The sequence below is a fragment of the Desmodus rotundus genome, chromosome 10 (genome assembly GCF_022682495.2).
Source record: "Desmodus rotundus isolate HL8 chromosome 10, HLdesRot8A.1, whole genome shotgun sequence".
In the NCBI taxonomy this organism is placed as follows: Eukaryota; Metazoa; Chordata; class Mammalia; order Chiroptera; family Phyllostomidae; genus Desmodus; species Desmodus rotundus.
The window spans coordinates 45,327,181-45,602,852 of record NC_071396.1 but is presented as its reverse complement, the minus strand read 5'-3'; the positions used below and the strand labels follow the sequence as shown (position 1 = coordinate 45,602,852).

General features: G+C 46.0%; 8 protein-coding genes, 2 long non-coding RNA genes, 1 other non-coding gene and 3 pseudogenes across 29 annotated transcripts; 7 read left to right on the top strand and 7 right to left on the bottom strand.

Annotated features, from left to right (window-relative positions):
- Window positions 1-14,662: 14,662 nt before the first annotated feature.
- HSPA4 (heat shock protein family A (Hsp70) member 4) lies at window positions 14,663-54,450 on the bottom strand. The gene is made up of 19 exons (XM_024575133.4): window positions 54,047-54,450; window positions 42,818-42,875; window positions 40,716-40,856; window positions 38,802-38,924; window positions 35,074-35,173; window positions 34,291-34,424; window positions 31,695-31,939; window positions 28,663-28,739; window positions 27,340-27,491; window positions 26,709-26,815; window positions 26,123-26,256; window positions 24,977-25,158; window positions 23,896-23,985; window positions 21,585-21,737; window positions 20,619-20,744; window positions 19,960-20,067; window positions 18,213-18,332; window positions 16,983-17,144; window positions 14,663-16,769 (listed from the first exon to the last, which is right to left on the bottom strand). The coding sequence occupies exons 1-19, from the start codon at window positions 54,151-54,153 to the stop codon at window positions 16,566-16,568; spliced, it is 2,523 nt and encodes an 840-aa protein (XP_024430901.2). The 5' UTR covers window positions 54,154-54,450; the 3' UTR covers window positions 14,663-16,565.
- A 684-nt stretch (window positions 54,451-55,134) lies between these two features.
- On the bottom strand, window positions 55,135-55,280 carry LOC112318224 (small nucleolar RNA SNORA7). The gene has a single exon (XR_002976196.2). It is a non-coding gene; the product is annotated as a small nucleolar RNA SNORA7 (small nucleolar RNA).
- A 1,477-nt stretch (window positions 55,281-56,757) lies between these two features.
- On the top strand, window positions 56,758-56,858 carry LOC112318209 (U2 spliceosomal RNA; annotated as a pseudogene).
- A 20,809-nt stretch (window positions 56,859-77,667) lies between these two features.
- ZCCHC10 (zinc finger CCHC-type containing 10) lies at window positions 77,668-87,346 on the top strand. 4 transcript variants are annotated; one of them, XM_045183994.2, is made up of 7 exons: window positions 77,693-77,769; window positions 78,083-78,167; window positions 78,890-78,996; window positions 80,394-80,978; window positions 82,673-82,834; window positions 85,786-85,827; window positions 86,475-87,346. In XM_045183994.2, exons 4-7 carry the CDS (start codon window positions 80,821-80,823, stop codon window positions 86,755-86,757), a joined length of 645 nt encoding a protein of 214 aa, XP_045039929.2. In that variant the 5' UTR covers window positions 77,693-77,769; window positions 78,083-78,167; window positions 78,890-78,996; window positions 80,394-80,820; the 3' UTR covers window positions 86,758-87,346. The 4 variants fall into 4 exon arrangements, with proteins under 4 accessions (XP_024430860.3, XP_045039929.2, XP_045039930.2 ...); XM_045183995.2 differs by lacking the exon at window positions 78,890-78,996; XM_045183993.2 differs by having other exon boundaries at window positions 78,083-78,996.
- A 17,741-nt stretch (window positions 87,347-105,087) lies between these two features.
- On the bottom strand, window positions 105,088-106,340 carry LOC112318051 (phosphatidylinositol 5-phosphate 4-kinase type-2 beta pseudogene; annotated as a pseudogene).
- Window positions 106,341-110,400: 4,060 nt separating this feature from the next.
- On the top strand, window positions 110,401-202,621 carry AFF4 (ALF transcription elongation factor 4). 3 transcript variants are annotated; one of them, XM_053913224.1, is made up of 21 exons: window positions 110,401-110,790; window positions 140,239-140,365; window positions 142,056-142,850; window positions 144,223-144,267; window positions 148,088-148,174; window positions 173,807-173,843; window positions 175,574-175,622; window positions 177,783-177,837; window positions 178,299-178,336; window positions 178,455-178,617; window positions 179,270-180,187; window positions 183,537-183,625; window positions 184,235-184,475; window positions 188,420-188,514; window positions 189,123-189,186; window positions 189,302-189,438; window positions 190,264-190,335; window positions 191,459-191,552; window positions 192,409-192,452; window positions 193,625-193,845; window positions 196,877-202,621. In XM_053913224.1, exons 2-21 carry the CDS (start codon window positions 140,243-140,245, stop codon window positions 197,002-197,004), a joined length of 3,495 nt encoding a protein of 1,164 aa, XP_053769199.1. In that variant the 5' UTR covers window positions 110,401-110,790; window positions 140,239-140,242; the 3' UTR covers window positions 197,005-202,621. The 3 variants fall into 3 exon arrangements, with proteins under 3 accessions (XP_053769199.1, XP_053769200.1, XP_024431078.2); XM_024575310.4 differs by lacking the exon at window positions 110,401-110,790 and adding an exon at window positions 124,183-124,336; XM_053913225.1 differs by lacking the exon at window positions 148,088-148,174 and having other exon boundaries at window positions 110,423-110,790.
- On the bottom strand, window positions 136,531-138,815 carry LOC112318052 (exosome complex component RRP43 pseudogene; annotated as a pseudogene).
- A 604-nt stretch (window positions 202,622-203,225) lies between the features above and the next one.
- Window positions 203,226-204,236, bottom strand: LEAP2 (liver enriched antimicrobial peptide 2). Its single transcript, XM_045183948.2, has 3 exons — window positions 204,091-204,236; window positions 203,763-203,902; window positions 203,226-203,500 (listed from the first exon to the last, which is right to left on the bottom strand). Exons 1-3 carry the CDS (start codon window positions 204,145-204,147, stop codon window positions 203,464-203,466), a joined length of 234 nt encoding a protein of 77 aa, XP_045039883.1. The 5' UTR covers window positions 204,148-204,236; the 3' UTR covers window positions 203,226-203,463.
- A 141-nt stretch (window positions 204,237-204,377) lies between these two features.
- Window positions 204,378-215,874, top strand: GDF9 (growth differentiation factor 9). Of its 6 annotated transcripts, none has more exons than XM_045183943.2 (3): window positions 204,378-204,820; window positions 212,962-213,205; window positions 214,554-215,874. In XM_045183943.2, the coding sequence occupies exons 1-3, from the start codon at window positions 204,728-204,730 to the stop codon at window positions 215,504-215,506; spliced, it is 1,290 nt and encodes a 429-aa protein (XP_045039878.2). In that variant the 5' UTR covers window positions 204,378-204,727; the 3' UTR covers window positions 215,507-215,874. The 6 variants fall into 6 exon arrangements, with proteins under 6 accessions (XP_045039878.2, XP_045039879.2, XP_045039880.2 ...); XM_045183944.2 differs by lacking the exon at window positions 204,378-204,820 and adding an exon at window positions 210,925-210,970; XM_045183945.2 differs by lacking the exon at window positions 204,378-204,820 and adding an exon at window positions 210,928-210,985.
- LOC128779452 (uncharacterized) lies at window positions 205,600-208,659 on the top strand. Of its 2 annotated transcripts, none has more exons than XR_008425385.1 (3): window positions 205,600-205,830; window positions 208,256-208,394; window positions 208,521-208,659. It is a non-coding gene; the product is annotated as an uncharacterized lncRNA (long non-coding RNA). The 2 variants fall into 2 exon arrangements; XR_011650463.1 differs by lacking the exon at window positions 205,600-205,830 and adding an exon at window positions 207,674-207,739.
- UQCRQ (ubiquinol-cytochrome c reductase complex III subunit VII) lies at window positions 209,667-210,948 on the bottom strand. 3 transcript variants are annotated; one of them, XM_024575239.3, is made up of 3 exons: window positions 210,839-210,948; window positions 210,492-210,659; window positions 209,667-209,862 (listed from the first exon to the last, which is right to left on the bottom strand). In XM_024575239.3, the coding sequence occupies exons 1-3, from the start codon at window positions 210,912-210,914 to the stop codon at window positions 209,768-209,770; spliced, it is 339 nt and encodes a 112-aa protein (XP_024431007.2). In that variant the 5' UTR covers window positions 210,915-210,948; the 3' UTR covers window positions 209,667-209,767. The 3 variants fall into 3 exon arrangements, with proteins under 3 accessions (XP_024431007.2, XP_024431006.2, XP_024431005.2); XM_024575238.3 differs by having other exon boundaries at window positions 210,812-210,935; XM_024575237.3 differs by having other exon boundaries at window positions 210,803-210,934.
- A 16,344-nt stretch (window positions 215,875-232,218) lies between the features above and the next one.
- SHROOM1 (shroom family member 1) lies at window positions 232,219-240,205 on the top strand. 5 transcript variants are annotated; one of them, XM_053913173.2, is made up of 12 exons: window positions 232,224-232,765; window positions 233,140-233,301; window positions 235,115-235,234; window positions 235,496-235,579; window positions 236,173-236,252; window positions 236,550-237,556; window positions 237,650-237,705; window positions 237,872-238,084; window positions 238,262-238,852; window positions 238,941-239,082; window positions 239,190-239,462; window positions 239,544-240,205. In XM_053913173.2, exons 6-12 carry the CDS (start codon window positions 236,591-236,593, stop codon window positions 239,874-239,876), a joined length of 2,574 nt encoding a protein of 857 aa, XP_053769148.1. In that variant the 5' UTR covers window positions 232,224-232,765; window positions 233,140-233,301; window positions 235,115-235,234; window positions 235,496-235,579; window positions 236,173-236,252; window positions 236,550-236,590; the 3' UTR covers window positions 239,877-240,205. The 5 variants fall into 5 exon arrangements, with proteins under 5 accessions (XP_053769150.1, XP_053769148.1, XP_053769147.1 ...); XM_053913175.2 differs by lacking the exon at window positions 235,115-235,234 and having other exon boundaries at window positions 232,219-232,765; window positions 238,956-239,082; XM_053913172.2 differs by lacking the exon at window positions 235,115-235,234.
- Window positions 240,206-245,041: 4,836 nt separating this feature from the next.
- SOWAHA (sosondowah ankyrin repeat domain family member A) lies at window positions 245,042-249,278 on the bottom strand. The gene has a single exon (XM_053913230.2). It carries the CDS (start codon window positions 248,528-248,530, stop codon window positions 246,815-246,817), a length of 1,716 nt encoding a protein of 571 aa, XP_053769205.1. The 5' UTR covers window positions 248,531-249,278; the 3' UTR covers window positions 245,042-246,814.
- A 7,256-nt stretch (window positions 249,279-256,534) lies between these two features.
- On the top strand, window positions 256,535-268,908 carry LOC123478168 (uncharacterized). Of its 2 annotated transcripts, none has more exons than XR_011650461.1 (4): window positions 256,535-258,374; window positions 266,251-266,371; window positions 266,521-266,631; window positions 267,198-268,908. It is a non-coding gene; the product is annotated as an uncharacterized lncRNA (long non-coding RNA). The 2 variants fall into 2 exon arrangements; XR_011650462.1 differs by lacking the exon at window positions 256,535-258,374 and adding an exon at window positions 264,719-264,770.
- Window positions 268,909-275,672: the final 6,764 nt, after the last annotated feature.

Genomic DNA, 275,672 nt, shown 5'->3' with positions numbered 1-275,672 from the left:
GGAAGGGGGCTCCAGACACAGAGGACAGAGCCCTCAGAGCCAGGAGGGCCCAGCCAGACTCAGCCGAGCCCAGGGGACCTACCAGGACCTGGAGCAAAATGAGAGAACACGACCCCAGATGCCACCCCGATCCCTGACTCAACCTGTTCATGGTCGTAAAGAGGAATCACATAATGTGGGGAGAGCCCATGCTCGACCTGCTCCCAATGGGCCGTGAGTCAAAGACACTTGTGTGAAGATGTGCCAGCCCAGATAGAGTTCAGATCCCTTTACAAAATGTCTAAAATCAAAATGGTCCCCAGAGACTCAGACCTTCCAAATCTCAGTCCAGAGAGGCAGGTTTATGGCTCATTATTAAACTGCTGAGAAAAGTACAAAGCAGGAGACTATCAGACATAAATCAGACAGATGAGGCTGCGGCCCCATCAGTAATGAGGAGACGTGGACACGGGCCAGCAGCACCTCAGTGTCAGAGACACCTGGTTCAGCGTGCGTGGGGGACAGGGAGCGTCGAAGCCCGGGCTGCGTGCCCGCTCTGCCCCGACCAACCCACCTCAAACCCTCTGCCACTGGGCTTTAGGCAAAGGAAGGCAGAAACCGAGTCCGGTCGCCATGGGTGCCGAGCAACCTTGTGGAGAGGAGGATGGGACAGGACTGGCAGTCCTGGTAGGCGCACACAGTGACGATGGCAGCCCGGCCAGGCCAGGGGACAGAGAGGGCTAACCCCCGAAGGAGTGGTCCCTGAAGAAGTGGAGTAACCGCTGACAGGTGGAATTCGCCGGTCTGGGAGTTCGGGCTGAGCACAAAGCCCAGAGCGCCATGGTGGAAGGCCCGCAGACTCCAAAGAGAAAGTTTGCCAGCTCACTGAGACAGAGCCAAGCCGGCCCTTCCTCTCTCCACCCGCCACCCTCCTGCCCGGAGAGGGGAGGCCGGGCACATCCGAAAGTGGGGACCTCAGGAGTGTAGAGCGCTGGGGAGCACCCCCTCCCAGAGGGGGAGGAGAGAGGTGCTCTGCCTACAAGGCATGCGGGGGCTTCACGGGTGCCACTGATGAGCAGCGAAGGTGCCCTCGGGAGGGAGGCTCCGGCCCCCACCCCAGACCTTTCCTGAACTGCAGAATCCCGGGTCCTGGGGGCCCTGCAGGGCTAGAAGTGCAGTGGAGGGGAAAGGGAGAAGACGATAGAATCCTATGTCCATTTTACACTCCACAGTGGGGCTCTCAGAGTTGCAGCGTGACATAGCCCTGTGGACTCAGCCACCTGTGTCACCTCCTGCCCAGGTGGCAGATGCTGACATCTGCCGATGTTTTTCCCCCACCTGGACTGGGCACACCCTGAGGGCATTTTCCAGAGGGAAACTGGAACCAGGACCACTCTCCAGCCCGCTTCATCCTTGTGCCCCCTCTCCACTCATCTCCCAGGACCCGAGCATCAGGCTGGGCTGCAGCGAGCACCAGGGAAAGGCCAGAACCTTTCTCAGTAACCCGCCTTCCACACAGGGACCCTGGCACCAGAGGGGTGAGGACCAGGTGTGGCCTGAAAGCGCCCACCGGAGCATCACTGTGGGTCTCTTGTTGGGAAAGTCTTTGTGATGAGCAAGGGAACGGAGGACAAGCCTGGCTCTGCCCCCATTTCACCTCTGACAATGGGGACCGGGACGCTCCTGCCACTGCAGAGCTGATGCTGAGCTCCAGTCAGCAAGGAAAGACACCCTTTGCTTTACTTCAGAAATTACTTTCCTGAGGGAAGGCATAAAACTGAACCGGAATAGCTGAGTTAAACTAATTTGGGATGTTTTCACCTGGGAATGTCAGGGCGACATGAACAGCGTTCAGCCCCTCTCCCGAGGCCCAGCTCTGCCGTCCACCATGACGGCCTCGGGGCTCTCCGTTCCTCAACACGCATTTCTCGCCCACCGGTGACACCCCGGGTGTGTCACAGGCGCCGGGGCACAGCAACGGCCAGGTCAGACGTGCTCCCTGCCCTGCTGGAGCCCGAGGTCCATGGCTGCGACCCCAGCAAACGAGGAAGGACAGACTGACCCTGTGACAGTAGTCGTGACAGCTCCTACTCCCCAAGCGCTGCCTCCACGGCAGGCACCGGTCTCGGGGCTGTACCACTCGGGGAGCGTACCACTCATCTGATCTTACAGGAAAGTCCTCCGATTTATCTCCGTTTCACACGAGACGCCGAGACACACGAGGAGTTAAGCAAACCCCCAAGGCCACACAACCAGTAAATGGGGATCAAGAAGAAGAATCACAGTGTGCGCCCTGGCCTGTATAGCTCCGTCAGTTGGGTGCCAGCCTGCGAAGCAAAAGGTCGGCAGTTCGATTCCCAGTCAGGGCACATGCCTGGGTTGCAGCTGGTCACCAGTTGGGTGCTTGTGAAAGGCAACCAGTCGATGTTTCTCTCTCACGTCCATGTGTCCCTTCCTCTCTTTCTCCCTCCCTTCCCCTCTAAGAATAAATACATAAAATAAGATTAAAAAAGAATCAAAATGTGTGTGGTTCTAAGTCCTCTCTCAGTCCCCTACCTAACTCTGCACCTCTTGTGATAAAACCTGGGAGGGAAACGAACAGTTGAGGGGAAGAGCAATTGGTATTGGCAGAATCACCTCAGGAAACCAAGGACGGCCTCTCTGAGTCAGGACACAGACCTGAAGGAAGGAAGCCAGGGAACCTTTGGGGGCCCACGGGGAGGATCAACAGAAACTGCAACACCAAGCCCCAGATGCAAAACAGAAACAAAAACAACTGCAACACAATGCTCCAGATGCAAAACCAAGTGCGGGCAGAAATGGAAGGCTGGCGGGAGGAAGGCGGTGGGAGGGGACCAGGGAGGCTGGAAAAGAGGCCAGACCCAGACAGATCTCGGCAAAGAGAGAGGGTCTGGTTTAAAGTGCCCAGAGCCAGGGTGAGCCCGCCCTGAGGCAGGGGGATGACAAGCTCGGATTCTTCCTGGTGGAAGGGGAGGGCAGGACTCCAGAGGCCACCGAGTCCACATTTCCTCATCTGCCAGTAGAGTCCCAGCACCCTCCTTTAAGGAGATCACACAGGCTGAAGTCTTATTGCTAATGGAAAACAGAGGTCTCAGTGCCCCAATTCCCCACACTGCATGGACCCCGCCCCAGGGAGAGAGGTGGGCTCATTTCTGAGTGAGGCCAGAGCCCAGCTGCCAGGGAGACGCTCTGAATCCAGCTGGCAGACAAGGTGGCCCAAGTTCCCTGCCAAGCTGGCCTCTCCTGCCACTAATTTCCCATCTGATGCAAAAAGTTGTCCTTCCCTCCCAGACGGGCGGTACCTGAAAGCTAACTGCACCACAGTCCTGGGCCGAGAGAGAGAGAGAGAGAGAGAGAGAGAGAGAGAGAGAGAGAGAGAGAGAGAGAGCGAGAGCGCGAGCGCGAGCGAGAGCGAGCGAGCGAGCGAGCCAGGTTTTCTTCGGCCCTTTGGAGGCAGGGTGAGAAAAACACGGATGTGAGCTGATCACCGGGGAAGAGGGGTGATTGGCAGCCAGCTCCTCCCCACTGCCTGAGCCCCAAACCGAGGGGCTGGTCGTCTCACCCGACCCCTCTCCCTCCCCACCTTCCTCCACTCTCCTGTACACTGGCATGCTGGCCAGAGGCGTCTGGGTGGAGGGGCTGGGTTCAGAAAACACTTGTTCTCCAATGTGAATAATCATATTAATAAAAACACACTCCTTGAGCTGGACACTCACTAAGCATGTTTCAGTTAATTTTCACAACAGCCTGTGAGGTAGGCGAGTTTCCGGTGTCAGTGTGTGGACGAGGGAAAGGAGCCCCAGATGGAATAAGTAATGTCTCCAAGGTCACACGGTGGGGGGGGGGGGGGGGGCAGAGACAGGACTTGAACTCTGCCCCCGGAGTCTGTTAGTCACGCCTCCCCAAGTGGATCTTTTCACAGCAAAGTCGCAGGGCGGGCTTATCTCACACTGAATGTCAACATGCCTCATCTCACCTGATGGATAAAACAGGGACATCTACCTACCAGGTGCCAGGTGCGGGGCTAAGCAGCTGGCACCACCTGGTTTAATGCCCTCTTCTGGCAAACCTGGGAGCCAGTCCAGGGAGGCCATTACAGGCCAGGCCTGGGGCACGAGGGGAGGCCATGGGGCTCGGGGCTGTCTGAGCTCCGTGGCCAGTTGCATGTGTATTTGCTGGGCCCCCATTGCCCTGGGTGGCTCTCACCCCCCCTGCAAGGAGACCAGACTAGAGTTTCAAGTCAGGTGGAGGAAAACGGAGCCCAACTCGGGCCCAGGCTGGGAGCACCGTCCCAGGATGCACACACCCCAGATGAGCCACACTGCTTCAGCATTTCCAGGCAGACAAGCGGTGTCAAGGCCAGTGGCCCAAAACAAAGGCCCCAGACCAGGCAATTTCTCCCCCACAAAGCACCTCAAACCCTGGAGCACCGGCCAGTTGGGTCCCTGTTACCCTGGGAATGCCCCACCCTAGTAACACAGAGGAAGCTCTGAATGCCAGGCCAGGACAAAGGACACTGAGGTCAGCCCCTCCCCACCCCCCATCGGTCCCCTACACCCAACCACAGTCCAAACTGAGCACTCCTCCTCACCTTTGCTCCTGTAGGTGGACGAGGGGTCCAGCTGAAGGACTAGGGGTGCAACGCAACAGCCCGGGGGCCAGAATGGAGGCCCAGACGGACCAGGAGGGGCCGTGCAAATCAGGGACAGTGCCCTTTCTCCCATACCCCCAGTCATCAGCTTCCTCACACCTGCTGCAGAGAACCAGGGATGAAGCCGCTCTTTCCACCCACCGAACCCAGGGCCCTCCAGTGCTCCCATGGACAGCCGTTTGCTCCGCCGCAGCCCCACGCCCCACTCCCCTGGTGCTCCTGCCCACTGTGGGGCCTCTCCGTGTGCCCCTACTGGTGCTGGGCTCACACACACATTCCACTTTATCCTCACAATTGCCCCAGCAGACAGGACTGCTGTTATCACCCCCATTTCACAGAGGAGGAAACTGAGGCACAGCAAACATCAATGCTTTGCCCACAGTCACCCAGCTAGTGTGTGGAAGAGCCAGGACCAGGGCTGGGCCTGTCTATCTCCAAAGACTCCCACCTGTCCCCCAGCCGCCAGGCTCCGCCAGACATCTCTGCACCCCAATCTCCCAAGCGCCAGACCCCAGGGTGCATCAGGTCGTGGGACCACCCCTCACTGCCTCCTTTCTCGGGAACTGCATCTTCCAGCCCCTCTCCCCACCCCCAACTCCCGCCCCGGGGGGCCCCAGATTATGACCTCCACAGAAGTGCTGATAGGCCCACGCTCAGAGACTCCAAGCCGCCCGGCGGCAGTGTGGCAGCTCTGGGCGCCCCAAACGTTTACTAATAAATCCCCGAGAATTTATAATAAAGTTGATGGGGCCTAACCAATGGGTCCAGGACAAAAAGGAGCCAATTACCCGACACTCTCTGCTACGATCTTAAACAGATGTCTGAGCGTGTCCCTGACGGCCCGTGGCTGGGAAGTGCGGCTACAACGGCAGCCTTGACTTTTACGGCTCCTCGTAAACCTTAAATGCGGCGAGCCCCGCATCAGCTGTTGTCTTCTGTGCCCCATTTCTGAAGCCAAGGCCACATGTACAGTTGGGGTCCTGGTAATTACTCTGCCTCTCCGGGAACAGCGTACGGAAGAAAACCGGCACAAAGCACAGCAGAGGACAGTCCGCCCAGAGCCCACCCAGCCCTGGAGTACAGGTAACGGGGCCCCCAGCCCCTGCCCTCTGTGGTCCATACTTCAGGTGACGCAAACCCGGACCAGCAGACGCAGTCGCTCCCTCCTTCCCAGAACCCAAGTCAACCTGGCTCTTGGCACACTTGTATAGGACAAGCATAAAAGGTGAGTTCTTGCACATTCGGGTGTGATCTGCCTGCAGGGTTATACCTGGCGCTCTGGGGTTTCCCTGGGCCAGCCTCGGTGGGGACACCGGGAAGCCAAGGTGCAACCAGCTCTGCCCAAGCGCCTTCTCACCCAGCCGCCCGCAGAGGAAGTGGGAAGGGTGGAGGTAGGAGGCCCTCAGGAAAGGGTGTCTGGGAAAGGGGAGCTCCCCTGCCAGGAATTCTCACCAAAGTATCTTGGCATCTTTGCTTAAGCCCAGCAGCCCGTTCTGACTGGCCAGGCCCTGTGCCTGCTCTCAGGGCAGCCCCAGACACCCTCAGCCAGCTCAGCCCCGTCTCTGAGCGCATGTGCCGGGAGATTCCGGGAGACCCGCCCGGAGAAAGGTGTGCTATGGGTTGGGTTGTGTCCCTCAGAAAAGGTGTGTTGAAGTCCCCCGGTAGTTTGGAATGGGACCTTACTTAGAAATAGGGTCTTTACAAAGTTAACCAAGGTAAAACGAGCTCATTAGGGTGGGCTCAAGGACACCTAATCCAATATATCTGGTGTCCTTGTAAAAAGGGGACACTTGGACACAGGGACAGACCCACACGGAGGGCAGACTGTGGAGACGCGGAGCGGCTGCCACCCACAGCTAAGGCTGGCCTCGGGCGGCTTCCAGGAGCAGACTCCCCCCTCAGGAGGGGCCAGCCCTGATGCCCGACTGCCGTCTCCCTCTCTGGCCTCCAGAACGAGAAGAGAAATCCCGCTGTGGAAGCCCCCAGGGGGTGCGGCTGTGTCACAGCAGCCGCAGGGGACAAATACTCCACAGTCGGTGGGACACCATCAGAGGTCCAGGGCGGAGGGGCGTCACCCGAACACCCGCTCCCATGGGGCCCCAGGCAGGGCCCTGGCAAGGAGTTCACGAGGGCCCATGGTTGGGGTGAAGTTGTAAACTGGGCCATTTTAATCCAAAAAGGGCTGAAAAGAAAGTATAATCACCACAAAATCAGCCTATAAAACAGAAAAAGGCCCCAAAACAGCTTGCAGGGGGCATCACCAGAGCCTCCTCACAAGCTCCTGAAAACACCGCCCAGCTTGTCCCCCAGGGCGCAGGGTGGTAGAGAGGTGGGGACATCGACCCACACTTTCACCAGGAAGAGAAAACTGCCGCAGACGGCAAATGCTGGTCCTCCAGGAACAGAGAGAGAGGGCGGAAGAGACACGAAGGGCTGGCCCGGGGCAGACCGCCCCTGTGTCCTCTTACTAAGAGGACAGCCCTGTGACCCTGCCACCACACTGTTTCCTCGGCGACCCGGGACAGACGCACCCCTCTTCCCCGCCTGCTTGAGAGAAAAGATGACTCCCGCAGAGAAACCGCAACCAAAGCCATTTTACAGCTGATGCTGGAAACCAGGGAGCCTGGCTAAGCAAGGACAAATGGCTGGTGTCTGCGAGTTGGGGTTCACAGAGGCCAGCAGCCTGCCTGGCCCCGGGGTCCCATCAAACCACCTCCACCCTCAGGAGGGCTTCTGCTCCAGCAGACCCCCCACCCCTCCTCCCAGCACCCTCCAGTCCCCCTGCTTCACTGCCAAGGGCCAGGAACTGGAGAGGGTGGGGCTGGGGAGAGAAGCCACTTCCCAGATTATTCTGCTTGGGACCCACTCCGAACATGTGCCCTGCCTTCACATGTGAAACTGTTCTTCCTAAAGAGCAGATCCCCTTGGATTCTACTCACAGCACCTGTGAGCCCCATTTAACCACGGAACCCTGGCACACCCCCGGCCACGCCCCCTTTCCCCACCTAGCCTCAGGATCGCCTTCTCCTCCCCACCTCACCGACCCTCCCTCCCCGCAAACAGAGGATTGCTCTACAAGGCAACTCAGACCCCGTGCAAGGCAGACATCCTAGCTTAACAGTTTATCGCGCCTTACAACACCCTCAGCCAAGGCCCTTGGACTTGGTAGAAGGCCACAAGGGTTGCAAGCCCCAGGCCCTCCCTCTCCAAAGACTTTGGTCCCTCCTGCAGGATGCTACTTCTTTGGGTAACATATCTGCCTGTCCTGTGTGCCCTTCCAGGAGAGAGGAGCCCCAGGTCACAGTGCAGGCGGCCCCATGGACTCGGGGCACCTCCTGAGCTAGCCGACCTTTTGTTTTGCCTGTTCAAACAAGCCACACTCGCCAGCGGCAGCCCCCTCCCCCCACCACCCCTAGCAAAGGTGTCTAGGGCCAGGGCACAGCAGACCTGGGGACCAGCTCTCCCCACACACACACTCTCAGGTGCCCTGGAGCTGCAGGGCTCAGGGTGCGGATGTGCTCCCCTCCCTCCTGGGTCACCAGGCCAGATTCCTCCTTCCTCTGCAGAGCCGCTCAGGGGTCCCCGTGGCCTTTCCCAAAGTTGGTCTTGCTCACCACCACCCCTCTCTCTGATGGTGCTTATCATTAATTTCAAAGGCACTCCAATCCCTATATAAAATAATAGCTACAAAAAGGGGTGTCAGGAGACACCACCCAGTAGCTGCTGGTCCGTTATCTCCGGCCACCCTGCCCCACACTCTCCACCCTGAGCTGCCTGCCAGTCCCCGCACACCTTTGGTCCAGCTGCCCATGAGCGCCCTCACCGAACCCCCCTGTGGACTTGCTTACAGCACCACAGCCCCCTCATCCTTTACTGCTCAGCTCCTGCTCACCCCAGGCTGCTCCGCAGCTCCCCGTACTTCTCCCCAGGGCTGACTGCCGAGCACCTGTTCACCGGTAGGCCCCGTGCTAAGCTAAACTAGGAGCTCCATGAAGACAGCTGCGGCCCGGTGGGGTTTGCATCCCCAGGCCTAGGGGGAGCCCCAGGCTGCTCAGAGAATGTCTGTGGACTGGACCAACAAGCCAACCAGTGAATCCAGGCTCCGCATTCGTGGCAGCCACCAGGTCCCCTCGGACAGCTGCCGTGGCTCCCAGGTGAAGTCCTCCATGGCCACTCCCAGCAGCCCATTCCTGGGAGGCGGGCACGGCCACAGCGACACCAGAATGTCGGGAGCTGTTTCGTTTTACACTTAAATGAACTCACTCAAATTAACGGGAAGCAATTTCATTAACAGATAGTGCTGCTTGATGCATTTGTCCCAACTCGGGGCTTATTTTTAAAGTGTCCTCAAAAGCTGTGTGGAGCAAGCTGGAGAGCTGAATCTGATAGAACGGGAATTGGGTGACACCATGTCTCACCCGCGAACACAGGGGCCTCTCCCTTTGAGCTGTGGGGACCCCTCCGAGCCTCAGAGCCCTCCTCCAGGTTGAGGAGTGGGTGTGCATTCCTGACACTGGGCTCTGGAGGAAAACTCAACTCAGCAAATGCTTCTCCCCAAGAAGCCCCCGGCCTGACCAGGAGGGACACACTCAGAGCAAAAGGTCACAGACTCACCTACAGTGTGTGAGCCTGGGACGTGGGCGCACCACGGAGATGAGCCAAAGGCCGGTCCCCAGACAAGAGAAGTCCACGCGCTCGTGCCGATGGGGGCTAGTATTCAGAGACACACAGCCCGTGGTTCCAAAGAAATTTCGACTTGACGTGGCATCGCTTAAGGAGTAGTTTGCGTTTTCCTCTCTTCCTGCTCCCCACAAACGTACTACAGTCTCTCCTGGTCCACTCCCGACCCCCCGATCACCTTCACCCTCAGGTGTTTATCACCTCAGTCCGGGGCCTCATTTACCCGCCTTTACCCAGACTCTCCAGCCCCAGAACAAAAGCAGCAGGTCCGCACCACCTGGGAACTTGTTAGAAATGCAAATCTCGGACCCCACAGCAGGCCTGCAGCCAATCTTCGAGGGGAGGGGGGGGTCCAGCAACCCGTGTTTTAACAAGCCCCACCCCCGCAGGGATTCAGAGGCACAGCTGAGCCACTGCTTGACCTCCAAGGACCGCCCAGGAGCTGACCAGCCACGGAAGTCCCGCTCTCCCCTGCTGCTTCAGTTCAGTCGGTCCCTTGCCCCCATTCTCCTGAATTGGCGTTACAGACTTCTGGAAGGCAAGCTGGCCAGGACAGAACTCAGGGTGGGCCGTGGCCGGAAACAATCCTCTTTGAAGGGATGGGGGTGGAGGAGAAAGGGACCCTCATACCCCGGGACCCTTGTAGCTTTCACACACCACTCAGAACTGGGGTCGCTGCCATGAGGCCAGGAGAGGAGACCAAACTGGGTGTCCGGGGGCTCACGTTTACCCAAGTTGTTCCCAGGCTGGACTTCATCCTCTGCAGCGGACGCCCAGGACTCAGAGTCTCAGTCACTGCCTGGGAATCCCTACCCAGAGCTGCAGACACCCACCCTCTACAGAGGTCAGGGTCAGCCCCCTGCTGGGACCACGCTGAGTCAAGAGCAGTGGCCCTAGTCCATGGGAATGGTGGGACCTCTGGCACCAAGTAGAACGGGCTCATGTGTCACTCCAGGGGCAGGAAGCAACCTTTCCCCCCAAAACCACCACCCCCCAGGAGGAAGTCGGGCCCTCTGCTCCTCAGGCTGCCCGTCAACACTGTTCCTCCACAGCCCCAGGTTCCTGGCAGGCGGAGGACTTGCCTGAGCCCGGGCCAGCTGCTCCTTGTACTGCTAGTGGGACTTCAAAAGGCAAGTTTCACGCCTTGTGTGCATAATTCCTTTACTCTTTCTGCTTGTCGTGAACGTCTTCTACATCCGTCACCTGGCGGGATGGGTCAGGCAGGACTGGTGTGATGAAGGAACCGGGGCTCCTGGAGGCTCTTTCACGTCAACACTCGGCCCGTGATCAGCACCCCCCGGGAGCTTGTTAGAACCGTGGACGCTCAAGCACCCCTCTGACCTTTCCGTCAGGATCTGCCTTTTCGCAGGGTCCCCAGCTCAGTGGGAGAAGCGCCGGGGTCACGCCAATGTGCTTTTGTAACAAGTGACACCATGCCTTGAGTGGTAAGGACCTAAGGGATTACTAGCAAAAGCCCGTAACAGCCTCTGCTCCGTAGGCCGAGGCCTCTGTTAAACCACGGTTTTGCTGTCAGCTACCCTGGAGACAGGGCCATCTGTATCCTCCAAACTCGGGGACTCGCCTTGGATTGAAGTCTTTACAGAGTCTGACCCAAGGCAAGGAAGAGCGACACCGCCCTCCAGTGGCAGCTTCCACAGGGACTGGAGGGCCGTCCAGCTCCGAGAAGCCAGGGCTGCACTCCAAAGCATGCTATACTCAGAGTGAGTTTTGGGGGGTGGGGAGGAGGGGCGGCAAAAGCTCCATATTCCAGCCACACACTTTCCAGATTAACGTTCCTCCCAACAACTGGAGTTGGGATCCCTGGCTCCGCCATCCACTTGCTCTGTGAACTTTGCCCGCTTTGCCCCTCTCTTACCCACCAGGTGGAGTCAGATATGATCTCCAGATATGATCTCCAGTATAGACATCCCGAGGGGCGTCTTCATTGAAAATGCCGTATGGACGTCTCACCAAGCACCTGCTCGACATTCCGTGCGCTCACAGGCTGCGGGGGGGCAGCTGGGAACTAGGCAGTGTCCCTCCCTCAGTCGCAGGATGTAGAAAGGGTGAGGACAGGACTGCCACTGAAGAGAGGCCCCTCGCCCAGCCTGGGCTTCCTTTCTGACCATGTGGACCCTCTCTATCTCCCCAGTCCTAGCCTGGTCCTCCCGGCCACCTCCCCAGTCCCAGGAGCCTCCTGCTGGCATTGCTGTAAGATGCCCTACCGCTTGGGCCACCGTGTCGGGAAACACCTACCGATCCCACTCGCCCTCAGAAATGCTTTGCTGGGATTTACATCTTGGAGGCTGAGGCACTGAGGTGGTTTTCCAGGTGTTTCCGGCTTCCTCTTCCCCAAGCACTAGCCAAGTCTTAATTGAACGGCAGACCAGTGTGTTTTAAAATTCAACGTGCGCGTAGAAAAAAACACGTATGCGGCGGGGAAGGGCCTGCCATGTTGTGATAGGAAACGCATTTGAAGTGTCTCTCTCCCTTCACTGATCCAGGGTCCAAATCTACGAGTCCACCTGGCCTTGGAGGGACCAAGGAAACAGGCCCCAAATCAGCTCTCTGTTCTTTATTTTCTTATTTTCCTGCGTGTTGTGCTTGAACCTGGCCAACCCCACAGAGGACTTCGAAGTGTTTTCCCCGTTCTCCCTCCCTGCCCTTACAGAACCCTGTGCCAAGCCCTCCCTCCCTGTGCCGAAATGGCAGTGACAAGGTCAGGGGTAGCCTGGTCCTCTCCCTTGGTTGCTGGACAAACCTGGAAGGCATTTGCATTTTTTTTTACACCCTCTGAGGCCCTCCCTTCTGTGACCCCCCAAAATGCACTGCTCCTCTGTCGTGAGTGCTGCTCCTACTTCAACACTCCGCTTTTCCGTCTTGCCCCCTAGTCTGCTGCTCCCGAGGTCACCTCCTTCACTTTCACACCGATGGCACCTGCTCCAAGCACACAGAGGACAAGGGCACTGGGCGTCAAGTCCAAGGGCTGCCCCCGCTAGAGGTGTGGAAGACCCACTCGGGAAAGGAACGTGCTGGCAACTCCAAGGCTGGTGAGAGCCATCCCCATCTGCACACCGGCCAGTGGGCCCAGGATGCTGCCCCACCTCCTTCCACCCAGCCGGTTCCTTGTTTACACCACGCCGAGCTTCTTCACGAGGACTCTCCACCTGTGGCCTGCCCGCACAGCCTGAAGCCCTGCTCCACCCTTCTCAAGTGCCCCCCATAGGATATGACCAGGCCATCCCCTGCCACGTCTCACTTCCCAAACTCCCATCCTCCCTAACATGCCTCATGCGTGATCATGCCTGGCAGCTCCCAATTTCCTTCAGACACCCACTTTCTCTTCCTGATATGTGCAAACACGACCCGCCCTTCACGGGAACACAGCCTGACTCCCGAGGCTTCCCTCCACACCCACCTGTAGTCTCGAGCTTTCAAACCCACCCTGAAGGACTGCGTAACCTTACCCAGACCCCACCGACACCTCCGCTGCCTCCTACAGACTTGCAGCTCCACATGTCCGTCTTTTATTCCAGGTTGGAAACCTTGGAGCCATTCTCCTAAAGACATTTCTAGTTTTTTAAAACATTATACAATTCCAAAGTGCCGATTATAGGCATATTTCTAACCACCAAGCAAAAAATTTACAAACAGAAATCACCCCCAATCCCACCTTGGGAGAAAGCCATTTCATTCTGAAACAGCCATCATCCACTTTTGGTTTTTATACGAACATTTCACGGCCCTTCCTAACATGGGAAGATGTGCATACGTTTTATAACCTCCATCTCTCACGTAAAAAGTCTGTTCAAGCCCCTTAAAGCAAGGTGACTGGAACAGTTCAGGTGTACCGAAGTGTGTTATCAAAAGCCACGAATGTCCTCAGGCCCCTAAAGCCTGCCCCGCGCCACCTTGTCATCACCCACAAAGGTTAACCGCTTCCCCAACTTCTAAAAGCAGAGCCTTGCCTTAAAGTCACTTCTAACATTCCCTCCTCTTCCAGGTACCAACACCTGCCATTCCCCCCTTCACCTGGCTCATCCCCTCGAACAGGAGTTATTTTTGAAGTCCCGCTGCCTCCAACTTCCCCCACACTCCGCTCATTCTGTATACATCACAGCTTCCCTGAAACACCGTCACCCTCAGGCTAAAGGCTCGGAATGGCCCAGTGCCCACCCCAGACACCAAACTCTCAGCCCTACCACCTGACAGCTGCCTGCAAAAACCACTTGAGCTGTGTGAAGACTCTCAAAGGCCACTGGTCGAATGCCTCTGCGTGAATGCTCACGAGCCCCATGGGAACCCTCAAAGTTCTTTTTTTCGTCGTCACCTGAGGACATGCTTATTGATTTTAGAGAGGGGAACGGAGCAAGAGGGAAACATTGATCGGCTGCCTCTTGCAGGTGCACTGACTGGGGACCAAACCCACAACCCAGGTGTGTGCCCTCATTGGGAACCGAACCTGTGACCTTTAGGTTTACAGGATGACGCTCTAACCAGGCTGGGCTCCAAGTTCTTCACATGGAGCTGAAGCTGCCCCATTGCAAAACCTTCACACAGACCCTGGCTTTGCCTGTAACACCTTCTTCCCCAGGGACACTGGTACCACTTCTGGATAAACAGGGCTGTTACCTTCCTGGTGACCCCAGGACCCCTGGAAGTGGCTATGCTTTGGATGGCGGCTACCTGGCTGGTCCCAGGCTTCCCACTCACCCCACCAGGTCCCCACTCCTCCCCCATGGACGGAGACCCCAGGGAAATCTGACCGCTCTGCACACACGTCTGTGAAGGTGCCTGGCACAGGCCGGCTTGGTAGGCCCTGGCAGGTGAGCTCCTAGCACCAGAGGACAAGGACCGTTCAGAGCAGGACTCAGAAGGGAGGCCCTGGGCCCCTCCCTCTCCAGGCCCCATGCCTTGTACAGCTAAGGTCTGTTCTGAGTTTCATTCCCTTCCAACACTCACCCCACCCCACACACACCGACTCACACCACCCACAGTGGCGGCAACTGTTAGCAGCACACTGGGCTGTGCCCTCCTCCAATGGGCAGGCGTCCATCCCAGCGCTGACCCTTATGGGGCCACAAGCCACCCTGTGCTACACTTTCCAAGTAAGGTCCGGTCACAGCAACAAGGTGAGGACGCCTGCATCAGAGGAGCACAGAGAAGGAGCTTCTCCCCAGTTGAGTGCCGTGTGCCTCCCCTGTTCAGACTCAAGGCTGGCGGGTTAAAGACCAGGGCGGAGCCAAGAGGACTCCCGGCTCGGAAGGTTTTCACTGCATGCACCACCCCCCAACCCCCACACGCTCTCTATGAAATTAAGGAAACCATTCCTTTGAGTGTAAGACAGGTTTCTTTTATTAATTTTTCCTAAACTTGTGTCATGTTTACTGAATGTTTTTCTTAGTGTAAGAATGTGACCTGGGGCTTTAACAAACCAGTCTGGATAACGCAACCTGGACAAATGCTTGTGTGCACAGAAGTCACGGATTATCACACTCTGGCCCGGCCTCCATGTATATCCAATTGGTCTTAACTCCCGTCTGAACAGAGAGCAAGCAGACCACATGACCTTATTTCTAGTTTAAACTTGAACCTTCAAATTCTCCCGCATCCCAACACCCACACCCTCCCCCCACAAAAAGAAAGTATTAGAAATAGCTGTTAAGGACTGAGTCAGTTGCGTAAGAACTGGCTTAACCCTACAGCCAGCGCTCCACAGCAGCTACTGGCCCCCACGGGCCAGCTGGACCCTTGAAGTACAACAGGTAGGGAGTGGGTGGAGGAGGCTCAAAGAACAGGGCCAGGTCCTGGCTGTCCCGCATGCTTTTGCACCAGAGTACACACACCTGCACCTTCCTTCTCTCTAAGCAATGTTTCTCTGTAGCGCTTTAGAGGTTGTAACGCCCTAAAATTTTTCAGTGCACAGATGGGCAGAAACTTATTCTAAATGCACAAGGTATGATCACAACATAAGCCAAAATTAACAGAGAGGCACTCTGTTATACAGAAAATAATTATTGCAAAGATCAAAAACATAACCAACACAGCTTATAACAGTTTCTAAGGCAAGTAAGTACCAGCTCTGGCCTCTAATATTGGCTTCCCGCTGAGTTTCCAAACCACCTCACTCCTGCCAACGCTGCCCCCTAAAGGGCAGTCACCCGCAGTGCTTCTGCGCTCCCGACACTGGCGCTGCCGGAGGGAGGTGTTGCTCTCATCCAGCACCATTCTTTAACACTGATTTCAGACGCATCCAGGGTAACCCAGTGTATCTTAGTTTTCTGTGTGATCTGTCAGCTGTTAACACGTACAAAGTTGGCAGATTCATGGCAGGTATTAACACAACACACAAGTGACTGTGAATGAGCTTTAAAAAAACAAACAAAAACAAACTCTGGTCCTGGGACCCCAAGATATACCTCGAATTTACAGAACATCTCTCAGCCGGACACAGGCCAGGACGCGAATCTGTACACCATAATGAACACGAATCAACTCCTCGGGTAAATTTATCATGCCTGTGTCAGCGAAACGTACTTTCAGAACACACTTCCCTGGGAAGGGCCTCCAGGTCTAAAATACTCAGCAACAGCTTGCTCCAGGTGAGGGGCCTGTTTTCCCAGGGGCAGCACATGGCACCTGTAATGGGAGCTCCTTTACTGGGGGTGGGGGGTGGGGGGGCAGAGGCTAAGAACAGGGTGGGAGCGGAAGTGGAAACGCACCCGGAAGCAGCCCAGAGCATGCCTGTGCTGTGCTGTCAGCCCATGCCACGCCACGCTCTGGCCCCCAGGAAGAGGGAGGCCCCACCCCACACCAGGCGGGGGACTCCGTGGCAATCCCCACCACGAACTTCTGAAGCACAGTTACGGCTCCTGCCGTTTCTATCCTAACAAGCAATCTGCTTGACAGCAGGTATAGTTAGTTTCTGCTGTAGCTCAACTTCCCCAAACTTGTCTTTGTAAAAGCATGATTTAAACATAAAAGGAGTGAAGCATAAGCTCAGTAAGACTAACTGGACTTCTAAATAGTACCATTATGAAAAAGACAGAATGCACTTAATTTCTGTACCTAACTATTTAGAAGTCGAAATGCTCCATACATTACCTATATCCCTTCCCCCAAAATCCCCTAAAAACTACGAAATGTCCAGTATCGGATTGCTCTCGATGTTTAGAACAAAGCTGACAACTTAAAGCTTTATAATAGTCTGTTTTAATATAAACAACTGTCGGAATCAATCAATGTCCATCTCAGGAAGCTTCTTGTCCGAATCCGGAGGCACAGCCGAGTCTGGGCCCTGCCCGGCGGCCTGCGGGCCTGGGCTGTCTCCTTGTCCATCCACCGGTCCGTTCTGCTCGGCATTATTCTGCTCCTCTTTTGGAGGTTCCACTTTGGGTTTGGGCTTTGAAATTATAGGGTTACAGATACTCATCAGCTCCTAGAATGGTGGAAGAAAAAATTGTGCTTTTTTATAAAATAACAAATTTTACATGGAACACAAACCCCAAGTCCACCCTCTCCCACCCAATCCCCGAATTAGAAGCTAAGATGCAGTAATGAAGTTCCCTCCTAAATGTCCTTTAAGGACTATTAGTAAGAAATAACAAGGCTGACAAGAAGAGACTATTTAAAATGCAAAGCCATTAAATACCTTAATTTTAGCTTCGATGTCTTTTGTCTTGACAACTGGGTCCAGGGCCGGGCTCTGCTTGTTCTGCAGATTCAGTTTCTTGTTCATCCACTCCATGGCCTCGTTCGTGCTCTTTTCCACCTTCGCCACGTCAGCAGCCTCCAGGTGGTCGTACTGGTCCTCCTGCAAGCAGCCGTCACAACGAGACGGTGTCAGAGGAGGGTGGCTTCCCTGCCCAAGTGTCGTCTAGTGCTTCAGCTTTCCAAGAAGTTACAATCTTTCCAGAGTAGAGCACACTCACCCTCACGACCTAAACTAATGCTCAATTCCTTAGAAATCCAAGAAAGGAAAACTCGATTTCTTACATAGATTTAAAGGTCAAAACATTAAAGTTCCAATTAGAAGGCCTCAACAGTATAAACTGCGCACACGTTACACAAAACCTTAGGAAAACACTACGTGTCCCCAGACGCAGAGCTGAGGTCCACGCATGCTTGTCAGGAGCCCAATGGTAATAAACACAACTCTCTAGAGGGGGCCTTCAGGAAGCAAAACTTAAAAACAAACAAGGGCCTTGTTAGCACAGTCGGTAGTGCGTCAGTCTCCTAAAAAATAAAAACAAAACCAAAAAACGAGTTCAATTTCTCCCTTTCAAAGGCTCTTACACGAACAATACACATCAGGAACCGGGGGTACAGTGGAGTGGTTAGAACCCGAACTCTGGAGTCAGACCTCCGTCCAGGTCACAGCACCCCCAGCAGTCTGGGGTGTTGCTTGAGGACAGTGAAGCTTACAGAGCTGGACGCTACCGAGAACTGTCGGTACCACCATCTGCTCCGCGAGGTATGGACTTAAAGAGTAACACGTGCGTGAGGTAACGCCATGCAGCAGGAGGACATGGGTGAGCAGCAGTGTGCTGTTGAGACAGTCCTGCATCTGCGTAACAAGCCGAACCACACGCCTAATGCGTCTCAGAAAGACGGGGACAGAGCAGGTTAGGTCACCGAGGAAGCATTCACAGCAAGGAAAGGAACTTAAACGATATTGCTCAATTCCAGCCAGATCCCACCTACGGAAGAAGTGGCAAATCCCAAGGTTCTTATTAAGATTTGAAAAAATATGTATTACATTAACATCCAAAAAGAAAATATCATTAAAGAACAGTTAAAGAGAACAAGAGAATAACTACATAAATGCCTCAGAGCTTAACTCTACCAAAACAACAGCAGGGAAGAGGAGGAACAAAGATACCTTGTTTTTGAATGAGCTGATCACTTTCATATACTGCTGGATTTGTTTCCCTAGTTCTTCAAACAATTTTGGTCTTTCTTCAGATTCCTGGAATCTTAGCTTAATAGGCTGACCTAGATTCTTAAAAAAAAAGAGAACATAAAATTCTTCACAAGGCAGCTTAAACTATCAGAAAAGCACTGTTTCTCCAATTACTAAAATGGATTATAGATTAAAGCACATTCCACCTCCATGGGCAATGTAAGAAATTAAGCATGTCCCCCAGCCCACTGAAAAGCGCACACAGGGTCGGGCAAAAGTAGGGCTACAGCCGTGAACACACCCGGCGGCGTTTCTTCTCTCATTATTCTTGCTTAATCGCTGTGTGGTTCTCCATGTGAACTGTAAACCTGCTCGCGCCCCGCCCTGTGTACTCAGGTTAGGGTACACTAATGTACCTCAGTGCTGCTCCATGGGGGGCCACTTACCTACCGCCTGGGCGCCCATTCTCGAAACCCAGTGAGAGACAACCAAATACTAGGCGCCCGCTGACAGTGAACCCAAACACTAAATACGAAGTACCACTGCCAAAAAATTTTAAGCCTGAACCTTAGGAAGCCTCTAGATCTATCCATCAGTTTACCAGATGTTAAACACCTCAAAGATGAAATTCAGCAAAATCCAGACTGGGGCAAAGCCGACAGGAAATGATCTTTTTCCACTGAGTAACGATGGAAGGAGAACCACGGACATGGGGTTGAGAGACACACTGTATCAACAAAATGTGTGGGCCTCAGCCGGATCCCAACTCAAACCAACTAACAAAATAATGCGAAATAACTGGAACTTGAAAACTGACCACAGATATGGTGATGTTAAGGAAATTTTTAGGTGGGATATGGCAGAGCTTAAGGTTACATCTTCTTTTAAATACCTACTGAGATATTTTTGGAGTAAATATGCAGAACTTGCTTCAAGTAACCGAGAGGGAGAGCGAGAGCGAGAGCGAGAGCGAGCGAGAGCGAGAGAGCGAGAGCGAGAGAGCGAGAGCGAGAGCGAGAGCGAGAGCGAGAGAGAGAGCGAGAGCGAGAGCGAGAGAGAGAGAGAGAGAGAGAGAGAGCGCGCGAGCGAGCGCAGAAATGAAAAACTGGCCACGAGGTGACAGCAGTCGAAACTATTCTCTCTCCATTCATGTGATTGATGTCAATGAAAAGTAAAACAAAAACCTCAACAGAAGGACCTCGCTGGGGTCCCTTGTTTTAGTCACCACGGCCCAGTGTGACAAGAAACTTAAGTCACCCAAAGAAATGGGGAAGTCGTTGTGCACCTGCCTCCTCTCCCAGACACCCCAGCTTCAGTCAGCTCTTTGTCCTCAAGCCCTTGGCTGGACGATCAGGTTCTGTAAATACAGACCCTGCCGCTCTGCTCTACTGAGAGCCACAGCCACACCCACGACCCTGGCGGAACTGCCCCGCCTGCCTTCAGGACGGGGACACGGCTCGCTAGTCTCTGCATCTCTTGACACCAAGAAAGCACTCAGCTCCAATTCAGTAACACTTTAAGTCTAAACTCAGTGTTCAGATAAATGCTTTTGTTCCTCTAAGTTCTGAAAGTGAGAAAGTTAATGAACCGGAGCAATAAAGCATACAGTTCTTCCATCGCTTTCAGCCTGTCTTCATTACGTAACAGAATTCCTCCCAATTCTGAGATGCTCGCCTTGGCAACTACAGCATGAGTTCAGGACATTCTGCTCTCAAAAGACACTTACTTTTAACTCAGCCAATTTATCGACGTAAACCTGCTTTGGCTGGTCTTCTCCATCCTCATACAACCAGTTTTCGGTGTCTTCTAGTTTCAAGGTAAAACTGTTACGATCCTAAAGATGAAGAAAATATTGCACTTAGATCAGCTGTGATCCACCAACCCAGTGGACTTTGCTTCTGCGATCAGCTGATTCACTAAGAGTCACAGGCACAGACTGTGACACAGCGGAATTCCCTTTAAAAACACAGCGGAATTCCCTTTAAAGGACACGGAAAACAAGACTGGCCAAGTGTTGTTCTGCTTGACAGGTCCAGGGAGGTTTACTGTTCTCTCTGCTGTAAGCAACATTTGGGTGTTTTTGAAAATTTCAGAAAATTTTAGAAACTGCATTTACAAGTAAGTTAAAATACATACCAGGGAAAAGTTAGCTGGTTTGAAGAAAGACACTAGGTAAGTAACAGCGTGCCAACGGGTCTAACAGCGGTACACAGAGACTAACTGTTAGGAAACGGAACACTCCACTACCAAACATGAAACGGCACTTCGGAAAACAGTGCGCCTGAATCATCTCACTGTAGGCTACGGACGCACGCTCCCATCTAATACACTCAGAGTCGCTCCCAGGCACGTGATGGGCGGCAGCCACACGTGGCCCTTACTTACGTCCTCGCTCACGAACTTCTCGTATTCACCGCCGAGCTTGTCTCGCATCTCGTACACGTACTCTTCCACTGCGTTCTTGGCGTCGTTCCTCTCCTTCTCCAGTTTATCCTGCATGATCATCTTACCCTGCGGACAGCAGCGACCCGTCACACCCCCACACAATGGAAACCATAGCCTCTTAAATCCCAAATAATACCATCATCAGAGTAAGAAATCCTTCTTCCCCAAACCCTTTTAACTCTGCACATCATCCGAGAGAGCAGACGTGGAAGCGCCAGTCCTCAGTGAGGAATGAAGACCGAGTGAGAGCTCTGTGGGTGGGCTCAGAGAAAGGAGCCACATGGTGGGGGGCGGGGGCTGAAGGGAGGTGGAAAACGGTATAGGGAGGATAAATGGTGATGAAAAAATACAAATTAAAAAAAATTAGTAATTTTTAAAAAGAGCAACAAAACATCAAGATGTAGAAGCTGAAAAGCACAACTAGTAAGAAGAACAACTTGAGACAAGAGCTGCTATGAGCTCAAGGCCACGGCGGTATCTCTGCGGCCTCGCTGTTCCGAGGGGGCGCCAAGAAAACACATCATTCAGACGGTACAGAAGCTGAAGGCCCGTCAAACAAAACTCACGGGCAACAGGGGAAGGAACTGCCCACTAACACGGAGCTACCGCTGGTGCTACATATAACTCCTCCCACCATCAATTTCCAGGACCCGCAACCTCACACGCCCCAATCCCTAGTGACAAACACACTCACACACCCACAGGTGAGCACCACGTTCCCTAAACCAAAGCCAGAACGTCAGAATCTCATTAACAGAGATTCTAGCAACACACACATACTTCTGCAAAAATCTAACATTTTTCTCAAACTCCCAACAACCAAAAATGCTAAGTTACTAGACACAGAGCTTAAACACTCTGCCACATTAGTTGTTAGCTCATTGCTCTGAGGCAGGAAATAATCACCTCATTTTCAATATACAGGTTGAGCATCTCTCTGTCTATCTGCCATAACAGCTGGTTCTCAATCGGCAGGTCCACGGTACTGGTCTTCACTTTTGCCTTCTTGGCTTGAGGCGGCTGATCCATCTTTTTGTCTTTTGATCCAGTCTGGGAGGTCTGAAATAACAAAAATCACTAAGAATGCACACGTAAACAGACTACGTTAAATTTCTGAACGGGTCCCATTTCAAAGCTGTTCTTGCTTTTGTAGTAACCTTGTTTTTTGATGACTTAAGTAACCTAGGAGTATTCTTGTAATATCTGGGAAGTTAAAATGACGGTCAAATCCACAGGGACAGAAAGTAGGGGTGGCCACCAGGGCTGGGGAAGGAGGGATGCGGAAGTGGGAAGAGGCTGTTCAGTGGGCACAGCGTTTGAGGTTGGCAGAAAGAAAAAGCTCCGGAGAGGGTGGTACCAGTGTGAGTGTGCTTAATTAACACTGCTGAGCTGTGTACACACACGCGCGCGTGCACGCACGCACACACACACACACACACCCTCCCGTAATGCCGCAATCAACACACCACTGCGTTCTCTTTCTTCCACTCTCATCTAAACATACAGACGTGCACGTGGAGTTAAGTGCGGAGAGGGTATATGTTTTATCGGTGTTTCAGAACGCCTGTCCCCGCTTACAGTCTCCCAAGGAGGGGAGAACGCGCCACACTGTGCCCCTGCCGCAAACAGGGACCTGCTCACCCCGTCACTACAGCGCTCTTCGGGTCAGTGACCTTCATGTCGAACTGCCCGGTCATGTTCCACCCGCCCTTCTTCCGGGGTTGCAGCGGGCTTTCCCCTCAAGGGATGGACTCTTCTGGTTTTTAAATTTTGTATTATTTATCTATGCAGGTTTTCACTGTGGAATCATCCCTCTTTTTCTCTTGCGTTGCTTTTGTGCTTTGTAAGCCCTTCCTGACCCACAGATTAGAAAAATAGTCATTCAACTTGTCTTTTGGTTTAACTTTCAAATTCATCTAGAATTCAGTTTGCTCTATGCGTGAGTCCAGATTTCAAAGTCAGTCCTGACTGGGGCGCCTCAGTGGGTTGGGCACTGTCCTGCAAAGCAAGGGGTCACCAGTTTGAGTCCTGGTCAGAGCACACGCCTGGGCTGGGGGCCAGGCCCCTGGTTGGGGACGTGAGAGAGGCAACCAACTGATGTTTCTCTCCCTCTCTTTTTCTTTCCCTTCCCCTCTCTCTAAAAATAAATAAATAAAATCTTTTAAAAAATAAAAGTAAAATTTACAAAGTGGTATCAAAGTATTTCCCCACCTCCTACCCAGGTAACTTAAGTCAGTTGCTGGAATTCATGCATCACTTGCATCTCGCTCCCCTCAGGAACAGCACGCACTCTGAAAGGCACCAGGTCCCAAGCCACCTCATGGAAGGAGACTCAGCAACCACCCCCCGGAAACACCCCTCAGCTCCTTGGCATCTGGAGGAAGGAAGCGGTGATGATGGTGGGTGGTGCCTCTCCTTCCTCCGCCTCCCCCACCTTCACGCCACCCGGGACAAGGAGTGCTGCTCTCTCCCACTGCCCCTAACCCGGCCAACACCACGAAGGTTTTCCACATGGAAAACGCCTGTAATGGACTAAAGCATCTGTGAGCATAATTTCCTCTGGCCATTATTTTCTGTTTTACATTATTTACACAGCTAATGTAAAGTAATTATAATTTTTAAACTGATGTGACTATGGGTGACAGATTTAAGCCACCTTAAGGCTCTGCCAGACTTTTTTAAAATGCACAGTGAGAAATACCTAGGGTAAGAGCCTACATTGCAATGTTACAAATAGCTGGAAAGAAAAGGTGTTTTCAATGCTGACAATAAATTTAAACATGAAAACTCAAGTTAGAATACTTATTTAAATAAACGCTTAGTTAAATACATTTACATTACTTACAAAATATATGTGAATACATTAATATTTTGGGGCAAAAAAGACAAGCTCCAGAGAGTTGACTAAATTTGAAAGGACTGTCTCACATATCGGTAAAGAATGGGCAAGGTGACTCACCCACGGCCGTTCAGAGACCTGCACCTAACAATCCATCACCAGTCTACTAAAACGAGGGATGCTGGGAACTTTCTTCTCATACAGCGGCCAGAACAGATTTCAAAGACCAGCTTGCCAAGTGTACCACAAAATTTTGCTTAAAAACTCTTCAAATGCATGAAGAATTCCTCACATAACTACCTTCCAAAACGCAGTGAAAACACAGCCAGTCCCACATGTGACAACACTGTATCACGTCCCCTACCACGCAGTTCGTACCTCCATTTCTTCAGACTCGGCCTTGTTCTCTGCTGGCATCTGCTGCTGCTGCTCTTCCACGTGCGGCTCCTCTTGGTCCACTTGCATCTTCTGAAAGACAGGTCACATGGTATCAAATCCCCACTGAGTGACAGCCATCGAAGACTTAGACTCAAATTCCAGCCAGGACGCATGCCACCTACAGCACGGCCTGCCCTCCTCTCGGCTCGCAGCACCTCTGCCCACCCGAGGCAACACCGGCCCTGCTCCGCCCTCACGTAAACAAGCGCAGCTGCGGGACTGTTCTGTAAACCACAAAGTACTTTGGGCCCCAGAAGGGTAGCATTCAACACAACGTCATCGGCAGAGAGCATGAGTTTCTCCACGCTTCCTCACGAGCTAATTTCTCTCAAAAGTCTTCACTTTTCAAGCAGTTCTTAAATCAGCCTTTTCATCCTCAAAAGTGCAACCACTGCATGCATTAGGGCAGGTGGACACCTTGAGAATTCTGGTACAAGACCAAAGCCTGACAGTAATAAAAGAGAAGGGAGAAGTTTCTGACAGCCCTGACTAAGTGGCTTTCAATGCCCACAGCACCCCAGAATGACCTCAGGGGCTTTAAAACAACTGACCCCTGGGCCCTGGTACCCCAGGTGAGCTCAGACAAATCTCTGGGGATGAGACCCCAACATCTGCAGCTTTATAAAACCCCGACCTCGATGCACAGTAAGGATGAGACAACTCACGACTCCAACAAACGAATGTCAAACATATTGTGCCTGAGAAAGGTGACCAACGGAGGCTCGTGGCACTCCTCACTACCAGGACGGCCAAGGACAGAGGCTGGTGGCACTCCTCACGACCAGGACGGCCACGGACTCACGCTGACAAGCGCGCAGGCTGAAGGAGGAGCTGGTCAGCTATGCTTCTGTATGAACTCTGTGCAGACGCGCCGCTCTGCTTGTTCACCCCTGCTGGGCGAAGGGGCGCACGCAGACCCACACCCAGCAGCTTGGTCCCAATGCCCCACCCCCCACCCCGTCACTCGGTCTGTTTGCTAGAACCCCTGGCCCCTCATAAACGGTCAAAATGTCCAAATTACCTCTTCCTCCTTCGCACTCTGATCAGTTTCCATCGGCTCCTCGTTTTCCTCATACTTGTGCACTTCCACCAGGGATGCACTGGACACACTGAAAATGCCGTGGACATTGACTCGAACCTTGACTTTGACTTTTGAGCTGGAGCCATCGGACTGAGGAGTGACTTTCTGAACGGAAAACTGAGCTGTGGACATATGAGACAAGGGAGAACAGACGGTCTGAGGAGGAATTCAAACACGAACATGCACCCCAAGGCCAGGCTATGTCCACCCCTCGGAAATGGGCAGGAACACGCCCTCCCAAAGAGACAACGGGGGCGCTCAGTTTCATCACGTCGCCGTATTCCTTTCCCCTTCGCGTACAGTCCGACGCCCCTCTTGTGCCACTCAAAGCCTCAAACGTCTCTCAGCCCTCCAGACATTTTTCCTCCAGCCCTTACTCCAGCCCACCTGTTATGCTACTGCCAGACAGATCCCTAAGCAGCTGTCACGTTATCCTCTACTAAAAACCCCCAATGACTTCAGTGCTTCTGTGATTTACCGAGAACTTGTCATTTCTAGATTCAGGTACCAAACCCACACTTTGCTTATATGTTTTTTAATTCACAACTCTGCAAAGTATGAATTATCATCTTTACTTACTTTACAAATGAGAAAAATCGGAGGTTAGCTTTCCAGAGCTTCCAAGTGCCGTTCAGGATAGCCCGAACACTGCCCACGTACGGATCTGTGATTATCACGTAACTCATCGTTCCTCTCCTCAACGCTTCCAGATTAGCAACCTCGCCAAGTCTATGAAGACTCGACAATATGGCTGATGATACTGGCATCTCGGTCTCCTAGCAATTTTCTACGTTCATCTCGTAACCCCGTGTCAAGGTCAAAACTCAGTGTCCTTAACTCCTTTTAGTATCAAGCACCACATTACGCACAAGGCACGAGAATGCACATCAACCAAGAATATGCTCCCACGACAGGAGATCCAACTAAATGAGGCTCATCTTGCTGGTCTGAACCTGGCAGAAAGACCGCAGGAGGGCTGCTTGTGATCTGGAATGCCCCAAACTCAGAACTGCGCCTGCTCTGCGCTTCCCAGTCCTCCCGTGCGTGCGTGCGTGCGTGCGTGTTCAGCCCCAGCCCCTCACTCACCTATAGCAGGGTCTGGGTAGGGCAGACCCTGAGGGCAGCTGTAATAGGCCTCGAGAGTGAAAGGCTCCTTTCTGTAAAACGTGAGCACTTTAGAGAATGGCGCAGCGTGATTTTTTGAGAAGACTTCACAGTCACTGGATGGAGAAGAAAGAAAAACAACTTTAGGATTCCTGCCCATGTACTCTAGTTTTGTAACTACTGTATACTTGTATTCTTCTCATCGGGCCTCATTTCCAGCCCCTATTCTATTTATGAACACCACCTCTGATATCCATTTTAGAACAAAAGTTTCGGGGAACAAAAAAGTTTCCAAGAACAGAAAACATACACACACATTGTGTGTGTCAGTTTTTCAGAAAGGAATATATTTCAATCAGCACAAAAAGGCACTACTCATTTCAGCACGATCAGGTACAAGAAACTAAATAAAGACATATGTGTATTCTGATGACTAAGTATCACTTTGATTCATGCACTGTAACAAAATGTTACAGATTTGGAGAAGTTAAAATGGAATGTACTATTTTACTCAGACTTAACACTGAATTTAACTTTAAGTAGAAAAATAATTAATAAATGCTATTACCTTGACCCTTCTTCAGCTGGAGAATTCCATCTCAGAGATATTGGATACGGTACTACATCAGTGATAGAAAATTCTCTGACTTTGAAAGCAGGCGACAAGATTGCACACTAGAATAATAATTTTTTAAAATTTCCATTTGACATATATAAACATTATGAACTAGTATCACAAGGTTATTAAAAAAAAGACTTCAGAAAATCATCAATGGTTCTTAAATATTTACATTAACAATTTAATAGTGTCTGAACAGGCAGTTTCATAAACTTCTATCATCTGTCAAATTACCAACAGTCTAGCGGTTCCTTACCATTCTTCCATTAACGCCAACATTTAATTGGCGCACAGTGCTGCTTCACATATAGACAATAGATAATATGCCAAATGCACAGTATCCCAGGCTTTCCTCTGTTTATGTTTCTAACAAGTTGATGCATCTTATTACACGTTGTACAGTTCTTTTCTATGTATGAACACCACCTCTGATACTCATTTTAAAACCAAAGTTTCAGACTCTTACACCCCGAGGTCATCCCACGCTAACCTCTGGTTACTGGTTGGAGAGAGAACCACTGCTGTACCGTGACCGTGACCGTGACCTGGAAGTGGCTGCCGTGGAAGACAGAAAGCTCACCTGCAGCGCGCAGCCTCGAGTGACGGCTTCGTCGGCATTCAGAGTCGTACTGAGCTCTTTCCCGAAGAACTTGCTGATCTTCTCTTTCACTGCGGGGATTCGCGTCGCGCCCCCAACTATCTCCACTGCGTAAATATCTTCTTTCTTTAACTCTGTTTTGAAGTAATTAGACGTTTGCATTAAAAGAATCTAAGTTAATCATCTTCCAGTGAAATGAAAAGTGAGACAGCATCTTATCACAACAAAATAACTCAGACGTGTAACAAAACCCGCCACTCTTTCGCCCCCTCCGCAGGCGGAGGCACGCAGCGTGTGCTCTGCTCACACACGGGTGCACAGCACCTGGAACACGTGGGTTCGTTTTGATCTCAAAAATACGGGGGCAGGGTGGCACAAAAATACTGGGATTTAGGGGCTGAGAGCAGGAACACCCAATGTCCTACAATCTCCGAAAGAGTGGCCCACAACGATGTGTTAAAACATGAGTAAGTAAGCTAGCCGTAAGGAGGACAAGGCACTGGGTCACCCCTGACGCGACAGGGGGAAGAAGAGATACCGAGATCCGCTCCCAGCCACTCCAGCACCCCATCCAGAGTGTACACACCTTCCAATAACAGCGCACGCACAGCCTCCTCACCAAGGCTCCGCCGTCACTCACGTAGTAATAACCCCTAATACCACCCGAGTTTCTGGCCACAGTTTATGTAACAACACTAACCACTGTTGAGAAGGGCTATATAAAACAGCAGGCTGACGCAGTGTGGGAGACCACGCCCACTGGCCATAGTCACTGTGACCCGGGAGCCGAACCTGCCAGGCTCACAGTACTTTTCAGCCCTCGGAGACGGCTGGCAACCAAGGCAACGGCAGGCTCTACCTGCGAGTCCGTCACCGAATTTGGGAAAATTAGTAATCTCTATTCCTAAATCACACTTCCACGTAGCCCAAGACAGGAAAGCACCCTGTTGAAGTAAGTATGTGGTTGCCACACCCTCCCTCTGCTCTGTCCTTCAGCACGCAAAGACTCACGGACAGAGGAGCCCGAGGCTGCCGCCAGCACTGCAAAGGCGGTTGTTACCAACAGGGAAGAACCGAAGATCTCCGAGTCTGAGGCAGGTTTCCTGGGAAACCTTTAGACTTCCCTGGACACTATTATCAAAAGACTGCTTGGGGGAAGTGGGAGTTCCAGAGGAATCATATAAAGAAGCTTAATACGGCACTGAAGTCATCTACACAATGAAAATTTGTGTAGCTGAAAAAAGTAAAAAGAATATTTCCAAAGAGTGGGAGGTACACAAACAATTCAATCACGAAAACACTTACTGGCTTGTTCCACAACACTTCGAAGTGGTGGCTCCACTCTAGCTAAGAGATCGTCACACATCTCCAGAAACTTGCCTCTGTAAAACAACAACAGCAGGTTAGATCACAGCTCCCCTCCCGGGGAATGGACGGACAGCTATGAACGAAAAGACGCTGTAACAAGCATTGGCGAGAAGAAAAACTGGATTCCTCACACATTTCTGGTAGGAACATAAAACGCTGCAGCCACTTTGGAAAACAGTTTGGCAATTCTCCAAAACGTTAAACACAGAGTTACCCTATGACCCAGTCACTCTATTGAGTATATAGTAAGATATATTAAAAACATAACCACACAAAAATCCGCACATGAATGTATGTTCATAGTAGCATTATTCATAAACAGCCAAAACAGTGAGTACATTTGATGCACTCACAGCAAGAGAAAGAAATGAATACAACAAAAAGGGACTAATACCTGTCAGGACACGGATGAACTTTGCAAACATTACACTAGGGACAAGAAGCCAATCAAGACAAAACCCCCGCATTGTAGGACTCCGTTTACATGAAAAGCTCAGGATAGATGAATTCAGAAAGAGAGTAGATTTATGGCTATCTACGGCTGGGGGGAGAGAAGAGATAGGCATACAGCTAACGACTACAGTTCTTTTTTTCTCTTCCTTTAATTTAATGTACTTTATTCTGCAGGTCAGTTTTAGGTTTACAGAGAAATAAACAAGAAATACAGAGAGCTCCCATATGCCCCTCACCCCCGCCCAGTCCCCCACTGACACCCTGCCTTAGTGACACACTGCTAACCACTAACGAGCCAACACTGCTACAGGACGGTGCACATCAGGGTTCTCCAGGTTTTGACAAAAGTATAGTAATAAGTATCCACCGTGACAGTATCACACAGAGTAGCGCCACCGTCCTAACAATTATGGGAGCTCCATCCATTCATCTGTCCCTCCCCCACCCCCCCAAACCCTTGCCAACCACCAATCTTTCTACTATATCTCCATAGTCTTACCTTTTCCACAAAGTCGTATAGTTGAATCATGCAGGACTTAGCCTTTTCAAATGGGCTTTTTACTTAGAAATAGGCATTTAAGGTTCCTGCCTGTCTGTTCACAGCTTTACAGCTCATTTAGGGGTTCTTTATGAGGTGGTTGATATATTCTAAAATTGGGCTGGGGTGATGGCTGCACAATTCTGTGAATATGCTAAAAACCACTAAAATAATACACTTTAAAAGGGTTACTCTTATTAATTACACCTCAACAAAAAAAAATTATAGAGGTGTAGAAAATACCCACCAGAATGGCAAAACTTCAAGACCACTAATACCAGTATCGGTGAGGATGCGTAGCAACACAAACACTTACGTGTTGGCAGTAATTTAAAATGACAGTTTATTCCTAACAGCAAGTGATTCCTCAAAAAGCTAAACACAGAATTACCAGAGGACTCAGCAATTCCACTCCTAGGTGTATACCCAAAAGAACTGAGCGCAGAACAGTCAAATACTTGTTCGTGCATCATTCACGACAGATAAAAGGTGAACACACTACCCATATCCATCACGGATCGATGGAGAAACAGAAGAGTAGCCGCCGTAAGAAGCGACGAAGCACTAACATGTGCTACAGTGAACTCAGAAACCAGTGTTAAGTGAAATAAGACAGAAATAGAAGCCGACACAAACGGCGGGGGGGTGGGAGCAAAAGGTAGGTTTACAGGTGAGTATGCGAAACAGAGCTTGTTACTGTATTATTGTTACTGGATCATTTTTCACACAAACAGCTGTAAACCTACTTTGCCCACCCCTGTCTTGCATGACTCCGATTACCTGCAACAACCAGAAGAGAAAAACCCACAGAGATAAAAGTAGACTGGCGTGGCCACGGGGCAGCGGTAGGAGATGGGAAATGAGTGCTCAGTGGGACAAGGACTTCTACTGGGGCGGGGGAAATGGTCTGTGGCTAGGCAGGCACGGCACCGCGAATGTACGGAATGACGCTGAGGTGCTCACTTCAAAGTGGTACAAGAATTTCACCTCAATCTTTAAAAAAAGGTAATTAGAAGAAATGCAGAAATGAATCATCTGGTTTCATTAGTTAAAAAATAAAAAGGGCTGCTAGTGAGCACAAACGACGAAGCGCAGGCCAGCACAGGGGTGGAGGACGGCGGCTGACTGCCCGGCTGCTGGGCGCTACTGCTTTTCTCTCTGAAGTCGCACACACGCCGACGAGCAGCTTCCGACTTTCGAAAGTGTACCAAGTATCTACTTGGCTCTCACAGTCACGTAACAAACAGTCCACTAACAATTTCTGAAACATCACGGTATGCCCCTATGCCCCAGCCCACCCCCAACACATACAAAACTGCTACTTAACAGAAATGAAAATGATCACTTTCAAGCAGGAGGGAAAGGCGACAAGTTTGGCTACTCGGCACAATAATCTAATTCTAGCAGATCAGAGCAATCTAAATCCCACCTCAATTTTTCAAGGCCGTTTCCCCAAACGTTTGTCGGTCTTGCCTGCGCTCTCCAATACAGTCCGTATCCTAAAGAACGTCTGTCTCACCACCCACGGAACCCAACAGTTCCAGTCCCAAGGACAGCCCTGAAAACCAGTCACCCGGAATCCCTGTCACACTATATACAAAAAGGGCTGTTGTCCCAAGTGACCCTGACCCGTCCCAAAGCACCAATTTCTGAATCGATGATTAAATCAAATTCAACACAATTCTGCGTTGCAGCATCCTGCCTTGATTTTATGGAAACTGGTAATCATGTGTAATTTATGCACACGTAAAGAACTACTTCCGGCAATATTATTACTCAGAACAAAAACATCAGTCTACATTATTAGAATAACCAAACCCAACCTTCACATAAAAAGCAGGATCCCGAATGGCCTCTAATTTTTACCTATAGAACTGACGTGATCTAATAACATGATTTCAACAATTAGCTAATTAAGGCTAATGAAAGTGGAGAAAAACTACAGTTTGGTATAACGTCAAAATATTAATATTGTTACCTATTCATAGTTCCAGACACATCCACGTCATTCATAAAACATTCGATGCTCAACGGGAGGTCAGATGCATTTGCACTCATCAATTTCTTGAGTTTCTCACATTCTTGAGACAGTCGCAATAACGCACGGATTTTGGACTTTATGTCTAGCTTGTACTTCTTTCCAAATTCTTCACAGAAGTGATTTACTAACACCTCATCGAATTTCCTGCCTCCCAGTGTTGTATCAAATGCAGTGGCGAGAACCTTGGGAAAAAGATGGTAATTAACTCAAAAATAAACCAATTTTAGATTTTATTATGATATGTATTTAACAGGTAAACTGTATTAAGGGGGCGTTAAGGCTGAAACAGGGCTGTGTGCGCATGTCACCTAGTCACTGCTACACGCACTGTGAAGAGAGACCCTAGTCCCTGATTCACAGGTGATGCTACAAACCTAGACCAATCAGATAACCTGCAGGTTGTACACGTAACGAGTGGTGGCAGTGGACTTCAAGACACGATCTCATCATTTGCAAAACCCACGCCCCCTCCACTGTACCAACAGCAAGCACATACCCAAGAACAAATGTACTAACGTGCCACATACACAGTTCTAGTCTTCTTGCTATCACAAAACTGACTACCAGGAGCTTAGCTCTGTAACTGCGTACTGCCCCAAAAGATGCTGGAGCCTTAGCTGCCAGCAATTTATTTCCATTTAACACAGAAGTCCAATTAACTTGGGAGGGTTACCCATCCCCTAAACCCCTAGCAGGTGAGAAGGGAACTAGATCTGACAACACGCAGCACTACAAGACGGGTTAAGCGAGCGATGACATCCTTATGGGGGAATAAGAACAGTCTCTTCAAAAATGTTAAACGTCATGGGGAAACTTTCTACATCCGCTAACGAAGAGAAAGAAAAACACGACACAGAACTGAAATACAGTGTGATTCCAATTTTGTCTTAAGACTAGAGTGAAACACACCAAACTTAAGATTTTGAATATTTTTTTAATCCTCCCCCAAGGATATGTTTGATTTGAGAGAAAGAGAAACATCGATTGGCTGCCTCCCATACACGCCCCCACAGGGGGTCAAACCCACAGCCTTTTGGTGTACAGGACAAGGTTCCAACAGTTGAGCCACACAGCCAGAACTTGAGTATTTTTTTCTTTGCACATAAATGTTTTTCAAGTTTGGAGAAGCTTCTACAATGACTATTTTTATAACTAAACTTTAATTAAAGTTTTATAACTGGAAAACTGACAGGCAACAAGCTGTCAGTGAAAGGCAACAGAGGACAAAAGACCAGATGACCACTAATACACATCACTTTGCCTCAAAGCCAAAGCCAAGGAGGACCATTATCTTCTGTGTAAAAAGATTAAAGCACAGAATCTTAGAAATAATTCTATTAGTAAGCCAAGTAAAGTTTAAACACTAAGAATTACAACCTGATTCAGTGTTTGTATCCATTAAAATCGCCAACTTCTAATTTCCCAGCTGTCCCAAAGGTTTGCTTTCATTTTATTAAAAACAAAACAAAACAAAACAGAACACCTAGACCTGACTGGGTGGCTCCATAGGTTGGGCGTTGTCCCACAAGCCAAAGGTCACCTGCTAGATTCCCAGTCAGGGCACATGCCTGGTTGTGGGACAGGTTCTCCAGTAAGGGGTGCTCCTGAGGCAACCACACACCGATGTTTCTCTCCCTCTCTTTCTTCCACCCTTCCCCTCTCTCCCTAAAAATAAATAAAATCTTAAAACTTACTGGCTCTAAATAAGAATTATTAAGCTAAAGATTTTATATCCCACCCTGGCTGGTGTAGCTCAGTGGATCGAGCGCTGGCCTGTGTAACAAAGGGTCTTCAGTTCAACTCCCAGTCGGGCACATGCCTGGGTTTCGGGCCAGGTTCCCTGGTGTGGGATGTGTGAGAGGCAACCAAACACTGATGTTTCTCTCCCTCTTTTTCTCCCTCCCTTCCCCTAGGTCAAAAATTACTAAAATATTTTTTTAAAAGATTTTATATCCCACTGTGGAACTAATATATACACCAGCAAATTTAACTGTGACCGTAATCATCCTCTGGCCCCTCCTCGCCTTTTTAACTAACACTGCTAGACTTCTCTGCGTACAGAGGTGTCTTCTCCAGAGGTCCAAGCTTCCCAGCAATCTACAGTCTCACTCCTAGTCTGGTTTCTTGAGCCATCAAGTTCTAGTCCCTCCACCCTTTTCCCAGACTGCGCAAAACCTTAAAAGCAAGTAGAGAATACCTTCGTCATAATCTCCTCAATCCTCAGTGTAAAACACCAAGGGACTACATACTAAAGAATCCTAATGAGCCTGCAAGTGAGCATTATTTTCTCTCATTAAGATAAGAAAAATAAGGCTCAGCAATAGCAGATGCTTTTCCTCACACCGTGCTGACTCCAAATTACTCTGCGCTTACAACTCCCACCCCACCCCATATACCTAGTTGCTAGTTCAGATCGCTCACAGCGAGTTTTCATCAGTGTAACAAAATCCTTTAACCACTTATTTATATTGTCTCTCACAAGCTCCTAATTACCATACATTTGTAATAGTCTTCCAGAAAAATATATACTTACTTTAAGCTTTCCTCTATTAAATGCACATACAGAAACTTGATAAGAAGAATGTCCCATGTCTACAAAAACTACATTTCTTGGTTTCTCTTCTAAAGCAGGGAGATCTTGCTTGTAGATTCCATATGCAAGAGCAACTACGTAAAAAAAAATAAGAAATTCAACATATTATCATCTAAGAGTAAACTTAAAATTTAAGTAGAAACAGATCTTGTATACACTGTATGGAGCTGCATCACATGCCGTTCTGCAAAGAATCAAACCCTTCACAAGCTCTGCACAGTTATTCACGAAGAACATTAAAGGGTCAAAGGCTGACATTCATTGGAGGTCCCTAAATGTTTTTTCCAAATCCAATTTCCACTTCCCACGACTTCGGCAACTGTTAGCGAGCCCCTCCCCACCGCCCCTGACGTGCTCTGCAGCACTGCTTCTCCCCGTGCGCCCTCTGGGCCTTCCTACCGCACGGTCCCTGGGATTTGCTTCCCGTCCCTCCCTCCTCAGACCTCGGGGACAGCTGACACTAAGCCCAAGCACTGCTTCAGTAACTGCGTCACTGCGTCCTTCCCAAAGACCCCGTGATTAAATGCCGGGGCAAGCGCCACGAAGACACAGACGAAAACACAGGTCAGATGAATTCTTCGTATGTGACAGAGTCCCCAAAACACTGTGGCACGTGGGTGGCAAGTGCTCCAAGCAAAATAAAGAACAAGAAAGCCTAGGGTTTTAGGATTTCACAACCTTCGTGATGAACAAGTCGGAAACTTCAGGCAGTGCCCCTCATACCTGCGGTCGTGTCATTCATTAGTCGCAGGCAGTTGAGACCGGCAATCTGTGTCGCGTCCATCACTGACCGTCTTTCTGCGTCAGTATAGAAACAAGGAACCTACAAAAAAATTTAGGGTTTACTGTATTATGGAGATCCCCTCATTTAAGATGTACCTGCCAAAAATAAGTAAGTGAATGAAGTCCAGAAACACCTCAAACACCTACAGCAATTTGTTCTGCACACGGTCACGGGAGCACTTCCAACCGGTGAGGACAGCAGAGCATGCAGTAAGTAACACTGGGCAAACGGGCGGACAGCCGCAGAGGGAACAACGCTGCATCCCTACTGCGAGCCTTACACCAAAATAGAGGTCCAATCAAAGACTTCAATGTTTAAAAAACAGAGCACCAGAATGAAAGGAATTTTACCATCAGAGTAGGAAAGGATGTTCTAAATATAACACAAAACCCACAAGAAAAAAAATTTGACTCAAAAAACTCTAATGACCAAGTGGGAAAAATATGTGCAACTCACATCATAAAAGTGCAAAGAACTAATCTAATACATGAAGAACTACAGTTCAAAATGAAAATCACAAACTCAAAATAAAATGAGCAAAGAACAGGAACCTTTCACAAAAAGAGCAATACAAAATGGCTTTTAAATTTTAAAATCTTCATCCCCACCTAAAGAGTGAAGTATTAAAATCACACACCCTTTGATACCATTCATTATTCACTTATTAGAATTATTTAAGAGACCAATAAGCCCTGGCTGGTGTGGCTCAGTGGACTGAGCGCCGGCCTGTGAAACAAAGGGTGGCTGGTTCGATTCCCAGTCAGGGCACATGCCTGGGTTGCCTGGGTTGCGGACCTGGTCCCCAGTTAGGGAGCAAGCAAGAGGCAACCAATCGATGCTACCGCACACTGATGTTTCCTCTGCCACCTTTCTCCCTCCCTTCCCCTCTAAAAATAAGATCTTTTTTTCTGAAATTACAAATACAGTAGTCCCCCCAAGTGGGTATATGTTCCAAGAGCTCCCGTGAATACATAAAGCTGAGGATACTGTTGAACTCTAACATACTATATTTTTTTCTATACATACATACCCATGATAAAGTTTATAAACCAGGCACAGTAAGAGATTAACAGAACCTAATAATCAAATATAACAGACAATATACTATAATAAAGAATTAAGTGAATATGGTTTCCCTCTCAAAATATCTTTTTTTAAAAGAAGGTAAATATTGCTTTTTTAAAAAGATTTTATTTATTTATTTTCAGAGAGTGAAGGGAGGGAGAAAGAGAGGGAGAGAAATATCGATGTGTGGTTGCCTCTCAAGTACCCTCTACTGGGGACCTGGCCCACAACCCAGGCACGTGCCCTGACTGGGAATCGAACCAGCGACCCTTTGGTTTGCAGGATGACGCTCAATCCACTGAGCCACAGGAGTCAGGGCTCTCCCAAAGTATCTTACAGTACTGCACATGTATCGTGGATATTCTAGACAAAGGGATGATGCACAATCCAGGCACGATAGAGCCAGCAGAGCAGGACTCAGAACAGCATGCAACTTATAACTTAAAAACTGTTTATTTCTGGAACTTTCCATGTAACATATCCCCTGCATGTTAACTGAAAACCATGGAAAGCGAACCATGAGTAAAGGGGAGACTATTGCACACACAGCTTTTGTCCCAGCGATTGCACTTCTAAACATTTAGCCTATAAATCCCACAAACTCATCATACAAGAGTAAAATGGTATTTGTTCAGGTTTACTCACTGCAGCACTCCTCACAATAAAAAGATGTCTAACGAAGAGAGACTGGTTAAGTACGCACCACGGAAACTGGAGTACCCCGCAGCCACGGAAAAGAACGAGGCACTTCTTTACTGCTACAGACCAAGCAGAAGACAAACCGTCCAAAATTTGTTAAAAGAAAGATCAAAGTAGAAAGGACCTGCCCCTATCGGCCCCAGTACATAACCCTCCGGGAGGTCTGTAACGAGAGGTGGCCATGGCAACCCTGAGAAGGAAAATCTCCGTGCTAGGCAGTGAGGGTGCTGGCGCTTCCCTCACACCCTCCTTTCTACACAACTGAATTCTGAACACCGGCTATTATTGCCTTCTAAAGCAAAATTAGGTTTATGTTCAACAACAACCAATCGCTATGTAAAGCACGACACGCCAGGCCCTGTTTTCACAGCAAGCAGACACGCCGCCGGGACCCGGGGCTAGCTGTGCTGGGGCACGCAGAGCTCACACAGAGGTGGGAGCCTGCAGCCTCAGACGCGTCTAATGATAAGGCTGTCCCAGGCCCAGCATCCAGCACCCTGAGCAATACAGTTCCCTCAGCTAACACAAAAATGTCCCTCAATGTTGAGAGACTCAACACGTGCCTGAACTGTTTCTACAGTTAGTTTATGCGGAATACCTACTTTCCTTCCGGAAGTCTGAAATTTTGGCACGTGCTAGGCAACGGGTCCCTACATAACTGACCCCCAGTAGAAACCCTGGACTCCTCAGGCTACAGACAACTTCCCTGGTGTACGACATTTTCACATATGTTGTCACGACTTGTGGCTGGGCGAGGTAAGCACAGCCAGTGTGACTTCATGAAAAGAAACTCTTGGAACAGTGTTTCCTCCAAACACTGAGCACATACCTTTCCCTTCACTGATTCTGCTTCGCGTCCTTCCGCCGTAATAAACCTTGGCCGTTAGTGCAGCCGCACACCGAGTCCTGGGAACCCTCCCAGCAAACCACCGGGACTCCGGGTGGTCTTCAGGACCTCCAACACATGACTTAACACACACCTTCAAACTTGTTCAAAAAGCTGAAAGAGCAACTCAGGCAGTCCATCCTTTTACATAAATTTTACCTGTACACTGAGCATAATTAGGATGGATGTTAAAGGCACCAGATGGGGAAGTGAGGACCAATCTGACAGCCCAATGGAGGGCTCACGAAAGGCGGAAAGCATCTACAAAACAGTGTCTGTAAAGAATGGAGTCTGTATAGAAGCAGCATCTTTATTCTTTCCATCCCTAGAATGTGGCACAACAGCCATAATCCAATTCTTCCTGATACACGCCAGCTCTCCTTTGCTAGATGGGCGAGAACTAAGGAGTGCACCAGACAACAGACCACGGGGTGAAGAAGCCACCGACCAGTCCTTGCTCTGCCAACCAGTGCACCAAAACAAGAGAGGCCACAGAGAGAAAATACAAGACAGCTACAGAATGAGGAGATTCAGTGACAAAGCCAACAGGGCTGCCCGAGTCCCAATAGCTGCTAAGGACTCCGTCACGCCACAAGCACAAAGCTCCCACCAGCCAGGCTCCCACCTGGTTAGGGAAATGGACAAGATGAAGTCGCGCACTGCCTCGCCTTTAGTGCCAGAAACAGTGACAGCGAAGACACAGAGACAGAAATGGAGAAGAGTGCATCCCTCACTGAGAGCATTCACCTAACTTAACACAGGAGCGGCTACCAGAGACCAGCCACGGTGCCAGAAGAAATCCAGGGAGAAGTGGGCCTTGGGGGGAGCCTTTAAACAGGCTGAAAAACAGAGGCCTGAGCAGAATCTAGGGGCCAGAGATAAAATTCAAGACAACGAAGACTAGTTTGATAAATTCTTAAAATAACCATACAACCTAAAGCAGAAACAGTGTTCTTCGCAGTTAAAATGCAAACGCTTCCTCGCGTAGCTGCAGTAACAAGCGGGGCCCACACTCACCGAAACCACACAGTCTACAACGGGCTTCTTGAGGACACTCTCCGCTGTCTCCTTCAGTTTGGACAGGAGCATGGCGGTCACCTGCTCTGTGGTAAAACTCCGTTCTTCCTCCATGTATCTCACCTGCAACAAAGTAACAAAAGGATTTCGGGAGAGTTTACGATCAGCAATGCCTCACATCATCAATGGAATACTATCTCCAGAGGGAAGAGAAGAAAGCTAGTTTTGAAAGCACAAATACCGTGAAAGTCACTTTATAACACGCACCTGATACTTGGAGATAAGGACCACTGTGCAAACAGTGTTGTGACAGCCGATAAAACCTGAAACACTCTACCCCTGCAGAAGCTCACTGATGTAGCTCACCATCAGCCACATCACCCCTGTGTAAGGGGGTCCGGGGTGAACCTATTTCAGCACCTGACATACCATTTGTTTTGTTTGCTGTGTTGACTGTGCTATCATCTCCCCAGATAAGATCCGGTCTAATCTGAGGGCACGATTGTAGCCAAACTCATTCACTACCATACCCCGCACCTGACAGACCTGACAGCGTAAATCCTTGGTGAATTAACGATGAACCAAGCCTCGAACTATCCTGCCCTGGATAAAAGTCTACAAGTTTGACAAGAGCTGCAAACTTTAAATGTTGAAAGGTTACTACCTAGGATAAGCCCCATTCCACATATACCCAGCCCCCAACTACAATCCAGACCAGACAACGTCACTCTCCCCTGTTAATGTACCGCTCCAGCTCAGCCTGAAAGCTACCTGCTCCTCACCTCCTCACTCCCCAGCCCACCATAATGCATTCTGGGTCACAGTCTAACAGTTTCTCACTTTACTGCATGATAAAAATGGGAAAATAACCCTCTCGATGAGCCTCTTTCTAAGCTACCCCCACATCCCTGCTATTTGTCTAATCTTAGTCCACTCCTCCGCCCTTGCACTTGGCTCCACTTAACCCCCAGGTCTTCTCCCTGGTCTCTCACTCCTTTGCAAGAAAAGGACTTGCAACGCTTAGGACTAAACCGGCCAATGTCTGTCCTATTTATTTCTTAACAATGAGCATCGCCCCTCATTTTCTCAGCTCTCCTTTTCCTTTTTCCCTCCTCTGCACTCCAGCTTTACCCCTTACTAGGTCGTTCAAACTGTTCTCAGACTCTGCCACAGGAAGCCTAAGTAAACCCAGAGATCATTCTTCAGTTACCAGAATTCTTCACTTCTTAATTCAACCGAATTCTGGGCTACAACTGTACAACCGATTACCTTTTTCTCCCAATTCCCATCATCTCTTGGATTTGAGCCTGTTCCCATGTTCTTATTTCTCCAGTTGGAATGTCTAAAACACCAAATCTCCTCTCTCCAAACTCACCTGCCTGGAAAGCTCAACCACACTCCTAGATTCTTAGCACCTCTGCGTGCAAGAGGGGCAGTGGCGTGCACCCTGCCCATTCCCCAGCCCCTCGCCTCTTTTGTATGATCAGTTCACTGCACGCTTCACAAACGGATTCTTCTAGGTGTCCCAGAGATATCGGACTCAGCTCCCCTTTCCTCCCCTCTCAAGAGTATAACCACCTATCTGCCTAGTGACTTAAGAGCACTGATTTCTTTGCCTGACGTCCACAAGTCACACCCTAAAATCACACAGCAAACAAGACAAGCAGCAATGGCAGCATTAGCCTCATCACTACCCACCCATCCAAGCCGTATTAACAATGCCACCTATGGTTCTCAATCAAAATCCAAATCACTAAAAAAAAATGCCAAATGGTCTTTAGTAGCGAGAGCTTTTCCTAGGCATTTATAAGCATTTTCATTACAACAGAAAATCAGAATTGTACTGATATACACTGGCCCAATAAAAATAAAATGCTGTATCTTGATCATAAGGCATTATCTTGAGAACCTTACCTTTATACCTGTTAATCCAGTGGGTAACTGCACAATATCATATGCAAGGTTAGATCTTTCTGCCTCCACAAATGGGTCAGAGAATGCTCGGCCATGGAATCTTTTAAATCCTTGGACTGTGTTCTTTGCATTGGAAATGATCTAAGAGAAAGGATATCAGAGTCAAAGAGTAGAAAGACTGACAGCAATTAAATTAGGGGGAAAAATTCAACAGCTTCCCATTAAATTAGCATCATTTTAACGCCACAAAGTTTCCTTCTGAGTTTCAGTTTCCTTCTCCACTAAGCCTTTCTGCGTGACACCTGCGAGCATGTGAGGCGAGGCCTGACGGGTGAGGGCCTCGAACAAGTAACAGAGACCACAGGCCCGTGTGTCCTGCTTCTCCACAGACAAGTCATGACACCTATACGAGTATTTTCTGTCTTAAACTTCTAATAAACATTTAGGTATGATTTTTAGCCTTTAAAAATTACCCATAGTTTGAGATTCCATCTTTCCAGGAGTCAGTTTGGAAGTTTGCGTCAATTGACAAACTCTAGTCAAAGAAACCTACCACAAGGGAGAAAGAGACGGCACTAGGACACGGGGATGAAAGCGAAACGGTACTGACAGAGTGCCATTCACAATACCGGAGAACTGGAGACGGCCTGAGTGTGCGCGGGAAGGTACATTATGGTGCATCCACACGGGGGCAAGATTATTTTAGGGGCTGAAAAATGAGTACCTATACAGTATGACCTCACTTTTGTAGAAGAGAAAATATTTATACGCTTAGAAAGAGTACAACAGGTTAACTTTGAGATACGAACTGATTTGTATAATGGTAGTACGCTAAAACTTCCAAATTCCCCATCGTATTATATCTGTACTTTTAAATTTCTTTCCAATAAAGTATAATTTATGAAAAAAGCACTGGCAAAGACGTTCAAAAAATTCCAGAATGAACTTGTCCTAAAGATTCACGGGCCCCTCCTCCTGATGCAGGAGTGAGTGTGCCAAGCCCCAGGGAAAAGCTGCAGGGCCCCTCTGCACCGGCATGTCAAAAGCCACACAGAGAAGCCTTCCTGCAGAACAGTGAGGCCTCCCCAGCCAGGCCCTGCTTCAGCAAGCGGCCAAGAAGAAACTCAGTATCACAATGACCATGTCAACCTAGAACAGCCAGTGCAGTCAGTAACTATTCTCAATGGTGACAGCGAATTTAAAACCAGGAAGAAGTCACTGAAATTTCAGAAGGAAAGGCGTTTCAATATAGCTGTGTACTTGCTATCTACCGCCTCCTAGTATGTAAAACACCCAGTTTTATTAGTAATAAAACTGGTCAAGCATCATTTTCTTAGGTTTAGGAATTTTAGGCCCTTCCCAGTCCAGAAAAAGAGAGAAGCCTTCATTCTATACTTTGTTCCAGACTGAACTATGAAAAGGTCAAACACAAACTCCTTAATTTCACTGTAACCTCAGACACTCAGGGTAACCAACTCTTGGGATTCTGCTGCTCTGGTTACTCAGAAACCAGCAGACACGTCAGACTCCTGGTTTGCAAAGTACACTAATGGTGAGTTCATGTGCTTCTAGTGCGTTCTTCCTTGAGAATCTTGATTAACAAGATCAAATCTACAGACAACGCTGACCCTCAATATTAGTAAGAAAAGCCCATGCCTTAGCTGGTGTGGCTCAGTGGATTGAGCGCTGGCCTGCGAACCAAAGGGTCCAGGTTCGATCCCCAGTCAGGGCACATGCCTGGGTTGCAGGCCAGGTCCCCAGTAGGAGGCACACAAGAGGCATCCACATATTTATGTTTCTCTCCCTCTCTTTCTCCCTCCCCTTCCCCTCTCTAAAACTAAATAAAATCTTTAAAAAGAGAAAAGAAAAGCCCAATGAGAAGACTTTAGTCGCATTTAAAATACACCCTAGTAGTTTGCATTAAACAGATTGTGCCATCCATGCTACTCATCAAGCACGTGTGAGCAGGGGTCAGGTCTGTCTCAGTCGCACGTCCAAGGCCTACCAGCGCGGGGCACACACGGGGCACTCGAACAGTTGCTGAACAGAGGACGGACACACCAGAAAAACAGGTCGTTTTAGGAAGAAACAGAACTACCTACCTGGCTTTTAGCTGCTGCTCCAATTGAACGATTCTTAGGACCAAAAGAAATGCAGGCTCTAGAAGATATAACAAACATTTTAGAAAATAACCTTATAGCAACTTTACACCCAAAACCACACCAGGCACGATTTCTCAGTCTTTACTAAAAAGCCATGTATTTTAGCAACACAAAATAAGTCTATGATTTTAGCCTTTATGTGGAGTACAACTGTCCGTGGGCACCCAGGCTTCAGGTGTTGAAGTTTTAGGTGAGGCCCACCTATCTAAAACACTACAGAGAGGTGGGCTAGCCAGTCTCCACTACCCTCTAAGTCTTCAAGTCTGGGGTTCAAAATCCCAACATAAAATAACGTACCCTCATCGATTCAGCAATTAAACGCTGTTTTCCGAAACAGCTTGTAACTGCGCCACAAGCACAGTCTATAAACCCCAAAAAGTACCCCTGTCCTACTGTAAATAAAAAGTAAATCTTCTAGAACTAGCTTCCAAACACTCATTTTCTGACAAGGAACTTCATCCCCACTTCGGAACACATTGTTCCAAATCGCCGATTCATGCACTGCCTGCTGGGTTGATCTATTTGCTGCTGCTTTTAAAAAGCAAAACTGAAACCCGGTTGAAGATACGACCACTTTAAAATACTGTGCTTAAAGCTTAAAGTTGTATCGGCATTGATGCTTCCGCCCCAATGCGTCACCCGACGTTCTTCAATCTAATTAATCCCTCTGGAACCTTGCCCCGTGCTACCTTTATGCTCACATATCTGTCACCTCCCTTTCCAATAGTTGCTTACTCTCCAGCTGCAATAAGATTGAATTCACCCAAAAGACAAAGTTCTTCCCTGAGTCCATTTCCCCCCTCACGCTAGTAAAAGCCCTCTTCCTCGCTCTTTAATTATAAAGACTGCATAAAGTGTTTATGGGTAGTATCTCATTTGCTCTTCATAATCACCCTATCTTATCCCCATTTGATAGGAAGTTGAGACCAAAAAAGTATTAAGAAGTAAATGTACCCAGGGTCATGTAATCTGAAAGCAAGGAAGTCAGATCATTTCTTCAACCTTTACGTTCTACCTTTGACCCTGACCTTCTTTATCCTCCCAGAACCCTGGTTCTTTGAATTTATAGCAGACTAAGAAACAGGGCTCTGAAGCCATACTGCTTTGGTCCAAATCGGACTACATTAGATGACCTATTGAGTCGAGCGGCACTGAAGTTTACTAGCCCCACTCACACTCGCAGAATGCTAAGGCCTCTCTGTGCCTCCACGGCCCTTTGCCACCACTGGGTAAGAACCCCTGTGGGCCAATCTCCCAGAGCAGTGTGCAGGCAGCTGTGCCCCGACCGACTACGGTTTAGCTTGAGATCTCATCATCAGCGTCCTGCAAATATGCCAATCACTAAATTGTTTCAGAATTTCCCAGTACCACTGAAATCTCTCCATCAGTGCTCACACCACCTTCAGGAAATTGCCCAAGGCACCTTACCCACTCCATTCACTCCACTAAGTCTATCCATTGGTAAAACTACATCTTTCTAAAAACTACCAGATCTACAGGGGGACAAGGGGGGGGGCGGGGGATGTGGCACAACTGTTAATAGCATAATCAATACATTATAAAAATTAAAATTAAAAAATAACAATAAAAACCACCAGATCTGATTTTCTAAGGTATGTACCACCAATACCTCAATCCCACAACTAACAGGTAATGTTAATTATCTTCCTTGTTTTCTGCAGCCCACTTTTTCAAACCTACATCTCAAAACAATTACTAGCTCTAAGAATAAAAAACATGCCCCCACCTTTTTTGTATGTCCTGTTGAAGGGTTAATTTCCTGTTCTATCTAGGTAACTCTAGAAACAAGAGCTTCTAATTACCTTCCCAAGAACACCAATTACCAACAGAGCCCAGATTCCTCACCACCCCAACCCCATGCCCACCTTACAGCTGCCCCTCGTGCACACGGTGACCCGACCCCAGTTAAACAGTCTTCCGACCTCCCTGCTGTGCTCACACCGCTCCGGCCCCTTCTACACCACACTGTTCTCCAGAAACACCACCCACTTGTCTGTGAAGCCTTCCCAGTCCCCCTCAAGTAACAATTACTTGTTCCTACTTCTTAAAACTCGCTGGACTTTGGGCAATGCAGATGTAGAGTATTTCCATCGTCACAGAATGTGCTACTGTGCGGAGCTGCTCAAAGTAGCATTTTCCTTGAAGTCAGTTAATATTTTTACTTATGTTTAAAATCTGCATCTGCCTTGTTAACAGTAATAGGAAGTGTTTCATACATCTTGAGAAGCTAAATAAAAGTTTGTATCAGTTCAGATTTTTCACGCTTTTTTTGGTCTGTGTATACACATACTACAAACAAGTCCCAACTCCTTACAAAGCAACCAAACGTCACTAAGGCAACATCGATCTTCATCCCACACCGCAGCAACAGCCCTCAAGCCAGGCATGTAACTTGTGAAGTATGGGGAAAGTGCCCGTTTTCCTCACTGGATCACAGGAAATTGTCGATACAGTATCACTACACAGTGTTTACATTCTAAAAGCGTTGTATACCAATAAGCCCTACTGCACCGCAGAGAGCCTCTGGGGTGGGGAGAAAGAGAAACCCTTGGGGTTTCCATCAGCCTGACTGGTCGGAACACGCACGCAGTGAGAAAAGCCCCGGCCCTACAGTCAGGCAGCCAGGGTCTGTCCAAATCCCTTCCATCTTCCTAGCTGTGCCATCTCTCTGTTGCCTAAGTTCTCTTGAAACTCAACTGCTCATCTCTAAGTTGGAAAAATTACAGCACCACCATCAACTGGTTACTATAAAGATTAAATTTTGTTGATCCACTTTCAAAGGGCTCAAAAGAAATAAAATATAGCTCTTACTCCAGCTCCAATGAAGCCCTGGTCCCGGTTTCATACAAAAGCATGCCAACCAGTTTGCTCTGTAAATTCTGCTTCATGCCCTGGCTGGGTGGCTCAGTGGACTGAGCACTGGCCTACGAACCAAAGGGTCGCTGGTTCGATTCCCAGTCAGGGCACATGCCTGAGTTACAGGCCAGGTCCCCAGTAGGGGGCGTGCAAGAGGCAATCACACATTGTTTCTCCCTCCCTTCCCATCTCTCTAAAAGTAAATAAAATCTTTTAATAAATAAATAAATTAATTCTGCTTCACTTTCCCAAACTGTCCGATAAAATCTAGTCAGCCATCCTAAAATCATCTATCCCAAGAAAGGTAAAGAAACTTACTACTAATTTACTGGTATTAATTAACCTCTTAAACTTGTGCAAAGTATTCTGGCAATTTGTACTGAAACTCTAAGCATATACATCTTTACCCCAGCAATTTCACATCTGGAAATCTATCCAACAAAAGTAATAGTATTAACATGTAAACATAAATATAAAAAACTACTTGTTGAAGAACTATTTGTAATAGCAAAATATTAGAAATAGCCCTGGCTGGTGTAGCTCAGTGGACTGAGCACAGACCTGTGAACCAAAAGGTCGCCGGTTCGATTCCCAGTCAGGGCACATGCCTGGGTTGTGGGCCAGGTCCCCAGTGGGGGGCATGCCAGAGGCAACCACACATTGATGTTTCTCTCCCTCTCTTTCTCTTTGCCTTCCCCTCTCTCTAAAAAATAAATAAATAAAATCTTTTTAAAATATACACATATTAGAAATAACCTGAGCATTTGGAGAAAACGTGTTCCAGTCCTAATATGGAATTACACATTTAAGGAGGTAAATTCATATTTGACTCTGAAAGATATCTGAAATACAGGGTGGGGCAAAAGTAGGTTTACAGTTGTGAGTGCATGAAGTAACACTTTATTCTTGTATTATTGTTTAATTACTGTGTTTTCCAAAGTAAACCTACTTTTGCCCCACCCTGCATTAAGTGGAAAACGTTGCAAAATACGAGTATGATCCTGGTTGTTCAAACGCACAATCTAGAAAAAGGTGTGCAAGGGCAGAGAGCAAACCGCAGTGAGAGGAGCCTTAATGTTAACACGCCAGTGTTTTTACTGTCACAGCGAAGTATGCTGTTCGGTCAGTTGGGAAGAAAGCTTCAGGAGACAATTTAGACCCTAAGGACAAAGTTCCTACCAATCACTTCTACCAATTTTGTATGCAACGTTCTTTCAATTCCTCGATGGTTTTAAGAAACTGCTTCCATAGCCTCTCTCATGAGACATTTGAGGGAGTGGGGTGAGCAATCTGAAGCTTTAGTTAATAGATCAGCCTCCCTTTTCTTTCAATCCAAGGCACCCTGCTGCTCTTTCTGGATCTACGACAAGTGAAGACATTCACTTCATAGAGAAGTGATTTTCTTGCACAAATAAAGTATCAGATGTTTATTTGCCAGTCACCCAAAATTATACATACTTGAAGCTTTTGCTCTGATGGGTGGTTATTAATAATTTCATCTCTTCAAATTCCTAATATGTTGCTTTATTAGGAACTAAATTCATCAAAATGATACTGTAAACAAGTCATGCCTTACGACCCAGCAATTCCACTCCTGAGAATATATCCAAACAAACCCACAGTTAATTCAGAAGAACATACGCAGCACTATTAACAACCACCAACATGTGGAAGCGACCCAAGTGCCCATCAATGGACAAGTGGATAGAAAGCTGTGCTACAGCCCTGGCTGGGTGGCTCACCTTGTTGAGGCACCATCCCGTTCACCAAGGGGCTGCAGGTTCAGTTCCAGTCAGGGCACAAACCTAGGCTGCAGGTTGCACCCCCGTATGGGAGGCAACCAATCAATGTTTCTTTCTTTCTTTCTCTTTCTCCCCCCACCCCCAAAATCAGTGAACATGTCCTTCAGTGAGGATTAAAAAAAAAAAAAAAAAAAAAAGCTGTGGTACAGTGGTAACACTCCACTGTATATATATATATACACAGCCATAAAAAACACAGTCTTAACCATTTGCGACAGCACGGATGGACCTAGAGGATGTTATTATGCTAAGTGAAGTAACTCCATCAGAGAAAGATACATACCGTATGACTTCACTTTACGTGGAACCTCGGGAACAAAATAAACTAATAAAACGTACACAGACTCAGAGAACAGACTAGGGCTGCCAGAGGGAAAGGGAGCTGGGGACTGGGTGAAAAAGGTTCAAGGATGAAGAAGACAAACTGACAGTTACGAATCGGCCACAGGGATGTGAAGTACAGAACAGGGCACACAGCGAGTAACACCTAGCAGCTCTATGGTGCCAGGCAGGCACTGGAACAGCGGGGGGAGCACTTGTGAAGTGGATGACTGCATGACCACTGTGCTGTGCACCCGAACTAGTACAAAATAATATGAAATGTGAGCTGTAATATAATAAAGAAACAAGTCCTACACAGAATTATTTTCTTCTTTTTCCTTTTCATCCTTGCCTGAGGATGTAGTTATTGATTTTAGAGAGGGTGGGGGTGAGGGGATAGAGAAAGAGAGTGAGAAACAGAGGGGGAGGGGGGAGGGAGGGAGGGAGAGAGGGAGAGAGGGAGAGAGAAAACATCAATTGGTTGCCTCCCATAAGCACCCAGACCAGGGGTTGAACCGGCAACTTAGATATTGGGTTGGCCAAAAAGTCCATATAGTTTTTTCCATAGAATAAAAGATACATTTTTTATTTTCACCAATAACTTTATTGACTTGGATATTTTGAGTATGTTGGCTATCTCCCACTATTGGCTTCTAGTGGGTAGAGGCCAGGGGTGCTGCTAAACATCTCCCAATGCATAAGACAGCCCCACAGCAAAGGATTATTTGGCCAAAAAGTCAACAGTACCCAGAAACTTTGCAAATCACTTTTGACATGTTCACTCACAGTACCTTATCCATACACTGCACGATCTTTTTTTGAGTTTCAGTTGCATTTTTACCTTTCTTGAAATAATCATAATACACCAAAAATGTTGCATGTTTTCTTCCATTTTCAATATTAAAATGGCTGTACAAACATTCATCAATTTCATTAAGTTTTTTTTTTTTTAACACACGTTGATATCACAGCTGTCACAATACAATCTAACAAAATTGTTTCAAATGAAGTTAAAGACAACTGAACACTACTACAGCCATAGTGCCAAAAAACAAAAAACCCAAACGGACTTTCTGGCCAACCCAATACCTAACCATTTATTCTTGTATTATTATTTACACATACACACAACCAGGTATGTGCCCTGCTGGGAATCACACCACAACCATTTGGTGTGTGGGATATAACTCCACCTGAGCAACCCAGCCAGAGCCACAGAATTAATTTCATAATTCCTTTCTACTCTATAAATTGGTCATTTTGGAAAGTATAACTCAATTAACTTGTCTGACAGTCCAAAAACATTCTTACTGCAAAAAAGCTTTATGTTTGTAACCTTTCTACTGTAATAATCCAACTAAATATAAAAATACACTTTCCAAGCCTATAGTCAAAAAACATCAACAGCCCTGGCTGGTGGGGCTCAGCAGACTGAGTGCTGGCCTGTGAGCCAAAAGGTCGCAGGCTCCATTTCCGGTCAGAGCTCAGGCCTGGGTTGCAGGCGTGTGAGAGGCACCCAATCCACGTTTCTCTCCCTTTCTCCCTCCCTTCCCCTCTCTGGAAATAAATAAAATCTTAAAAAAAAAAAAAAAAAAACAAAAAACAGGTATACTCCTCATTTGTAACTAGTCAAAGTCTATCTCAAATCCACCCACACATCTCTCCCATGCTCCGGGGCTAAGGGACAGCAACGTCCACTCCCACATGACTAAATATTGCCCCAGCCTCCTAAGTCATCACCCTGCTGCTTCTCTCACCCGTCTCACAGAAATCCTTTCTCCACCACCGAGTTCATTGTATTTTAGAAGTTAGATCATCCAGCTGCTCCTAAACAGAAGTCCACCATTCACAAAGCTTTGCCATACTCTTGTCTGCCCTGCCTAACTGCTCTCCACATTCAGTGGCTCAAGATGAGCTGTCACCCTGAGTCAGGCAGACTGGCCAAGCTCCTCTTGCAGCACGTCTCCCTCCCCTGCTGTTCCTTCTGCCCCGAAGGGCTCTTCCTCAGACCCACCACTTCCAGGATAAATTCCCACTCATCCCCGCAGGATCAGCCCAAATGACACTTTTCTCTTCATTGGATTTACTGGGGTGGCACTGGTAAATAAAAGTATGTACACATCAGGTATACGATTCTGTAACACACCATCAGTGTATTGTATTATGTTCACCACCCCAAGTCTCATCTCCTTCCATCACCTTTTATCCGCCCTTACCCTCTTCTACCTCCTCCTTCCCCCTCCCATTCCCTCTGGTAATCACCGTGTGTCTGTGTCTGTAAGTTGGGTTGGGGTTTTGGTTTTTTTGGTTTTGCCCAGTCCCTTCACCTCTTCCACCCAGCCCTGCAACACCCCTCCCCTCTACCAGATGTCGGTCTGTTCTCTATGAGTCTGTTTCTATTCTGTTAGTTTATTTTGTTCATTGGATTCCACATAGGAGTGAAATCATACAGTATTTGTCTTTCTCTGACTGGCTTATTCACTTAGTATAATGCTCTTCAGGTTCATCCAGCTGTCTCACAAGGTAAGTTTTCCTTCTTTTTTAGGCCGAGTAGTGTTCCATTGTGTAAGTGTCCCACAGCTTTTTTATCCACTCTTCTGCTGATGGAGCCTTGGGCAGCTTCCAAATCTTAGCTATTGAGATTAACGCTGCAATGAACACAGGGGTGCATAAACGGCACTGTTTAAAGGATTTTATCTATTCTTAGAGAGGGCGGAAGGGAGGGGGAGAGAGAGGGTAAGAAACATCGATCAGGTGGTTGCCTCTCATATGCACTGGGGACCAAACCCGCAACCCAGACACATGCCCTGACTGGGAATCGATTCCACGACCTTTCACTTTGTGGGCCAACACCCAACCGAGCCACACCAGTCAGGGCAATAAATAAAATCTTAAAAAAAAAAAAAAAAAAAGAGCACCTTCCGTCCCCACCCCCCACACAATTTAAATTAGGTCCCTGTGTCACTGTATCTACTTTCGCATCTGGGCCTTTACCGCAGTTAGCAATTACATATATATTTGTTTAGCATCTGGCTTTTTCTATTAGCCATGTCCATGATGGGAGGATCTTGGTTTATTCGTCATTAGGACACTTCCAGTGGTTAGCACAACGGCTGTCATATTTGCTAAAATAAAAGAAACCTAAATTTGGTGGAAAAGCAAGTATCTCTTCTGGGTGAGACCCAATTAGTTCCTCAAATACTGAATCCAGCCCTGGCTGGTATGGCTCAGTGGACTGAGCACCACCCTGTGAATCAAAGGGTCGCCAGTTCTACTCCCAGTCAGAGCACATGCCTGGGTCGAGGGCCAGGTCCCCAGTAGGGGGCGTATGACAGGCAACCTCACATTGATTTTTTCTCACTCTCTTTCTCCCTCCCTTCCCCTCTAAAAATAAACAAACTCTTAAAAAAAAAAATCCAAATGCTATTAACCCCACAATTTGAAATGAGGTACTTCCATCCCCGGCTGGTATGGCTCGGTGGACTGTCAACCTGCAAACCAAAGGGTCACCAGTTCGAGTCCCAGTCTAAGGTGCTTGCCCAGGTTGTGGGCCAGGACCCCCAGCAGGGGGTGCTCAAGAGGCAACCACACATTGATATTTCTCTCCCTTCCCCTCTCTAAAAATAAATAAATAAAAGGAAGGAAGGAAGGAAGGAAGGACAAACTTCCATCATAGCCAACCCTTGGAACCCACTCCATTCTCACAGTAAAACATACATACATCACACATCATACAGTCTCTGTGTACCTGAGGTATGAAACCACTGTTCCACAACCACTACAAAAGACCAACCTTTCTCGCTCTCATGTTACTTAGCCAGACAGACTCCACCACAGAAATCTTAGCTAATCAAAATCAGTTCAAAAAAAATTACTTGGCCCTGGCTCGTGTGGCTCAGTTGGTTGGCGCATCGGCCCATGAACCAAAAGGTCACAGGTCTGATCCCTGGTCAGGGAACACCAGAGAGCAATCAATCATGTTTCTCTCTCACACTGATGCTCCCCTCCTTCCCTCTCTCTCAAAGCAATGAAAAAAAAAAAAAAAGTCCTCTGGTGAGGATATTAAAAAAAAAATTATTTGGGTGTATGCCATCCCTATAAGTTCCTAAGGAATATAAAAGAAAATATAAGGAAAACATACAAGAAAAATCACTTAAAAGTATTTAAAAGGCATTTCCTAATCAGTTACATATTGTATCTAGTCACTTAGTCTTTGAGGCACATTTAATTGTGAAATGGAAACATTAAGTTCTTTTTTTTCTTAAAGACCTCAGTTTCAAATAATGGAATTTATGTTAAATTGTTGCAATCGATGTTTGTCTTTAAAAATTTAGAGCATAAGGTAACAGCCTAAAAGAAAGGCTGTTCCAAAATCTGAGATTCTCTTCCCTCTGGGGAAGTATGTTCAATTCTAGGCAAGAAAGAACCAAGATGTTACACGACCAACTCAAGTGTTCCAGCTCTTTACCAGTGAAGAAAACTAGGATCCAGAGAGGAAGACAGTACCAAATAGGAAATTAATGCTTAAATACTTAAAAACAAACTTTAATGCTTAAAAAAAAAAACCTGCAATATACAATACACTTCCCTAGAAATACAAATCAGAACATACCCATCTGTTAAAAACTATAAAAACAGCCAGGGGTGGGGAAAGTAGGATGTAGGCTAACAAGTAGAGCCTTTCTTTGGGGAGTCATGAAAATCTTTTAAAATTGACTGTTGCACAAGTTTGTGACTACACAGAAACAATCGAACTGCACGCTTTAAATTATATCTCAATAAAGCTGTTAAAAACTAAAACAAAATCGACAAAGGGCCATCCGAGTTCATTTCGGTCTCCAGGGTGGGTTTGTAGGGGAAGCCCCCGGGTTAGCTCTAAAATACCGGGCAGATTTGTTAGGTAGAAGGAAGTGCTGCGATCCCTCCAGGCAGCAAAGATCAGGCTAGTAGATGGGACTCTAGTTTGACTAGTAATCTGCTTAAGAAGCGTGACAAAAGTCAGGGCAAAAACTGCACTTTAGAACAGATGCCCGTGAACAGCCACACCGAGAACCTAGCGAATAGTATAAAGCTTGAAAGATTTTGTCCAAGAGGAAGACAGTGGATCGAAAGGTTTCTCTATATACTCAAAAAGTAGATTATTTTACTCTAACCAAGTGAAGACCTGGGTGAGTCATGATTTTTTAGAACTGTGTCTATAATGGTCCCATAACTCACTACAGGTTCTAGAAGTCAAAGTGACCTCCTGAGTCATTCATTAACTGTGGCCTAGTCCTGGGCAGGGTGGCCCAGAGCCTCGTCTTAGGCTGCAGTTCATCACTGGTAGGGCACAGACAAGAATCAACCAATGAATGCATAAAGAAGTGAAACAACAAATCTACGTTTCTGTTTCTCCCCTTCCTCTCTCTCCCTCACTAAAATATGTATGTAAGTAAGTAAATAGCAAATGCGGCCAACACCCCGGTTGGAATGCGTTATACTGCGTAAATGGATGCGCACAGAACAGCAGAGAATGACCCAACATAGTTCCATATACTGAAAGGATGTGAGAAAACAAAGGTACCGACACAGCATCGATTTTATTAAGTCCTTTCCTGGTTTCTGTTATACCACCACCCCAAACTAAGAACCCTGGTCCGAGCCGAGACTCCGGTTCTCCCGCTCCCCAGTTTCCGGGCGCCGCCCCGCCCCCACTCACGTGGGACTCGGGCCGCTTCACCTCCGAGCCGCCGGCAGACACCAGAACCCGTTCAACTTTTAAGTGCCTGCTGTGTGCAAAGCTACGAACTCTGTGTTAAGTTCGAAAAACGTCAGTGTGCCCTGGGCCTGATCTCTGCCTGCTGAAAAAGGATCTCGGTCCACCCTACATCCCAGGCCTGCCTTCCCTCCAGCTCCTACCCGGGCTCTCCGCTGGTCGGAGTACGAGCCCACAGCCTTCGCTTAGCCGGCGGGCCACTGGCAAAAGGCCTCGCTCCTGGCGCAGACCCACACGGCGGGTCGTGACCATTACTGACCTGGCACCCAGCGGGGGTCCCCGATCCCCTGAGCCTTCGGCTCGGAACGGAGATGACTCCCCGGCCCGTGCTCCCCAGCCGCGAGGGTCGCAGACCCGAGCAATTGGTACCTCCCCAACCCCCCAGCTCACGCGGCCGGCCTGGCCCACACTTACGGCGTGCAGCGGTCGCTGTACTCATTAGCTATGGTCTCGATGCCGCCGGCGCGTGCCACAGCAACGTAGCAGCTCTGGAAGCCGAGGTCTATGCCTACCACCGACATGGCGCCAGCTAAAGCTCGGGCTCGAGCCCGGGTCCGGCCGGCGAGACAGGACACAGACCCCGGTGGGGCTGGCGCGCGGAGAGCGGGCCGCGTAGGCCAGGGGACCGGTGCTAGTGGGGACGTGGGGGTGCCCACGAGGGCCTAGGTCCTCTTAAATGGGTCCGCTGCAGAGCGTGCTGCCCAGGCCGGCTCCGGCTGAGCGGCCACAGTGGAGGCGCCGGGTAGCGGGGGCGGAGAAGATCTCGAAAGATCTCGTTGCGACGAGAATGAAGCTGCGGAGCGAGAACTGCGAAGGAAAGAAATGTTCTCGCGAGATCTCGGCTCAAACGTTTTTCCTTTTGAGGTCCCACCCCCCAGTTACGTACGAGCGTACGTCTTGTCCAGGCCAGCGAACTTTGGAGGGTGGGAAGTGGTTGAGAGGCGGAGCTGACCAGTTGAACCTGCGCACGGGATCCGTCGCAGCTGCTTTTCATGAAGGAAGAGAGGATTAGGGAACCTCTCCTTCCAAAAGAAAGGATAGTGGGTAGCCGATTTGGAAGCAAAGTACTGAGGAAGTGCCTTTAGTCTACTTCCGCCGGTTTTCTTTATGTCAAAAGAAACTTCCGGTGGTGGGACCTCCTGCATCTCAGCCTGTGTTGGGACCCAAAATGAGAGCGAGGTTAACCTGTGGAGGCGAGGGCAGCTGTAGGAACAAGGCCCCGAGCATGGCGTTAAGTCAAGCAGTGTCAAAGTCAAAGCGCCCTCCCCGGCAGAGGGAAGGAATCCACTCAATCCCACTGCCTGCGGTTGTTTTTCTCCCCTTCAGCCTTTCGGGGTTCTTTAAACCACTCCTATCCTTAGATAAGACTGAGGAGCCTACAGGACTTAAACCTTTTAATCCCTAACATATTGCAAGTACCTGTCCTGAACAGGATGCAAGAGACATAGATGATGAGCTACCAGCCAGTAAAGTGGTAGGATTACACGAAGCTAGTGAATTTTTTTTAACGTTGAGTGTCTTCCAATCACCGGCTACGGCTACGAAGCAAGTGGGGAATGGAATGGGTACCTCTGCCAGGCTTGCTTTCCCTCCCGATTTCAAAGCTGGCAGAGTATTACCCACTCACCAGACGTGATCCTGGGAAATTGAAACTAATTAAGGGCACCTGGGAGAGCAGGGCGTGGCTTAGAGTTACAGAGTGTTCCAGGTGCCTAGGGGAAGCCAGCTTGCTATTAGGAAGCAATTCTGTGTAATAAGCATATCTGATAAACTGCTTAATGAGATTTCAGAAGGAGGGGAATCTGAATCTCCAAGTCTCCAGTAATTTGTAGTAATTTCTTGTTACTTTGTGATTCTATCTTTTAAGAGCCCCCAACACACAAAGTTGTATTTTTTTAAGATCTCATTTATTTATTTTAGAGAGAGGGGAAGAGAGAGACAGAGAGGGAGAGAAACATCAATGTGTGGTTGCCAGTCACGGTGGCCCCCACTGGGGACCTGGCCCACAAACCTGGCATGTGCCCTGACTGGGAATCAAACCAGCGACTGTTTGGTTCCCAGCCTGCGATCAGTCCACTGAGCTATACCAGCCAGGGCCAAAGTTGTATTTTTCTGTAAGTTAGGTTGACTTTGATCTTCCATCCTCTATCTCCTGTTTTTCTCCTACCTAGAGGGATATCAATAACAACGAGGAAAGTACTGACCTTAATCATGCTGGTCTGTATCCATTAGTCTGCTCTGGGTTATTAAACACCGAGCAAACAGAGGCCAGGCGCCCTAGGCTGAAGTGCTTAATCCACCTAAAAGATCACTAAGTCTGGCTTACAGGCTCTGTCTCTGCCTTCCTTCTTGTGGGAGGCCTCCCCAGCCTTTAGCTAAACTGGCAGAACGCACACCCATATCGCTTCATGTTCCAATTTCATATCCACTTGCCATAATTGCCTTGGCATAGCTTTCAGTTTGAAATACCATCAACCCTATCAATCTTTTTAAGGATTTGCCCTTCTCAAAATAAAACATTAACATCAGCCACAGAGAGTACTCATCCTGCTATATATAGTTTCCTGGATGTCAAACTTATAGCTCGGGAGGCTATTCTGGGGTATTTAAATAAATGAAGTCAGAAAAAAGTTATTTCAGAATGCTGAAGAATCTTTACGACAAATTTCCAAGAATCACAACTGTGAAGCAACAAAGTCGCCAGAATAACGTGGGAGGCACTGTGGTTGAAGCACAAGTTCTTTTCATTCAGCAGAGTTATTCCGAGTACATTAGAAGAAGGAGGTACGATGCCTTTCTCTGGTACAATGGTTAAATTTAGTCCCAAGCAATCCAGAAGTTGTGGGAAGGTGTTTGCTTGCTTGTTTGTTTGTTTTAAAAATTCAGTATTCGTAGGCTGCTCACCACGACACAGAAGGCACTCAGACGAGAATTCATAACCATCCCTGCCAAGTGGCCTGTGGAGTATCGTCCCATTCTCTGGAGCAGCTTCTGCAGTTCTTTTCTTCAGGGGGAAGCTAAAAGCTCCGATAATGGTGTTTTCTGGTCGCCTTGATGTCACAGTGAGTGGACCAGTGCACTCAGTCAAACCAGCACCTCGGTCTTACCCCTAAAACTAATCGCTCATCGCTTCTCAGCCTTTTGGCTAAGATCGAGTGTAGTATCTGTTCTTATCAGTTTAAAACTCTAATCACTCGATAGTAATAATTACCATATCCTACCTCCCTAGCCTTCAGCTAAGCTAGCAAAAAGCATACCCATATCTCCTCATGTTCCAGTTTCTTATCTACGGTATGTGCTGTAGACATCAACAGACATTGTGCTGAGTGATGTAGATGCCATAATTCATTGAATCTTCAGAGCAAACCCATTCATTAGGTAGGCATTGTCCAATTTTATAGATGAGAAGACAGACTTGTTGAGGTTGAGGAACCTGCTCAAGGTCACACAGCTTTTAAAGTTCTGACTTCAACATGCGTTTCCTCCAACTACACGACTGCCGTGTTTAAATTCATGTTCCTGAGAGAGGTTCAGTGAAGTGAAGAATGGGAAATAAGTAAAAGAAATAATTCAACTAGAAACATTCACTGTTGACATTTTGGAACACTTTCCTCCCTTTTGGTGTTTTTGTTGTATATGATGGTTAAATTTGGTCATGCCTTTCTTAACATCAGGTTCAACCAGCCTTTCCCAACTTGCATTCCCCAGGACAGGGCTCCATGAACTATTGACAGGTTAATTCTACCATTTTCAAGGCTCTGAAAAGGCCTCTAGAAAACCCGTTTCACTTTGTTTCATCACAAATACGAGTATACATATAAGGAATACTCCTTGAGGAGTAGTAGAACGCAGTTCAGTCTCCTGCTTTCCCCCTCAAGCACTTGTCTAATCACAGGCTGTTCTGATGCAAAAGCTGCTGTTACAGTTCACCTCTGACTCCAGATTGGCCGAGATCCTAGGGTTGGTCTTTCTTTGCCCTATCACACCCCACCGTCTGCTTAGGAAGTGCCACTCTGATCTCATTCTGAGGTCCTTCCCCAAACTGCACCTTTCGCCCTGATTCAAGCTGATTACATTGACACATGTGACCTCCATCATTATCAGTCCAAGCTTATTCCCTCTTTATAATCTTAAAATGCTGGTGTGGCTCAGTGGATAGAGTGCTGGCCTGTGAACTGAGAGGTCAATGGTTGAATTCTGGGTGGGGCACATGCCTGGGTTGCAGCAGGGTCCCCAGTTGGGGGTGTACGAGAGGCAACCAATCAGTGTGTCCCTTACACATCAATGTTTCTCCCTCTTTCTCCCTTCCCTTCCCCTCTCTCTAAAAATAAATAAATAAATATAATCTACAATAACATGATTGATACTTTAAAAAAAAAAAATGCTGGATGAACTTCCCCCAGATTTCTCCAAGCCACACAAGCTGATATGATCATGAAAATTTAACCTTTTCCTCTAGGTCCCTTGATCACCCAAAATTTTCCTGGCCTGACTCACAACCTCCTTATCCATCAGCTCCACCCTCCCTTCAACCAGTCCCAGACACAGCTTTCCTCCACCTCGAGCAGCTGGCATGCCAGCTCCACCCCGAAGTCCTGCCTGTTGGTCTGGTCTGTTGAGAGCAGAAAGATGACTCTGACCTGTTCTGCCGTGTTGCTCTGGCTTGTCCTGTCTCAGGTGCGGAAGGGACTCCAACCTGCCCCCACAACCCCCGCTCCACCCCCCAGGGAGTTATCCTGCCATAGTAGCAGTTGCCATCTTGTTTGTACAAATTACAAAGCTTGCTCTCTACCATCTTCTGTTTTAATTATCAAATTCATCAGAACTCAGTGTATCCTATGCTGTTTTCTCTTCACATGTGTCATTTGTCTCAGGACAGAATGCTCTTTACTTTGTGCTCTAAGACTCAAAGACAATGGCTTTAAAAGCCCCCGTGGCCTCTGATAATAATTCACTTTTCCTGGTGAAAGAGAAATCTGGATCATGAATGCCTGTAATCTGATGCAGAATCAGTGTTACTAGGAACAGTGTTACTAGGAACAAGTTGATGTGGCATTCCGCCCGTACGCTGCTTCCCAACCAAAGGAGGGCCGTTTACTTTCTTGTTGACGTGTATTTAATGCTCAAATGCAATGTGAGCTAAAAATCTAAATATATCACCGGCGATTACAGCTCGACACCTGAATCCCAGCAGTGGAAGCCCTGCCTGACTCGGAGGAGAGTGACTAACTTGTTTTCCGGGCAGGGGCGCAGGAATCCACCCCTGGCACAAAAGGCAGCAGCGGCCGGCTGAAACAGGAGAAGATCTGTGCTCACCGGAAGCATGAGTTTCTTTTCTAGACGAGACAAAGACAAGCCTGGAAAAGGTGACCGAGAGAAGTTTCCACTATGAAGATATTGGAAAGGCAGTTATCCCTTGGCAACCAAGGGATTCGTTCCAAGGTCCCCACAGATGCCTAAATCCACAAATACTTAAAGCCTTGTGTAGTATTTGCGTATCACCTATGTACACCCTCCCGTGTACTTTAAATCATCTCCAGATTACTTATAACACCGACTACGATGTAAATGCTGTGCGAGTAGTCGTTACACTGTATTATTTAGGGATAATGACAAGAAACAAGGGCTGCACATATTCAGTACAGACTCAATGACAGTAGGCCTAACTACCTAGCACGTGCCAGCAACAACGTAACTTTTTTAAAAAGACTTTTAGTCTGGGGTGCTTGAATCCACGGGCACTGCACCCGTGGATACAGAGGGCTGAATGTGCTCGGCAGAGAGTAGAAATGTAGTTAACAAGTCATTTTTCAAGACTGGGTTATTGGCCCTTTAAGAATACTATTAAATATGAATATATTTGATGCCATTTCCACTAAAGGCAAAAGTTCATATTTGGAGAAAGAGCAGTGACTCTGAAGATTCCAGCTAGATAGGCTTACTGGGTTCCGCGGCCGCCGCCAGGGAGGATATCTTTTTTTTTTTTTTTTTTTTTTGCTGCAACAATGTTGCATTAGCAGCTCTCACGAGTAGTGGGAGGAAGCAGAACGTTCATCTTCGGCGTGTCTACCTCACCTCTAAGTGAGTCTACTGGATCACCTCTCACTTAGAAAAGGCCCCCCTGCACTAAAAGATCTCTTCCGGTCCTTTAAAATGCCAGTGGAGTGCCACAAATGCCTCCCTAGGCCTTCTCTCTCATGTTTTTTTTCTCAGGGCTGCTTCTCGAAAAGTAAAATCCCTCCCAAAGTTGGGGACCACGGTGACAACCTGCCATCTCCCTGTAAATGAACAGAAAACGTAACCACAGGATTGAGAGGAAATTGTGGCTGAACGAGCTTCCCCGCCTGCCCTCCCACGTTCGGGTTCCTTAGGTGAGTGTCCTCTACCTTTAAGGTCTTCAGTGGGATTTCCTAAAGGTAGCACGGTCTCACCGCAACGTCGCAGAGTTGTGGCTACTGGTGAAACTCGGCTGGTGGCCGCTTGCCCCACCCTGGAGGAGTAACTCTCTGACCCAGGGCGTGGTTGCTGGTAGCAGAACCGTCCTGTCAGAACTGCGAACAGGAGCACAATTAGGTGATACAATCAAGTGTAATTAAGCAGTAATCATTACAGCTGTGATACTGGTGCTATGAAGGACAAAGACAGATGGAAATAAAAGTCCAGAAACAAATCCAAGTGTGAGAATTTAGTATATGACACATGGCATTTCAGTCTAGTGGGGGAGGAGGTGATGTGGAGACATTAGCTAATCAACTTGGAAAAATTTTGTATTATTTTTAATTTAATCTTTATTATATTTTTCCAGTACCATTTCATCGCCTTATACCCCCTCCCCCCAGCAATCACCACACTGTTGTCCATGTCTATGAGTCCTTTTTCCTTTTTGCTGGATCCCTCCACCCCTAACCTCCCCCCTCCACTAGCTGTCACCTGCTCTCTGTCTATAAGTCTGTCCCCATTTTCCTTGTTCAGTTTGTTCATTAGATGCCACATATAGGTGAAATCATATGGTATTGGTCTTTCTCTGACTGGCTTACTTCACTTAGCATAACGTTCTCCAGAACATCTATACTGTTGCAAAGGGTAAAATTTTCTTCTTTTTTACAGCCAAATACAATTCCGTTATGTAAATGTCCCATAGTTGTTTTATCTACTCATCTATTGATAGACACTTGGGCTGCTTCCTCATCTTGGCGATTGTAAATAACGCTGCAATGAACATAGAGGTGCTTATGTTCTTTTGAATTAGTATTTTGGGTTCCTTCAGATATATTCCCAGAAGTGGATTTTCTGGATCAAAAGGCAGACCCATTTTTAATTTTTTGAGACATCTTTACACTGCTTTCCACAATGGCTGAACCAGTCTGCATTCCCACCAACAGTGCAGAAGGGTTCCCTTTCACCACATCCTTGCCAGCACTTGTTAATTGTTGATTTCTTGACAATAGCCATTCTGTCAGGTGTGAGGTAATATCTCATTGTGGTTTTCATTTGCATTTCCCTGATGATTAGTGACATTGAGCATCTTTTCATATGTCCATTGGCCATCTGTATGTTCTCTTTGGAGAAGTGTCTATTCAGGTCCTTTGACCATTTTTTAATTGGGTTTGGGTTTTTTTTGGTATTACATTTTGTAAGTACTTTATAAATTTTGAATATTAACCCCTTATCAGATGTATCGGCAAATAGGTTCTCCCATTCTGTGGGTTGTCTTTTTATTCTGTTAATGATTTCCTTTGTTGTGCAAAAACTTTTTAGTTTGATGTAGTACCATTTGTTTATTTATCCTTTTGTTTCTCTTGCCTGGGGAGATATATCCAACAAAAATGTCTACGCACAATGTCCAAGATTTTGCTGCTTATGTTTCCTTCTAGGATTTTTAGGGTTTCAGGTCTAACATTTAAGTCTTTGATCCATTTTGAATTTATTCTTGTGTGTGGTGTAAGAAGGTGGTCTAGTTCATTTTTCTGCAGGTATCTGTCCAATTTTCCCAACACCATTAATTGAATAAACTATCTTTAGCCCGTTTCATGTGCTTGCTTCCTCTGCCGAATATTAATTGACTGTAAAGGTGTAGGTTGGTTTCTGGGCTCTCTGTTCTGTTCCACTGCTCTGCCCTCAATGTTGCAGATGGTTTTTGTATAGGAGAGGTGCGAGTGATTTCTCTCTGGTAAGAAAGATACTCCCAAATATTATGGGGTTTGTTTTTTTTTTGCCCTGTGTAACAGTAAAAGTTTATATTTAATTTAACAATCTAATCTCAGCATTCTCTCATTTTATTCTCTTAAGTTCTCCATTGAATCGGCTTTGCTGTCCTGCTGGTCCCTTATTAGTGAGTTAAATAAATCACTGACATGTCCTCATTATATATATTTGTGTGTTTTTTAACATTTTTGTTTTGTTTTTAACTTTTTAAAAATTAAACTTTCTCTTTAAAAAGTTAAGCATAGAATTGGCATATGATCGATAAATTCCACTCCAATGTATGTATCTGAAGAAATTGAAAGCATAGCCCTGGCTGGTGTGGCTCAGTGGATTGTTGGACTTCAGACCAAAGGGTCACGGGTTTGATTCCCAGTCAGGGCACGTGCCTGTGTTGCAGGCCAGGTCCCCAGTAGGGGGCACGTGAGAGGCAACCACACACTGATGTTTCCCTCTTTTTCTCCCCCCTTTCCCTCTCTAAAAATAAATAAATAAAATGAAATCTTTAAAAGAGAAAGAAGAAATTGAAAGCAAAGACCCAAATAGATAATGACACACCAATGTTCGCAACAGCATTATTCCAACGGCCAGGCAGGGGAAGCATGACAAGTGTTCATCAGGAGAGGAGCCAGTGAAGAAGATGTGGCATTTAAACACAATGGGCACACAAACACCATGGAGTATTATTCAGCTATTAAAGGATGAAACTCCGATACATGCTACAATATGGATAAGCCTTGAAACCGTCACGCTAAGTGCAAAAAGTCAGACACAGAAGGACAACTACTGTTTGACGCCACACATACGAGGTATCTGGAATAAGCAAATTCATAGAACATAAAGCAGAGTTTGCCCTGGGCTGTGGGGAGGGGTGAATCTGGAGTCATTTTTTAAATGGTTACAAAGTTTCTGTTTGGCGTGATGAAGACGGTCTAGACGTTGACGATGGCGATGGTTGCACAACACCGTGAGTGTACTTAATGCCACTCGATACTTAATATCACATTAAAATGGTTAACGTGATAAGTTTATATTATGTATACTTTTGCCACAATAAGAAAAGGTATTTTTTGACAACTTGGGAAGAAATATTCTTAATATATATGTCATCAGAGAGGTAACATTATTGATATACACAGAGGTATGATAAGTCAATCAGAAAAAGAGAGTAGCAAAGGTCGAAAGACAAAGGTCACTAAAGAATAATTACAGCCCTGGCTGCTGTGGCTCAGTGGACGGAGCACCAGCCTACGAACAGAAAGGTCGCCGGTTTGATTCCCAGTTCGGGCACATGCCTGGGTTGTGGGCCAGGTCCCCACTTGGGGGCATGCAGAGAGGCAACCAATCAATATATCTCTCACACATCAATGTTTCTCTCCCCCTCTTTCTCCTTCCCTTCCTCTTTCTCTAAAAATAAATAAATAAAATTTTTTAAAAAATAAATATCAACAGCAAATAAACATGTAATGTTCAAACTCAGGTGGAATATTTTTAAATGCTAATTAAAACAATAATAAAATTCCATTTTCCTAGCATATTGGAAAAAATAAAACAAACCACAATAGCCGGTACTGGCTAAGGTATAAGGGACGTTACAATCTGGTTCAGTCTTTCTAGAAAGCACTTTGGGGAAAGTGTGCATCCATACTTTGTGGTAGTTATTCTACTTCAAGGAGTATAACCTTGAAAAAACCGTGGGCAAGCACGCTTCCCCTGTGCGTACGGAAGAGGGAGGGTAGTAGACAGCTTATGGCTCTGCAGCACTGGAGCCTGGGCTTGAACACCAGCTCCAGCATGCATTGCCTGAGTGACGAGGCAAGTGGCGTAATAGGCTATAAGCCTCCGTTTCCTCACCTGAAATCGAGGGGCGTCCAGGAGCTACCATATAGGATCAATGTGACGATTAAATAGGACAGTTACTATAAAATGCCCTTTGCCTGATATACAGCAATTGCTGCAGAAATATTAGAGATGGGTATTATTGCTGTTGCTCTAACAAGATATTGCATGAGATTTTCCCCAGTTGTCCCAGAATGAATGATTAGAACCCACAGGCGAGAACAAAAAAGTGCTAACTAACCCATGCCCTTAAGAAAATTGCCAGTAACTGGAGTCAGCCAATTCCTGGGAGAGAGGAGGCAGAAATAGCCTAGGGTTTCCAGCCGCCTTCCCACGTCAGCCACCCTCCAGTCTCTGCAGAAGTGGCGAGTGCAGAACGGCCTCACGGTGAGAAGAGACTTCCTCCTCGGGTGGGAGAGCGGTGGAAGCTGCTGTCCCCCCAGCGGTAGACAGTTGAGAAAGGAGGCGCTTGTAAAAACTAGAGAGAGATGCATGCAGGAAGGGGAGACCTGCGTTCTGCATTTGGGTTTCCATCTGCCGAGGCAATGTGCTTGCCAATTTCCCCCTCTGACAAAGGAGGGACAAATACGAACAAAGGAGAAGAGAGCTGGAGTGAGCTGGCTCTAAGAAAAGACCAAGAACGGAAAGTGGCCTGATGTGACAGGGAATATGTGTTTCCCCAGGTCCCCTGTGCAATGGAATAGGTGGCTGGACTTGGACCGTTTCATCCGTCCCTACTCAAGAAGGCTGCTGGCAAGGAGAGGGGACCCCCTGCAACAAGGGGCAGCAGTTGAGAAGAAATAGTCAGGCTGGAGCTGGGCTCTTCCTTATCAGGGAACTGTGAAGTGGGAGGCCTGGACCGGCCCTCTGAGGACACCTGTACTGGACACCTGTCACGCGGTGGGCATTAACACAGAGGCCCATCAGCATAGACTAGGGAACAGGGATACCAACACAGAGAGGGTTACAGACACACTCAGGCAAGCATGAAACCTCTTGAGTCAAGAGTTCTATGACCTTCAGCTAAAAGTTTCTTAATATACTTCTTTCTCCATAGAAGAGATTTCTCTCTCCATTCTGGCTACTCCTCAGCTCAGAATGAACAGGCTTCAGTCCCTCCACAGGGATAAAAACTGAACACCTTTAGTTCTAATATAAAATTCCCAGGTAAGAGACTCTGTTGGGTCCAGCATGGCTGGGAATACAGGGTCACAAACACCCAGTCTCAAAGGACTGTCACCAGGAGCTGGAAGCACATCCCAAAAGTCGTCTTAGAGTGTTGATGTGGTGACGGAAAATGTTATGCCCCAGAATACTAGAGAGCTAGGGGTCCAGATGGACTCGGGTGGGCTTTGAAATAAATGTTATATATGGGGATGTATGGTGGGGGGAACATTTGGGAGATCATTGATTGCCAGAGAGGGGGAGAGAAAGGAAGAGAGAGAAAGAGAAAGACAGGTCATGACATTTATAATGTGGCCACCTTCCCCCATAAGACTTATGTGCCCCCCATAATTCTTCAATAAGATCATGAGGTGCTCGGTATGATGGGATTTCTGGTGGACCCCTGCAGGGGGGATGCAGCTTCATACCCAGCTATGACCCAGGGCAGGAACAGGGACAGAGAAGCCTAGGTGTATTTCAATGACCAAAAGTGTAGAGTGGTCTTTAAGTTACCGCAGACCCTAGGTATTGCAGCCAAGTTTACCCTGTTCTCCAAGTACACTGAAACCCCTAGGTGATATCTGATTACAATATTAATGGCAAAAAAAGAGGAAACAACAAAGATTACACAAATAGCAACTTGATTAAAGAACATGTGATTTAATTAAATCCCACAAATTACAAGCTGGGATCCAGTGCTTCCCAGGATGGAGTTTCTGGGCTCTGTTCCCTTCTGTAGTTGGGCTGGTAGAATGGAAACGTGAGGAGTGTCTCAACTCCTTTTTTTAAAAAATAATAAATAAATTAGGAAAGTTCCTGCCAAGATGGAGGGGTAGGCAGAAATGCTTTACTTCCTCATACAACCAAAAGAAAGATAATAATTTAAAAACAAAGAACAATCAGAACTGCCAAAAAGCATTTGCATGGAATTCCAACAACCAGAGTTAAAGAAGATGGGCAGCTGGGTGGAGAGGACCACCGCAAGGCGGCGCCTGGAGGACCAGGCGGGCAAGGCAGCAGCTGGTGGACTGTACGCGGGCAATCCTACATTCGCACGCAAACAAGCCCGGGAGAGCGAGACAGACCTTGAAACCCAGGGTTTCAGCGCTGAAAACTAAAGACTCAAAACCCCAGGCTGTAAAAAAATCTGTGGGGGTTGTGGTGGTGGGAGAAAGTCCCAGCCTCGCAGGAGAGTTCATTGGAAAGACTTACAGGGTCCTAAAATGTACACAAACCCACTTACCTGCGAATCAGCACCTGAAAGGGCACAACCCATTTGTGGGAAGCAAGGGAAGTTACAGAAAGTGGGACAACAGCGGAGGAAGCAACATTGTGCCCTCTCTGGCCCCTCCCCCATAGACAGCACCCCAATGCAGCAGAGGGTTGCCCTGCCCTGGCGAATACCTAAGGCTCCGCCCCCTGCCCCATTATAGGTGTACTGAGACAAAGAAATATGGCCCAAATGAAAGAACAGATCAAAATTCCATAAAAAGAACTAAATGACGAGGAGATAGACAACCTGTCTGATGCAGAGTTGAAAACACTGGTAATCAGGATGCTCACAGAATTGATTGAGCTCGGTTGCCAAATGAGGGAAGAAATAAAGGCTACACACAGTGAAATAAAGCAAAATATACAGGAAACCAACAGTGAAGGGAAGGAAACTGGGACTCAAATAAATGATTTGGAACAAAAGAAAGAAATAAGCATCCAACCAGAACAGAATGAAGAAACAAGAATGCAAAAAAATGAGGAGAGGCTTAGGAAGGTACAGGACAACTTTAAGCATTCCAATATCCGAATTATGGGGTTGCCAGGAGAAGAGGAAGAGCAAGATATTGAAAACTTATTTGAGCAAATAGTGAAGGAAAACTTCCCCAATCTGGCAAAGGAAATAGATGTCCAGGAAGCCCAGAGAGTCCCAGAGAAATTGGACCAAGGAGGAACACACCAAGACACATAATTAAGTTGCCCAAGATTAAAGATAAGGAGAGAATCTTAAAGCAGCAAGAGGTGAGAGTTACCTACAAAGGAGTTCCCATAAGACTATCAGCTGATTTCTCTAAAGAGACCTTGAAGGCAAGAAGGGGCTGGAAAGAAATATTCAAAGTCATGAAAGGCAAGGACCTACATCCAAGATTACTGTATCCAGCAAAGCTATCATTTAGAATGGAAGGGCAGATAAAGTGCTTCCCAGATAAAGTCAAGTTAAAGGAGTTCATTGTCACCAAGTCCTTGTTATATGAAATGTTAAAAGGACTTACATAAGAAATAGAAGATCAAAAACTATGAAAAGTAAAATGACAAGAAACTCACAACTATCAACAACTGACCCTAATAAACAAAAACAAAAACAAGGCAAACTAGAACAGGAACATAATCACAGGAATGGAGATCACATGGAGGGTGGGGAAAGGGAGGGGGAGAATGGGGGAAAAGGTGCAGGGAATAAGAAGCATAAATGGTAGGTACAAAAAAGACGGGGGGGGGGTAAGAATAGTATAGGAAATGGAGAAGCCAAAGACGTTATATGCGTGACCCATGGACATGAACTGTGGGGAGGGTGGGGGGATGCTGAAGGGTGAGGGGGCAGTGCAGGGAGGAGTGAGATAGAGGGGAAGAAAAAAATTGGGACAACTATAATAGCATAATCAATAAAATATACTTAAAATAAATAAATTATATGTAATTGACATACAATATCCTACTAGTTTCAGGCATAAGGGGTTTCAAAATTTTAAGTGCTTCTTAGACCCTAAGGCCTCCAGTCTGTACTTGCTTCTCTGGGCACCAGCTGGTGTACAAGGAGTCGAATTGCCCTGGAACCGCGTGGCAGTGGGCCATTTTCTCATCATGCAGATGCACACGCCCGAGGCCTTAAAACTCTTAAGTGGTGGACGTGGGGATTTCCGGGGAAGGCATCTTAACATTTGCTGTTCCCATTTTATAGCAGTAACATTGGAAAGAGCGAGGGGCAATTTTTCTGAAGGAGGAAACAGGGGACATCACGTGAGACTCCATGGAATGTTTAAAGGTCTAGAAAACGATTCGCGACAATTTACCGGTGTCATTATTAAAGCGCCACTATTTCAATTTGAACAGAAGTTTGTGTTTTCTTCTGCTTTGAGGAAAAGTTCTCAGATTTAGTTCCTTTGGAATTAAGCTGTGATGACACTGTAGAACTATTTCCTTCCTCTGCCCTGTATCCCTTCTCCTCTCCACTCTGACAATAGGAGGGAGTCATTCCCGGGACCTCCCCCCCCAGCACTGGACCCGAGTCAGGCAAAGGAGCAGGTGTCAAGCGCACGGTGCCCTCCCCAGAGATGTGTCCGTCGCCGCCGGTGGGGCGCTTTCTTTCCTGTCTGTCTTCCCAGTGTTGAACTCAACGGAAGCCCTGTGTTCTTGGAAAACTGAGATGGTTAAGAAATTTGCCCACCCTCTCCTGTTCCAGCTCGCTGCGGAGGACTGCGCCTCTTCCTTTGACTTTGACTTAGATAAGACTCACAGATGACCCCCTTGTTCACCTGTGATAAGGCCAGACACAGATGCTCCAAATTCCGCGCTTTGTCTTGTAAATGCTTATCTGAACTGATTGTCCTCCCGAGACTAGTTCGGTACAAACATCTCCTGTTCAGCTGACAGAGACGCCCAATTACAAAAACAATTCCCGCTGTAAGATCACCCCTCCTAGAAGTTGTCTTCAGAACTAGGGGTGCTCTCCCTGTTGCAATAGCCTGAGTAAACCCAGTTTGCTTGTTGGGTTTTTGCCTCTGATTCTTTGATAGGCTACGGAATTGTAAGAATATGTTCCCGAGGTTCCAGTGGCCATGCTGCCCCCCACGGACAGAAGGCCGAGGGAATGAGGGCGACTACTCAGAGGAAGGGAGAGACTAGCCTGTCTTGGTAGAAGACGTCACACTCTGGTTTTGGGCCGAGGTGCCTACAGCCTCCCTGCTCTGGCATTTGCCGGTGCCCATCCTTCAAAGCCCCTTTTCTACAAAGGTTGTTTTGATTTTGGTGTCTCTCACTTGCCACCTGAGTAGCCCTGACTAATAAATCCGCCACATTTAAAACTTACCTTGCAAATGCAGTATCTTCATGTAAAAATGCTGGGGATTAAAATGTATTTTCAGGATTTATCAATGATCAGCCCTTCATATGACTGTTCAGTAGACTTACTGTGGTGATCATTTTGCTATTAACAAACAAAATTCAACCGAGTAAATTTGGAGATCTAATGGTGTCTGTGATATTTTAAAGTGTGTTACAATGAGTTAAGATTCAGTTACCCATGTAGGAAATATCTACATTTCCCAAAAGAGAACCTCAGAAATCTCTTTTTGTAGACAGTGGAAAATAACATGCATGATTTTTTTCTTAATCTGTATTTTAATAATAAATGTTTTTCCATAATGAAAATGGATTACCTGGGTTGAAAAAAATGTGGGCCGGGGGGTCTAGGTTATTGAAGCTCAAACTGGAATTAAGTCATTGTAGCCTCAGGACCCATACCGCTGGCAAAAGTGCGGTGCAGGGGGTGGGGCAGCCAGAGAAGTTTGATGACAGGGAAGTTGTGTGGAAGACATAATCATTCCAAATTTCACTTTAATAAGACAATCATCATATATTTGCTCATTAAACTTGGACCTAGAGCACAGAGGTTTAACTTCAACAGAAAAAGGAGAAAGAGAGCTGAGAGGGGAATTTTCATTTCAGCTGATTTTTTTTAATTACACTTTATTGATTATGCTATTACAGTTGACCTGACTTTTCCCCCTTTGCCCCTCTCCACCCAGCACTCCCACTCCCTCAGGCAGTCCCCACACCATTGTTCACGTCCCTTGGTCAGGTGTATAAGTTCTTCGGTTACTGCATTTCCTATGCTGTACTTTACATCCCCACGGCTATTCTGTGACTACCTGTTTGTACTTCTTCATCCCCTCACCTCCTCACCCGTTCTCTCCTACACCCCTCCCATGTGGCAACCATCAGCACGCTCTCCATATCCATGATTCTGTCTCTGTTCTTTTCATTTGCTTAGTTTGTTCTTTAGATTCAATTGTTGATAGATTTGTATTTTTTGTTATTTTATTGCTCATAGTTTTGATCTTCTTTTTCTTAAATAAGTCCCTTTAACATTTCATATAATAAAGGTTTGGTGATGATGAATTCCTTTAGTTTTTTTCTTGTCTGGGAAGCTCGTTATCTGCCCTTTGATTCTAAGTGATAGCTCTGCTGGGTTGAGCAATCTTGGCTGGAAGGTCCCTGCTTTTCATGACTGAATATTTCTTGTCAATTCCTTCTGGCCTGCGAAGTTTCTTTTGAGAAATCAGCTGACAGTCATGGGAACTCCCTTGTATGTAACTAACTTCTTTTCTCCTGCTGCTTTTAAGATTCTCTCTTTGTCTTTAACCTTTGGCATTTTAATTATGATGTGCGCTGGACTGGGCCATCTTGTTTGGGACTTTCTGTGCTTCCTGCACTTATATGTCTATTTCCTTCACCAGATTAAGGAAGTTTTCTTTCACTATTTTTTTTTTCAAATAGATTTCCAATTTCTTGCTTTCTCCTCTTCTTCTGGCATCCCTATAATGTGAATGTTGGATATCCTGAAGTTGTCTCAGAGACTGCTTACACTATCTCTTTTTTGGGGGATTCTTTTTTCTTCCTGTTTTTCTGATTGGTTGTGTTTTGGTTCCTTATGTTCTAAAACATTGATTTGATTCTCAGCTTTATCCACTCTGCTGTTGTTTCCCTGTAAATTGTTCTCTATTTCAATTAGTGTATCCTTCATTTCTGACTGGATGGATCTTTTTTATGCTGCTGAGGTCCTCATTAAGTTCCTTGAGCATCCTTATAACCAGTGTTTTGAACTTGCACCTGATAGATTGCTTATCTCCATTTTGTTTAGCTCTTTTTCAGGAGTTTTGATTTGTTCTTTCATTTGGGCCATGTTTCTCTGTCCCCTTGTTTTGGCAGCCTCCCTGTGTTTGTTTCTATATTAGGTAGAGCTGCTTTGACTCCATGTATTGGTAGTGTGGCCTATGTAATAGGTGTCCTGTAGGGTCCAATGGTATAGCATCCCCTATCACCCAAGTTGGGTACTTGAGGTGCACCCTTCCTGTGGGCTGAGTACACCCTCCTCTTATAGTTGCATCTTGTTAGCTGTTAGCAGATCAATGGGAGGGATTTGCCCAGGCCAGTCAGCTCCAAGGACTGGCTGTGGCCACTGACCACCAACCTCTGCCCTCTGTGGAGGATCAGCTATGCAGGAGCAGGGTGGTGGTGTTCCGTGGTCTGTTGCTACCCACTGGGTGTGCAGGCCCTGGGGTTTCCTGAGTAGTGCAGGCAAATGTCAGCCCCCACCTGTGTTCTGCCTGGGGCCACCCTGCCTGAGCTATAAAGCAACCTGACATGGCTGCTACTTGTGCTGGGCTTGGAGATTCCCAGGTGAAGCCAAGCTGTGAATCTAGGCTGGCTGCTGCTAGTGCCAGGCCTGGGGCTCACTGAGGCCAACTGTTACTTGTTTGATAGGATTTAGGAAGTTGTGAAACAGGAGCCAAGAGCAGCCATTCATATGGAAAAGCAGCTGGGTGGGCCATAAGTTGGGTGGGGCAGAGTCTCTGGGGATCTCCAAGGTGGATCAGTGTTAGCCAGGTTAATGGAGCCTCAGATATGGCACCAGCTTACTGGCTCTGTGGGTGGAGTGTTTAGCAAAGGGACAATGGCCTCTACCTGCCTTGATGCCAGACACTTCAGGTTCTCCCAGTATGCCTTTGGTGCCTTTCAAGCTGCTTCCCCAGTGCTGGACTCAGAGGGAGTGAGTCTGAGTAGGTGAGTCCATGTGTGGGTTCTTGAAGAGGAACTGCTTGGTACTCCAGAAGTTTCTTTCACCAACTCAATCCCTGCTAGTTTTTGCAGCCAGAAGGTGTGGGGACTTACCTTCTGAGCACTGGAACCCTAGGCTGAGGGGCCTGATGTGGGGCTGGGACTCCTTGCTCCGGAGATATCCCTCCCGAATTTCTATCCACCACACGTTGGTGAGGGACCAGCCCTTTCCTCCTCTGTGCCCCTCCTATCAGTCTGGGTGGATGTGGTTTCTTTAATTCCGCAGTTGTCAGACTTCCATTCAACTCGATTTCCAACAGTTCTGAGCGATGGTTGTTCTACATTTTAGTTGTAATTTTGATGTGGTTGTGCAAACAGGCGAGCCGTGTCTCCCTGCCGCCATCGTGCCATTTCAGCTGATTTGCTTTGCACTTGTTATGTGGCCTTTCTAAACGTTTGGCCGCTTGTAGACCTTTGCAAAAACACTCTGTTACCTTTACCTTTGTGTCTAGATGTGACAAGTTTGCATGGAAGGATCTTATAGAACGGTCCCATTACAGGACATAATGTACCTCTTTTGTTGTTTTCTGCTCACCATTCATTCCTTGAGGTGTTCCTCTAATCTTCCTCATTCTGATGTGCTGCTAACTGTGAGATACCAAGATCCTTACAGCTGTCATTAGCACCTAAAAAAGTTGTCACTTTCCCTGTGACCAGAGGGATGGGCCCCTGTTGAGAAGTCAAGTAAACTCTTACCAGGGAACTTGACTGTGGAAATGAGGCGGGAGTACTGCAGGGGTTTGGGCCCAACCACCCTCTGGCTGAAGCCTAAAGACATAACGCGCAGGCTCTCAGTACCAAGATCTGGACTTTTCAGGTTCAAGACCTTCTCAAGCCTGAATGTGCAGCTCCTCCTTCTAGACTCAGAGCTACCCAACAGACTGCCAATCCATTCTTTATCTAGCCAAAGTTTTGTTTTGTGTTTCTTGTGATTGAATCCTAAATGATAAAAGGGAACTGGTTCTATAGTATCTTAAAATAAACAAAACTGGTTGGGAGGAGAGGGAGATATGTGATGGATGCGGCTCTTGAATAAGTTATTTAATGAAGATGGCTGCGTCTCAGTGGAGACTTCTAGTAGGGGCTTCAGTGGACTTAGAGAACCGGGTAAACTTGGCTCCAGTATCCAGGGTCTGATTCTCAGTCTCTTCATTTGTAAAATAGAAATAAATCCTACTTGCAAGGATTCTTTGGATCAAACTGAACCATCTTAATCATAAAAGGGATTTACTGAAGGGAAGTTCTGATAACCCAAAGAATGCCAGGAGAAAACAATCGGGGGTAGGTAGGTCTTTCTCTCTCTGTCTCTCGTCTCTGCTTCTCTCAGCATGTCAACTTCCTTTTCTGCTTGTTGCGGCTCAATTTCAGTCACCAGAGAGGGAACCAGCAAATCCTGGACACAGGATCACACAGCTTTACGATCATTTTCTGAAGCTGTGTCATCGTAAAGTGTTGCATCAGGTCCCAATGACTCCGCGGGGCCCAAGTAGCTGTATCTAAAGATAAGAGAATGTGACACAGCGTTTGAGTATTTAGTTTTCAAGCCCACTTAGAAAGTGGCAATAACTGAGGGCTGTAGCTCTCACCCCATTCCAGGGAACGTCAGGCACCGCTCTCACCCCGACACCCAGAGGCTGTTGGAAAAGCCATTCTTTTTTCATTCAGCGAACGAGCCTTATACCCCCATAGGCCCGAATGCCTTTCCGCCAGTCCCCACGCGTGGCCACCGCTCTTCACAAAACTGTGTTCTCCCTGTTCGGAACCTCTCCCTTATTTAGCCAAGTTAGTCAAATCTTTTTTTACCCTTCTAGAGGGAGAACTTTTTGTTGTTGTTGTTGTTGTATGCAAAGGCATGTGAAGGAAGAACCCACGTCTGATTTTGCACCCGGGTGAAAACAAACTTTTTGTAATAGTAGCTACTAATCTTCAAAGAAGAGACTGATTCCGAATTCCAGGACAAACGGGAGGGTCATTTCTCTCTCCGCTTCTGATTCTGGTGGAGCGAGTTTTCACTGAGCTCAGCGTCAGTGCCTTCTGAAAACACCTTTATTTGTGGCGCAGGACCAGCTCCACAACATATAGGGCCCAGTGCAAAGTTCAAATGCGGGACCTCTCATTCAGAAGATATGAAGAATTTCAACGTGGCAACAGCAGAGCATTAAACCAAGTGTGACTTTACCACGCACGGGGCCCTTTGTACTGCAGTTTGCCGGCCCATAGAGTGGCCCCTGGTCTGTGCTCAGCTCTCTAACCACAGGTGCTCATAAACAGGTCAGGGTCAGGGTCAGGGCGGAAAACAACCCCCTGACCAAAAGCAGCCCAGTCCAGAGAGATGCAGCTCTCCCTCCAACACGTACCTTTTACATCCATCGCTCCTTGAGTTCTTTGAGGCATCTTACAGAACTGGAAGACACTTGGGGGACATTTTCCTAAATAAAGGACTAGTCTTCTTAAAGACTAGTAAAGTGTTCGCTCTTGCCAGATAAAAATTACTTTCAGCTTTTCACAAGAGTTTTTCATTTTTTTCAGCTTCTGCCCATTAAGGTTTACAAAACAGCATCTGAATTTTAGCCAGGGCCCTCTGGATAAAATGGAGGGTCCCTCAAGCCCGTGGGCCTTAGTGGGAAACAGCTGCATTAGCTTGACATTGTCACTATAAAAGCAAGTTGCTATTATACTACATATGTGTGTGTGTCCCTGATGTTGAACTCTCCCGGAGCTTTTTTTTTTTTCTTTCAGGTTTCCACACACTTTCATCGGGAGGTTTTGTTTTCTGTGAAATGCACTAGAAGTTGGGGAAGCCGAAGCTTTTAATTAATTCTTTTCCAAAAAATTGTATTGGTTCTAGGAAGAGGGGAAGGGAGAAAGAAAAAGGAGAGAAACAGGGATGTGAGAGAGAAAGGCCAATTGGTTGCTTCTTGCACGTGCCCTGGCTGGGGACCAAACTCCAAACCTAGGCGTGTGCCCTGGAATCAAACCCGTGACCTTTTGAGTCACAGGATGATGCCCAGCTGAGCAACACTGGCCAGGACTTCTAGTGAATTCTTGTAGGCTTTCCAGGTGTGCAACCAAATCATCACGAGAAAATCATCATTTGCTTCCTCCTCTTGATTCGTTATTTCTCATTCTGTGCCCTGCCTTTTCACATTTTCTAAATGCAATTCCTTTTAAAATGAGCTAACAAAAAACCATAATATTGTTTTGTGGGAAGCTTAAAACCTTGAGAATCAAGCTCAGCTAGGAAAGTAAATGCCTAGGAGCAATTTAAAAATTGAGTGGGGAAAAAGCACTAATTAGGAGAGACTTGCTTTACCTTATATCAAATATCTTATCATTTTCCCATGGAAATGAACACAGTGATGGAAATGTAGCACAGGTAGATCTTTGGAAGAAAACACAATGTCCAAACCAAATGTATACACATAGTATGTGAGAGAGTGGCATTTCAAATCACTTAAGAAGGGGTAGATTATTTAGTAAATGGTGTTTCAAAAATTCAAAATTAGGATCAAGAATATAACCATAATTGTAATTAAAGGATTACAGTAAAATAAAATGTTGTAATAATCTTGGGACATAGAAGGCTATTGTAAGTGTGAGCCAATCTAGGAACCCATAAAGAAGAAGACTGTTCAAACTGCCTATGTAACAATTTAATGTCTCTGTGCAGGGTAAATGATCACAAAGTTAAAAGACAACAGACCAAATAGGACGATATTTGTAAACTATGAACCAAAGGGTTTATATGTAAACCATTCAAAGTTTTACAAGTCAACATTAAAAAGATAAAAATCCAATAGAAACATAGGCAAAGAATTTGAACAGACAATTCATGAAGGATAGTCTTCAATGATACTATGAAAGGTATTTAACCTCATCAATAACGTATCGTATGGGTTTATTCGATAGGCAAGAGTTGAAGTTGGACCATTCTCAAGTCTCGTGAGAAAGCAATTCTGGGTACAACCTATTAAAAGGATGATAGATGATGTCTTTTGAAATTAAAAGGGCTCATATCCTTTCACCCAGCAATTCTGCTTCTAGGAAGTCATCTTACAGAGACACAGGGCATGCTTCCAAATCTGTTTATTCCATCTTTGCAGTAAATGATCTAATTGTTCAACACTAGGATACTGGTTGCATGAATTGTGGAATAACCATGGAATCCACATAACATGATCCTAAAAAGGACGAATTAGATCTGTACGTGCTGGTATGGAAAAAGGTGTCCCCGAGCACGCCGAGGAATAAACGGAGCAAGCTGAAGAGCAGAGCAGATACTAAGATTCCTTTCTTTTTCTTTTTCTTTTTTTTTTGAGAACAAGATGTGCTCAAAGGTCACATGGCATCCTCTTCTGGATCTCCCCATGCTGAAGCACTTTCTACCCCCTTACACTTACTATAGTACTTTTTTTTTTTAAAGATTTTATTTATTTATTTTTAGAGAGAGGGGAAGGGAGGGAGAAGGAGGGAGAGAAACATCAATGTGTGAGAGATACATCGATTGGTTACCTGACCGGCAACTCAAGCATGTGCTCTGACTGGGAATTGAAACAGCAACCTTTCGGTTCACAGGCCAGTACTCAATCCACTGAGCCACACTAGCCAGGGCTACAATATTTTTCTTTAGCATATTGATGTTCATTGGCCATTGCCTCTGTTTATTTTCTGATGAAAGCTCCACGTGCACAAGAACTTTCTTTGTTCAATGCTTTATCCTCAGTTCCTAAAACATTTTAAAGTCTATCAAAATCCAGCTATTGTTACTATAACGAGAATGTTTTGCACAACATCGATGTAACCTGGCAGTCAAAGAGAGTGGACTGGACTGGGCATGCGTAAACAATAACAGCTTCACTGTACTAGTCAGTTGGGGTGGTAGATACCATTGAGTGAGCATTCAAAATGCCTGAGGGAGTAGAGCAATGAATCTGCGTCACATTTTGCGTTAAGCTTGAACCTTCATCATGGAAACTATTTGGATGATTCAGAAGGCCACAGCTATGGGCAACTGGTGACTGACAGCTTCATCAGACAACGTGCCCACTAGCGCATCATGTCTTGTGCAGAGGTTTTGGTGAAACGTCAAATCACCCAGGTGACACCATCCCCCTACAGCCCAGATTTGGCATCCTGCAATTTCTGGCTTTTCCAAAAACTAAAATCACCTGTGAAAGAAAAGAGATTTTTTTTTTTTTTTTCCAGACTGTTGATGAGATTGAGGAAAATACGATGGAGCAGCTGATGGAGATTGGGAGAACTGTGTGAGGTCCCAAGGTGCCTACTTTGAAGGGGACTGAGGCATCATTGTGCTATGTACAATGTTTCTTGTAGCTTATATCTTCTTCAGTAAATGTCTCTATTTTTTATATTATATGGCTGGATACCTTCTGGACAGATATATGTTATATTTTTCAAAGAATGTGGATTTAAAGTAATAAAATCTCTATAATCTGACACAAAATAGTTAAAATACCCTAAAATAATTACTCATGTAATCTTTTTAGCCATTGACAAAGAAGCTTTACTTATATAGTATCATTTGGTCCTTATAATGTCCCTATGAAATACGTAAAAATAGAGATAGTTAACATATTTTCAGTTCATGATTTGCTAAAGTCAATCTTTCAATTGATGGTCTCCGTCCAAGGTTGGTTGAACTGCGTACGCAAAGCCTATGGATAGGAATGGAAACTGTATTTATGGGGGAGGGTGGGGATCGGCGCATAAGTGGACCCGCACAGTTGGAACCCGTGTTGTTCAAGGGCCAACTGTACAAGTCAGTCCTCATCCTTCAAAATGCCATTCAGGACAGACCACTGGCCTCACTCTCCTGCAAACAAGAGACTCACACCCCAGACACTACACCCACTGCTAGCCCCAGAAGCCGGGGAGACAAGGCTAGCTCCGCCCACGCCTGCGTCCTGGTGGGGGGGGTTCGAGTCCCCGCCCAGGCGAGGAGTTTTCCCAAAACCCTGCGCGCCAGGCCTCCGCCATGCTAAGATGGCGACTCCCATGCATCGGCTCATAGCCCGGAGACAAGCGTAAGTGAGAGCCCTTTTCGGGCGGTGGGGCGGGCGGCGGGGGGCGGGGAGAAGTGCGTCAGCGGTGTCGGAGTCTCAGTGGGGCCAGCAGAGCGTGGCCGTTTTGCTCAGATGTTGCCTGCTCCTGGGTCGGGCGCAGCAGGCGATAAATTTGGTGTCCAGGGGCTAGCGATTTCGTGGAGGACGGCTGCATAGGGTGCTTGGGGCGGGGCCGGGGGGTGGGGGGGTCTAAAGGGAGCCTCGAGTTTGGTTTCCCGGAAGGGGACGCAGAGGAGTTAGTCACTAAGTGGTTTGTGCCCCTCTGCCCACCCAGCCATCCAACCCACTCGTGGCCAGGGGAAGCAAGCCTGCAGCCCTGATCCCGACTCCCTACTCTCGCCACGTAAACCTTCAGCCTCGTACGTGCAGCCGGGAGCCTCGCCGGCTTTTCCTGCCCCCTTCCCGTCGCCTGCCCTAGGAACAGCCTGACTACAACGCCGACTTCTCCCAAGCTGTCGGATCACTTTCGGCCACTCACTCTCTTGTATCAACATTAATTTACCCATTGCCTGCCGCTCTGTGCCAAAATTCGTGTATAAAGAAAAGAGGGGGTCAAACAGGCGAGCCCCGCTTTCGGGGAGCTTACATTTTGGTGGTGGGAAGAGTCGATAAGCTAAATATTTTAAAGAAATACAGTTGGCGATGAGAACTTTGAAGGAACTAAGAGGTAGTGGAGAGAGAAAAGCCCCGGTTATTGGTGGGACAGGACAGTTATTCCGGAAGAAGAGGTGACGTTTGAACACAGATTGAGAGGGCAAGAAAGGAGCCAGTCTTGGGAGGATTTGGGGAAAGAGCACCCAGACAGTGGGATAGGAATGAAGTAAGTTTTTAACTTCGAGTGAGTGAAAGGGTTGGCACAGGAGGTTGGCCATAGACATACAACGCAGGAGCCATCACAGATACCCCTTGGGTGGAAAGCCTGTTTTCTTCTACCAACCCGCACACCCAAACAATGTCTACTTCCTTTTCACTCTCTCAGCATTTCATGCCGTCATTTGCACATCAATAATACATTGCTGACATTCTGCTAACATGTACGTGTTTATATTTCTTTTTAATATTTATATTGTTTTATTCCAAGAGCCCTGGCCATTCTCATCTCCCCTCCACCAGACTCTGTCTGGCATGCCAGCCGAGAAGAGTTCCTTGAGCAGAAGGCTTAAAGACTTAAGAGAGTCAGAGCGAGCGGTATGTTTGGCGGTGGAAGAAGGCTTTGAAGTCAGTTGTGGGATCAGGAATGGAGTGATAACAATAATGAGCATGCCAAATGACATCACTAAGGTCCACTCTCTCACTCTCGGGTTTGGCTCTTTAGGGTGTTGGTCCCATATCTGTATAGGTTGAGTCCTTTGGTGTCAGGGTAGTTGCAGTATCAGGGTCCTTTGCATCTTCTCAGCTTCCAGTTGATGGCGTCTCATTGGTCTCCGTTGGGTTATTTGCCCAACCCGGAACCAAGTCTATGGGATCGTGACGCTCTGATAGACTTAGAGCTCACGCTCTTCCCGCTGCAATTGGTCGGATCTCTACAAATCAGAGTGAGCTACATGGGTAGGTCAGAGGAAGTGGTGAATGCTAGGTGGGCGAAACCAACCAATGTCCGCTCTAAATAGGAAGGGAAAGTAAGACTTTCGGCACCTAAAGAATATTGCTGTTTCTTGTTTCGGAAGTATCAGAAAGTTACACAGATGTTCTGTTTCTGTAGTATGCTTGTATTTGGTACACATCTACACAGGAGTAAAGGACAAATCTGACCTTGAGCGCTTCTGGTCGTTTGGGGAAGTAAACACGTGGTGTGGTAAAAGCTGTCCTGGTATACTGACTGCAAGTCCGCAGACAGAGGAGGGCCTTTAGGAGCTGGGATGGGGGGGTCTGGGAGAATTTGGGGAATGATTTTTGGGGGAAAGCAGAAAAGAGGCCTTTGCTTTTAATTTTATATATGTCAAACTGTTTTAATTTTATTTATAAACAGCATATATTTCTTCCATAAAAACAAGTTTTAAACTGCTTTTAAGTCAGCCAAGAGAAGTGAGAAAGTAGTTGTTTCTTTTAAAGTCTTCGGACTGTCAGGGAAAAGTGAGAGGGGCGGCGGGAGAGCCTAGATCTGAACGCCCTGTGCGGCAGCTCTTTCAGGGCGTTCACATTAAATCAGTGGGGATTAGATCATTTTCACTTTTTAAGTTATAATCACATGTACTGTAGTCACGTAAGTAGATTATGGAATCTCGGCACTGGTGAGGTCATCTCTTCTCCTAAACCCTTTGCTGGATTCCACTGCTGCCTTCTCAGAGTAGTCATCTCACTTGGGCCAGAAGACCTCTGGTAAGGATGGACTCGCCTCCTGAAGTAGCCTGTTCCATTTTTCAAATCTATCAAAAAGTTTATGCTGAGCCGAAAGGAAAATAATATTTATGAAGCTAAACCCTGCTCCCTTCTAACTTCCCAGCTTCTGACCTAAACTGATTTCAGTTGGCTTTTTCCATTTGAATTGCCATCACGTCAGACTTCCCCAGTCTTGTACTTTTACTGATTTTTCTGAACTTGAATATCAGCTTTACTTTTACCCTTGTTAAATTTCATCTTGTTAGATTCAGCGCACAGTTCCAGCCTGTCAAGACCTCTTTGGATCCTGATTCGGTCATCCGTTGTATTAGATACCCCTCCCAGCTTTGTGTCAACTGTAGAGTTGATAACTATGCACATCTGTGTCCTTTGTAACACTATTGAACAAGACCAGACTGAGGACCAAGCCCTGCAGGCCATCCCTGGACGCCTACCTATATGTAATTTACTTCAGCCTGTTAAAACAGTACTCTTTGCTCGTGATGTTCAGCTGATCTCCTTAATTGTTCTGTTCCGTGCACAAGGATATTGTGCCTTTCCAGGATGCCTCACTGAAATACAATTACCCAAAAGGCGATACGGCATTAGTCTGTAAAAATTTGATACCTAGTGGCCATGGCTTTTCTCTCCGAATCAATTTAATAAACCCAGCCAGAATTTTGGCTGGGATGGATGTTAAGTTCACTGGTCTGGTTTGTGGAATCTCCCCTTTTCCCCACTTCTAAAATCAAAACAGCATTTCCTGCTTCCGGTCTTTCGACACCACGCCTGTGTGCTCGAGTTCTCAGATTACCAGCAGCCGGCCAGCAGCCTCACCTGGAAAATCTCTGGTATGTCAAGGAGCAATCACCCGGGCGTGTGACTTAAACACATTCGGAATGCATAAGGGCTGTGCTACTTCCTCCTCAGATATCTTGGACTTCAGTTGTACTCTTTTCATTCTGTGTATAATTGTATCTGGGCTCAGTCTGAAGCAAAATAAAATAGTCCTGCTTGTTCCTGCAGCCCATTACCGTGGTATTATTGGTGGCCTATTTGCCTGGCACGCCAAGAAGTAAACCTATCCCTTTTTTGATTCTTTGTGCTTTAACTATAACTAAGACACAAAATGAAACAGTTTCTGGTGTTCTTGACATTATTCACTAGTCTCAGCTCATTTTGGCAGACTTTCAGTTATTTCTCTTACAGGCATTTTCCAACCAACAAACACACCTGTTGAGATTTTATTGGCATTACTTTGAATCTATAGGCCCGTTTAGGGAGAAAGGATATCTTTGCAATATTGAGTCTTCTAGTCTATGAACTAGGTTATCTCTCTATTGGCTATTTATCCAAATAAGTAATGTTTGTTTGTTTTCTGCATAAAAGACTTGCACATATTTTCTTCAATTTATTTCTAGGTAGTTGGTATATCTCAGGCAATTATAAATGTCACCTTTTAAAATTTCATTTTATCTCCTTTTATTATATAGAAACAATTCATTTTTGCATATTGACCTTATATCTATCACAGCATTTGGCAAACTGAATCCTGCACGTTCCTGTATGCTTACGAGCTAAGAATGCTATCTACATACGTACGTTGGTGCATGTGATCAGTTTGATAATAGGGACCGCTGACTTTGACCTTCAACTGATGAAATGTGATCCTTCAGGAAGGAATTCCATTCTTCTTGTCAGTAAACCTCTTTTACCTGAAATATTTTTATTAATAAAATATTTCTGGAATTTTTTTTCTCTACAATAATATCCTCACTCTTGCCTCTTGGTCTGAAAAGCCTAAAATATATTTACTACCTGACACTTTACAGTTTGCCAACCCCAGTCCAAAGCCTTGCTAAATTCACGTATGAATTCAAATTATTTCATAAATTTTATCTGTAGATTCTTTTGAATTTGCTGTGTCCATAATATGTCACCAGGGAGGAATGACAATTTTATTTCTTCCTTTCCAATTCTTTCATCTATTTATTTTGTGTATTTATTTATTTTTGTTTGCTGCATCTTCACCCAGTTGCGGGAACTGAGATTCTCCTTAGTCTCCAGATGTCTGGAAACCAGGCTGCGCTCTGTATGTGGTTGATCCGTTCTCCGAGGGGATAGCCCTTCAGAGGGCCCTGCTGGGTGCAGACTATGGGGCTGATCTCCTGGGCCTCTGTCATCTTCCACACCTAGCTTGGTTATTCTTTACCTTCTCCTTAGCTCTCCGATGCCTCAGGCAGATGGTTTTAACTGTTTTGACTGTCTTTTCTGGTTCTCAGCCTCAGGGTTGTCTGAGTGACCTCACCTGCTGTTGCTGCGGTGGAACTGAGGAGTAAAGATCTGAGCTCACTTCCTTCTGAACCTCACGGTCCTGTGCCACCGTCTTGTGATTAAATCTAACATAAACCACTTAAAGTGTGAAGTAATGTTTGTTTCTATTTAAAAATAAATATCATTTTACACTTTCTGGTGTTGATGAGTTTCAGGGCAGAATATGCCAGGTCAAATTTTTAAGGCCTATATTCTGATTTTTGTCCTGTAGTGAAGCGAATAAGCAACATGTGAGGTGTCAGAAATGCTTGGAATTTGGACATTGGACTTACGAATGCACAGGAAAAAGAAAATACCTACACAGGCCTTCAAGAACAGCAGAACTAAAGAAAGCTTTAAAAGAAAAGGAAAACAGATTATTATTACAACAAAGGTAAGCTTTTACGTGGTATCCAAAGGACTATTTTAATTTATATTCATAGAATTTATCAAGGGCCTAAAACGTAGTAGCATACTTAAGCGTTAGATCTGTCACATAAAGGTAAGTACTATTATTAGTCCCCGTTTTACATACGAGGAAACCGAGGCATGGAGAGCGTCAGTAACTTGTTCAGTGTCACACAGCTAGGAAGCAGAGAAGTGAAGTGTTCGGCCAACCGGTCTCTTCAGAATGGAGGCTCTTCATTGTTTTGCTTGATCGTCTCAACTACCGATGGCAGGACAACAGAGGGCTGTGTGGTAGATTTTGTGAGCTGAAAGGAAAATATAGCCAAGATAAGCATCCAAGATACTTACATTAAATGTGTAGGCCAAGTAGAGAACAGTGTATATAATATGCTGTCATTTATGTTAAAGAGAGAAGGAATAATGGGGCTTTTTTGGAAAACACAAACAACCGGTAATAGTAGTTCCTTTCTAAAAGGAGAACTGGGTACGAAAGAAAGTGGAAAATTGCTATTTACCCTTTGATGTCCCTTGAATAGAGCCTTTACAACCCCTATGAAGTGAGTGAGTGTACCTGTTCTGGAGAAACCGAGATAGGAAGGGGTCAGGTCGGCTTAGGGCTGCAGATTAGAAGCGGCCCTGAGCTCTCTAACGGTGTGGTAAGCACCTGGGCTTTCAAGGCAGCGGCCTTCCAGTTTGTGGGCATGAGGCTCTGCAAGGGTTGTGTAGGAATAAATCAGTAATCAGTTTCTAGATTGTCAAGATTCGTATATACTTCTTCCAAAAATAAATCCGTATGAGAACTTCCCTCCTGGTTCTCTTTTCCCACGTTCCCAACACCTGGAATTTCACAAAAGAAAGGCCTACCTCTCACCTATCTCTACTCTTACCTTGGCGTATTGTCCTCAGGTAAAAAACCTAGAGATTTTTCAAAATACCACTGGTACTTGTACCGAGAAAACAAATGGTCCTGATTATCGGGAGTAAATTATTTTTTAAATTTTTTTCACCAGCAAAATTGAAATAGAACCTGCTTGAGCTGTCAATTTATATAAGTATATTTTAATGACATATCATTATGTTACTTGTAGAATACAACAACGTGGGAAGAGGTCAGAGAATCGGCTGGCATTGCTACAACAAAACTCTTTCTATTTCCATCTACCTGTTTAGGTTAACGAGGTTTATCAGGATTAAATCTGTAAAAACTAAGTATAGGAATTGAATAGATGCTAAACCTTGTCGTAGTCTAGCAGGAAGCTTCGTGGATACACAAACCGGAAATAAATGTATCCGTGTCATCAAGCGACGTAATTTCAATACATTATTTTATGTGTTATTAAAATTTACATTTTTACATTATTTTAATCCATTTTATGGTAATAATAATGGTAACTCAGTGCAGAATTTTTAAACACTTTCAAAGCCTTATGATCACAGGTAATTAAAAGATATAATTTCAAGTTATACCTATATTTTTATTACAAAGAAGTTTCATAAGTGGTCAGTAAAATTTTCAGGCATAAAAATATTTAGGATACATTCTATGGGGAAAGCAGTATAAAAGAAGTTCAAAAGGAGAAAAAGGACAGTGTGAAAGTACCAACTGTTAAAGATAAGTTTGTTCTCATGTTTTTTAAGTAAGTTACGGTAGGTATCAAATTTTTGTGATATTTATTTTTCATTGTATACAATTATGAATGTCGTATAACAATTTCCTTAAAATAGCAATATATAATACGCCAATGATTTAACCCTCTACAAATATTGATACTTAGAATTAAAATACTATGAGGGGAAAACATAGTTTTTCAAAATTCTTTTATTAGGAATATAAGCAAAAAAGTTTGAAGACTTCTTCCCGAAAAAATAAAATAGAAGAGTTATTGATAACTTCATCCCAACATTTACTTTTACTTGTGTTTTTCTATATTACACAAGTATCTTGATCTTAAAAACACACAAACTTACATGAATTTTAGATGCGGCTCTGTTACATAAAGATTACTGATTTTTGGTTTAATGATAAAACTGTGGACGTGTATGAATTTCTGTGTTCATGGATTCTTGTGGTGTGATTTATTCAATGTACTTCTCCCACTCATTTTAACTCTAAAATGACAGTTCAGTAATTCCATTGTGTAAAACAACTTTACATACATGTATATTTATATTTGAAGACTCAAGAAATAAGGATAGAGGCATTACCTAGGAAATATAGAGAAGTCCAGAATATAGGAATGTGAAATTTACACGATAGTGCTGTAATAATAGAAGTAATTCTATAATTTGAAAACCTGATTTGGTGTGCATGCTGTTTGGCCGGAGCATAACAGCAAGCCCTTTGTACATTTCATTCAAAAGTCACCAGACTTTATTCTTTGTAAATAATGTGCGGGAACACAGTCTTGAAGTATTGACTGTCATAGTAAATGACTGAACATTTGGGGGACGTGCAGAAAAAGAAACGGTTATGTTAAGTTAAAGGTTGCTTTTCTTTTTATATGAAACAGTCATTTATAATACGACTCTGGAAACTCCAGTTACAAATTATACCTGTTGTGCTGTTATCTACTTCGTCTTGTTACTCAGGATGTAGTTGATCTAGCCGTGTCAACCCAAGTTCAAAACTAGGAAAGAATCCAGTTGGTACGTTCAGTCATCTTCACCACTAACTCTCCTGGCTTCTGAGATGCATTGGGGAGACAGCATGTCTTGCATCAGCGCTTGGTGACTCTTTGTGCCACCTACGGCCTGCGCTAAGCAGGCGACTTTCCGTTTGGCTGAGACAAGAAACACTGGACTCCAGCTCCATAGACAAAGCGTCGTAACAGACACAGTGTGTCTCCAATGTGAAATAGTTTGGGGGTAACAGGTTTGGTCTGGGCTGTGCACAGTCACTGTACTAATAGGAGTGTCTCTCCCCCTCATGTTTAACAGCCTGGAAGAAGCTAATGTAGAAAGAAAGACCAAGAAGAAAAGGTATGTGTGGTTCCAAGAGTATCATGTAGTCGACACGTAATACTAGGTGGAGGGGTGGGAAGAGTGATTTTAAAACAGTAGTTACAAGATTTGGATCTGAAGTTTCTTGTGATTTGTGATTAAACATCATCCTGTTTTCTATGTTCTTCTCTTTACTTACTGGAATTTATTGCCTTTAGAATGTAGATGTCTCCTTTTTCTCCTGCTTTCCAGAGTCCTTCTACCTGGAAATAGTAAATAATTCCTCCTAGTTTAGAATAGGAAATGTTATTAGACTGATAAGAAATTGTTGACCAGCTGTATCTGTGTAAAGTAGTTAAGATTCTGAAACAGTTACCACTCTTCATGAGGTTTAAATAAACCCAGTTGTTACAGTGCAACTTTATTCCAATATTATTGCTGTGGAGCGTCTTCGGTACACTTAACTTGGACTCCATCCGGGAGAGTTGAATTGCCGAAGCAAAAGACCTTGCTAAGGGGGGGGAAGCGTCTATGGTCACAACAGGCAGGCAGGCAGTCCCCAAAGCGTCCAGCCTAGGAACAGCGTGCCAGCAGGGCATCACCATGCACGTGTACAGTGTTCACAGGACGTGAACATTCTGTGGAACGCCAGCTTCCCGTGCACGTAACTGTTGACTTTCTAACAGGTCTAAGAGTGTAACCAGTTCCAGTAGCAGCAGCAGTGACAGTTCAGCCAGTGACTCCTCATCAGAGAGTGAAGAAACGTCTACCTCCTCCTCCTCCTCGTCCTCCGAGGACAGTGACACCGATGGAAGCTCCTCCGGTTCGTCGTCTTCAGCCTCCTCCACGAGCTCATCCTCATCGTCCGATTCAGACTCAGAGTCCAGCTCTTCCAGCAGCAGCAGCAGCAGCACTAGCACCGAGAGCAGCTCCGAGGAGGAACCGTCGAAGAAGAAGAAAAAGAAATAGAATCGCTGCTCCCATGTTGGACTGATGGACCGAAAACTTTCCTCTGATTCTCAGAAGGGAATTTAGAATATGTCAAAGCCAAATAGGTTGACTGGCCAAAATTTTGAGAGCTCAAAAGTTTCTAAATGTTTTACATTGTAAGAGCATAAAAGTATTAATACTGGATTATACATATATATATATATATATACTTTTTTATTTTAAGGATGAATCTTGTTTTTCTTTTTTATCTTTAAAATATATCTCTAACATTTAATCAAAAGCTGAAATCCAGTAAATCTGTTTTTGTGATAAAGCTTATCTTTTCTCCCTGTGAAATAAATGCTGTACTTTGTTATGTTAGTGTTATACATGAAACATATTTTTAGGATAATGCATCCGATTATCTGGCAGTGAATTTCTCATGCTTTTGTCTGTATGTTACGTCATGTTTAATACATTGTTACTATAAGCTTAGGAGTTTTCCTACTGTTAATAAATGTGCTCTATTTTCATGTTTATGTTCAGAAGGTTATTTTGACTTGTCCTAAATGAAAAGTTCGAGGAATCTATTAATATATTTCTACCTTTCTGATGGTAAAAGCTTCAAGTTACCGTGTTGTGTCATTCGTTTTCATCTGGTCCTTAGAGTCACACTTCCCTGAGGAACATCATTCCAGGGGAACTGAAAAAGGAAGAAATGCTTTGAAACAACTTAGGGTCTAATCTTGGTGCCTTCTGATACATTCAATGTATCAGAAAAGAAAACAGTCATTAAAAAGGCTAGCAAGTAAAAGTGATATAAATATCACACACTTTTCGTGTGTGAATATGCTGTAAAGGTACCATTGAAAGGGGCAAAGAAAGTAGGGAGAAAGGTAATTTTTACAGAAAATTAGGGTGATGTTGGTGGCCTTTGATTACATTTTTTGAGCTTTCGTAAAGATAGCCTTTTAGCATTTTTGCAATTGCAGTAGGACAGTTTATGTGGTAACCGGCCGTGCACAGCAGTTTCTTGCACAAATATGAAAGACATGGGTTCATTCATCTGGGGTAACGTAGCACGTACACACTTGAAATATACCATGAAAGTTTAAAAACTACAGTATATTTCTTAAAAGTAAATTACTCTGCTATGGTGAGATTCTTTAACATCACACATTTTTCTGTGATGTCTTTGAAACTTTTTGGAAAGATATTTGTAGAAAAATCTTGATTTGTGTTCAATATTGGTTTTTAAAACTATAAATGTCTTTTTTACACTTTTATGAGAAAGTGGGAGAAAATTGCTTTGGAAGAAAATGGACTTCTATTTCAATGTTGAAATCTACGTTGTAAGTTTAAGGAGCCTGTGACTACCTGTAAGTTACAGAGCTGTCTGTTCTCAGTGCTTGTCAGTGAGCTCTCCAAACACCCTGCAAAGGCTCCGTACAGGATGTATTAATTGACAGGGAAATTCAATTAATTAGTAATTAATCACATTTTACAGTGTAGTCTCTTTAAGGGCAATTTCAGATGTCAAAGAACTTGGAAGAAAAAATTGTGTACATAGGTTACATCACTTGCAATGAAATAAAACTCAGAGTTTGTGCTCACAGGCTTACACTTCTGTTACCTATTTGCTGTTTTACTCGATGCCAGTCTTTAGGAAATGTATTATTTTTCTACCGCAACCATTTCAAAAGGAGTCACGAGATCATAGGCTTCCATCCCCGAACATTTGTCGGTATGACTGTACAAGATCGAAATTTTGTCCTGGAATCAAAACACTGCATTAGGCCGCAAGTTAACACAGGATGTGGGAGAAAGTACACAGAAGATGTACTTCATGTTCGTGGTTTTATTTATTCTTTTCACTTTTTATTTTGCATTGCTTGTAGGTTTACAGAAAAGTTGTAAAAATATTATAATTTTCATATATACCTCAACTAGCTTCCCCTAATATTTGCTTCTTATGTAACTGGTAAAATGATCAGAACCAAGAAATTAATGTGGTAAAACAATTTTAAGAAAACCTTATTCATATTTCACCAGTTTTCCCACTAATGTCCTTTATCCATCCCAGAACATTACTCAGGAAATGCATTTACTTACTTCTAAGTCTGCCACTGTCGGTAACAGCTCCTCCATCTGCCTTTCAGGCCCGCATCACTTCCGAACAGTATTCATGAGTTATTTTGTCTAATGTTCCTCGGTTTCGGTTTGTCTGTTGTTTTCTCGTGATCGAACTGAAATTATGAAATGAAGTGTCCCCAGTCCATTGGATCACAGGATTCCTAATACCAGTATGTCAATTAATATCGATACTCTTGGTGATACTGACATTGATCTCTTGGTTGAGGTGGTTTGCCCATTGTACAGTTCCCGTCTTTCCCCTTTACTTAATCTCTTGGGGGCAGTACTTGGAGACTGTGCGAACTGTTGCTCCTCATGCCTGCCAGTTTCAGTGGGCATTGTCTCTGGCAGTTATCTGGGGGACGAGGGTGTTGTCAATTTTTTAAATAATTTTTTAGTTTTCTATCACAGTTGATACTCAACAATGCATTAGTTTCAGGTGCACAACCCAGTGGTTAGACATTGGCGTAGCCTACAAAGTGGTCCCCTCGATAAGTCTAGTGCCCCCCGGCGCCACCCATGGTTAGTACAGTGTTATTGACTATATTGCCTGTGCCGCACTGTACATCCCTGTGACTGTGGCCACCAGTTCGTGCTTCTTAACCCCTTCACTTCCTCCATCCAGCCCAACCCCCCCCTCAGAAAGCCATCGAAGTGTCCTCTGTGTCCATGAGTGTGACAGGTATTACTGTGATGTTTTGTCAGTGGTGATTTTCTATTGCCTTCTACACTAATTGGAATTTTACACAGAGGAGCTGTCTCATCTCCCCCATTTATTTAATCAATTATGTATAGTATGGACTCATGGATGTTTTATTTTGTTATGTGGCTTAACATCCAATAACGCCATTATTTCTTTTGTTGCTCAAATTGTTCCACCATTAGCTGTCAGGGGAGCTCCTCCAGATTGGCCCTTTGTTCTTTCAAGAAATCCTCTTTTTTGTTTTTTAGGATTTTTACTTTCTGGGACAAGATATTCCAGATTCACCTTGTCTCCCTGCCCCATCTGTGGAACCAACCATTTGTCCAAGGGACCTGCCCTGATTTTAAAGTGCAGAATAGTGTTTAGAATCCAAGGGTTTTCTCATTTTTTACGGATGCCAAATGACAGTGTTCTCAGGTAGTTAGAAGAGGTGTGGAGTTTTGCCATTAGCTGGAAGAAATAAGGTGCCACCACCTTCAACATTTCTTTGCTTTCTTTGCTTTCCCGGCACTGGACTGTCCCTCAGGAGCAATGCTTTCTTGGACAAAAGATGGAATTGTGAAAGTCTTCAATTAAAAATTGTTGTTATTGCCTCCCTCCCCCCACTCAACAATATGCGTAAATTCAGTCATAGGACAAATACTCACTTTCGGATACCAGGGTGTGTTCTTTCTTTTAACATTAATTAAGTTCTTTTTAGAGAGAGGGGAAGGGAGGAAGAAAGAGAGGGAGAGAAACATCAATCAGTTGCCTCTTGCACGCACCCCGACTGGTGACTGCATGTCCCCTGACAGGAATCGAACCAGTGGCAGTTGGCTTTATGGGATGACGCCCACCAACTGAGCCACATTGGTCAGGGCTCCAGGCTGTGTTCTCGACAGTAATAAGAAATATAGATGAGGGATGGGGAGAGGGAGAGACAGAGAGAGAAGGTGGGGGCAGACCTTGGATTATGGTGGCTTAATTGAAAAAAGTAGACCCAAAGCAATATCTCAATTTTATTTCCGTGTGCTGCCCTGCAGATTTTTACGCAGGGGAAAATTGTGCCATGGAAAGATTGTGTGTGTGCGTGTACACAGTAAAGATTGAGAAAGGTGTTATGAAGGAGGAAGAGAGCAGGACAGCCAGTGTGATACCTGGGCTGCGGCATTCTCAGTGGAATGTAAGGAGAGGTCCTGGAAACTGCCGGTGTTCCTGAAAGTCTTTCCTGTCCCCCACGGGTTCCTGTGCACGCCAGCCAAGGCAGTCGGTAACAACCGCAGACAACAGAACTCCCGTTTGAAAAGTGCCATACCCATGTGTAAATAACACGATGACAGCGGTGTTCTTGAAGTTAACTCACACTCTCGTTGGGGAGACCAGACAATAAGACATAAAGGAAAAGGGAAAGAGGACTTTCAGTTAAACTTGCCAAATGGAACTCGTGTTTATTACCATTCCTCCTGAAATCTAACTAAATTGGCAGAGAAGAAACAAAAGGCATAACCCCCAAGGCAAAGAGAGAAAGAGGAGATGGAGCAGATGAGAAGCGACAGCTCTTTCAGAAGCTGGGAAGTTGATGGAGTAGTGGATGCCAACTTCAACAGCCAAATAAAGCCGAACTGTAGGCTGGCGGTGCGGGAAAGTCAACGGAAAGCAAGCCAGTTTACGCCACAGATCTCTGAAGAGGCTCCAAACTTCACGGCACCATCCACTTGCCAGCCAAGGTGCAGCGAGGGCTTGAAGACAGAAAGGCTGATGGAAAGTTTATGTAAGCAGCTGTGTCCCACCCTGAATGGTGTGGCTCAGTTAGTTGAGCGTCGACCTGCAAAGTGAAAGGTTGCCAGTTCGATTCCCAGTCACAGCACATGCCTGGGTTGCAGGCTGTCCCCGGTTGGGGTGCGTGCAAGAGGCAACCAATCAATGTTTCTCTCTCTCTCTTTCTATCTTCCTTCCCCTCTCTCTAGAACTAAATAAATAAAATCTAAAATAAAAAAAGAAGAAGAAAAAGAAGCTGTGTCCCTGTGTACCTTACTCCTGTTCATGCTGTCTTCGTGGGTTTGTTTTTGTTATTTTTATCCCTTTACTGTGACATTTTGTGAGTGAACACCTGTGTTCAACTTGCTGTGATTAATGAGCATTACGTTCATTTAAAATCAAATAAGACACAATACAAGTTGCCATTTGCTAAGAGCCTCTAGGGATACAGAAAATACATGTTATTAGACCACACTGATGAATCCCTAGCACTAGATCTTCCTCTCCCAAAAATTCTGGGCAAAATCAAGCATGAAAAACCATGGAACGGCTGGGTAACTACTTATTTATTTATTTTGTTTGTTTTATCCTCACCCGAGGACATGTTTATTGATTGTTAGGAAGAGGGGAAGGGAGGGAGAGCAAGTGGGAGAGAAACATTGATCCATTGCCTCTCATATGCACCCCGGTCCGCCACAACCAGGACCAAGCCCTCAACCTGGGTATGCGCCCTGCCTGGGCATCAAACCTGCTGCCTTTCCATTTACAGAACGATGCTCCGACCAACGAAGCCACCCTGGACAGGGCAACTTTTTTTTAATGTGGACATTGTGCTGTACACTTGATAAAAGAATTCCCTTCCTTAAGAAGTTCTGAGAGGACTCTGAGAAGATGATTTCCATATGAGGCAAGTCCATAAAAGTCTAGGGTCACCAAATACGTATGCCAACGCAACTAGCTATTTGTGCAAAGAAAATCGTTGCCAGCAAGTTAACTATCTTTAAGGGAACCAGTATGCGAACAAAAGAGGAAACATTCATGCAAAATTCAACAGCTGTTACTAAGTACCTGTTTTTCCTCGGAGAATTCACGGGCTATTAATAAACAATTATAGATATGCCTTAAGTGCTGCAAACAAGTCACCAGAGAGCTTCTTAAACAATCACTTGAAGAGTTTTCAAGAGGCTGCCTTTCAAGGGAGGTGGATTTGGCTGAGAAGGAGTTGATGAGCATGGCTGGAAGCCTGTTTGTGCGGGAAAGTGGTAGCAGGTGAGGCTTCCCAAGGCCTGGGCAAGAAGGTCGCTATATTACCACGGGGATTATATATCAGGCTAAGTCTACCTGGAAGATGACAGGAGAGCCTCACATCCCAGAAACATTCAAAATCTTTTTAAGAGTGTTAGGACTGGAAGCCGATAGACCAGTGAAGTGACTGGAGCAGCCAAGCCCATGACTCCATTAAGAATAAAATTGCTTGTGACTCAAACTCTACGATCTCAGTGTGTCTGAGATGGTATAATGTCTTAACTTTTCTTTTGGGTCTGCCAATATTAATGTAATTCAGGAAGAAATCAAAATAAGCATACTAGATCCTTCAGAAAAAAACACCAAAAAAGAGAAAATAGCAGTAAGAGTAGGAAGACACAAATGTTAGTATAAAAATAATGAAAAAAATTAATAAAACCTATGATGTTAATAGTGTTTGTAAATATATGTGTGATTCATACTCAGGTATAAAAAGTACATAGCTATTTAACTCATTGAACAGCTTGTAATTGACATTTAAATGCTCGAGGAAAATGGTCTTTCCACACGTCACTAGATTTAGTTTGGTTTAGTCTCCTTAGCATTCAGATAGAAGAACAAAGACATTGTTGCAACTGTCCAGAGAGAAATGAGGGCCAGTCCTGGTCATCAGAGCCCGGGGCGCAGTGGGAGCACACCCCTGACCACAGGAGAGTCCATGCCGTGTGACTTTAGGACTCCCGTTTATAATTCATGCAAACCCAACGCATGCATGCTAACCTATCACATCGACAATGAGACTGGAAAGGAGGCGGCAGGTGTAAGAGATATCAGGAGGTAGACATGAGAGAACTTAGTGGTCCAGCTGGTTACGCCAGTGAGAGAGAAGTGTACCTGGGAAGGTTTCAAGATCTGCTGTTTGGATGACTGGGTGAATAGTGAAATAAGAATACCCATTTTGGTACAATTAAAACCATAATAACAACTGCTACCTTGACAAGCACAAACTGACCCTAACAATGGCAGAAAGGTCAAATTATTTTTATTAACATAGGGGAATACTACAGGTTTTGAAAAATTTCAGATGCCACTTGAGTATCTGTGTTCGATAATGACCAAATGCTAACAGTCCTCATATTTAGGTGGTAAGATTATAGATCACAGATCACATTTTTCCCCCTACTTTTCTATTTTCTTTTTAAAACTTCATTGAGGTCCAGTTCTCACACAGTAATCTGCATGTGTTCAAAGTGTATATTTGGTAAGTGTTGCTCTACGTGTACACTCACAAAGTCACCACGAGCAAGGTAATCAAACCACCGCCCCCCAAGCTGCCTCTTGCCCCACTGTAACCCCCCCCCCCCCCCCCTCCCTGCTTGTCTTAGTCCCCACCAACCCCCAGCTGTAAATACAGCTCCCCACGCTGTGGCAGAGTTTGCATTTTTGAATTTTATATAAAAAGAATCACGACCACAGTGTGCATTCTTTTTGGCCCACCTTCTTGCTCTCAGCATCGATTACTCGGAGAGTCATTCTTGTTCCTGTCTGTGTGTGCACGCAGTTCCTTCCGCTTCATGGCCGGCTGGTGTTCCAGCGCGTGAACGTGTCAAATTTGTTTATCCACTCATGTATTGATGGGCATTTAGATTGTCCCCAGTTTGGGCTATTACAAATAAAGCCGCTACAAGCATTCTTGTCTGAGTCTCTGTGTGGATATATACGCTCATTCTCTTGGGAAGAGCCCCAGGGGGAATGACTCAACATACCACGAACCCTAAAGCAACTCGACAAAGTAACAAAACAAAGAGTTACAGCTAATTACCCAACAGAAGAGATAAATAGAATCAAAAAAAGGAAAGTAAAAGAGGGAAAAGACAACAAAAATCAATTAAGACAAATAGATAATGAATGTCAAGGTGATAGATTTAAACCTGATTAGGTTAATAATTTCATTAGTTATATAAATGGCCTAAACCAGCGGTCCCCAACCTTTTTGGCACCAGTTTTGTGGAAGACAATTTTTCCACAGACTAGGGGATGTGGGCGAGATGGCTTTATAGCCTGTCACCAGATGCAGTTTAATTGTCACTTGCCACTCACTGAGAGGGTTTTTTAAAAATTTTTATTTCTTTATTAATTAAAGATATTGAACTTCTTGGGTTTTTTTAGTTTTAATATTTATTTTTCTTTTTAATTAATTTATTTATTTTTATTCAGTTACAATTGTCTGCATTTTCTCCCCATCCCTCCACCCCACCCCAGCCAGTCTCACCTCCTTCCCCCACCTTTACCCTCCCCCTTGATTTTGTCCTTGTGTCCTTTATAGTAGCTCCTGTAGACCCCTCTCCCCACTATCCCCTCCCCACTCCCCTGTGGCTATTGTTAGATTGTTCTTAACGTCAATGTCTCTGGTTATATTTTGTTTGCTTTTTTCTTTTGTTGATTATGTTCCAGTTAAAGGTGAGATCATATGGTAACTGTCCCTCACCGCCTGGCTTATTTCACTTAGCATAATGCTCTCCAGTTCCATCCATGCTGTTGCAAAGGGTATAAGCTCCTTCTTTCTCTCTGCTGGGTAGAATTCCATTGTGTAAATGTACCATAATTTTTTGATCCACTCATTTGCTGATGGGCACTTAGGTTGCTTCCAGTACTTGGCTATTGTAAATTGTGCTGCTATGAACATTGGGGTGCATAGGTTCTTTTGGATTCGTGTTTCAGGGTTGTTAGGGTATAATCCCTGCAGCAGAATTGCTGGGTCAAAGGGCAGTTCCATTTTTAGTTTTCTGAGGAAATTCCATACTGTTTTCCACAACAATGTACTAGGGTTCCCTTTTCTCCACATTCTCTCCAACATTTGTTTGTTGATTTGTTTATGTTGGCCACTCTAACCGGTGTGAGATGGTACCTCATTGTGGTTTTAATTTGCATCTCTCTGATGGCTAGTGATGCTGAGCATCTTTTCATATGTCTCTGGGCCCTCTGTATGTCTTCCTTGGAGGAGTGTCTGTTCAAGTCCTTTGCCCATTTTTTAATTGGGTTGTCTTCCTGGAGTGGAGTCGTGTGAGTTCTTTATATATTTTGGAGATCAGGCCCTTGTCTGAGGTATCATTGGCAAATATGTTTTCCCATACCGTTGGTTCTCTCTGAGAGGGTTTTGATATGAGTCTGCAAGCAATTGATTTATGATGGCCCCTGTGCAGTCACACCTCTCTGCTAATGACAACCTGTATTTGCAGCCGCTCCCCAGCACTAGCACCAGCAGCATTAGATTCTCATAAGGAGCGTGCAGCCGAGAACCCTGGCATGCCCAGCTCACAGTAGGGGCCGTGCTCCTATGAGAATCTAATGCCGCTGCTGAACTGACAGGGGGCGGAGCTCAGGTGGTAACACGAGTGATGGGCAGTGGCTGTAAATACAAATGAAGTTACATGGGCTCCCCCACTGCTCACCTGCTGCTATGCAGCCTGGTTCCTAATAGGTCACAGACTGCTACAGGTCTGTGGTCTGGGGATTGGGGGCCCCAGGTCTAAACACTACAATTAAAAGGTAGGGGTTATCAGATTGGATAAAAGAGCAAGATATGCTGCCAACCAGAAATGCACTTTAAATATAAGCACGCAAACAGATATGCTAACAGTAATAAAAAGTAAACTAGAGAGGCTATGTCCATATCTGACAAAGTAGGTTTCAGAAGAAAGAATATTACCAGGGCTCAAGAAGGTCATTTTGTATCATAATGCAGTTAATTCATCAGGAGGACATAATAATCCTAAACATTTATACACCTAATAACAGATCTTGAAAATATATGAAGTAAAACTGATAGGAATAAAATGAAAAATAAAGAAGCCCACAGTTGTGATCAGAGATTCCAGTAACTGATGAACAAGTACACAGAAAATAAGGAAAGGTATAGAAGACTTGAAGAATACTACCAACCGATTTGAAATAATTAACGTTTGTGTAACAATCCACCTAACGACAGCAGAATGCACATTCCTTACAAAGTGCTCCCAGAACATTTACCAAGGCGTATTTACCAAGGTACCAATATTCCAGATCATAAATCAGCCTCAATAATTGTAAAAGGATTCAAGTCATGCAAGGTGTATGCAAAATATACCTGACCAAGGACAATTGACCGTGTAGAGTACCATCAAACCAGGAACCACTGACTGAAACCTCTGGAAAACCCCGCATCATACAGAAACTGAATTTTATTCCCTTTTGAATTATTCCCTGTTTCAATTTTATTTCCTTTAATTTATAAATGTAAATGTTTACAAAAAGCACAAAAACACATTTTTAAAAATGGAGTTCTCTTCGTGGGAAAGTTTGTAAGTACAAATTCAATTTCTTTATAAAATATATGGGTATTTAGGTCATCTCTTCTTGAGTGAAACTTGTTACTTGGGCTTTCAAGAATATCTTACGTTTTGTCTAATTTATTAAATGTGTAAAGTCATCCTATTCCCTTGGTGTCTTTGTAATATCTGTGGAATCTGTAGTGATGTCATCTCTCTCCTTCCTCATATTGGTAATTTGTATTTTTTTTTTTAATCCTGAGCAGTCTGTCTAGAGGTTTATCAATTTTATTCATCTACTCACGTTCCTTACCAGACAGGAACCAGCGCCGAGTGGGTCTTCCTCGGGCTGGCCAGCAGCGTGTGGGTTCTTGACTTCGTGCAGGAAAGATTTCACGCAGGAGTCCGGGGATCTTGAGAGCAGTTTATGAAAGCTGGGGACCGGGAAACAAAGGCAGGACTTAGGATAGAGGAAGCAACAGGAGAGAGCCCAGGCGGTGCTCTGCTTTGACTCCCTAGAAAAGTTATAGGAAAGGAGTGAGCCAAGGCGGGGCTGCTGTTAGCTCACCAGGAAGTCAGGGAAAAAGGGGGGCCTGGGGACAGGATTGGGGGTGAGCCCCACTCAGCTGCCGCTGCCCACTGCCCCCCCTGGCTACAAGTCTCCCAGGGCCCGTAGAGTTTAGGGGGAAGTAAAAGGTTTGTGCCCGGGAAGGGGCAGAAGTGTGCTATAGAGCAAGTCCACCTGAGTCTTTGTCCTGAGGGCTTTTTATCTTTTTTTTTTCCAGGTGAGAATCTTATGGGAGGGTTTCAGCAGAATATTCACCACTTTCCAGGTGCAATTTTAATATGCTGATGTGTCGAAGTGAACGCATGAGGGGGTGGGAATATTCTTTGGTCTGCTTTACTGTTTTATCTTGAGTCTGTCTGGTTTTAATGGGGATTTTGTTATTTGTTCCCCTGACTTCATCTGTCCTTGGGTCAGCTGGCACAGATGACATTAATTGGGTCTCTGCTGTCTATTTCCCAGGCCAGGGAGATCTAAGCTACTTGCTCTCTGGTCAGGGAGGAGAGGTGTGATCCATTTGCCCACCAGTGGCCTCGGTTAGGGCAGACAAGGTCTTGCGATTCGCCAGCTGGCTGGAAGTTGCTCAAACTGTTTGGCCTTGCTTAGTGTTCTTGTCTCAGTTTTCCCACTCTCCTCGCCCAGGAATTTCCCGAGCTTCTTACCATCCCGTCTGACTCACGGAACTACTTATTGGATTCACTGACTTTTCTCTGTCGTTTGTCCATTTTCAATCTTATTGATCTCTGCTCTGATCTTTATTATTTCCTTTCTTCTGATATATTTTGGGATTTATTCGCTATTCTTCTTCTGGTTTCTTAAGGTGCAAGCTGAAGTTATTGATTTGAGACATTTGGTTTTTTCTTTTTTTCTTTTTTAACAGAATAACAATAAAAATTTTATTTATTTATTTTTTTAATTTTTATTGTTATTCAATTACAGTTGTATGCCTTTTCTCCCCATCCCTCCACCCCACCCCTGTTTTTTTCTTAACATTCAGTGCTATACATTTTCCTTATGCACTGCTATGGAGGCATCCCACACATAGTAATGTTCTGTCTTTATCTTTGTTTAGTTAAAAATACTTTCTCTTATTTATTTATTTATATTTTAGAGAGAGGGGGAGGGAGAGAGAAGGAGAGGGAGAGAAACATCAATGTGTGGTTGCCTCTCACGTGGCCCCCACTGGGGACCTGGCCCGCAACCCAGGCCTGTGCCCTGACTGGGGATCGAACCAGCGACCCTTTGGTTTGCAGCCCATGTTCAATCCACTGAGCCACACCAGCCAGGGCAGATAAAAATACTTTCTAATTTTCCTTTTGAGTTCTTCTTTGACCCATAGTGTATTATTTAGTCTCTGTCTATTGGGGATTTTCTAGAGATGTTTCTGTTAGTGTTTCTTAATTTAATCCATTGTGATTAGGTATACCTAATATATACCTCGTACGGCTTGAATCCTTTTACATTTATTGGATTTTGTTTTATGATCAGGAATATGGGCTACCTTGATAAACACACCTTAGTAAAGTATATTCTTTATGGGTATGTTCTGGGTGCACTTTGAAAAGAATAGTATTTTGCTCTTGTGGGGTGAAATACTCTATAATATATTATTATAGAATATAATATTCTACAAATGCTAATGTAAACAGGTTAGGCATGTGGATAAGGACTGGAATAAAATCGAACCAATATTAAAAAATTAGACTTCAGTGTTCATGAGTGGGTTTTTTCCCCATACAGAGAAAATTGTTTTGCATGGTGATTATGGTTAGACCACCAGCCTCCAACGTGGTTCCCAAGAACCCTCATTTTGTATCCTGTGCTTGTGTGGTCCCTCCCCACACTGCATCTGGACTAATCTACGTGACCAGTAGAACAGTACAAAAGTGGCAGTGTGTGACTTCAGAGGCTAGGTCACAAAAGGCATTACAGCTTCTGCCTTGTCCCCTGAATCACTCACTGTGGGGTAGGCAAGCCTCTAAGCCATGAGGGCACTCCAGCAGACTACGGAGAGACCCCTCCGGAGAGGGACTGCATCCTCTGACCAGCAAGCAGCAGCGACCTGCCAGCCCCCTGGGGAGCAGCGCCTCCACCCCCAGCGGAGTCTCCAAACGACTAGAGCCTCCCAAGAGACCCCAAGCTGGAACTGCCTAGCAACGCCACATCTGAATTCCTGACCCACAGAGATTGTGAGAAACAATAGTTATTGTTGTTTTAAGCCACTAAGTTTTGAGTTATTTGTCCTGTGACAATTTAAAAACTACTAAAGCTCCTATGTTTTAAAGTCAAGATTTATTAAAAGACCACATTCAAGTTTCTGCTCTGAGTTCATCTCCTTTGAGAGGCTCTTCCTAGCAACCTGGCTAAAATAGCGCCTGCACTTACTCTACCCCTGTGCCCTGCCGTTTCCTCCTTGTGTTTACACCTGGAAGTTCAGTGTGTGCGTGTTTCTTCTGCACACAAACGGAAGCCCCCTGAGGACAAGGGCTATTTTACTCACTACTGCCTCTAAAGCCTAGAGTGCTTATAAAATATTACCTGATATATGATAGGTACTCTACAGATAATGTTGAAAGAATGAATAAACAAATGATAAAGTCATTAGTATACACATTTGCCTTAATAATATACTTGCCTTTCATTCGGGGGGTGGGGTGGGCGATACCATGAATACCATGAGCCAGGTGTGAATTTGCTCTCCTTAACGTTTCCACCAGAATCATGACAACAAAACTTTGTATTCTTTTTCAAATTAATTTTTATGAAAACAAAACGTTTTAGAAGAACTAATCATGCTCACACCTGTGCTTTTTGTTGATTCATGTTTCCTCAAAGGGCATCGCGGTAGGCGGCTCTAAAGTGGCCCCAGGGACCCCTGAGTCCTTTACTCCTGTCCTTGTACAGTCCCCTCCCGCCCGGCGGAGGCCTGCCTCATGCGGCCGATAGGATGTTGCAGAGATGGATGTGACTTCTGAGGCTAGATCATAAAAGACATTAAAAATGTGAAATGGCGTATCGCATTACAGCTTAATTTCCCCACAAAAATAAAAAGTGAGAAAGAGGCTGCAGCCAAGGTTCCTGAGTGACTCCTTTGTCACGCAAGCAAGGAAAGCCATTTAGTGACGGCTAGTTCAGTGAATCATGTTTGATTGTAGCGACCAAAGAAATCTATCCAGAGAAAATTAACTTGCTTGAGATTAATAGCCTTTCCATGAAAGCAGTTGCTTGGAGTTGAAGACATTGAGAGCAACATCGGTAGTCAATCAAGAAACAAGGCAAATGATATTAACCAGTTTTCTTTGACTCTTTTATATTTTTAGAATAGCTTCTTAAGATATAATTAGTATACCACACAATTCACATGTGCAACTATTGCTAGAATCGATTTGGAACATTTTTATTATCCCCAAAAGAAACCCTGCATCATTAGCAATCGTTACTGGTTTCCCCCACAACCACCCAGCTGTAGGTAACGGCTAATCTCTTTCTGCCTCCATAGATTTGCCTACTGTGGACGTTTCATAGAAATGGAAGCATTCATTATATTGGATTTTGTGACTCACTTCTTTCATTTAGCATGATGTTTTCAAGATTAATCTATAGCGTAGCATGTATTAGTATTTCATTTTCGTTTTGCCGGATAATATTCTTTTGTATGGACAGACCACATCATTTATCCATTCATCAGTTGGGCATTTGGGTTGTTTCCCATCTTTTGGCTATTATGATGAATAATGTTGCTATAAATATTTTTTTACAAGTTTTTTAAAGTTGATTTTAGAGACAGGCAGAAAGAGAGAGAGAAAGAGATCAGTTTATTCCACTTATTTATACATTCATTGGCTGATTCTTGTATGTGTCCTGACCGGGGTTAGAACCCCCAACCTTGGCATACCAAGAGGACTCTCTAAGCAACTAAGCTACCTGGCCAGGGCTTGTACAGGTTTTTGTGTGGACATGTGTTTTGAGTTTTGTGGGATATATACCTAGGTATGGAATTTCTAAGTCATATAGTAACTTTATGTTTAACTTTCTGAGAAACTAACAGACCATTTTCCAAAACAGCCATTTCACAGTCCCACCGGCAATCCATGTTTTCCAATTTCTTCGCATCTTACCGACACTTGTACTTATCTGTCACTTTGATTTTAGCCATCGTAGGGGATGGGAAGCAGCATTTCATTGTGGTTTTGATTTGCATTTCCCTGATGGCTAATGCCGATCACCTTTACATACGCTTCTTGGCTGGCCATTTGCATATCTTCTTTAGAGAAGTGTCTATTCAGATCCTCCATCCATTTTTTTAAACCTGAGTATTTGTCTTTTGTCTTTTCACTTTTTGATGGTGTCCTCTGAAGCACAAAAGTGTTTCATTTTGATAAAGTCTACTTTATTTTTTGTTGCTGTTGCTTATACTCTTGGTGTTGTGTCTACTAGGCCATTGCCTGATCTAGATCTTGCCTATATTCTCTTCTAAGAGTTTTGTAGATTTAGCTCTTACAATTAGACCTTTGGTTCATTTTGAGTTAATTTTTGTATGGCGTAAAGTAGCATTCCAACTTCTTTCTTTTTCCTCTGGCGTCCAGTCGTCCCAGCACCATTGGTGGAAAAGACTATCGTTTTCTCATCGAATTGTCTCGGAATCCTTGTCCAAAGTCCCTGACCAGGTGGTTTGATGGCTCACAGTGGTGAAGTATTAATGTGATTGTTTGAGCTTAGGGCTGAGCCAGGAATTTTTAAAATTGTGGTAAAATACATATAACATAAACTTTAGCATCATATTTTTTTAATGCACAGTTTATTGGGTATCAAGTGCACATAATTGTGCAACCACATCACCACAATCTATTTCCAAAACTTACTTCATCTTGCAGAACTGAAACACTGTAACCATTAGACAGTAACTCCCCACCCCGCCCTTCCCCAGCCCCTAGAACCATCCCTGTACTTTCTGTCTCTGTGAATTTGACTACTCTTGATGCCTCATATAAATTAAATTATACAATATTTGTCTTTTTTGTGACTAGCATGTTTCACTTAGCATTTTGTCCCCAAGCTCCATCCATATTGTAGCATATATCAAGATTTCCTCCCACGTTAAGGTTAAATAATATTGTATGAATGCGCTACATGTTGCTTCTTCATTCATCCACAGATGGACAGTTGAGGTGCTTCCACCTTTTCCCTAAAATGAATGATGTTGTAAGATGGATGTTTTCATTGAGAACTTCCCTCAACCACTGTTGAACACAAAATGGTTTGGAAATTAGCTTTCACTGAACATTCAATAATGCTTCTTAATGAGCTCAACCTAAAATTACAAGGTGAACTATTTATATGTGAAACTTTTACTGCGGTAAAGTTGTTTCAGCAACAATAACTTTTTTGAATCATAATATCAAGTTGCTTTAAATACTTCCTGTACTGTGAAAAGTTATAGCAAGAAGTAAAATGTCCATTATCAGCAGGAGCATAAAATGGAGTAAAAATAGCCTCTTCAATGAATAGTATTGGCAGATCTGGACAGCTACATGCAAAAAAATGAAACTTGACCACCAACTTATGCCATACACAAAAATTAACTCAAGATGGATAAAAGACTTAAACTATAAGACGTGACACCATAGAAGTCCTAGAGGAGAACATAGGTAGGAGAATTTCAGATATTCTACGCAGCAATATTTTCACCAGGATGTCCACACCTGCCCAGCACCTGCTTTGGTGGTGCTGGGTCTGCCTGTGAACAGATCAAAAATTTCATTCTTGGGGGGAGGGAAGGGGAGAAAAGGCATACAACTGTAATTGAATAACAATAAAAAATAAATTAAAAAAATTCATTCTTGATTGGAAGGGAGGGGAATCGAGTTCAAACATTATTCGTGTATCATCCCTTCCTAAGTCAATTTTGTTTTCTCCATGAGCTGCTTGGTTTCAACTCCTCCCCCAAGTTACCTTGTGGTCTTACTGCTGATGTTCAGAGCCACTGATGGCCCCTTCCTGGGGCCAGGGACGTTGTTTGACTCATCTGCCCCTTCCAGAAGAAGGGTCCCAGCAGCCCCAGAGGGGTCCAAGAATGCTGTTTTCCATTCCTTCCTGACTTAAATGCTGTGAGAAGGGCACAGGTACCGCACTGGCTCCTGCTCCGGAAGCAGAGCTTGGCCAGGTTTGGAGGGAACAGTAGGAAACCAATCCATTCATTCAAACAAACTGTTTTGCCTCTGTGGAGTTACCCACAACATGTGTTTCACCATATCTCACCCCAAATCCCAGTCCCTGGTGAGGAGTTGAGAAGATACAGGAATGCACCTCCCCCAACGCAGGGCTGTTTTCTCTCCAGCCAGACCAGACTGCTCTGATGTCATCAGAGAATGACATGCAGCCCAATTCTGAGGCCGCAACAGCCAGGCTCAGAAGGCGGGTGGAGGTCCTGAAGGAAGCTGCGGGATGCCACACCTGAGGAAGCCTGTGGGTGGCAGAGGCGCTGAAAGTCTAGAAGGGGACATTGAGGAAAAACAGCCCCGAGGTTGGGGCCAGATCCAATCCCACATCAAGCCTCCAAATTGGATTTCCTGGGTCATGCCCACAAGTGATCCAGAAACAGCCTCAGGCGCGGGCGCCACACTCCAAGGTGGGAGGCAACACTCTCTGCTGGCCCCAAGTCCAAGTCCAAGTGACAAACCACAGGCACCAGGAGTCAGACGACCTCTGTGTTAGCTCCAGGGTTCAAAGAGGAATCTCTGCAAGGGGCACCCCAGGTGCCCCCAGCTAAAAGCTCACCTATAGGTGAGGGTGCCTGGGAGGCCAGAAGGAGGTAAATGGATGGAAGGCACAAACCCTCATTTGATACTCATTGGCTTCTGGGGTCTTCTGAGAGGGAGAAAAACTTTCAAGCACAAGTGGCCTTTCTGGTCCCTCGCGGCCAAGTGAGAGGCAGGCTTTATAGAGCAGACATTTGAACTCCAGGGATGGAGAGAGCCTGGGGCTTCAGTGATGATCAGGGGCTTCTCTGAGAACCAGTTGTCCAGAGCCCCACAGCAACCCCCACCCCTCACCATCCCCGTGAGGACCAGCTCACCCCTCTCTGAGCTCTGGGATTCTGCTCCAAGATGACTGATGTCGATCTGGAGTAACACATCGGGAGAATCGCATTCAGAGGAAGAATCACTTGGATCCGAGGAGAACAGTGAAGGAAGTCATGCACAATAGTTCATAAAATTGCAGTTACTCCAGCAGGAATGAGGTGTCTGACCTCCTGTCCTCTGGGCACGCAGCTGTGAGAGGACCCTTGGCTGGGTCTGTAGGGTGTCTGTGTAATTGAAGGGGACTCAGGGCAGGGATGAGGAAGGTGGGCAGGGGGACGACAGACATCCTTATAAACGGCCAACCTGGAGCAATGAAATTTCAGGAAAACCCAAACAAGCCCACAGTCACCTCTAGCCCTAAGATATTTTTAACGAAAAGGAAACCCCTTGTAAACCTGGTCAAGCGGGGGGCAATCAAAGGTAAGCAGCAGAAGAGGCTACGTCCTGCGGGCACACACAGCCCGTCCCGTCCTCCCTGGAGTCTCCGTCAGTGTTGCAGGCTGCAGTCTCACTGCTAATGTCCTCCCCACCCGGCACTCGGCTCCACCCCTGCTATCCAGCCCCAATACACCCTCCCCCGTTCCGATCCTCAGTATCTCATTCTGGACTCCGGCTGACAGTAGAAGGCCACCACATCCGGATGTTGGACCTGACCTTGATGCGTTCGGAGTACTGCTCAGGGTTCACAGGCAGGATCTCAGCTGCTGCCCCAGGTTTTGCAGTTCTGGCAGCACAAGCAGCTTTCTTCTTAGTGACAGATGGTGTGAGGGAGGGGGTGCATGACGGCCATGAAGTAGACATCCTTCTGAGGACACTTCCTTGGTTTTTCATGGCATAAACATCGACAGAAGGCTCGAATGCCCTGGGACCAAAGAACCAAGGACAGCCGGGGAGGTGGCCGGGGCCCTGTGGAGGTGTGTCCTGGGAGCAGGGCAGGTTGCCGCCCACCCCCTCGTTCTCACACTCCCCGACCTCTGCCCGCTCCTGCACCTCCATCTCCTCCTGCTCTGCCTGGTCCACATCGTGAACGCCTGCTGGCAGGCCGTAGTCCATGATCTTCCACTGGGCCAGAAACTGTGTCCTGTTTCCTCTCTTCCGGGGAGTTCTTTTTACTCTCCTCTCCCACGTGCAGCTTCTGCTCTTCCTTGGGGAAGTCCATAAGTCATTGTCTTTACATTCTGACAAGTCCTCGGCCTTCTCTTGTCACTCGCTTCTCTGGGAACAGCAGGACGCTTGAGGTCATACTTGCAGTGTACAGTGAACCCACGGCTGAACACCTTCCTGGTGACCGCCATGTAATTTTCCACTCCACCTGCAGTCAAGGGGTACACGCCCAGGAACTGTGGCAAAAGGGTGTGGCCGTGACACTCCACTATGAACTGGTGGTACTTCTATACAGTGCTGTTCATCTCAACCAATCCTCACTCGACACAGTTTTGATGACAAAGTGCCACCTCAGCCCTGGCTGTTCCTATTGATATGGGCACATCACTGAATTCTGGTAATCCTGAGTCAATCCCAAACCTCTCCGGAAGATTTCGAAACACCGCGGGCTGTACTCTTGAAAGTGACTGGGAAGGTTCTCCTTTCCTGAAGAGGTGATTGTCCACCTTGATCTTGCTGTATGCTTTGGAGTCATCTGGCATTATCTTGACAGGGACAGGGACGTCGCCCAACTCATTGATGATGGGGCTCACCCCCCACATCAGGACACTGAGGATCTGCTCGCTGGCCCGTAATTGCTTCACTTTCTGGCGCACGAAATGCTGCTTCTCGGGCTGGGTCCTTCTGGCGCTGCCCGGGGCTGCTAGTGCGTTGGAATACCCATGCAGGGTGGCGGCAGCGGCCATGTGGGGGCAGCCAAGACCGCGCTTCTGCGAGCGGCCCCACACCGCCTCGCCTGATCCTCACCCGTGCTCCCTCTCCACGATCGCGCCCATCCCATCTACAATGAAGATCACTAACTAATATCACATGCTAGTGGATTGAAGCAGTGTTTCTCACTACCGATCTGTGTGAAAGGACATTTTCAAAACTGGAATACGTAACATTGCATTACAGATCAGCACTAACAGAAGAACATTTGAAATCACTTTTGATGATAGGAAATACTAACTTTGAATCCCAATTAAGTGAAATGTTACCCCCATTCCCCACCAAAAAAGGAAACATATTATTCTCTTTAGTGGACTTGAGTTATAAAACTTACTCGATAATAACTCTATTTGGATTTCATTAAAAAATTTTGGAAAAAAAGTAAAATCTATTACTATGTACCTCCATAAAATCTTCGTTTTCGCCATTTGTCCTACAAAGCCTAAAATATTTACCATTTGGCCTTTGCAGAAAACAGTTTGTCAACCCCAGAGAGAAAAAGAGAAAAGAGCTGAAGGTCAAGGGTCTTACGATACCCCTATTCAGAAGTCAGGACAAGGTAAAGGATCTCCAGCGATCGAGGCTGGAAAGCAGCAGCCAGGGAGGTAGGAGGGAAGCTCTCAGAGTGTGGCATCTCACAAACAAAGACAAGAAAGTGTTTCAAGCAAGAGACAATGGTCAACTGTGTTAAATGCTGCTAAAGTAAGGATAAAGGTTCAACTTTTGCATTTGGCAGCGTGGGAATCGTTGGTGATCTCGGTGAGTGGTCTTGGTGGCATGGTGGTAGAGGACAACAAGACCGAGAGGAAAAGGTCGAGAGGTTGAGAAGATTAAATAACACAGCTGAAGTGTTTAGTGTTGTACTTAGCACACAGTCTGTACAGTAATTATCACCCAAGCAGACACTGTTGGTGCTCCGCCCATTCCCCCTCGCTGCTACCAGTTCAGGAAATCAGCCTACTCTTACCGGTGCAGATGTTTCTGATTTTATTTGCCTGAGAACTTTCTCTGGCTGCTGGAGGCTGCTCTGCTCACGGGCAACAGGCTGGAGCTGCTGGGGAATTAACCACCCCAGGCGCAGCCAGGTGTATAAACACTCTCGTCCCTTGCTTCTCGGATGGGGTAACTAAGGTATGTGTTGGGCAGAGTTCCCCAGCAGAATTAAGAATGGCAACATCTGTATTGTAGAATCGCATACCTGAAACCTGTATAATTTTATTAAACCAATAATTCGATTAAGAATGGCAAACCCTGGCACTTGCGCAAGTTGAAACAACCACCCCTGGAAGTTTGATTCATAACTATGACGCCCCAGGTAACAGTGGACGTTTGGATTGACCATGGCCCCCAATGTTAATGGCCTCCAGCTCAGGGTGAAGAATGACTACAGAATGGGACACCAAGAACTGAGACCAACTACATCCACACAGATTACAACTGTGGGAGCTAAAAAAAAATATTAATACTTTCCCTCCCACCTTCTAAGTTCTTCTGGCTGGGCTAATAACCAAATTAACAGAGACAGATTGACAGGAGGAAAATCAAAGTTTAATACATGCGAATGGTGAATTCACATAGGCACAATAATTCCATGAACGTTCCAAAGACAGTGAGGCAACATGGGTTATAGAGGACATGTTTGGACAAAGGAGAAAGTGGGGAACAGGGTCTTCGATTTCAGAAGTGAGAATGATTGACTTACAGGTGGTTGAGGAAGAGCAGGGAGACTCCTTGCTGGGTGACTCAGAACCAATGGGACACACGGGCACCTGCCTGGACGCCTTTTGGTGACCATGCTTAATTCCAATTAGTCTATGGCTGCCTCCTAAGATCTCCTTCCTGAAGCAGGTTTCTCTGCCTGAGTCCCGTGGGCAGGAAGAAGGGAGAGTCAAAGACTCTTCCTGAGTCTCTTGTTTCTTAATAAACAGCTGCAAATCAGTACCCCTCCTCCCCCCAAAATATCATTATCCCCAAAGCAGCTTCTGGGTGGCAGGATTTTGGCCCCTTCACAGTCAACATTAACATAATCTTATTGGGTTGTTGTCATCTTCAGCATGACTACAATTTCAGGAACATTTTGACCAGGAAGAGAAAAATTGGAAGTAGCTTTATTGTTCATTTCAGGAATTTCTTAAAATCCCACTTAAATGAACATCGCACTCTTCAACACTTCAACATGATTTTAAATGACTGCTCATGCTGTGTGGTAAGCAGAAAAGTAGGCCCCCACCCCCCGATGTCTATGTACTAACTCTTGGAACATCTGAATATGTTGTGTTATATTGCAAAGGGGAATTAAAGTGGCAGATGGAATTATGGTTGCTAATTTATTTGACCTTAAAATAGGGAGATTATCCTGGATTATCTAAATTGGCGCACAGTAATCACAAGGGTCCTCAAAATTAGAAGGAGGCAAAACAGAAGGTCAGAGCATGTGATTTAAGACTCAAACAGCCACTGCTGACTTTGAAGGTGGAGGACCAGGGCCTAACCAAGGACGGTGGGGCAGCCTCTGGACCGCGGAAAAGCCAAGGAAAGGGATTCTTCCCTAGACTCTAGAAAGGAGAAGCCTTGCCAACACCTTGACCTTTATCCAGGGAGACCTGATCAGACTTTTGACTTATAGAATTGTAAGATTATAAATCTGTGTTGTTTTAAGCCCCTAAATTTGTGATTATTTGTTACAGCAGCAATAGGAAGCCAATATACTCTCCGGTGTTACAGGTACTAGGTTTGTGTGCCCCACGCTTCAAAAGAAAGTCCAATAGTCAATAGATCAGAGTTTAGGGCAAGGAAAGGTTTGTTGGTCTAGAAGGCATAGCTCTAGAAGAGGGGAGAACTAATTCTCAAATCCATGTTAGGAGAGCTCAAAATTCAGGCGTCTTGTGTATCAGAAGGGTGGATGAGTGAGGAAGCGCTGGGTGGGGACTGTAGACAGGAGCTGAACAGGGTTAGGGATGGGAGCAGCAAATATTTCTCAGCCTGTTTTGAGTTTGCTTTAATACATTTCCTTATATTCAGATAAATAGATAAAATCTGTGTAGATAAGAGTGAAGCTTGAAATAGGTGGTCAGTGAAGAATTTTAAAATGGAAAAATAGGAACTTAGACTTGTCGGTTGGATTACCAGCTTTTAGGGCTGATAGAAACTCTTTGTAATTTTCACTTTTATTAAAAACAATAAAAATGTTTGCCTCGAATTTACTAGTTAAAAACTTCAAAGTTTAAAAAAAAAGAAAAGCTTCTTCATGGAAAGAAAACAGGTGAGAGGCAGGAGATTATAAAGTGTTTTCCAAATGATGACCCGGCGGTAGTGTCTCTGGACAATTACCGTACAGACTTGGATGAGACCCTTCGAAAACCCCGCCTAGTCTGTAACTATTATTTGGCCCTCAATTAAGTTATAGCTTGCCCTGACTGGCAGGATGTTAACAGGTGAAGGAAATCGTTTAAAATGATATCCTGAAGACTAGGATTAGTGGCAGAAAATGTTTCGATGACAAAAAAAGGAGGGGGGCTCGCTTGGCTTCCCGGGAGAAGTCCAGGCAAGGCTGTGAGCACCCTCCCGCGGGAAGTCCCCGGAGACAGACGGACTACCTTTTCGGCCGGACCTGTGGAGGGCCCTGGACCCGGGGCTCCAAGTCGGCACGGGCAACAGGTCTCGGGGCTTCGGCGGCGCGGACGGCCTGAGCCCTTCCCGAGTCCCACAACAGGCGGATCCGGCTGGGCCCGGCACCGCCCCCCGCCCCCCACTAGCGGCTACGCGCAGGAGGGTGCGCGCCGGCCGGCAGGCCCGGTCCTGCCCGCCCCGCCCTCCGAACGCGCCGCCGGGCCCAGAGCTCGCGCCCGGGTCACCGGGGCCGGCGCGGGGCCCGCCTGGGGTCCTGGAGCCCGAGAGCTGAGCAAAGCAGCACCCCCAGCCGCCGCTCCGCGCCCCGCGGCGCCGGCGGCCCCAGCGGCCCCACCGCCCCCAGCTTTTCCGGCGGGGAGGGGCGCGCCGTCGTCACGTGACGCCTCGCCGGCCCAGCCCAGGTCACATGGGCGGCGCGGCCGCTGCGTCAGTCCCAGTCCTGGCTGCGGGAGTCGAGCCGTAGTCTCCGCCGCCGCCAGCTGACGGGGCGGAGATCCGGGCGCCAGGTCCTGGTCAGCCCGCCCCCGCCGCCTCGGTCGGCCGTCCCCGGCCCGGCCCGACCGTCATGGAGCGGGGCGGGACCTGCGCCTGTTCCGTGTGAGGTGCGTCGCCGCCGCCTGCGCCCTCCCAGACCTCGCGAGCCCCCGCCACCGCCGCCCGGACTCCCTCGCCCTTGGCAGCCTGTCGCCGCCCCCCGGGCGGCATCGACTGCGCGTCCGGTGAAGTGCAGGCCCGGCGCCGCCGCCGCCGCCGCCTCTGGGAGATGGTTCGGGCCTAGCGGAGCCGGGACTGGAGGTGAGAGGGCCGACGGTCTGTCGGAGGGCCCGGCCGCGCCGCGGGGCCGCGGGCGCGCGAGGGGGAGGACGGGCTTCGCCGGGGGGCTCGGGGACACGCTCCCGGCCCGGGCCGCTCGGTCCGCCTTCGTTCCCCATCTTCGCGTTCCACCCCTCCCCCCCAATAAATAAGCTAACCCAATCCTAACAAAAAATCCCAGACATCCATCTTTTCGCCGTCTCTCTCCTTTCGTTCCCTAATCTGTCCCTTCCCTCGGAAATACCGCTGACTGTTTTGTGACTTTTTAATACCCCATTTCGAGTTGCTTCTAGTTAAAGGAGAAATAGGCCTAGGTTTTGGCTATCATAACCCAACTAGTTCTCGCTTTCCTTCTCGCGATCCTGCGCACCGTCACCCCCACCCTGCAAAAAAAAAAAAAAAAAAAGGAAAAGGGTTCCTCCTGCGAGCGGCGGAGGGGGGTACTGGACATTGGAACGGGGGGCGTAGTGCCCGGGTCCCCCGTAACTTCGGAGCCGGCCTGTTAGCCGGGCGCGCGGTGGCGTGGATGTGGATGCTGCGTTCCGAGGCCTGTCCTCCAGCTGCCTGTCTGTGCCCGGGGTTAATCTCGTAATTGACGTCAGTGCTTTGTTCCTTCCCCTTTGCTGTTGCTTCCACTCTTCGAGGATGGATCCGGGGGTCCAGGAGTTTCAGGAGTGCCCCGACTGCCTCTGCTTTCCCGGACGGCGTCGTTGGTCCCGGGGTGAAAGGTCAGATCCGAACCGCTGGTGTTCGGCGCTCTGGCCGGGACAGAGCGTTCGGTCCCGGGATCTGAGACTCAGTCGCAATTCAGGATCGTGCGATTTCTCTCCTGCTGGCCGCAGGGTTTTAAAACTTAGGCCAAGCCCCATTTCCCGTGGCCCGTCTTTTTTTTTGACGAAATCGAAGCTGTGTGCCCGGGTGAATGGGAGGTTTGCAGACGTGACGTTTGAAATGGGTATTATTATTTTTAGGGCCCCGATGTTAAAGGCTCAAAGCTTTGTTTCATTCTGCAAAGCTTTATGAAGTGCTTGTTGTGTTTCAGTGTCCTTTAACTTATCATTGAAATGATTATGCGAACTTTCTTAATTTGGCCTTTGGTAAAGATCCTTTGTGGCCTCTGAGTCTGCCTAGAATCATCTCTGGTCGTATGTGCATAAAGAGGTGTTGGCAAGTGGCCACTTGGTTTTTAACAAAGCTGGCTTCTTTAAATTTCTCGGGCTTTTTTTCTTATTCATCATTGCGTTTTTCAGTCTCCAAACGTTAAAAAAAAAATCTCAAGAAGTTGTTTTTATTATATTTTAGAGTTAACTTATCTGGAAGCAATCAGTATATTTTTATTATTGTTTTTTTATTACCAGAGGTTTCATTCAGTCTGTGGTGGCTTGCAGGCTGATGACTGGTTTTCATTAGCTCTACAGGAACGGTAGGCAAATTTTACTTTAAATAAAATTTTGCATCAAGTGGGACAAGATAGGATGTCAGTGAATGACCCAACTTTACTGTTTGGTAACCAAAAAAAAAAAAAATAGCTTAGCTGTGTTAATCGGAAAGTAGCCTGCAACTTTGGGGTATAAAGGTGATTATTACAGTGCTTTGGTGAAGCTATGTAATTAACAATTCTTAAAGATAAGAATATTTTCACTCAGACTCCCTTTCTACTTGTCAGATGACATACATTCTCTCCTGTGCTCTTGAGTTGCTGTATTACCTTTGTAGCAGGGTATGTTTTCTGCTTCGTATTGCAGTTACAGGACTTTTGTAGTGTCTTTAGAGCAAGGGCCTCTCTGAATCCTCCCCAGGATTTTATACAATTATTAGACTGAAGTTGAATGTGATACCCAACCTAAGATTCCACTAGAAGGTGATGCAAAGAAAACTAGATGAGCCAGGGACCAGCATTTGAAAAGTGACTGTCAGCTACAGAAAATGGTAGAAGATGAGGCCTTTTAAAAGTTTTATATCTTAGCTTTTTTGAAGAGTTAAAGTAAATTTCATGGTTTTATGTGCACCTGAGAGGAACAAAGAAAACAGGTATTTTTGTGGCCATCTACTGGTTTAGAATGGAGTCCAAAATATATGAGGCCTCCTGGTAGCATTTTTCGTGAAACCAAAGAGGCAGTGTTCAAGCATTAAAGGTACACGTGGACAGTGACCCCGAGGTACAGTGTGAATTACAAAAATTGATGGCTTAAATTTTATTTTTTATTTTTGCTCTATTTTACAGGTTTCTTACCATAAAAACTTTGCTGTATAATGTAAAGGTTTCCGAGCTTTCAACCCCTCCCCACCCCGTCCTTATGTTTTAACCATTTCCTTATTCATTTCTTCTGATATAAATAATGATTATATTTGATTTCTGGGAGGGTGTATACCAGTCTCGGTTATTGTGAAATAAGGTGTAGGCAGTGACTTAAAGACTGCTTAAAGCTAACCTGACCTGTACCTTGCCGCTTTTTCTTCTGGTTTAAGAAAAGCACTCCTACTTACAGTATCTCCCTACACCCACTCACGTTGGTTATTTAAAGTGATATTCCCATACGTGGGAGAGGGCAGTAATACACATTCCAGCTGCTCAGTTCTGGCTGATCATGTGCATTCCTGTTTGTCTGGATGTTCATTTTCACTGGCATCATATCCTGGGACTTTCAATGGTACTGGCACATAGAAAATGTTAGAACCTCTGAACTCATTTCCAAAATAGTCCAGAAACATTTTAATATTGGCACTACTCATTCTATTTTTGAAGGAAAAAATCTTATGTCAACTCTACCTGTTTTTGTCAGCTATACTTTATTTAAAAAATCTGTAACCTGAGGAAAGGCATTTCATGTAACTTTATCTCTCTTGGAGTACCTAACGAACCATGGTGGTGGCTTTGAGGCAGGTAGACAAAGCTTATTAGTGGGTGCTATTTTAAACTAATTATTTTGATCATCGTTTTCTATGATAGGTAAAATAACTTCAAGCGTTCTTTTCCCAAAGGGTGGGGGTGTGGCGGGGCTGAGGAATCAGGGATTGATTGATGGGAAGAGATTGTCCTGGAAAGCCAGTATGGTTTGACTGCCCAGATATGGTCATAGTCTGCCCTGGGACTGGGCTTGCTGGGGCTGTTTGGGGCCTGAATGAGTCTCTCTTGATATTGTCACTTCGGAGCTGCCTGGTGGGTTGTGACTTTTCACTTTGTGTTTTTGTTCTGTCATCATTAGTGTGGGACAGTTTTATGGAGAGGTGACTACAGGTGAATACTTTGCATAGACAGGTTTTCCTGCCTCTTTGCAATTGCTTTGATTTCTTCCATCAGGAATATCACTTTTCCTCTTGTTCTTTACCTGTTGAGAATTACCATCTTTTAAGGCCCAGTGCAAGTGCCATTGCTTTCCTATGATTTTACTTGATTTCCTCACCCTACTCCATTTGTGATCCACTTCCTTGGAATACCTGTATCGCTTTGTATCTCAATTATTTGTTAGGCAGCTAACTCTGGGTCTGTAGCCTTCCCGTGACACGGAACACAATGTATCAGGGAAGACACTAGTAAAATAAAGATTGTTACACTGTCTCATTATGTTATCTCTAAAAAATTAACACCTTCCTTAATATCATCACATATCTAGTCATTGTTCAGATTTCCCAGATTACGATTTTTGCTTTAACAGTCTGAATAAGGATCCAAATAAAGGGGCATGTATTACACTGTGAATGTGTCTCAATCCTTTTTTTCCTTCATTCTATAGGCTGCTGTCTTGTCTTTTTGTTCTTGTTCCCATACAGTTGGTTTGTTAAAGAAACCAGGTCTTTGCCCTATGATAGGGGTGTCAAACTCATTTTCACCAGGGGCCACATCAGCCTTGCGGTTGCCTTCAAAGGGCCAGATGTAATTTTAGGACTGTGTAAATTAACTACTTCTTAACTGGGGCAAGGAGCCCGGTGCTGCCGCCTGGGAGAAACAAGGTGCTGGGTGGGTAAGACAAGGTGGAGGGCCTTGTGTTTGCCACCTGTGCCGTATGAGATTTCTCAGAGTCTGGATTGTGTTGACTGCATCCCCATGGTTTGGTGTAATATGTTCCTTTGCCCTGTTTTTCCTTTATTGGTAGTTATATCTAGAAGCTTGGTCTGATTCAGGCTTGAAATTTCTTAATGGCAAAAATGCTTTGTAGGTAGTGCTGTGTGTTACCTCCTGTGCGCTCTCTTTTTTAAACAATTTTATTTATTTGTTTTTAGAGAGAGAGAAACGTGTATCAGTTTGCAGGAGGATGCTCAACTCACTGAGCCACACCAGTCAGGCTTCCGTGCACTCTTAGACCTTCAGCTTGGCTTCTCACCCTACCATGCCAGTGAAATCGCCCTTACCAAGGCCGCCCGTGACTTTTATATTGCCCACTTGTACAATTGTCGCTTACTCCTACGTCCTTCTCTACTTGTATTGTTAATCATTTTCTCCTTGATATTTTCCTGCCTTACTAGCTGCTTCTTTGCAGACTCTTTTTAAAAATTTAATCTTTATTATACTTTTTCATTACCAATTAGTCCCCTTACGACCCCTCCCCCCAGCAATTACCACACTCTTGTCCATGAGTTCTTTTTCCTTTTTGCTCAATCCCTCCACCCCCAAGTGCCCCCTCCCCCCCACTGGCTGTCGTCACCTGCCCTCCATCTGAGTCCGTCTCTGTTTTGCTTGTTAGATCAGTTTGTTCATAGGATCCCACATATGGGTGAGATCGTATGGTATTGGTCTTTCTCTGACTGGCTTATTTCACTTTTTTTTTTTTTTTTTTTTGTACAGCCAAGTAATATTCCATTGTGTAAATGTCCCATAGTCATTTTATCCACCTATCTGTTGATGGACACTTGGGCTGCTTCCATATCGCGGCGATTGTAAATAACACTGCAGTGAACGCAGGTGCTTATGTTTTTTCAGATTAGTGTTTTGGGTTCCTTCGAATATATTCCCAGAAGTGGGATCGCTAGGTCAAGAGCCAGATCCATTTTTAACTTTTTGAGGTCTCTCCATACTGCTTTCCCCAGTGGCGGCACCAGTCTGCATTCCCACCAACAGTGCAAAAAGGTTCTCATTTCTCCACACCCTCGCCAGCACTTGTTGTTTGCTGATTTATTGGTGATGGCCACTCTGACAGGTGTGAGATGGTATCTGGCAGACTCTTAATTCTTGCTACTTCCTTGATCTATTGATAGTTCTGGATTTTAGACTTGGCATTCCCTTTTTACTCTCCTGTGTGATCCTGTCCATTTGTGTTGCTTTCGCTGTCATATCTAAGTGTTTTGTGGGCACCAGAACTCTTTCATCCAACTGAATACCCTCCCCCCTTTAAATAGTCTAAGAGGCAATTTGTTTTACTTAGGAAAGAAGAATTTGTTGGGAACATGCTGGGTGTCCTGTGAATTCTAAGAAAGACAATCAAACCAAAAGAGGACAGCTAGAACTCGGGAACAGCTTGGATCCAGGGGCTCCAACTACGGTTGGGAGTGTCTGTCTCTCATAAGATGCTCTTTGCATATGCAGTCAGTTCTCTTGCAGCAGACCAACTTTAACATTTACTGCTATTCTGAGTTTCAAATCTTGTATCTTCCGGTGTCAGGGACACTGACCTGAATGAATCTCAGTCCCAAACCCCAGAAAGGGGAGTCATTAGGCCATGTCCCCCTCTAGGCTACAACTTTGGCTAGGGGACTACATTGTAATAAGATGCTTTAGCTGCACCATCCTAGAGACAAGTGGAGTAAGGGGTACTCTTTTTTTTTTTAATTGTTGTTCAATTACAGTTGTCTGCATCTTCTCCCCACCCCTCCACTCCACCCCTAGGGCACTCTTAAAACATAGTTGGTCTACCTCATTCTCCCATGGCTATTTAGTGCACACATACCCAGTCCTACTTTTTCTCATATGTATATTAAATATGTTAAAACATAATTAAATTTTTTTATAAGATTAGAGAGAGGGGAAGGGAAGGGGAAAGATAGGGAGAGAAACATCAGTGTGCAAGAGAAACATCAGTGTGCAAAAAGAAACATCGATCTTGCGTGCCCCCAGCTGGGGAATGGGCCCACAACCCACGCCATGTGCCCTGACTGGGAATCAAACTGGCGACCTTCAGTTCACAGACTGGCAATCAAGCCACTGAGCCACACCAGCCAGGGCTAAACATAATTTACCAGCCCAAAACCCTCATCTCTTCTATGGATATAACGCAAGGTCACGTCTGGCTGTATCATCCAGAGGTCATTGTTCTCTGAGTCCAGATTCTAAAGGTGATACATCATTTGTTAATCAGCCTAGATATCCTTTGTCATGTCTGAAAATTGTGGGCTAAATACTAAATTTAATCATCCTTAAAATAACTGATACACAGTGGGTAGGAACTGAAGTAACTAAAGCTGATCAGGTCGTCTCTGTGTAGACACCTGTAGTGCAGGTGTTCATTATGTATAGGTTAACTATTCTACCACTTCTCAACCCACTCACCCCCATCCTGCCCTTTTCCTGCCTTGGAGAATGCACCACTATCATCACTTTTCCCGGAAACCTGCACATTGTCCTTGACTCCACTGTTTTACTTCTCACATCTGATTTGTCCCAAGATTCTACTTCCTTAATATGTTTGAATCCAAACCATTTCTCTACATTATCTACATTCCTACTATGGCCACCTTAATGCAGGCTTTCATTTGTCGCCTGGACTATTGCAACAAGTCTTCTCACCTGTTTGTTGTTCCCAGCCTGGTCTACAGTACACCCTGTACCACAATAATTTTTCCCTGGAAACTGCAAATCTGATTTTGTTAGTTCTCTGCCTTAAACTTCTTAGTAGTGTTCTATTTTCTGCAGTAGTATTCTAACTGGGAATTCTTAGACATTAATGAGTTTTATGTAACTTTCTAAAGGACTGCTTTATAGCCAAATACTCCCTTGGGAGTTTGTTGCTGGGTTTAGATTTTGTTTATTATTATGTTTGTGCCAAACCATAGTGCCTTGTACTAAGATGATATTGCAGTGGCTCGAAGGGAAAGAGGGTAAGTAAAATTGGACCACGTCACAGTATGTGTTAGTGTGGGCAGGCCAAATCCAGGAGAACCCTGGCATAGCAGGTGGTATCATATTTTCACTGTGAGATGTTTCTGGTGGACCCCATCTTTATAATTAATCAACACCAAACAGTTTGCAGTATGGGTGTGTGTTACCAACTTCAGCAGTGTTACTTTATATACATTTAATGTAGATTTCAGTAAGGTAGGAAACCACAAATGAACACAAGCGAGGCCTCTTTAAAATTGACATTTAAGGACTGCTAGCTGATCTGGTGTATAAAGTTGTATTTTCCAAACTAACAAATAAACACAGTTATCGAGTCCATTTTGTATAACATGTTTATAGGCATTTTCTGTATTAGTATTGAAGTCAAGTTAAAGAAGTGGTTCAAACATATAGAACCAGACCTGAGACAGCATATTTCCAGGATTGAATACATCATTGGTCTAGTTTCTACAAACCAACATAATCTGTTACATTCACGTTATTTTAAATTTTGTTTTATATTATGCAAAGCTCTAATTTCACAGTTACATAAGAACTATAAACATAATTAGTTCATACCTAATTTTATACTTACATATTTTTCATCAACATTATAATAAGTCAGGAATCTTGGAGGGTTTCTCAGAAAAAGTGGGATATGTGGTAAGCTTTGAAATGGATATAATTAGAAATGGGGGAAAGTGAGGTACTACTAAGTAAAGGGGCCAGTGAGTAAAAACCTGGGTCTGAATGTATGTAGGTTATTTTCAGGCTCAGGTAAATACTGCAGACTTTATAAAAGTAGGTAAGAATTGAACTGTAGACAGCTTTAAATCCTGTTATTAATGACTTTTAAGCATAAGAAGATCTTCATTAGATCTGTTTTGTAAAGCTATAAAAGTAATTATCAGTGGATAAACTACAGAGTTTCCAGTAAGATGTCCTTGTGGGTTTTAGATATTTGTATGCTTTTAAAATAAGAAACTGAATCAAAAGATTTTCTTCTTATTAAAGGAACTGTAAATTCCGACTTTTCACCATTCTCTCTGCCCATTTATTCATCTTTGAAGGTGAAAATAGACTTCTCAGTTTATTTGTCCATATGCTTTTAGAGTTTGGGAGCCACAGTTTTTGAGATAAATTTAAACCAATTAAGTTTGGTTTACACAGTTCTCAAATATTAATGAAAGAAGTATAATTTGATTTGAATTTGGTTCTGAAACAGATGCATTGTATGTAACTGCACTGACAACGGGGAAGGAGCATGTACTATTACCGAGATGTACATTGTCTTGAGGGAGGCAGCTGGTTACATGTAATAAGAGTATATATTCTTAGATTTACCCTTAAGTGCAAATAAACATTTCTTCTCTTGAATTGAGGTTTTACATTGTCTCGTATTTTTAAAAGAACATCAATTCATTAGTAATTAGTCTGGCAAATACTGTTTCAAATTATTTATTGAACAATTGAATGCTTAATTACATAATAAGCATTGCTTGTGATTCTGTTTGGTCCCTAAGATGAGGAGGTAAAGTTTTGCTTTATTAGAAAAGCTTCATGGAGAAAGTGAATTGAGTTATGGTTAAAGGATAAGAATTGTAGAGCTTGATAGATGAACAAATAAATGTTTCAGTTCTGGTCTGTCTGAAGTAATTAAATGCAAATGTTACTGTGCTAAATTAAAATTTGATTTTAGTGTAATATGAAGTACTATTTCAATTGTGAAATATTAGTTTTTTTAAAGATTTTATTTATTTTTAGAAAGGGGAAGGGAGGGAAACATCAATGTGTGGTTGCCTCTCGCATGCCCCCTACTGGGGACCTGGCTTGCAACCCAGGTATGTGCCCTAACTGGGAATCAAACTGGTGACCCTTTGGGTTCACAGGCCAGTACTCAATCCACTAAGCCATACCAGCCAGGGCAGTATTTTGTAATGTCAGGTAAATAATGTCATGATATCTGTGTTTTATTTCTTAGTAAGTGAGATAATGTCTCCTTTCTAACCAGGCTGTGAAGTTTATTAGATTACTCATTCAAGGGATTGTCTGCTAGGTTATGTTATAGATGTACAGTGCTGAACAAAACGAACACATTCCCTGATGGTTGTCTAGTGGGAGAGTAAATATTAATGAGCATCAAAATAAATATATACTTGTGATCGAGTACTCTGAAGGAAAAGGGAATTGTCTGCATGATTTTTCTGAAGCTGGAAGAGCACGAGTTCAGTAAGCCCCCCAAAAGGCCCCTGGTGGGAACCGGGGGAGGGTTGTAAGATAGAAAATGAATCTGAGGAGATAGGCAGGAGTTAGACCAGGTAGAAAGTCAGATCAAGACTCTGGAGGCCATGTTAAGGACCTTCAAGTTTATCCTAAGGTAAGTGGAAAGGTTATTAAAATTTTATAAAGCTGGGGTTGGATAACATGATCTGGTTTGTGGTTTAAAAACATCACTTTGGCTGTTGTATGGGGTGTGGACTACAGAGACCAGGGGAACCAGGAGTCTGATTAGAAGGCTGTAGCATTTGTCCAGTTGGAGATAAAATGATAGCTTTTTTTGAACGGTAGCAGTGGAGAAAGAAGTGAACGCATTAACTCAATATATTTTGGAGGCTGTGGTTATGAATTGGATATGGAGAGAAGTTGAAAAGAGGATTCGGCAATAGAGGTTGGTAGGAAAGGATCCCAGGAGTAGGAGTTGGTAGGGGAAGGGGAAAACAGATCAAGAAATCAATTTTGGATGTATTAAGATTGAGATTCCTCAGACCAAGAACATGATCAAACAGGACTTTAGATACATGGTTGTCTGTCTCAGAAGAGAAAGGTCTGGTCTGGAGTACATTTGGATATTTGGTTTGTAGGCATTTAGATGGTATTTTAAGCCATGAAATTGTAGGGAGAGAACATAGACTGAATCAGAATAAGACCCATGGCTGAGCAAAGAGGAGTGAGCCAGAGGTACTGGGAAAACTGCGAGGGCCATGGTTACAGAAGCCAGAAGTATAAAGCAATAGAACATCTTTTGGCTTTAGCAACATGGAAATCACTAGAGATCTTGGCAGAGGGATAGAGTATGGGAAATTGGAAACAGTAGAGTGGTGAATAGTGATTGGATACATTTTGGGAAGCAGTTTGTGTATATCTACTAAATTTGAAGATGCTCCTACCCTGAAATCTATCATTTCCACTTGTAGGTGTCTATTCTAGAAAAACTCTCACTCATTGGTACAGAGAGAAGCCATGTATAAAAATAATCATTATAGCATTGTTTGTAATAGCAGAAAAAGGGAAAACTACCTAAATATCTGTCAACTGCAGAATGGACAAATAAATTGTATGGATATACAACAATGAAAATAAACGAACGTGGATTAACCTCATAATGCTGAGAATTAAAAGGCTCAGAGTCTTTTGAGTATACCATTTTTACCAGTTGAAAAACACAGAAGACAATTCAGTGTCTTATTTAGGGGACACACACATAAATAGTAAAAGTACAAAGAGTCTTACGGGAGAATACACAGGAGTCCTCCACGCTAATGGTAATGCTGTATTTTCTAAGGTGGTTTCAGAAGAAGTGGAGAATCGCCGAGAGTACTTTTGAGAAGCTTGGCCATGAACAAGAACAGAGAAGATAAAGAGTGAGTGGTAGCTAGAGAGAAATACAGGGTTAAGTCTGCCTTTACTTTTTTTTTTTTTTTTTTTTTTTAAGAGGAATATGTTTGAATGCTGATGGAAAGGATTCATTAGAGGCAGAAGTTGAAGTTGCTGGAGAGAAGTCAGTAACTAGGAAAAGATAGCAAAACGGCACAGTTGTTCTTTGGTAGAAAGAGATACTTTTTCTTTTTTAACCAGGGGAGAGAGAATGGATGCAGATGCTAGTACTTTGAAAGTTGATGGTTGGTGAGTGAGAGGATTTCTCTTTGATTCTTACCTTTATTTTTAATCTTTGGTAAAACATGGTTGTTTGTGGAATGGAACTTAGGAGGGAGAATCATAGACTCCATGAAATATTTGTGAGGAATAGAAAAGAGCGTTCATCAGAGATAGTAAAATTTCTTGGAAGCCTTGAGGGCTTAGTTGAGAGTGATTATGAGATATTGAGATAATATATAAAGATATCTTCGGGGCAAAGGTCCTTGTGTGCAAAGTACTGAATTGGGACCTGATGTTTTGTTACTGTTGGCTTTGATCTCCAGGTGTACACCTTTGTCTCCCTGCCTTGTAGAAAGTGACCTCTTCAGACTCTCATGGGTGGAGAAATTATGCCAAATGAGGCCAAGAGGGGTTTCTCTCCTCTTGAGACTTTTTTTTTTTAAAATTTATTCAGTTACAATTGTCTGCATTTTCTTCCCCTCCCCTCTTGAGGCTTTTTGCTTTAACAAATTGTGCCTATGTTAAAGTCACAGCTTAATAGCAGTTGTATTAAACTGGATTCTAAAATCATAAATCTTAGCTGAAGTCTCATTTTGACTTTTGGAGTTTAAATGATTTAATAATCTGGTGGTTGAAGGGCTTCATTTGCAGAAGCATAGTTCTAAGGCATTCACTGAAAAATCATAATAGGGGAATGAGAGTTCTGGCCAAGATGGAGGCGTACGTAGAAACCCTTTGATTCCTTATACAACCAAAAGGAGAATAACAACCAATCTAAAATCAATAAACAACCAGAAGTGCCAAAAAATCAAATTGCATGGAGCTCTGACAGTGAAGGAATTAAAGAAACACAGAACAACCAGACCAGTAAGAACCTGCGGTGAAGCAGTGGACCACGCAGGTGGGGCTGACTGAAGGCGAAACTGAGACTCAGGACTTGACTGTGGACTATGGTGGTTGCCATGGTGGGAGAAACTCCCAGTCTCACACGAGTGTTCATTGGGAAGTGGGCTAGAGATGAGCAGGTGAGCTCCATTGTTCCCTCTCTGGTCCCTCCCCCACATAAGCACCTGTAGCCCAGCAAAGTGGGTTGCCCTCCCCTGGTGAATACCTAAGGCCCCACCCCATTACAACTTAACAGGTGTGCTGAGGCAAAGAAATATGGCACAAATGGAAGAACAGAGCAAAACTGCAGAAAGAGAGCTAAAGTGATGAGATAGCCAACCTATCTGATGGAGAATTTAAAGCCCTGGTAATCAAAATGCTCACAGATCTGATTGAGCTTGGTCAACCGATGAAAAAACAAGTGAAAGATCCCCAAAATGAAATAAAGCAAAATATTCAGGGAACCCACAGTGACAGGAAGGAAACAAGGACTCAAAGCAATGGTTTGGAACAAAAGAGAAAAATAAACATCCAACTGGAACAGAACAAAGAAACAAGAATTCAAAAAAGTGGAGAGAGACTTAGGAACCTCTGGGACAACCTGAGACATTCCAATATCCGAATTAAAGGGGTGCCAGAAGGAGAAGAACAGCAGCAAGAAATCGAAAACTTATTTGAACAAATAATGAAGGAAAACTTCCCCAATCTGGCAAAGGAAATAGACTTCCAGGAAGTCCAGGAAGCTCAGAGAGTCCCAAAGAAGTTGGACCCAAAGAGGAACACACCAAGGCACATCATCATTGTTACCAAAGATTAAAGATAAAGAGAGAATCCTAAAAGCAGCCAGAGGAAGGGAGACAGTTACCTAGAAAGGAGTTCCCGTAAGACTATCAGCTGATTTCCCAAAAGAAACCTTGCAGGCAAGAAGGGGCTGGAAAGAAGTATTCGAAGTCATGAAAGGCAAGGACCTACATCCAAGATTACTCTATCCAGCAAAGCTATCATTTAGAATGGAAGGGCAGATAAAGTGCTTCCCAGATAAGGTCAAGTTAAAGGAATTCATCATCACCAAGCCATTATTATAATGAAATGTTAAATGGACTTATCTAAGAAAAAGAAGATAAAAAATAATAAAATAACAAATTCACAACTGTCAACAAATGAACCTAAAAGAAAAAACAATGAAAGCAAAAAGTAAGCAAACAACTAGAATAGGAATAGAATTAGAGAAATGAACATCACATGGAGGGATTTCAGTGGGGAGAGGGAATGGAGGGAAAAAGTACAGGGAAGCATAATTAGTGGGCATAAAATAGATGGGGGGAGATTAATAATGGTATAGAAAACCGAGAACTCAAAGAACTTACATGTACAACCCATGGACATGAACTGAGGGGCAGGGAATGCTGGAGGATTGAGGGTGCAGGGCGGAGGGGTAATAAAGGGAGAAAAATTGGGGGGGGGGAGAAAAATCATAATAGGTTCTGAACACTCTAAACTGTTTTTGAGTTTTCTTTTTTCATCCCCCTTGGTCATTGCAACTAGATTGTCAATTTTTTTTTTTTTTTTTTTTTTTAATAGAAAGAGGGAAACATCAATATGGTTGCCTCTCATGCATTCCGTTCTGGGGACCTGGACTGCAACCCAGGCATGTGCCCCGACTGGGAATTGAAACAGGGACCCTTTGGTTCACAGGCTGGCACTCAGTCCACTGAGCCGCACCAGCCAGGGCTAAAGGTTTGTCCACTTTTGTGATCTTTCAAAGAATCAGTTTTTGGCTTCCTTCATTTTTTCTATCCTTGGGTTGGCCAAAAAGCCTATTTAGTTTTTTTTCTGTAGAAGAGGAGACACATTTTTCATATTCACCAATTACTTTATTGATTTGGATATTCTGAGTATGTTGGCTGTCTCCTGCTGTTGGCTTCTAGTGGTAGAGGCTGGGGTGCTGCTAAATATCTCCCAGTGCATACAACAGCCCCACCACAAAGAATTATTTGGCCAAATGTCAGTAGTACCAAGAAACTTTGCAAATCACTTGACACATTTGATCAGTCACAGCCCCTTCTCCATAAACTGCACCAATCTTTTTTTGCATTTCAGCTGTTTTTAACCTTTCTTGAAATACTAACACATAATATGCTGAAAATGGGTACTTTCTTTCATCTTCAATATTAAAACGGCTGCCCCCAAATTCGCCAATTTTGATAAGTTTTTAAAAAATGCACAGACATGATAGCTTTCACAATACAGTCTAACACAATCATTTTGAATGAAGTGAAGACAACTAAGCACTACTAGAACTGTAATACGGAGAAAAACAAATGAACTTTTTGGCCAACCCAGCATGTCCTACTCTCCATTTTATTTATTTCTACTCTTTATTATTTCAGATCTTTCTCCTTGCTTAATATCAGTGTTTAAAGTTATAAATTTCCTTGTAGCACTGCTTTAGTTGCATCTGATGGGATTTAGTATTGGGTTTTGTTTTCATTATCTCAAAGGATTTCCTAATTCCTTCCCCTTGTGATTTCTTCTTTGACCAGTTCATTCTTTAAGAGTTTATTGTTTAATTTCCACATATTTGTTAATTTTCCAATTTTCTCTCTACTTGATTTGTAATTTCATCCCATTGTCATCTGAGAACATACTTTGTATGATTTTAATCCTTCTAAATTTATTTAGGTTTGTTTTATGCCTTAACATAATCTATCCTGGAGAATGTTCCATGTGCACTTGAGAAGACTGTGTATTCTGCTTGTTGCAAAAAGGAATGATTTCCAAAAAATCCCCCTTTTGGGGGGCCCTGAGGCCTCCCACCCTACATCCTGTTACAAATCCCTCCTTTCAAATACAGCCTTTTGTAATCATATAAAGGGCAATGGGCAAATACCTCATCTTCTTGTAGGTATTACCGGGCGGGAGTGGCTGCTGTCCTACATACCCTTGGGTCCAGGAGTCCCTAAAAGAGTTGGGGGGTGGCATAGAGGGTGGCCTTCCCATGAGTGGAAGGACCTTGCAGGGCCCAGGTCAGTTGGCTATTACTGGGAAGTGGCAGGCTCAATGTCCAAAGGCTGGCATTACTGGACATTGTATTATGGAAGTGACAGATTGGGCAAGAGGGTTAGAAGGCACAATGAAAACAAAACCATTAAATGACAAAGGCAGGGGCCAATTCTTCAGTGCCTCATATTAGGAAAAGTAAAGCTTATTTGTGGGAAGGTGGGCAAGGCATGCAACTCCTGTCCAAAGCCCTTTCACCCACTATACTTAGCTCGGGGTGAGGGGACTATTTTAGGATTTCCTCTTTTTCAGATTTCTGGGCCCTTTCTCTCCAAGCCATTAGGGCAGAAAAGGGAAAATCCATCTTAAAGTGAAGTCCACAGACTGCCCAAACCCTTCACCAACCCAACCACTTAGTTCAGCCAGACCTTAGACTCAGGGGACAGCTCCTGAGACTCACAAGCCATTGAGTCTCAGGGGCGATGATGAAGATGGGCTCCTTAAGGGAGGTCTGTATTGCAGCCAGTCACTGAGGTAATGAGGTCATAGGCATGCACCCTATGAAAAGAGAAGATAGAACACACATGTTAATTTACACAACAACCCACAAGCCAGTCTCTGTGCCTGTGAGACTGTTTTGGGAAGACATCCAGTTGCAAGGCCTCTGCTGAAATGACGTTTAACAGCAGCAATTTGACTTGTCCTTCAAGTCTGTAAATTGAACATCTTTGGTGATACTACAAACCCAGTTTCAACTTCCAAATGAAAAAATACTTTCAAGACAGAGCTGTGCTGTTCCGATATCCAATACTGAGCATTGTGGTTTTCCCTGGACCACGATTTTTCTCCTTAAGGTTACCCTCATTGTCGTTAAAAAGACTACATTGAGTCTCGTTTTTAATTTTGCCTGTTCGTTAGCATAAACATGCCAGGAGTAGCCTGGATCACCTATGATACTTTAAGTTCGCTTGCTGGAACTTACAGCAGGGAACCTTTAGATTGACCGTTTCGTCCACCCTTCAGGGCGTAGAAGCTGAGCCTCACACCTGCCATCTGGCTTCGCCTGTACCACTTGTTTCAGTTAAGCCCTTGAGGCTTCCATTGTGCCTGCAGACTCCTCCCCTGGCAAGACTGCCATGAACCACATAACCGACCAGGGTCCCAGGCGTTTTCTCATGGGCTTTTACTAGCTTCGCAAGTCAATCCCAGTTCCTCAGGGCTCTCTGGTGACGACCAGAACCCAGACATGCCTCCTTCAGGCGTGACATTCCAGTCAGCATCTTGGTTAACAAAACCACCATTTAATGACTGGTCTGATTGGTTCTATGCAGAGAAACCTGATGTCATCATTTACTCCCTCAGAATGCCAAGTTCTGAGGGGATCAGGTGGAGAGAAAAATACAAAGTGTGAAGGAAAATCCTTGCCCTGATATCCACCCAGATTGTACCTCCCTGCTTTATACCTTCCATTACTAACACCACATAATTTCTTTCCAAAACTTTCAAACATCTACAACCTTCCTTGTTTCCATATCTTAACCTTTCCCTTGTTTACTTCCCTACATAGTGAAGTTGTAACTTTCCCTGGGAAACTTCAATTTCCTTTTCAGAGCAGATGCAGAGCAAAATTCAGAACACAGAGTTCCAGAAGAACAGCACACAGGGAGAGGCATTCTCCTGCACCAGTGTGTCCATTGGGGCCCTGGCAGAGACATGCCTATTGCCTCGGGATGAAATAAGTCACCAGCCCTGAGTGACCCTTCCTGGGTCCTCAGCGGCAAAGGCGTTCTCCCTAACCCTTACAGGTGTCCTTTCCAAGGTCTTTAGATACAGAGGCTTTTCAATTAGAACCAGAGCAAAATTAAAACCACATTCCCATAAAATCAGAAAAGTAGTAGTTGAGGTTTCCTTTCCTCCAGATTTAAAACTTTCACAACCTGCATACATATTTTTACTCATCCAAATTTAACCATAATTCGCTTTTAATCCCTGCTCCTTTCCACACTGGGAAGGACTTTACTTAAACTCAGTACCTAAGCTCAGTATCTGGCAGCTAAAAATCCCTAGCGTTACAGGCATCTTCCAATGACAGTACCTAGATTTGCAGGGACATCCTTCCTGCAGCTTTCTGAAGCTTAGGAGTTGCAAGCATCCTATTAATACAGATGGTCACCCTTGGACTCAAGTTCATGACCTTCAGAACCAGAGCCATCCCTATCAGCACCAGTTGCACGGAGACCCCGACTGGTGCAGTGCCCGCACAGCACCTGATCTAAAGAGAACACTTAGCCCACCACCTTGCCCAGTTCCAGGAGAGCGGAACTCTCACGTGACCCATCATCCAAGGTGGCAGAGTGGTCAGGTGCCACATCCAAAATGGCAGTACCCCTGCACGGCCCATCCGCCACGGTGGAGCACTCACGTGACTCACCCTCCATTTTACCCAAAATGGCGGGGCACCCACACGGCTTGCTGTCCGATCTCAACATGCATGTGGGCTCGGCTTACAGACCCTAGGGGTTCCTTTCCTCCCCAAACTTGCTCCTTTACACCATTCTGGCATTCCTGGCAACTGGTGCCTTGAGCTGGGGTGCAGGGCAGTTCCCTGAGACAGGGAAGTCCCCAAAGCCATGCTCCAGGGGTCGTCTGCCCCGGGTGGCTAGAACCTGATTATAGGTTCCCTTAGTGCCATGTGGGCTCGACAAAACTCTGAGCAAGCAGATAGGGTCAGCCTGGAAGCAGCATATCAACCAAACCATTATCTACAACTCCATTATTCCAAAACAGTGTCAGAAACAAATTTTCAGCTAAACTACCTCACTTCTCTGACCCCTTCCCAGAACCATTTCCTTTTTACTTTTCCAGGCGTGATTAGGTGGCCAATGACCTCAGGAGGGGTGCAGAGAAATTCTCAGAGACTGGGAAAATTCTGCGGTCTCACTTTTCCACACCTGAGGGGGTTGGTCTGCCACGCACAATTCTCAGCCACGTGTACCAAAAGGAATCCATGGAGGGGGAGCTCAGATACTATTATTGAAACAAGCCCACTCCCCTGGGGTCTTTCTGGACAGGCTCATCTTGCCCGCCGCCACGTGTTAGGAATTGTGGCTCTCAATGCCAGAGTTTGGTAAAAAGGAAAGGAAATACTTATTCAAGTTATACAGGTTTAAAGTAATGGCGGAATGTCACCATTAAAATCCTAAAGTCCTTTTAAAACACCCTCATACACACAGTTCTGCCTTCCCCCCTTTGCCCAGTCAGGCCAGTCAGGGGTACCGTATCTCAGGAAAAAATAGAAGTCCGTAGCTTGGCTAGACTCCCGGTTCCTCTCAGTAATCCGTGCTGGGCTGGGCAGGTCTCCCGCAGTCCCCAGCAGCATCAGCTGTGTTGGCGCCACGATCTCCATTTCTTAACCCCAAACCACGTGGCACCTCCTCTGGTTCCTTTCACCCCTTTCCTTCCCAAATGGTCTCGTCCTCTGGTCTAGTCCTGCTTTGTCTCCCTCCTGGCGTGGTGCGCCTGTCTTTCATTTAAATCTCAGCCTGGAACCTCCTCCTCAACCCAATTTCCGACTCCTCCCACAATCGGCTACACCTGCCAGCACTCCCACAGTTTCCGCTTTTCTTGGCTGTAGTTAGTCCAGGCAGGTTTGGCCCCGTGGTATGGAGAGAACCATTTCAAGTTCTCCTGGAGGGGCTGTAACCAGGGGAAGCTGCCTCCCGGCTACATTACGGGTTAAAGTCCTACCCGCCTCCCTGCCTAGTCTGATGTTGATATGCAAAATAACCATTCCTACATATAGGTGTGAAGCTAGTTTGTTATTGATATGCAAAATAACAGCCCTGCTCCTTGTCTCCTATCCCCCAGCCAGGTGTATGGGGGATATCCTGCATTCCTGGACACCCCAAGTTCTGGACCATTACAAATTTCCCCTTTGGGGGGCCCTGGGGCTCCCAGCCTACACCCCATTACATGCTGATGATGAGTGGAGTGTTCTATACTTAATCTGTTATGTCTGTTTATTTTAGTGTTATTCAAGTTCAATTTATCAAATCCCAAGAGGCTGTAATATTTGTTCCATTCATATTTCTTCTTCTAAAATCCTCACCTGGAGATATGTTTATTGATTTTTGAGAGGAAGAAAGAGGAAGGGAGAGAGAGAGAAGGGGGGGGAGAGATTGAGAGAAACATTGACTGTTTGCCTCATATATGCACCCCAACCAGGGATCAAACCTGCAACCTAGGTATGTGCCCTGGCCAGGAATTGAGATACTGTGACTGAATGGACCCCCATTTCTCCCGGGGTCCTCCTGTACTAGGTTCGCCTTGCCTGCTGCCAGGGAATTACATCTCTCAACGCCAGAGATTGGTGAAAAGGGAAGGAATTATTTATTCAAAAGTTATACAGACTTAGAGTAATGATTTAATGTCTTCATTAAAATCCCAAAGTCCCTTAAAACACCCACAAACACACACAGTCCTTCCTTCCCCCCTTTGCTCAGTCTGGGGTACCATATCAGGAAAAGAAATAGAAGTGCTTGGCTCAGGTAGCCCCTGGTTCTTCCCAGTAACCCGTGCTTGGCTGGTAGGCCTCCTGAGTTCCCAGCACCATCAGCTGTGTTGCTGGGATCTCCAGTTCTTAATCCAAACCAGCAGGCACCTTCTCATGGCCCACCAGCAAGAGTCCTTTCACTCCTTTCCTTCCCGCAATGTCCCTCTGCATTCTTCCAAACTGCTAGGAGAGAGCTCTGCATGTCTGCTACATCTTGCCTTCTGGCTTCCTAAGCTGCATGGCAAAGGGAGCCCCAAAGCTGCGTGGTTCTCCCTTGCATGGCTGCTGTGCCTGGGTTTAAACCCCAGTGCCAATCTTCTGCATCCTCATTTCTGACTCCCACAATCGGCTACACCTGCCAGCATTCCCGTATTTTTCCAGCTTTTCTGGGCTGCCATAATGAGTCTAGACAGGTGTGGCCCTGTGGCGTGAAGCGAGTCATCTGCAAGCTCTCAAGCAGGCACTGTAACCAGGGGGAGTTACCTCCTAGTTAAGTCATGAGTCGAAGTCATTCTCATCTTCCTGGCTCGAAGCACGGTCACAGCTATTTAATATATCCACGAAACTAGTTAAAAGTTACAGATATGTTAAATGACCATTCCTGAGGTTATTTGCAAAACTGTTGCTATGCAAAACAGCTCTCAGTGGCCCTGCTCCATGTGTCCCATCCCCCAGTTCAGACTTGTCAGGGTGAGGACATCTTATATTTTTAATATTTCCTAGACACCCTGAGTTCTGGACCCCATTACAAATCTCTCTTTGGGGAGCCCTGGCTGCACCCTGTTACAAACCCTCAACCTTTTGATGTATGGGACAGTGCTCAGCCAGCTGAGCCACCCAGCCAGGGCCATGTCCTTTATCTTTTGAATAACATCATATCATTTAGATGATGTGAGACCTCAGTTGTTTCTGATAGGGAAACAGGTGGTTCAAGCAGAAGGTTGGGAGCCTCGATTGTTTAAGGGAATGTGCTGGTATGAAGCCCCTCGGGAAGGTAGAGGGAGAGTTGACAAACGATAGTAATCAAGGGTCCTCTTCAGACTGATAACATTCCTTTAAAAAAACCCAGCTCTGTTGAGGTATGATTTGCATTCCATAAAATTCCCTTGTTTTTAAATGTACAATTTATGATTTTTAATCAGTTTATAGAGTATGTAACTATTACCACAATTTAATTGTACATTTCCATCACCCCAAAAAGATTTGTGCTCATCTACAGTGACTGTTCATTCTTTGTCTTACACTCTATTCTCGTATAGTGTTAAATAATCAGATACATTCAAATACTTCTCTCATCTAATCCTTATCATCACACTAACATGGACAGTTTACACAAAATAAACTGAAGTTCAGGGAGTTACTTACATAAGTTATATATCTATTATGTTATATAACCAGAACTAAAAGTCAGATATCCTTAATTGCCCCATTTACTAAATTATAGTGCCTCTACTGTTTATAGTTCAGTTTAGAACTTACATTACTTTGTTATGATATTTAAGAAGTTAATTAAGAGGTAATTGCCTGTGTTGGCTTTGGGTTACTAGATGTCTTAGGTTTGAGACTTTTATTAGCAAGGTTACCACGCTACATGTGGCTTATCAAATAGTCCGTGTGTATACCAAACCAGCTGAGTCGCCTGTGACTTGAGGAACTGCGTTTTGGGAGATAAAGGGTCATCTTGAGAATGAATACTTTAGCCTCTCTGATACCTTCTACGGACAAATGAGGGAGGACCCCTCTCCCCCCAGATACTCATCTGGTAGAGAGTTCTTGCACGTGTACCATATGCTCTGAACTATTCCTGATGTTCTTCTGAGGTTGCTCGTCTTAACCCCTCTCTCATCGCCTTCCCTTTTCCCCTGAGAATTCCGAAGGCTCTTCACAGAAATGTAGATGACTGAGAGATGACCTCTTCTGATCTGTCCAGCCCTGCCGTAGGTGCAGTTTCACTGGGATGCAGCTACTGTTAGTAAGTAGATGAGATTTACAGCAGCGGGTGGCAGAGACTGCCCGTCAAAGGCAGCCTCTCCTTCCTTCAGTACAGTGATTGGTTTTCACCCGGTGCGCTGCAGGAATCTTTAAAGCATACAGTACCTGACTATGCAGTCAGGGGCACCGATCTCTTTTCCCTTAGATTGTCAAATAAAAGAATGACGGCGGGCTATGCAACAGTAGCTGTCCAGTGTGAATGAACCAAAATTATACCTCTTTTTTGGGTTAGATCAGCAAATGATGTGTTTCTTGGTGTGCTGCAGAATTTTAGTGATTTGTTTATGTGTGCCATGTGATGAAAAAGGGTGAAAATTGCAGCCTTAGTACCCTAATCCCATGTTGTCCATAGTAAAATTCGCTTCTGGTCTTTCTGGATACTAGATAACTGAGAAATAAAGATACAGTTAGCACAATGTCTGTAGTATAGAAATTTATTATTATTTTTTTAGGTTAGTTATGGTTACTTCACATAAAAAAAGAGTGGAAAACTCCAGAGAGGCTGAGCCGATGCAGGTCAAGGTGTAAGGAAAGAGAGACAGAGACCAAAGAGAGACTTGGAGAGAGGAGGGACAGGTGTCAGCAGTGCGGTGAGGCTCGCATCTTCCCGCGAAGCGACTGAGGAGCGTTGAGGCCTGGCCTGGGGCAGGGTTCCGGAGTGGGTTTGGAGGAGGAGGCAGAAGACTTGAAGAGGCTGTCAGTATAGTTAACATAACACTTTAATATAAGATTTATCCTAACCATACATTTCTCGGTTAAGATACATGACAAACTGGGCAAAGCATAGTTATTACGTGATCAAAAACTATCACTTTAATAGAAAAAAATGGACAAAAGACATGAATAGGCATTTCACAAAACCAGAAACTTGAATAAATGACACATAAAGTGATGTGTGATCTCTCAGAGAAATTCAGTAGAACGCGGCTGACTGTGAGTTCTGTAAGGTCAGGAGCCGTCTGTGTCATTCTCTTCCATTTTGCCCCAGCTCCTATTCTAGCACAGCGTCTGGCAACAGTAGAGGAGCTCGGGTATTTGTCCAGTAAATGAAATAAACCAATGACATGAGAATCATTTTTTTTTTTACCTCTTCGTTGCTGGTACAATGTAAAAAGACGCAGGTTGTCTAGGACTAAAAATGGCTTGGTTGGAGGGCAGTCCCATACTCTCGTGGTGGGGCTGTGAGTTGACACAGTCTCTTTGGAAAGCAGTGTAGTGACATGTATTACAATGGCACAGCAGATACCCTTTGACTCACCAGTTCACACCTAGGAATTTATCTGAAGCTGAAATGGAGGGCACACATACACACTGTAACCTTAGTAGTACCAAATTCTGGGTTCAACCCGGTTATCAGGGGAACTGGTTCATTGTTTATTAAATGAAATGAGAATTGCACATATAACTTGTACGTGTGTGACTGTATGTGACTCCTCACAATGTTGTTTATTTCCGGGGAGTGAAATTATTGGTGCCAGATGAGAGTTTTTGAGCAAAGAGCCAGTGTTATTTGTATAACTGGAAAACCAAAACCATAAGGTTTATCTCTCTTGAAAAGTAAATAGGTGGAAGAATACTCTTTATTCGTATTTACAGGAACAGTTAAAACATTTACTGAGGGCCAAGAAAGAAGATTTAGCTAAATCGGGACAATCTTGTGTATGAAATTGGACATTTAGAGTTCAGTTTTCTTGTGTTTAGCATGTGAGATTATTAGTTGGCACATTGTGATGTCAGCGGAGTTAGTTGTATCTAATTCTTACCAATATTTTCAACACCTGACGACTCTACTTCTGTGTTCACTGTAAAGAAACAGGTGATCAGTCATATCCCTTACACGTTGCATCTACCGCATTTCTCAGACTATAGGGCACACCGGACCATAAGATGCACCTAGGTTTTAGAGGAGGAAAATAGGGAAAAGAAACCCGCTCCACCCCCCCCACCCCCCACCTCCCGCCAAAGCGAGTCCAGTACGCTACATTTGGACTATAAGACGCACCTCCATTTTCTCCCCAAATTTAGGAGGGGGGGGTGTGTCTTACAGTCTGAAAAATACGGTACTTTTTATCACATAACCACAATTATGGAAATTCCTCCAAGTTAATCAGTAAGGATCTACCCCATTTATTCTAATAAACCATAGTTTAGCCATTTACTTTCCATTTCTCTGTTCTTGAGCACTCAGTATTTTCCGTCGTTCCACCGCTAAGAGCAGTGCTGCAGTTCGGGTCTTTGGAGCCACGAGCGTGCTTTTCTTCCCGTGGGACGTGAGATCCTGCGAGTGAGGGTGCTGGGCTGGAGGATTTATTGTTTCTGGCTGAGTGTGAAACATGGCTTCACCATTTCACAAACTTCGCTATCTTAGAAAGTACTTGGTTCTTAATTATTCCTGTTATTAAATAAAACATTCCGTTCTCATTGCATTGGATTTGTTAACTGTTTAAATCCCATGTATCTCTGGATTAATTTCTGGCCTCTATTTTACTGATTGGTTTGTTCATTTCTGTGTCCTGTCATGCTATTTTGATGGCTTTGTAGTAAGTTTCAGTACCTAGAGTGGCAAATTCTTGTTCTCTCCCCAGTACCAAGTATATAATAGGTGTTTTTTGCATATTTATTAATAAATACACTTAGTAAATGATAACTATTAAGTGAATTTGGGATGCTCATTTACCTTAGGGAGACTGAAGTTGGCATGTTGGTGGTGTCTCCTCCGAGCCAAGAATGGCATTACACTTCTCAAGTGTACATAGTGACAAGGGAGGAGTTGAAGAGTATTGGATGATCAGTGTGAATTTGAAGGTGCAAGGGGGCACACTTTAGGGATGAGAGGAATAGTTGAAGCTCTAGAGAAGAGAGTGCTCGATAGTAAATCCCAAGGCTGAAAAATGCTGGATAGCACGCATAATGCTCTTTTCCTTCCATCTTTTATCTGAAAACATTTCAAATCTACAGGAAAGGTATAATATATTGGGTAGGCCAAAAAGTGCGTTTGGTTTTTTTCTGTAAGATGGCTTTAGTAGCACTCAGTTGTCTTTAATGTCATTTGAAACAATTTTGTTAGATTGTATTGTGATGGCTGTCATATCAGTGTGCATTTAAAAAAAACATCAAAATTGGTGAATTTTTGTGCAGCCATTTTAATATTGATGGAAGGAGATACACAATATTTTTGGCATATTATGCTTTATTATTTCAAGAAAGGTTAAAAATGCAACTGAAATGCAAAAAAAATGGGTGCAGTGTATGGAAAAGGTACTGTGACTGATTGAATGTGTCAAAAATAGTTTGTGAAGTGTCGTGCTAGAGATTTCTTGCTGGATGGTGCTCCACGGTTGGGTAGACCAGTTGAAGTTGATAGCGATCAAATGGAGACATTAATTGAGAACAGTCGATGTTATACCACATGGGAAATGGCTGACATACTCAAAATATCCAAATCAATACTAATTGGTGAAAACGAAAAATGTGTCTTTTGTTTTTGGCCAGCCCATTACATCCATATATCCTTTACCTAGATGTACCAGTTGTTAACATTTCTACTGTAACTGCTGCTGGTTACTCTTCCTCTTCCTCTTTCTGTCTGTCTCTCATCTCTCCTCGCAATACACACACACACAAATATATGTATACATATTATACATATATTCAGATAGATGGTGAACCATTTACGAGTTGCAGGCATAACATTTCAACCGTGTATGCCGTAAGAATCAAGGACATTCTCCCATATAACCAAGTGCAGTTATCACAGTTGAGAAATGTAACATTAACATGATTTTCTGAAATACTGTCAACATTCAAATTTCCCCAAGTTTCCCAGTAATGTCCTTCACAACCATTTTTCTCTCCCCAAATCCCAGATCTGGGAAATGAAGGATCATACATGCGTGTAGTTGTGTCTCATTCATTGTAGAAGGGTGTAGAAGTGATCTGCAGCCTGTTCTGATTGTGCAGGGTGTGTCATAATACTGCCATTTTTGAAGAGTACAGGCCAGTTTTACAGTATGTTTCTCAACTACATTTACCTGCTTACTCATGATTAAAATCAGATTAAATATTTTAAGCAGGAGGAATACCTAGGTGGCGATGTGTCTTATGTATATCACATTGGAAGGCACACGATGTCAGTTCTGTTATTGATGATGTTAAATCTGATCACCTGATTTAAGGGAGTGTTTACTGTACTTCTGTATTTTAAAGATTCTTTTTTTTTTTTTTTTTTTTTTTTTGCAATTACGAGACTGGGGAGTGATACTGAATAACCTCGCCCCCCCCCCCCCCCCCCTATTCCCCACCCAGTGGTTTTAGCATCCATGGGTGATTCTTGCCTCAGTTATTTAGCGCCTGCAAAAAGGCAATTTTGTAATTCTTTTGTTTCTTCTACATTTATTAGCTGGCATTCTTCTGTAAAGAAGGACTTTTGTTCCCTGCTTTATTTCTCTGATACTATTGCTCTGGACTCAGGCATTCCTTTTTTATTCGATTGGTTATATTCTGTTCTTCTCTCTATTCATTTTGATGCTCATGTTTCTAAATATGACCAGTGGGAGCCCTCTCAGGCTGGTTCCTGTGCTCTTAGGATGTCTTCATCTGTTTCTGAGCATTTTCATGCCGTTACAACAATATGTTTTAGGCACTCCTTGTGTTTTTCTGCCACAGCTGTGGAATTAGCTATTTGCCAAGTAGTTCCATTCCACTTTTATGGGAGTAATGTTAGACATAAAAATCTGGGTGCTGACAGTGCTTCTTTCTACTGGGGCAGCACTCTTTCAATGGGCAGAGCTAGAGACTCTATGCATTTTTTAAATATAAGCATGAATTCATACTACTACTACTAACTTCTAATCCCCAGAGGTTCTTTTTCTCATTCCATTCTATATTTGTATCTCTCTTTTCTCATGATAAGATAAGATCCCTGATTCCCTAAAAGTCTAAACGTATCTACTCCTTTGCACAGTCTTGTAGTAATGAAATTGCTACATGGTTATCACTACCAACAACAGACCGAAGCTGAAGATTTTTTGCATTTCTTTCTGTCCATGAACTGTTGTTTATAATTAATGTATAAACTTAACGTAAGTACTTGATGGATACTTAAAACAATTTACCTTAAGAGATTAAAAATTTTAGATGGAGAACCCTCCTTTCTTCTTGACAGTTTTCTTTGTTTTTTCCCCCAGAAGAATGTATTTTGATATTTATTTAGTAAAAAAGGTTTGTGCACAGTGTAATAAATACAGTTTTTTACAAATCTGTTTTGAAAACGTCAGTGTTTATTTGGGTTTCATACTCTTTAATTACTGGGTTGGCCAAAAAGTCTTTAATTTTTCCATGAAATAGAAGATACATTTTTCATTTTCACCAATTACTTTATTGATTTGGATATTTTGAGTATGTTGGCTGTCTCATACATAGAAGTGCTAGAAGTGCTATTGGCTTCCAGTGGGTAGAGGCCAGGGGTGCTGCTAAACATCTCCCAGTGCATACAACAAGCCCCACAGCAAAGAATGATTTGGCCTAAATGTCAGTAGTACCAAGAAACTTCGCAAATCACTTTTGAAACGTTCGATCAGTCACAGCCCCTTCTCCATATACTGTACCAGTCTTTTTACGTTTCAGATGCATTTTTACCTTTCTTGAAATAATAAGGCATAATACACTGAAAATGATGTGTACTTTCTTTCATCTTCTATATTAAAATGGCTGCCCCCAAATTCATCAATTTTGATAAGTTTTTTTTAACGCACACTGATATGACAGCTGTCACAATACAGTCTAACAAAGTTGTTTTGAATGGAGTAAAGACAACTAAGTACTACTAGAGCCATCTTACGGAAAAAACTAAATGAACTTTTTGGCCAACCCAATACTTCATCCATCAGTTGTTTTACTTCTTTGTGTCTTGTAATTGCTAGGCTTGTGCAGTCCTGACGTTCAGCCCCAGCCAGCCCACTTGCACTGGTTTGTGAAGACAGCGTAGCTTGCCTTCCTCATCCACCACTACTGTCAGGGGTCCAGTTGCCAGCTGTTCCTCCTCTCTAGTAGGGTCAACTGTAAGCAGAGTGTTACCAAACACTGCAAAGGAAGGAGCAACTGGATGAGTTCAAATAACTTTTCTTTTTTAAATTAACTTCTGCTGAAGCAATGTATTCATTTATAGTAATTTCAGGCAACTGTACGTTTTTTAAAAGCTGCTAACAAAGCGAATGTGCAGGCATCCAAAATATTTCCATCATAGTCTAGGCAAATGAGATCACAGTGTAGAACCCAAGTGTGCTGTCCCGGAGAAAAGCATAAGTCCTCTTTCCCAATTATCTGTGAATTTTCGATGACATTTACAATGAACTGGCTAGCCACTCGCATATTTTCTTCAGATGGTCCAGACCGAGATCTAGAGAACACAGAGGTGGTAGATCCACATTAGGAACAACATGTCCTCTATTGGGGGCATCTTTGGTGGTGCTGGAAATTCTGCAGATTACTGAAGTATTTCCCAGCTTCGCTACAGCAGAACCATCTGCAGTACTAATTGAACCTATGTTGACAGTGTGGTTCCGAATTCACTAAGTTCTCCTCCACTGGGATGGCCGTTCTCTTTAAAGTTCTCCTGTAATTATCCAGAGGTTCTACAGTTTTTGAACCCAGCCACCATCTTCTCTCCTGCATGCCTGTGCCTGACAGTTTTTTTGAATTATCTAATGGTCCCATAGGTTTTGTTGTGATATAGCAATTTGCTAATTTTAAAAACTGAATCCTATTTTAGCACAATAGTTTTACGTACCCTGAGGGATATGTTATAGTTTTGCCTGTACTGCAAAGATACACTCCAAATGGACTCATTTAAATTTTATGTTACTTTCAGGGGAGCTCAGATTCCTGGAATGATTGCTTTTTGGGAAATTTTATTTTACCTTAGGCAGAGATATTGCTGTTCAAAGAAACAGGAGGTAAAAAATGGAGCCTGTGAGTTAGATGCAAAAATAAGTCAGACCAGAAAAAAATTAGAAAATAAGAGCTACAGCTGGGATATTTGTCCCTCTAAACAATCAGTTAATTTAGTTCTGATTAACGGCAGTCTTGTTAAAAGAGGAACTATTCAGTTGGATGACTTTCATTGTTGAAGAAAAGAAAACAAAGTTTTTCTAATTGTCTAGAAATGCTGCACAAGTATAACCTAGTTTTTCCCTTTGGCTTCCAACAGGAGTTGTGGGGGTTTTTTTGTTTTTTTTTTTTTTTAATCAAAACTAGGACAGATTGTTTAATCTATCTCCAGAGAAGAGTGTTGCACAGTCCCTGGTAATTCTTTGTCCAGGGTTTGAAAACCCTTTGCATTATTATCTATTTAACCAAAAGCCCTGCTGCTGTAAATAAACTATGTTCCTTAGTTTATTCTTAGCAAAAACACAACGTACTGTTGTGATTGTAGAAATGACATCCTCGTGTTTTCGTTTATCCTAGACTTTTTCAACACAATTTTGACTACTATTCCTAACCCAAGTTAATTTTAGATTCTATTGCTAAAAGCCTCAGTTTTGCCATTTATTGAGGTGTTAATTTAAATATTAATGTTTTTAGAGCAGAAGCATCATTTTTTAGGGAATCTGGAGCAACAGCAAAGCTGAGGTCACACTGCCAGAAGGATGGACACCAAGGAAGCTGTGTTTGGGACGAAAGGAACCAAGATAAGATAGATGCAGAGAGAAAAGCACTGGACCCCGGTGTGGAGGGGTGGGTGGGTGGGAGTAGGTTGTATGCCTCTAGTGGCACTGAACAGTTCGATTTTTGAAGAGGAAGCAACAGAAAATTTATAGGAATTATTAAGCATTTGGGTTGAAGTACTACCTTTCCTCTGCGTGTATATGTTTTGGCTGACTTTTAGCTAGTGGGGGAGTTTAAAAGTTGATAAGGTTAAGTGTTTCACTGAAGTGGTGTTGGTTGATAAAACCATTGCCAAAACCCAGCTTCAGCACTAATGCCTGGAAGTCAGAAGGAAATCTCTGTTTGAAACATTAAGTTGACAAAATCGGTATAGAAGATTTAATTTTTCCTGTTTTGTTTTGTGGTGTAAAGACTGTATTTCTCTCCATAGCAACATGAACCGTGAAGACCGGAATGTGCTGCGTATGAAAGAACGGGAGAGGCGGAATCAGGAAATACAGCAGGGTGAAGACGCCTTCCCACCTAGTTCTCCTCTCTTTGCTGAGCCGTACAAAGTCGTAAGTGGTTCTTCTCCGAATGCTGTTTTTCCCCAGTAGCATGGCGTTTTTGCTTTAATGTGTTTAAACTTAAATTTTCATATTAGAAAAGAGTTATTGTGTATGCCATTTAACATTTTTTTTCTTTCCTCTAAGTACACTATACGTTGTTGGACACTTTTATTGGCGTATAACATGCATACAGAAAAATACACGAATTGTATTAGAGCTAAAAGAATTTTCACAACATGAACAACCTGATACAATCAGTACCTAGATCAGGAAATGGAGTATTGCCAGGGCCCTACAGTCGTCCTCACTGCCTCCCCACCCCCATTGCTGTCCTGTGATTTTGAAATGTGGTCTGGACTAGCTCAGACGTTCGCGTCTGTACTCCTGGCTCTACCACTGATTCTGGGCAGGTGGTTCACCTTTCCAAGCCTTGACTTAAATTAAAATTCTGTGAATCAGTCTGCATTGCCTTTTTTTCCCTAGGTTCTTCGAGTATAGCATCAATCAGAGATAAATATATTTCATAGAGTCTTATTTTCTCCTATTCGCTTATTTGGTTAACTAAGTTTCAGGGACTTACTAGTGTGTTTGAATAAATAAATCTTCAGTATCTGTTTCCTGTTATCACATACTAAATTCTCTGATTTTCTTTCTAATGTATTTAATGCTTAATTAACAATATCAGATTTACATTAAAGCATGTTGTTAGAAGCGTTCAATAAATGGAATCAATTGCTCTTTTTATGACTGCCATTGTGCTTGATACGGGATCACATAAAACACGGAATGGTGCCACTTCCAGTGACCGTAATGTGTATTTATCTCTTGTTTAAAAGGGGTCCGATTGATTTTCAAATAATTTAAAGTCATTATTGATTTATGCCAACTTCAAAATAAAGTAGTTGTGGCTCAGTCTTGATTTCCTTTTAGTACAATTGGTAAACTTTCTTCCACGGGTATGAATATGAAAGAGTGCTAAAGCTCGTAGATATCTTAGACTTTCTTATTATTCAAGAGTAATTCTTGAAGTTTAAAGTAGGTACTGTTGTCTTCAAATGTTAGAGCACTTATTGGTTAGAATTAAAAGTCAGGATTTAAAAGTTATTTTTTTAATTGAATTTTTTGGGGAGGATTTAAAACTTCTATTAGTGGATTTTTCATGTTTAATTTGTTGTTGGGACTTTTAGCTTAATGAGTCAAAGTAACAGGAATTAAAATTTAGAAAACGATCAGTTGGGTATAACTCGTTTCACTGAATCTTTGTTTTTGCTTCTAACTATAGATTGAATTATAAGGAATATGTAATGTTTTCCTAGGCTGCCAGTCTATGAGTATTGACTAATCTGCGGTCCTGAAACTTAGTTACATAGAGACAGATTGCTTTTCCTGCTCTTCAAAAGATTTTCACCACTGTTTCAGTATATTTATTGGTGAAAAACCGGTTTTCTTCCCTCTTGGAATCTATTATATATATATTTCTCAGTGTCCTACAGAATATTTGGGTTTCAGTGCGAATGTTTTTCACTTTCAGTGCCTTATTTCCACTATAAAAATTACATATTTGGAGTTTGCTTTGAGATATTAACTTCAAGATATGAGGAAAGACCATATCCATTTGAAATTTGGAAAGTCAGTTTAGAAACATCTTCTATTTTCAGTTATGCTAACTGTATATTTATATTTTAATTTTTTTTTGTAGACTAGCAAAGAAGATAAGCTATCAAGTCGTATTCAGAGCATGCTTGGGAACTACGATGAAATGAAGGATTTCATAGGCGACAGATCTATACCAAAGCTTGTTGCAATTCCCAAGCCCACGGTGCCACCGACAGCAGATGAAAAACCTAACCCAAATTTCTTTGAACAGAGACATGGGAGCTCTCATCAGAGTAGCAAATGGACTCCAGTAGGACCTGCACCCAGCACTTCTCAGTCTCAGAAACGGTCCTCGGGCTTGCAGGGTGGACACAGTAGCCAGCGGACCACTGCAGGTGGCAGTGGTGGCACTAACAGTAATAGCCAGAGGCATGACCGAGACTCATACAGCAGTGGTGGAAGCAGTAGCCGAAAAAAAGGCCAGCACGGATCAGAGCACTCCAAATCACGCTCTTCCAGTCCTGGAAAGCCCCAGGCTGTTTCTTCTTTAAGCTCTAGTCATTCCAGGTCTCATGGGAATGATCACCATAGCAAGGAACATCAGCGTTCCAAATCACCTCGGGATGCTGATGCAAACTGGGATTCTCCTTCCCGTGTACCTTTTTCCAGTGGGCAGCACTCAAGTCAGTCTTTCCCACCTTCCTTGATGTCAAAGTCCAGTTCAATGTTACAGAAACCCACTGCCTACGTGCGGCCCATGGACGGACAGGAGTCCGTGGAACCAAAGCTGTCTTCTGAGCACTACAGCAGCCAGTCGCATGGCAACAGTGTGGCTGAATTGAAGCCCAGCAGCAAAGCACATCTCACCAAGCTGAAAATACCTTCCCAGCCACTGGATGTAAGTCACACAGTTAGAGCTCTAGACATTGTGACTGTGTGAAGCAGGTTACTATGAAATTATGATTGAGCTTAAACTGTGTCTTTGTTTTAATAGTAAGGAGTGTAAATGTTTAAAGGAAGACTTGTGATTGACTCCCAAGTGGATCTGTAGAGCTGGTAGCTTCCTCTCTTGGGCAGTGGAGGAAATTTCATTCACTCTTTCAAACATTAAAATGACGAGTTGCTTATAGAACAAAAGTATGATCTATGAATATCTTAGATTTCCTCCTTTTGATTTTATGGAATAATACATCTTGTGTGCTTTTGTTTAAAAATACTGTAATTTGTATTTTCATAGTGATATCATGAATGAGATGTGGGCCATGATTCATTCATTGTGGTAGGTGCTGGAAGTTTTTAGGTCCTTGGAGATGGTAATGTTACATGCTTTGGTTGCTAGGATTCTTTTCTCTGGTTACACTTAAGGTTTCAGGCAGCTTCTCCAGACTTGTAGTAGTGGTTTGAAATTTACAGTGTAACTGCATGCTGAAGCATGATATTTAGAATAACTAAAGGAGTGAAAGAGCTGAATTTTTCTTTTAATGCAGTGTTTACAATAAAAAATTTTTTTAAGGTTATGTTAGTGGCTGAAAAATCACAGCTCGTAGCTTGAAACAGTGGGGGAGGGATCAGGTAGGGGTAAAATGCTATTTCAAGAACATTTAAAAATTTTCCTATGGACTTGGGAAACTTACTGTTCATGGCATTTGTCATCTAAGTACTTCTCTCAAGAGAATAGAGTGGTAATTTGTTCTTTCTTCAAACAACGTAATGCTTAGAATTAAACTTGAGTTAAAACTCCAGCTCTTTATTCTGTTTTTACCTTTAAATATACAACTTCCACATTTAAGAAAGGCTAAAATGTCTATCATGTTCCAAACAAGTTGTCTTTGAATAATACTGGTTTAATTCTGCTGGTTTATGTGAAATGATGAATCTCAATATCGTGGTATATTTTGTATGTAAATCTTTAAATTTTTTGACAAGCTGCTCACCTGAAAAATTATGTTTAAAAAATTATTTCTAATCTAAGTATAAGAAAGTTTAAAACTTTTGAAAAATAATAAACTTTCAAAGTCCTGCATAGTTTAGTGATTAAAGTATTTTAGTTTTTGAAAAATTTGTATTTAAGAAAATTAGTCCAAAGATTCTAATTAGAATCTTCTACAGACCCAGAGATCTTTTGTTCTGATGTGGAGTTGGGATCATAAGTACTTTTTTAAATTGAATTTCATTTCTAATAATGTTGAATTTGTGCAACAAATGATACAATCTAATGGTAAATGAATGACTTCAAATCTAATGTGTGTTTTCTTTTCTTCTTTCTTAAGGCATCTGCTTCTGGTGATGTGAGCTGTGTGGATGAAATTCTTAAAGTAAGTGTGTGTTTCCTGTTTAATAGGTTGAGCTCTCTTACTTAATTATGCTCTACTATCCTCTTACCCTTCTCCCCACTTCACAAAGGGTCTGAAGCAACAGGTCGCTCACATGTGTAACTTGGGTTCATCAAAAATAATTAGCTCTGTTATGCTTATATTCATACATGGGTTCTAAATCACTTGTTTACTATTTTTTCTCAAAGAGCAGTTTTTGTTTGTAAGTTAAAAAATTCATCTTAACTGTTTGCCTTAAAAAGAGGAAGAAACCAAATATAACTCTGCTTTCTCAGGTTTATCTGTTAATTTGAAGGACTAAAAATTCAATAGTTTTATCAGTCAGAACATCACATTGAAAATAACTTGCTTTATAATTCATCCGTGCATACTGATCAAATCCTACACTGAAAGACCTCCTCTGAATACTGCATATTTTGAGTGTTTAAGGGAATATGTTTAAAATTAAGACATGACCAAAAAGTATATTCCTCTGTTGGGAAGAGAAAAGGAGAAAGTCCAGTAAATTATGAATGACAATAAGTACTTTTGACTCAATAGAGAAAAACCATCAGAAACATATTACATATCCTTTGTGCAAAAGTGCCTAAATTTTTGTGCCTGTACATTTTGGATACCTTTGAAAAACTACTTGCGTTGGCTGCTTTCGCTTTATTCTCTCCTTTCCTTACCCAGTGTTTCTCTTTGACCTCTACCATTCTGCTGAATCTGTTCTGCAAGGTCATCAGGGATTTCATTTGAGTTCTCTACTCTTTCTGCTGTTTTAAAATCGCTATTTTTCCTTTTGGAAACATCATTCTCCCTTCCTTTACTGTTGTTATGCTTCATTGTTTTTATTTCCCACCCACCTTTCTTGTCTCTCATTCTCTGTCTTTGGGGAACCCTTGTCTCTTTTTATATCTCTGAAATATGGGTGCATTTTCTAGCCTCTCCTCTTTTTGCTCTTTACTGCCTTTTTCTCCATTTTTTGGCTTTGTCTATTAGATAGCTATTCACTCCTCTCTTCTGCCTTGGTCTCCTTTGGGTTTTAGTTTATGTCTCTTAATTGCTTGTTAGCTGGGCCTCCATTTGGATTTCTCCCTGCTGCTTTCATTTCCTACCATTAGTGGTACTACCATTTCCCCATGCTTGTAAGTTTAGAATCCTAATTATCTCTTTTTTTTTTCTCTCTCACATTCTATATAATCACAAAACTACATGTAGAGTTTGAAAATTCCTTGAAAATATTCATTCCTTTTTTTCCATTTCTGCCACCTTGAGCTTCAGTAATAGCAATGTACAGTCCTCACTCTGCCCTCTGCCTTCGGTCTCCCTGCTCATCTCTCTTCCATTATTGCTACCAGATTCTTTGCCTCAGTCCTTTGTCTTCAATAGTTAACGTGCTTCCTAGAAATTTTCAGGGGCTCTCTAAGGCCCATACAGAGAATAGTGTCCAAACTTAACATTCCAGACCTTCCACAGGCCCATGCTAGCCTCTCCCACTGCTGATGGACCAAACTCCCTAAGTCACTTTTCCCTAAGTCATACACTTTCTTGCTCTTTTACCTTTTTTAAAGAAAACTTTCATGGAATATGTTTCTCCTTCCTCTTCAGTTACATACAGGTTCTGGTTTTTTCTTAGAATCCTAATGAAATTCCTCTTCTCCCTGTGTCAGACTATCAGAAACCACAGTGATAAACTCTTTGCTTTGATTTTCATATGGCACTCATTTTTTCAGTCGCCATGTGTATAAAAAGACTGAGGGAGCATATATCTTTTCCCCAGACCCGCAAACATGCATGGCATACTAATACCTAGAAGAAATCTTAGCTTTTCTTACATTTAGTTCTTTGATGTTATTGACAATTTATTCTACACTTTATTTATACAGGGTGGCACATGGCCTGGGGGAGAGTTAAATAGATTTTTTATTGAGGGTATTTTTGTATTTGAGGTGTAAAATGGCAACACTGAAAACCTGGGGTGTATGATTTTCTGTTTTCTTCCCCCTTCCCTATGCGCAGTGTACAAGGAGCTTCGGGTGCGAATTCCCTTAGTGTTTTCTTGATATTTGTTGTCATACTGTTTCTAGGAACAGATTTGAAGAAGAAGAAAATTTTTTTAATGTAAAAGTAATACATGTTTACTGTAAAAAAAAATTTTGTTAATTCATATCTTTCTAATTGAACACCTTCTCTGTGTCAAGCACTGAGGATACAATGGTGATTATAATGATACTGTTGCACCCTTTGAGCTGGCATTCTAGAGCAAGATTTAGGAAATGAACTATGTAGTATTATTTCAGTAAGTGAAAGACCATTACAAAATGAAGCACCATTGTAAGAGGATAAAGAGCAATTACAGTGTGGGTGGCTGTTCTGGGTCAAGTGGTAGAGACTGTGTCAAGTACCTTTGTCTTTTGCCCCTTCTGTCAATCTCTGTTGCCCAAAGGTAGCTACTGTTAACTATTTTCTAGGGATTTTTTTTCTTTTTCTTTTTTTTTTTTTAAAGATTTTATTTATTTATATAGAGAGGGGAAGGGGTGGAGAAAGAGAGGGAGAGAAACATCGATGTGCAAGAAAGAGATCCATTGATTGGTTGCCTCTTGCACACCCCAGCTGCAGACCTGGCCTTCAACCCAGGCATGTGCCCTGACTGGGAATTGAACCAGAGATCTTTTGATTCACAGGCTGGCATGCAATCCACAGAACCACACCAGCTGGGGATAGAGATTTTTTCATATATAAACATTTATTGTGATTTGTGTTTGTCACTAAATAATATACTGTGCACATCATTTCGTATCAGTATTTAAATTTCTCATTTTACTGTCTGCTTGGTGTTCTATTGTATAGTTGTCTGGTAATTTAATCATTCCTGTGTTGTCGGACCTTTAGGTTGCTTCCGTTTTTTAAGTTTGAGCTGCTTGAATGTGTATCTTTATATAACTGTGTGGGTATAAGCTGTAAGGTAAATTCCTAAAAGTCACAACGCCTTTATTTTCTCTGTATACTTGATGGTTTACTTTGAGCTAAATGCCAGAATAAATACCTTCCTCCTTATTCCAAGTCTGATACCTCTCTCCCCCCTGCTCCCCTAGACACACATGTTGTGATCTTATCCAAACCTTTACTTGGACTTACTTCGCATATGCTTAGACAGAAGGTATTGAATAAAATCAGACCTATGGCCTTGCTTGTTCGTCTTCCTGCTCATGCGCTTTTGACAGTCTCTCTTCTGAATTTCCTGACCAAAACTTCCTGTCAGTGAATAAGCTCTGTGGCCAGACTTGTAGGATGAAACTGTGTTCATTACTTACTGAGTGTGTGACCTTGAATAAGTAACCTCTGTGCTTCAGTATCATCCTGCCTAGACTAGGACAGTAATGGTGATTACCTCATAATGTCATTGTGAGCACTGTATGAGTAATAGACATGTAAAGCACAGCACAGTATCTGGCTCGTCACAGGTACACAGATGTTAGCTGCTTTTATTATTACCCCCTCCTCCCACAGCAAGCTCTTCCTCAGTAGCATTTTACTATGTGCTTTGTATTTGATTACGGGCTGATTTCTGCAACTATTCACAGGTTTCATCATCTTAATTCAAAGCTCGAAGCCAGAGAGTATATATTATTTTTCCTATTACCTGACCCCATAGTGCCTTGCACACAGTTGTGCTTAATTAATATTTATTGATTAAATATGTATACTTTTGGAGGAGCAATCATGAAACCAGCATTTATAATATAAATCTGGTTTTTAGCTGTGTAATTTTTATCCTTGACCTGGTTGAAAACAAACTGTAATAATTACATTTCAGGAGATGACGCATTCATGGCCTCCCCCTCTAACGGCTATTCATACACCATGCAAAACAGAACCTTCCAAATTTCCTTTTCCAACTAAGGTAAGTAAATAAAATGTGTCTTTGATATTATAAGAAAACTCTAAATGGCTTGACTAAAATTACGTGAATTCAAAATTGTCTTGCCATTCCCATTCTAGTGGGAGACAGACAACAAACAAGAGAATAAATAGATAAGTTCAGCAGGTGTAATAACTGCTATGGAGAATATAAAACCAGATAGTAGAACCAAGAGTGATTTACATGGAGAGGTACTTGAAAAGTTTTGAAGGCAACATGGCAAAGAGACTTTGAAGTTTGTTGCCAATTATTAACGGTATTCTGAGGCTACAGGTGGTAAGATTTTGTTAAACTGTTGTCTGAGAAACTCCTTTCCATAGGACTTAGAAACCATCTTTATGTTGTTTGAAAAAGGTTCCTCAGACAAAAATTCCAAGGTCAACTAAAATAAGCAGATTTTTTTTTACATTAAATTATACAAGAATACATTCTCCTTGTGTAGTTTGACCAGGTCTTCTAATAATAGCCTTCCTCAGTTCTGCCTTCTCCGTCTCACTGGAGTTCCTTTCGTACATGCCTTTGTCAGACTTTTGTTTTCTTCAATCCTCACTCTGGGGGATGCTTATTGGTTTTAGAAGGGTTGGCGGGGGGGAGAGAAACATCAATATGAGAGGGAAACATCGATCAGCTGCCTCTTGTGTGAGCCCCGACTGGGGATCGAACCTGCAGCCTAGGTATGTGCCCCGACCGGGGATTGAACCTACAACCTGTGGTGTAGGACAACACTCCAACCAACAGAGCCACCCAGCCAGGGCCCTTTGTAAGACTTTTATGCGTTTACATACATGTGTATGTAATAATTACATGTAACCATTTTCTCATTAATTTCTTTACAGATGATTGTTCTGTATTTTTAATCAGCAATAGATCTTAGCTTCCTTGTTATCACACATATATATTACCTATAGATTATAAATAGATAATATATTGCATATAGAGGTATTTCATTTTTTTTTAATTGCATCAATAGTGTAAATGTATCTTATTATTTAGCCATGTCGCTTTGGTTGCCAAGCTTCCATTTCTGGAAATTTTGTGTTAGTGGATATCTTTGTTTATGCCTTTTTGTGCTCATGCAAGTTTCTTTTGGGGAAAAAGCAAGAAATAGAATTACTGTGTACTGAAAGTTTATGGTTAATATATACTCTCATATTCCCTGTGTGGTGTTTGTGTCAGTCAGCGCTCTCACTTGTATTCCCTGCTTTTCATCACACGCACACCCCCATCTGTTATTTAATCACCAGTCTTTCGGGTGAGAAAGGGCATTCCGTTTCCTGGATTGCTGGTGAAGTTCAGCTTTACGCATTCGCCACCCCCTTGATTTCTGTATGGCTGAACTTGTCAATTTCCTCTAGTCTTTGGGGTTGCATCTTTCACCTGTGAGTTTTAGGATTTCTTTTTTTGTTTGAGTTCTGGATTCCAGTATTTTCTTTTACTCCATGTTGCATATGTATCTCTCAGAGTCCTTTTGAGTTTTATGGTCTAGAACAGGGGTGTCCAACCTGCTGCCCGAGGGCCACATGCAGCCCAGGATGGCTATGAATGAGGCCCAACACAAAACATCAATTTACTTAAAATATTACTTAGTTTTATTACTAAATGCTATACTAACTTTTATTACTTAGATATGTACATTTTCTATATCAGGGATCACAAATTTGGGACCTGCTCAGTGATTTGAAAAGATTATCAGAAGCTGCATAATTAGGGTTATTATGTGAGGACTTTTTTGCTCATTTGTGGTGGCAGGTATCATGAAAATTATGTTCAGAGCTTTTTTTTTGCTCATCAGTTTTCATTAGTGTTTGTGTATTTAATGTGTGGACCAAGACAACTCTTCTTCTCTTCCAGTGTGGCCCAGAGATGCCAAAAGGTTACACACCTCTGGTCTAGAAGGTTTTAATTTTTTAAAAAAGATTTTATTTGTTTATTTTTAAAGAAGGGAAGGAGAAACACTGATATGCAATGGGTACATTGAGAGGTTGCCTCTCCCACACCCCCAACCAGGGACCTAGCCCGCAACCCTGATGGAAATGGAATTGGTGACCTTTCAGTTCACAGGCTGGCACTTAGTCCACTGAGCCACACCAGCCAGGGCTAGAAGGTGTCAATTTTGATGAGAATCTTTCTCTTTCTTGTAGCGTTTGCTTTTTAATTTTTTTTATTAAAGGAGACTATTCATTCCATAGGGTTATAAGTATATCCTTTTCTTTTTCTTTTTGTGTGATTGCAGCTTTGTTCGCTATGTTTATACTTAACCCAGTGTGTTTTTGTGAGTGATGTTAGGTAGAGATACTACTTTCTGCCTGCATGTGCGCCACTCTTCTACTTCTCCCACCTGATCTTAGCCAAAAGGCTGAGAAGCAATCTTTCTCTTTTGAAATCAACTTTTACACCTGAAAAATGCCTGTGTATTTAATATGCGGTGTGAATTTTGATAGATGTATGCACCTTTGTAAGCAACCATTACCCTAATGAATAATTACAACATTCCCATCACTCCCAAAGTTTCCTGACATTACTTTGCAGTCCACCTCACTCCCACCACAGGCCCCGCACAGTTGCTGGTTTGTTTTATGTCATTTCAGATAAGTTTTGGGTTTTTTGAATTTCATATAAATGGAATCCATTCAAGTGTTTACTTCCTTTGTGTATGTGGTTACCTTCTTTTGGTCAGCATATACTTCTGGAATTCTTTCATGTTCTTGAATGTATCAGTAATCTGTTCCTTTTTATTTCTGTTGTATGAAAATACCAAAATTTGTCCATTCACTTGTTGATTAACACTTGAGTTTTTCCCAGATTTGGACTATTAAGAATAAAGTGTAAACATGTACTTCCAAATCTTTCTTTGGGTAAATACTGGGTCATAAGATAAAAAGTAGAATTACTGGGTCATATTTTTTTAATTAAAAAAATTTTTTTTAATCCTCACCTGAGGGTATGTTTTGATTGTTTTGAGAGAGAGAGAGAGAGAGAGAGCGACATCAATTGGTTGCCTCCTATACATGCCGACAGGGGATTGAAACTGCAACCCAGGCATGTGCCCTGACCAGGAATTGAACCTGCAACCCTTTGGTGTACAGGATGATGCTGCGATCAATGAAGGCATTTGGCCAGGGCTACTGGGTCATATGTTGAATGCACGTTAAATGAATCCTGAACTGAAAACGATTTTTCCAAAGTGATTGTATCACTCCTACTTCTCCCCACACCATCCCCCAGCAGTGTGTGATTTTGCTCTCCACCCTTGCCTTCATTTAGTGTTGTCATTTATTTTTAGCCATTTTATTGGGCGGAGGTATATAGATACCTCATTTTGGTTTTAATTTGTATTTCCCTGGTGACAAATGATGGTGAACTTTTTTTCATGAGCTAATTAACCATTTTATTTAAAAAGGTGTCAGTTCAAATCTTTGGCCTTTTTGTGTGGGTGGTGGTGGTGGTGGCAGGGTTGGATGTTTTGTGGGTTTTTTCTTATAATGTCTTTGGTTTCGGTATCAGGGTAGTACTGGCTTCCTAAAATGAGCAAGGAAGTGTTCCCTTATCTTTACTTTCTGAAATAGTTTTTAGAATATTAGTATTAATTCTTCCTTGAATGTTTAATATAATTCAACAGTGAAGCTATTTGGACCTATAGAGTCCTTTATTGGAAGGTGGTAAATTACAAATTCAGTTCCTTTGTTAGGTACAGCCTTTTATTCCTTTTGGTGTGCTTTTTGGTAATTTGTTTATTTCATCTAAATAGTCAAATTTATTGTCATAGATTTATTTATAATATATGCTTATTCTTCTAATGTGCATAGGATCTATAGTGAAGTCCTTCCCCCCCCCCATATTAATGATTTGTGTTTATCTTTGATCATTCCAGCTAGAGATTTATCAGTTTTAGTGGTAATTTCTGAGAACCATCTTAGTTCTTCTCAGTTTTCTGTTTCTTTGATTTTTGCTTTTATTGTGATTATTCTTTCTACTTTTTCTGGGTTTTATTTGCTTTTCTTCTAACTTCTTAAGGTGGAAACTTACTTAGATCATAGGTTGTAAATATTTCTTGATTTAAGTATTTAAAACTACCAATTTCCCTTGTAAGCCCTGCTTTAGTTGTAACTGAAAAATTATGATACATTGTGTTTTTATTATCATTCAGTACAAAATATTTCCTGTTTGACTTCTTTGATCCATGGGTTACTTAGAAATATGTGGTTATATTTTCAACTACTTAAGATTTTCCAGATACCGTTTTGTTAATTGATTCCTAATTTATATATGTTCTTTTCAGACAGTGTGTGCTGTACCGTTTCAGTCCTTTTAAGTTTAAATGTTTGTGGCCTAGTAGATGGTCTTTCTTAGTGACTGTTTCACGTACACTAGGTGCAGTATGTTCTACGTTATCAGTAGGTCAGCTTGGGTGGGAGTAGTTAAGTAATCTATATTTCTACTACTTTCTGCCTACCCTTTCAGTTCCTGAAAGGAGAGGGTTGACATCTGTATCCCTATTTGCAGATCTGTTTCTTTCATTTTTGTCTGTTTTAATTCATGTATTTGCAGCTTTGTCATTAGGTATATAACTTTCAAGATTGCCGTATCTTACTGGTGAATTGAGCCCCGTTTTACATTATGAGATGCCCTTCTTTGTGTCTGGTATTAATGCTTGTTCTGAAATCTCCTTTATTTGATATTCAAGTCTACTTTGTCTGATATTCATGTGTACACTCCAGCTTTCTTTTATTCTATCTCTTATATTATTTAATAGCTATGCCTCTTTTTTAATTGTAAAATTAAAGCTTGAATTTATTAGAATACTTTGAATATAAGTTCATAATTCTGGCTAATACTTTTTCTTTTTGGGGGTAACAGTTTTATTGAAATACGTATCATTCAGCTCATCCATTTCAAGTGTACAATTCACTGGTTTTTAGTATATTCAGAATTGCGTAGCCATCAGACAGTTGTTTCAGAACATTTTCATCACCCCCAAAGACACCCTGCTGAAGAGATTTGTGGTTACCCTTCTACATCTTCAGCCATCCCCCACCTCCTGGCCCTGGGCAACCACTAGTCTGAAATTACCTCTCTCTAGATTAGCCTATTCTGGATTTTTATGTAAATGCAGTCATACAACATACAGTCTTTTGTGACTGGATCTTTTACTTAGTATGATGTTTTCAAGGTTCATTTATGTGATAGTATGTGTCAGTACTTCATCTTTTATGACTGAATATATTTTATTAAAGGTTTTATTTAATTATTTTTAGAGAGAGGGGAAGAGAGTGAGAAAGTGAGGGAGAGAAACATCGACTGGTTCCCTCCCATACACACCCCAACCAGGGCAACCTGGCGACCTTTTGCTTTGCAGGATGACGCCCAACCAGCTGAGCCACACCTGTCGGGCTGACAGAATATATTTTATTGTATGGATCCATAATGTTCTGTGTATCTGTTCAGTTGGTTGACATTTGGGTCGTTGTCAGTTTTTGGCTAGTAAGGCAAATGCTGCTGTAACACTTGTAAAGTGTTTGTGTAGACGTGTGTTTTCAACTCTTGTTTCTATACCCAGGAGTGGAAATGCTAGGTCATGTGGCAACTGTGTTTAATATATGAGGAACTGCCTGATGTTGTTCTGAAGTGGCTGGTCCATTTTACACAACCCACCAGCAGTGTATGAGAGTTTGAATTTCTCCACATCCTGGCCAGCTCGTTATGTTTCTTTTTGATTACAGTTAGTTTAGTGGATGTGAATTGGCCTGTCATTGTGGTTTTCATGGTCATTTCTCTGATGGTTAATGATGCTGAGAATCTTTTCATGGGCTTATTGGCCTTTGTACATCTTATTAGGCGATATATCCAGATATTTTGCTTATTTGTAGGTAAGTTAGGTTGTCTATTTAACATTAACTTATAGGAGTTCTTTATATATTTGGACTGAAGTCCCTTATCAGATGTATAAAATTAAAAAAAAAAAAATTTTCTCCCATGCTGTGGGTTTCTTGATGGTATTCTTTAAAGGCTTTATTTATTTATTTTTAGAGAGAGGGGAAGGGAGGGAGAAAGTGAGAGAGAGAAGGAGGGAAACGGGAAGGGAGAGAAACATCATTGGTTGCCTCTCTCGTGCGCCCAGACCAGAGACTGAAGTGGCAGCCCAGGCACGTGCCTTGACCAGGAATCAAAACAGCCACCTTTGGGTTTATGGGACGACGCCCAGCCCACCGAGCCACACTGGTCATGGCTTGATGGTATTCTTTAAAGCACAGCAATTTTTAATTTTGATGAAGTCCAATGTATAAATTTTTCGTTTGTGTTTTTGGTGGCATAGCTAAGAAACCATTTCATAATCCAAGGTAACAGATTTACACCTATTTTTCTCCTAAGAATTTTATAGTTTTAAATATTATTGGGTTGACTAAAAAGTCCATTTAGGATTTTTCCATAAAATGAAAAACACATTTTTCATTTTCACCAATAACTTTATTGATCTGGATATTTTGAGTATGTCAGCTATCTCCCACATGGAATAATGTTGATTGGTCTCAACCTCACCTGGTCTGCCTGACTGAGGAGCTTCGTCCATTGAGAAATCTCTGACTCGAAACTTCTCAAACTACTTTTGACACATTCGATCAGTCACAGCACCTTCTCCATACACTGCACAAATCTTTTTTTGTGTCTCAGTTATGTTTTTACCTTTCTTGAAATTACAAAGCATGATATGCCAAAAATGTAAGTGACACTAGAGCATCTCACATAAAAAACCCAACGAACTTTTTGGCTAACCCATTACATTTAGGTCTTTGATCCATTTTTGGTTAATTTTTGTATTTAGTATCAGATGGGGTCAGACCTCATTCTTCTGTCTGTGTATATCCCCATAAGTATTTTGTAACTACCAATTTGTACTTCTAAATCCCTTTCATCTTTCTCACCCATCATCCCAACCCTTCCAAACTAACCCCCATCTCCAATAACCATCAGTCTGTTCTCTTTACCTATGAGTCTGTTTCTGTTTTGTTTTTTAATTTTGTTCTTTAGATTCTGCCTGTTAGTGAAATTATAATGCTATTTCTTTTTGTCTGTTTGACTTACTTCACTTAGCATAATAATATCCTCTGGGTCCATCCGTGCTGTTGCAAATTATAAGATTTCACTATTTTTTATGATCAAGCTACATTCTGTTGTATATTTACTCGTCTATATGGGCGCTTGGGTTGCTTCCGTATCTTCACTGTAAATAACACTACAGTTAACATAGGAGTGCATATATTCTTTCCAATTAATGTTTTGAGTTTCTTCAGATACATACGCAGAAGTGAAATTGCTGGGTCATAAGGCAGTTCCATTTTTAATATTTTCAGGTATCTTTATACTGCTTTCCACAGTGGCTGCATCAATCTAATTTCCCACCAGCTGCGTGAAAGGGTTCCCTTTTCTCCACATCCTCGCCAGCACTTGTTTGTTGATTTATTGATGGTGGCCATTCTGACAGGTGTGGGGTGATATCTCACTGTGGTTTTAATTTGCATTTCTCTGATGATTAGTGACATTGAGCATCTTTTTATATGTCTATTAGTCATCTGTATGTCCTCTTTGGAGAAGTGTCTATTCAGGTCCTCTACCCACTTTTTAATTGGATTGTTTGTTCTTTTGGTGTTGAGTTGTGTGAGTTTTTAAAATAAATTTTGGCTATTAACCCCGTATCAGATGTATCAATGACGAATATGTTCACCCATTCAGTGAGTTGTCTTTTCATTTTGTTGATGGTTTCCTTTGATCTGTAGAAACTTTTTAGTTTGATGAAGTCCCATCTGTTTATTTTCTCTTTTGTTTTCCTTGCCTGATGAGATACATAAAAAACAAAATATACTAAGAGAAATGTCTTGAGATTTTACCATCCATGTTTTCTTCTAGGATTTTTATGGTTTTGAGTCCAACATTTAAGTCTTTAATCCGTGTTGAGTTTATTCTTATTTATGTTGTAAAAAGGTAATCTAGTTTCATTTTTGGCATGTAACTGTCCAGTTTTCCCAAAACCATTCATTGAATAGACTGTCTTTACCCCATTGTATGTTACTGCCTCCTTTGTTGTATTTTAAGTGATCACGTAGGTGTGGGTTTATTTCTGGGCGCTCTGTTCTGCTCCATTGATCTGTGTCTGTTTTTATGCCTGTACCATGCTGTTCTGATTACTATGGTCTTGTATAGTTTAACACCAGGTAGCGTGATACTTCGAACTTTGTTCTTTTTTCTCAAGATTGCTGTGGCTATTTGGGGTCTTTTCCAAATAACTGTTGAATTATTTGTTCTACTTCTGTGAAAAACACCATTGGTATTCATACGAATTGTGTCGCACCTGTAGATTTATTGGGGGCATGGAGATTTTAATGATGTTAATTCCCCTGTCTGTGACCGTGGTATATGCCTCCATTCATCTGTATCTTCTTCAGTTTTTTTCTTCAGTGTCTTACAATTTTCCGAGTACAGGTCCTTTACCTCCTTGGTTAGATTTATTCCTAGGTTCTTTTTTTTCTTTCACTTTTGTTTTTTGTGTGTGTGTGTGCGCAATGGTAAATGAGATTGTTTTCTTAGTTTCTCTTCTATAGTTCATTATTGGTGTATAAAAATGCAACCAATTCCTGAATATTTATTTGTGTCATGCTACTTTATTGAATTCACATATCAGTTTTAGTAGCTTTTAGTGGAGTCTCTATGGTTCTCTCTACGAGATCTGTCCAGAAGGTATCCAGCCATGTAGTAGGAAAAAATGGAGACATTTACTGAGCATGATACAAGAAACATTGTGCATAGGACAATGACACCTCAGTCCCCTTCAAGGTAGGCACCTTGGGACCTCACACAGTTCTCCCATTCGACATCAGCTGCCCCATTGTACTTACCTGAATCTCATCAACAGTCTGAAATCTCTTTCCTTTCAAAGGTGATTTTAGTTTTGGGAAAAGCCAGAAGTCACGGGGTGCCAGATCTGGGCTGTAGGGGGACTGAGTCACCTAGATGGTTTGATGTTTCACCAAAAAAGCTCTCCTGAAGACGTGATGCATGAGCGGGCACATTGTGATGAAGCTGCCAATCACCAGTTGCCCATAGCTGCGACCTTCTAAATCATCCAAATAGTTTCTGTGGAGGAGTGTTCAAGTTTAATGCAACATTTGATGCAGATTTGTTGCTCTACTAGCTGAGTCATTTTGAATGCAACAGTCACACAGTGCACACGCTCACTCAGTGCTGTGTCTGCCGGCCACACTGACTAGTATAGTGAAGTCATCGTTGTTCATGCAGTACATTCCAGTCCACTCTCTCCCTGGCTGCCAGGTTACATTGATGTCACGCAAGCCATTCTCGTTACAGTAACAATGACTGGGCTTTTTCCAGACAGACCTCGGTATATAGCATCATGTCATCTGCAAATAATGACATGTTATTACTTCTTCCTTTCCATTTGGATGCCTTTTATACTTTCTTCTTGTTTGCTGCAGCTTGGGCTGTAAGTACTATGTTAAATAAGAGTGGTGAAAGTAGTCATCCCTGTCTTGTTTGTTACTGGAAATAATTTTAGTTTTTCCTCGTTGAGTATAATGTTACCTATTGTTTTGTCATATATGGCCTTTATTATGTTGAGTTACATGCCCTCTGTTTCCACTTTGCTCAGAGTTTTTGTCATAAATAGGTGCTGGATTTTGTCAGATATTTCTTATATTTTTAAACAGTTGAATATCTTTTTAGTAGTTTTATTGAGGATTAATTGATATTCAATAAATGGTACATACAGTATAAAATTGGGTAAGTTTTGGCATATGTATATACCTGTGAAACTATCACCTCAATCAATATAATTAACATAGCAATCATCACCCCCAATTTTTTAATGATTCTTTGTAATGCTGTTTTCCTTCCAACTTTGCCCCTTCTGTCCACTACTTTGATTTGCCACTATAGATTAGTTGGCATTTCTGAGAATTTTATGTAAATTATGTACCTTTTGTACATAATTTGTTCTAGTTTTTTTCACTGTACCCAATTATTTTGAGATTCATCCATATTGTTACAGGTATAAATCACTGTTTTTAGTTGCTACGTAGTGTTCAGTTTTATGATTATACCACAATTTATCATTCATCTACAGATGGACACTTGCGTTTCCATTTTTGGCTATTACAATTGCCGTGAATATTTGTGTACAAGTCTTTGTATGGACATATGCTTTTACTTCTCTTTGGTAAATACCTTTGAGTGAAGAAGTTGGATATCTGGTAGGTGTAATACTTAACTTTTTAAGAAACTTAAACTGTTATCCAAAGTGGTTGAAAACAGTTTGAGTGTTGAACATTCCTGTTTCTGCCAGCGATGTGTAGGAGTTCCTGTTGTTCCGCAGCTTACCAGCGCTTGGTACGGTCCGCCTTTCAGAGTGTTAGCCCTACTGGAAACTGTGTAGGGCTGTTTTACTGCGGTTTTAATTTGCATTTTTCTAGTGACTAATGATATTCATTGTCTTCTTCATGTACTTATTTGCCATTTTTATGTCATTTTTTGTCTGTTTGAATCTTTTATCCATTGTTTATTGGATTGTTGTCCTCTTCTAATGAATTTTGAGAGTTGTTTATCATTTCTGGATGCAAGTCCATTAATCAGATATGTGGTTTGCAATTTTTTTCACCAATATGTGGTTTACCTTTTTATTCTCTAAACAGTGTCTTCAAAGGGCAGAAGTTGCTAATATTGATGAAGTCAAATTCATCAATTTTTTTCTGTAGATTATGTTTTTGGTATCTAAGAAATATTTGCTTAATTCAAATTCTTCTATGCTTTTTCTTAGACTTTCTGTAGTTTTAGGTTTTACGTTTAGGTCTGTGATCCATCTTACGTTAATTTTTGTAGGGGGACAAGATATGGGTCATATTTCTTTTCTCTCCTTTATTTTCTCTTCTCTTCTGTTTGGTATGTGGATATCTAATTATAGCATCATTTATTAAAAAAGCTTTTCTTTCTCCACTGAAATGCTCTAGTGGTTGCACTTGACCATGTCTGTGCAGTGGATTTCTGACTGTTTGGTTTCATTAATTTCTCTGTCTGTCTCAGTGCCTCTACCATGCTGTCTTGATTATCTGATATCAGATCCTCCAATTATATTCTTATTTTTTTTAATTGTTATGATTTGTCTAGGTCCTTTGCACTTTGAATTAGCCTGTCAGTTTCGACATAAAAGCTTTATGGGATCTGTGGTCACTTTGGGAAGACTTGACATCGTAGCAATATTGAGTTTCTCACCCATGAGCATTTGTCTTCTCTACTTAGGTATAATTTAATTCCTGTCAGTATTGTTTCCATTTTTCATTGTCTAGGTCTTGCACATCTTTTATCAGAGTTGTCTCTATTTCATTTTTGATGCTTTTATTAATGGTATTTTATAAATTGTAGTGTTTGACTTTCCCTTGCTAGTTTATAGAAATACATTTGATTTGGAATTTTATCTTTGATCTTGCAACCTTTATACGTTTTCTTAATTGTAGTAGCAGTTTTTGGAGATAATCATAGAATTTTCTAATTGGACAGTCATGTCATCTGTGAATAAAGCGTGTTATGGTTTTCTCTGTTTCAAACTGGATGTCTCATTTCTTATTCCTGCTTCATTCCCCTGGCTAGAACCTCTATTACATAAACGGAATCATGAGAGTCGACATTCTTGCCTTATTTGTGATCACAGACAGGAGAGAATTGGGTCTTTCACCATTAGCTATGGTCTTGGCTGTGAGATTTTTGTAGGTATCATTTTGAGGAAGTTCCTTTCAATTCCCATTAACCTGAGAGTTATCAAGAATGAATTTGGAGTTTGTTGAATGTTTTTGTTGAATCTTTGATATACCATATTTTTCGGACTATAAAATGCACCAGACCATAAGACGTACCTAGGTAGGTTTTAGAGGAGGAAAATAAGGGGGGGAAAAACCCCCACTCCACCACCCAGGTAAGTTGCATTTGGACTATAAGATGCACCCCCATTTTCCTCCCAAATTTGGGGGGAAGTGCATTTTATAGTCCAAAAAATATGGTAATAGGATTTTCCCTTTTTCTTGATGCGTGGGTAACATGTGAATTACCTTAGTTAATTTTTAAATTTAGAATCAATACAACATTTCTGGTTAAAAAAATTTCACTCTGCCCTACGTAGTTTTGAATTTGATTTTCCAAAACTTTTTTTAGAAGGATTTTTTATATCTATGTTCCTGAGGGATATTGGTCTGTAAGTTGTTGTTTTTATATCTGTCCTGGCTGTGGTGTCAGGGTAATTCTGGCCTCATAGGATGAGTTGTGACATAACTCCCGTCTCTCTAATTTTCTGGAATAGTTCGTGTAGCGTTGGTATTGTTTATTCCTTAGATTTTTATTAAAATTCACCAGGGAAACGCTTCGGAAATTGAGCTTTCTTTGCAGGACAGTTTTTAAGTAACAGTTACATTTATTTAATAAATGCAGACTATTCATGTTATCTGCTCCTTGAATGCACTTTGGTAGTTTGTGTCTTTCAAGCATTTTGTCCATTTTGTCTACTGATGGTCGAAGACATCAAATTTATTGCTGTAAGTTTTGATAATATTCCCAAATGTCTCTTACTGTGGTTATTGGTAATTTGTTTCTTCTCTCTTTTTCCTCTGGCTACATACAGGTTTGTTGGTTTTATAGGTCATCTCTAAAAACTGTTTTGTTTTTATCTCCATTGTTTTTCTTTTTTATTTATTGATTTCACTTTGATTTTTATTACTTACTGTTTTGTTTTCTTTTGGTTTAAGGTGTTCCTTTTAAAAATTTCTTTTTTTTTAAGATTTTATTTATTTTTATTTCATTTTTAGAGAGAGGGGGAGGGAGGAGTTGGAGAGGGAGAGAAACATTGATGTACTAAAGAAAACATTGATCGGTTGTCTCTTGCATGCCCACAACCCAGGCATGTGCCCTGACCAGGAATCGAACTGGCAACCTTTCAGTTTGCAGAACAACGCCCAACCCACAGAGCCACACCACTCACGGCTAAAAAAAATTCTTAAAGTGGAAACTAAGATCATTGATTTGAGATCTTTGTCACTTTCTACTATACACTTTCAGTATTATAAATTTCCTTCTAAGTAATGTTTTATCTGCAACCCACAAATCTTAGTATGTGTTATCATTTTTATTCACTTCAAAATACCTTCTGCTTTTTTTTATTCCTTCATTCTGTGGGTTATTTTTTGTTTTGTTTTGTTTTTGTTTTGTTTTTTGTTTTGTTTTTTTTTTTTTGGATTCTTTTTTTTTTAAGTTTTTTTTTTTTATATATTTATTGATTATGCTATTACAGTTGTCCCATTTCCCCCCCCACTCCACTCCATCCTGCCCACCCCCCTCCCTCCCACATTCCCCCCCATAGTTCATGTCCATGGGTCATACTTATAAGTTCTTTGGCTTCTACATTTCCTACACTATTTTTACCCTCCCCCTGTCTATTTTCCACCTATCATCTATGCTACTTATTCTCTGTACCTTTACCCCCCTCTCCCCCTCCTGTGGGTTATTTTGAAGTGTCATTTAACTTCTAAACGTTCCACATGTTGTTTTGTTATTGATTTGTGGTTTGCTTCCGCTGTGATGAATATTTCATGTATACGTAAAGAGAATGTATCCCCTGCTGCTGATCAATGCGGTGCCCTATAAATGTCAATTAGATGAAGGTGGGTTATAATATTATTCAAGTTTTCTCTGTTCTTATTCATTTTAATTCTGTTCTATCAGTTATTGAGAGTTGTAGTTAATCAACTATAATTTTGAATTTGTTTGTTTTTGCTTATCCATTTCTTTCTACTTTTTAAGCTCTGTTTTTAAGTGCATAAGCATTTGGGATTACCATTGCTTTTCATGAATGGACCTCTTTATTGTTATGAAATGAACCCTTTTAATCCTGGTAATATACTTTGTCTCATGTTAATATAACTGTTTCAGCTTTCTTTTGATTAGTGTATTGTATACCCTTTTCCATCCTTTTAAGCTGTGTCTTTATATTTAAAATGCATTTCTTGTAGGTAGCATATTATTTTATCTTGCTTTTCAAAAAATCCAGTCTGACACTATGCTTTTTTATTAGGGTATTTAGATCGTTTATATTTAATGTGCTTTTTAAAAAGATTTTTTATTTATTTGTTTTTGGAGAGAGGGGAAGGGAGGGAGGAAGAGAGAGAGAGAAACATCAGTCGGTTGCCTCTCGAATGTGACCCAGCTGGGGACCTGGCCTGCAACCCAGGCATGTGCCCTGTCTGGGAAGTGAACTGGTGACCCTTTGATTCGCAGGCCAGCGCCCAATCCACTGAGCCACACCAGCCAAGGCCATTTAATGTGATTTTTGTTATGGCTGGGTTTAAATCTCTGTCATCTTGCTTTTTGTTTTCTACTTGTCACATCTGGTCTTTGTTGTTATTGTTTTTGCCTTTTGGATTGTTTTTCATTCTTACATTTATTTTTGGCTTACTAGTTACAACTCTTTGTATTATTTAATGTTTGCCCCAGGGTTTATAGAATATGTCTTTAACTTATCAAAGTCTCTCTTCAAGTAATAGTGTACCGTTCTTTTCTAATGCATACGAACCTTTCTATATTATGCCTCCATTTCTCCCTTCCTAGCATCTGTACTATTATTATTTATATTTTGCTTTCATGTAAGTTATAAACCCCACAATATTATTACTATTTTCAATTTAAGCATCCTGTTATCTTTTTTAAATATTTAAATAATAGGAAAAACCTTGTATTTCCCCGCAGTTACCATTTCCTTTGTATTCATCCAGGTTCCTCTCTGGTATTATTTTCCTTCTACCTAGAGGACTTTCTTTAACATTTCTTTTAGTGCTTGTTTGCTGGTGGTGATGAACAATTTTAGCTTTGGTATGTCTGAAATAAATAATTATTTCACCTTTCTTTTTAAGGTATTTTCACTGGATGCAGATTCTATGTTGAAGACACTTCTCTGTTGTCTTCTGGCTTGCGTTGTTTTTGATATGTAATTTATTGCCATTCCTTCCTCGTATGTAATGTGTCATTTTTTTCCTTCTGGCTGTTTTTAAGATTTTTTCTTTTTTATCACTGATTTTAAATTGTTCAGTTATGATGTATCTTAGTATGATTCTTTTCTTCTTGCTTGTGCTTGTGTGTTTATTTATTTTGGGGGTTTATAATTTTTATCACATTAGGAAAAATTTTGCTCCTGTTTCCTCAAAATATTTTTCTGTATCTTTTCCTCTCCTGTTCTCCTCTTCTTCAGGGACTTTATTTTTATTTTTTGGTTTCCACTGATTTCTTTTTATTTTTTAAATATATTTTATTGATTTTGCTATTACAGTTGTCCCATTTTTTTTCTCCCCTTTATTCCCCTCTGCCCTGTACCCTGCTTCCCACCATCATTTCCCTCTACCTTAGTTCATGACCATGGGACATAACATAGTAAGTTCTTTGGCTTCTCTGTTTCCCATACTATTTGTAACCTCCCCCCTGTCTATTTTGTATCTACCGTTTATACTTCTTAATTCCCTGTACCTTTCCCCACATTCTCCCTCCTCCCTTTACCTGCTGATAACCCTCCATATAGTCCCTATTTCTGTGAATCTGTTCATGTTCTATTTGTTTGCTTAGTTCATTTTGGTTTTTTAGGTTCAGTTGTTGATAGTTGTGAGTTTCTTGTCACTTTACTGCTAGTATTTTTGATCTTCTTTTTCTTAGATAAGTGCCTTTAAAATTTTTTATAAGGGCTTGATGATGATGATGAACTCCTTTAACTTGACCTTATCTGAGAAACACTTTATCTGCCCTTACATTCTAAATGATAGCTTTGCTGGATACAGTAATCTTGGAGGTAGGTCCTTGCCTTTCATGACTTCAAATACTTCTTTCCAGCCCCTTCTTGCCTGTAAGGTTTCTTTGGGAAATCAGCTGATAGTCTTATGGGAACTCTTTCGTAGGTAACTCCCTCCATCCCTCTTGCTGCTTTTAAGATTCTCTCCTTCTGTTTAATCTTGGGTAATGTAATTATGATGTGCCTTGGCCTCCTTGGGTCCAATTTCTTTGGGACTCTCTGGGTTTCCTGGACTTTCTGGAAGTCTATTTCCTTTGCCAGATTAGAGAAGTTCTCCTTCATTATTTTTTCAAATAAGTTTTCAATATCTTGCTCTTCTGACACCCCTATGACTCGGATGTTGGAATGTTTAAGGTTGTCCTGGAGTTTCCTAAGCCTCTCCTCATTTTTTTTTTGTTTTGAATTCTCGTTTCTTCATTGAGTGTTTATTCTTCCTTCTGGTCTCAACCATTGATTTTAGTCCCGGTTTCCTTCCCTTTCCTTTTGGTTCCCTGTATATTTTTCTTTATTTCACTTTGTATAGCCTTCACTTTTTCTTCTATTTTGCGACCATGCTCAACCATTCCTGTGAGCATCCTGATTACCATTGTTTTGAACTCTACATCTGATAAGTTGGCTATCTTTTTATCACTTAGTTCTATTTTTGGAGCTTTGATCTGCTCTTTCTTTGGCCAAATTTTTTTGTCTCTGAGCAGCTGTTATGTTGTAAGGGGTGGAGCAGAGCCTTAGGTATTTACCAGGGTGGGGCAACCCATGTCTCTGTGTTTTGGCGCTCTGGTTGGGAGAGGGGTCCGAGAGGGAACAATGCCACTTGCTCAGTTCTCTGCTGGCTTTCAGTCACTTCCCCTGATACCCACAAGCCAATTGGGTCCTTCTTGTGCTGACTCCCGGGTGGGTGGGTTTGTGTACGTTCTAGGACCCTGTGGATCTCTCCAACAAACTTTCCTGTGAGGCCAGGAGTTTTCTCCTGCCCCTCAACCTCCACAGGTTTTTTCAGTCAGAGGTTTTGAGGCTTTATTTCCCTGCACTGGAACCCTGGGTTGTGCGGTTTGTCTTCTACCCCAGTTCTTCCCGGTTTATCTGTATGGAAATGTGGGACGGCTGGCCCCACCAGCTGCAGCCTTGCCCGCCCTGGTCCTCCAGCTGCCACCTTGCCGTGAGTCCTCTCCACCCAGCTGCCCGTCTCTACTCCTCCTCCCAGTCTGGATGAAAGTTTCTTCTTTAACTCCTGGGTAGTTGGACTTTCATACGGTTCGATTTTCTGGCAATTCTGGTTATTTTTTGTTTTTAAATTTGTTACCCTTCTTTTAGTTATATGAGGAGGCAAAGTGTATCTATCTATGCCTCCATCTTGGTGGGCAGAATCAGGGACTTTAATTACATGTACATTAGGCCTCTTAAAGTTGTTCCACAGCTCAGTAGTGTGCCATTTTTTGGTTTTTCTTTTTTTGTTTTTTTTTAAGTTTTTTATCTTTTGCTGTTTCATTTTGGGTAGTTTCTATTACTGTAGCTTCAGGTTATGTAATCATTTGTTCTACAATGTCTAATCTGTTGGTGATCTCAATATATTTTTGATTTCAGAATTGTGGGTTTTATCTCTGTAACGTTGATATGTTTATGTGTTTATTTATTAAACAGATACTTATAAGCTCTCACTATGTTCCAGGTATTAGATTTGACAATGTAGTATTTATTGGTGACACAAACACTTTTAGGTAGAAAGTGGAAGGCAAAAGAATGATTGCAGGTGGCTCACAAGGTGCTGGAGACTGCGAACACATGGAAGGTTTTCTTTTGGTGCATTGTCTGTAAAGGGGAGAAGGGAAGTGTGATTTCAGGGCGGGTATGGTGATGCTGTCAGGTGAGTATTTTTATAAGATGAGGGTATTCTGTCATATTTATATGCTGATCTTACTGTATTAATAAAAAGGGAAGAACAGATGACAGGTGGGAAAGAAAGAAGGTAACCTTGAGAAATCTTCACAAGAAAGGTGGAGATTCAGTGCCGAAGCAGAGGATTTTAACCTTAGTATAGAGCACACTTAGGTCATTCTTTGTCACAGGGAGAGCAGAGTGAATGGGTAAAGTTGGTGATACATTGGTAGATTTTCCCATGGTAGTTTGGAGCCTGCTAAAGCCTTTGACTGCCCTTGCACGTATTCACTGTGTGCCTGGAACCACTCCTGGCAATGTTCTAGGTGCTACAGTATGGCACTGAACCATTCGGATGTTGCCCTACTCTAACTAGGCCTGGTATTTAAAGAAGCAATTAGAATAGTGTGTGTCAATGCGTAGAGTAGCTCCTGGCACTATAATAGCTGTTCGGTAAATGTTTGTTCACTGAACTTGTATTGAATGTGTGTGTGTGTGCACATGTACACACATGCTGAGGTAACTGTTTAGCTTTTTGGTATTTCCTAAATATCTCAGCTACTTACTGATTATGGCTTCGTTTGGGTTGCTTTTACAGGTCAGGTGTTGTGTTTTTGTAGCTCATCTCATTCTCTGAACTTTTCAGTGACTACAACTTCATAGTTTAAAGCCTATGTGAAGCTTAAATAGGTACTTTTTCTCCTTGTGTACTAATCACATGGACTAGGTCCAATGGGAGGACAGAAAAGGAGCAAAGTTCTGCTACGCGGGCAACTTTGGGATGGCATCCTAGCGAAGGTCACACCAACTGGTGCTGGAAAGAGAAGTGCAGGAGTGCCGGAAGCACAGGGAAGATGAGGGGCACAGCAGAGGGGACCTCACGCCCATTAGCAGGAAGAGCAGGTGGCAGTGGTAGGTGACAAGCTGAGTTGTGAACGTATTTGAAGAGCTAGTTTAGTGAATCCGTATCATCCACTTGAACATCCTTGATATGTGCCATTGAAAAAGAAACACAAAATCCCCTGTATCCCACGTTGTTCTCCAGACACTCCTCTTTCGAGTTAAACGTAATACAGAGTGATTCCTATCTGCGGTCAGTATTCTCTCCTGCACCACACTCTTCAGTCCAGTCTGATCTTGCTTCCACCCTTTGTGCCTCACGAAGACCGTTTTTATTAAGTTTATCAATGGCCCATTTGGGCAGACCCAATTAACATTTTTCTTCTTCTTTTTTTAATCTTCATTGGGCTTCTCATGAGAACCATGTTGTTTTAACCTGTTTCTTTTCTCCCACTAAACATTGCTCCTGCGGATTTAGTTTGTTTCTCTGATCATTCCCTTTTCTCCTCTTTGTCCTTCCTCTACCATTAAAAGTAAGTTTTTCAGGCATCGTGCTAGGTACTGGGCCAGGTAAGAGAATACGAAGGAAGAAATGTGTTTTGCCTCAGTGTGTCAAACATTGAGTTAGGGAAGTGAAATAGTACAAAAGAAAAAAGAATTACACGTTAGTGTTTAATCAGATGCATAGCTGTCAACAGCGTATTTAGACCTAAGTTGTCTTCTCTTTGAATTCTACCCCTCTTTTCCTAGGTATTTCACAAGTTTTTATCTTAATAAAAATGTTTATCTGAATTGCAGATACAATATATGCAGGTATTTCCTTGGCTTTTCTTAGATACTGAGTTTCAGGCGACTATGAGACAGAATACTGTAGAAACAAGAAACAGAATACTGTAAACAGAAGAGAAAAAAAGACCCCTATTATCAATATTAGCTTGACTATGCATTTATATCTTTAGCCCTGATTTTCGTGTATAATATACCTTGAAATAGTAGTGAAATTATGATGACATCACGATTTATGCTGAGTGATGTTTTGAGTTCTGTCATAATTCATTTCAGTTCTTAAGCATACATCAGAATTGAGTAAAATGTTATTAAACACGTCTCTTGAGGTTTCCCCCAATGTTCTATACCTTTGTTCAAGGTCTTTCTGCTTCTGTGAAAATGACTGAAGTCATGTACAGAAAGAAAACAGTGAACATACTAAAGTACATTCCTTAGGAGACTATTGAAACAAGCTTAAAAAGCCGAGCTGGAGATTCAGGACACAGCTATTAGAATAAATCATAACATTATGCAAAATGAAAGAAGCCAGTCAGAGAGAAAGACAAATACTGTATGATTTCGCTCATGTGTGGAATCTAATGGAGAAACTGGTCTAACAGCAAAGTAGAGACAGACTCATAGAGAGAGAGCAGGCTGACAGCTCGGGGTGGGGTTGGGGGATTGGGCGGGTGGAGGTGTTGAGCAAAAAAGAAACAAATGAAAATTCAGGGACACAGACTACCATGTGGTGATCGCGGGGCGGGGGTGAAAGAGGAAGGTGAGTGGAGGTAGAAGAAGGAATTGGAGGGATAAAAACAATTTAAAAAAGAGAGAGTTGCTAGGTACTGTCCACCAGAGAGAATAAATCATGCAGCGTACAAAATTAGCTGTAATGGATGACATACAGGTGCTTCTGGTAGTCTCCATTTGTGACACTGGTTAGATTCTTTTTCAGTTACAGAACACTTGAAGAGCTACTATTTGTGTACCACTCAAGGAAAGATAAAACTAAGAGAAGATAAATCCTAAAGTATAATAATTTCTCCTCCTTCCTTCCCACTCCTGTCTCCACCTTTTTTCGTGGAGAATGTCTGTGACACTCCTGAATATCTTTTAGAAGAGGTAGAAGTTCACTGTTACTTTTTTTCATAGTTGTCCCATTTAAAAATGATTTACACACACACACCTTTGTGTCTCTGCCTCCCTGTCCTCCCCTTCTCTCTTCTCTCTCCTGTACACACAAGACCCAAGTATGCTTGATCTTTTCATTACAATTTTTTTAAACAATAAATTATACCCACTTGTCCTTTCAGGGTATAGATTATGTCTTAACAATGAATTAAAAAGTAACTGCCTCATTTAATATAAAATAATCTCATTACTATAATTTTTTATTGTCGTTGACAAAAACTGATCATTTCATATGTGCACACTTTAAAGATTTGGAAACAGTTTTCTAAATTTAGTGGCGTTTGAATCTATTTGCTAAAAATATTAAAATGTAGTTTTTTTATTTTCCAAAAATCCTGATTATGTCAGTGAAAATTGGAAACCTACTAGCTTGGTTTCGAGAGAAACCTTTGCACGATTAATATATCGGATTGAAATTTGGTGTCGTGACTTAGTAAGTATAGCAGTTCTTCCATTTGTGTAGCAGTGTCTTTGTAGTACCCAGTGAAGCCAAACATCAAAATAAGCCATTTAAAAACATTCTTGCTGACTTTATTGGAGTTATATTGGTGAATAAAATTATACATATTTTTAAGATTTTATTTATTTTTTAGAGAGAGGGGAAGGGGAAAGAAACATCAGTGTGTGGTTGCCTCTCACATGCTCCCTACTGGGTACCTGGGCCGCAACCGAGACATGTGCCCTGTCTGGGAATTGAACCTGCGACCCTTTGGTTTGCAGGCTGGTGCTCTATCCACTGAGACACACCAGCCAGGGCTAAAGTGTGTACTTCTATAATCATTGTATTTTGTGCTCACCACACAAAGTCAAGTGTCCTTCCATCATCATTTATCCCTCCTTTCTCCTCTTCTATCTGCCTCCTCATAAATCAATTTTAGTGGTAAACTTTGAAGTACTATTTTTTGTGTGCAAGAAAAGTATTATTGCCATTAATAAATACAATCTAAAAATCAATCTAAAATATTATTTCACTTTTTTTGAGCCTTGTAAGATTTCAGTATTTTGGTCAAATATATATATATATATATATCAATTAACAATGAATAAAACATACAGTTGAGTTTTATGAGGATTTAAAAAAAATCTGTGTATGAAGTGGACCACACAAGGACAAACTCCTGTTGTTCAGGGGTCAGCTGTACCTATTTTGGAGATACAAATGCAAACATTTCCTAGTGATGGGGACTGCATGATCAAAAGAGCTTGAACACCCATTTGTTTAAGCTGTGGTCATTTCCGACTTGGACCACTGTGGTGATCTCATTGATATGTTTACTCCCATTCTAGTTTTTCCAAAGCTATTCTCCGCTTACTAGCGTGATCTTCACAATATGCAGTTGTCAATTCCTTTGCTTAGTAAACTGCATACACACGCACATCTTTAATATGGTCCCTAAAGTCTACAAGCTACGTAATCTGGCTTCTCAGGGCTTGAGTCTCGTTTTTCTCCAGTCTTCTTCCTTCTGTACTTTTTCCTCCCACAGACTGCATTTAAGTCCTTTATATCAGCTGTGTTCCTGTCCTTTTTGGTCTTTCCATGTGGTGTTCATTCTACCCTGAACTCTTTCTTACCTTTACCTTCCTTCCCCAGTTCACTTCCTACATATCCTTCATATCTCAGTCTGAAAGTCAGTACTTGCTCAGGGAAGCCTTTGGTAATCTTCCTGGCCAGAGTCATATTCATACTCATATTGTCTCACACACGTGGACACACAAGTATAAGTTCTCGTGTAATACTGTTTGTATTTGCCCTTCCTTATACTTATCAGAGTTGCCATTTTATCTTTGTTTGCGTGAGTAGTTGCGAAGATAGTCATTGACGTTACTCACATGGGTGTTAAGCTCCATGAGGACAAGGCCCTTGTTTTTGCTTATCAGTCTGTTCAATCATTTATGTGAGTGAATGTCATGCCACAGAGTTTGTTTTATCCTTAGGGAAGACAAAGAGCCACTGGAGGCTCTATGAAAACAGAAGAGTGATGATGTCACATACTAAGGCTTGGGCTTTGGAAAGGTTAGCTGGAGGCTGTAGTTGAGTGAAGGAGAGGCTGGAGTTACGGGGCCATTGTAGATGAAGACAGATAAGGGCCCGGAAGACTGCATGGAGAGGAGATAGTGTTGCATCTAGTAGGTGTTTTGGAGACAGGATCCAGTAGCACATGGTGACAGGCTGTTGGAGTCAGAGATTACTTAAAAGCTTGGGCTATTAATTCTTGGACCACTTACCAGGTAAATTAGCCTTTCAAGGTGGTGGATACTTTTCATTTTTAACACAATTCACAGGAGTGACCTCTTGGGCACTGCTTTATTTATGTGTTTTTAAGATAATCTTATTGAGATATAATTCACATACCATGCAGTTCACCTATTTGAAGTATACAATTAAATGGTTTGGAATATATTTGTAGACATGTGCAACCATCACTACAATTTGAGAACATTTCATCACCTCAAAAACAAAGTCCCTATCCTTAAGCTGTTATCCCCTTCTCTTCCACTGCCAGCCCTGTGCAACCACTAGTCCTCTCTGTCTCAGAAGACTTCCTCTTTCTGGCCATTTCATGTAAATGGAGTCATACCATATGTGGTCTTTACACCTGGGTTCTTTCACTGGCATAATGTTTTCAAGCTTCTTTCAAGTCGTAGTGTGTATCAGTACTTCATTCCTTTTTTTTAGCCAAATAATACTTCATTGCATAGATGTATATCATGATTTGTGTACATTCATCAACTGAAGGACATCTGTGGTGTTTGAGCTTTTGGTTATTGTGAATAATATTGCTGTGGATATTTGTGTACAAGTTGTTGTGTGAATGTTTTCATTTTGCTCGCTCATGTGATAACTCTTATGTTTAATCATTTGAGGAACTGCCAGAATGTTTTCCAAAGCTGCTAGCTACATGGTTGTACATTTGCACTGAGATTTCAGTTTCTCCATACCCTTGGCAGCGCTGCTCATCTGGCTCGTGATTCTAATCATCCCAGTGGGTGTGAAGTAGCTATCTCACTGAGGGTTCGATTTGTATTTCTTCTGATGGGAAACGATGTCAAGCATCTTTTCATATGCTTATTGGGCATCTGTGTATCTTCCTTGGAGAAATACAAATTCAGATCCTTTGACCATTTTTTATTGGGTTATTTGTCTTCTTTTTTTTTTAAGTACAATTTCCATTTTATTTTTTTCCAGAGAGCTTTTCTTCAATCCTTAAGAACTTAGCTCTCTGCATAGGCTTTGGTGGAGGTTGTGGGCAGCACCTGAAGGTCAAAGGCAGGGTGGGATGTTTGGTCCTTCTGGGTTTCACAAGAATGAGTCCTGACTGCCTTGCTGCAAGTGGCACAACTCATGCAATAGTGTAGTTTCACATACAGCTTGGGAAGCACATAGGTGTCAAAGACACTCGCTTTGGAGATGTCCGTAGCAGCTCTGGCCTCTACTATGTTTTGACTGATGAACTTTTTAATGGCCTGGTCCTCGGACACACATCTGGTGAATTTGGTGCAGCGAATAGGCAGCACAGGGCCGCGGCCTCTTCTGGCGTACTGGCTGTTTCTTCTCTTCTTGGTCATCTTGGAAGTGAGGACCTGAGAGAGTTGGGTTCTTTGTGTTTTTATTATTAAGTGGTAAGAACTCTTTATATAATGTAGGTATCAGTCTCATCAGATACATGATTTGCAAATATTTTCTCCCTGTTCTATGGGTTATCTTTTCACTTTCTTGATGGTGTCCTTAGAGGCACATAAGTTCTTAATTTCTATGAATTCTTATGTTATCTATTTGTTTATTTTGTGTCTTGTGCTTTTGGTGTCATATGTAAGAATTCTATGCCAAATCCAAGGTCATTAAGATTTGACACTACATTTTCTTCTAAGAGTTTTGTAGTTTTAGCTCTTAAATTTAGGTCTTTGATTCAGTTTAATTTTTTTGTATTGTCTGAAGTAAGCATCCTACTTCATCTTTTGCACATGGCTGTGCAGTGGTCCCAGCACCATTCGCGGAAGAGTTCTTTCCCCGCTGGCTGGTCATGGCACCTTGATGAACACCAGTTGACCGCAGATGTAGCTTTGGAGCTTTTTTTTATTAGCAAGTATTTTAGCTGTCACACTGTTTGGATTTCTCTTTCACAGATAATTATGTAATTAAAGGAAGATTGTGCTTATTTTTAAATACGCATTTAGGGGTGTTTGTGTAATTTTAGTACCACATAGTGTACCACAGACGTAACCTGGAAAAGTGGGCAGTTTACACATGTGAATCAGCTGTTTTGATCATGACACTTGAGTTTGGAAACTCTTGTTTCACTGGCAGCGCATGTTGGCTCCTTTTTTACTGGTGCTTCCTGACCGCCAGGCGCTGTGCTGGTTCAGGGCTTGTAAAGAAGCACGCGGCAATGATGGTAAGATTCTGGGAGCAGAGAGAGAGAGATGGTAAAATGACATGGGAATAGCATGTAGGGTTGTTAGTCCATCAAAGAGGTATATTTTGACATCGTATAGGCTGTACAGCTGTTTTTACCCTAGTATGCAGTTTTTAGTATTAACCTTTTATTTAAAAATATAAATAAACATTTTCTTAAGACCAATAATCTTTTTTGTTTTTTTAATCCTCACTCGAGCATATGTTTATTAATTTGAGAGAGAGGAAGACCGTACATGCCCTGACTGGAGAGCAAACCCACAACCTTTTGGTGTGTGTGGGATGACGCTCCAGCTAGCGGAGCTATCCACCCAGGGCAAGACCAAGAACCTTAAATTTGCTTTTCCAGGGCTCTAAATTAAGATATGAGTACCATGGATGCTGCTGAAAAGAAATGAATGATAAAGAAAGACTATTAGGTCACTTTTTGCTTTTTGTGTTAAGTTCTGGGAAAGTCCATTATTGACTACAAATTGCTGAGGCTAGTTAGTTAGATGGAATCATTAAATTCTTTTGTGTTTTTTTATGCATTCTTAGGAACTCATAATCTTTCATTGAATGAGCTGGAATTGAATTATTTAATTTGAAGTCTTCTTTCACTAACGAAACTTTTTCACTTACTGTTACTATATAATTTACATCCCCTTTATCTTAGGAGTCTCAGCAGTCCAGCTTTGGCCCTGGAGAACAAAGTGAGTATTTCTTTTCCTCTTGGTTTTCTTGAGCAGTCATTTCTCATGGCCATATCATACATTGCTTTAACAAGTTTTTGCATGTCTTATCCCAGTTTTTATGATTTGATTAGTAATTGGTGGAACTGAATCTTGATATTCTTTAAAAATGAAGATTTATAGACCATTGGAGGGCAAAGTTAATTACTTTTTATTTTTAGAGAGAGGGGAAGGGGGGGAGAAAGAGAGGGAGAGAAGCATGGATGTACGAGAGAAACATTGATTGTTGCCTCTCGCATGGCCCCAACCAAGGACCAAGCTGCAACCCAGGCACGTGCCCTGACAGGGAATCAAATAAGCAACCTTTTGCTTTGCGGATGTGGCCTAACCACTGAGCCAGAACGCTCAGGGTAAAATTAACTATTTTTATTATTGCGTATTTGAACTACAAGATTCTTGGATTCAGTTTGATTGTCACTTTATAAACCCAAGAGCCATTCTGTTTTTCCATCTCCTTCATAAAGATACTTGATTCTGTGTGATAGCAAAACTCCAGGTAAGAAGGGGTCACTATAGCTTACAATGGCTCTTCTCTTCCTGTATTTATATATTTACTCTTTTGGTCTGGGAAGAAAGCCTGCTGTTAGCTATATAACCCCCCTCCACCTCCATGACCTCTTGACCTCTCAGAGGAACTTGTCTGAGGGGCAGATAGCCTGAGGGAATTCAAGCCCGTCCTAAGACCTGAGAGTGGTAAGGTTGGCCTTAGGCGAGGAACTATAGCAAATGTCCAGGCTTCACTAGATAGCTCTGTAGCAAAACAAATGCTCTTTGCCAAGAGTAATGCCCTCTTAAGTAAGGCAAATTTATACTGGTAATAGCCATTTTGGGAGGTAAAAATATGGCACTTTTTGCTACTTAGCGTGTTACCTTTAGTGATCTTAAAGATGAAACTAGAAGAAGATCCCTTTTAATGTTAACAGATTTTATCTGTACATCGATTTCTTCTGTGTTAAAGCTGTTGTTATAGGGAGAAGGGACTTGACGTTGTGAATATACAGAAAATAGGTAGCTGCAGACCAGAGAGTTTACATTTTCTCTCTTAAAACCTTTTAAGAATGCCTCATCCTTACTTTCACCCCCGACCTCTATTCTCTCTCCCCAGAGCTAACTGTTGGCAAATGGGATCCTAAGTTGCACCTACTCTCTGCTACCTGTGTCGTTCACTTAATTTATTTTAGAGCTGTTTTTGTATCGATATAAAGCTCTTGCTCATTCTTTTTAGCATTAAAATTGTGTTACATTGAATGACAGTACCATCATTTGTTTCAGTAGTCCCCCTTGGTGGACATTTGTTTCCAGATTTTGCTGTTACAAACTATATATTACATAATAAACATCGGTGCATGTGTTTATGTATTCCTTCAGATATATGTGTAAGGTAAATTCCTTTTATTATAATTATGTATGTGGATATGTGCGTTTAACAGTATTACTAAGATAATATTACCAGATTGCCCTCCAAAAAGATTGCATGAGTTTATAGTCCTACCAACAGCATAGGGTCCAGCAGGTCTATTTCCGCCAGTATCTCATGTTATTGGTCTTTAGAGTGTTACAGATTTGGTGGATGAAGAACTAACTATATCTCGTTGTTTTGATTTATATTTTCTTAAGGGTATATTGATACATATTTTACAATCTAAGTAACCCTATTCCGGTTGCTGATTTCTGCATTCTTTTTATTCTAGAAAGATACAATCCTTCTTCTAAAACCTCAAATGGGCATCAGTCTAAATCGTAAGTTTATTTATTAATAAGTTTAATGTTTGTCTTTTTTGCTAAACATCTACATGTAGTGTCTGGATATTTAGAACAACACTTAGGAATATGCACTTAATCTCTTAAGACAGGGCCAGGCACACTTTGATGTAAAAGTACGTAAAGGGCCCGATAGGGAAGTGTTCAGGCTCTAGGGCCCAGATGGGCTCTGTCCCACCTGTTCGTTTCTGCCCTTATTGCATGACAGCTGCCATACGCATCCGTGGCCATCTCTGGCCATGGTCCTGGATGTGTTCCAATAAACCTCTCTTCACAAACAGGTGGTGGTCCGAATTTTCTTTGTGGGCCATAGTTTACTTACCTCTGCTCGGAGATTACAGTTTTTTTTCCCATCTTTCCGAGATGTGTGTTTGTATTGATAAGTTGTTTTTAATAAAGAAGACATAAAAAAAGACAGGATGCTTCTGCATAGGCCCTCTATGTAACCACTGAATGTAGACTATTGAAGCAATGTAGTTTGTACTGTTATTAAGCTTCCCTACTTTTATTTTGTATTACATCAAAATTTCACAGGGTAGTATATGAGATGATAATAAATTCCAGAATGAAGAATAAACTCCTGAATTCCTGAGACCACAAGTAATCTCGGCGAGTAGAACAAAGTTCTAAAGAAACTGTGGCCAGAAATAGTGCCAGCTCGATGCCATAACCACAGTCTATACTGATAACCGCCGCCTCTTCAGGTGACCGTAGGGAGCCCTGAGTGAGAGTGGAAATATATGAGTGCAGCAGGCCCCACATGACCACTGAAGGATTCAAATCGGATTTCTCCTTATCGCATTGCTTGACATGTAAAGAAGTAAAGGGAGCCTGCCGTATATGTGCACATCACTTTGGTTGCTGAGGGAAAAGCAGGCAGGACCGTGAGTAGTTGGTAAAAGCTTTGACTGACTCACATGTCAAATCATAAGGGCCGAGGGAACTTAAAGTGAGCCGTTTGCTTGCAGGAAATCAGTCGTGGAGATGCACTAACCCTCGGCCAAAAGAAAACTCTCATCGTTTGTGCCCCACTTAATTGGGCCAGCCTTAAAACACCTCTCACAATGCTCTGATTACCTGGTTACTTTACTTCTGTGTGAACTTTTATGTGATACTCTGAATTTGGGGTCAGATTTAGAAGATCGTGTTACAGACTTTGAGGAGGAAGTGTAAGTAGTTAGTAGAGTGAAAGGAGATTTTCCTTCCCCTGATTGGAGACTTATGAAAAGTAATGGAACTACTGGTAATGAGAAATTGAAACTTGTTCTAGTTGTATTTCTCCCTAAGCTTTGTAGTAACTTTTCCTCTCCTATAAAAAGGCAAGCAGTGCTTTACGACGTTATTTATTCTTCAATTTTAATTTTGACTTTATGGCCTTGAGAAAAATATATCTTGGTGTTTTTTAAATTGTTTTGAATTTGGTCAATAAAAATTTGGAATCTGGAGTTTATTTTTTATATATCTTGGTGTTTTTTAAATTGTTTTGAATTTGATCAATAAAAATTTGGAATCTGGAGTTTATTTTTAATACATTCATGGTCATTCTGCAGTATAGTCAGGTTTTTTACCCATAATTCTTCTATACAGGGCGCTCATCTTTCATATCGAGGCGTTTATGAACTAGAACTTTGATTTTATGTTCTGGTTTTCACATTTCCTCAGTTGTGCAAATCTCTTCACGGAACATTGGTGACAGTGAAGGAGAATTGCAGATGCTTTCATTTTATCTTCCTTCTTTTTAGGAGTTGTGTCTCTCTAGTGAACTGTCGGGTATGAGTACGGTGATTTGTCTTAATAATAAATGAGTGAGTGTGTACAATTAGAGAACAATTAGAGGTAACAAAAGCGAGTGTAAAAGCTCATAGAAGGTGGCTTTTGTTTAATTAGAAAAGAGAGATGAATATTTTACTGATGGAAAAGTTAGAGTTTCTGAAATTGTAGATTACTTATTTCTGATGTTTAACTCTGGATGTGAACCAAACCAAACAGAATAAGACTCTGAATTTTTTCTTTGTTTTTCAATTGAATCTTTGGCTACGACAGTGATTATTTCTAAAATTCTTGGTAGATATTTAATACTCTGATATGCCATAATAAACTGTTCCAAAAATAATAATTCTGTCTGCCTTTTCCCTCTAGTATGTTAAAAGATGACTTAAAGCTGAGCAGCAGCGAGGACAGTGATGGGGAACAGGTGTGTCTACTCCTACATGATGTTGCCAGCCTCATACAGTATTTGCCCTCATTGGTTTTTAGTAAGAATGATAATAAAAGAATACATCTATGATCCAGTTATTTAAAATAAGTTAATTCCTGCTTTCCAACATTGGAATGTTGTAGTTTTCTGGTCTATCTTTAAACCTCCATTTTCTTTTTTACTTTAAAAAAAAATGGCGTTTCCCTAATACTTACCATGGATCGGAACATACTTATGAAGCATGTGATTGTGGACAAGATCTGTTAACAAAGCTTTTTATCATATCCTGGCAATTAGTTATTCTTTATGTTAAAACAGTATATTACTAGTGTTTCTTAACATGGATGCACACACTAGAGAAACCAGTTTTTCTATGACACACTCAGATAATTGTTCACATTAAGGATATAGAGTGCTATTTATTAATTCATGGATTTCCTTTCTTGTTTTAATTTTAGGATTGTGATAAGACAATGCCAAGGAGTACACCAGGAAGGTAGGCATCCTTTTATTTCATAAAGTTGGTTGGCAGATTTGAATGTTTTGCTGTTGTCATTGTTTAAAAACAAGAAAAGAAAAACCTTTTGGTCGCTTACATGTTTTATCTCTTTTAGTAACTCTGAACCTTCACACCATAATAGTGAAGGAGCAGATAACTCCAGGGATGATTCTAGCAGCCACAGCGGGTCTGAAAGCAGCTCTGGATCGGACTCAGAGAGCGAAAGTAGTTCCAGTGACAGCGAGGCCAACGAGCCCTCCCAGAGTGCATCTCCGGAGGTGAGAGGGAGGCAGGGGCACCTTCCCTGGGCCCTCTTACGGCCCCTGGTGATGGCCAGGTGAAACCTGATTCAAATACAAAAGGTGAAGGAAAGAAGGGTGCATATTTTGACAGAATGAAAACTTGAACTATATATCTTGGAGGGCACCTAGGTACTTCGGTTTCCTTGTTATTTGAACACAGTCTATATTAGGAAATACTTGAGGTCATATTTCAGGTCATAAAAATACTGGATTTTTTTTTGTTTGGGCCCTATTTTATATCTTAATGTGGTCATTCACATTATGTAGTTATTGTGGCTAAAAAGTCTTCCGATATAATTTTACTGTAGGTTGATAAAATGTGATTAAAAATCTCTCTTGGTACCTATATCATTTGTTTACTTTCTGGATCCTATATGGTCTTTCAAATTTTGCCTTTGAAAATAGATTGCTGAAAGGAATATTTAATATTTAAAGGCCATCTATATAACATTAAGCTTATTTTCTCATTCAGCTGATCAGACCTTATAGTCAATATTCAGCCCTTTGCCTTAGTTCAGGCAGAACTATGAAAAACAAATACCTTAGACATTGTATTTTTCCTCTTCCTGAGACTGTAAAGGAGGGAGAAGCTACAATATTGATAAAAGTGTACTTCTCTGTCTTTCAGCCTGAACCACCACCAACAAACAAATGGCAACTTGATAATTGGTTAAATAAAGTGAACCCACATAAAGTGTCACCAGCTTCTTCCGTGGACAGCAACATCCCCTCATCTCAAGGCTATAAAAAGGAAGGCCGAGAACAGGGCGCTGGGAATAGCTACACTGATCCGGGTGGACTGAAAGAAACGAGTTCTGCTACCCCCGGACGGGACTCCAAAACTGTCCAGAAGGGGTCAGAAGGTGGACGTGGGAGGCAGAAGTCTCCTGCGCAGAGTGACAGCACGACGCAGAGAAGAACTGTAGGCAAAAAGCAGCCCAAAAAGGCGGAGAAGGCAGCTGCGGAAGAGCCGCGCGGAGGTTTAAAGATAGAAAGTGAAACCCCTGTAGACATGGCTACCAGCATGCCCTCCAGCCGACACAAAGCGGCCACCAAAGGCTCTCGGAAACCCAACATAAAAAAGGAGTCCAAATCTTCCCCGCGCCCTTCCGCAGAGAAAAAGAAATACAAGTCAACAAGTAAATCTTCCCAGAAATCAAGGGAAATCATAGAAACAGATACCTCATCCTCAGATTCGGATGAAAGCGAGAGCCTTCCTCCTTCCTCACAGACTCCTAAGTACCCTGAGAGTAACAGGACTCCCGTTAAACCCTCCTCCGTGGAGGAAGAAGATAGCTTTTTTCGGCAACGAATGTTCTCTCCTATGGAAGAGAAGGAACTTCTCTCACCCCTCAGTGAGCCTGATGACAGGTACCCACTTATTGTGAAGATTGACCTGAATCTCTTGACTAGAATACCAGGAAAGCCTTACAAAGAAACGGAGCCACCCAAAGGGGAGAAGAAAAATGTGCCAGAGAAGCACACGAGAGAGGCTCAGAAACAAGCCTCAGAAAAAGTTTCCAACAAAGGCAAGAGGAAACATAAGGTTTGTAAAAGGTTTTGTTGTTGTTTTCGTTCTTTTAAACATCAGATTCTGAAATGCAGTGGAAATCTCAGAGTCACAGCTATGAGGGAAATAGAGAGTGAGCCCAAGGCCCAGCGGAGGCTGCAGACAGAACGGTCTCCTGAGGACCACTGTGCCTGTCCCCGTCTCCTTTCGTAGAGCAGCATGGCTTTGGATCAGGTCACCAGCGACCGGTGCTTCTGTTCAGAGTGGGTGCGGCCAGTGTAGAGGTGCGAGTGAAGCAGAGGTTGCAAACTGGCCTTCACAGCATCTTCACATTTTGGTTTGAAATGTCTTTAGTTGGGGTATGTACTCCCCAGGTTGTCACACTTCTCTTATCCTCAGACCAAGTCACGTTTTGTAAATTACTAATTCCAGCTAAAAAATGGACTCACCGACTTTGACAGGTTCTTAAGAACTTCACCAATGCCGTGTCCATAACTGTACCCCAGCTCTTTGCCCCTGTCAGACCCCGAATCTGCGAGTGCAGAAACGAAAACATGTGCCGACACAGCCAGCTCCCATCTCTGAGTACTTCCCAGATAATTCGGATTTAGAAGTGAAGGTTGGTGTATATATTTGTCAGCTTTTTTTAGACCCAGGAAATGTGAAAACTCACAGATGTTTATGATTGGAGGATAGTAGACATAATGGAAAGAGCTGAACTGCTTCTATATTTAGACTGACATTGTCTGAGAAAAACAGCTTCATCTTTTCATGTCTAGGGAGGAATTTATATTTTATTTATTTTTAAAATTACGTTCAAGATTTTATTTTTAGAGAAGGAGAAAGAGAGGGAGAGAAACATCCATGTGTGTGAGAGATACATCAATCAGTCGCCTCTCATACACGTGCCCAAGTGGGGACCTGGCCTGCACCCCAGGCATGTGCCCTGACTGGGGATTGAACCAGTGACCTTTTGCTTTGTGGGCTGATGCCCAACCAACTGAGCCACACTGGTTGGGGCTAGTGAGGAATTTTTAGAGCAAAGTGAATTTTAATAATCTGTTTGGAAGAATGGTGTAATTTCTTGATACATAGATGTGAGCATAAGTATAAAAGACTGAAAGTGTGAGCAGGTGAACAGATAAGTACCCCAGATGGTCTCAGAACAAAACCCCAATCTCAGTTGACCTTAAGAATGTCACATAGTAGGACAGGAAGAACACAGTGTTTTCTTAAAATGAAGTGAACTAGAGGTTTTTCCTCTCTTACAACAGTACTGTGTGCAGATGATGAGGTAATTTGGACAAACTGGAATAGTACTTGTCTCCTTATTTACTTATTTTTTATTGAAGAAATTTTAAAATTTGAATTTCTAGAAGACTGAAGCTTACTATGTCAGCGCTGTAGCGAACAAGTTTCCATGGCTGTGGTGGAGGGATGCTTGATTGAACTCGTAAGCCTTTTGGGGCTGCCAGCCCTATAGCCCACAGCCTTTGATTGTTGGGTGTGATATGGGACTTAATTTGCAGAATTGCATGAAATCAGAGCTTGTGTGTGACAGGCTCTGCTCTTTAGAAAACTAAGGTATGGAATAAAGGGTGGTCCTTTTGTGCTTAACAAGTATTACATGTTCTTTATAATTTTTGAATGTTTACAATATAATAGAGAAAATGAATGCCCTTTTTACTCTTTTGTTTAAAAAGATATTACTTACTAGAAAACATCCCCTTCCTCTAAAAGTGGTGTCCCATGTCTCCTCTCCTCCCTTACACCTCACTGGTGTGCATTCCTCCCAAGCTTTCCGTACCAGTGCTTGTGAGTCAGATTGTGATTTTATAAAATATATAACACCGGGAAACTTGGTGATGATTTTTGAAATTGGGGCTTTGGTAAAATTAAGTGTTGGGCAATTCCTAAAGATAAAGCGGATGACAATGGCAGGAGACCCAGCCAAGGGTCATGAGGGGTGTAGGTTTCCTTTTTCTCATGTTTTCATGTGTTCATCTTTAATCATTTGTGTAGGGCGGTGATTTTCAACCACTTTCATCTTGTGGCACACACAAACTAATTGCAGAAATTCTGCGGCACACCAAAAATATGTTGTTTTATTTTTTATTTTGCCAGTCTGACAAAATAGGTATGATTTTGTATCATTCACACTGAATGGCTATCATGGTGTTGACTATTGTCATTCTTTTATTTGATAGTCTTAGGGAAAAGAGGTCAGCGCCTCTGACTAAATAGTCAGGTGTTGCATGTTTTAAAAATTCTTGCAGTCCTGTGCCCTGACATTTAAAGCAAATATCAAGTAGGAAAACTTAGATTCACCCAGAAAAGTAGCATTGGCAACTATAGACGTGCCCATAGGTTTTGTTTTAGCCAAAAAAGTTTTTCGAAGATCGTTAGGCTTGGCTTATAGTCAAAAAGATGGACAGTAGCGAGTGTCAAAGATGAGGAATTGGAATTTTCAAGCAGTGCCCGTGGGGAATTAAAAACGATGTAGCAGCTTTGGAACAGTTTAGCAGATCCTCAGAAAGTTACAGTGTTATGTCCCAGACCCTACGCTCCTAGGTATGTATTGACCCAAGAGAAATGAAAATAGGTCTGCACAAAAACTTGTACTTGAATGGTCTTAGCTGTACTATTCCTATTAGCTTAAAGGTAGAGAGCAACCTAAATGGCCATCACCTGTTGAGTTGGATAAAGAAAATGTGGTGTATCCATACAGTGGAGTATATTCAGCTGTAAAAGGCGATGAAGTACTGACGTACTGCTGCAGCGTGGATGAAGCCTAAAAATGTTGTGCTGACTGAAGGGAGCCAGACACAAAACACCACCCATGTTATATGATTCCTTTTATAGGAAATGTCTACAGTAGGCAAATTCATAAAGACAGACTGTACAGATTGATAATTGCTAGTGTTTGGGGGTGGAGACAGTAGGCGGTGACTGCAGATGGGCGCGGGGTGTCTTTGTGGTGATGCAAGTACTCTAAAGTTGGTTGTGGTGGTGGTGGTACAGTTGTGAGTACACTAGGGGCCTCTGAGCTGTGTGCTTGTGCAGAGTGAATTTTATGGTATGTGAATTATAACTTAATTACAGGTTCATCTCCCTCTTCCTGAAATCACTGGTCTGAAAAGATGCCATCTAAAAGATACAGGAAATTTGTTTTAATATTTGGGCTCTGTTTATCTAAAACAGGAGATTTCTACTGAGCCTTAATACCTAACTCACTGACCGTTGGTTAAATGAATTCTTTTCCTTCACATTTGTCGTCTTGCTGAAGTTTATCAGGGATAAACTATTTGTGGGGGCCTAATTCTGGAAACTAAAATTAGATAAATAAAGTTCAAACCTAGCAGCTCTTTCTCTGTTTTTTATCCAGAATGAAGATGATAATCGAGCCAATGAGAGCAAGAAACCCAAAACAGAGGACAAGAACTCTGCAGGCCACAAGCCGTCCAGCAACAGAGAGTACGTCTCCGAAGCATGTTACATGCATGTTAATATATGTATGCCCTTTGCTGCTGGGTACTTTCTAACATGCCCTTAGAATGTCTTTTAGCATGTGTGTGTCATATATATATATATACACATGCATGTACCAAATAGTGGGAGCTTTTGCTTTTAGCTAACAGGGATGGAAAGCATTTAAGGTTCAGTCTTCCTCTGCTCTTTTTTTAGTGGACTGGGGTAAGTATAGGATACAAATTAAAGGAAAGCTTTACCGCCCTCTGGCTCGGTGACGAGCTTATCTGTAACTTGCAAGAGACTGACCGCTAATTTGTGAGCAATATCTTCCTTTACCACTCGTCTTTTTTGTTCAGTTAGGGGAGCAGTATTTGCTGAATACTTGCGTGGCAGGCCAGAGGTTAGGCACCAGGCATACAACCATGGGGGGAGAAGAGCCGGACAGGATGCGTGCCCTCATGAAATTTACAGCTTTGTTTTGCAGAAATCATATGTCCTAGTAATCTTACAGGGAAAAACAGACTTGTGCTGAAAGCAGTCAGAGGGAAATGAATGGACTCAGTCACCCCTATGACTGTGCGGAGAAATGAGGGCATCCGTTTGGTTTGGCAGGTCGTCCAAGCAGAGTGTGTCAAAAGAAAAGGATTTGTTGCCTTCCCCTGCGGGGCCTGTTCCTTCAAAAGATCCAAAAACAGAGCATGGCTCTCGGAAGAGGACTATTAGTCAGTCTTCGTCCTTAAAGTCAAGTAATAACAGCAACAAGGAGAATAGCGGCAGCAGCAAAAACAGTGGCTCTACGTCAAAGCAGAAGAAAACGGAAGGGAAGACTTCCAGCAGCTCTAAGGAGGTCAAGGTAGGACAGTGGGGGCCTGAGTCTTTCGAAAATCATTTTACTGCCTTGTGACTTTTCCAGGGTGACACTGTGCTTTGAAAATTTTGTAAACATCTCATTAAATTTATAGGCCTATGCATTTTTACTCCAAAATGTTATGTACTTGATAATAAACTTCTGCAGTGACCTGAGACCATGGAAGCAGCAAGTCAGCTGGAAGTGCCTAGTCTTCCACATGCGTAGATGGAAAAGTTGGTTATGGATAAACAGTTGATTAGGATCTAATTAGAAATAGCTCCAGTTGCTTCTCTGTGGTTTGAAATTGGGTTCAGAATTTTTTTCATTGGATTTTACAGGCAAGTTATATTACATAAAGTGACAGAGCAACCATTTGGCTTCGATTCATGAAGAAGAAAAAATTCTCATGTAGTTATTTGTAGCTATTTGGTTAACTCAGCTAACACTGGAATCATTCCTAGAGCATGATCATACGTATGTAGGGGAATGTTCTTATGTATATGGATGGAAATGAGCGCAGCCTTGAAAAACCTTTGATCTGTCGCCCTCATTTTGTTTTACGAGGTTATTGTCATTGCTTTCTAAACTGTTCTGAACCGGGAGCAAACTCTCTGACAAAGTTAAGAAAATGCCTAGATTTTATAGAATATAATTCACTGGATTATTATTTGTAACTTAAGTAAGCAAAGGTTTGAGAGTTGAAAGATTAGACTGTTGAAGGCAGTTAATCATGCTTATTAAGTGTGGTAATTAAGCCTTTTAAATTGAGGTGATTTTAATTGTGAACGTCTCAAATGGAGATGCACAGAAGGCTCTCTCTCCAGCTGGGCACTCATCTGTAGGAGTTGAGAGAGTTGGTCCTGGTGTCCCCCAGGGGCCTAAATGGCCTGTGGGCTTCCTTCACTGCTCCAGACCTGTACGGCCTGCTCGCTGGCTCCTTCTCCGTTTCCTCCCTTTAACTGTAGGGATTTCAGGCCTGTATGCTTACTTCTTGAAACCTATGATCTTTTTTTGCTTTTTAAGCACTCATTAAATAAGCTCACCGCTCATTTGGCTCCTGTTACTTCATAGATAAAACTCATTGCCTGTTCTCTTCCTTACTGGTTTGTTAGCTTCTCGAAAGCAGGGATTTGTATCTCATGTGTTTTGTAGTTTCTCCAGTGTTGAACGTAATGAGTAATCAGGAAATATTTGTTGGATCAAATGTAATTATTTGGTACTCTGTTGTTATTGACAAACTATAAAATAGAGACCCTGATCACTTTAATTTCAAGATCTTATGGCACTTACCACTTGTTAAAAGTGTTACTATTAGTCTTGGCAGTTTCAAATTTAAACAATTATACATGGGTTTATTAAAGAAAATTTTTTTCCTCATTTTTCTTATTGATTAGAGAGAGAGAGAGAGAGAACGGAAGAGAGAGAGAGAGAAACATCAATTTGTTGTTCCAGTTATTCGTGCATTTGCTGGTTGAGTCCTGCTGTATATGCCTCAACCTGGGATCGAACCCACAGTGTTAGTGCATCAGGACAATACTCTAGCCAGCTGAGCTACCCAGCCAGAGCTAAAGAAAAATCTTTAATGTAGTTAGGAAATAATGCTATTTCTTATATCAACTAAAGGAAAATCAACTAATAAGGCAAACCAAAATTACATATAATTTTTATTTTTTTCTAGATACTTGCTAATATTTTCAAATTTCTGAAAATGGCATCCAGCTGTTCATTGTAGTGTTTTACTGTGCTTTAATATCTGCAACAACTCTACTTATATTCCTCTTACATTCTTAATATCAGCTGTGTGCCTTCTGTTTCTTCCTTCATCATTCTCAGCAGAAGCTTATCAGTTTTACTTGTCTTTTAGAAAAAACAGCCTTTGTTTTTGTTAATTCTCTGTAGTTTATTTTGTTTTCTATTTCATTAATTTATACTCTTTATAATTTCCTTTTTATTCTTTTTGTTTGTTTTGCTGTTCTGTTTACTAACCTTTAGAGATGGATACCTCATTATTCTTTAAACCTTTTTTCTTTCTCTACTAAGAACAGGCTATATATTTCCCTCTAAATACTACTTTAGCTGCATTGCACACAGTTTGGTATATAATTTTTTTATAACTCAGATTAAAATGTTTTCTAATTTTCATTTTCATTTCATCTTTGACCAACAAGTTATGTAAGAGTGTGTTACTCAGTTTCCAAACCTACAGAGATTTTCTAGTTATCTCTTGGTTAGTCCTTCTATCTTCGTTGTGTTGCAGCTGGAGAGTGGTCTGCATGGTAGTAAAGCTTAAAATTTGCTAAGATGTGCTTTATTCTTTATAAGAATAAAGCATATGGGAGGTTTTTTAAATATCCTGTATTTGTTTGATTAAAATGTGTATTCTACAGTACACCTCACAGGGGACAGGACTCTATAAAACTCAGTTAGATTAACCACATTTTCAAACCTTCTCTACACTGACTGATGTTTTGTCAGTTCTAGTATTATTTACTGGAAGAAGTATGTTTCATTGTCCTGTGTTTTCCACAAGTATATGAGATTTTTTTTGTAGTTGTGTCTTTTTTTTCACATTGAGATACACTTTATACATAACATATCAGTTGCAGGTGTACAACATAGTGATTTGATTATGTATATTTTTGACGTAATCACCACAATAAGTCTAGTTAACATCCATCACCACACAGTGATTTTATATTTCAGACATAACTTTTATATCATGAAGTCTATTGAAATACCTGGAAAATTTTTTATTTTTCAGAAATTTCAGTTTTCCTTCAGTAAAGCTAACGTTAGGCACAGTAAGTCTAAAAGCTGTCCTAGTAATGTTACATTGCAACATGATGTTCAGGAAGCCATTGTGTAAACGTGCACACTTGACTGTGAAGAGCTTGGGATTTTGTGGATCTCAGGACTTTGATTTTCATTCCTTGAAGTAAGCTGTAATGAATGGAACTGAAAAGCTCATCATACAAGAAAAGAAAGAAAAGGGCTACATGATTCCTTTTAAGTAGATTTTAAGCACCAGTAGTAAAATTATTTATTACTGGGTTTTCTGATGTTGAAACATTTACGCATTTGTAGGGGAAAGTCTACTTATTTAGGATGCTTTATTATGGAAAGTGTACATTCATTCTGTTAAAGACAGGGCTAGATGGGGAAGCAGTCAGCCCTGGCCCACAGGGCAACGTTGAGAGAAGGCAGAATAAAATTTAAGAAAGTGGCTAGCCTTTTGAAATCTGACAGATCTGGATTTAAAACCCAAATTCCAGGAATGCCACTTAAAAGTTGTTTGAACTTGGGGCAAGTCACCTAGCCTCCTTGGGCCTGCTTTCTGTTCTGTCCTCCTAGCAGTGCGTATTTCACTGGGTGCTCGAAGGGGTGGCGGCCGTGCTAAGTAGTTAGCTCACTCAGTGCCTGGTGAGTGGCCAGCAAGTACATAGTAAATGCTAGATGTTATTATTGCTGCTTTTATAGAGGGGAAGGGAGGAAGAAAGAGAGGGAGAGAAACATCAGTGTGGAAGAGAAACACTGATTGGTTGCCTCTCGCACAAGCCGGGGACCTGGCCTGCACCCAGGCACGTGCCCTGATGGGGAATCAAACCGGTGATCTTCCACCTTGCAGGACGACACCCAGCCAGCTGAACCCCGCCGTGTATCATGTTTTAACAAGTGCCTTGGTCAGTGCCAGGCACCTCGTAGACCCCTAATATTAGAATGAGAAATTCTGATTATGTAAAACGGATTCAATCTATAAAAACATGTTGATAATCTGAATTTTAAAAATTTCATAACAAGAAAATTACTGAAGTAAATAGAGTTTTGTTTTCTTTTTACCAGTCAGTGGCTCAGGAAATATTTTTAGTTTAATTTTAATCTCCTCACAATTTTAAACATATATATATATATATATATGTATATATATATATATTTTTTTTTTTAATCAGGAAAAGGCTTCAAATAGCTCCTCTAACTGTCCTACATCTACACCAACTCCTGAAGCGTCCAAGCCTCGGAGAACCAAGCTTGCCTTTGACGACAGGTGAGATTAATAAGGTTTTCTATGCATTCGAGAAGTCGAACCATTTGGCATGTAAGAAGCTCACTTTAGTTTCTCTGTTACTAGAAGAATTCATACTTGCATTGTGATTTACAGGATAATTAGATTTTAATTTGAAAGGCACCCACTAGCCCCAAGTATTGCTCCTTTGACTTAACGCCACGGCTCTCGTTGCGGGGTATGAGTGGCAGGTCTACCCTACCGCTGCTGCTGGCACTGTTTAAAGTCGGGGCTTCCCTAGCCGTGTGGCGGTAATGTTGGCTTCCCCTCCGTTTTGATAAAAGATTATTTCTCCTATTTAATCTTTTATTTACGCTAACTTTCTCATCTTGGGTAAGTTAGTATTTAATACTAGGGCTCTTGATTTGTTTTCTAAGTAGGAAAATTTTGCCATGAGTTGGCCAAAACTATTTATGCTCTTAACCCAATGTAAACATTTACCAGAAAAAACTGAATCAAATGTCTTAGTAACGGCTCGTTTTCTTTACTCGAAGACATGAAAACCAAGGGATGCTAGAGACTAAAATGAACTAGTATCATTTTATGAAAAATATTTACCACATTATTTAAAATAAAAATTTGCATTGCAGAAATTACTCAGCAGACCATTATCTACAAGAAGCAAAAAAGCTAAAGCACAATGCAGACGCATTGGTACGTACACATTCTCCTCACGGTTCCCCATTCATCAGATTAACTAAGTCTTCACTGGCGTCTGTTTCCCTGCGTATCCCTGCAGCTCTCATCGCCTCTTTCCTCCCTCCTTCAGTCCGACAGGTTTGAGAAAGCTGTGTACTATCTTGATGCTGTGGTGTCTTTCATTGAATGTGGGAACGCGTTAGAGAAAAACGCTCAGGAGTCCAAATCCCCATTCCCTATGTATTCAGAGACGGTGGAGCTCATTAGGTAAGTGGGGAACCTTCCCCGCCATTGGCAGCGCTATTTCTCTGGTCTGTCTGGGAAGGGGCTGATACAACCACACGGGCACGCGCTGTGAAACAACTTTCGGTCACGACAGGCCACGTGTACGACGCTCCCGTAAGGTCATGGTGGAACTGAAAAATTTCACTCCCCTGGCAGAGTGGATCCGTGGTAGTGCCGTGGCGCAAAGCTCTGTCTGTGGCGGTGCTGGCGTAAACAGACCTGCTGTACTGCCTGTCTCGTGCAGTTTCATACAGTACACGGACTTGGTGGTTTCTGTGTTTACGTACTTCTTACCATTATTTTAAAGTGCACTCTTCGTACTTAACACAAAAAGTGTTCACTGTGAGACAGTGTGCCACATGACACAGGCAGCTGCTTCATACGTCTGTCTCGAGTTTACTCCTCTTAATTGCATCATGTTCTCTTGCACTTGATTTACTCTCGGGTTGTTTTGTACAGTAGCATGCAGGCCTGGGGCTGGGGGCTGGGGGCTGGGGGCTGTGCCGTCTAGCCTAGCTCTGTGGTGGGCTGTGCCGTCTAAGTTTGTGTAAGTACACGCTGGATGCTCACACAGTGATGAAATTGCCTGATGGCACGAATGTGTCCCTGTCTTTAAGCAACATGACTGTATGTAATAGAGCTAAAGAGAATGCTTAATCCTTTATCGTCTTCGCATCAAGAGAACTTAGTATGCCAGCAGGTATTTTTGCCTTTATGTAGGTCAGATTCTAATGTTTTGAGGATTAAGAAAGTCGGAAGATCAAGTTGAAATACTTTGTGTCATTTGTTTGTTACTTTAACTCACAGATACACTATGAAGCTAAAGAATTACTTAGCACCAGATGCCACAGCTGCAGATAAAAGACTCACAGTACTTTGGTAAGCATTGTGTATTCTGATCTCTCCTGAATGACAGGCACTTCCATAATAAATCGTCCTGTGTGTGTGCTTCTGAAAGTTATCCTTGAATCAACATTCCATAACCCGTGCGTAAATCTATTCTCGATAGGTAAAGTAGGAAATAACTCGAAATCCCTACTGAAAGGGTTTAATAGTTGACAGTCTTTGATCCGCTACCCTCTTGACAAAAGCCTTGGTAGGGTAGAGTAGCATTGTCTTAAGTGGTCACTTTGCTGGGCTCTTCCTTTGGTATCTCACCATTCACATACACGAGTATGCCTTTCCTTGGGGAGCAGCAGTTTGGCTTGCTCAGAATAAAGGATGTAGTTTGTGTGCTTGTATTCCAGGGAGCTGTGGCAGATCCTTTGTTACAGGTATTCACTGTACCTGGCACTGTGTGTAACAGCTGGGAGTGCAGCTGTGGGTAGAGCTGGCGTGGTCCGTTTTGTTGTAGAGTCTGGTGTCTAGTGTGGGGGGACAGAAATTAATCAGATAATCCCAGGTATTAGGTCAGCCGTGTGAAAGAGAAGTACGTGTCGTGGTAAGAGCAGAGTACAGGGAGACCCAGTCCTTAGGTAGAGGGAACGTGTAGAGGCTGGACCATGCAGCGAAACTGGACACTGTGGAGGAACCAAAAGAAGACCAGTGGGAAGGGACAATGACTGATGAATTCAGGCAGTGACAGGGCCTTCGAAAGCCGGGTTACAGCTTATATATATTACCTCAGAGTTGTAATATTTATAGTTGAGTTTACTAGTTTTTGTTTAATTTTAGATTACTTATAATTTGACCTAGAGTCTGCTCCTCAGCAATTTTTTTTTTATATGTTGCAATTACATGTTGGGTCCTGTGGGTGAGGTTTAGTTTTTGAATGTCAACACATAGGCTCGTCCTAGGTCTCGTTCCCTTCTTTGCACCCTAGGGCGTGTGCCATAATAAGAGCACGGCTTTTGGTTTTGCCTGGGAGTTAGTGTTGGGGGCCTTACGCCCAGGTCTGCTCACACAGGCCGGCTCTGTTCGCTTGCGTGGTGCAAAGGTAGTCTGTGCAGATGAGGCCAGAATGTGTTGTCCTGTAAATAAGCTGCCCTTTTCCACCGACTAGCCTGAGATGCCAGTCGTTGCTGTACCTGAGGCTGTTCAAACTGAAGAAGGAAAATGCTCTGAAGTACTCGAAGACACTGACAGAGCACCTGAAGGTTAGTGTGCCAAAGAGGAGGGTCCGTTTGCCTGGGGGACAGGTTCGTAATGTCTTCTGCCCCCTCCCCAAAAGTGCTCAAGTGCTCTCCTGTTTCACATGCTGCGGAGGGGTGGGTGGCGGGGGGTGGGGGAGAGGCTGGTGGAGCTGCTGTTTGGAAACTGCCAGTAATTTTGAGGGCTCTTGGTAAGTTTTCAAATGCACGTATATATCCGATTTTAGAACCTGTGCAGCCGTATTCAACAGCGCTTAAAGATGGAGGCCATCTTTATGATGAAACCTAATTAACACTTTTAAAGTGGTCTTTTGTATTCACTCCCTTCTTTCCTTAGACCTACTCTAGTTTTCTAAAATGTCTATGATTTTTTTTCTTTAATAGCAACACATAAATCTTCCTCAAATCCTGCCCTGATTATGACTCGGAACAGGCAGTAGCTTATCATTGCCTGGAGGGTCAAGTCCAAGCTTCCTACCCTGACCTGCAAGGTCCTCGGTGTCTCTGTCTTGTTCATCTAAAAACCTGTGCTCCAGGGAACCTTTACGGGCCACAGACATTCTCTTTTCTGCAAACTTTGCACGGGGTGGGACTCACCTCTCCCCTCTTCTTCGTTGGTCTGAGTGTTACTGACTCTTCGTGCCTCACTGAAGCCTTCTGGAATGCCCCGGCCTTACATATAACTCATTTCTATTGCATATTTACACGCGCACGCACACACATACACACACACTTAGGGTTTTTTAATTTATAAAGCATCTTAATATTGGTTCTGGCCCAGTGCTTTTGAATATATTTAGTACTTTGTAAGTAGTGTTTTTTCTTTTTAATTTTTGTTAAGTACATTTTTTTTCCTCCACAGAATTCTTATAATAATTCTCAAGCACCATCACCTGGTTTGGGAAGGTAGGTCAGTTTTATTCTATAAAATATTATTTGGGACAAGTTTGTTTATTTTTATGTAAAATGGAAATGGGTAAGGTTTAATTTCCAAAAGTGGTAGGATGAGACAGCCTTTTAAAAAAATTGGTAAGATAGTTAAAAAACCATCTCTAATTAAGTAGTTTAAAATATTTTATCTTTTTTAGAAATTGAAATAGGATAATGAACATAATATTACAAAGATTAGAGGGGAGGGGCCATTTCACCTGCAGAAGTGTGAGCTTTTTACGGCACCTTTACTCTTCTCGAAAGTCTGCTTCTGCAGTTACTTGGGTTTTGACCACAGTGGGTTTATCTTTGCTAAAACCCTGACACGCTGGAATTTAATGATAGAGGCCTGATTGTGGTTTCTCCTCCATCTGTGTCACTTTCCCAAAGGGAGGAAAAATACCGCGAAACCTTTTTCTTAAGTTTTATCTGTTCAGTTAGTACGTTCCTGGTAATTGGCATTTTGTCTTTGCCCATATGGAGTTTCTTAACCAAATTTGTAGTGCCAAAAGTGCAGATAAAAATATTTTTAACAAATAGCTTCCTCCTCCCGACTTCTGTTTGATTTTTCTTTTTTTTTATGGTCTTGGCCATTTCCACGAATTTTCATACTACGGAAATGAACCTGCCAGCTTTCAACATGTGTTTTCTAAGAAGCATTTAAGTGGCAGGAGCTTGAGATGATTGCAGCTCACTGAGAAAGCTATACCCCTGTGTCAGCTCTGAATAACTTGGTTAAATTAGGAAAGTACCAGAAATTATGGAATTCAAAATAGGATGTTCCCATCTACCACCCACATTTTTGTGTGTGCTGAATTGATAATTCCACCCAACTTTTCACAAAACAATCTGAAAAGTACCTAAATATATGCCCATTGAAAGTGTGTTGAGCTGGAAGTGAGACCATCTTTTGTTCTGTTGCCATTTATTAAAACAGTGCGTGCAGATAAAATGATAATTCACAGTGGTCTTTAGTGAGTGAAGTACTTATTTAGAAGAAGTTGTAGTTCTCTGGAAACTATTCTAAGTTTAAAAGAATCTTTAAATTTAAAAAACCTTCATATGGGCTCTTCCTTAGCCCATAGCACTTTGATTTCCCCATGTTTACCATATCCGTGCAAATACACTTCCTGTTTCTTTGTTTGTAGCAAAGCTGTTGGGATGCCTTCCCCTGTTTCTCCAAAATTGTCACCAGGCAATTCAGGAAATTATTCTTCTGGGGCCAGTAGTGCTTCAGCAAGTGGTTCTTCAGTGACCATTCCACACAGAATCCACCAGATGGCAGCCAGCTATGTGCAGGTCACTTCGAACTTCCTCTATGCCACAGAAATTTGGGACCAAGCTGAGCAGCTTTCCAAAGAACAAAAAGGTAGGGTGGGCTCTGGAGAAACTCTGAGGGGTGGACTTGTTAAAAGCAAGTGTCATGATCTGGTTTTAAGTAAGCGCCTGGTCTGCATTTTTAGTTTATGATCTAGTCTAGAGTTAATGACAATCAATTTGCTGATTTCTGTTGCTTAGCAGTCATATCGAATGGTCTGAATTTGGTCAAACATTCACCATACTCTTGACACAAACTAAACTAAAAATAGTTTTCGGTCTAAGACAAATAGGCCTTTGTTCTGGTATATTAAGTGCAGCTCATATTACTAAAAGTAATAAAATACATGTTCTGTTGTAGAATAATTAACAGTAAAATTGGCTGTACGCATAGGATCACTTCCAGAAATCTTATATATATTAGATATTATAAGAAAGCATGTTCATACTGAATTTTTAGGTATATTGCAAGAAACTTAAGTGATAAGATACTACAAAATGAATAGATTTCTTAACATTTTAAAAACATATTTTTTATTTTTTATTTATTGATTTTAGAAAGAGGAAGGGAGAGACAGAAAGAAACATGGATTTGTTGTTTCACTTATTCATGCATTCATTGGTTGATTCTCATATGTGCCTTGACTGGGGATTGAACCTGCAACCTTGGCATTTCTGGATGACGCTCTGACCAACTGAGCTACTGGCCAGGCTCTAACATTTTTTAATATTAGATCATCTGAAACGCTGCACTTTAAGTTTGTTATTTCCCAAATTAAGAACAATGAGAATGATAAAGTACTTAAAGACCTCACAGAGAAGTACTGTACAAATACCATGTTATTTTAGTAGGTGTTGTTAGCGTGTGTGTGTAGCATCTGTTCAGGTAGACCCTTTGTGGAGGAACTGAAGTAGTCAGTCACAGAGTACGTTTGATTACCAGATAATCAGATGAAATGAAAGATTCCTGTGTCTAAAGAGGGATAGTGGTGAAGAAAGTTGGAAGAGGTACCTCAACATTTAACATGAAGTTGTGTTTTTAAAACCTACTTTGTTTATAATATTTTAAATATTGTCAGTATTGCTCAGAAACCATCACAAATCTGAAATTCTTTAGTCACCGCTACTTTACTTCCCATTCTTCTTCCTAATGCAAGTTTCATAGCCTCTCCTCCCCTCTCCTCTCCCCATTGCTCTGCCCTTTCCTCTCCCCAGCCCCCTTCCCATCCCTCCCCTCCCCTCTTTCTCCTTTTTGTATGACAGCTTTTCAACATTGAAGGAAAAGGAGTGATATAATGAACCCATGTACCTTTCACTCAGCTTCGGCTTCACTAACACATTTTGCTCATCACGTTCCATCTCTCCGCCCCCACCCCCACCCTCCACTCTTTTCCCCTGGAGTATTTTAAAGCAAATACCAAATGATGACATTCTGCCTGAATACTTTGACGTGCATCTTTAGGCGATAGACTTGACTTTTTTTGTTTTTTATCCTCACCCAAGGCCATGCTTATTGATTTTAGAGAGAGGGCAAGGGAGGGGGAGAGAGAGGGAAACGTCAGTATGAGAAACATCGATCAGTTGCGTTTCCTACACACCCCCACTGGAGACTGAACCCACAATCTAGGCTTGTGCCCTGAGCAGGGATTGAACCTGCGACCTTTCGCTTCATGGGACAGCACTCTGACCAACTGAGCGGCACTGGCCAGGGCAGGTGATAGACTTTGCAAAAACATGGTCACTGTGGCTTTATCACAGCCACCCAAATTAACAGTATTTCTTTATATCCTCTTACACCTCTTCTACCACCAGATTCCCCCATTGTCTCACACACACACCCCCTTTTAACAGTTGCATTGGGTTTAGACAGGATCTGAACATTCACTGATCAGTCTCTTAAGCAACTTCCCCCTCCTGCTTTTTTGTGGCAGTGCTGTTGACGGCCGGGGAGAAACGGGGCCGTGGACTGTGTCATGTTCTGCTTCTGACTGCTTGCTTTCTCGTGGTGTCATCTAGCTTGCTGTTCTCTGTCCCCTTTATTTCCTTCACACTGAGAGCTTCATCTTGATGCTTGATTAGACTCAAGTTTATTGTTTGAGATAAGACTGTTTCACAGGTAGCGCTCTAGGTTCTCTGTTACATCACAGCATACGGCATGCAGTGGTTATCTCGTTCTCAGTGCTTATAAAATCTGACCATTGATTCTCTTTCATGGCGTCAGCCTGACTCAGTTTGATGTAAGATTCCCTATTAAACTTTAATGTATGCTTTTAGCATCCGTGCGTGATCATTACCTACATTCATTATTCCACTAGGAAATAGGAAGTGCATCAAAAATTTTATATTTTGATATTCCTTCGTTACTTAGCTGGAATTCTATAAAGAAGACCCCTTTCTTCTCAACCGTTTGATTACTGCTCGCCCTGTTTGAGTCGCCGGTCTTTATCGTGACCGTGTCCCCGTTTTGTGTATCAGCTCTGTTGTCTGAGGTCCGCGTCCTCTGTCGTCTCCCAACCTTGCATTGGGGTCAGGTGTTAGGGTACTGTCTTCCCCTCCCCCACACCTGCCTCACCTGCGCCTCAGAGAATCCTTGTACTTCCATCCCTTATATTTTTAAACTGCTGTCTAAAATGTGGGACTGACCCGCGTTGCAGGGCGTGTGACTGGGGCCGAAAGGTCGGACACAGCTGCTCGGAGTGTCTGACCTCCCGGGGCTGGTTCAGGGAAACGTGCGGCTCACACACAAACGGGAGGCGGCAGGTTTGAGTAGTGATGCGCCGTGGCACTAGGTGTCCGTTTCAGTAATGTTTACCGCGTCTTAACACCTTACAGTCTCCATCAGTGGAGTTCTGCTTCTGTGTATAACACGCAATTCCTCGTCACGTAGTTCATTGAAAACGTTTTGTGACTTAAGGAAAAAGTGTAACTTGAGAGACTACGTTCTAAGGTACGGACAGTTATTTCAGTGTAGGAGGGTGTGTTTTTTGACTGCGTGTGAGTACATTTTATAGCCTAGACTAAACATTTTAAAGCAGTGATTCCAAAAGAGTGCACATCGCTTAACGAGTGTTTCGGTTTTCTAGAATTCTTTGCTGAACTGGACAAAGTGATGGGCCCTCTCGTCTTCAACGCGAGCATCATGACCGACCTGGTGCGCTACACCCGGCAGGGGCTGCACTGGCTGCGCCAGGACGCCAAGCTGGCGTCCTGAACTGAACACATTCTCGTTGCCTCTGATTTTCTCCACAACACTGTGTTCCATCACAAAGGAAAACTGCCATACATGCCACCTAGTCGACTCTCAGACTGAGGACTGGTGTCCTCCTCCCCTGTCCACGCGTCACTGTTTTTGTAGCCCAGAGCCTCCGTGTCCGTTGACCCCTTCAGTAGTCCCCACGTGAAAAATTATGTAAATGCTTTTAAATCTGCGGCATATTGACCGGATGGTTTCGGTGAGCTGCAATAAGAGGGAAATCCAGTTGGAATTCATAACTAATCCATTGAAAATCTATTTATTTTAATTTTTTTTAAGTTCCCACATTGGGGCTAGTTTAAAACTTAGTTATTTCCGCCTATAAATTTATCCTGTTAAATATTTAGCATAAATTTAATGTAGGCATTTTTTATTTATACACTTTGGGAGTTTTGTTACCTTGTCACGCCTTCTCTGGTAGCTCTTCAAAGGGGAAGGGTTGTTTGTTCATCTAAAATATGGACGTGTTCTTTCTATACCTACTACCTGACCGTATTTCAAAACCTAACTATAATTTTATTAATGCAGAATTTATACTTAGTATTAAGGATATTCTTCTACATGTGAGAATCACTTAAGTAGGAGACGACAGCATTGTACATGGGTGTAAAGTGGAGTGTGTCTGGTCTGGTGTGCATTATTTCCAGAACTGTGAATGTGTGTTGATGACACTAACACCCGCAAGGCGGCCGCAGCGTGCATGTGATGCACTACAAACGGGGGCGGGCAGGCTTCCTAGGAGGAGCATCTACGAAGGGCTCATAGAGCACAGTCTCGAACTTGATGGATTTTACTAAGACCGTGTGTTCCTTTTTGTTGCTAATTATTTGGCACCTGATTGGAACCGAGTGAAGGATGAGCAAAGGGTGAGCAGACTTGAAAGGTGCAGCCTGCACCTTTCTCACTGGTGATGTTTAAAGGGTGAAATCTCTCTCCAGAATTCTGATTTAAAAACCCTCCTCCACAGCAGATGGCGATGCTCCGCTGGGAGCAGGCGGTGACCGAGACACGGTGCGCTGGAGCGTGGTATGCTTTTGTCCTGCGGCTTAGGGCCCTGATGCCTGACGGAGACGTGATGAGTCTCTCCTTTTAGACCTGTTCTGTAATTAGTCCCTTTGCATTATGAAGGCCCTCATCAGTGAAACATGTTTCTGATGGGATCAGAAAATTCACACTAGAAAAGTACCTAACTTGGTTCAATGTGAGCTCTCTTGGGAAGGGGTGGGGAGGTTAGGGGTATTGCTTAAAAAGCCAGCTCTGTAAGAGTTGTACATTCAAGTACCTTTTCCCGTAAGGTGCAGTGTGGAGTCCAAGGTGAGAAATACTTCCTCTATCTTGTTTTTAGTGCCCCTATCACGTCTGGTGTGCCTTATAAATCTTAACTTTCAGTGAAGACTCTGGACTGTTTACAGATGAAGTCTCACACTGGGACCAGAGCCCCGCACACCTGCGGCTGGTCTTCTGCAGGAACAATGTTCAATTCTCTCTCCTTTCAAACTTTTCCTTTAGGGTTGCTTAAAGATTGATTCTTCCAGAAAAGCTAACATTTTGGTACATGATGTAGTCTAACCTGTTGAATAATGCTGCTTCAAAAAATAGCTCATCCTTCTCCCCATTCCAAAAATGAATCCCTCCAATCAGAAAAAAAGGATTATCCCGTTATTTACAGATGGTTGCTAAGGCTCGAGCTGGGAAAGAAGGGATAGAAAACCCTCCAAGCCCAGCTGGTGCAGTGGATTCTCTGCGTGTTCGTCTCTTCTACACTTACTTCCGAAGCTAGAGACCTTCCATTGTCCTGTGGCCTCACGTCTGTAGAGCTTCTTAGCTGTTTTGTACCTCAAGTTGTTTTTGCATATCATTCAAGAATATTTACCAAGTATGTTGACCTTTTTTCCCTTGGAGAAATAGCCTCAGATATCTTTCTAACTTAATCTTCATGTGTTTTAGGAACAGTTCTCCTTAAGAGGACAACTTCTCAGTGACCGTGGTAGTTACTCGGGAAGAAACCCACCACTGTTGGCCCAGGCGACGTGGGCCCTGGCCTTCTCTGACTTCCCTGGCTCCCTCTTTCGCAGTGATGCCCTAGAGATGGAAAGAGTGCCCTGAGCTTTAGACGGTCAGCAGCAGCCACCTCTGGCACCCTGTGGCCCGTGTGCTCTGGTCCCTTGTATGTCCTCAGAGGCAGCAGGAGAGTTTTTGACATAACCCTGGCATTTTGTTAAAGCAGAGTTTCCTGCATGTTTTCTGGTGCTGCTTTAAGATACTCTCTAAAAGTGTGTCAATTCTTAGAGAATGAATTTCTCAAGCTGTGGGGGGCTTTTCCCACCAGATGGTAATGGGCAGTGAATCCAAGTCCCATCCTAAATCATTGAGCTTTTGAGGTGATGCATTGTCTGTGGAAACACCAGTCCCTCTCCTGAGTCCATCTCAGAAGTTCTGTGTCTTTATCGGCTCCAGCACCTGATTTGGGCTCTGATACAGGTGACCATTCCTTCTTCCTCAGTAGGTGTCTTCAGTGTTCTCCAGCCATTTACAACTGAATTTGACAAGTGGTTTAAAACTTAGTCTGAGACTTGTACTTAATATATAGCTAACTCTAGACATAGCAGCTCTTTACGACCACACTTGTGTGCCAGCAGGCAGCAGCCCACGCCACTGGACATTTCACAGGCAGCCAAGGAACAGACTGCAGTGGGTGAAGTTGGGGCACCGTAGCCTCGCCAGCCGGGGCTGGGCTGCAGGGGGCTGCTGTCCAGGCCGTGCGAGCGTCTGCAGTCCGGCCTGCGCCCAGCCTTGCTGGGGAGCATTCAGCCCGTTTCTTGCCTCAGTGCCACCTTTTGGGGGGCCAGTAGCCAAGAACTGACTTTAAAAGCAATGAATACTTCCAATAAGTGTACAGTTGTAAGTTGCTGAGGAGCAGAGAAGGTTGGCCGTCACCAGTTCTCTGACGTAAAGGCACCCAGAGTCGCGTGCACCGTGCCCACGCTCCAAGGGGCCTCCCCCAGTGGCGCTCGTGGCTGCTCTCTGAAGGACACACCTGTGGCTTTGTTAGATTCACTGTTGTTTTTAAGTGTTGTTCGTTTCCTTTAACTAAAGAAAGGTTTAATCAGCTAGCTCAGATAGCATCATTTTGTGTTTAATGACAAACTTCGGGAGATTACCTTTATTGAATGAGCTTGCGTGGCGAAGCAAGCGCCTACAAAAGGCACCCGTTCTAAAGGAACGTTCTGGCCCCAGAGGCCGGCAGCGCTCTGCGGCTTCAGAGCAGCTGGGGGCTCTCCAGTCCGTGATGCCTGGCTGTGCAGAGGGGAGGCACGCTGTGCCCTCTGCTAGGCGTGAGGGTGGGCAGCTTTGGACTTTAAAACTATGTACACATGCTTTATATATATGTATGTATGTATGTATGGAACATGAAATTAGTTTGTCGAAAACGTGTGTGTTTAGTATTTTAGCTTAGTGCAACTATTTCCACATTATTTATTAAATTGATCTAAGACACTTTCTTGTTGACACCTTGAATCTTAACGTTCAGGGGTGCAATGTGTATTCCTTTTAGATCTTTAAAGCTTAATTACTATGATTTGTAGTAAATTAACTTTTAAAACATATTTGAGCCCTTTTGTAGAATAATAGGGCTCTTACAGGGTGGGAAAGATTTTAATTTTCCAGTTGTTAATTGGACAAAACGGCTTCATGTATTTTGAATTATAGGAGTTTGCTTCTGGGTCTCAGGAACATCTGGGAATGACTGATTTTAGGCAGATTGTGGCGATGTTTTTTTAAAACAAGCAAAACCTAAGAAAATTGAGAAAGCATTTCAAATCTATATATATATACTCCTATAAATCATGTTCCCTAACGGTGTGGAACATAGATTTCATTTCAATGTCATATATCAGTGTGTTGGAGAGGCAGACTCTTCCCAGTGGTAAATAATACTGCTCATTGGAGGTCGCCGTTCTGTAAGATAAGTAGAAAAGCTAAGCGTGGGATGACTTGGAGTATGTGGTGACGAGAGGCCAGACTGGTCGTGTTGGTGGCACATCTCTCTCCCACTCAGCAAAGGAGAAATCCGGTTTAGACCCCTAGTCCCTAGAACAAGGCTGGCAAGTGACAGGAAGCCAGTTTTAATAGTTCGTAAAGCAGTTGCTGATTCTATTCCGTCGAACCCTATAGTTAATTAAAGAGAACTTACTGTCTCAGAAAAGGGAAAGACTATCTAAGTCTCTTCTTTTTGGTAGAATTTGGACACACAATAAGGCATCAGAATTCAGTCTAAACCAAGTCGTGTAGATCTAGAAGCATCACAGAATAGCCCGACAGTCCTCTCATAGTGAAGATGACTCTTGGGAGTGTCCGTGTTGACCTCTCCTTGCCACCACTGCTCGGCTAAGCCTCCATCGCTGCTCTTTAAAAAGAAGCAAAAACGCTCTCTAAATAAGCATGGGGGAAAAAACTCCCACCCAGAAATTCTAGTAACACTCAGTTTTGACCTCTTCCTGCTTCCACATGGAGTTGCTTTTCAGCTTTTCACCATTGGAATCTTCTACCTGCTCTGTTCTTCTCTGGAAAATACGTATCTCTCTGGAATTGCTGCCTTTCAAGTCAATGCCACGATTATCCATACTGTTGAGTTCGTTGTTGCTGTTCAGAAGTGTCCCTATTTTACTACCTTACGCGCACACCTGGCAAGCCATTGGCATGAGCATTCGACAGTACGGGGTGGGGGGGGTTGGGGGGGTTGGGGCAGGGCTCACCAACAGAGTTGGCCCGAGCGGCAGTGCCTGAAAAGGCACCGACCGGCTTTGAGGACCAGATGAGGGGTTGGTAAGCACAGTTCTGAAAATTTCTATCTAACCTCCGTTTTGAATGGTTTTAAGAAATTTTGTATATGGAGGATGGAAATGCTTATATATTTATTGAAAATCCTTTTATCTTATTTGAAATTAAAGTTATTTGGTGAATAATGGTTTGATATCCGGGGAGGGTTTTGGAGGGAGGTAGCACCGCTGAGGAATTAGAAGCCTTGCTGATCTGCAGAAGGTACTGTTAGTGTCTGACCGGACGCCTTTGTTTTGTACATGACCCAGATCTTCGCTTTACATTTCTCTTTTCCAGACTATTTAGGCATCTGACATTTTCAACCAAAATTTCAATTATATACTGTGATTTTTATTTGTTGCAATATGTTAAAGTTTCAGAGGTACTTTGGGGTTCAAAAGCTAGGATTTCTAAGTCAGTATGTGCATTTCACATAATAAAGCTGTTAATGGTGAGCAAAGTATTATATACTAACTAGATTTTTCCACATCTGTATAGTATATTATATGTATTTTGTGGTATTGAGATTATAGAAAGTTTAGAGTGTCAAACATGCGTTTAATGTGTATTTTTAAATAAATTTATGGCAATTAAAATATTTGGAGACAAGGGTATCACATTTCAATTTGTAAAGATCTTTTTAACTCTCCTGTGTCATTAAAGATGCTTTGTATAATGCCAAACCATAGCTGGAGATCTAAGTTTAATAAACATCAAATAGATTTTCTGTATTAAAGTTTATAAGCACTGTCAATTCTCACTCTGCCCTTTTCATGTAATTTCTGTCTTGTGTTTCAGGGCCCAGGGCTACCCTTCCTACAGAGTCTGGTCCCCCCAGTCCAGGTCTCGCTTTCTGATTGCAGAAAGCCTGTACCCCACTGGCCCTGGGGCCTTGTGCGTAAGTCAGAGTTCGCCCTGCCCCAAGAGAAAGCTCAGCCAGCTCCTTTTGGCTCTTCTTGGTGCCTTGGGCTTTTACTGTTTTATTCAACTCGATTCTCTTCCAGTTCTGCCTCTGTTCAGTCGCAGACAAACTTGGGCACGTCGTCAGGGGGCTGGTGCCAACACTGCCCACCTTTGGCACCTTACCGAAGAGTTCTTTCACGGGGAGTGAAGGGCTGGGATCCAGGGCTACAGCTTATGCACTTGCTGACCACACAGCTATTACTAAGCTTGCCTGTAGCCTGCCGTTGTGGTCATTTCTTGAACAAGAACGTTAACTTTCACTGCTTGTCATTATTACTCACTATTAATTTTCAAGTTGGAGAAGTAACGCGTTATTAGGCAAAGCTGTTTTCTTCTGCAGTACACAAAGCGAACCCTTACTCCCCTCAAGAGCTTAAATTCCAGACTGCCAAAAGTTCACATTTGAGACCTTTAATAGTGTACATAGAAAAATAAACTCTAAAGTCACAAGTTTAGATACGCTCATCAAAATATCAACACTAAAAAGAAACGAAGACCAATTTGAAGCATACGTCCGTCTTTAAATATTAAAAACACAAGGTTGCTTCACCCAAGTGTCCCCAGCTGGTATGCAGCGAGTCAACATTCCCTAGAACGGAGCATTGTGAGTGCTGTCTTCCCCCGGTTTGTGCGTCACTCCTGGGCCACGCTCAGGGAACAGCGTCTCTTTCTGAGGGAAAACGAAGGGTTTTTAAGACAACGGTAGCCATTTCCTCCCTCTGGCCACTCTATTCAATCCTAGGGAAGGCACCGCTCTTCCATGGCACCTGTGGTGGGGTGGCTGTCCTTGGCTCTCAACTCCTCAGGGACCCTCCAAAGCACGCCCAGCCTCAAGCCCTCCATCCCAGCTTTATCCTTAGGTCTGTGTGCGCTCATCTCCGCCCAGCTTCCCAGGCCTCTGGCTCGGCCGTGCTCTTGGGTTTGAGGGGTACCTGCACAGCCTGGTGACACACTCAGAATCATCCCGGCAGGAGGCGCCAATGGGCCTGAGGGAAACTCCTCTCCAAAATGGGGTCATTCTCCGCAGCCTTCTCTTTGCTGAACTCAGTTCCGACACTGGGGAGCCATCTACCTGTAGGACAAAGACAGATCCCCTCAGGTGTGGAGGAGTTGACACCCTGCTGCCAGCCTTGGAAAGGGGTCACTCCCAGGATGCTGTAGACTGAGGGCAGAGGGACTGTTCCTCGGGACCGAGTCTGGCTGCGGTTCTGCGTGCCACACCGCCATCCCCGCACATCCTCACGCACATCTCTTCCTCACCTGGCCCAGCAACAGCAGGCAGACCATGAGCACTGCGAAGAGTTTGGGGCGCCACATCTTGATGGCGGATGCGGGAGCTTGAAAACCAGGGACAGTTGCCACTTCCTTTTATAGACTGAAATCTGCCTCTCATGGTTGCCAGGTGAGACAGGGCAAAGTTTATTTTTGCAATCGGGGTTGATTTAATAAGTTAATGTCTACCAGAGGAATGTGCTCAAGGCCTGCCTTTCAGGCACATTGTATTGACTGATCCCTGATCTGGACTTTGAGTGATCCTGTTGCTGGCTTTGACTCTTTCACCCATTTTAGCGAAAGTCAGCACTGCCCCCTCCCCCGTGAGAGCCACGTGAAGCCATTGAGGGAAGCCAGGCACCTAGCCACTTGTAGACACCAAAATAGCGCAGTGAGATCACTTTAATCAAAATAGAATTCTGAAAGTAAGGTCTTCAGAAGGAGTGTTGACCCTTTCCAGCCCCGTCTAGGAAAGAGGCCCTGGTCTCCTTTACGGGCAGTTGGGTGAGGCCCTCATCTCCCTGCTGTGGGACGATGCTGCTGCAAGCGTGTCTGCAGCGCCTCCGCCCCTCATTTGTGTAGACTGTCACCCTAACTCTCTGCTCCAGACCATCTCCCTAGAAGAATGGAGACCCAGCTGTGGAAAGCCGAAATCCTGTCTACCCCTCTCCCCAGGGAATGGCCATCCGGACTGATGTGGGACTTAGGTAAACCACAGGTGAATTGAATGAGTATGGGGTGACTTTTTGTTTTGTGAATGAGTGGGAGTGAGGGCCCCTAAAATAGTGGGAGAGCTTGTGCCGGTAACAAATCACACTGCAAACCCGTGCGTTATGGGCTTTCCTCCCGGCAGGGGACTAGGGCCTCCTAAAGGGCATGTCCTGCCAGCAGCCTCGGGGAAGCAGGCCTAGGCCTGAGCTGTCTCCAAAGTCCAAAACTCCTGCTGGCTTCTTGGGGTGTGGACCTAAATCGTGAGTAGTTATGGGTACTTGTTAAATGACATGGGCATTTTAATAAATTGGGGGGGGGAGGTGTGAATTCTAAGTAAGATTATTTATAGGACTTTCTATCTTCCTGTGAACCCAGAAGGATTAGCCAACAAAACAAATGCAAAGATTCTTTCTCCGCCCCGTGTCTCCATGAAAACTTTGCTGATACCTGTTCCTAAGGCCCTTCTCGTCCTCAGAGGTTGGATATTCAGCCACAGCCTGCCTGTTGGCCGAGGAGGAGCTGCAGGACAGCCGAAGGGGAATGAAAGGTGGCCAGTCCCCCTGCGAAGGGAGAAGAGGGTGGTATGGGGACCTCAGAACTGGGATTGGGCGGGGCCCCAGATCTGTCTGTCGTGGTTCCAGTCCTCGAGGGATCTGGGAGCCAGGCCTGGAAGGAGACACCACTGCTTGCACTTGAGGAACTTTGAGAAGCAGGCCTCTGCCAAACCCACCTAACCATTCCTGCAAGTTTGTGGCTGGTTAGCTGCTCCCTCCCTCCACCCTGAGCTGGGGTCCTGAATGACCAGAGGTAGGGGCTGACTGGGAGCTCCTGTGGGGTGGGGACCAGGCTACGTGGGGACCTAGTGAACATTGGGTAAGAACAAATCCCGATTAGATAAGCGGAAGACCGAACAACGTGATGTCCTAGAGCCTGCTGGGTCTGTGGACTCGGCGCCAGCCTCCCGTAACCAGCCCGGAGCCATGTGCCAAGTGAGATTTGAAATGGCTTGTTCCAAAGGTGGGTACTTCCTCCTAATCCTCCATTTCTGCCTTCCTGGGCTCCAAGCAAAACCTAACTAGCCTTCTGTGTTGATAAAGCCACCAGCACAGCCAAGGGGAGGGTCGGTGCCCCAGTCCCCTGCCTGTTCATGGAGGGAAAAAGGAGCATTCTGACAACACTGCGGAACCCTCTGTGGCTCACACCTCCCTCTTGTCTGCCCCTCCTCCCAAAGCAAAAGAACCACCAGTTGCAGCCAGTGGAAGGAACCACCATTAGGGAAACTCTTTCAACATAGGTTTAAACTAACCCTGCTGTTGTTTTAAGTTAAATATGGAGCAAAAGTCAAACGTTTAAACAGAGTGGCGTCCAGGCAGCACTAAGCTGAAGTGGCAGTTGTCCACAGTCATCCTACACCCCAAGTGGTTGTGAAGGCCTGTTCCTGAATTTTTAAAGAAACTAAAATGTCACAGGCTCTCTGCAATCAAGTATTTTGCTGACTGAATACATACACCACTAATCGTTCCTTCCTCCCGGGAAAGGCCTAAGTAGCCTGTAAGAATTTCAGCCATAGGAAAATGCCTGGCTGGGAGGGGCAGTGGGGTCAATGACCACAGGCCGGCCCTTCCCCTCTTGGGGCTTCAGTGTCTTGTCCTGTCCGTGAGGTAGGAGGAGGTTCCTGGGACCTCTCAGGCACTGACATTTGGGGGTTCCAGTGACGAAGTTACAAGAAAGGGAGACTGAGGTGCGTTTGATAGTTTATAGCTTGGTTAGCTCTGAACACAGCTGCCAGGGGTTTCCTGCTTTGGAGGCGAGAGCCTGGGAGGACACGGGAGAAAGAGGCTGGAGTACAGGAACAGATGTTTGAAACGCATTCCACGTGGAGAGGTCGTTAGGGCTTGGCAGTAACTGGAAACTTCTGTGCTGTCCCTGAGCAGGAGGTGCCTAATAAAAAATGAAAGACTTTCCTGAAATGGAAAAACGTTTCCAGGTAAAATTTCAACAAAGGGTCAAAGTCTATTCGCTTCTCTGCTGGCCGGAACTGGCAGACTTCTGGGCCTGCACTCGGTAGACCGGGATCTCCGGGCCTGTTGTTGGCCGCCTGGGGAGTTCCCTTCGCCACATTCTGCAGCCCCCTGGGGAAAGCCTTGGTTGGGGTAGGAGCGCTGCTGGGTGAGAGCAGGGCAAAACAAGGGGTTGTGCCCCCAGGGGCAGGTGAAGGAGCTGCACACAGGGCTGGGGGCTCCAGGTAGGGGGGGTTATAGGCACTGGGGCCCACAGCAGCGGCCCCTCTTTTTTCAGAGACTTCACCCAAGTTTTCCTTTTCTTTATGGATTTCTACACGTGGTCCCTAAAATGACCCCAGAGCCCGGATCACATACAGGAGCAGTGAACTCGCACAACTCACCACACTGCCAGCACTGCCACCTCAGCACCCCGCCACCCAGAGCTCCGTGCCCAAAGTTTAAGGGAACGCCCTTTGGTGAAAGGCAGGCTTAATGGCAGCCTTTAACAGTGTTATCGAAAAGCAGAAGCTCAGCACGTACAGGGCTTACAGCTGGGGCCTTTTCGTAGGGCATTCTGGGATGAAGAGGATCCAGACCTACAGGAAAAAGGCTGTTTGGTTTTCAGCTGGTATTTCCAAAGGAGTCAAACTTCAAGGGTAAAATGAAGCCAAGAAGGTGGGAGAGGGCAGCCATCTCCCCTGGGAGATTTTAGCTCAGGGCTAAATTAGAGGGAGAAAGTGAGAGACTCAAGAATGGCGTGGTCCTCCCCTGGTGCGTGAATCTGTAGAAACTGCGAAGCAATGGGTGGGTGCACTTACACTCTCCGGTCCACAGCTCTCACCACTCCCCAAGTCCACTGCACATCAGGCAAGCGCTGGGAGTAAATTTGGACAGAGCCAAACGGGAAAATTAAACCACGTTTGGTGAGTTTTCATCACATAGCTGTCCTTTGTCTCCACTACCTTGCCAGACTCAGTTCATGTTACTCATTTCAAAGCAACCCTAGACTTTGTATTAACACACTGTTTTGAGGCAACAAGTTTAAAGCTCAGGAATGCAGGTGTCTTGCCTGTATCCCAGGGAGGAAGCCACAGCTAAAGGGTATGGGCCCAAGTCTCAGCCATTCCTCCTTATCCTGCCTCACAGTCTATGCAATGTATCTTACCAATTTTCTCGGTTGTTTGGAAGTATTGTAACTTGGTTCCTAAAAGGCCAGAACAGTCATTAGAATAAGAAGGAAAGGTAGTCTGGGACAGAAGCTGAGCTACAGTGAGTTACTGCTCTGGACCAGCAAGTGTCCTTAGAAGAGAAGGAGTTTCTAGAAATGGAGCCGGGGAGCCGAAACATAAAAACGGCCAACGCTTACCCCGCTAACTTGTTGAAAGTAAAAAGGCACTTTTGAGTTAGTCGTGTTCTCCAAGTTCCTGTGTCCCTGCCAGCGCTGCCCTGACGGCTTCCCAGAACTGCGACCCAGCCGGCAGCGGCGTTGCTGTCGCCCTCGGGACCCGTGGGCAAGAGCAGAACAGAGTGGTGCGGAAGTTACAGCAGCTGATGGCGCCCATGATGCCTGGCGACAAAGTAATTTCCACCTTCCCTAATCAGACGAGTTTTCACATGGGTGGGACCATCCCTGGAGCAGCTGGCACGGCATGTTGAGAGCAGGGGTATAAGCTCTCCCTGGAACTCCTGTGGCTACCTGTACAGGGCACCCACAGCGGAGTTCCTCACCTCCTGCTACCACCCCAGTGTGGACACCAGAAGTGACGTGTGCCTGGACGTCCCGAAGGACAAGTGACAAGTGGTCTGCCCTGGATGATGTCAGGACCCTGCTCTCCACCCAGAGCCTGCTAGAGCCCAACGTCAACAGCCTGTTGAACAGTTGAACACACAGGCTGCGGAGCTCAAAGAACCTCACAGCCTTGGAGAAGTGCCTGCCGGACACCCACGCGACATGTGTCCAGCCCAGAGCCCTGACCCTGCTACCCAGCCTGTTTCTAGAGGTCTTTTTACTTTTTCCTTAGGTGGTCTGTCCTTGCCTTGATTTCTGCATAGGACTGTCTTTAGCTGTGCTGTCCTATTTCCGGTTTTTTCAGTTAAGTCTCTTGTTGAGCCCTTGTGATAAATATACTGTTAAAAAAGTAGCTTTTCTACTAAAAAGATAATTCAAAGGCTCTAGAACATGGGCACATTTTTTCCATAAAGGGCCAGAGAGTAAGTATTTTAGGGCTTCTGGGGCGTGTACGGTTAAACACCACGTTTAGCAGCCTGGTCCGAATAGCCGGGGTGCTGCCCCAGGCCTAGAGGTCAAGGGGTCACCTCACCCCTCCCTTTACGGCTGACTCGTCTCCGGCTGCGGAAGGAGAGGCAGGACAGCGCACTGTACAGGCATGAACTTCAGAGCCAGACTCCACCCTTCACTACCTTCATAGTCGTGGGCAAATCACTTACCCCTCTGCGCCTGGGCGCTCGTCTGCAAACTGAGCATAACGTGGTGGTTCAAAGGCAGCTCTGCGGTTTCGAAGAGCTCATTTGTGTAAAGGGCTAGGAAGAGTACCTGGCACGTAGTAATTACAATAGAGTTCGCGGGGTGTTATTCTAATTATAGGAGCAGCGGACAGGAACCAACACTCCCCAAGCCCCTGTCCCCCACAACTGGCCAGCTGGCGGGCGCAGCTGCAGCTACTTTCTGTAGATGATACTGAAGAACAAGGGGTGCACCCCATTCCTTCCCCAGACTCCCAGACGAGCCAGAATTGTTCAGGGCTCCCCTGGGGAATGGAGTTCACTAACTTCAACATCAGCAAGTCGCACCAAGGGCTCTGCTCGCAAAAATGCAAAATCACAACACTGCAACCTGTACAAAGTTTATTGTGTCTTCAAGACACTACAGTGGGGACTCCTGTCCCAAAGAAGGGTCTTTCGGAGACGGGGACCATCCTCACGCGAGTTGCTCAGCTGTCATTTTCATAGTCAGCTGGGTTCTTCCTCCTGGATTTCTCGAACTCCTGGGTCCCCCATGTGTAGAGGAGATAAAACGCTACAAATGCTTTAAAAATCAAAAGGGAAAGAAAGCAGTGAGCACGTAGGAGACCAAGGAGTCCCCGCCCTCCTCTCGATCACAACAGATTCTGCCCTCCTGTTCGTTTTCAAAAAAACCGTTTTTAAACCTGGTGATCAAGAACAGTGAACTACACACCCACTGACAGGTGACCAAAGGGAAGGGTACCTGGGACATTGGGTCACCACACCTTCCCTAGCTCTCCCCTATGGCACATTTAAACTACGGAATGTAAAAGAAAAAGAAACAAAACAATAAAAGGTTTTGATTAGACAACGGAGGCAAAATTAACAAACTTTACCATTGAGCCACATTCACAACGTTGTGCCACTCCCACCCCTACCTCCTGCACACGGACACAACACCGTTCGTCGCTAAGAAGGAAATGAGTAAAGATGACCTCAGAAGGAGACCACCGAGTCACAGGAGTGACCTTGGACCACTCATTTTACGTTCTCCGTGACTCAGTTTCCTGATGGAGACGATGCTTTGACTAGTTAAAGGGCCCTGAGGCATTTTCAGGGAGGAAACGTGTGCCAGGCGAGCGCTCCGCGACGGGCCCGCAGTCACCACGGGGAGCGGGGCACCCGAGGGCCGGCCCCGGCCCGGGCACTCACGCGGCGCGACGCGAAGGATGTTCGCCTGAATGCGGCGCAGCACGTTGGGGATGCCCTTGGTGAAGTAGTTCGGAAAGGCCTGCTGCTCGAAGGGCGACAAGCTGTAGGAGATCACATGCCGCACCCTGGTCAGCTTCCCGAACTCTCGGCCCATGGTGGCGGTGGCGCCTGCAGGACCAAGGGCGGACAAGAGCCGGGCTCAACCCTGGGCCGCGCCGCCCGCACCCCGACAGCACCCCCCCGTCGCTTGTCGTCCCTCCCCACCCTCCCGGAGGCCACAAAGACCGCGCGACCGGACCCAACTCCCGCACCGGGGTCACCTCGCCCTCCACAGTCGCGGGACCCACCGGCCTCCGTCCGCCACTTCCGGTAGAGCCGGAAGCCGGCCTGGGAGGCTGTGAGGTCACTTCCGGGGCATATCATTTCCCCGCCGTCTCCGGGGGAGGTGCCGGTTCCCCGTTCCGGAGAAAAATGCCCAGGTCAGGTGACTCTAGGTAGGCGGCCCCTGGGCCGGCGGCCGGGTCCTAATCGGGGGACGCGGTCCGGCGGGCTTGGAGGCCCCGGGGCGCACCCCTCGGGCTCTCGCGCTTCCCGTCAGCTCTCCGCCTTTCTGTGGGGCGGCGGGAAGCGGCCGTGTGCCGAGGGGGACAAAGAGACGACGAGAAAGGGGCCCGCGGAGAGCGCCCCCGCAGCGAGCGCGCGGCCTTAGCCAGCTGGGGCGGCGGCCGAAGCCCGGCCCGACCGCGGTACCGAAAGCGGGGACTTGCGTCTGGGTCCTGTCCCGGCCGCCACCGCCTGAGACCCCCACTGGCAGGGTGTAGACTTTCCCAGGTCGAATAAAAACGTTCCACAGATCCAGCCACAAGAGACCCCCCCAAAATTGTCGAGCAATTGATAAAGGGCTGTTAAGTGGCGGTAAGGGGGAAGAACGAGGCTACCCCCACGTCCCCGTCTCCCTGAGATGGTTCGGCGTCGGGGCGGGGCATAAGTCCTGGTGCCCTCGGTTCTCCCCCCACTTTCCAGCAGGAGAGGAGGCACGGTGCCGTGGGGCGTTAGGGTGTTTTCGGAAGGCGCTTTCTACTTGAGGACGCCACTGCCCCGGGCGGCCGGCCGTTCTGCGGGCCGCAGTGTCTGCACGTGCGTCGTCACGGCGGTGCTGGCCATCCGTCCTCTAAGACTAAAGTTTTCAACAGTCTGGGTGTATTTTATAACCCTGCTTCCTAGGTAGCCAGCGGCCAGGTAGGCTTGGCAGGCGAGAAAACTAGCGTTTGCAAACACACCTCAGTTTTACCGTCCTAAGGAGCGCACAGACCGGCTCGGTATCTAGTGCCCGGAGCGTGGGTTGCCTCTTTGCCAGCGCAGTCTCCGTAGGGGCGGCGGCCCTGGGCGTCCCCTTGTGTCTGCTGTTCGCGGCGCGCCTCCGTCTCAGCTCCAAGACAAGAACGTAAATATTTCTAGCAGTTCAGAACAGTAATACCCTAGGAGATTCGACCGCCATTTGAGTGATTAATAAAATAAGTAAAATTTTCGTGTACTTGCTAGCACCTGCAAACATCTCTTAAACCTTTCGACCAAACTATGTACAGGCCAAATAAAGGCATCAAGAAACTATATTTCAAAATGGGTCAAGTTTAAGGTGATGTTCTTTTTTAAGCACATTGCGGTATTGCAAGTGCATATTCTTTACTAAGCCACCTGGGAGAACTGGGCAACCTAGCAGTTCTCTGCTCTCTGGAAATTCAATGCCAAGTAGACTTTCGCCATCCAAATCAACATGCGGTACATAGTTATTCTAAGCATCCGAAAGCGGGAGAGGTGGTGAGGGTGAAGGGACAGGAAGAGTAAACCTAACACCATAAATTGCTATCAACAGATCTTCGTATCATCATAAATAATTTGTTCGCTTTTCCACGTGCCTTGGGAGTTTCAGCAAGCACCTAAGGAACATTTTTAAGAATCCTAATCTCAAAATATGGGTGATTTTATTTTAAGATCATTTCTTAACTCCTCTTAGCCTTTCCGCTGCATAGCTTGTGCATTCATACAACGATAAGAGGTTCTGAATAAATGAAAGAGGAAAGCAAAATAACCAAAGAAATCCCTATCTAATGAGGACAAATTGGATAAAATAGGGTGTTATCAGCGGTTTGATACACAGCTGATAAAAGTTATCTTCAGCTAAGCACCCTTGAGGTCTGATTACAGAAGTGCGCCAGCCCACCCACACACCTAAAATTTATTTAAGAGGCCAGCCTAGGCTCTTCCCGGCGTTCAGGGAGAATGGTATGGTTGTGTTCCTTGCTATCTCCCGCAAGCCATGGCGCTTCCCAGCAAATTCCTTTTTTGGTTTGGCTGCTTTTCCTGGCTAGGTTTTCCTATTAGCCTTGGTTCTCAGGCTTCTAGGGGAGAAGCTCAGATTGCAGCTAGCGCTGAGTTGGAATCTGAAGCTGAACCTTGGTCCTTGCTGCAGCTGCCAGGTGGGAGAGACGGATCCAGCCTCCTCTCCCCTTTCTTCAAAGTTCTGTATGATGGGCCAGGCGGGGCCCCAAGGCTGCAGCCAGACTCCGTAGCTTTGCGCTACATGAAGAGGCTCTATAAGGCATACGCTACCAAGGAGGGGATCCCCAAATCCAACAGAAGTCACCTCTACAACACCGTTCGGCTCTTCACCCCTTCTGTCCAGCACAAGCAGGCCTCTGTGGACCAGGTGACAGGTGCGTAGGAGTAGATTGGTTAATGGAGGGAGGGAAGATGATAAACCGGGCTGTGCTTCACTTACAGAAAGGAGCTGGGCCCTGCTCCTTCAATGGCATTTTACTCTGCATGATCCTGAGAATCCAAACTCAAACAAATCTGATACTTGGCTTAATTGTTCCTTCCAGTGCCGTCATGGGTTAAGGTGAGCTAATGTGACAGAATTTCGGAGCTAGAAGGGATTTAAGGGCTCTAGAGGCCGAGGAAAGTGCTGTTGGAGCAGGTTAGTGTCCCGTCCAAGGTCACAAAATCAGGACTGGAAGGTGCGTTTTGGCTTCCAGTTGTTCATTCTTCCCATCCTACCAATGCTGGCCTGAAAATGTGCCTAAAATGTCTCATCGCTAATGGCGTTCTTTGACACACAGGCAGTTTTCCCCTTGTGTGTTACTTTGGGTGAGGGAAGGCGCAGGTCCGCATTCGAAACTAGGTCCTTCCAAGAACAGTCAGCAGTCGGAGCGCGCACCTTGCTGAGTGTGTGAGAGAGGAGCAGCGCTTAGGAAAAGTCTGCCTTCACTCACTAGCTCAGGGTTCTGGCCAACAGGCCAGCGCTGGCTGCTTAAAACCCTCCTTCCCTGCGGCCCCATTTCATTATGGTGGTTTCAGAGCCTCCGTTTGTCGTCAGTCTCAAGTGTTTCAAATTAACGCAGTGAGGCTGCTTTATTGACGCAATCTGTGACGCGGGGGCGTCCCACCTTTTGGCGTCTCTGCACCACACTGGAAGAAGAGGAGTTGTCTTGGGCCACACATGAAATACATTGCAACATGTAATCACACAAAAAAAGTCTCATTGTGTTTTAAGGAAGTGTACGATTTTGTGTTGGGCCGCAGTCACAGCCGTCCCAGGCTGCGTGTGGCTCTGGGCCACAGGCGGGACACCCCCCGCAAGGCTTAGAATGTCTGCGTAACAAGCCTAGCAAGTGTTTTTTATTATAGTTTTCTCTCTAGAGACTTCCCAAGAGAAAAATATGTTTTCCTTATTAGCCTCCTCTGTGTTTGGGGCAAATTAATTAAGATTCTAAAACTTAAGAATGTGTAATAGTTCCCCTGTTTTAATTCACCATCAAAGCTATTCTGACTTTTGGTGGGACAATGTCCATTTGCGGTTGCTGGGAATTAGTTGTGGTCCCGATTACCTGTATTTTCTGTATCACTAACCCCGCCCCCTTTTCTCGGAGGTTTGAGGAGGTGGGAAAGCGGAGGGGGAAAGCACATTCTGAAGCACTGATTCCTTGATTGGACTTCCTGTTCCGTTCTATTTGTGTTCAAGCTCTGGTGTTCAATCTACTGGTGGGCTGTTTTTCTCCCCAGGAGCCATGCGGTCAGTGGGCCTGCTGTTCAACCTGGATCGCGTTACGGCCGTGGAACACCTCCTCAAGTCAGTCCTGCTGTACACTTTCAACGACTCAGTGTCTCTCCCCTCTGCTGCTCAGTGCGTGTGCCACCTGGTGCTGAAGGAGCCAGAGTCTTCCAGCACAACTCTCCCCAGAGCCCCACACTCCTTTTCCTTTGAATCACAGCCTGTATTTAGGAAGAAATACAAATGGGTTGAGGTTGATGTGACCACCCTGCTTCAGCCTCTGGTGGCCTCCGACAAGAGAAGTATTCATGTGTCTGTGAATTGTACATGTGTGAAAGACCAGCTGCAGGCCCCTTCCGCACGGGACAGTCCCTGTAGCCTTGTCCCCCCCTCGTTGCTTCTATATCTGAACGACACAAGCACTCACGCCTACCATGGGTGGTACTCCCTCCACCACAAAAGGAGCCCTCCCCAGGCTCCTGGCCGGAGAGGTCTGTCTGCCTGTCCCACGGGAGAAGAGACTGCCAAGGGAGCAAGGTCTCGTCACCGCAGAGGCGAGGAAGCTGTCAGCTCAGAATTGCAGAAGCCTCTGGCTCCAGCCTCTTTCAATCTGAGTGAGTACTTCAGACAGTTTCTTTTCCCCCAAAATGAGTGTGAGCTCCATGACTTTAGACTTAGCTTTAGTCAGCTGAAGTGGGACAGCTGGATCGTGGCCCCGCACCGGTATAACCCCCGATACTGTAAAGGGGACTGTCCCCGGGCCGTCGGGCATCGCTACGGCTCTCCGGTTCACACCATGGTGCAGAACATCATCTACGAGAAGCAGCTCGACGACTCGGTGCCAAGGCCGTCGTGCGTGCCTGCCAAATACAGCCCCTTGAGCGTGCTCACCGTGGAGCCCGATGGCTCCATCGCCTACAAGGAATACGAAGATATGATAGCCACCAAGTGCACCTGTCGTTAGCTCGCGGTCCTCTACACTGATACACTGAGCCTCTCCGACAAAGTGAGTGCCCGCCTGCGCCTTCAGGACAGAGCTTCCCGTGTCCAATTGCTGCATATAATGCAGTGTCTGTCCAAGGAGGGGCCCCTGTGGATTGGCGCGGTCTGTGGCACCTGTCGGTGTGAAGGGATAACCTCTGTCTTTTTATTTGCAAATGCAAATGTCATTATTTTGGAGCGCTTTCACTTTCTTTCCCTAAGCAATTTTTTCCATAAGAGTATTGTTTTTGATGTTATAAAAAAAGCTTCATTAGCATTCATCTTGGATGGAACTGCACTCCAAATGGACAATTCTGATGTCGGAGTACAATTTAACGGGAGAATAAACTCCTGCCAGCATGCATTTCCTGTGTGTGCGTGTTTGTTAAATAAAGATTGCTTCTCTGTGGTGACCTGGGGGCAAAGGAAGTGCGTCTAAGAGGTAGTCTTGGCTCAACTTTTGATCTCTTCTTCGGAGTAAAAGAGAGGCTGACCTCTTCGCCCAAGTCCCGAAGAAGTGAGGCCCACCGGGCGCAGAGCGCAGCAACAAAACCCGCGTGTCGCGGCAGTGTGCCTGGCACACGCCACACCAACTCTGCTCCTTAGGTGGCTTGCGCAAATGGGTTGGTTCATATCAAACAATGTAGCCTTTGTTCTGTTTATTTAAAGGAAATCAATCACCTTGCAGATTTTTTCCAAGAAAATGCAGTATTAAAGATTTTTAAAATGCATTTTCTTCTTTATGTATTTAGATCTCTGACCCTATGGAGGGAAGTCAAGGAGCATTTTTGTTTGTTTTTTCCAATTTCCCATCCCTCCACCCCCACACACTTTTCTCAGGTGGACTTTGGGCTGTTCCCCCTGGTCCAAGCTGGCAGTGACAAGGTTGCAGTGCGGAGGGGCCTTGTTTGGACGTGAGGGCTTACCTGTGAGTTTCCGGTTGGTGTTGGGAGGGCTCTAGGGTCACAGAGGGCTGGTGCAGTGACTCTGGTTCAGGGCTCCTAACACCCTGGCCTGTAAGGCAAAAGTCAGTCCTGGGTGCAAGAAGTACTTTCCATGCTCGTAAATGATCTCTTAGTGCTTCGTGTCTCACTGAAGAATCGGCCTGGGTCTGATAGGGATGGTGTTGAACCTGTAGGCCAGACTAGGGCGTGTTGCCATCTTAACAATGCTAAGTCTTCCCACCCGTGACCGGGGCATGTTTTCCCCTTCACTTACATCTTCTGTTTCTATCAAAAACGTTTTGTAGTTTGTAAGTATGAGTTTTACACTTTTTATTGCTCAATTTCTAAGAATTGTATTCCTCTTGATGTTACTGTGCATGGAATTGCTCGGTTAATTTTGGGATTGTCTCCTGGTGCTACCGCACGCACACGCAGTGCAGACCTGCACACGCTAACATCAGTGCTCTCTTCTGCTCACGATTTTTTCCTCTCAAAACCGTTTTCAGAAAAATGCCGCTGAAGCAAAGGAAAAGTTTTAAGTAGCCCATTTTCCAAAGAACTTTACTATCTTGTTGTGTAACTTGAAGGCACCTTTGTTCTTTGGTAAAGGAGGCTGCAAATTTAAGAGGTAAATGGTGTTTCGGGGGTCTTGTCTTAACTGTCATTCTTAGGAGGAAAAAAATATCTAGAATAGAATGAATAATGGTGGCAACATACAATTAAACTTATTTGAAAGTGAGTCTCCCTTGAATATGGCTGTTTCCAAGTGAATCACATGAAACATGAACTTAAGGGTTTCCTCAGAGCTCCTCATTACCCCAAGCTGACTTATTTTTTGTTTTTCTGAAGCAGGAGTTTTTGTTATTTTTTTTCAAGGCCTGGTCCTGTGGCTGAGTGCGCTCTGCAACCTACATATTTTGAAAAGAAGAAAATAAAGGGGAAGTTCTGATGGACGTTAAGCATCTGGGTCAATGCCAAACTTAGGACCAGAAAAAATAGTTCACCCTTATCAGTTAAGTTCTAAAACTGACCGACTTTATGCAAAAGTGGTGGGTTGGGTTTTTTTGGGGTTTTTTTTTTTAGTGTTTGGATGTTGCAGCTGCGTGATGACAGCTTGAAGAGCTAGAAGCTTGGCTTTTTTTGTCTTATTTTTAGGCTTCATTTGTAGATGTGGCTTCTCTCATTCATAAGGCAGTGTTAATATTCAGGGCTGCTATGTCTGCCACATTAAACCTTCAGCGATTCTCTTCGACACAATTGAGGACAGACTAGTCTCCAATGCCTCCTCCACAGGCAGCCTGCTTTTCTTGGGTTACTCTTATAAAAGCTGCCACTTTAGAAGATAAAAAGGACAGCAGTGATTGAAATCTGGAAATTTAAGGATGAGGCCACATCTGCCTTAAATAGGTGCTTTCAGCTTTGGTATTTAGTCCAGATGAGATAGGAGGTCACCTAATGTGACGAGTGCCTCGGCGCGCCAGGGAACAATGGCACATGGCAAGGGCTGCTTTTCCCTTCAGTCCTGAGCTTCCTGCTCTTATCGGTTTAAATCAACTCCTGTGTTACGTTGAATGCTTTGTATTTTGCTATTCAGCTCCAAGAGCAGCAGCTACGTGGACTGGGTTTAGAGCTAAGACGGACTGTGGGGAAAATGAAGTTGCTCTTTCATGGAGTATGGAGGACGTATTCATGGTTACATAAGTGATAAAGAAAAACACTCAGAAGAACTTGGTTTATATCAAAACTTTAGTTAACTTTAATTTGTAACTTTGGAGTGGTGGCAACTTACGAAATGATAAACAAAGGGAAATTATAAAACTTAAATGTTCTTTTAGAGGCTGTGAGTCCCCAAAAGGTTCCTTAGGTGCGTAGATTGGCTGAATGCATTGGTACAATAGAGACACGTGCAGTTCTGCCTCTTAACTGTTATCTACGTAGAAGGAAAGTACACACAACCAGGAGACGGACACTTCCTCCTTTACCAGAACTGACAAGTCAGGTGGGTTCTGCACGTGTAGTTAATTACTTCCTGTTGCAACTGTCCTTCCCAGACCACAGATTTGCTGGTCAATTTGGGGGTCAGGTCTTGGTTTTTCACACCAGGGCTCTTTCAGTGTCCATTTAACAAGCGAGATTTTGTAGGTGGTCTGCCGGCATTTTTTTTGCTCTACCTTACTGTGTACTGCGATTTGTGTGGGAGAATTGAGTAAATAGATATCTGTGGGTAAGTGTCAACTGCACATCCTGGGCATCCGGAAGGCTCTGGGAGCAGTTTGCAGAGTTATTTATAGACCTGGCTCTCCCCGCTGGAAGGCTGGGAGCGGCAGTACTGCGAGTTCACAGCCTGGGCCTGGATGGCATCTTGGCATTCTCAGAAGTCATTAGCTCATTGAATAAATATTTATTGAACACTGACTATGGGCCACGTGCCTTGTGTGGTTAAGAACAGAGTCTAATGTTCTCGGCTTCAGAAAAAAGATATCCTCTACCAGAAATGGCGACTTCCTTTATTAGCCCACGTTCCACCAGAGCGTATCTGTCATCACAGAATATTCTGTGGGGGAATAAATATATTTTGGGGTGAGAACTACATGAGCAGGTTGAATAAATTATTAAATTGTCCTACCTTTAGATTAGAATTTTTTTTAATCCTCACCCAAGGATATGTTCCATGATTTTAGAGAGAGAGGAAGAGGGAGAGAGAGAAACATGGATCAGTTGCCTCCCGTTCGTGCCCGGACCAGGGATTGAACCCACAACCTAGGCATGTGCCCTGCCTGGGTATCGAACCCCGCAGCCTTTTGGTGTACTGGATGGTGCTTCAATCAACTGAGCCACCGGGCCAGGGCTAGATTGGAATGTTTTCATTAAATGCTTTATTTTAAGATAATTGTAGATTCATATGCAACTGTGAGAAATAATAGACCTCGTGTGGCCTTCATCCAGTCCCCTCAGTGACAACATCGGGCAAAAGCACAGCATGCTGTCGCCCCTAGGGGTCTGACACTCACATAACAGGCTAGGGTTGTCTACACCGAAACTCACCAGGGTCCAGGGAAACGCTGATCCCAACGTCAGTAAAGTTTCAATATCTCCTGAAGGAATTAGGGGTTCAGTAGTTTTTCAACTTCTGCCACCCATCACTTCTACCCGTGAATCTTTTCGCCTTTTAAACTACAAATTGACTTATTCGATAAATATTTATTGGGCAAATACTACAAGTCAGGTATCCTTCCAGATGCCGCTATAATAGCCGCATATAAGAGAGACAGGCATTTGCTGTCGTGTCCCAGTGGGCGGAAGCAGGCAGGCAATAAACACGTGGACGCCGTGTGCGGGGACTTCTGGGCTGAGCACCCTTGTCTTCTGACACCGGAAAGGCCTGGGTGTGACCGGCATGTGGGGAAGGAGAAGGAAAAAGGGGCTTGGCAAGTGGGGCCGGAGGAGATGAGGTGGAGACCCTGTGGGCCAGGGTAAGCAGATTGGATTTTTATGCCCAGGTTAATAGGAAACCATTAAAAATGTTTAATCAGGAGTCTGAACAAGATCTCTGTAAGTGACCCTGGCTGGGTGGCACAGCTGGTTGGAGCATCGTGCAGTACACCACAGTGGGTTGCAGGTTCAATCCCCCGTTGGGGCACATAACTTAGGTTGCGAGTTCAATTCCCGGTCAGGATGTGCACGGGAGGCAGCTGATTGGTTTTTCTCTCTCTCATTGATGTTTCTCTCACATACTATCTCTCTCCCCCTCTCCTTCTAAAATCAATAAGCGTGTCCTCAGGTGAGAATTAAAAAAAAAAAGATTAATTGTTCTGTGTAGAGTCCTTTGGCAGAGACTAGTCTGAAAGAGGGAGAGCTTTGGGGATCCGGGGGCTCTCCTCCTGGTCCAGTAAAAGGTGATGCTGGCATGGACCCCAGCAGTGGAGGGGGGATACAGAGAAGTGAGCTTGGAATCCCTCTCTTTGTTCTTTGGCCCGTCTCTCTGGGGCTGCAGGACGGCAACCTGCACTAGTAAGAGAAGAAACTGATGTTCTCATAGTGAAGGGAAAGGATAAAACATACCTCATTTCCTTCAAATTCCCATCCACGTGAGGCGCTTCTTAACCATCATTTTTCTTTGTTCTGTTTGCTTTCTTCTTCGAGTTCTGTTTTGCTTCTGTTTGTTTTGGGCTCGGCCGTTCACGTGCGTGTGTAAGTGTAAGGCCCTAGGACGCTGCTGGAAGCTGTGCACGAGGGATGTGTTAATTTAACGGGCTCATTGCTCTGAGGCTTCTACCAATTTCTATAGGTTCCTCTACAGAACTATTATCCAATCTTCTGGTGGGAAGAAGAGGGGCAAAGAGACACACTCAGCTGCTGGTGGTCTTAGAGCTCAGCAGTACGAGGGGCTGTGAGCTCTCACCTAACCCCTTCCCCCAACCTCGACCCCGCCTGGAGTTCACTTGTCCGGATTCCACTTCTCCACAGAAACAACTGCCGGTCTCCTGCTGGGCTGGGGGAGGGGTGGGCACCTTGCTGCTTGGGGTGGGGGGTGTGCACTGGGGTCCAATGATTCCATCCACAGATTCAGCCGACACCCGCTGATGGCGGCCGCTGGCACTGCTGCCTCCAGGGTACACAGCGTCTCCATTTCCTGAGCTCTCCCAGGATCCTCTGCTCTCCTCACCTGTTCTTGGCCCCGTGTGTATATTTGATATTCACTTGTCCTAATGTTAATGGGAGGTAGCAGAGATAAACGTGTGTGTTCAGGCCTCTGAAAAAGGGGCACTGCTGTAAGCACCGTGTGGAGTCCTTGTTCAAACCCCCACTCAGAGAAAACGGGTAGGAGAAGCCTGCAGCAAACTAACCCTTGGTGGCCTGCAAAGAACTTGCTACGTGTTCTCTATTGGATGGCTTCCTTCAACTTCTCCCTCTCATTCTTGCCCAGTTTGGGGTAAGAAAAGTAGAACTATTTCCAAGGTAGGAACATGTGCAATATTTGGATTGCTTGCCAAATGTAACACAAAAAAGTACCTCCTTTGATAGTATTAACTCGCAGGACCGACTACTTGTCAATGAGTAATCTGAAGCTTTGCGTAAATGTGGGGAAACTGAGTTCAATGGTTACCTTTAGAAAAGGGGAAAACGCGTAACAGTTTACTGAAGTCCTAATAAAGGTTAATGTGCCCAGCTTCCACTGCATCCTTTGCCAGGAAACTGGTGCTGTGAGCTTCACGAATCATGGCATGATTGCAGAAGAAAGTGACCAGGATCATAGGTGTTCACTGAGTTCATGCCCTTGACCACGACCAGCCTGTGAAATGTCTGCAAAGGGCTGACGCGGGGTCGTGGAGGCGAGGAACCTCGGAGATTTGCTGGGCTGATGCCACATGGTGGGTGCTTCCTGGGACTGGAGGGCTCAGGCTTCCCCTCGCTCAGATCCGTTTCCCACAAAACTACATGCAAATAAGATTTTTTTTTTAAAAGCCCCCAAGAGCAGCACTTGGTTAGTACCACCCATCAAGGTCATACTGGAGAGAGAAACCGCAGGCACAACCTAAGGAGTAGAGCAGGCTAAGGAGAAGCACGGGCTCTGGGACCACCCTGGCCGTAACTCTGGGCAGAGAGTTTGCCCACCTGCAGAAGGGGGCTCCCCGGACAGCCTATGTCACAGGGCGGCTGTGAGAATTGCCTGGATCGATACATGTAAAGGGCTTGGAACGATGTCTAGCAAATAGATTCTCAGTAAGCGCTGCTTTCGTTATGATCATCTCAGCTAAGACGCTTGGAAGCTGGGCTTCCCAGTGCAGTGGGCACTAGCCACACGTGGCTACCGAGCAGTTAAAACGTGGCTGATCAAAACTGAGCCGAGTGGCGCGGGTGGGTCATACGGCAGATCCCAAAGACTGAGTATGAAAAAGAGAACAAAATACCTCATTTTTTCTATCGATCACACATTGCAGTGACAATATTCTGGTATATTGGACCTATTTGGATACATTAAATATGTATATGGGTTCATACATTAGAATCAGTGTTATCTGTTTCTTTTTTAGTGTGGCCATTAGCTCATTTAAAACCACATAGGCAGCTCACATTATATTCCTGTTAGCACAACTGTCTCCTCCGCACATGGCTTCACTCTGAACTCCACCCTGAAATGCCCCACGGGGGAGCCCGGGACACTTCTAAAGCACACACGGCATGTGTTTCTTACTCGTCTGATGCATTTCCCTCCCACGCAGCAGCAGCTTTCTCTTTTCAACAGTGACACTGGAATGTCCCTCTTCCCGCCGCTGAACCAAGCAGTGCAGGGTCACTGACGGTAAAAAGAAATCACAGCTCTCGGTGGACACAGCCACCGCAGGAGGTACGAGGCACAGAGGGAGGGACTCGTGAAACACCCCACGGTCTCCTGCAGCCGCCTCTGGAGTGCTGCCCTCAGGGGATGATTCGCTGCCCCCTCAAGTCCAAGGAACAGACGGAACACAGAAGTCTGCCCACCAGGAAGACGCTGGACCCAGTTCCGCCAAGATCCTTTGTCTCCCACAGAGCTACACGCATGGAGCTGAGAACTGTCGTGCCATGTAGAGAGATGCACACATGGTCTCGGGGTGCACACGTGGTCACATGCCTTCACTTGGCGGGTCCTGAGAGTCACTCATGTCTTCCTTCGACTCACGATTTCCATCAGGTCAGGCGGAAATTGGCTAATGGTAGCACCAGGCTATATACTGTGGCATCGCCACTAAAGACTCTTTTTAAAAATAATTAGCAGGCTTAAATTCACCTTCAATAGCAATTTGTAAAAAGTCGTGTGACCTGCGTGCATGTAAGTATCAGAACACGGGGCCCACAGGAAGAACTGAGATCGTGTGGCTTGCAAGATGCTCTCAGGTCTGTGGGCAGATGGGGCTCTAAACTCGTGTGTAAATTAGTGTGAGGATGTGTGAGCTGTCTTTCTGCATTTAGAAACACACACTTACAATGTCAGGGTGATGCCCTGGCCAGGTTGCTCAGTGGGTTGGAGCGTCATCCATGCACTACAAGGTTTCAGGTTCTGTTCCTGATCAGAGCACATATGTAGGCTGTAGGTTCGATCCCCAGTCGGGCTACGTTCCGGGGGCAGCCAATCAATCTGTCTCTCTCTCTCTCTCTCTCCCTTCCTTCCTCTCTTTCTGAAATCAATAAACATGTCCTCCAGTGAGGATTAAAAAAATGCCGGGGTGACTAGAGCCTGCGGAGGCCACCTCTGGCTTTGTGTACGAAGATCTTGAGCAAGGACGGGCCAGTGTCGGCCCGTGTATCCATCCACACACACACGTGATCTTAGCCAAAAGGCCGGGAAGCGAGCCCACGCACACACATACAGAGTGAGACACTCACACGCCACTAAAAATGGACATTTTTAAATGTACAACCCGGTGATTTTTAGCGTTTCATAATTTTTAGCATAAATCACAAAGTTGTGTACCACTGTCTAACTCGAGAACATTTCCATCATCCCCCAAAGAAACTTCACACCAAGTACTCACTCCCCAAACCCCCGCTCCCAGACCCTGGCAACTGCTCACCTGCTTTCTGTCTCTATGGATTTGCCTATTCTGCACATTTCATATAAACAGAATCATATGACACGTGGGCTTTTTTCTGTTTTTTCCCACTTAGCATACTGCTTTCAAGGGTCGCCATATTGTAGCAAAACGTATCAGCACTTCATTTCCCTTTAGGACAATGATATTCCACAGCGTGGAAACGTGACGTTTTGTTTATCCTCTGTTGATGGCCTCTTGGGCAGTCCCCACTTCTCGGCCATTATGAATAATGGTGCCGTAAACATTCACGTACAGGTCCCTGCGTGAACTCATGGTTTTGATTCTCCCAGTTATGCACCTGGGGACGGAACAGCTCGGCCGTGCAGTAACTCGGCTTACTGAGGAGCTGACAGACTGCTCCCAAAGCCACCGCACCCTGTCACATCCCCCGGTGACGCACGGAGATTGCTGTGTCTGCGTCCTCGCAGACACTCGATGTCTGTCTTTTGAGTATGGCCATTCAGGCGGGTGCAAAGTGGTACCTCACTACGATTTTATTTTTATTGAATTTAGCAGGGTGACACTGGTCAATAAAACTACCTGGGTTGCAGGTGTACAATTAATTCTATAATGCATCATCTGTATACCGTGTGCTCACCGCCCTAATTGTTGTGGTTTTGATTGGCATTCAACGCTGAGCACCTTTTCATGTGCTTACTGGCCTCTTGTGTGTCTGCTTGGGAGAAATGTCTACTCAAATTCCTTTGACCACTAAAAATGGATTATTTGTCTTTTTGTTGTTGAGTGGCAAGCAGGTAAGCATGTTAAGCACTAATTTAATGGAAGCACTCACTGCTCTAGAAAGAAAGAGGGTTGCCGGTTGACTTTGCTTTTGATTCTTTTCCGGTACTTCCAAACTTTTTGAAAAGAGCCCGTGTTCGCAGACTGTGAACTTGAACCTGCTGCCTTCACGAGTACAGGTTGTTGATCTAACCCTGCGAACCAACGCAGAGGACCTGGAAATCCAAGTGAACTCTCTTGGAAACACTAGCTCCCACCCGCGGCAGCAGCTCCCAAGCCCCGCTTTGCTGTGACTGAGGAGTGGCTGAAGCCCTCGACTCCGTGAAGAAAGTGGCCCCTAGTGCATGGCCATCACATCTTTTTGTTAACGCCGCCCAAAGGGGAAAGTAACGAAAGAATTGTGGAGGCCTGAAGGAAATGACCCGTCCAGGACCCGAGGTTGCCTTGCACTGGTTTCCCCCAGGGAAGGCCGAGGGGGACCGCCCACAGGCACAGCCACCAGGCCCCCGAGGGTGGCTGAGGCCGGGACGCAGAGGGCTCCAATGCAGCAGCAGGAAGGAAGGGTGCTGCTGGTCTCCCTCTGGCTCCTTGCTTTTAGGACAGTGTCCTCTGCCTCTCTCCTGAAGCTGCGGGCAGATTGGTGCGTGGTCGCTCGATAACTGCTCGCTAATTTAAAAGATTCCTTTCCCACAATCCCTCCCCGAGGAGGGCCACCTAGTGTCCAGAATGCTGTTTGTACTGGCTCTCCCTCACACCTCCCCGAGGCACACGCGCATTCACACGTGCGTGCACACAGCCCTGGGTCAGGAGACCGAGGCCGTCCGTGGGATGTGGCTGTCCAGTGTGAGCACACAGGCTAGAGCAACGGTGCCCACACGCCCTCACCCAATAGCACCGTTAGTTCTGAGCGCAGGGCTGTAGGCCTGGCCTTCCCTTCCAGAGAGAGCTCACACTCTGTCCAAAGGAGCAGACAGAACAGTAAACGACCACAAACTCTACAGCGTGGTACTAGGTGGAACAGGGAAGAACAAACTCTGCCTGGGGATATCCAGGACGGCTTCACGGAGGAAGCGACACTTGGCCCAGGGGCTGTGGGACTCGGCATTGTGATGGTCCTTTACCGGGGGCCTTTGCTAGTGGGACAGGGAACTTCAGCATATGCCAAGGCCCTCCGGCTGCTGTGGGATGGGAGCCCATTTGACTTGCTCTTGAGCAAGGAAAATCTTGTTTTTGTTTTTAGGGCAATTTCATGCCTTTGAGCCAGGAACTTGCCTGCCTGTCTTTCTCCCGCACCACTCTACCCTGTTTCCTGAGCCGCTGGTTTCGAGACTGTGTGAGTGAGGCCTGTGAGAGGGTGACCAGCCATGTCACGGGGACTGGGTCACACCCCAGGGCCACCGTGGGAGAGCGCTCTTGCTCTCTGGCCTGGTGGTTGCTTCTTCTAAGGCGAGAGGAGCTCTGACACCCGCATCTGGCTAGATTCGCCCAGCCCTGCCATCTCAATATTAATAAGTATTAATAGGTTCTGTATAGCAAACTTCTCAGTTTTAAATAACAGCCACCAGCTGCACCTGGCTCACTGCAAAAGGAATGTACTGGCAGGGAGTCTGGTGGCTCACGGAACTGACTGGGAGGCAGGAGGACCAGGCTGTGAAATCAGGCAGGGGCCTAAGGAGGCTGGGCAGTGAGAGTGGGACCCGGGTTAGGAACACCACTGAGGTGAGGACTCAATAATTTCTCACCTGTCCCTGCCTCTCTGTGTCACCACAGAGACTGCCAGTGCCTGGCAGAAGTGGCAAGCCCAGGTCTCAGGCCTGCCCTGTGGGTTTCACAGTGCGGGAAGGGCTCTGTCTCCCCCAGACCCACACAGCATGGGAGTCCCTGGGATGGGAGTGTTCAGATGCCACTGCGTCCCTGTCTCAGGGGGAGTGAGCCGGGTTTAGGAGAGAGGCCACCGGCAGCCGCAGCAACACCCATGGGTGGTCGATGGTATGGGAGGCCGTCCTTAGAGATGAAAAGGGGACTGCGGTTTAGTCACGATTGTGTCCCCCGCCCCAGAAGCTGCTGCGAGGAGTAACAACGATAGCAAACCTCACGTACGGATGGCCTCCCGCGGGCTGAGAAAGTGTGAGGGAGGCTCACTTCTTCTTTGCCTGGTGAGTATGCAGTAGTGCCCTGCTTACGGATGCGGAGATGCAGGCTCAGGAAGGCTGGACCATCTCCAGGGTCCTGCAGCTGCCGGCCTTTGCATGTGGGCCCGCCAGGCGTGGGCTTGCGCTCTCCTCCTGAGCCGGTCTTCCTTTCCTGGGGTGCACTGTTCATGGTGAAACTCACCGCGTGGCCAGTGAGCCTGAGTGAACCCATCTCTGTCCCTTCCGGGCAATTGCTGCTGGCTGCTCTTGCCCCAGAATTCCTCTGGTGTCACCCAGCTAATAGACACAACCTGCCTTTATCTTGCTATGTGATTTGCTAGGAAAGTCGAAAGTCACTTTCTATTTATCTTGTTTTAATGTCTCTTGATGTTCCCTTGAAGTCCAAAGAGCTGCCAGCTAGATTGTGTGTGTGTGTGTGTGTGTGTGTGTGTGGTCCTGCTCACCCCAGGCAGGACCCCACAAACACACGGACTGTGATGAATAAAGTCTCTTCCGTGTGGGAACCTGACCAAACAGTTCAGTTACGATCAGCGGGGTTTTCACCCTGGCTGGGTGGCTCACTTGGTTGGAGCATCGCCCTATTCACCACAAGGTTGCAGGTTTGATCCTGGGTCAGGGCACGTGCCTAGATTGCAGGTTCGATCCCCTGTTGGGGCGTGTACAGGAGGCAACCAATTGATGTTTCTCTCACATTCTTTTTCTTTCTCTCTCTCTCTCTCTCTCCTTCCCCCTCTCTAAAATCGGTAAACATATCCTTGGGTGAGGATTTTTTTAAAAATCAGCAGGATTTTCTAGGTGAACATTAAGGACATGCATTATTTGCTTCCAGAGCCAATGACCAAAATTTCACCCCACGTGCGCGTGGCATGCTGGGAGCCCATTCTGCCCAAGTCCAGCACACGATTTCTTTGCAGCCCTGGATCTGGAGCTCTAGAATCAAGTTCTCCCCTTGAAAATGCTGAGCGGGTGACTCCCTGGCAACAGAGTCCTGGGAGGTTCAGCTCGGACAGAAGGGCACTTTTAGGAGCGGGGCTCTCTGGGGACCCTGCCACCCCTGTGTAAAGGCCTGAACGGCAAAGGGGCAGCCTTCGCTCCTGGCTGTGAGCCAGCTGCTGCCCGCGCTGAGCAACGCTGTGGTGGGGTGGGGTGGGGGGTAGTTCAGAGCCTGAGTTAATTTCTGTGCCTGCAAACCAAAATGAAACATAAGGGACACTTTTCATCTGGGTCCCAGGAGATCAGAATAACAAAGTAGAAATGCTCACCTGACCTCCACTTCTCTGTCCTGGGTGCACAGGCGTGGGCTGGAGAGAGCCTCTATTCGTCTGTCCTGTTTATCCTCTGCTGTCCGAGACCTGTGGGTGACATGTGAACAGAGTAGCCCAGGGGGACCGAATGGTCCCAGGCCCGGGGCTCGGGGCCAGGCGAGAGGAGAAAAGCCGAGTTACTGCGACCAAAGCAAACAGAGGCTGGCGTGTCACCCGTGTCTGTAGGGAAAGGGTGGTATATTTGCACTCAGTAAGGACGTGACAGCCCCACATTCCTTTCCAGGACCTGCTGATCTGAAAGGGAACTTCGGTTCAGTCCCCGGGACAACCAGTCCCTGCCCAGCCAGGCCCGGAGAGCCCGCCTGTCAGAAGCGCCCGCAGGAGAGGCGGAGCGCCATGCTTCCTGAACGTTCTTCCTGTGGCTGCCTTTCTGTAAGGCCCCGTCTTTGGAGCACTGCGGTGAGCTCAGTGCATAATTAAAGAGCAAACAAACTCCCCCCGAGGGAACATTTACAATTTAAGAAGACATTTGTGTATAAGCAATGATTCATGCTGTTGTGTATCTGAAATAGACAATAGATTTTGTGGAAGGATTTCTGGCCTCTGAAGTACTTCAAGCAATACATGACCATCTCTGAATTATTATTAAGGCAACCAAGTAGCTGCCATCTAAAAGAGAGGTACCTCTGCTTCACCCATGGGGTATAGCCTCACCACTACCACAAAGTAAAAAGACATGAACTTGGGAAAATATTTGCCACACATAGGGGGGAAATGTAATTGCCTTAATATATAAAGAGATTTTACAAATCAATTAGAAAAAGACTAATCATCCGATAGGAAAATGGGCAAAGGAAATGGACACATCACAGAAGTTAATACAAATGGCTTTCGAATGTACAAAATTATGTGTGATTTTATTTATTTTTATTTATTTTTTTAAAAAGGAAGTTAAGGCAGTGAGATAGTATTTTAACCTTTCAGATTTCGGAGAGCAGAGGTTTGATAATGCACTGTGTTAATAAGGATGTGGGAAAACAGCGATTCTCATATGTTGATGGAGCTGTAAATGGGAAACTTCTTTGTAAGAAATTTGTCGATAGCAACCCAAACTGGAAGTATACACACCCTCGGGTAGCAAACTACCCGAAAACTTAGTGGCTTCCACATTCACAACGATTTTGCTTATTATTTTGAGGGCTAGAGCTTGAGGAAAGGCTAGGTTGGGCGTTCCTTCTCCCATCCGTAGGCTGTCAGCTGGGACGGCCGATGCTAGAGGATGCACTTCCGATGCATCTGTTAGGAACTTACCTTACAAACTGACACATGGCCAAGGGCATTCACTACAGAAGAGGAAATAGCAAAAGATTAGATCAACCTAAGTGCCCGTCAATAGGGGATTGGGTTAAATAACTCAATTTATTTGGGTCCCTGCAATGAGTAACGATGCACCTGTTTAGAAAAATGATACACCTTACGAACTGATATTGATTGAATGAGACCCAAGATATAATTTCAAATACAAAAAAATCAAGGGGCAGAACCTCTTGCAGAGGTACCTACAGAAAGCAATGTTTTACAAGCCCCTTCGAATAAACCACTGGAAACCAGATGCGACGCAGGCCAGGCCTGGGCCGAATGGCTGAGGACACCCACAGAGCGAGAACTCCTGACTGGGGTCTTGCGGCTGCCCCCTTTGCGCCTTGCCCGCTCCCTTTCTTGTCCTGCTCAGTCTGCAGTTCAAGCCCTGCTCTCCTGGGAAGGCGGCGTGCCAGCCGCAGGTTGCAGTTCTTCCCTCTGGTCCTGGGAAAGTGGCCTTGGGACTCGGCCATCACGGGGTCAAATTTGCCTCTGCTGATTAGGAGCTACTTGGCCTCAACAAGATATTTAATCTCCCTAAGCCTCTGTTTTCTCGCTTGTAAAATGGGCCATAACGACACCCACCTCTCAGAATAACTAAGTGACACTCTTAGCACAGGGTCTGGCGGCAAAGACGTGGTCTTTAGCATCCAAACCATTGCCACATCGCGTCCCCTGAGTCCAACAGAGAGTGGGCACCAGCGCAAGAAGTCACAGACTTGTGCGGTGGACGGTCACTTTGCTGTGGTGTCATCGGTTCAGGTTCCAAGTGTCAAACCGCACGGAGGAAGATCAAGGACTGCGGCTCTAGCCCTGACTAAGCCTAATCACCTGGGGGCCTCTTTGAAAGAACTCTCCCGGGCCTGGGAAAGTACTGAGATACAGAAGTCGGTCTTTTCCGTAGCAGAGAAACGCGGTAAATATGCGCGTGCTCCATCCTCCCCAGGTCACTAAAGGAGACTCTGGCTTTGCAGCAGTTTCTTCCCCTTCCTCTCCAGGGTTCTCTGGGCTTTTGTAAGGAAGAGACACGAAATGTCCTCCAGGCAAAGACCCCCAGGAAGACTCCTGCAGTTGAACACACTGGGTTTATCGCCCCTGCGGTGACGGGGCACCCAGCATGGGGAACGGGCCCATCTCGGTAAGAGGGCCTTGGAAAGCACTTACGGGGTTTGGGCTTGTGTTAGTGGGTTCGGGGAGAGTTCAGGAGGCAGGGCTTTTCTCAGTGTTGGATGCTTTCGGGAAGCAAGAGTCATCCGTGACTGGGCATCTCAGCAAATCCTTTTCTGAAAGACGAATAATTGGAGCAAAGCTAAAGCCGCAGTCGGTAAAGAAACAGCAGTCGCCCCTGTCAGCAGGGACAGGAAGACGTTTGGCCGTTTCTGTGACGTGCACGACATTCGTGGTTTATTGCGTCCAGACCCGACTACAGAGTGGTCTTGTCCTTTGTCTCCAGTGCGCCCTGGTTACAGAACGCCTTGTCTGATGTCAATGTCCTGTGAAATGGTTTAGATGCAGCCAACCACCATGGCCTTGGCTATGGATGTCCGGTGGGCTCCGAGCAACACCAAGGTCAGGCTGAGAGCACCAGGCCAACTTCCAGAAGTGGGTGGCTGCTTTTCTCCTTCTCAGGAGAGAAGGGTTGGGCAGGGCTTCTGTTTTCTGGGCGTTAGGTGGAGAGCTTCTGCCGCATGTGCAAGGAAGTAAGGGACAGGGAGGTGGACCGGGTCCATAAAAATGACTGTGGACACCGTGTGCGCTTCATGGTTTTCAAGAAATGTGGTTTTTTAAATATGAAATTTGAAACAAGCGATTGTGAATTGACTTTTAGTTGCTGGCTCGTGCTCCTCTATTGCGACACTGCTTGGAGACCAACCATGCGCATCAGCGTCTTAAAAGGACAGGCTCTCACAGCCGCAGCGGAGGGCTGGGTCAGGCTGGAGTTGCAGAGCGGAAGGGCACCGACCAGAATCCAGGCTCAGTCGCCTGCTGCCTCCGCCTTAGGAGAGCCGAGAAGACAGAGTTCCCCAGGCTCCCAGAAAGCAGCAGCCTTGACCCCTGGGCTGAGTTCTGTGACCCAGTTATTCCCACCAACAAACCGTCCCATCTAGGCATGCCGAGAGGGTGGACTCGGTCCCGGCCCCCAGGGGTGCGATTCTGAGGGAGAGTGAGGGCAACCCACACCAAGAGCAGAGGGACCTGAGAGCTGAAAGGGCCTAGCAAAGGGCCACCTGTGCCCTTCCAAGGACGGAGCACTTCTCGGCAGAGCCAGGATTCATGGGATAGAGGTGTGCAGAATGGGGGTGGGAGAGAGAGAGGACGTGGGGGTGCCCCGAGTGGAGCAGAGTGCCTGTTGAATGCAGAGCATACTTTGACAATAGAGGTGCCCAAAGGCAGGACCTTGAGAGCTAGACTCAGGACAGCCCGTGACCCCTGCCCAGGCCACAGGGCGCCGGCCTATGTCCAGCAATTGAAGGACGCACCGAGGGCAGTGGGAGTGAACACACAAGTCAGCAGTTCCCCGCCGCGGTCAGGGCAGCCGGCTGGGAGGGCCTAGACAGTGCAGGGTAGTGAAATTAACGGAAAGAAAGGGGGATAAAAGGTGGGGGGGGGGGGCGGGGGGAGAATCGCGGTGGGAATCAAAAAGCTGGAAGAGGTTGGAAATGGGGCCTCTGCAGAGCTGGTCAACGGGTGCGTTACCGTCAACCGAATCGTGCTCAGGGACAGAGGAAGAGCCCCAGGCGGGTCTGTTTTCTTGGCCATGCTTCAAAGGAAAGGGGTGGCCGCCCGGAGGCCTTGGGCCCGTCCTGGGCCCCCCCTCCCCACAGAGGGGCCTGTGGACGGGGTGGGGGTGGCAGGGATCAGGCCCGCGCACCCCGGGCGCCGATGAAGCGGGTAGGCCAGCGCGGTGGCCGCCCTTCCTCCCGCAACGCCCCTGCGTCTCCGGCTCAGAGCAAGAGGCCTGTGGCCGACGAGGAACGAACTGGTGTCCGCCCCTGAGCCCGGGGCCGGTACGTCCAGACACTACGAAGGGGCGGGCGGCTCCCGGGGCAGTGCAGCCGCTTCTCGCTCCCGCCCCCGGTGGCCGGACGTGGCGCCTCCCCCGCGGCGACCGGAGCCGGGAGGTGGGGTCCGGAGCCAGAGCCCAGGGCTCTGATGTCACCGCGCGGCCGCCGGCGCCCAGAAGCACCTCTCGGGCTGGAGCTCAGGTACGCGGCGCAGCGGCGGGGCCGGCCCCCCCTTCCCAGGAGAAGGCAGGACGGGCCGCACGGCCAGCAGGGCGGGGGCCCAGGGGGCTGCGGGCTGCGGGCAGTCGGAGCCACGCTGGGTGCGGAGGTGTCGATCCCGCGCGTCTAGGGGGCCCTGTGCGCCGGTGCTCTTGGCGGCAGGCTGGGGGCGGGGATGAGACCCGCCAAGAGGCGGGAGCCGCCGTGGGGTGGGGGTGGCGGGGGTGACGGGGGTCTTCCTCCACGACCCTGCGCTCCTGCCCCTCGGGCCGCTGCGGAATCCGGGTCCCTCCCGCCCAGGGTTGAGCTGCCCCCCAGCTTTCGTTCTGAGTCCCCCCCGACGGCGAACCCAACAGGAAAGGCGGAGAAATGAGCCGGCCCGCCGCCATCCGCCCTGCCGGCGCCCCCGCGACCCCGATCCGCCGCAGCACCGCGTGACTCTGCCGCCCCCTGCGGTCGCCGGGCCTGCGCCTCTGTCCTCCCTCGCGTGCCCGGACTCTCAGAGCTTGAAGCCTCAGGTAGGTGTCCGGCCACACCGCGGCCTACTGCCCCTGGTGCCACCATCACCCCGCGTGTCCTGCGCCGCACTGAGCGAGAGGCTCTGGGACAATGGGGGCGGGGCGCTGGGGACTCTCGAGGCCCTGGGCCTTTCCAGAACGGCTGCCTGTCTAGACCTAGTCTGGGGTGCTTGGATTCGAGACGCAGCCCGGGACCCGGGAACTCAGTCCGGCAGGGAGACGGCCTTGCAGGAGAGTCCCCTCAGTGAGCCCGGGACTGGGGGAAGGCCAGCCGGGAGGGGCGGCCTGGACAACCTCTCTAGAGAGGTCGGCTGTGAGGGGGGCTTTGAGGGAAGTACCACCTAATTCCTGACCGTTGTTGGTTGTGGAGTTTGCCTCCTTTCTGGTCACCTCACCTGGGTCTGCCTGGGTACGGTCTCACCCACTGGAAGCTGCCTTCATCTATTTCCCCAACAACCTCTAACTGAAAACCTGGGCCAGCCTGCTGGCCTGGTCCAACCTCTGCCCCGAAGTCCTAGCCCACATCCCAGCTTCTCAGCTGCCAGACCTGCAGCAGACCCCGCACAGCCCACTGGCCCCAGACTGAAGGAGCACTGGACCCCGTGCTTGGTCCGACGCAGCTTCCTCCTTCCTGAGCCTGGCAGCGCCACCTTCCAGCGCCCAGCTCTGCATGCTGAAGTCATCCTTCTTTCCCTTCTTTCTTTCCTCTCTTGCTCTTTCCTTTAAGTGGCACTATATTGCACATGCCCTCCCCCACTCCCTGTGGGACCCCGATCTGGTGGTTTTCTGGCAGGGAGTCCATGCCACCCCCCTGCTCTGGTGAGGCTTTGGCAAAAGAGCTCTTTGAGCTGCAGCCTCTGGCCTTCCCTGCGGGCACTGGCCCTGCAGCCCAGCCCCCAGCTGGCAGGAATGCCAATCTGGGGCTCTTGGGCTGTGGCCACCCCCGGCCACAGGGACTGGTTGGGCTGCAAGAGGCTCCCTGCAGCCAGGCAAGTGTGGAAACTCCTTACTCTTTGTGCTGAGGCCCCAACCATAGTAAAGGAGCCGGACGCTCCTGGCATAGCCGGTTTGCACAGGTGTGAGCATCCTGCAAGGGTGTCAGCCTGCTGAGTCCACCACTGCAAAAGCATCCCTGAGCCAAGTTAAGGGCCATCAGAAAAAAGGTACCATGTTTTTATTATCCGTTCAAGCTGTTTTTATTTGGTGGACTCAGAGTTCTTTTGTCAATGCAGTGACTCACAAATAAGGTGGAACTTTCTAGGCCTGTTTTGAGGAAGCATCTGTGAATGTGAGCGGTCACGTGCCTGTAGATGCAGCAAGCCGGCTGACACGGGCAGGCGTGGGTGGCAGGAGCCAGGGCGAGCGGTGCTCCCAAGCTGGGCCCAGAAGGACAGGAAGAGAGAGGACTAGGGTCGGGGCGGCTGGGATGGGTTTCCCAGAGGAGGTGACTGTCCTCACGGGTCTTCCTGGAGTCCAGAGAGGGGAAACGCTTTGCAAAAGAGGCCCCCGAGCCTCCGTGGGAGGCCCCAGCTGCAGGGCTGGCCTCGGTGGGCATGAGGATGCCTCCAGGTGGGTGAGGTCAAGATGGTCTGGCCCCAAGAGGGTCAGCTGAGAGGCCCTCCAGGGAACATTGCAGGTACCGCCTCTCCCTTTTAGGAAATGCCGTCATATCCTCTCACCACTAACCTCCCTACCTGCCCTGGCCAGCAATCCGTAGCATGTGGGGTCTCAGGGAAGGAGGTGGCGGGTGATCCTGAGCTCCAAACAGTATCTAGGGGGCTCAGATGAGCCTGCTTTTCCGTTCCTACACCAGCTGGGGGCCACCCTCCTCTGCCAAGCAGCTCAGGAAAGGCGAGCCCTCCTCCCAAGTCCCCAGAGCCCAGGGGGAGCCCCAGTTTCCCAAGACTCAAAGCTGCTCTGACCCCTGACCCAGGTACACCCACCCAACTCCTGCCCCGCCCCCCGCCCTGGGGAAGTACAGATTTCTGGCCCATCCTGCCTCAAGCTGTGCTTGCCTGCTGTTTTTGGTTCCTAATAAAGCATGCGTGTGCCTCGCGCTGTCTGCGCCCTTCCCCAGAAAAGACAAATAGGGCTCTTTGGCTTCTGTCCCCTCTTCTCTCCTCCCCCATCTGCTCCTTACAAGTTGGCTCCTTCGCTTGCCATTCAACATGTATTTCTTTACCATCCACTGCAGGCTGGGCGCTCAGGGTCCGGAGACAGCAAGCACAGGGACTGCCTTCAGGCAGCCCCAGGTGGGACTGGGAAGAAGGAATCACAGGCAAGTCAACAATTACAACACGGGTGATGAGGGCTGTGAGGGGAATTCAGGACACTGTGGGAGCCCAAAAGGTCAGGAGGCCTCTAAGCTGAGCCCTATTGGAGCAGCAAGAGGGGCAGGACAGAGAGGGACAGCCTGTCAGTCCCAGACAAAAGGCAGTCTCTGGAAGCGGGGACCATGTTATTCCGGAATCTGCCAGTAGTTTGAGGGAAGGTGGTGGCAACTGTTACCCACAGTGGAGTTTGGGCTGAGGCGGAGGCTTCCGGCAGCCGGGCGTGGGGATGGGGGGCGGGTGGGGGTAGGGGGAAGGGGGAAGGGGGTCTGGCTTTCAGCAGAGTTTGCTTCTAGGAAATTGATTCTGGCAGCAGTAGGGTTGGAGGCAGTCCCAGATTCCAGGCAGGGCTCTGCCTCTTACCAGCTGTGTGCCCCTGGGCACATTGTTTCCCCTCGAGCCTCAGTGTCCTCGTCTGTGAAACGCAGATAGCAGTCGGGAGGAGCAAGATAAATATTTATGGAAAGCGCATGGGGCTGGAGGACGGCTGTGAAGCTGCCCCCTGACCTGGGCCCTCTCCACACCTTTCTTGGCTCCCCAGTGATCTCAGGACGTTCTGGACCATTGTTCATCCGGGAAAGATCACAGGAGAAGCTGACAAAGCGCCAGGAAGCAGCCAGGGTGGGGCTGGGCTTGGGGGTGGGTGTGCGGTGGAGGAGCGTGGGTGCATTCTCAGCGCTCCAGGGGGTGCCAGCCCGGAGAGCCCCAGCAGGGAGCGGGCCAGGGGCCAATTCCTTTCCCTGAGCCGAGGCCCTCCACCTCCAGAATCGCTCCCTGGGGCTTGCCCTCTTGCCCGTGCCATCCCTGATCTGGGGGTCATGTCAGCGCTTGAGAGGGTGTGACTAGAGAGGGGAAGTGTAAGCGGCCTCTGCTCTTGCTCCGACCTCCTGCCGCATCACGCCGTCTGTGTTCTCCAAGGCCCCGCGGTGCTAGCCTACGCAGCGCTCAGCCGCACATCCATGGAGGCCCTGGGCCCAGGGGGCGACCGCGCCTCCTCAGCCTCATCCACGCGCAGCCCGGACCTGCGGCGGCTGTCCGTGCGTGCCGACTCCGCCTACAGCTCCTTTTCCGCGGCCTCGGGCGGCGCCGAGGCGCTCTCGCCGTCCCCGGGGAGCGACCTCCTCCCGTACCTGGACTGGGACTACGTGCGCTGGGTGTGCGGCGGCCCGGCGCCCGCCCAGACCGCCGCCGCCCTGCACGCCTCGCCGCAGCCCCGGCCCGCGGCCGCCGCGCGCACTGGGCCGTGCCCCCCGCAGGGGCAGGGGGCCCCGGGGGCGCTCAGCAGGCAGGCCACCCCACTGCTGTACGCGCTGGCGGCCGAGGCGGAGGCCGCAGCGCGGGCCGCCGAGCCGCCCAGCCCTCCGGCCTCGCGGGCCGCCTACCGCCAGCGCCTGCAGGGCGCGCAGCGGCGAGTCCTCCGGGAGACGTCTTTCCAGCGCAAGGAGCTCCGCATGAGCCTGCCGGCCCGCCTAAGGCCCGCGGCCCCCGCGCGGCCCCCGACGGCGCACCCGCGCTCCGCTTCGCTCGGCCACCCTGGCGGCGAGGACGAACCGGCGCGCTCCGGGGTTCTCGTGCCAGGAACCGCCGGCCGGGGCCGCCTCGCCAACCAGCAGCAGAAGTGGTGCTTCTCCGAGCCAGGGAAGCTGGATCGCGTGGGTCGGGGCGGTGGGACGGCTGGGGAGTGCTCGGGTGGGGCCTGCTCCAGCTTTGGCCAAGCCGGGCCGGAGCCCCAGGAATTGCAGCGTCGGGCGTTGGCAGAGTTCGAAGGTCACCAGATCAGAAGGCCACCCCGAAGCACAGGGGACCCAGAAACCCGGTCCTTGAAGCTCGACAACGCCTACAGGCCTGCTCGAAGGAGTCAGAGCGCTTCAGGGGAAACTCTGGGTCCCTGGGGAGGTCCCGGAGGGGCCGTGCCCATTTTCCAGGTGTGGAAGAGAAGGGCCCCAGGCTTGGGGTGGGGGGCTTCTGGGAGACTGAAAACTCGAGCCACATTTCATTCAACGTCTTCGCCTTTGCAGGCCGTTCCTCAAGGAGCAGAAGCCCCCAGACCACTATTTCAGACCAGACATCCCAGGTGAGAGAGATGGATCACCTTTGGGAGGCAGTGGCTTTCACAGCTCTGGCCCAAGAGAGCAAAGCACCTCGCACCTACCCTCAGTCTGGGCCTTCTCCTGCTGTCTTTTGCAAACCAAATCCTTCCTCCCTGGTCGCCGTGGTCAGTGTGGGGTCTCTGCCTCCAGGTTCCTGACTCAGAAGGAAGCTGCTGCAGTGGGGTGTCCCGCAGCGGGTGCCCAGAGCACTCCCACTGACTGTGAGCACGGGGTCCCCGAGACCAGCCCAGCGCCTGCCCGGCTCCCCTCCCTTCCTGATGATGACGTCTTCCTGGAGGAAGCCCCGCTGGTCAGAACGAGATCACCTCCAGACTCCTGTGCACGCCCAGGGCTCCCAGCCAGGTGAATTCTCTTTTGCTTCCACGCAGAGGGAGACACCCACGTCCCACACAGAGCTACACAATGCGGGAGGGGCCCACAGCCCTCTGTGCTGGACCCTGGGAGCCCGGGCGATGGGGTGAGGACCCGTGGTCCTTGGAAACTACCACTGGTCTTCAGCCAGAGCTTTTTCCACTTCAGTGTCTCTCCCACTTCCAGCGTCCGTGCCTCTGACCTTCCGTGTGGAGCTGGCTTGAGCCACAGGCCCAACCGGGATACCGTCCCCCAAGAACACCCCTTCCGTGAGTGCGCTGAGACTGCAGGGGCGCACGCCTGCTGGCACGGGGTGAACGGTTGTGTGGGCATCTCCAGGCCCCCATGCTGTAGCGCCCCTGGGAATGCAAATGGCGACATCCCAACCACGGACCCCACTGGGCTGCTGATGACTGACTTCCCTGCAGCTGCAGAGAGCAGCCCCCTCCAGCCTCTCCCAGTGGACACCCTGGGACCTCCAGGCGATGGTACCCAAGCGCCTCCTGATGACACGGCCCCGGCTTGGGGCACTGGCCAGCGTGGCTCCCGACCAATGGGGCCCAGTCCCCGCCTGGAGGAGCTAGTTCAGGAGCTGGCCAGACTGGATCCCTCTCTGAGTGACATTCTCACCTCCTGCCCCGGCCCAGAGCCTCCTCTGGAGCTGCTGGACGGGCTGATTCCTTTGGTTGAAGTCTGGGCTGCCATGAGGCCAGCCTGTGGCAAGGCTGGAGAGGAGGCTGCTGGTACTTCTGAGCCAGGGTGAGTGAGGGGCACCAGGGACTCGGGAGATTCTAAGCCCCTGCGGCCTGGGGCGTGACAACCCAGGGAGCACTGGCTTTACCCCCAGGTCCCACCTCTCTAGCTGCACCCCGCTCCTGCCAACTTCTCAGGAGGAAACAAGGCCTGAAAACCTCACCACCCACGCTGAGCCCGACCAGCCATGTGGTCAGGGTCTTCCGGAGCCAAATAACAGCATCCGAGCTAAGAAAGTGAGTGTGGTGGGGCTGGTGGAAGCTGGGTGGGACAGGAGGTGGGAGTTGAGCATAAGATGTCATGGGTCTGGACCCAGCTTTAACTACTCACACCCTTCCTGCAGGTGGAGCTAGCGGCCCTCCTCCAAAAGACGCTGCAGAACCTTCAGGCTGAGCAGGAGCAGCTGCAGGGGGCAGCCCAGACTTGGGCCAGGCGTGGGGCTGCGCTGGAGGCCGCAGTAGGCCAGGCCTGTGCACCCCGCGACCTAGAGCGGTTCAGCCGGTTCATGGCCGACCTAGAGCGCGTGCTTGGCCTCCTGCTGCTACTGGGCAGTCGCCTGGCTCGCGTGCACCGCGCCCTGGCCCGGACGGGGGCAGACAGTGACCCTGAGGAGCAGGTAAAGGGTTCAGGCTGCGGGAGAGCGGGGGTGGCGAGGCGCACTTGCCCCGCTCACAGTACCTCTCCCTGTGGGCTCCAGGCCTCTCTGCTGCAACGTCTCAGGCTCCTGCGGCAACAGCAGGAGGACGCCAGGGAGCTGAAGGAGCATGTGGCACGGCGCGAGCGCGCCCTGCGTGCGGTTCTGGTGCGGGCACTGCCTGCTGGGGAGCTGCGTGCCTACTGTGCCCTCCTGGCCGGCAAGGCCGCCGTCCTAGCCCAGCAGCGCAGCTTGGACGAGCGTGTCCGGCTCCTTCAGGACCAATTGGACGCCGTCAGGAGCAGCCTTGGCCGTCGACCCCCATCTCCCAGGCCGGCCTCCCCACCAGGGACGCAGCCTCCCCATAAACCGCCCTTCCCGGCCCTGATTATTTAGTTACAGCGTGGAGGTGGGGAGCGTTGCCCCTGTTGTTCACCCACGCTGCTGGGGTGCCGCTGGTTGGTTGGGTGCTTTTCCCCGGGGGTGGGGACGACCCAGGCTGGGCCCTTCCCAGGTACTTCTTCCAAGTGTTGCCATGTGGCCTCACCCAAGTCTTGTGGGTTATTTGGTAATTAATTTACGGATTTTATAAACTGCAGTGTTCCCCCTTCTTGTGGTGAGAGAGAGGGTTGGTCAGAGTGGGGTGGAGGGAGTGGAGACAAGCAGAATCTCAACGTCAAGATGCAAAACAGCCTCTTTTCCCTCAATAAAAACTGATGTGGGGAGTGTGTATGTCACCTGGAACGTCGTTCGGGGGAAGGATCCTGTTCACCCGTTTCAGACACCAGCCCTGCCTGATGGGGGCAGAGGAGGGATTTGTTGGAGGGTATCAGCGAGGTCTGGGCATCTCTGGAAGACTGGGGAACCAAGTTTAAAAGCAGCTGGGACCAGGGGGGTGCTGGGCCCCCAACTCCACTGCCACCAGTGATCTCTAACTGTTCTGGGGACTGCATCACCACCAACGCCAGGCCTGACTGGCCAAGTCCAGGCCTCCTTGGCTGGTTTTACCCGAGCCCCCAACCTCTGGTGGAAGTGGGGTACTGCTTCCCTTCAAGACTGAATGGGTAAAGTCCCCAATGGAAAATGGGTTCAAATGCTTTGCTGCCTAAGAACCCTGACAAATATTCCGTGTACTTGGACATTCGGGGACATTCGTTCCAAGAACTTCCTTTCTCTTCCAATTGTGTTATCAAAGTTGAGTTTATCTTGCTCTCCTCTGGAGACTGCGCTGGGTTAGGCAGGCTTGAGGAGGGCATTTGGGGGTGGGGGCAGGAGGTGAGTCCTGGGGGCTGTGGAGACCTACCACGTGAGAGCTGAGGGCCTGGAGAGGCAGCCCCACTGTGTGCTAGAGGCGCCGCCCATCTAGGGGTGGGTCGGGGTTGGGAAGCAGGAGTTGGGCTGAAGCGTAGGACACGCACACTCCTCTATCTGGATCAGCCCTCTGTACACAGAACCAACGTCAAGTTCTCAAATACACACGCGAAAATCAGCATTAGTATTTATAACTGCAGGCGCCAAGAAGAAGAACATTGTTCTCGCAAAGGTTCGGCGTATTTTTGGAACTTGGGCACGTGAAAAGGCATGTATGTGTGTATTTAAAGCCGACCGACCCCAGAGTGAGAAATCTCTGCTGCTGGGCTTGTTTTCTGATTTGTATTGTCCCTAAGTGCAACTGGTCGGGAATTTTAAATGGTCGTATTCATAGCAAAAGCATTAGTTGTAACAGTCGTGCTATTGAGCGCAGAACAATGCTCACATTGTGCCGTTTTATAAAAAACATATGGGGCTCCTGCTGAGGCAGTCGCGGGTTCTAACATTATGCTTTGAGCACTGGGCAGGGCCTCCGCTCCAAGGCCTTCAGTCCAGCAGGGCCGCTGGCTTCAGGATGCATTCTACACGGAATCTGCCTATTTCTGCCTTTTGCCCTGGACAGGCCCCGTTGCATTCTCTGGTGGCGATATTCTTGGAAAGACACTTAACGGGGTCCCGTGGGCCAGTGGAGACGGTGTATTTCAGACAAAGCACCCCCAGGCCCGGATGGGCCTGGGGAGCAGCGTCTGCCATTGCCCAGCTAGATTGCCCTTTGCTCCTGTGCTGAGATTTGCCTTGGGGAAATACGAGGCTTCTCTGCTTGTCCCTGCCACATCAGGGGAGCCACCAAAGTAGGTGGACACCAACTGCGCCCGTCCTTTCACGTGGCTTCTGTCTCCTTTATTTCCCTCCACTTTATTTCCCTCCCATTCCGTTATTCCTGCAGACGGCAAGAAGGAGCTCACCGTAGCTGCTGCGTGTTGGTACCACAGACCAGGACTTGCAGGGCCCGGGAGCCCGGTGAATTTCACCCTCCAGGACACCGCCAGCAGAGGGCACTGTTCTCACGATGAAAGCGGCTACCTGTACTTGGCCACCAGCAGCCCCTGCAGCTCCCAGGCCCTCCGCGCTAGCCACTGGGAGGACTTTGCCTGGGCCTGCAGAGCAGTGTCGCTGCTGAGGCCGAAGGCTGGGGCTGGGCCTTTTTGCTTCAGTCGGAAAGCAATTCTGGCGAGGCAGCCCTGGGAAGGTTGGCTCGCTTTCCTTGGTTGCTGGTTAATGAGAAGTGAGGAGGAGGGAAGCCAGGGTTGTTATCTCCAGTATCAGTATCGAGAAGAGTCTTACTTAGTCGCCACCCCCGCCCACGGCTGGAACACAGGGACTCAGGGCTCCCGGTTGGAGTTTCTGGTCCCCACCTCTTGAAGCCGCCTGCGCCCCCCAACCCCCGCCTGCCCTCCTTGCCCCCGCCGCGCTGGAGACGGCTGAGCCTCCTGGCTCTGCCCAGGGCCAGCTGAAGCTGGGCCTGTTGCTGGGCAACAGGCAGCCCTGTGACCGCCTCCGCGGCTTGCCTCCCCCGCCCTCGCTGCTGCTGCTAATATGGATGTAATTAGTGTACTTTTACCTTCAGACTGCAGATTGGAAACGGAATGGGGAAGCAGTGTGCCGCATGCCGTGAACAGCCGGGTGCGCGCACCACGTACCTCCTCCAGCGGCGGGGAAACCTCGGGGGTCCTCGCCGCCTGCTCACTCTCATGCAGATCGGAAGCTTAAGAGGGAATTTAGGTCAACTGTAGCTGAGGGCCGCAGAGGGGGGCAGCTGACCAGCAGGCGGGGGTGGGGCTGGGGGTGGGGGGAGGCAATCGCTCCAACGTGGCCTTCTCTACCACCCTGAGGTTGTCACCGCTCCACCAATAAGCAGGTAGACTTATTGTCTTTAGGCGGCCACGTAGGGTGGTTTACTGTTGTCTTTGAAATTTAAATCCGCATCAACTTCCCACGAGGACTTTTTTTTCTGGAAGAGAGGTCTGCGCATACCTACCAGTTGTCTGTCTGTGTCTCGCGCGCTCTCGTTCCTGCTGGCTCTTGCTCACTCTCTCCTCCCTCTCTCCCTCTTCCCAGTAGTCACACCTGAGGCCACCTCTGCTCCAAGGTTCAAGGCCAGAGGTGTGGCAGCTCCAATGATGAGGCCAGGACAGAGGTTAAAAGCTCTCTGGAGAGCAATAGAGCTTATCTAAGCAAACATTTTAAGCGGTCAAATAATTTCTTCCAGGAAAAGGCCCAAACGAGGGGAGAATGCATGTCCTGGGTGTGCCTACCTTGTAACTGTGTGCTGAGGGCTGCGCCCCGACTGTCCAGTTCTGGGAGGTGGGGGTAGGGATTCTACAGGAATGTAAATGAAGAAAGACATTGTTATATCTATTTTAACTATCTAAATGCACATGACATAAAGAACATGGAATAATTTCCCTTTTGTGGGAGTACGTTTTTCCTAGTAAAGTTGGTAATTTCTGTGCACATTTTTTTTTTAATATCTTTTTTTTTTAATCAATGTGTGGTTGCCTCTCATGTGGCCTCCACTGGGGACCTGGACCGCAACCCAGGCATGTGCCCTGACTGGGAATCAAACTGGCAACCCTTTGGTCTGCAGCCTGCACTCAATCCACTGAGCCACGCCAGCCAGGGCTCTGTGCACGTTTATTGACGTGATAAAAGAACGGGGAAGCAAAGGCACCAATCTGAGCTATTTCGTTTTGGGGTGTAGCCAGATGCCCCTGTGGGCCCAGCGTGGCACGCCTCCTAGTATTTCAGGTTGGCTTGCAGTTCACAGACAGCTCTACCTACGCATATCCTGTGCCCCTCTCCCCACAGGCTGCAGGGTGGGTATGCCAGTCTTTCGTCCCACACAATGGGGAGACGGCATCGGGGAACTGGGTGACTTGCCTGAGGTTGCTCAGTGAGTGAAGGGCTGAGGCTGAGACCACCGAGCTTTTCCGCAGCAGGACGCGGTCATGGGAAGGGCTCAGGAAGCCTTGCCCACACAGCGCTTGCCCAGCTGTGAGGCCTGAGCAAGTCACTGACGATTTCTCTAGGCTGCGGTTTCCTCACTTCAAGACGCTAACAGTGCCTATGTTTAAGGTGGTGGCTAGTACCTGCAAAGCGTTCAGAGCCGCGCCTGGCACATAACAGACACAGGTCACACGAACATTGCCCACGCCCCGGCCTCCGGTAGTAAGTGGCACGCGCTCAACAACTCCCAACCTTCTGTGAAGGAAATGTGAAACCTTATGAAAAGCTCGCTCTGGCCACGGCTCGTGCATCCATTGTCCATCAACAATTCTCCCCATTAAAAGGAGCCATTCTTGTCCCCGTGAGAATTCTAACCAGCTCAATTGCCTTAGCTTATACACAATTATTCTCGGGTGTGTCAGCTGGAAATGCCCTTCCACAGGGGTACCTCCTGCTAGGCAATATGTGGTTCTTGAAAACTCTCCACATGCTCACCCATCCATAATTTCCTGCTGACGTGCCGTATAGTTTCAGAAAGTCTTGGCCTGCGATGAAAAAGCAGTGCTTTCTAACACCCGAGTTTTAGGCTTATTGGTTCTAAACTCTTGCCAAATGTTTTACCTCACTGGGAAGGCTCCCAGCACACCCTCTGCAACACAAAGATTTGTCTGGTCATTTGAGTAACCCTCCTCCGAGTTAAGTGTTCAATAAAACACTAGTTATTGTTATTACTACCCTACTTGTTTAGATTTTGATCTTTCTCAAGGTGGGTCATAACTGTTTGTGACCTTTGTTACCTAGTCAAGTCTCTCTTTTACCATATAAAATCTCTAATATTTTATTGTCTTTTCGTCTTTCAGCCACTCAGATTGCTATAATTATTGCCTCCCACAGTTTTCCTGCAGAGGCAGAAGATTTCATTTGCATTTTAAAATAATTTATGCAGCTTAGCTGGAGTTCTAGGTAAGGAAGGTGGGAAAGGTCAGACCAGAGCTTGCATTTGCCTACGGTTTTGCCTACTAGGGCCACGTGTGGTTGACTCCTTTTATTTTGCAGAGCTATTCAAACTCTTTCGATGACAGAATGCTTGAAAGTGGCAGGAGAAGGATGAAGAGAGGAGGAAGAAATTAAGTAAATTAAAGGAGAAGGAAAGAAAAACACAGTGGCAAAGGGAGTGGGGGGAGGTAGAAGAAGGTTGGGGCTACAGTGGCAAGAGCTGTAGAAGATTCAAGGAAAACACATCATCACACAAACAGAAACAAAATGGGAGATTGTTTATTTCATTGCTTAAATCAAAACATTTTATTTACACCTGAAATAATTTCAGAGGCCTCGCTGTTACAGGTACTCCTCTATGGCAGGGCGCCCTACTACCCCTGCCACAGAAGGCATTGGATTGATACAACTAATGACATGCAAACACAATGTGCAAAAGCAGGGCGTCCCCACCGTATGACGTAAGTAAAAAGGTAGAGCAAATAGATTCCACATCTTTAAAACAGAGAAAGAGCCATTATAATTACACTGCCTTGAACCTGGGAAATCTTGGCCATAGGTACAAACCTTCGCGGTTCCAGAGAGGCAAAGGTCCCGAGACATTAAATCAACCCTCTAAGGTCACTGAGCAAAGAGATGCTGAATCTACTGTTTTGGAACAAAGTGTGGGCTTTCAGATGACTTTCCCAAATGGATATCATGCACTTTCTATTTGTACGGAACTTTCACATAAAACAGTTGCTGCTCCTTAATTGTATCCAGTGCTACTTTACTAGTTATTTTTCTGGTGTGATGCTGTAACTTTTTTTTTTTTTTTTTTTTTACTGGTGGCCCCACTTGGAACATTTACCTACTTTATTGAAAGGCTCAGCCAGATTTCAGAAACATGGCGTGACAGCGCAATTCGCATAAACACACTTAAAATAATTAGACGTTCATGCCAAATCAAAATGCCACCCACGAGCGCCAGAGACGCGCGGTTACATTCCACCATAAAGAAAACCACTAATTAAAAATCTGTCTGTCCAGATGTCTCTGTTCTCCCGTTACATCGCCTTTCCTCTCAAGACACACTTGTTTCCAATATTTAGCATTCGCAGTGCCAATGAAATGAATTGCATTTACAATGGTCACGCTCTGTGTCCGAGACTCTCTGGGGCCTTCAGTGCCTAAAACGAGGTAGATAAATGTTTAAGGGTTTTGTTGGTTGGGGCTAATTTCTCTTAGATTAAAAAAAGAGAGATTTTATTTATTTATTTATAGAGAGAGGGGAAGGGAGGGAGATAGAGAGGGAGAGAAACATCAGTTGGTTGCCTCTTGCAAGCCCCCAGCTGGGACCTGGGCCACAGGCCAGGCCTGTGCCCTGACGGTGACCTTTTGCTTCACAGGACAGCGCTCAGCCCACTTAGCCACACCAGCCAGGGCAATTTCTTTGAGATATTGATCATTAGTTATTTTAATAGAATTCCAAAACCTTTACCAAAGATCAAAAATGTCTGAGCATTTTGCCTAAAAAATGGAAAAATATAATTTCACAAGGTTATTATAAAAGTTGCTTTACCTCATTTCAATTTAAAAACAGGATAAAAGCATCAAATTACAAAACCACTGGTATCTGAGAGCTGGCCAGCCATCTGACTTCACAGGACACTGAAGGAGGCCCTGGCCACTGGTTCTGGCTTGGGAGTGCAGGGAAGCAGAGGCACTGGGCTAACGCACTCAGGGGCCAGACCAGCTGCTGCCCCTTAACCTTTAACCCTGAATTTCAAGTCTCCCCCAGTGTTTAAGCCTGACTTCTGGCGGTCTTCATAGGACGCTCACTGAGATCTCGAATCCCAGCTCCGCAGACAGGTGAAGCTTCAGTAGAAGCTGGAGGCACGGGCTCCCCGGGGTTAAACGGACTGCAGTGGCCAAGGCTGGAAACCGGATGGAGTGCAAAGTGCTGGGCCGCTGTCGCGGGCGAGCTTAGACTGCGAGGGGCAGGCCCAGCAAGATCAACTCAGCCGAAGCCTCAGGGACTGTCAGGTAGTGGGGGGCAGGCTGGGCATTAGACCAGCGAAGGGCCCCGGAGTGGATCGACGAGACGTTTCTGGAAAGGCCGGCACGCCACTGCGGCTCTTCGTCTTTTTACGAGGAGCTATGGGCGAGGCACCCAAGAACTTGGTGAAGGAGCAGGAGCCCGACTTCCTCAGGCCTCGAGCCAGGTCCTGGAGCATCAGGTCGTCAGCCAGGACCCCCAGAAACGCGCTGGTGGTGGAACTTAGGATGGTGGCGGCCACCTGCACTGGGCGCCGGGCCGCAAGACTGCCCCCGCCCCCGCCGACCGCAGTGGGCTCGGCCGAGCCCGGCAGGCTGGGGTCGCCCAGCAGACGGCGCAGCGCGTAGGTGGCGCCCTGCGGCAGGTACTGGTAGGCCCGCCGCCCGCTGTGGTCGCGCACGTGCACCTGCGCACCCAGGCCCACCAGCAGCACCGCGGCGTCCTCGTGGCCGTGCAGAGCCGCCAGGTGCAGCGGCGTGTAGCCGCCGTGCGAGCGCGCGTTCAGGTTGACCGGCGCGCCCCCACGCCGCGCCACCTCCACCAGCTGCAAAGCCATCTCGCGGTCGCCGCTCTTGGCGGCCCAGTGTAGGGCGGTGAAACCGGACATGAAGTCGCGCTTGGCGGCCAGGCCTCCGTCGCGCAGCAGGAGCCCGTGCAGCTGGTGGGTCCAGCGGCCACTGGCCGCGCGCACTAGCCACTCGTGCTCGGCGGGCTCCAGGGGCACGGCAGACGGCGGAGGCGCGACGGGCAGCTCCTCGGTGTCGGGGCTCAGCAGGCGCGGGCCGGCCCGCGACAGGCGCCGCAGGTGCGGGGAGCGGCCCGCGCCCAGGCCGAGGCCGAGGCCGAGGCCGAGGCCCAGGCCGGACTCCTCCACCGACAGCCGCCGCAGCAGGGGCGGGGAGCTCAGCGGACTCGGCTCCTCCGACAGCTGCCGGCGCAGGCCCTGCTCTTCCGCTCGGATCCGGAGCGCCGCGGGGCCCGGGACGCAGCGCACGGGCAGCATGCACGGCTTCTGCGGAGGCGCGCGCCGTGGGGGTGGCGGCGGCCCTGTCGTCGCCCCAGGCCCGGATTCCGGGTCGGGCGGCTCTGCGTAGGGTAAGGCCGCCTCCGACGGTGGGGCCTCTTCTGCAGAGAGGTCCTCGGAGGGGTGGGCTAGCTCCGAGGCTGGAAGCCCGGGGTCGGACGGCCCCCCTGACTGCTGGGTTGGGGGACTTAACAACGGCTCCCCAGTCGGCTGAGTGAGCTCGGAGGCCGGCGCCCCAGGAGTGTCCTGTGGCTCCGATGGCGGGTCCGGGTCCCCGGGTGCATCCACCGACGGCTGCGCCGAGGACGGAGCCCCGGAGGCAGCGGTGTCCACGTGTGAGAGGGACGTGGTCCTGGACGGCGGGGCCAGTGGCTCGGCGGTGCTGGGCACGCAGGAGGGCAAGAGCTCTGGGCCCTCTCGGGGCCGCGGCTTCTTCCTCAGCACCACGAACTTGACGCCGTCGAGCTCCTTCACCACTGCCACGTCGTTGACGAACTGCTTGAAGCGGTCCCTGCGGGCAGCGCGGCCGCGCGGGTCGCCCGCATCCAGCAGCGGCTTGAAGCGGCTCAGCAGCTCGGAGTTGCGCACCTTCCCGCCGTGCTCGTGCAGGAAGCCCAGCACCGCCGCCTGGCTCACCCCCGCGGCCGCAGCGGCCGCTGCCGCGGCCAGGGCCATGGCCAGTGTCTGCCCCGCCGGGAAGCCCGGCCGCCCCTCCCGCCGGCCTCCGCCCGGGGCTGCTGGGCCAGGTGGACCGCCCGGCGCCCGCTGGTGCGCGCCGGAGCCGGGGTTCCGGGAGTCACGTCCGCCTCGGCCGGGCTCACCTGGTCGTTTCCACCGAGGCTGGGCGGGCGTGTCGCCGAGGCTGGACCGCGGTCAAGTCAGCGCCGCAGAGCCTGGGAGTCTCCGGGGGAAAGGCACGGCGCGCGCCCACCACCGCCGCCCCGCCGGCCCCCAGTCTTCGGGGTAGGTTTCTGCCTTTATACTTTGTCCAATGGGCACCGGGCTGCATCCCCCGCGTTCGGTGCTCGCTTTACAGGTGACAGCTGCCACCAGGGCCTTGGGGGAGCGGAAATTCTCCACCACCGCCCCACCCCAGCCCGGGAATTAAAGGCGCAGCGCCAGGCTGCAGCTCCGCTCGCGTTGCTAGGTGGGTGTGTTCCCCAGGGGTGCCGCGGTCGACCCACGAGGCTAGGATTTTATTCCTTTAAGAAATATTTAACCACCACAAAATACTGGGCGATTCCTACCTTTAAAGACCACCAGTGCCTCTCCAACAGTCGAACGCCTTTCATGCAATTTACAGCGAGGTTACTTGCTGTGCGTGGCAGTGTGTGTTACCCGAGGTTTAGAAGAGACGTTTAAAAAGCAATTTTCCCATGATAAAATAATACATTTCCACATCGGAACAAAACCACAGGAAACCATAAAGAAGAAAAAAATATCCATTTTTTTGAAATCACCATTAACGTTTTGAAAATTTTATTCTCCGCCATACACGTTACCCATGTTTGTGCTTTAAAACCATATTGTGAAATTGGAATCATGCTGCATTTTTAACATTTAATCCGCGAATGTGCGTGGAGCACCTTGCTCGTGCCAGCACCTTTCCAGGCCGTGGCATGCCGGCCAGCAGGACAGGAGGAAGCGCCTGACCCCGCGGAGCTCTCACGGCGTTGGGGCAGGGGCACGGAATCCCAGGGCGAATCTGAGAGCTGTGCGTGATGCCACATACACACTATGCGAACAGCAACGCAGCGGAGAACGGAGGAGCGCAGGCTGCAATCCTGAGCCTTGTGCTCAGGGTAGGGCTCCTGGTGAAGGTCACCGTTAAGCAAGAACTTGAAGTGGTCGGGAGGGTATGTAGCTAGAGGGGAGAAGGAGGGACCACCAGGGCAGGCGTGGGACCAATTTCTTAGCTTACAAACCCAGTACTATACGTACGTAGCCAGAGGCACCGGCACCTTAGGACTATAGTTAGAGGGAGGAAGATCCGGAGTCCCAATGCCACACTTGAATCCTTAGGCCCGACTCCTCCTTCGTGCCTCGGTTTTCTTCTCTGTAAAAGCCATGCCAAGAGTACAGCACTTACCTCTTTGGGCAGCTGCAGGGTTGAGTGAGAAAAACAAACAGAGAACACCTAGAACTGCCCGTGGCCCACAGGAAACATTCAAATGATTATCAGACACATTGCCACTGCCATTATTATTACCTGTTGAAAAGAAAAAAAACACCGATAAAATGAGAAAGATTCCCCTTTCCCTCGTTCCCAGAGGCCATTCCTGTCTTCAGCACGGTTTCCAGAATGTGTATCATATAATCTCTTCCCCTCACTTTAACTTTTACTGCAAGCATTTCCCCCAACGGCAAAAATATTCTTTTAAAAATATAAGATTTTCAGTGCGAGCATCACATAAACGTAGTATCACACTTTGTTTGCTTAGAGTTGGTAATCTGTACTGTTCCTAGTTTTTAATTCTTATGAACGGTGCTGCTTATGTATAGAGCTTTGTGCACATTTAAAAAATCAATTCCTTAGGATAGAATCCCATTAGTAGGATTACTGGGCCAATGGGAATTAATTGTTTTTAAAACTCTTAAAACGTATTGCTAAATTGTTTTCCAGGAAAGCCCCATGAAAATACCTTGCCTTTCACCCCTGGCCCTGGGTAGTATTTTTTAATTTGTCGATTTGAAAGACAAAAAAATGTTATCTCTAATTTACGTTTTATTACTAATAAGTTAAGCTTCCCCCTTCTTATTTATTAGTCTGTTTGGATGTGTTCTTTTGTTAATTGCCCATTTATTAATAATTTCTTAGAGTTTGGGAATTATTGAGAATTGGGAAACCAGTATGTGTTCCTAAGCCTTTATTATTTGTGTTGTGAATATTTTGCTCATTCATCATTTGTCTTTTAATTCTGTTTTCTGATAACGCTGTCATGTTCGGGCAACTAGTTTTTCATTGTCGATGTTGTGTCCTCGTAGTTCAAGTACGTAAGTGCAGAGCAGGAAGGGACATCTCTCATTTAAAGGAGAACTTTTAGGAGCGGTTGCCCTGCAATAACTATTAAGTCGTCTACGCGCGAGAGATGACGTGTCCTCGGAGGACACCTTTAACATCCAAGGGTCGCTGTCATCGGCTGCCGCTTCTGTCTAAACATTACGCCGTCTTGAAGCCCAGCTCTGTAAAGTGTTCCTCGCCTGCCCCAGGTGTGTCATCCTCTTCACTTCTGTAACGTGTTTCCACAGACATCTATTGACGATCTTTGGGTGCAAGGCAGTGAGCCGGGTGCCCTGGGAAGAAGGCGCCTGTCTTCGAAGAGCTTACCGTTTAGTGAAGGAGAGAAAAACACAGTTAATTGTGTTACGTGTCCAGATGAAATGAATGCTCCATGAGCTTGCAGCAGGTGGGTCCTAAGTGAGCCTGTGAGGCAGGCCCGAGACCGGGAAGCTGGGCGGCGAAGGCTGACTCTGGGGTGTTTCGGCTGAGGATACCAGGCAGAAGATCGTGTTGGAGAAGTAATCTGGGGTCGAGGGGGGTGGACCACAAATGCCAGGCTGGACTTTATCCAGTTTGCAGTAGAATACCATTGAAAGCTTGCTCCCTTTTTTCTTTTTAACAACCAGCTTTAATTTTGTTCTGATTAGAAAATTAATAATGATATTTCCCCAATTCTCAATAGCTACCAAGCTATCAAAAGAATGGACCACATGCTACAGAACCGCTCTGAACATTCTGGGTTTATTCTATGAGGTTGTCTGTGCACATCCAGAGAGAGGAACACAGCCAACGCATGCCGTTTACACAGACGGAAGGGCTTACACAGCGTTTCATACCCCATGCCTCTTCGCTGCCCGCCGAACCGATGCTGGTGTGGAGAACGGGTGGAGGGGGCCCTGGGGGAGTTGGTGAGGGCCATGGAGCTGGGGCAGTGGGGGCAGAAGGGCGGGGATGGATGCCAGAGATGCTTCAGAAACAGAACTTGTGTTACACTGCCTGTTTTCATTTTTCAAGTCACATTTCCTTCATTGCGATTTTCATGTCAATAGCCGCCTTTTTATATATTTTCTTAGCTTTTTCAGGACAGATTGTTCAGTCCCTTGGAAAGATCGTTTCCATGATGTCATAGGTAGTGGAGCCTCGATCAGGCTTGGACTTGTGTTGCTGCCCCGTCTCTCCGACGGCGGGGAGGGAGAAGGTTCCCCTGTTCAGAATCATTATTGATTCATGTGGTTTGAACTCATTTCGGCTGTGATCACTGAGAATAGACAAGGGATTCAATCCTGATTAAAAAGGAATTGCTGGTACAAGCAAAGTTCATTGACAATGCTTTATAGGCTTCGGGCTCTGAGCTACACAAAGCATTGAGCCCAAGGTCACAGTTAATTGGCTGAGCCCAAACCTGAACCCCAGGCTGATTCCAAAGCTTGTGCTCACTTACCGTGTAAAATGAGATCACCAATTACTTAAAATTGATGTTCCGAGTGTTAATAAATACAGGAGAAAACTCCTCAAGTCAAAATGTAGCTTAAACCTCTCCACGCGGCACCTGAACAAGCTGCACTTTCAGGTTTCCCGTCCACGGTTCACCGTTTGAGCAAACACGAGGCGGGGTGCCCACAACATTCCGTGCCCCAGCCCGCTTTGCAATTTTGGTGCCCTGCTGTCACTGAGGCCGTCGAGTCAACCCTTCCAGTGACCCGCAGCGTGCCCGTAACATTGGGAGAATCCCATGCAAACATGTATATTTCTGGCGAGGGTTAAAGTCACGACGTGTCTGTCGGGTGCGGGAGGAAGCAGGTGGAAGGCCATTTGTTCCTGGTGCAGTACCCTAAACTTGGAGGCAGTCAGGGTAGAAGGCACTTGGGTTTTTTTTTTAAATCCTCACCTGAGGATATGCTCATTGATTTGAGAGAGAGAGGCGCGCAGGGAGGGAGGGAGATCAATGTGAGAGAAAGACAGCAGTTGGGTGCCTCCCGTACACGCCCTGACCAGCGATGGAATCCGCAGCCTAGGTACGTTCCCTGATCCGGAATTGAACCCACACCCTTTTCGGGGGTGGGGGTGTGTGGAACAGCGCTCCAGCCAACTGAGCCCCCGACCAGGGCAGCACTCTGTGTTTTTAAAGTCATGTTATTAAATAAATATAAAATCAACCCTCCATAATCCGTGGTATGTTAGGTTGCTAACCGCATTGCCTGTTCCAGCCCACACGCCCCCGTGAGCCCCTCCGAGAGCTGTAGCGGGCGCCCTGTGCTGGGGACTGTCTTGTCTGGTGTGGTCCTGTTGCCACACGGTCATCTTCATCTTCCGGGAGGCGCAGTCCCCCACAGTCTGGCTCTGCTGTCCCCTGGTGTCTCACCAAAGCATTGTCCCCAGTAGGCAAGACTGGTGTCTGGGGCCCCAGTAGGCTGGAGCTCCAGGGACCTGAGGGGGATGGGCTCCCCAGAAGTGGCTGTAAAGGGACTTTGCCCAGATGCCGAGTGGAGCAGTCAGGGTTTCCGGAACGGGTCAGGTTTTGTTCCTGCTCACCAGCCCAGGGATAGGATCAGGGACTCTTGCTTGCACCTGCGACTTTTCAAGCCCAGGCCTTTCCAAGGTCAAAGAGACTTTATTTCTACATCTCAGTGACAGGTGTCAGACCCTTTGCCTCTGCTGTGAGCTGAGGTTTTGTGTCTGTGGTTGACTTTGCAGGCGGCGACTCCAACTCCTCCGACGGGCTTGGCTGCTGGGCAGGGAGCCAGCCGGCCTGGTCCACAAGGACGTGGGAGGCAGTGTCCTGGCAGGGAACTGGGCGCACACGTCGCCCTTGGCTGCCTTTAGCTACCCCTTCCTGGCCTGCTTCATTCTGGCAGATGAGTTTCCACTTAAACGATTTCCCCTCACACCAAGAGGGGCATTTTGAGGCTCTGTTTTCCTTTCATGTGGGTCAGTGTCAAGTCAGGAGAGCTTAGTCGGAGAGGCCTGCGACATGCTATTTTAACCATTTCTTTAAAATTTTTTTTAAAGATTTAATTTATTTTTAGACAGAGGGGAAGGGAGGGAGAAAGAGAGGGAAACATCAGTGGGTGGTTGCCTGTCACAGGGTCCCTACTGGGGACCTGGCCTGCAACCCAGGCACGTGCCCTGCCTGGGAATGGAACCGGGGACCCTTTGGTTTGCAGGCCAGCACTCAGTCCACCGAGCCACACCAGCCGGGGCCCTCGTTGTCATTTCAAGTCGCTAGCGTTTCGCTGATGCTTCGTCAGGAAAGCAAAAGCCGCACTGCTCAGGGCTCCTCCCCAGCCCCTGGCAGCCTCAGCGCCGAGTTCATCTTCCTGTTTCTTGCTCGTTGTCCAACGTGACAAGTGATTGCTCGGAGGGCTGTTAATAAGACTGCTCCGTATTTGCTGAGCTAACAGACTCAGCGCGGCAGGCAGGTGTGTCTTCTGGGAGCTAACCCTCTGGCTGCCTGCCCACCTCACCAGCCACCTCATTTAGTTTCTCCAACTACGACTTTGGGGGGACTCCTCCCCCAACACACTCCCTCTAGGAGGGAGGGTCTCAATCAACACATGACTTTCAGTCTTTTAGTACAATTAAGTTAAAGATCTTGCTTATTTATTTTTAGAGAGGGGAAGGGAGGGAGAAAGAGAGGGAGAGATACGTGGATGTGAGAGAGAAACATCGATTGGTTGCCTCTTGAACACGCCCTGACCTGGGTCTGAACACACAGCCCAGGTGTGTGCCCTGACCAGGAATCAAACACGAGACCTTTCACTTTGCTGGATGATGCCCAACCAACTGAGCCACACCAGTCGGGTTTAAATTTTGATAACTTAGTTTTAATTTTAGTTTGAGCTCTCTGTTAAAGAGCCCTTAGGACCATTGAATAGGAAGCTGGAGAAGTTGATGTCCAGGGGCTCCGGCCACCTTTCCCCGTGTTGCTAACCGGAAGGCAGGATAAACATGCAGGTACGCCAGTACAAGGGCTTAGGGGGCAGGTGAGCTGGTTCCACCTGTCTCTCCGTAAAGCCAGAGGCTGTCGGTGGACCTGCACTTCCAGGCATTTGGTGCTGCCATTTCCAAGCCCACCTGAATGGGTATTCCACAGCAGAATGAAGTCCGGCCTCGGGGCTCCTGATTTGTCCACCCCGACCCAAGCAGGGACTCCACTCTACAATGAAAGAAATGGTTAAAACAGCTCTGGCTGGTGAGGCTCAGTGCATGGAGCACCAGCCTGTGAGCCAAAGGGTCACAGGTTCCATTCCCAGTCAGGGCCCATGCCTGGGTCCTAGAGCGGGTCCCCAGTAGGGGGCGCTCGAGAGTCAACCACACATTGAGATTTCTCTCTCCCTCCCTTCCCCTCTGTCTAAAAATCAATAAATAAAATCTTTAAAAGAAAGAAAGAAAGAAATGACACCAAGGATGATGAGGGTCTCTTTCCAGGTACTTATCCGCGAGGTGGTTTACGCTCCCAAGAGCAAGGTGCTGTGTCCTCTCAGCTGGGATATATTTCTAAATGTTCAATAAATATTGATAATGATGGAGTAGCAACAGTTTGTCACATACTAATGACCTTCATTGCTTTGATTTTTCTTCTTCAGAGTGGGGTCACAGGGTGTCATTGTCAATAACCACACAATAGTTATAGAATGTGCTCAATAATTACTGAGAGTAATAAACCAGCAACAATTTGTTCTTTTTAAAAAGGGGGTCAGAAAAAAGTAAGAAACTAAAAACAAGAAAAAATAAAAAATAAAATAAAATGGGGTCAGAGTTTTCTGTCTACAAGCTATGGGATGTTACTCTAGGTTAACATAGTTCAAGAATTTTAATCCTCGCCTGAGGATATGTTCATTGATTTTAGAGGAAGAGAAGCATCGATCAATTGCCTCCTGTATGCACCCTGACTGGGGATCGAACCTGCCACCTACGTGTGTACCCTGACCAGGGATTCAACCTGCAACCTGTTGGTGCAGCAGATGACGCTCCAACCAGCTGAACCACTGAGCCAGGCTGTAGTTCAAGGATTTTAAAAGCCAGGAGTGAGACCGTGGAGAGGGCTGCTTTTCCGGACATTTCTGAATGTAAACTTCGGTCACCTTCTCAGATGGTGATGGAATGGAGGGGAGCACCGTTCCATCGTTAGGAACACAAACACCTGTGCTCATCCCGCAGGGCATCAATTCCAGGTAGACCGACTTCAGTATCACCACCCATCTCCAAACACACCGCCCTGAGGCTCTGCCCCGGGGGAAGGGGGCTCTCGCTGGCTGTGTGGCACCCTGTTCCCCCCCCTCTTCCTCCTTCGCCAAGCTTTCTCGCCTTTTGCAATCACGACAGAACTTACTGGGCAAAATGACCCTTTCTTTTTTAACTGGAAAATTTTGTCAAAATGTCACAATGTTCCAATGTCCTCCCAGCTCAACATAAGTGGGCCTTAGAGCCTTTCCAGGGGAGAGACAATAAGACCTCAGTCCGCACAGAGGCTCTGTGTGTGTGTGTGACAGCGAGGACAAAAACAATCAGGCCAATGTGGTTGGCCGGGGCCGGGCTTTTTCCTGCTGCTTCTTCGCGGTAGTTTTTCACTGTTCAGTCTAAATTTTTAAAGAACATTGCTTATGTCTCCGTGAAGAGGGATTGTTTAAGTCTCCAAGTTAACAAATCCCATGGCCTATTTGTCATTTTCTGTCCAGAAGGTTGAAAGGTGGCCCCCCAAAAATACGTCTCTGCCCCAGAACCCGAGAGTGTGACCCTATCTGGAAAAAGGATATTGCAGATGCAGTTAAATTAAGGGTCTCAAGATGAATATGGTTTGGGGCAGCCGTCCCCTACAGGGCGCCAGGGCTGCCCTCAGACCCTTGTGAAGCCCGAGACTGTGAAAGAGAGGACCAAGGAATTCATCCAGCACCAGTCCAACCAATAGGTCAGACTTAAGCGTGACTGGCGGAGACCCGGAGGCATTGACAAAAGGGTGCGCAGCAAACTCAAGGGCCAGACCCTGAGCCCAGTGCTGGCTAGAGGAGCAACAAGAAAACCAAGCCCATGCTGCCCAGTGGCTTTCAGAGGTTCCTGGTCCACAACGTCAAGGAGCTTGAAGTGCTGCTGGTGTGCGACAACTGTCACTGTGCTGAGACCACTCATAACCCCTCCTCCTGCCACTGCACAGCCACGGTGCACAGAGCAGCCCAGCTGGCCGTCAGGGTCACCAGTCCCAATGCCAGGCTGCGCAGCAAAGAAAATGAATAGACAGCTTGTGTACACATTGTCTTTGTCTCAGTAAAACCATAAAATTCTGCCAAAAAAAAGAACACAGCTTGGATTAACCAGGTGGGTGCTAAATCCAGTGACAAGTGTCCTTATAAAAGATAAGAGGATAAGACACAGAAAAGGAGACGCCACACAAAGATGGAGGCCAAGATTGGAGTGTTGCAGCCCAGGATGCCGAGGAACACCTGCAGTCACCAGACGCCGGAAGAGCAGGGAAGGATTCTCCCCCAGAACCTTTGAGAGGCCGAGCAGGCTGCTGGCACCTTGGTTCTGGCCTCCAGGACTGTGAGAGGATACATTTCTGTTACTTTTCGAGACCCAGTTGTGGTCATTTGTTAAGATAGATAGAGGAAACAAATACAGAACGTTAGAAAGAAATGGGGGATTTATCCAAATCTTGCTGAATGGAAGATTCCACCCTGAAATGGCTTTCCTCAGGTCCTAGGACTCAGAGGACCCAGAGCTGTGAAGACCTGGCCCAGGCGTGTCTCAGCTGAACCCCACGGGGTGGCTCCCCGGTACAGAGCCCTGACGTGTGGGCTGATTTGGGAGCGGAAGTCCCTGAGGGTACAAAGGTATCCGTCTAGGCGCAGAGGCAGGCGCCCCATTCTGTGGATTGAGATGGCAGGTCAGCTGAGCACTTTCACTCTGCACGGGAGGCGTGGTTCTTCTTTCTTTCTTTTTACTCTCCACCAGAGGATACGTTTATTTTAGAACAAGAGGAAGGGAGAGAAAGAAACATTGATCGGTTTCCTTCCATACTCGCCCTGGCCAGGGCTGAACCTGCAACTCAGGTTTGTGCCCTGACCCAGGACCAAACCCACAACATTTTGGTACACGAGACAATGTGTGAACCGACTGAGCCCCCTGGCCCGGGCAGAAGGGGTGCTGCTTGTTAGCTCATTTGCAGAACTGCTGGTCCCTGACTCCTCCTCCCCCCTCGACAGACTTCGCTTTCCCCGCACTCCACCACCACCCTGCACCTGTGCCCCTTGGAACCTCCGCAGTATGGCATTCCAGGTGGCTGTCCTGAGCTGAGTTGACCGGACAAGATGGCATATCTTCAAGCTTCCAGTATAAAGCAAAGGTTCCCATCCTCCACCCGATGAAGCAGCCGCCTGGCAGGGAGGATAGCCATATCAACAGAGATCTGGGGGAGGGTGTGCCCGAGACCAGACAGAGAAGGGTTGTGTGCTGGCAGCCCAGAGGAGGCAGCACTTCCCCCTGGGAGGCTCAGCGAGCTTTCTGGGAGGCGAGATCCTGGAGGTGAGTAATGCTCAGGAACTGGCCCACCGAGGAGGGTGGGGCCAGGCTCCTCGCCCTGAGCAAAGGCAGGTGGGTTGTGTGTTTGCGGAAGAGCCGGAAGCTCAGGGTACCGAGACAACAGCAGTGAGGCTGGGGAGTGAGTCCAGAAACAGGTTGGAGAAGGTGCTTGGTGCCAGGCTATTAAGGGCCACACGCATCCCCGATGACTCACACTGAACCTGTGTAGACCGAACCGGTTATATTCTCGAACCCTGCTCTTCCTCCTGCTTACCAAAGGGATGCTCACCTGCCCAGCTGGCAGAGACCTGGGCACCGGGCGTGATGCTTCCTCACCCTCTTTACAACCTCTGGAATCCACCCAGCCCTCTCCCTTCCCATGCCAGGCCAGCGTCATTTCCAGCCTGGCCATGGGCAGTGGTCCCACCACTCCGCCGGCTCGCCCCCTCCAGTCTCCTTGCTGCCGGAGTGACAGCCTCCTTCCCTTCTTACCTGCACCCAGTGATCCCTTCAGAGCGCAGATCGAATCATATCATGACCTATCTGTGTAAAACTCTATTTTAAATGGCTCACGAGACCCTTATAATACAGCTTCTGATTTAAAGAATGTGCAGAGAGATGATAATGGGATGTGGGAGTGCCCTGACTTACCCCGTCCGCAGGCTTCCTCCCCGTAGAACCTCTCTGGGCCAGTTCTGGGTTTGGGCACTTCCGGGGGTTACCTGCGTATACCCCCAATATTGTGCCTGTACTGAAGTTTCTTGATTTCGCAATCTGGAATATCTTAGTCCAATAAATAAGGGTTTAGCTGACTTCTATTACCTCTTGTCTCTTTCTGATCCCCAGACTATTTTTAGCTTGTCCTCAGTTCTGTTTGGAAACCTGGGAGAATATACTTAAACCCCAATTTCTTGCTTCCCGGATCCTGGACAGACTTCCCACCGTGTAAGAAGGGAACTCGAGCGCTCCCACCCTGCCGAGCACGTCCCCGCCCCAGCCGCTCCCTGCTCCTCAGCGACCTACATGTCGTGTGGTTTGATGGCATTAATGTTCCCTGTAACCACAGTGGAGTCTTCCACAGGTTCTTTCTAGGTTGATTCTAAAAGGAAAAAAAAAAGTGTTTCGACTTTTCAATAGCCAGGAAAAACTGTTCACTGCGGCTCACCTCTATGCTTCTTCAGTTTGATTCACACTTGACCCCTGCCGTTCTCATCTGTTTTTGTTTGCTTGTTTGTTTAACTGGGAGTGTAACTATTTCTTCTTCCCTTCCCCCTCCCCCTTCCTCTCTCCACCCTCCTCCTCCTTCTTCTCCTTCTCCTCCCCCTTCTTCTTCACATTCTCTGAGTTTCCGAGCTGTCAATCATATTATCTATTCTATTGAATTCCCTCCTCCCCTGGGCCCCAACTGTCTCCAGGAGCCTTCTGTCTGTCCTGGCGTCTGTCCACGTGTGCTTCCCGGCTCCCACCTCTCTGCCAGCGACTCCCCTTAACTTCTCTCCTGGGATGTCCCATTTTTTCCTTCTCTTGGTCACTGCTGAAGCGTAATATAAAAGTAACTTGCAAAGAAAAGATGCTTAGAGGATAATTTATTTTTTTTACCTTTTTTGTTATGGAAAACTTCAAACACACATAAAAGGAGACAAAATAATATAATGAACCCTCATCTATTCATCAACCAGCTTCAGTAATGACCAGTTCACGGCCAACTTTATTTCACCTCTACTTGTCACTTCTTAGCGCTCCCAGATTATTCTGAAGCAAAATACAGGTATCATATCACCAGCAAATATTTAAGGAAGTATCTGGGAAAGGTAAGGGCACACCTAAAAGTTGGCTATATTTTCTTTGCTTCATCAAATGACCCGGCAGTGTTCAAATTTCCCTGCGGTCTGTAAACGTTTGCTTGTTTGAACGACATCCAATTGCTGCTACTCGCTGTCTCTCGAGTCTCTTTTAATCGCTGGTTTCCTCCCCGCCCTTTTTTCCCCTTGCAATTCATTCGTTGGAAAGGGAATTTTGTTTTTCTTGTAAAGTTTCTCCCACTCTGGATGATGCCGATTGGGTCCCGCTGTGACACGTCACAGAGTTGTTTATCTCCTGACCCTCCTGCGACTCAGTCATTAACTCCAGCGTCTTCGTCAGGTTCAGAGGGGTGATTCTGGGTGCGCCTTCATGCACGGCGTGGTGTGTTTCCAAACGGAGGCACATCGTGTCGACTTGTCCCTGTTTTATGATGTGAGTAGCCACTGATGGTCCCTGCCTAGACCCGTGATTTGATTGGGGTTCCACTGCAGTGAAATTCTATCACTGCTTCACTTACTAGCTGGAAGGCTTCTATGTTAGAGACATTTCTTCTCGTTTGCTAATTAGTTGTCCTGAGTTCCTTTGGGGAAGGTCAGATAAATTCCCTTTAATTATCATTTTTCAGAATAACGTGTCCCTGGCATCTCCCAAAGGAAACTGTGAGCTTTGTAAATTTTTACTCATGAATTTGAACATATTTGTTTCGATTCATCACAGTTATGATCCTCAGTGATGCTCACATCTTCTTTAGCCGGGTGGAAACTTTGTTTGTTTTGTTAAGATTTTATTTATTTATTTAAAGATTTTAGAGAGAGGGGAAGGGAGGGAGAAAGAGAAGGAGAGAAACACTGATGCGTGAGAGAGATACGTCGATCAGCACAACCCCCAACTGGGGACCTGGCCCGCAACCCAGGCGTGTGCCCGGAACAGGTGGCCTTTCGCTTCACGGGCCGGCACCCAGTCAATCCACTGAGCCACACCAGCCAGGACAGAAACTTTGTTGCACTGGCTTCTGAACCTCTTCCTTTGTTCTTCCTTGATATTTACCATTTTCATCATGTATATCTCCCGTCCTAGACCTGGGACAAACCATTCCTTGTTACTGGGTTGATCACTTTCCTAGGCCTTTTCTTAGACAGAGCTAGAAATACATTTCGAAAAGAGAAAATACCTCATAAATTCATGCTAAACATCTAACTTAGCCTCCTGGACCTTCTAGCTCCTTTCTCCCACATCCAACACGAGATACGCTTTGTACCTTTTAACATGTCTGAACATCTCTTTATTCTCCTTTATGCTGAATTGACAACTTGGCTTGGGATAGAGAGTTCTGGGTTGCAAACAGTTTTCCCCCAAAACATTGGAGACATCGCTCCATTTTCTTCTAAGCAACCAATGTTGCTAATGAGAAGTATAGTGCTATTCCAGCATTTTTCTTGCACGTATGTTTTCTTTCTTTCTTTTTTTTTTTCATTTAGAGGAGCTTTTAGGATCTGTTCTTCACCCATACAGTTCTGAAATCTCCCTAAGACATGTCTCAGTGTGGTCTTTAAGAAATGACCTTGATCTACACTTGCTTGGGAGGGTACATGGGGAAGAATAGTCAATATACAAGAGACCAATTAGCCTCTGGCTTTTAGCTCCTCTCCCGAGGCCTCTGTGGCTTCTGCGGTCTCCTGGGTCCAGGGCCTGAGCGGGGGATGAAGCCCCTCTCTGAGGGCCTGGCTTCACCCCTTCACTGCGCTGTATCCCTGAGCGCTCGCCCTGCCACCTTCTGCCTCCTAGCCTTTATTACAGAGATCTCCTTCTCTCCCTACTGTGGCAACAAGAAACGTACTTGAGAATTTTTCCTTACAGTTATCGTAAAGGGGTCTCGAAAAGAAAGGAGGGAAACCAGAACTGGGCTTCTTGGCCTTGCTCCCAGAGTTCTCCCCGACCTTTAGCGCTTCTCAGTTCCCGGGATGCATCTCGTTTTCTCTACATTCTCATCCTGCATCTCGGACTATTCCTCCTTCTTCACCTGCACCCCACGCAGACTGCCTGCGCATTTTCCCGGCTGTGCTCCTTCCTCGAGGTGGTCTCCTCTCACCCTTCCCTCAATCAGGCCCCCCTGCCTTGTTCAGGGTTATACTCCTGCTCCAAAGAAGTTCTCCGTTTGCCCTGGCCGGGTGGCTCACTGGTTGGAGCGCTGTCCCTGTACACCAAAACGTTCCAGGTTCAGTCTGGGGGCACGTACAGGAGGCAACTGATGGATATTTCTCCCTCTCTCTCCCTTCCTATCTCTCTAAAATCAATCACCATACCCTCAGGTGAGGGTTGAAAAAGAAGTTCTCTGTGGGCAGCCAGCAGCCAAAGCACAGCCAGCACGGCTTGGAGGAAGCTGTCTGGTGGCAGTGTGGGTGGGGAGCTGCAGGGAGCCTCGTGGGCCGGCCGGTCCAGACGCTGTTGCTGGAGCGCGAGGGAGACCAAGGGCCCTGGACCAGGCAGCCGAGGAGGGATGTGTCAGAGGACGCCATGGGGGTCTGGCGCCCTTTATTATCACAGCAGTGAGGGCATGTGGCTGTTCAAGGTTAACTCCACGGTGTCTGTCTTGAGAGAAGAGGGAAGCGGCGTTGCTGTGTGCTGAGAGAGGAAGATGGAAGAAAGGGAGTTGACTTTGGACAGGTTAAGTCTCTAAGTTGAGGGGTGGGCCCTCAGGGAGGCTGGAAGAAAGGGAGTTGACTTTGGACAGGTTAAGTCTCTAAGTGGAGGGGTGGGCCCCTGGGGAGGCAGCTGCCAAGGAAGCACTGGAGCTCAAGAGAGACTTCTGGGCCAGGGCTTTGGGAGTCAGGAGCTTTGGATGGCGGCTGACCGAGGGTGCAGGTGAGCCCGTCCTGGGAGAAGGGATAGAAGGGCAGGCAGGAGCAGCAGCAGCCTGGGCAATCTCAGCCCTGAAGGGCAGGCGAAGGAGCAACCCGTGGAGGCGGAGAGGAAGGAATGGGCCGAGAAGCAGGACAGCCAAGGGAGGAAAGAGTGTTAGAAATAAGGACGTGGGGCAATGGGTAAATGGTGTGACATGGCTGTCCCCTTGGAACAGGAATGAGGAGAGCTGTAGGTACTGGCCGGGATCAGAGTGCACATGTGGGACAGGTTATGAATGAACCCACAACCGCCTCATGCAACCGATACTCACTGCGGGCTGCCACGCGTCCAGGCTCTCGGGATTCACCAGTGAGCGAGACAGGCCCGAGTCCCTGTCCTCACGGAGCTCACAATACCGTGGGGAACACAGGTGACACAGACGAAGAAGGAAGTACACAGTACAATAGAAGGTGGCAAGTGCTTAAAGCAGGAAAGAGGGATGATGGAAAGGCAGGAAGAGTTGTGACTTCACAGAGGGCGGCCCAGGGAAGGCCTCTGGAGAAAAGACTCCGGGAGTCCTATGAGGGGGAGGAGCACAGCGGAAAGGGAAGTGCACAAGCCAGGAGGGCTTGGGGTGGCACCGGCCAGTGTGGCTGGAGCAGAGAGGTCAGGGGGCTCAGATCACTGCAGCCTTGAGGGCCATGATGAGGACTGAGGCTTTGGCTCAGTGGGCCGGGGAGCCGTGGCAGGCGGGTGAGCGTGGGGGACCCGTCGCAGGCAGATGGACACGGTACCCACAGGGTCTGACTGGTGCCTCCACAGAGTCGCTCGTCGAGCAAGCACGTCGGCATGGAAAGTTCCCACTTTGAAGGCCCGATGCACTGAGAGCGCATAGAAGGAGAAAAATCAAAAGCCCAAGAGGTACACTCCAAGAAGGATACACATGTCTGTGGACCAGAGGTGGAACATAAATTCAGAGACTCCAGCCACAGTGGGGGCCTCCAGGAGTTTGGCTCTTGAGATCTTCTTATCCAAGGGCTAAAAATACTCCTCCCAAGGCGGGGGCTCCAGCCAGACGCACTGTGGGAAATCTCCAGGTGGGAGGAGCCTGTGGAATGAGATGTAGTTTTTCACGCTTAAAAAAAAAAAAATCCAAACTCTGTGCATGAATTCCACTTTTGTTTATTTCTGGACAAATATGTGAAAAGACATGCGTCTACCCAGGGAGTGGAGTGGGAGGCTGGGGCAGGGGTCTCCCACTCTTCTTATGTGCTTCTGATACATTTGGCTCTTTGTCTCAATGCGTATGTGCAATATTACAGAGGAAGTAGCAGGAGCCCAGCGCACCGTGGGAGGAGTAGAAGCAGAATTAAAAACAAGCCATTGGATTGAGCCATTAAGAGATGGTGTCAACAAGAACGGTTTCCATGGAGTTGTGGAGACAAAAGACAGATTGATAAAAGACAGAGACACCGGAGGGAGTTAAAAAGTAGACCTGTCAAGAGGTCGCACAGGAAAGGGAAGGGGAGAGAGATAAGGAGGGGTCACAAGGGGATGGGGGTCAAGACAGGCTTTTTAGAGGAGGAGACTCGAGGGTGTTGGCCAGACAACAGGGCACGAGAAGGAGGCAGGGAGAGGTTTAAGATCTGTGAAAGGAAGGAGGTGCCTGGGGAAGAGCTGGGCACTACTTCCTCGTCCTCGGAGCCCAGAGGCTGAGCGGTCCAGGCGGCACTGTGGACGGAGGAGTCGGGTGGGGTGAGTGGCGGGTGGTGGAGTTGGGGGTGAGCTGGCCCATGCCTGGCAGCTTTGGTGACAGTGTGGCCTGTTGGCCCCATATCTCGCCTGCCTGTCCTTTTCTCACCCTGCATTGCACCATGAGGGCCAGAACGAGGCCCAATTATCCACATGGCTCTAGCACACAGTAGGCTCTTAGTTAATGTTCGTTGGCTGAATGGATGGGTTTTCTTCGTGAACAAGAGGCCCAGGCCCCAGCTGAGACTGAAGGGGGGTGGGGTGGGGGAGAGTGACTAATATTTGGAACAGCTGTGGCGGAGAATGGGACCGGCTGGTGATGAGGAACAAGTGCAGGATTTCCTAGTGACTCTGGGAGGTCTGCTGAGCAAGGAACCGTCGGGAGGCAGCGCTGTCAGGCAGGGAGGAGCCTGCCGAGAAAGCAGATGGGGTTTTGTAATGTGAGTTGACCTGCTGTCATTCTCTCAGCAGAGGCCTGGAGGAGTCGATGGAGCTTTCCAAGGCCCTGGCTTCATTCCTAGAGAGTGTTCTTGCCTTGGGTGGGCCTATCCTTTGTGCTGGTAGCTGCTGTGACCAGAGCAAATTAGTGTGTAAGCCCCAGTCCAAATGTCATCCCCAGGGAAGCCTTCTCCGTGCCTCTCCCTCATCTGGATCCCGGGCAGGGGGTGCTGTGAGCCCCGCTGGGAAGCCTGAGCTGGGGGTCCAGGAGCTGCCAGGCCAGGGCCCTTCCTGGGAGGGTGGGAAGTGGGTTGCTTAGTCAGGCACTGGCCAGCAGGATGGGCGGGACCACTGGGCGGGACCGCCAGGGCCAAGGAGAGTGAGGTCAGGATGCAGGGGCTGGAGGCCTAGAGAAACCCCAAGTGCACGCACACCTGGCAGGCCAGGGGAGCGAGTCGGGTGTGAGGGGAGCAAGTGAGGGCTGGCAGTGCGAGACTGGGGCGGGTTGCTGGCACACGCTGCCTCAGGACTTGGGCTTAATAATGCCGGGGCGTGTGGCCTTTTATGTGACTCCCAGCTTATTTCATTTTGCTGAGGGAAGAATCTCAAAGGGGCGAGTGGCCAAGTTCAGCTGTAAATGTTTGTGATGAGTAATATGTACATTTGCCCCCCTGTGGAACCCTGAAGTCTGGCAGGCCATAACCATACCTGCTTGTCATCATGCCCGCGGCACACAGTAAGTGCTCAGGAAATCTGTGTGGCACAATTGACTAAATGACCTCAGAACTAGTCAGTCCAAGGACTTCTGTGATCAGAACGGCCTGGGCCAGCAGGACCCTGAGAAGCAAGCCCATCCTTCCCCCTCCCTCCAAGAGAGACTTCACAGATGAGAACACATTGCAACAGCCCTGCATTGGCAAGTTATCAGAACAACGGACTCATCTGAAACGAGCTCAGTGTATCTAAGCAAACTCTGTGACTTCAGGCCCCCACCCCACAGCCATCCTCCCCTCTTTCCAACAAGACTCCAATTTTGTCCACACAGCCACGTGCCCAGCCCTAGGGACGGAATCATCATTGTTTGTCATCGGAAATTATCCATGTTCTTCCAAGTGCTCTACCGGACAAGCGGTCCAAAAGCTGTGAACAGGAGGACTCAGACCAATGTAAGGTCCTGTAGCTTGACGATTTATTGTAAAGCTTGCAGTGAGAAACAAGGGGAAAGAATGGGGGGCATGCGCCCACGTAGGCTGGGGCGTGGGGGTGCGGAGGGAGCCTGTTGGCTGAATCCTGTGTCCCCCCTCCCGCCCCCCAGCAGCCTTCCCCACTGACAGCATGGTTATGAGGACTAGAACTGGGACTGGACGAAGGGGTGCAGCCCACAGATGCTGCCTGGAGCCAACACATAGTCTATGAAGAAACACAGGCAAGTACTCCAGCTGCAGCTGCAGCAAGCAGGGGACCCCGCAGGCGGCCAAGGAAGGGCACATGAGGGGCCAGGATGGGATCATAACAGGGGTCACCAAGGGGGCTGATCTGGGGATGACAGCTGTCCATCTGGAATTAGCACAAACCTCACCTCGGAGCTTGGTTTTCCATCCCTTTCTATCCACAAGTAACACTCTGGGCTTCTTGCACGCTTTCCATCCACGCTCAGCATCACGTGCTTCCTTCTGTCTAGCACGTCTCGCAAGGTACCAGCTCACTATCTATGCTTAACACGTCTTAGGAATTTTGCCTGGTTTTTGCTTTTCTGGCCTTCTGCAGCGAATTTGAATATTATCCCCAACAGAGCCAACGCACATTACATTAGTCTGAGTCAACCTATGGCCGTCCTGAAACTTCGGTGTGGTCATGTGACTGGTTTCTGGTCAGTGAGACCCCAGAGGGAGATTTTAGGGGGCATCTGGGAAAGATTTTCTCCTTGACAAAAGACAAGAGCGATGCAAGGAGAAGTCCTTTGTCCCCCTTCCCCCCTTCTGTTCTCTTCAGCACTGGAACTGCGGCTGGCAGGAAATAGACACTCAGCCAAAGGCTGGTTGAAGAAGTGAGTGAACGATGCCGGGGTCCATGCTCACTCTGTGGCGCTGAGGTCAGGCTTCTGGATGGAGATAGCAGGGTGGGGAAAATAAATTGTATGGTGATTGTGTAATAACAACAACAATAGCAGCAGCTGACACTTATTGAAAGGTTACTCTGTGTCAGAAATGGTTCTGAGCATTTTGCACTTAATTTTCACGATATCCCTGTAAAGTGGAAAAGATGATTGTCCTCGTTTTGCACATGAGGAAACTGAGGCCCAGATGATCCGGTAACTTACCTGAGGTCACTCAGCGGGCAGTGGATGGCCCTGGAATTTGCATCTGGACACGCTGAGCTGCATGCACCCTCTGAGACACGATGTCATCTGTTGAGTTTCCTCTTGCTACTGTAACAAATTGCCAGGCACTTCGTGGGTTCACACAGCGCAGACCTGTTACCGCCCAGCCCTCGAGGCCCGCAGTCCTGCACAGGGTGAACACCAAGGCGCTGCGGGTCTGCTGTCCTCCTGCAGGCCCCAGGGTGGTACGCTGAGCCTGTGCCTGCATCCCCACCTCTGTTCCCATCCTCACATCTTCGACTCCCGATTCCCTCTTGGTGACGCACGTGTTCACGCTGGGCCCACCTGCACAGCCCAGGATGACCTCCCCATCGCAAGGTCCTTGACTTAATCCATCTGCACAGCCCCTTCTGCCCTGTGAGGAAACATGCTCACCTGTCCTAGGGATGAGGACAGGGCCATCTTCGGGGGGCGTTGTTCTGACTGCCGCGCCGTCCTGCCGGTGCGGGCCCAGTATCCTGCCCCACACCGAGGAATGGAGGGGTGACCCCTCAGACCTCTGCCTGCCTTCTTAAAGCTTCTGGTGTGTTCTCCCTCCTAAGTACGTCCCCCCACCCAAGCAGAGGAGCAAACCAGCTGGCAGTAGGAACCGAACAGGTGAGTTACAGGCCTTGGCTTGTTCATCCGCCCATCTGGAATGGGTTCTCTGCGCTGACCGGGTCCTTAGTTCTACTTCCCGCCTCAGCCAGCTGGCCCCATCCGTGTGTGTGTGAGTGTGAGTGTGTGTGTGAGAGTGTGAGTGTGTGTGTGTTTTCCATGTTGCAAATTTACTTTTATTTCCACCCCTAATGCACGTTAGAGCAATTTCTCTCAGATCCCTTCAATCCCTTCTCCCGATCTCCCTGGTGAACCCCTAGGTTCTGGGTGAACCCAACCCCCCGGCCATCCTGACTCCAGTGCAGTGGTTTCCTGGGACCCCCTCCCGCAGCAGACTTCCCCAGACCCGTGCTGTCTGCCTCAGGCAATCCCCCTAGAGATGTGGCTTCACTGTTGGCGGCAGGAGAGCACTCTGTGGCAATGAACGCCCAACATATGAAGCAGATGGAATGGAGCCGTTTGGGGATGAGGAGACTCATCCCCAGCCGAGTCTCTTCTCTGCCCCACTCTTCCCATGGCCCCTCTCACCGGCTATGTCCCACCTGCTCCTGGCTGCAGGGGTGGGGGCCGTGCCAAACGGGCTGGCCAGCCCTCTGCACAGCTCCTGGACGCTCCACTTACACAGACAGCAGCTCTCTGGTTACTGGACAGTTGACCTGGTTTTTTTTCCAGAGAATTCTTTTTGGTCGCAAGTGCTCTGGAGGAGAAGAAATGCTCCTGCCTCAGGGAGGCCCGGGTCTCAAGGTGCCTGTTGGGGGTGGGGTGGGGGTGGAGTGGGGGTGGAGCCACGGGCAGGACCTTCCCACAAGTTACCTGGAGTCCCTTGCCAAGGTGCTATCAACACCTGTCCTCCGGCCCTGCAGGCCAGGTTGGGGGTGGGGTTTCCTCCCCAGCAGGCAGCTCTGGACCATGGGGGTTACCTCAGGACTCCCTGTAGACTTGGGACCAGGACCTGTGAGTGTCTCTTAAATTTCCAGGCCTCTCCCTTGCATGGAGTCCCTTGCCAATTCTGTTCTTTTCCCATTCTAAAGAAATAATTACTTCCATGCCTGATCTTGTGTTTATAATTGTGTATTTTTTTTTCCTCAAAGAAAGCCTTCCAAATTCTGTATGCTGTAGGCCCCACAAAACCTGGATGTATCCCTGGGAACTCTGGTCTCGGGGCTCTCCCAGGGGACCCGGGGACCCCTGAGTTAGGGGGGCCCCTTCTGTGAGAGGAGGCAGAGACTCCCATCGGCAGGGCTTCCCAAGGCACTCCGGGTGCTGTGTGCACAGGGCGTCCACACCAGACGCGCTGGCAGAAGGCAGCGAGGACTCAGTGTTGACACGCTTCCTGCCAGCCAAGGGCCCATGTGGCAGCGGGGGTGCGGGTAGGGCGGGGGGTGGCTGCTGTCTGCTGGTTGTTCGTTCCCCTGTGCCACATGGCTCCTGCCTCCAGCCTTGGTGCCAACTCTGGTCAGTCTTCCTGGAAGAAGGGGTCAGAAAACTGCTCCTTCTCTCTGGAACAGCTAACCCATCAGGCCAGGGCTCCTGGCCTAGGCCTCAACCTGGCCACTTGACTGGAATTCCTAAATCTTGCTTTTGAAAGTCACGTTGTGTCCAGTGGGAGAGATTGCCTGCCTGGGTGGGGCGTCTCCGGACTGGTGAGCTCCGTGCCGAGGGCCGGCAGGCTCCTCGGCTCTGCTCCGGCCCTGTATTGCCCCGAGGGTGTTGGTACAAGGCAGACTGAAAGCCAGAGACAGCAAGCACCGCTTTAAAAGTGTGGGGGCACTTCCGGAGGCAGATCGTGGGTCAAAGCTTCCCCACAGCACTGGAGCTGAGAACAGGTGTTCCCAGCTCCTCACAAAATAAAGGAAAGTAGAGAGGACCACAGGGGAACCTTGCCATCAGCAACCAACACAACACACCTCGGGTCTGGCATCCAAGGAAGACGCAGGAGGCTCTGGAGTGGTGAGGAGTAGCTCAGCACCTCGCTGCTCCCCAGCCGTCCCCGTCCTCAATGTCAGAAATTGCCCAAATCCTGAACAGGCTCCACGGTGTCCCGAATCTGAAGGGAAACAGATGGGAGTCGTGCCCTTACTCTCTTCCTCTTCTGAACGCGCAGTGTTAAGGAGCGCATGGGGAGGCAGAGGGAACTCAGCCAATGGGAATAAAGGCGCCGGAGCAGCGCTCCTACTGAGAAACCTCTCTAAAGCCTGGGTTATCCCCCATCCTTGGGAACCGTGTAGAGCGTCGTCCTCTCCGGCCCCAGGCAGGTGACCTGAGCTGTGTGCGGGACATTCATCAGAACCTCAGGACAGGAGGTCGCACAGGCGTTCCAGCAAGAGCTGCACTTTGCTTCTGCTGAGCTCCCTCTTCCCTTCCTCCCCTCCACACTACCAGTGTGTGGAGGGGATCCAAATACCCAGCCTCTCACTTGCTCCAAGGGAAAAGCAGACCCGTCTTGAGCAGTGGGGTGATGGTCAGTAAGCTTCCCCTCTCCGATCTTGTTACAACAGCATAAAGAAAGGTCTGTGCAGCCCTGGCTGCTGTGGTTCAGTGGGTTGAGCGCTGGACTGTGAGCTGAAAGGGCTCTGGTTTGATTCCCAGTCAGGGCACCTGCCTGGGTTTTGGGCCAGGTCCTTGGGTAGGGGCGTGTGAGAGGCAACCAACTGATATTTCTCTCACACATGGATGTTTCTCTTCCTCTCTTTCTTGCTCCCCTCCCCTCTCTCTGAAAATAAACAAAATCTTTGAAACAGAAAAGGAAATGTATTATTTTTATAGAAGGAATAAACACATTAGAACTAATAAGGAAGGGAACTGGCCCACTGAAACTCCAATTACTGAATTGGGGCATCCGAACAAGATAAAGAGATTTGAGAAATCAGAATTAATAGAAACGGCATACAGACAAAGGTGATCCGGTATAAGGGTTATATGATATCCCTGAAGAAGGGAAACCAAAAAGTAGAGAAAAAAGAGCATGTCTACTGCGGGAAAAACAAGACTAAAACGGCAGGTTCAAAGACACATTATATTCCAGAAAAGCTTGATTCGCAATGTTTAACACTAAGACATATCTCAGTTAAGTCATTGAAGTTAAAAAAAAAAAAAAAAAAAAGAAGATTGACTTCTTTACGAATGCAAGCAAGAAAAAAAAAGTCAGTGATGAGGGCGAAGAGGCAGGGCGGCCTCAGACCTCTGCCCAGAAGAAAAAGGAGCTAAACCCACCACATTCTATGGGAAAGAAAGTGAGACCCAAGAATATTTCACCCAGCCAAGACGACCCTAGAGTAATGGCTACAGAGATATGCTTAACCAGCCAAAACCCTTCTGGAAAACCAGCTTAACTATGAAATCCAGCCTATTAAGAGATGAGTTGAAACAAAGAAGTTGCCAATGGGAAAGCCTCCACCAAAGAACCAGGGGAGAGCATTGAATCCGTTGAAATTTAGACTGTATACTAAGTGTCAAACAAAAAGTTTAGGCTGTAAAAAAGAATCGGAAGCACTTATTTGAGCAGGAAGAGTTGCAACCCAGCAGGCAAATATAGGGAGCAACCCAATCTTCTCTGGGGAGAGAACAGAGAAGGGCTGGGTTTATAGTGGGCAAACACCACAAAGTGTGATTCTTTCGTGTGTAAGAGGGTTGCTGTCTCGGTTAACAGGGATTGGTTCGTTCCAACATGCAAAGGAGGAAGATGAAAACTGCAAGGAGGATGTAGAGTCCATGTGTCCCACAGCAGTGCAGAGTGTTTACGACTCAGCTTTGAGCTGAGTTTAGCAACAATTTAGCCACTGAGGCACCAGCTGTGCACAGGCCTAACCTAATAGCCTCCTGATGCAATTTTAAGTGACTCTCAGTCATGCTTACTCCATGTTTTTCATTATCACAATGCAATTGCTTAACTGTGCAATTATGTTTTTACAGAACAGATAATGATTATCACAAACCTGGATAATGCAAAGATAAGATAATAGGAGCCCTGGCTGGGTGGCTCAGTTGGTTGGAGCGTTGTCCTGCACACCAAAAGGTTTCCCGTTGGATTCCCGGTCAGAACACATACTTAGGTTTCAGGTTTGATCCCCGGGGGAGGTGAATATGACGTTCCTCTCTCACACTGATGTTTCTCTCTCTCTCTCAAAGGAAAAAAAAAAAAAAAGGATATAGTACAAGTGACAAAAGTCAGGAGGGCCAAGGGAGGTGGAAAGAATCACGGGAGCTAATACATGCACGTAACTGAAATGTGTCATTTGAAAAAATGACTCCAACCTCCCACTGTCTTTCACAATTTTTGTTTAACCTCAGAGGTAGTTTTTAGGAAGTAATATCTCTTGTGGTCAAGACACATTATTTGAAGTTCAACTCTTCCTTCAGTTTCACTTCAACGTCTTTTAAAGTCAAGTAAAATTAAATGTAATACTTTTCATTAAAGGAGCATATGTATCATGGTCCAACTCTTATAAAAATCTCTCCGTGATCTTTCCACTGCTCTGTAAGTAAGCATGGGAAGCTTTCTGGGATGATGGGATAGAATCTGGAAGGTGGTATATAGCTGACTATTTTCTTGTCATTGCTTAACATTTAAATTTTCTAATAAGTAAACAAAAAATTTTAAATATATTTTAAAAATTTCCAGGCATTTTACTGGAGTAGGATAAATAGTCCGGAAACAGGCCTGGCAGAGACCACAGTTGTCTCTCAGTGTTGGCTCTCCCAGCATCTCACGGAGTTCTCACTGTACACACAAGAGCCAGAATGAAGACCCCGCTTCCAGCTCTGGCCAATCGGATGCACGCAGACTTGCCACGTGGCAGCTTCTGGAATCATCTGAGAGCGTCTGCTCATTTTCTCCTTATCGCCTTCATTTCCTCTTGCTGCTTGGACTGCAAAGTCATCATAGAGGACCATGAAGTCAAGGCCTTCCAAACCACAGCAAATAGAAGGTGTGTACGGAATGTCACATCACTAGACTGCAGGGCCAGGTGGCATGAGAAGGACGGACGACACTTCTCTCTTGGCGAAGCAACTGCACGTGACCCTAACTCACCCCCGGACCGACACACACGGGGACATTTGGTGATGTTATCTGTGTTATAGATCATTGGGAAAATGAAATGGCTTGGCACACACACAAGCAAATCGTTGATGGACCTAAATGTGACAGAAATATTTTTTAATGTTTTATAAGGAAATACAGCCCTGGCTCAGTGGATTGAGCGTGGGCCTGCAAACCAAAGGGTTGCCGGTTCAATTCCCAGTCAGGGCACGTGCCTGGGTTGCGATCCAGGTCCCCGGTAAGGGGCACGTGAGAGGCAACCACACATTGGTGTTTCTCTCCCTCTCTTTCTCCCTCCTTTCCCCTCTGTCTAAAAATAAATAAATAAAATCTTAAAAAAAAAGAAAATACAAAGAGATGTCTTTATGAATTTGAGATAGGAAAATGCTTTTAAAAAGAGGTGTTATGGTAAAAATCATAAAGGAAATAATGGGAACACTTTACAACATCAACATTTTAAGCTTTTGTACGAAAGGAAACTATACCCAAAAGTAGAAGAGAAGCAATGGTGAGGTCTGTCATCTTCAAGTTCAATGTGCTGCTGGGTGTGTGTGGGCTGCAGGCAGAGGGGTGATCAGCGAAGTTTGGGGAGCACCCCCTGTTCCCGTTGCCTCCCAGCCAGTGGCCGTGCCTATCGCTAATCAGATGTTCTGAGGGCTTCCACAAACACCTTCTCCTGTGTGAAGCCAGCATTCTACACAGGTGGGTATCTACCTGTGGGACCACTCCGGGTGTGTAACTTCTCCTGGGTGTGTCAGGGGCACTTGGCGATGCTGCCGTCAGAAGTAACACTTTGCCTTATGTGAAGTGATTGTTCCATTCACCTTTATGTCCCTGCAGGGGATGCACTGCTTTAGCAGTTCTGACCTGCAGTAGTGCGGGTGGTGGCGGGGAGTCTGGAGGAGGAGTGGGAGGAGTGGGAGGAGGAAGGAGGAGAAGGAGGAAAGGGGGGAAAAGAAGGGAAGTAAGAAATATGGCATTTGGAGAGCAGGCGTAAATTCTCCTAGCAGAGTGAGCATACATATCCCGTGAGACAGAAATCAGCTGTACTCTGGGTTTTTCCTTCTCACGGCCACCAGCGGGGGCTGCTAGAAGCAGATATTTTGAAATATGCCCAACTGGGGGAAAAAAGACCATTTTAAATATAGTTTAAGGAAGATCCTGGGCGGTTGTGACGCAGAAAATGGCAGCTGAGTCAGATTTCTTGCCGATTATAGGAAAAGAAAAGGCAACAACAAACATGGCCTAGGACGATCAATTCGACCTCTCTCCCTCGCCCTCTCTCCCTCAGCTCTGACGTTAAGGCCTTTGCAGCCTAGCGAGGGAGGTTTTACTAAACATTTTATTTCATGTACAGTTTAAAGCCCTTTACTTATTTTACCTCATTTACTGCTGTGATGTAGGCACTACAATTATTCCCACTTGGGGGATGAGGAAAGGGAGCAGGCAACAGTTAACTAAACTTCCTAAGGTGAAAAGCTAGCAAGGGATGAAGGCAGGACTCCAGCCCAGGTGGTTTGCCATAGGTACAGCTCCCTTGCCCAGTGCTCTGCCCATTTCTTGTAGAAAACTATTTACGGTGCATGGCGCGCGGAATGCGGTGATAGAGAGAGGGCCCAAGCGAAAACAGTGAGAAAGTTCCAGTGGGATATCAGTTCCCCTTAGGGACAAGCTCCCACTGCTTGGGAGAGACGGGAGGGGAAAACCGCTGCAGGGTGAGGTCAACTGCCTGAAAGCCAGGGGTGCCAAGCCCAGATATGGTCTTCCAGCATCTCCAGCCAGCCCAAAGATTCTGAGTAGGAGGGACAGGAGGGCTGTTTCTCAGGAAGACATTGGGGGCCAGGTGGTGGTGTGTGGCGGGGGTGGGGAGGATATGGGGGCAGGGGGAGAGGTGCGGAGGGTGGATGAGGCCAATGGAGGAACAGGAGGCAAAGTTTGGCACATTCCCAAAGACCGAACAGGAAGGCAGAGAGAAGGGGAAGAAAAGCAGGGGCTTCCAGAGAATGGATTTTTTCTATGGAGAGTGGGTGAGAAGGCCCAGAGGCCCCTGACAAGTCCCCTGGACCAGCGGTGTTAGTTTTCTGAGTTTGGGGCAGGTTCCGGGTAGTCAGAAAGCAGAGACACTGTGCACGCATTAGGAGCAGTGGTCCTCTTCGCACGTGCCCAGACGCCTGAGGACGTCGCCCCAAACCCTTGGGGCGGGTAGGGTGATGGTCACTTGCAATCACATGCCGGGACGGTCCGCTCGGCTTTTCTATCGCACCAACCCGGGGCCTGAACTGCGCATCCTGCGCATCCGTTGCGCAAGGAGCTGAAGGCTGGTCCCTTGCCCAGGAAGGCCGCTCAGCCAGATACGCGGGTCCCGCCCCGGGTCCCGCCCGGGCTCTGACCGGAGCATCAGGTGGGGCCCGGGGCACTGGCTTCACGACGCTGAGGCGGTCTCCCCTGG

Excerpts from the sequence above, each read along its gene's own strand:
- HSPA4 (XM_024575133.4), bottom strand. The coding sequence starts at position 54,153 with ATGTCGGTGGTAGGCATAGACCTCGGCTTCCAGAGCTGCTACGTTGCT. Across the intron at positions 28,740-31,694 it reads GTGTCTGGAACTATGAATAG|AGGCAAGTTTCTGGAGATGT; the intron begins GTAACAATATTA and ends GTTGTTTTACAG. Across the intron at positions 26,816-27,339 it reads CTCGAGGCTGCGCGCTGCAG|TGTGCAATCTTGTCGCCTGC; the intron begins GTGAGCTTTCTG and ends TTATTATTCTAG.
- ZCCHC10 (XM_045183995.2), top strand. The coding sequence starts at position 80,821 with ATGTTAAGTTCACTGGTCTGGTTTGTGGAATCTCCCCTTTTCCCCACT. Across the intron at positions 82,835-85,785 it reads AGATTATTATTACAACAAAG|CCTGGAAGAAGCTAATGTAG; the intron begins GTAAGCTTTTAC and ends CATGTTTAACAG. Across the intron at positions 85,828-86,474 it reads AGAAAGACCAAGAAGAAAAG|GTCTAAGAGTGTAACCAGTT; the intron begins GTATGTGTGGTT and ends ACTTTCTAACAG.
- AFF4 (XM_053913224.1), top strand. The coding sequence starts at position 140,243 with ATGAACCGTGAAGACCGGAATGTGCTGCGTATGAAAGAACGGGAGAGG. Across the intron at positions 142,851-144,222 it reads TACCTTCCCAGCCACTGGAT|GCATCTGCTTCTGGTGATGT; the intron begins GTAAGTCACACA and ends TTCTTTCTTAAG. Across the intron at positions 183,626-184,234 it reads AAGCCGTCCAGCAACAGAGA|GTCGTCCAAGCAGAGTGTGT; the intron begins GTACGTCTCCGA and ends TTGGTTTGGCAG.
- LEAP2 (XM_045183948.2), bottom strand. The coding sequence starts at position 204,147 with ATGTGGCGCCCCAAACTCTTCGCAGTGCTCATGGTCTGCCTGCTGTTG. Across the intron at positions 203,903-204,090 it reads GCCTGCTGTTGCTGGGCCAG|GTAGATGGCTCCCCAGTGTC; the intron begins GTGAGGAAGAGA and ends TTTGTCCTACAG. Across the intron at positions 203,501-203,762 it reads TGTGTCACCAGGCTGTGCAG|AAAGAGACGCTGTTCCCTGA; the intron begins GTACCCCTCAAA and ends GTTTTCCCTCAG.
- UQCRQ (XM_024575237.3), bottom strand. The coding sequence starts at position 210,914 with ATGATATGCCCCGGAAGTGACCTCACAGCCTCCCAGGCCGGCTTCCGG. Across the intron at positions 210,660-210,802 it reads TGGAGGGCGAGGTGACCCCG|GCGCCACCGCCACCATGGGC; the intron begins GTGCGGGAGTTG and ends TTGGTCCTGCAG. Across the intron at positions 209,863-210,491 it reads CATCCTTCGCGTCGCGCCGC|CATTTGTAGCGTTTTATCTC; the intron begins GTGAGTGCCCGG and ends TGATTTTTAAAG.
- GDF9 (XM_024575264.3), top strand. The coding sequence starts at position 212,809 with ATGGCGCTTCCCAGCAAATTCCTTTTTTGGTTTGGCTGCTTTTCCTGG. Across the intron at positions 213,206-214,553 it reads CTCTGTGGACCAGGTGACAG|GAGCCATGCGGTCAGTGGGC; the intron begins GTGCGTAGGAGT and ends TTTTCTCCCCAG.
- SHROOM1 (XM_053913172.2), top strand. The coding sequence starts at position 236,591 with ATGGAGGCCCTGGGCCCAGGGGGCGACCGCGCCTCCTCAGCCTCATCC. Across the intron at positions 239,083-239,189 it reads ACAGCATCCGAGCTAAGAAA|GTGGAGCTAGCGGCCCTCCT; the intron begins GTGAGTGTGGTG and ends CCCTTCCTGCAG. Across the intron at positions 239,463-239,543 it reads ACAGTGACCCTGAGGAGCAG|GCCTCTCTGCTGCAACGTCT; the intron begins GTAAAGGGTTCA and ends TGTGGGCTCCAG.
- SOWAHA (XM_053913230.2), bottom strand. The coding sequence starts at position 248,530 with ATGGCCCTGGCCGCGGCAGCGGCCGCTGCGGCCGCGGGGGTGAGCCAG.